Genomic DNA, 229,321 nt, shown 5'->3' on the forward strand with positions numbered 1-229,321 from the left:
TAAAAGATTGCATCTTGTATTTGACTGCATATGGTATTTGAAGACGTCCAAATAAGGACATAGTTATGTTTTTATTAACCTCGTTTAATGTAAATCTTTCTTGGACCAAATTACCCTTTCCTTTTAAAATACCTCACAGTTGTCTTACCCAACGAGTCAATGACCACTGCAACTAGGGGTGTCAACGGTTCGGGTTGGGCCGATTTCGAGCTGAAAAACACTTGGCCCATTAAGAAAATAACGGTCTTGGGCCATTGCAATTTGAGTTCGAGCTGATTACCAGTTTGGGCGAACGGTTTAGAATTGAGTTTACTAACGGTTTGGGTTCGGGTTTACTAAGGTATGTTTTGAGTGCCTTGTTCACGTGTGGAATTTATCAAGAACATGTAAACATTAAGTTCTCTCCAATTTTACTATGTTTTATAATTTTTCTTGTACTTAATAATTATATAAAAGAAATTACTTATAACAATTTATTTTAAATTAGAAAAAAAAATTTCAAAATGTTTGTGAATTCCATAGTCTACAAGTAATGTGAGTTTAGTGTCTTTAGGCTAAAATTGAAGTGTTGGGTATGTATTTTATTGACAATTATTTTGTATGTTTAACAAACTTTTGAGTCAGAGATTCAAAAACACAATGTCAGACATAGCTTTGGCAGCATGATATATACTTACTTTGCTACAATAGTAATATATTTTATCTTGTTCTCGGCTAAGCCTGGAAAATTCTCATTTGTTGCTGCCTACTATTCTGTTCTATATGCCGTCCAAAATTGTGCTGTTGCTCCATCTGATTTTTGATCTTGCTCCTGTCGGTTCACAAATGAGTGACATAAACTCCACATCACCTTTGGTAGACTAGAAAGTCTGTTTTATGGTCTTCAACCATTATAGTGAACTGGGTCTGGAACAAAACAGCTAAAGCAACCTTAGCCTCAATTAAAAAGTGACCCCTCCCCCCAGGGGGGCGCCATCAGGGGACTACACCAAGAAAGGAAGGTTGTTACCAACTAGTTTACAAACCACTTAGCACCCTTTTCTGCTTTTTTTCATCATCCTGAAATACTGAAGCTCTGTAGAACAAGTACCAAAGCGAATAGAATAGAATAGAAACACAAAAAGTGTCGTTAAATTCAAAATTCCTTCATATAAAATGGGGCACAGAAAATATGAACATTATTAACATTATATTTGGATGAAAGGGAGTAAAATAGCTTGCTTGGTCTTCAAAACTAAAGGCAAAATGGGCCACGATACTTGATTTACCAACCGAATCTGCACATTATTCACTTGCCAGAAAACCACCTTAAGTTTCTGTAAGGCACAACTCTCGTCCATCTCTAGGCAAAATGATGAACTTCCTCAATGTTTGAATAAAACCCCAACTGGTGGCAAAGGGAAAGCTAAAAATTTTGGAGCTCTTGAACTCCCAACTTCTTTGTTGCTTTCTATAATCCTGAACGGGTCTATAGATCAGGATGAATTCGCCCATACTTTTCTCACTTCGCCTTTCCTCTTTTTGCATTTTTTCCAAAGCTTTTTCCCTTGAAAGATTTGTTCTTGGCATGAACCATTCTGCTAGCGTTCTTTTGCCTTTCTTTTCGGATTTGTTCAGGATTTTTTAATTCTGAACGGACATGAGCATTTGGCAACGAATGATGCTTCTTCCCACCTTTGAACTTTCTATTATGTCCTTGCATCCGTTGTTCTCCTGGAAAAAAGGAAAGCATGCAACAACTATTGTTATTGAACTTCACTCCCTAACCAAGGCACACCATTGTTAGTTATTCTTATTTCCTTTCTGTTTTAAAAATATATAGTATGGTAGAAAATATGTACCTTTTATCATCAAAAAAGAATATTAAGACACATCAAGTCATCAAATGTTAACATTATGCAACATCAGCTCATCAAAAAATCAATATTCAATCACATCAAATCATCAAAAGTCAATATTAAGCCATATCAATCCATCCATAAAAAATCAACATAGACATAGAAGACAACACAACTGAAGAAGCAAACCATTGGAACTATAAGGCGTACATTTGGTTACCGGTCTTGAGATTACTCATTTTCCTGGTATATCAAGTCTCACATTTGGTTTGTAATGTTCTTAGAAAGAATGTTCTATAACTTTGAACAATAAAATTTCTCTCAATCTACAAAAATGACAATGTTCTTTGAGAAGTTTGACTAGCCAAATGATTTTACTTCTCACACAACAGCCTCTTTCCAATAAATTCAAGACTGCCTAAATTTGATTTCAATTGAAGAACCTATATTCACATAGAAATGTAGTCAATGTGCGGTGAATACAGCCCAAACTGCCGTGTTATTTATATACATACATCAAAATTAGTCATACTTAACAATGCTGTTAGTTTTTAAGTTTTTAATTATTTCATTACTATCTTAATATTGAAGGAATTTTTTGATTTGAGAAATAACTCCAGCAATTTTGTCCTTTTTGAAATTGATTTAACTATTTCAATTGGATTCAAAATATTGTTTAAAATGATATTTGGCATTAATAAAAACAAGACATTCACTACCATAAAGGTGGCACTGTGGCAGCTGCCCAGGCCCTCAAATCTGCTTGGACACCCAGGCGTTTCACAACTCGTAACTATGACCCTGCCCTGTGGTAGATATGTCGCCAGTCCTACCAATTTCATTGGGACTGGAAATTCCACTAACCCTGCGCTAACTTTAAAGTGCACGTTTAAAAGCATAGGCACAGCCATGTCAACAGTTAAATCTAATGAAAGTCAATGTTATAGAGATTCAATTTCAGCAATTTCATTTTAATGATAGAGAGCAAGGGCCAATATTGTTTACAGATTTGTTTACCCAACTCTCATTTAAAATTTTTGTCTTTTAGTGACAAAGACACGACTTTATTTACACATGCAACTTTGTCCTAAATCCCAATTTGGTCGTGTTCAAAATTGAACTGGAAAGTGCTCAAAATTAAGTCAAAATGAGGAAAACACCATAGGTCTATATCCATCATGTTCAATTTAGAAGCAAGTTCAAAAAGATGAAGTCGAATCTCAAAATTCTCAAAACCGCAGGTTTTAAGTCTTGGCCTTACAGTCCCTGTTCAGTTACAAGCAGCCTCCGTCTGCATGAATAAAACACAAATCTAGCTGGATTGCTGATGCAGCCCTTGATTGGGTTACCAAGCAAGCCGTAATACACCAAGATCCTCTAAAGATAACCAGATCCCATTATTTTTGGACAGCACTTTGGCCTTTATTTGGAGAAGTTTAAGGGGTCTTTTTGAGGGGGTAACTTCAATGTTTGGACAGATATGAACAGGAGGACTAATTTAAATTTCATCCTCAATCCAAGACTACAAAAATATAGGAGTCAGTTGGGGAATTTAGAGGTCTATGACTCAATGGTTTTCTAGGGTTTGGATGGGGCTGAAATTTTAAGAGAATGTCGGGAAAATATAGAGATTCTGTTCCCCTAAAGAAGGCCTTAAACTAATCAGGTCTTAGTCATAAAATCTGCAGATGTAGATTTAATGGAGGTTTATCCACATCTGTAACAAACAGTCAGAAAAGAAGGCGTAAAAGAAAGGTCCAAGACCTTAGGAAGAAAGGAGGATGGAGATTCCCTGCCTAGTTCATTGACCTGCTTGGTGAACCAATAAAACGCTGATTAATGGCTCTTGATAATAGTGATTCACTCCTGCCCAAGTCCCCAACTTACTTGGTCATCATTGGTGAGGCTGCCCAATAGACCCAAGGAGAATCAAGTGGCCGCTGACCAACTTCTAATCCCACAATTTGCTCCAAAACAATATTTGCTTAACTAACTAGTTTGTATTTTATTCTTCACTCAAGGCATTCATTTTCAAATCGGTGAACAGCCGTACAAGTACTTTTTGGACTGAATAGAAATAAAAGAGTCCTAAACTAACTCTAAGATGATCTCTTACCTATTCCAAACTACCATCCACCTTTTTAAAGAGTTCTACAACAAAACCACCCACCTATTTAAAAGGAACTCTAAAATAACTAAAGTGCTACTCTCGTTACATAAATAAGATGGAAAAAAAAGACCGTACTACTCTCACTTAAATTGAATAAATTAGTATACCAAGTATAGAATTTCCGTACTCAGCTCATTAACCTATGTTTGAGGTTCATTAAGTTCAACGATTACAAGGGGAGCTAATAAAGACCCAACAAAAATGCCTATCAACCCTAGGTTGATTTCTAAGAAAAAAGAGCCTTCTAACGGTGCTGGATCTACATCAATTAGGCAGGGGAGAGACTTGAGGTTCCTAGGCCTATTTATCTACCTTCTAAACCAGCATCAATACTGTCAACTCCAGGGATAATATCCACTCTCCCAACTATAACCCATTTCATGGGGACACCGCAAGAGAGAACGGCCGTCGTCAAGTGCTCAATTTCTGAAGGCTTGGTCATGGGTTAAAATCCACGAAACATCATCTTTGGGTTAAGGCTGTGTGCATAGAACCCTTCTTAGACCCTGCTATATGCAGATGAATTGTACACTAGGTATGACCTTTTTCTTTATTATTATATTTTTTTTTTTACAGCAAAATAGACAGTGTTATGGTTAATGGTAAGTTAGGCTTCTCAATACTGTGATAGGTTAACTGTAACTGTAAATTGTTACGCATGTATATAAACTTGAAAACAATCAAGAAATGCTTAACAAACAACAGAACGTTTCAAACATCACCTGTTGAACCACTCGGCTCTCCGGAACTAGCTTCCGTACTCCTTCCTCTAAGAGAAATCTTCTTGTGTGACCCTTCTTTCCACTTCTTGTATATACCTGTCTTGGTGGCTTTCACTTTAGCACCCCCCTCAGTCGTTACCTATACAAAATTTTAGGGGGGGGGGGGGGCAGAAAAAAAGTTGGAAGCCATGAAAATTAGCAAACATTGACTAGCTAGCCTGTGAAAGTTCTTGGGTTTTAGAACAATTATTCATTAGCAAAACAATTGGGTAGCCCAAGGAAAACTGACCACTCAATATAAATAAGAAAGGAGGGAAACAACCAAGATTATGAGAATCTTCGAACTAGCAGAATTCAAAATCATCTAAAATACTGTGATAAATTTAGGCTACATAACAAATGTCTCCTCAAATTTCAAATTCTTTAGAGTTCTCTTTTCCTTTCTTTTCTTGGTTACCAAGTGTAGCCTTGTGGAAGTAACCAAATCAATACGATAAAAATTGGTCTATGAGGTTTCAACTGCAAACCATAGCCTTACCATACACCAGAACAAATTTGAAGAATAACAATGTGATAGATTTGCAATATGCAGTGGCTTTTTCAAGGTGCAGTTTAATGGGAAAGCAATCTTCCACATTTTTTTTATTATGATTTTTATAAGGTTCCTACTCATCACCATAAATGATGAGAAGAGTAGTAGTTAAGTTAGCTATTTTTGTTCAGCCTTCTATATAAGCTCAAGGGGTTGAGATGGGAAGGTAAATTTTGTAAATTAAACTCTAATAGAATCTTAGAGGGAAGCATCTTCCCTGGCTCTTCCTCTCCCACCCTGGCTACCCCTCTAACCTCCCCTCTCCCCCAGCTCTTTGTGCATCACCCTCTCTGCTCTTTACTTCTCATTGAATCCTTTAAGGCCAATCCTAGAAGACTGGAATTTGATTAGGTAGGTTCCTGAATCTATTCACAACTCAGAAGTGCTTCCACTAGTGGGAGAGGTTCTAGCATATCAAGTCCTAGTTATCAAGGTGGCAAGGCAAGCATGGCATTGGAGGGGGCAAAACAGCAGCGCACTACTGTAGAGTCAACCTCGAACTGTAACAGCCAAGTGGGAGGTTGATTGCAACCAGGATCAATACAATTGCAGGAGCAGCAACAGCAACAGCCTTCAGTCATAATTAACAGCAACTGCAATCTTTGTGATCAACTGATGATGACTTGAATCTTCATTTCCATCTTAATGAATTGTTGGGAATGAACAATAGCAGCAGCAGCAGAGAAAGGAGAGGATTAGAGGATAGCGGGGGTAGGTAAGCACTATCTCAGCCCTAAGTCTCTCACGCATGGCTATCTGAGCTGTTGAACATGGCTTACTCAATAAGCAATGGCAATGGCCTGTAAGTTTAGTATTTCCTTAAATAGTATAAACTTGCATTACAAAGAAAAAGGCCTAGTTGTAGCTTGGCTAAAGCTTTAGAAGAGACAGAATCATCCTGACTGAAAATAGAAAATATTGACCTAATATCTAGTGACGATAGAATCTTCTGAAAATAAAAACTAACTAGAATTAGAAAATATTAGGCTTTATAATTCAAATAAATGCATAAACTACTAATATAGAAATCAAATGAAGCTCCTAAATCTTCCCAAAACAGAATCTTCAAGTAATCTCATCTTGGGACCCATTAATTTTCTAAGAATATTTCCGCTAAACCAAACATGGGGCTCTGACACTGTTCACGCAACCAGTGACGTAAACAATGTTTTTGCACTTCATCCATACTTCTATTTGGAGGTAGTACTGCCTTATGTGGTGCTCCATTGGACAAACAAAAACTTGCCAAATCATCAGACCAGGCTGCCTCTCACAGCAGTTGCATCCCACACTAATGTTGAACTGGTTTTGGGGCTTGTCTCTATGGGTATATATGGATTATAATCTACATCAGGTGCCCAATGTGAGAAAGGTGACAAGGAGCAACACTCCACCTTGATATCCATGCATGAAGGATCCCAACTCTCCATCAGTTTCATCTTCTTCACCTGACCTCTTATAACCATATTGCGAGAGAGAAGAACCATTGGTGACCCAATTTTTGGCGTCGCAGATAAGAATCAACAGACGATGGAAATGTAAGGTTGCAGTCCATCCAACATGCTAGTTCTCACTGGTCACCTCTTCAACAACCCATCCTGTAATCGGACATCCACTCAGTGTCATAGACGATTCCCAGACAGCAGATCGGAGAACGAAGCTCAGCGACATCCATTTCACACTTGCAACTTCTGCCAGATTTCACACTAATCATCTCAGCCTCAATAAATCCATCAGCCTACATACTAGAGGTGGCTGACTGTTCCTTGCGTGCAATAAGTTCTGGAGACATAAACAGAGGAAAGGGGAGAGGGGAGAGATGAGAAATGGAAGGCAGAGGAAGGGGCATGGAGTCACTGAGAAGGGGTGTAAAAGATAGGGCTCAATAATATGAATTAAATCATGGGCAGAAAAGCTAAACATTTCATTCCACTCTGATGTAAGCACAAGACCCCCTGGCCAAAAACCTAAGTAGGTCCCATAGCAGGGATCTAAGAAGCCAACATGAAGTAGCCGAACCCTACATGAGGGGTATTTTGGGCATTTTATCCCTCAATTTACTCATGAAATTGAATTAGGATTTATTTCAGAATTTAAGTAAGCCAGTCTAAATCCAATTTGGATTTGTTTGAAGTCTTTGATTGTGAGTTGAAGTTGTGTTTTGACGAAGTCCAATTTGGTGTTAAGTTGGTAATTTAAGTCCTAGGTTATCTAATTAGCATGTGCTATTAAATTATTAATTAAAGATAAAAGTTTGAGATCCCAATCCAAGGGTTGAGATTAAAAGGGATCTCGAACTTGAGTCGGAGTCCTTTGATTTAGGCTACAAATACCCTTCTCATTATAAGTTATTTTGTGATTTGATGAATTAAAAACTTTGAGCATCTAATTGCTTGAGTGTGGCAGGGTCCTTTTGAGGGGAACCATGCAGTTGTCTTGAGACTGCTTCTGAGATAATTCCAACATTCAAGCATGCATCCTATTAAGTTTTGAAGCATCAAACATAAATTCCAGCAGTCATCCTCGAGTTCCAAGCCTTCCCCAACTAGGTCAGAGCCCTTCCCCACTTTCCTCATACCCACAAAAGTCCCTCCTCCCCCTCCCCTACCTCATGCACCCATCACAGCCCTCCCCTCTCTTGTCTGACCTAGGAATCACCGCGAAACCCATACCATCTCTCCTGGTCCTTCCCATCGATCTCCTGCATTCCCAGCCTCTCCATTAAACCCTGGAGCCCCTCCCCTTTTCTTCCTTCTTCCCTACGGCACCCAATCCCAACCCCTTTAGGACTCATTGATTCCCAGCCCCAAAACCCATCATTATACCCTCATCAGTCAGAGTTACCTAGGCACCACTCCTAACATTAGATTCCCTTAAGCAGCCCTAATTCCTGGACTTAGAAATTTTCTGCAATTCATCTTCTTCAACTAGATTTGCAGAATTTTGAAAATTCCAGAAAAATCCTAAACCTAAAAGGTATTCCAAGGTCAGCCCAAGCATTAGAGCCAACCCTTGCCCTCCCCCCAAACACTAACTGAACCCTAGAAGCTTTAGAATTCAAAATTTCAAATCTGTGATTCCAAGTATAAGAGGATTCAGACCTGAAGATTGGTTTCAAAAGGTTCTAAACCCTCTCAGAAGACGAAAAAACCCCTTCCTACCTTTGCTGGAACTCCTGGGTAGCAACTTTCTAGGGAGATTGCAGCTTAAACCCTAACCCTAGGTCCGTGGTTACATCACTCTCCCTCAGGTGATACAAAATAATCCTTGTGAGTCACTTAAAAGTCCCAATATGTTTGCACTTTCATTTAGTTGAGTCCGTGTTTGTTTTGCTTTACAATTTTAGTCCAAGTAGAAGTCCTAGTTTGATTTGTTTTCTAATGTTGAATCCTAGTATGAATCCTTCATATAAGGATATAAATATAGCCCTTTGCTTGTAAAGAAGACCAATTTGATTATTAAAAAACTTGAGATTGAAGGTGAAATAGTGGAGTCGGGGGTCTTCTAAGGAAGAAAGCCTGTGGCTGCTCTTGGTGCTCTTATTTTCAGCAAGTTACCAACACCCTCTCTCCCTAACAAGTACATATCCCCCACCCCTCCCCCATTCTTCTATTCCTTCTCCGCCTTTGCAGCCCTCTTCTTCCCCCTCCCCAAGTTTACGGCAACCCATCCCCAAACCCTAATTCTCCTAAACCCAAATTTCCCATCTCATTACAGCCTCTGTTCTGCCCCCTCCCCTAGCCTGTGACAGCCATACCCTCATCCCTAACCCTATTTTCCCAATCCCCCCATTCCCCAAGCCTATTCCCCATTACAGCCCATATTGGTTCCCCTTTCCCCTCTCTTTTCCATTGTGGCAGTATCACGCTTTCCCTTACCCTAGTTTAAGACCCTAGGCCTCTTCCCTTAACCTAATCCCAATCCCTTCTAGCATATTCACTCCCACCCCTTCCCTAACCTTCAACCCCAACCTTAGCGTATTCCCCTTACCCAAAACCCTAGAAAATTCTGCACTTTACCTTCTTCACCAAAACCCTAGAAACCCTAACCTTCTCTCACTTAGATCATACAAACTCTTCAACACCTTCTTTCACTTAGATCCTACAAACTCTTCAACCAAAAACTATTCCCTTTTAGAATTCACCCCAAACCCCTCCTTTACCTTCAACCTTAACCCTAACCCTAGCCACCCTCCAGAAACCCTAAAATAAGAAAACCCTAATTTTCATAAACCATAGCCTCGGAGGTTCTGAATTTCAATTTACAGCAAGGTACAGTTCTGGAAATCAATAAATCCTAGACTGTATGCCATACCCAAACCCTATAGACCTTAACACAAGAACTAGAATCAATCAAATCAGCCCTACACCTAAACAGAAGGATTGTGAAGCCCTAACTTTACTGCTGGTTCACTTAGATTGATCCTGAAGACAAGCCCTAGATTTGGGGGTTACATCAATAATTCATTTGGGATGCAGTTATGAGGATTCTAAGGTATCTCAAGAGTGCTCTTGGACATGGAGGTAGTATATTCAGATCATGCTCATAGGCGGGTGGAAGGATTCTCATATGCTGATTAGGCAGGTTCTCCAGTTGATAGGTAATTTACCAGAACTTATTGCACTTCTTTTTTTTTTTTTTTGAGGAAATTAGTGTCATGGAAGAGCAAGAAGCAAACCGTGGTTGCTACTTGCTATTTCAAGTGCATAATCAGAGCTTCACACAATGGCACGGTGATGTGTGAACTCATGCAGTCTTTTATTTGCAAGAAGAGTTCCTTTCCTTATGTTGGAATCCTAGAGTCTTAGGAGGAATATCTTTTCAAGGAGATTCCATTAGTTGTTTAGTCTAAATTAAAGTCTTAATTTTATGGCTGAGATTAATTGTAAGGGAGATTCTAAACTGTAAAGGATTCCCAATAAGATTGGATTCTTTAGAAGACTAAAAATAAGCCTAGTTTTTTCAGTGTAAACTTATGTCAGAATATTGAATAAAGGAATTGAGTTGAGGCCATGGGATCATGGCCTTCTTGAGGAGGGCACAGTCGAGAATTCATCTTCAAGATTCTAGCACTCCTCTTCCGAACTCCAGCATTCTTTCACAACTTCAGCAGCAATCCAGCCCTAAACAAGTTCAGTACAGCAACCAAGAACCCCTCCCCTATCCTGCGATTCTTTCAAGAACCCCATTCAACCTCCCCTCCTTGCGCAAGCCTCCCCAGCCCCTTCGAATCTTGCAGGAGCAAGAAAGACCCCCCCTTCCCCTTCTCTCCCTTGAGATACCCTTCTTTTTCCTTTTTCTGTTTCTTTATTTATTTTATTTTTTTCTGCTTCTTGCTGCAGAATTACAAGAAGAAAAAAAATAATAATAATAAAAAGGAAGAAAGAAAGGAAAAGAGAGAAAACCACAAGAAAAACACCCCCTCCCCAAAATCCCCGAATCACAAGCTTCCCTTCCCTTTTCTACCTTACCGCAGACTTCCTACATTTCCCCAGATAATTTTAGGTCACCCTATGACAGCCCACATCTTTTCCATCCATCTCCAAATTATTTAACTAAAACTATTCCACTCCCATTGCCCCTTTTGGGTATCCAAATCCTTTAAAATAACCAATCGCAAGGTTACCTTCCCTTTCCAAATAATTTTAATGAAACCCTAACCCCTCCTAGGACCCTCCCATAAATTCTTTAGAGAATCCACAAACGTCCCAATCCTTTTCTTTACCATCTAGGAACCCGTTCCAGCTACCTCCTAATCAATAACTTTACCCTTAAATATTTGGGTATCTCAATTACCCCCATTGGAGCCTAAAATTACAGTAATACTTATAATTAATCACCAAGACCCTAGATCCCCATCCTTTCCCAACAGTATTATTATTTGCTGGTTCAAAAGAAGGTAATCCTGGACGAACCCTTAATTTTAGGGAATCCATCCAACAAACCCTAACCCTAAAATCGGGTTCACATCACTTGGTTAGGGTTAGGATTTTGCAGGGTAGAGAAGGTGTAGGGGAAGATAATTCTAAAAGAACTTTACGAGATTTGTGAGGGTTGAAGTTATGGGAGGTTTGGTGAAACTGGGATTACGGTTAGACTAGGGTTTGATTTGGTATGAGTGGGCTGAAATTGGGAGGAAAGAAGGCCATTAGGGTTAAGGCAATGATGTTTGTAAAGTTAGGGACAGATCTAACCGTTAGATTGCCGTAGATTTGACCTTGAAATTTAGGAATAAGAAAAAGTCCAAAAATTGCAGAAAAAATCTAGAAAAATCTCGTAAATAGAAAAAGGGTGACAGAAGCATTAGGATTATGATTTTAGGGTTTGGGAGAGTGGCTACAGGTAGGGAAGGATGGGTAGGATTGGGGAATGTCCGTCTTGTAGAGGAAGAAAGCTGCAGTTTGTGTTGAATGGCTGCTGTAATTTGAAGAACACTTGTAGAAGTTAGCTCTCAAATTCCCACACCGGAGGTCCCACCTCTGAATTATTTTATTATATTCAGACAGAGTGTTTGGGGCCCACAGATTAAAAATCCAGGTAAATTATTAGGACTACAATATTGGTAACACAATTATAGGTAAAACATTAAAAATACATCGAAATAAAGCATTAGGACTAAAATTGTACAGTAGATTTGTTAAAGTTCAACAATTTTAAAAAATAATGAACAGTGGTTGCCAAATTTTTATGAGTAAATTATTGAGGAAAAAACAACTTAAAAGGAATATTTTAGGTAGTTAACACTTAAGATTGGAATTTTTATTAGAATAGATCAAAATTTTAGGGAGAAAGTTTAGGCATTCATGAGTTAGTTTCTAATCGGGTTTAACTATTTCTTCCTTAAAAATAGGGTTTTAATTGTAAACCTTGGATAATTATTGAGAATGACCTTTTTACCCATTATCTTTACCCTTAAGAACTAATTCGCAATATTGGGGAACCAAATAATGATATTTCACACATGGAAAGAGAAAAACGAAGGAAAAATAAAGGGATCAAGAGAATTTAAAAAAGTTGCGCCCGGTTGGGGGGGGCAACACTTGGGGAACTCCGCCCATGGTGACCTTCCCAAAAAGACCACAACCTAGATTTCCTCCAAACTCATGTGAATTTAATTCGACTCAAAATTACATAGCCACGGAGATTAAAGTGGACTCAAATTATAGGGATCCCGACCTAACTAGGAATCTCACTTACACAAGGACTCTCAAACATTTTGCAATATAATAATCAGAAAAATAAAATAAAAATAGATCTAGGGTCCAGACAACACACTGCACTCAATAGAACCCAGACCCAAGACACCTTAAGTCAGTCAAAATGACCAAAATACCCCTGGACTGATTTCTGCTGGGGGAGCTGGTTACGTCAATGACATTACAGATTTGTACTTTTTTGTGTTCAAATCAAAGCCAGACTTGGTTGGGAAGAATACATTTACAATAAAATTCCAAGATGCGGGGAGATCTTGGGGAGATCTCGGTGAGACGTGAGATATAAAAGAAACCTACTGATACATTAACCCACAGGACATCTCATCTCAGAATCCCCTAACTCAGCAAGTTCTCACAACCATAAAGATCAACCAGTCTAATGCAACTGCATCAGAAGAATAGTTCCTCATGAGGCTATGTTGTTCCATTTCAAATTACATTGCACCTGCTCATTCTTCTGCACTCGATAAATAAATCTAGAATAAATGAATGAAATAGGATTTCAACATCATACCTTTCCACTAGCTGTCACACGTTCACCGTTGTTTAACTTGATGTACTTCTTACCCCTCTGTAATCAACACAAAATAATGATTTAAGACAAAATCCAAATAGAAAAGCATTTTGGAAATAAACGTGATTAATTGATTCTCGAAAATACCTTATCCCAATGATACACAGATCTCTGTTTCTGCATTCCACCATCATCATCTGCAACTAAATCAAGAACAGCAGATTCCAGCCTATGGATATAGATGGAATCAGTAGATGCCAAACAAAACTGAGTAATTTTTTTAATCAGATAAATATCAGACACAGAAGGTGAGCAGATTAATAATAAAGTATGCCCCTCAATCACAAACTCCATGTCCTAAATGCTGTATTAAAAGCAGCAATGTTACGTTAAAGAATCCTGGCCTCCCAAATTGTCAACTAGACAATTACATATACTACATAACCGACTGATCTTGAAATAGCATTCATCAAGTTTCTGTACCCATATTTTTTACAACTGCAAGTGTAAGTAAAACTGAAGCACTGCCACATATGAATTAAGCTTGTCAAAAAGCAACACGAAATGAACATTCACCAAAACTAGAAAAAATCACCTTCAGATTCTGACTCTCTAATGTAAGGTGGAAACAGCACCTATGTGATAGAGTTCAAGATAAACAGCAGGCAAACAGGCACCATGTAATCCACTACCAAGTAATAATTAGTAAATTGAACTTCAAGTGGACACACTAAATGTGGCATAGACTAAACAAGAGTGTCTACACACTATTACCCTGGGAACACATTCCCTACAACAATCCTACATCGGAAGAGTATATAGAACTTTTTTCTATTTCTACTTCTAACCATACACCCACAAGATCATGCTATTAGCTTCAATAAGTTTTTGATGACAAAGCACAAAACACTAAAAACACAACCCACCAAACCTAAGAAATCAGAACTGAACTATGTTATCATCAAACTATCCCCCAGAAGAGCCAACTAAACCTATCAAACCAAATTTTTTAAGTACGAAAAAGAGGCCCAACTTTACCTTTATGGACACCCGCCCTCACTTCTAGAAATAACCAAGCAATTACAACACTAACCATCTTAAATTGTTGGATTAATTTTTCATTTTATTCCTTTCTGTCTCTTATTAGCTTCTGAGTGAAAAGAAACGAGGTGATTAAATCCAAAACACAAAGTGGTAGAATAGAAAGAGTGAGAATGAAACAAAATTCATGTAGACAACCAGTAAAGTGGGAACAAGGTCTAGAATTTATCTTTTACCTGCTTGATACAAAACCCTGGTTAGCTCTTACTGACAGTCCTGCCTCCAGATGCTGAAAGCAAAAACAGAACATAGGTAAACTACTTATATTAACCTCACCAAATTCGTCAGAATGTCAAACAGAAGGTCTACTTAAATGACAGGTTAAGAAGAAGCTGCAGATGTACAAAATTGCACCTAAAAATGTAGTCAACGAAACACGTAATTGTGGTGAATGGCCATAGACAAGACAAGACAAGAAATCCATCATGTAATACAGGCATAATTAAAAAGGATCATTATGTAGAAAAAGTGAAGGATGATGAACCTACTTGATTTGTAGGTATTGAACTAATGTAGTACTCCTCATCTTTAAAGCTATTATTTGCCTTCCTTTTAGAGCCCCGATCATCTAAGGATACAAAAACATTGAAAGTAGAGAATCAGGAAACAAGACAAGGTTTGCTCACATAGGCATCTTTGAGCTTCAAAAGAGAGATCGCTGGGGAAGAGAGCGACAACACAGTTGCATTGCATGCTGAAGTCATCAAGAAGTGCAAGTCAACAACATTAGAATGAATTGAAATCCACCGGCAAGCACATTAAGATGACAATATGACCAATGTAATGGAAACCATCGCCGAAAAAAATGTTGTCTGGGGGATGGAAAAACCTTTTTTCTCCTTGTCTTTTGAAGCTGTTTTCTCCTCCACTGAAAAAGGGCTTTCAGGTTGACCTTCCTGCATTGAGTAGTGTGTGACAGCAAAGAGTTTGTTAAGATCCACATAAGAGGGGGGCAGGATTTAGAAGACCAAGTTAAATCCTATACCAACGCAGAACATATTTGACCCTGCATCTTAATGATGCACTAATTATTACTTAACTGTGATAATGTGGTAGTATTTATTATACTAACACAATAATAACTCAGTACTTGAGTATAAAGATGGAGAAAAACAAGAGGTTAGAAACTGTGAACAGTACATATAATGGATAAATCTTCATTATGAACAACAAAACTAAAAGTGGTACATGAGAAGCTGAACATAACATCAATAGCAGCCAGTTCTATAGATATTGTTAAGCAAAACATGTTGACTAACACTAGATCCCACCAGAAGAAAAAAATGACTGGAAGTATTTAGAATAGAAACAACCTACTTTGTTTAATCTCATTCTTTTCTGTTTCATTTTTTCTAAAGAACCATGTTTCAATTGGTAATAAGGTTTATATGTTGGGTAATCTAAGTTAGGGCATTTAGATCTTATTTCCACATTCCCTTGCAAATAACTAGAGTCGTGACCTGTTTCGGGTATTTCCTTTTTCAAAGTTCTGTTGCAATCAGGACTTTGTCCTAGAGGCTAACACAGCCCTTCCTAATGCCCCCAAGATGGGATTGAGTAAAATTAGACTTGAGATTATCAAATTCTGCAGCAAGCTTGGCTGTTGTCTTCCTTCTCTGTGAGAGACTGCTTTCTAGCGTTTAAAGCCTAGATTACTGAGCTTCTGGTATTTCAAGTCCAGATTGCTGATTCTGCTGAGAGTTTAAGGTCCAAGTCTCGTTCCCCTAGTGTCAGGTCAAGAAGGATTGCGTCATGAGGTGCTCACAAAAATAATTCCAGTTTTGGCTGTGGAATCAGCCTCTGATTGAAGATTGCCCTACAAGATTGCTGCCATTGAAAGACTGAAACCTGGTAAGGAGATCCAACATCCCATCCCACCCCCATCCCCAATTAATTTTAATGTTCTTGAATTCCCAAGAGTCCCTAATCAACTTTCAAGAGAGAAAACTGCAACTCCATTAATTGATCAATCCAGCCATTCAATTCTCCAAAATCATCCGATGGTCGCTTCCATAGGTGGCACAACCCATCCACCTTTGGAGGCTATGCCACCATCAAATCCCATAATTCCAACTTCTTTCTAGAAATAGACTTTTCAAGAAACCATAACTTCAATTTAGCTATTGGGCAATGCCACCATAAAATTCATCCAAGACTTGGGACATCATCCCTATACGCCATACTTCATATTCGGTACATGTTTCAAGCTAACCCAACCATTGAGTCATTCGATCCTGACAATAAGTATTCAGTGCAAAACCATAAAATCCAATTTCACTCCAAGAAACCTATCTTAGATCACTGGATTAGTTTCAACCTTGAAACAGGGATTGGTTCTCCCATTCCCCACACACCCTATTATTCTTAACCAAAGCAATCATCCCAAAATCCTTCATATGAAAACCCCATTTCTCTAAAATCGAGTTTTCAAGCAACCCCAATTTTCCCAAATTCAAGTTTGCTTTATGTAGAACAGCCCTAGAAACTAGGGTATTATACAAGAAACGAGATCCTAAGCCAACTAAGACACTATAAGGGATGAGGGGAGGAGTTTGCACCGCACACAATTGAATTCACGTCAAAGAACCAATATGGAATTAAATATCAGCAAAGAAAAATATAAATAACATGCAAAATAAAACTAAAAGGCCAAGGGAAGAACAAATTAGATTTATTCATCCAATCTACAAGACTAGATAAGGTGGAATAGGGCATTGCATTCAAAATAACAAGAAAACACATCAGTAGTTCATACAATTGACCTTTCCTTCAATGAGGGAATAAGTATTAGATTCAAAGCATGAAACCTAATCCCAACGCAACTAACACGTAACCAATCACCAAACAGGGGCTAAGAACACAGCATAACTAGCAGAGGAGAAGGAGATGTAGAAAACAAGAAGAGCCAATAGGGATGGGAGACTGTCGATAGCAATAGTAAGAGAGTATTGAACTATAGGCAGCAGGACTGCCGTGAAATAAGGAAGAAAAGAAACAGAATGGGCTAAAGAAAGGGAAATTAGGCAACAAGAACTGTTGACTCTAGAAGAAGAGGTGAGAACAGAATTTTCAGAAGCAAAAGAAGTAGCAAGAAGAGAAGAAATTTTATCCATTGTGAGATCCTTGAGAGAACAGAAAAAAAATCCCAGGTAAGAGAAGAAGGCTTCTTTAAGGAAAAACAGTAGATCTTTGGAGAGGAAGGGGAAGGGAATTTTTGTAGTGCGAAATAAGGGTGAAAGGAGGGAAGAAAGCTTACCTAGAGAGGAGGAGGAAGAAGGCTCCACGTGAGGAGAGGAGAGAGGCTGGCAGAAGTCTTCAAGGTGCCTCTGGTTTTTCTTTTTCTTTTTTTTAATTCATCATCGTGCCCTTGCAGGTGGTTACATATTTAAAAGAAAAAATTTCCAAAAATACCCAAATAACATAAAGGAAACAAAATAAAATCTTATAACTCCAAACTATGAGAAGAAAACCCTGAACTACCCTTACAAAAATGACTCTATAATACCAATACTAATAAATAATTTAATACTAAAAAAATGTGGTGTGGACTACGGTCCTAAGGGTCCAGATGACCCTTTCTAGTAGCCGAACCACAAAGAAAAGTTCCGCCACCTCCACCTCTCGTAATAATGAATGATGGGTGTGGTTGGTGTCATGTCCCCATCATTGGTTCTTTGACAGACCTTGGTTACTGGCCCTAAATCCTATGGAGGCTACCGACAAGTAAAAGAACCAGTAAGCCCTTTGTATGGAACTGCAGATAGGAACGAAAGTTAGATAACTAGCATAGTCCAAAGTTCTCCTGTTGCATTTGAAGGTAGGCTTACACATAGAGTGAACAAAAAATGAGGCAAAACAAACACTGAAATTGAACTTAACACCCTAGGCAGGCTCTCTGGAAAACCCTCTTTCCTGATGATATTCAAGTATAGCTAACCACGAGATTTTGTGTCAGTGAAAAGCAGCTTACCCAGAACATAAAATGGTGGAAAAAATTAAGACAAAACTATAAAGAAGAAAAGCAATGAGAAGGGGCAGAAGGGGAAGGGAACTCGGCAGATATAGGATCCAATTTCACATTGACACAACCCAAAAAAAATGGAGCCACATGGCAGGCCTGATGGGCTAAAATTGTGGACAAGTAGACACAGAAGCTTAGCTTCAGCTAGAAAGGGTTAACCAACTACCAAACCCGAGCACTGAAAAGTTTAAGGTATGGACTACTGCAGGATGCATGGAAAAATCTACCTTTGGGGCCTGATTGATAGATCGTTGGTGATGAACCAAATTGATGATCCCTTCATGAACAGATCTTTTCTTCTTCATAACATCAACCCATTGGCTGGCAGGACCCTGCAAATGCATATGAGAATGATAGTATAAGAGGCAGCACAAATAAAAATAGTGTAAAGATCACACATAAGGCACAATTTGGAGTATAATTGTAATATAAAATTAATGAAGGGGGAAAAGAATGCCCTCTAAATGGAAATCAGCAAAAGAAGGGGCTCCCATATTATTGGGGACCCAATTATTCACACAGATTAAAGTCTATAAATGTGATGAGCTGAGAACATGATCTTTTCACCCATTTGTAAGTACATTATTCTCATTTCCTCCTAATGTGGGAACAAAGTAAATACAAAGACATACTACTGCTTTCAGAATCTAGAAGCCCATTTCAAAGCAGTCAAATGTGGTATCAAAAGAGTTGCACCGGTAAAGGCATGCTAACATTTTGAGCATCAACCACGGGGCCAGATTCTTGTCTTCAAAATTTCCATGAAAAAGTAATTATGTTTTAGCTCATCCCTTCATAACATTTGCTAACCATGCTCCACTCTAAAATTAATACTTTTGTGTGAGGCACCTTGGTATAGGACAATAGGAGACTCATTATAGATAATCCTCTGTATGGGAAACACTTCTTGATTATTTCTTACTTCTCAATAACTTAATACCTTTTACTCTCACTGGGCACATGGAAGGAACCACAGAAGTATCACTTCTTGACTATTTCAAAGGGTTTGGTGTATGCACAGTTTCTATGTTCCAGTCCAAAACAAATTGAACTAACTCATCTACAATAAAGAGCATAATTAAAATAACGAGACACCAAACCCTATATAGGCATTTCAGTATTAATATCTATGTTAAGGAGGTGCATTTGATACACAATTTTGTATCTGGAAGTGTTTTACAAGTCTGAATATGTTGGTTATCATTACTCCTACAAATGTAACAAATTCACCAATAACTGATAACTTCAAATTAGTATCGACAAAGAAAATTTTGTTTGATAGATGACCTATTTCAAAGTCATTGGATAAGATATACAAGGTTTAGGAATATAGTTACTTTCATATAATAAAATTTTATATTATTTTCCAACCCCAAGAAACAAAGGGATACTACAAAGCCTTTATTTGGAAACTTAAAAGGTAAATTTGTTCCCAAGAAAAGGGGAGATGCCTTAATACAAGAGTACTTCAGCATAATGAATGGTGATGAACTAAAAAAATTATCCACCATATCCAAAAAAACCTCTTTTCCTCTTATTGTTCTTCTTTTTCTTTTAGAAAATGGATGAATATCTCCCTAAATAAGTTAACTTCAGATATAATTAAAGATCATAAGACTTTAAGTCATGAAAATGCATCAACGGTTTCATCAGCAACAGTACTATGAACCAAACAGCAAAAGAGTTGAAGTATGTACCAGAAAGAGCTACATAACACAATAGTAAATAAGCAACTATAAATGGGCACCAATATATTAGAAACCATCCATAGCATCTCTGCAGTACAAGAAACAGAATAAAGAAAATTACTTGTAGGTGTTTGGATTTAGCAGCTTCACCTTCTGCTTCCAAAATGGTTTGCTTTGGTCTGATACACACCATCAATAAATTAATCATGCATTAGCTATTATGTTAAAATATAACTGCACAAATGCTGTAAACCAAACAACCCCCCCCCCCCAAAAAAAAAAAAAAAGAAGGAAAGCAATCGTAATATTACCAAAGAAAATGCATAGTCATGAAAAAGACCATCCAGATATTTTGGCTGACAAAGCACTCACCTGAAAGTTTTCAAGCGCTCTGAGAAGGCCGTTGCTGTCAACTCAATTCCTCCTAAAACATTTTTAAAAATTGGATGCAGTCCTTCACGAGGCAGAACCTTTGCTCTTCTAATAGACTCCTTTGAGGGCAAGGACTTTTTCTTTGAATATAAGCAAAACGAATTATTACAAACTTTTTGCAAATTAACCAGTTCTGTGCATGAATCAATGACTTCTCGAACTCTATCGGAAACAATATCTATTGCTGTCTGGGGAAAACGCCCATAAACTGTTTCACCATTTGCCACTGCTTGGTCAATTTTAGACAATACTCCATCCATGTCTTGAAGAACCTCCTCCTCAGTAGGAGCAGGTCTAACTGGCTTTGAGAGGAAGAGATGAAGATCTAAAAGGTAAGGCAAATCTTTTGATGTGATAAAAGAGAATGCTGTTCCAGGCCGGCCTGCCCGAGCAGCTCTCCCCACTCTATGGACAAAAAGTTTAGGGTTTGAAGAAAAGTGCCAGTTGATAACATTATCAAGCAATGGGATATCAATACCTCTGGCCGCAACATCTGTCACAATTAGAAACATTGTCTTTCTAGCCCTAAACTTTGATATATGCATTTTTCGAGCATCTTGATCCATATCACCATAACATACAGAAGGCTCTATACCCTCTTCTCTGAAAAGGACATTCAAGAACTCCACATCATGCCTTGAGGAGACAAAAATCAAACTCTGCTGATCAGAACTGATATGTTCCCTAATCAAATACAAGAGTGCAGCTGCTCTTTCTTCCTGCCGTAGAGAAAAGAACATAAGCTTCAGGTCAGGGCTAATTCTTGTCTCCAAATCAAGCCTTACAAGTTGAGGATCACACAATCCTGCTTTCGCAAACTCAGCAAGAGCACTGGGTAATGTTGCACTGAAAAGCAACGTCTGACGGGTTTCACTCAGCTGCCCAAGAATTTTATGTAACTGCTCCGCAAAGCCCATGCCAAAGAGTGAGTCAGCTTCATCAAAGACCACGTATTCCACAGTACGCAAGGACATGTCATCAACCTCAGACAAATGATGCATCAGCCTACCAGGAGTTGCGATAATGATATCAGGATTCTGTGCTAATTCTTCAAACTGACTTTCCATGCTATCACCGCCAACCAATAAACTAATACGCAGATCTGGGTGAAGAAGATAATCAAATTTTAGAATGATTTTCCACTAAGACTACCTATAGGGAAATAGTCATTGTATCTTTATACAAAATGAAATCAAAACATATGAAGTAAATTAAACAGAAGCTTCAAACAAGACATGAAGAGGAGAAAAAACAATATAATAAAATTATGTTTTTCACAAGTATTAATAATATAGAGTGACATAAGGAGAACATTTGGCAAACTTTTCAGTTTCAGAAACACATTTAAGAAAAGTAATAGTGTTTTTCTAGGACAACCCAGATTATAAAGAAGATGCTACCCGAGACACAAAAAAGGATGATTGCTGATATCCGCAAAATGGGACTTCTTGCTACAAAAGTGTTATAGGATCCCCCAAAGAAAAAACAAATTTTGTCAACCAAAAAGCAGGAAATTGCAAGTGTTGTCAGGCAACTTCTGTCCAAATTATCTGAATGAATGATCCCAGTGGCACACAGGATTAATGAATATGTGCATCTAGAAATTATTTTTTTGAACGTATCGATAGACTTGTGAGATTTCAACTATCACAGAGTTGAATGGAAGTTAAGAGCAGAACATTACATTCTCCACTAGTTTCTTTCCCCTTGAGTTGATACATGGCTTATATTATTCTTAAACCATATGAAAACCGCATCCATATGAAACTGTATACAGTATATTAGGTTTTCTAAGAGGTTTCACAAGCAAGTTCTGTTTATACAGCATTATCAGGTATTCCAAGAGTCTTGACAAACAAGTTCTGTTCATACAACATATTAGGTTTTCCAGAAGTTCTTACAAGCAAGGTCTGTTTATACAGCATATGAGGTTTTACAGGAGTTTATGCAAGCAAATTCAATAGAAAAGTAGCTTAGAAAAAAATCACTAAACAGAGTGTTTTGCAAAGAACAACTGAACAGTCCCGATAACAAACCTGTAAATCGACCAAGTTCTTTGGTGAACTTTAAAGTCTGAAGTGCCAAGTCTCTAGTGGGAGAAAGAATGAGAGCCCTAACCCCACCTTGAGGAACATGTTGTTTCAACCGCTCAAGCATTGGCACAAGGAAAGCAGCAGTCTTACCAGAGCCAGTTCGGGCCATGGCAACAACATCTGCACCAGCCAGTATGAGTGGCATGGTCTTCCGCTGTATGGGTGTGGGAACTCTATAACCCTTGCGTTTGATACCTCTGAAGACATTAGGGCTTAGACCGAGAGACTCGAATCCCCCAGACTTTGCTTTCTTCTTCTGTTTCTCCCTTCTTTTCAGTTCTGCTTTGGAGCTTACATGAATATTTTCTTCCTCCTCCGCCATGATCTCTCCTTCAATCGAAAACAGAGTAAAAAGCTGCCAACACTAGTGGAGTTACCTGAGAGCTATGACGAAATCACGAAAGGAAATATGTGGTTCAGGTTTTTCTGCTCAGTCCCTGGTACAAGGGGGGGGGGGGGGGGGGCGGGGGGGGGCGGCCGGGGGGGGGGGGGGGGCGGGGGGGGGCCGGAAATAAATGACCAAAAAAGAAAATACTGTGCGTGGGGGCCCCCGGATTTTTGCTCTTTTCTTTATAACCACCAATAAAGGAAATATGTGATTTTTTTCTCTCAAAATAAATCACCAAATAAAGAAAATATGTAATTAACTATAAATTAAAATATTAAGAAATATCAAATTTAATTCAAACCTGAAAATTGAAAATCACCTAATATAGGCTGACCATTATGTATGTTACCAAATTTTCTATCAATTAGATCTTATGTGCTAATTTGTTTGTAAAACTTCCATCATGGTGATTATGAAAAAGTTAAGTGGAATGTGAAAATTTCAACAATCATAAGTATGTGATCCCACAAAAGCTAAAACTAATTATAAAATATAAGATTTTAATGATATAATTGACATGCAATATAGTTTTTATAAATGAGGGTAATGTCATATTTTTTACTTCTTAATTTTAATGGCAAAATAGACATTTCATATTTAATGTTAACAGCCACTTAACACGTTTAGAAGTGAGGGGCGCAAAGTAATTTCACAGATAATGGGGTTTGATTAGTAATAAAACCAAAGTATAAAGGGGCAATAGTAATTATCTCATAAAAAAACATTATAATAGATGATAAATTATTCACCATAAGATTTGCATAATACACTTGTTATTGACCTAGAGGTGAACTGTATCAAACTGGAGGATGTTAGAATGGGAGGTGATAAAAAACCCTAATTTTAGACAGAAAAAATAAAAAAATTGTAGATTGCCCAATATTCTCTTATTATACATTCTTATATTTGTAATATTCTGATATTGTATACTGAGATTATATAATTCTTTTAGGGATAATTAATGTTGTCTCTTTATACTTTAATTTTATTATCATTTTATTTTCCATATTTTTAAAAATTACTAATCCAACCTTTAATTTTGTCTATAATTACTAATTATGCCTATTATTAAGCTAGATTAGTTTATGATGCTGTGGCATCTATATATTTTTTCAAAATTTCAAAATAATCTTGTAGTTATCTCTTTATTTATTTACTCTATTATCAAGTTATGATATTACCCTCAATTAACTATGGGGAAAAATTAAATTTAATTTCACTTGTCTTTTTCTGAAAATAAACCACTGAATAAATGAAAGATGTGATTTTTATTCTCTAAAAAAAAATTGCCGAATAAAAGAGAGATGTGCTGCCCATTGTGCATGTTACCAAATTTCCTATCAATTAACATCTTGTATGTTAATTTGTTTGTAAAACTTCCATCATTGTGATTGTGCGAAATTTAAGTGGAACATTAGAGTTTCAACAACCATAAGTGTGTAGTCCCAACAAATCTAAAATTGATTATAAAATATAAGATTTTAAGGATATAATTGACATTCAATATAGTTTCCATAAATAAGGGAAATGTCATATTTTTAACTTCTTAGTTTTAATGAAAGGTAAAATAGATATTACATATTTGATGTTAACAGCCAATTAATACCATTAGAAGTGAAGGGACAATAGTAATTTCATGGAAAATGTGGTTTGATTAGTAATAAAATCAAAATACGATGGGGCAATAGTAATTATTTATTTATTTTATTATAATATTCTGGAGAAGAATCTTTTCGTAGTCCTTACTCTCTTCTCTGGTTCTTAGCTATCTCGTGCATTGTTTCTTCCAGCCTGAGTTCCTCAATTGGCAAAAGACCAACACCTCCAAGCAGGAGGTCAGGAATTCGTATTGCCTTGGGGCGAGGGACGATACCCTGCCTTATATTTAAATTATATGTAACAGTTCTCCTCGAGGATGTAGTTAATGTGGACATATGTTGGCTCAGGCAAACCTCAATTCTAAAGGAAAAAAAACATATTTTTGTTTTTTTGGACTATTCTGCCAAAAGTTTAAAAATGAATACCTAATTCAACCTCTATCTGGAACGATTTAAAATTTATGATTATTTGACTTACAAATAAATAAATGTATTTGGTATGACTTATGATCTATGTTTCTTACTAAAATCGATTTAAATATAAATTCATAGATCAAGGGTTATTTATGATCATTAACTATTAATTTTTGTTTATGTTGATACCAGTTCCGAACATGTGAAAAATAGATCAAGAATTGTCTGTATCAACCATGCAAAAGTGGCGAGTTCATTAATTTTAGGTTGTAACCTTGCAAGGGAACATTCCTTCATATGATATAGATTCTTTATTAGAGAGTTTTTGAAGGTGATTGAAAGCTTCCTAGTCATTTATTTATCTTGTTGGCGAATGATCGGCTTCGATCTTTCAATGGAAATCTGACCAGCAGATCATCACCATTTGTTTTTCGTTGGGGGTATTCAAGGCCTTCCAAAAAGTGTCCTTCAACCAATGTCTTGGTCAAATCCTGACCTTCATCACAATTGGTTTACCCTGATCACTTTTGATTCACAAAGTTTGTTAAAGTTTTTTGTGAATCAAAGTTCAATGTAAGTTGATTCTAGCTTTCAGGTTTAGGGGCGGAGCAGATTGAACATTGGGGCTGAATATACATGGGTTAATGCAGGACCCACTATGGGTCCCATCTCATAATATTTTATCATATTACGACGTGTGGGGCCTACATTAAAAATTTAGATAAATTAAAGTAAAATAATATATATATATATATATATATATATACAGAAGAGCACACGGCAAAGCACGGACGGGTGGACCCACCCGGGGCCATGCTCCCCATCGATTTTTATAATTTTTTCATAATTTTCTTAATTTTATCATTTTTTATATTAATTTCTTTTATTTTCCCAGTTTTTTCTCTTCTTACATGTGAAATTTCACTATTTGCCCCCCTCCCAATATTGAGAACAAATTTGAAAGGTAAAATAATGGGAAAAGCATCCCTATCTAAAACTAACCCTCAATCCATTATCTCCCTCTTTTTTCTACATGTTTTCTTCCTATTTATTCTCTCATCTTTCTATAAATATGAATTAAAGGAAATTTTGAAAAAAAAACCTTATTAGATATTTAAAATGTCATTCTAATTGAAACCCCAATCCCAATTATCTCCATCTCTCCCTTTCTTTTATTTATTATCTTCCATTATTTTCATATTTATTCTTCCCTTTTACAAGTGTGGGTTAAGGAAAATTTGGAAAAAATTCTACAAGGTACTTCCAATTTAATTATGTTCCTCTCTTTATTTTAAATATTTGTTATTTATTTTCGTAATTTTGTTATTTGATTTTATATTGTGAATAAAATGTCATAGTTAGTAAAGTAACTAACACAATTAATGCATCTCTTACCTAAAAAAATGGTTTGCTTTAGGGTTGAAGTCTTATATATTTTATGCTTAATTTACGATATTTTGTTGAAAAAAATATTATTATCAATAATACCTATTGTCAAATATCTAAGGCCACAAAAATATGTGGACCTATTCCAATATAGTAATATAATCAAGGTGAGACCCCCAATGTCCAATGGGTCTTATAAGGGCCCACAAAAGAGGGCGAAAAATAGGGCTTCCAACGACTCTCGCCAATGAATCTGGTGCCCGCAGGACCACGATGAATAAGGGGATTGATAGGAATGGCGGATGGCGGATGAATTTGAAAACCCAAACCAAACCATACCGACCAATTATAGACGGATGAAACGGAATTAAAAGGAGGAGAAAACGGATAAAACGGTATGGAAACGAGGGGGGGAGCGCTCTCGGCCTCTCTCTGTTTTGTCACGTAATGGGTTTTATATGGGAGCAGTTTTGCTTTTTAAAGTCTAGATATGTGATGGTGGAAGAAGCCACATATGTGATATGCAATGCTAAAGGCGAAATGCTTGAGCTCAGAACATTTCCATGATCTACAAAAACCCAAAAATAACAATCATTAAATCTATCCATATGTCTTGCTTGTCAACAAGGAGAGGGAATCTTCTCTCAAGACTTCAATTCATTCACTAGAGCTATCAGCCCTGGAGTCTATTCGTTACGACACGCCAGTCCAGCAAACGAATAAGAAAGGGTAGTAAATAATTAATTAGATCTATAAATTGATTAGTTTCACCTCAAGCATTATATAATATCACTTATGCTCCCAAGGTCTCTATCGTGACTTGCTGATTCTGAAGTGAAGCGGACTCGAGATAAGTTTAGGGTTTAAACTAAAAGGTTAATATCTACGGTATATGGTACGGTAAATGGTAATCGGTAGGAAAGACCATAAGACGGAAGGTAACGGACGGAACGGTAACCAAAGAACCCACGATGAATGATTAAGAGAGTGAGATCTTGAAAATGTTTGTGAGATATCCATATGCAATAAAATAAAACAATCACAAGTGGAGAAATGATAATTTCAAGTAAAATGACAGCATCCTAATTAAAGGAAAGATAGAAGGCATTCTATAACCAACACCTATCTAATCGAATATTGGGAATACCATTTTAAGTTCAAATCGTAGCAAAAAATGTAGGAACAATATGGATATGTTTTCTCTATCTCTAAATAATTAAAATTATTAGTCTATATGAAAAAATATATCACGGCAAATGCCAGCTAATAACAAACATAAAAATATATGATGCAAATAAATGTTCAGTATCCAAAACGGATACTCAGCCAATACAGGGCAGAAGGAGTGTTAGAGTCGGGTGCTGAGCTAGGTCTATTTGGGAGTTGATTTAGCTGAGATACGAAAGCTTAAAAGAAAAGAAGAACACTCTACCCCACCCATCCCTAAAGGTTTCATCGCAATCATCCAACCCTAGAACTACACGAAATCAAAATAGAGAACAATCATGATGGATGGGCCATGGTCCATTTTCTATAAGCATCAAGAAACCATACTCCTAAATAAGGCCAAACATCAAGAAATCAAAATTATCGAAGGGCGATTAGACTACAGAATAACTAATCCTAAAGGTGAGATAGGAATCATTTTATTGCTGAAAATTATGGTAAATAAGGTCAAAACAGTAAAATATGTCTAAACGAGAAACCAAACCTTAAATAGTAATTAAGCAACAACAATAAAAAACGGACGGCAACATGGACCACGGAGGCACAAATCAACCATGAACCAACCGCAACTCAAAGGCAAAACAAGACCTCACATGAGGAAATAGAATGCTTAACACGGATGAAAGACGATGAGGTATGCTAGAAGTTTTAAAGGAATGGAATTATCGGAGAAACCAAACGTGAAAATGCCAAACGGTGACATCTCGAAGAGAACGAGAGAAGAAGGGCGGTTAGGGTTAGATAGGTACCTTGGTAGGCAGCCAACAATAAGCCTAATAGCCTAATTTCTAACCATACTAATATATATATTAGAAAGATTGACATGCCCCGAAAAAAAGAAAGAAAGAAAAACTACAGAACGAAATCAGAAAGAAACCAAAACACAATCCACCCAAAAAATAAAGAATAAAAATAAGAATCCTCTTGACAAAACCCCGGAAGAAGGACCCTTGTCTCACCGACTAAAGAAATCGAGTTCACCCAAAGTACCATATGGTAGTAGTTCCATGCATGGGTGATATATCAATACATCCCAACAACACGGGAAGTGCGGTACGGGCCTCAAAGCCCTCAAAGAGCACAACAAGAATGTGATCATGACAACGGGTGATGAAAAAATCCAAAGAACAACAAGAGAAAAGAAATGATAGAACACCAAGCACATCAACCAACAAGGTCACGGAGAGCAAAAAGCAGAATACACAATATAACAAAGAAAGAATGGCATTCACTACACCGAAGAAAGAAAAAATGGACACAAGCGCACAATGGAGGTAAGTGGAAATGGACAATGGACCAGAGGACTGATAGTGAGCCATGGGGAGCCAGGCTGAGTCCATGTAATGAAAGGACATCTCTACGCAAGGGGATCAACCAAGTCCCCACACAGCCACCAACCAGAGGATGTGTCAAATGTAGAATGAATCACTACAGATGGCAATGAACGACCCAAAGCGGGTCCAGCATAGAATAGATGAACATCAGCAAACAACATGAGTACTAAGAAGTTGAATGAAGAGTTACAAGAATGGAAGCACGAGTGCACAAATCAAGGATCATCAAAGGGTACGCCTCAAGAATAGTCCAACATTAACATTAACACATCAAGAAAGAAAACGGGACAAGCACGGGACAACCCACAAGGGGGAAGGGGGGACCTCCTAGACCTCATCCACAGTCAAAAGTAGAGAGGCGGATGGTACACAATCAGGATTCATCAAGAAGATCCGCACCACAAAAGTAAAAAAATCCAAAAGTCCGCAGACATCAACTATAGAGCAGATGATACGAACAAGGGGAGTAGCCCCCACAAGAAGAGGCAAGAACCTCAAGTGAAGCGGCACACGAGAACGTACAGCAACACAAAGGACCAGACCGATGGTGAAAAAGCGAACTGGATTATGCGACCACGAAGTAGAACACGCTAAAATCTCTGAGGGGTTAAATCTAATGATGTCTCTTACAAAGAGATGAAAATCAATGGAATCATGCAAGGAAAACGCCAAAACATCTAGCACCCCACGAGCAATATATAGTCAAAATGGGATTAAAAGCTGAAGTCAGCCAAGCACGACAACTCTCCATGCCTTCATAGCTATCCAAACAATATACAATATATCCGGGAGGGGGCAATCAAACACGGAACAGAGACACACACAATAGGAAAACTAAACAAAGAGAGAATAAGACAGCCAAAAGAAAAGCAAACCACCAAGCACAAACGAAAGAAAAACCACACAACTCCAAAGTATAAGAAAATGTCCTTTATTTGACAAATCCACAAGAAATGCCACCGAATAGTGCCCGAAAAGAAAACTACTAATCATAAATGCAAGAAGACAAGGGAACACGCAAGAAATTCAACACCACGAAGATGAAGGACAAGGTGAAGGGAGAATCCGAGCAAGGGTCGCCAAGAGCCGGCAAAGATGAGACGGGAGGGAACCCGCGAACCCACGGACAGCGAGCTACCCAAGAAGCCCCAGGAGGGTCCACGAAAATGCACCACCAGCGCGCAGCACAAGGCAAGGGACTCCGGAGTAAAACGCAAGAGTCCTCCACTTCAAGTTGCCCGACAAAGATCAACCCGACCGGGGGATCCCCTCCTGTCTGAATCGGCAGCGAGACCCGAAGTAAAACAGGGGATTATCAAAAATATAAAGGGCAGCGAGCAAGCACCGCTCCGCCCGAGAACAGGAGAGAGAGAGACGAGAGGATAAAACAATGACTCCAAACGCGTGAGAAAGATCGGGAGAGTTTGAGAGATATCTTAAGATTAAACATGAATCTAAACGATAGGAAAATAATAGTATGATACCAGGGGATCGATCCACTCCCTCCCCCATGCCCTTCACCATCGTCACGCAATGAGAGAACAAAACAAAACGAGAGACGGGAAGGACTAGAGAAGGATAGAGCGAGATCGGAGAGAGCGAGAGGGAGAGGGAATAGGGATATTCAATGAGAGAACAAATACAAGAGGAGAGACGAGAGGGATTAGAGCGACCCCGCAAGAGAGAACAAAACAAGACAAAGAGATCAAGAGGGATTCAGCGAGAGGAGAGAGCCGAGAGGAGAGGGAAAGAGAGCGAGAGCGAGATGAGAGGAGAAGGGGAGAGAGAGAGAGAGAGTCAAGAAGGAGGGGATAGAGAGCGACAAAGATAGTGGGATTTAGAGAGAGATCAGAGAGAGTCAGAAGGAGAGGGATATTGAGAGCAGAGACTTTGAGAGAGATTGAAAGAGGTCAAGAGAGAAATCGGGATTAAAATTAAGGATAAATTCATAATAATTCATGACTGCAATGTCCAAATTATCCTTGCAAAAATAACTAAAGAAATAACAAATAGTATAACATTATTGGTATTTAGAAAAATTATAAGTACAAAAAAGGACAGAAAAAGATTTGCGAAAAATTATAAGGACAAAAAAGGATAGAAAAAGATTTGCGAAAAAGGTAGAGTACATGCTTTTATTATAGTAGTATGATATATATATATTTCAAATAAAGTAATGGTTAAAAGTATGGGAAAAAAACTTTCAAAAATCATGAAAAAAAAAGATGAAAAATAAATTGTAGGAGAAATTATAGGAAAAAAGATAGATTCAAAGTCTATTAACTAAATATGGGATAAACGCTCAATTTATCATAAATTAATTAAAAAAATCAATAATTATGATTATATAAAATAATATTAATGAAATAAATTTAAACATCCAACTAATAAAACTTAAAATTTAAATTGTTATTAATAGGAATGTAAATTTTATGAGAAAATAAGAAAGTTTAGGGATTCAAAAATAAAATTAAATGATTAAGATTAGATATAATAAAATTGATAGTTGAAATTCTAAACGAGATTTAAATTTCCATTAATAGGAATGAATTTTAAGAAAAAAGTTTAAGGATTAAAAAAATCAATGATTATGATTAGATCTAATAAAATCAATGGCTAAATTATATCAAGATTTAAATTGCTATTAGTAGAATCAAATTTTAGGAGAAATAAAGAACAACTAAATAAAAAAAAAATTATGCTGTATGAAAATAATACTAGAAAAATCGTGAGTGTGATAGAGAGAGAGGAATAATTTGAGAATGAGAGTGCTAACTACTCCAATATTTTGTGAGACGTGTGAGAGAAAAAAAGAGAAAAAATAGGAATAAAAGAGGAAGTTCATGAAAGAATAAATAGAAATGAAAATATGAGAGAGAATATAGGGAGAAATACATGAATCGTGAGTTAGTTTTTATAGCAAATTTAACATTTTATTCCTTAAAACTAGAGATTTAATGATAACCATTAGATTATGATTAAGAATGACATTTATATCCACAATCTATATCATAAATTTTTATTTTTAATTTTTGGAGGGGCCAAATAGTGGTATTTCACAAGTAAAGTGAGAGAAATTAAAAAAATATGTACAATTTTTTAAAATTTTTAAAATTTCAAAACAGACCATTTTCAATATCAGTTAAGTTTTCCCAGCCTCAGAAAAATTTAAAGCAACTCAGATGAGTTTTATCTATGTGTCACCAATAATGTAAAATCAAATAAAAGGATTTGAGTGCGTTTTTTTTTTTTTTTTTGGATAAAGACATTGTAACGTTAACTTGATTGACAAAGAAAGTTGCCAGTTTGCATGATACTTGTCTCAATAGTCAAAACGGAGAAAAGAACTAACAATAGTAGTTATCAAGCTTAAGATGAAGTTCTCCTTGGTAAATGAAATGAAGTATCTTTCACTCATAATTCCCGTGGACTTCTGGGAATGAATCATATACTCATGGAAATTTGGCTGAACCTGCAAGAAGATCACTGGAGTGACTCGTGTACCCTCCTCCCTATGGCTCTGGCTATGTGTCTCGGCATCTCTCTATCAGGATCATCTGGATCCGTCATATTATCCAGTCCCTCACAACAGACATCATTGACATCAGAATCCAAGCCATAGGTGCTGCAAAGTCGCTCGATGCAGCCTTGGGCAAACAAATATCTGCAGCAACAGAGTTAAAAATCATTCAGAGCTCTAGACTTTTATTCAACTATAAAAGCCTACAGTTATCAAGACATATTGATAAAATGTAACATGAAAATAAAGTATGAATGATAGGATGAACATACTCAATCTGTTTGCTGGATTTCCCAAATGTGGCATTTGAAATAACCCATAGAGCCTCTGTCTTGATTTCAACATCTGAATGTTGAGCCAATTGTACCACATGGGGGATAATGTTGGCTTCAATAATAGCCTGTTTACCCATCAAGCAGAAAGAGAATCAAAATTACCGAAATGACAGAATTTACCTATCAGAATTTAAGACCCAACCATATATAAACCCCTTCCCCCAACCCATACCAGAAATAAAAAGCAACATCAAGGTTAGGTAAAATTTAAAGCTCAGAAGTCAGATCTTTACCTGTATCTGGCTTCTATTCCAGCCAGCCAAGTTCGATATGGCACAGCATAATAATTTTCTAATAGCTTGACAGTGATTTTGATCCAGTAGTTGAAGGAGGCAAGGGAGCACACCATTGTCAATTAGAATCTGAAAGTATGCAGCAGCAGGTAGTCCCAAAAAAGAAAAAAAGTTTATGAGAGGAGTATACTTGTGAATTCATATCTCAATATGTCTCCGAATTTTAGTTCAGTATATATACCTGTGCGTGGGCATCAGCTCCTCCAGCAATGTTTACTACTGTTGCGAGAGTAGGAATGAGAAATTCTGGACTTGTACGAGAACGACTGAGGGAATGAGAAATACTAGTCAGAAATAGTAAGCAAAAATATTGCTCACCAAAACAAAACAAATAACAAGCTTAAAACGAAAAACAAGACATATGCCAGTGATCCCCATACATACTAACAATGTGAAAGCTATCAATTTAACAGAGTGCACAGGTAGCAAAACTTACAGTAGTTCCACAAGACGTGGACATAGATCAATGAAAGCTTGAGTATGGTCATCGGATACTGAAAAATAAAAGAGGCCCCAACATGCAGTTTCTGTAGCGTCTTCATCAGGGTGCAGAAGGGCTGGCAATGCAGGCTTCAATTGATATAAACCAAAAAAACTATCAACAAAGTTTCTCTAGACTAAAGTTAAGTAATCCTCATAGACAATGAAGGAAAGATTTACAAAGCAAAAAAGTTATTAACTAATGTTGGAAATAATACATGGGCAATAAGTATAAGACTAAATAATTGAATGAAATAAAACTTATCTGATTTAGTGAACATACATCTTTGTAGAAATTGAAGAAGAAATCGAACACATCCCTATGCATTTGTGTGTTGCAGCAGAAGAACAGTACAATAACAAGAACAAGAACTCGAACAGATTGGGTTTGACCTTAAGGTATTTGAACGCTCCCTATAGTGCAGATTGGGTTTGACTATGACGTCCTCACCTCCAAGATACAACAACTCCTTAGTTCCAATGGCATGCACTCCAATGGAATCTACTTGCAGAGAATGTCCGAAGGTAGTACTCACAAACTCGTCAAAAACACTCACATCTTTATAGAAAACCAAGAAACTAATATTGATGTTAAAATTGTTAGAGTTACTAGGGATCAACTCCTCTCTTTATATAGAAGAGGAAGAAACAGCTATAAAGGGTATCTCTAAGACGGACCTCCCAAATCATGTATTTTCCCTTAAGTCTACTGATAATTGTAGACAACTAATAATAATAAATACTAGTCGACTGATCCAACGAAAGAAAACACTTTACTACTGTCTAAATTAAACTTAGTAAGTAAAGAAACTTTGCTGGATCTGAAGATATTGCTGGGATTGACCAGCAATAAAAAATGCAACCCTGATTCTATTAACACGGAAGACCGCCTTGCTTTGGAAGGTCTGATCCTAAAGACAAAATTCAATTTTATTGGCATTTTCCCAGGAAACAACGGATTATCATTTTTATTTGGGGAGTGGAGAGCAGGCTTTAGAATTGCATGCTGATAAACCTACCACACAGAATACGGAAAGAGGAGAATGTTTTAGAAATTTAAAAAACCTCATGCCTATTAGCAAGGTTGTGATTTGTGACAAAAATATTGTCATTAACAGCACAACTATGCTGCTACTGGTCATTTCAACCTTTTTTTTTTTTTTAACTACCAACCAAGCATCTATTGCACTCATAATTCTGTTGAAAATAAGATCCTCTGAAAATGGACATAATTTTGCATGTTGTTTGTCCACATCATCAAAGTATGTAAAATTTACAACAGGGTTTACATAAATAACATGAGACTTATGCCTCTCTCAAACACACACATGAACTCAAAAATGTAATTAAATCCTGAGTTAAACCCATTCATATACATTACATACATATGTGAATATAAATATAAACATCAATAAATAGTTGATATTCAGCTTGAAGTCCTTGATCTAGTGGTGTTTGAAATTACAAAATTCATGAATCAGGGAAGAGTTCCCCTCGGTTGAACAAGCTTTAGAACAATACTGGATGGGCATAGATACAGACAATTTTATTTAGAAACTGCAGGAAGAAGGGTTTTTAGATCAGATAAGAAGACTCATTTTCAATACACAGTAAAATCCAAATGTCAGCACACTTATGCGCCTAGTCACCTCTGCATTCTAACAACATGAATCATAGGTGGAATCTTCAATGGGAACCCCTCCAAATGTGCAGTATAGATATGTGGGAGAAATACAAATCTCTTCAAGAAGGATTGAATCCAGACTCAAATTTAACAGAATATTTTGTTTGGACTTCTTTTTTTCGTGTGTGTATTGGGCGCTTTGATTTTGTCTAGATGTCTTCAAGGGGATGTATATTTAGAATCAAACAAGGTAAGTTTTAATGGTATTTAACCCCGGGGGTGGCTCAGTTGGCAAAAGACCAATGCTTCCATATAGGAGGTCAGAGTTCAAATCACCTTGGAGCTAGGAGCGAAGCCCCACCTATATTAATTATATAAAAGCTCCCTTGAGGATGTAGTCGTGGTGCACGCAAGCTAGCCCGGATGAACCTAAGATCCAAAAAGATTTAGGGTCTTCATCTCTTTTTTTTCTCTCTCTCTTCAACTATTATTATTCATACAAAAGATAACCATATGCAGAGACTTCAATGCAAACAGCATCATGGCTACTGATGAGAGAGATCTGGCTTATATTGTCCATGGAGGAGAAAATCTGTGGTCGATTTTCAGCTTCAGTTCTGAAAGAGCATGGATTACCCAGTGTTGTCCTTCCAGTGGGAGACCTAAATGAATGTGGAAGGGTGAAATAACACACGGGCTTCTTCTGGTGGAAATTCAGAACCCCCTATGAGTACCACAATGCAGCCATTAGATTTCCTTATTTATTAATACTGTGGAGTAATTTAGATCCTCAATCTTCTTGCCTGTGAGTGTGTTATGAATGGGAGGTATGGTTATGGTACTAGATCAACGGTCCAAAGATGGTTGGCATCTTTAATGCAGCACATTCAGGTGGTTTGTGACAAAATCTAACCCATTCTCTTTGAAGCCTATCCTAAACTTCCCATCTGACATTAGGGACATCTACTTAACCATCTCCTTCACTGACCACAGAAAGTTACCTTTATACACCCAGAAGTTCCCAAACCCATCCAATTTTTGAACTAATCTGAATAAGATCTTGGTTACTGGTCCTCATTCGATTGAGGCGACGCAGGTCCTTAATTAAGTAGAAATTTCAGTTCATCGTAAATTAAGATTCATTCATTCAAATGGTGTGAAAATTGCAGCATAGGATCATCTCTATCAGTTAATTACTGTTAGGTTTTTTATTAAAATCTATATTATCTATATATTAAGTTTCAAAATTAGTTTTTGCATTTCTTTTATTTAATTGTTTTGTTTGTGTGTGGGACCCTTGAGGTAAGGGTGGTAATGAGGCACCATGAGTTAAGGAGGCCCTTCATGACCTTGGTTAAAGGAGGCCCTTCATGGCTTTGGTTATGAGGCTCTTCATGACATTGGTCATGGGTCTTAAAAGTCTTGATCATGGTGATGAGGTGGGCTAACTTGAATGGTGGAATTACTCAAATTCTAACTCTTGACCTTTATTTCTCATTTCAACTTCATGACCATTCATGGCCATTACCATGAGTGGGGGTTAAGGTCTTTGAATGGGTTAAAGTCTATTCATTCCAAAGAAGTGAATATGAGAGTTACTTCCCAAGTAGTGGGGAGGTTAGGTCAAGGGGGTTTATTCACATTAGTGGAGGAGGGACAAACCATTGATTCTCCCCTTGTGGGGAGGTGTGGTTTGGGCCTATATAAACCCAACCCTTCCTTGCATATTGTGTGCTATTGTGACACTCCTCACTCACATTATTTGTTTTACAAAGTTCATTTATTTCTTGAGTTGTCTAAGTGTTGTGCTCTAGCTTTTGGCTCCTTTAAGGGACTAGAAGAACTACCTCATCTTCTAGTTGGAGGTTGCTTTATCTTGGAGGTGGTGGTGCGAAGAACCCTTGGTAGTAGGGTGCATCAATTACCTTAAAGACAGCATCAAGGTGTGACTCAACCTCATCAATCAGTGGTTCGTTCGGTCGCTACTTCAAGCTCTTCAAATTTGCTAAAGATCTTCATCTCTCAATTGTATTGCAATTTCACTTTTATATTTTTGAAGAATTTGTAATACAATTACCCCAACAAGTACTTATTCAAAATATAGGTGTTCCTATTTTGGTGATCAGTGTCTCATCTCTCAGTCCAACCACTGGGGACAAGTGAAAGTTGTGGCAGTGTTTCACCTATATATAAGCATCACCTTGATCCAGGTCTGGCCAAAATTCCTGTGCTTAACCTTCTAATTCAGCACCTTGTTTCTATTTTCAATTGTGGGATATTTAGTGCCTACGGAATCCGTTGACTTGCTCGTTTTGTTTTTGTTTTTTTGGGGGCCGGGGTGATTGGGGGTTGAAATTTAATTAGGCATGTATAGAAGAGCTTCTGGGAATAGGAGGAGAAGGCCCATGGGCCGAGGGGCCCAGTAAGGGGTACAAAGGCAAAATTAAAACATGGCTGGGATTGAGGGAAGGTTGAGGCCCATGGGTCAAGGGGCCCAAAGAGGGGGCTTAGGGAGGGGCAAAGTGGTCAAATTAGTTTGGGTGAACGCTGTGAGTTGTCTTCCCGACGATTATTAACCGAAGAGGAAACATGCAGGGGCGTAGCAGAGAGTTCAGGCTGCAGGTTTGAGGAAAGCTTCAGGGCGAGGATCGACGACAACAGGGTGTTGAGCATTAGTGGCTGAGGGTGTTGAGCATTAGTGGCTGAGCATTAGTGGCTGCCACAGCTTCTTGAGCAGCAGTGGTGGCATCGGCTTCTTCTAGATTTTGAGCAGCAGTGGCAACAACAGGGCTTTCGAAGTCTTGAGCGACAATCGAACAATTTCCTAAAGCCCTTTACGAACTACGAAATCAATCGGAGCGAGCTCTGCTCCGATTCTCGCAATCTATTACCTTATGCATTCATGGTTTCATAAGGACGATAATCAACGAAAACTATAAATCATTTCAAGAAAACTCTCATCATTCGTACCATAAACTGAAATATTAAAAACAAAATTTGAAAAGAAGAGAGAGTGAAGATACCACCTGGAGAGGCAAAATACTTTGTACTTTTCTTAGCCGACCTGAAGCATAAACGCTTACAAAAATTTCATTGTCTGCCATTGAATCGCAGATTCAATCCTCTCTTCCTTTTCAGTTTTTCTTGCTCTGTGTCCTCTCTTCTTTTTCAGTTTTTCTTGCTCTGTGTTTGCTTCTGTTAGAAACATATATTTATTGTTGAGCATGTTTTGGAGCGAAGAATTGTTAGTTCGAATCGCCACGGACGGCTGCGATCGGCCCAAGAATAGGAGTTGCAACGGAGGAGCTGTAGTGAAGATTCCGTTTCGAGCCCTGTGATGGGTTATAAGAACAAAAGTTACTGTACGCGGTCGTGCAGACAGAAAGAATTCGAGCATGCCTTTTTCGTGGCTGACATAGTAAGTTGTTCTACAGTGTCGCGCCGCATTGGACTTTGCGTCATTTAGATTCGGATCGTGGGCGCCGTGTTGCTTTAGATGATCAGATCGGAATCACGGGTTAAGATTGAGGGTGTAAGGCGAATCTCTAAGGTCCCTGATTCGGCGCACCGCCACACCCAAAGATCAGGCCGTTAGTTCCTTGGAGCGACTAACTATTCTAATCTAACGGCAAAAGTTCCTCATATTCGTGTATCGGCGGCACACGGAATCAAAATGTTATAGGAGCGCCCGAATGGCTCACCTCCGCGAGATTCTGATCGAACGCTTACGATTGGTCAGATGGGTATCACGAGATTTATTTCTGACGCCTCCGGATGGGCAAACTTTGAGCGCGGTATCTTATGCTACGGAGCTCGTGTCAGGGTGTTCTTCTTCTTCTTCTTCTTCTTTCTTTCTTTTTCTTTCTTTCTCTTTCTTTCTTTTTTTCTTTTCTTTTCTTTTTTTCTTTTCTTTTTCTTTCTTTCTTTCTTTCTTTCTTTCTTTCTTTCTTTTTTTTTTTTCTTTTCTTCTTCTTCTTTTTTTTTTTTTTTTTTTTATTTTTTTTTTTAATTATGGGTCTTTCTTCGAGATCTATCTAAAGATTAACTCTGATGGGAGATCGTAGCTAAGGGTGATCGTAGCTAAGGGTCTCGCGATATGCGTTCCAAGCTCAAGTGGGAAGTTGTCAAACATGGTTTGAGATGATCCACGATTTTAAGGACAGCATTACATGGGTATTTCTATTGTGTTGCTGAGCAATTATGACCCAAAGGGTGCTGAAATGATCATCCAGTACCATGTGCGCACCCATAGGTATTCAAAGGCGAAATTCATATGCACACTAATTAGAAATTGTCGCGTATTCGGGTTACGATGCATTTGTCCCCCCTCCACCAACACCCACACACGCACACATCCCCCGCTTCGGGGGTCCCTACCGTTACCTGATTTTGTCTTGTCCAACCTCAAGGGTCGAGACCCACTAAATATAAACAAGTTCGTGTCACATCTTGCTCAAGCAATCCCTACACTCTGATGATCGATATAGGAAAAGAATGTCATTGCTCGATGCAAAACACTGGAGACTTTTTATTTTTCTTCCCTTGCTGTGGATAATTTTTGTGGCGACCAGCTCTCAATTTGGACTAAAATGGAGATGTTATGGGTGGTCGAAATATGGAGGGCGTTTTGATCTATATGAGCTTCTTCTTCTTCTTTCTTTGTTTTTTTTAATTGTCGAGAATTGAAGGGCATTTGCAGCTACTTTCCATCTTCTATCATAAAATGGTCTTGGTTCGCTGACATGGTGATTCTGTCAAAAGTGGAAATCGTCACGGACGCATGGTCGTCACTCAATCCGGAGCCTAAACGGATATGGTTCGGAAGGGAAGAACTTGCAGAAGTATCTCAATTTCAATCCAAACATCGGTTTGATTCACACCCTATGTTCGGAGAAATATTTACCATTCGAAAAAGAGGGAAAAAAAGGAAGTCTTTGTCTAAAGGAATGCTAGGAACGGAATATGAATAGAACCTTTCGACTAGACAATGTTTTTTGAATCTCTCCGAAACGAAATCTGTTCCAAACACATATGCCACGGTTCCTTTACTTCGACTGGTGCAAATATCTAAAATTCACCATTTTAGACGTTTTTTCAGACTTATTGCCGATATTGAGTAGCAGTCACAATTATTTATTTATTTATTTATTTCTCATGATATTATGCATGGATAAAAATGGTGTCTTCTATGGTGGAGTCTGATAAGTGCGATTTCGAATAAGTGTTTCCATAATCTTCTTTTGTCCAAATAAATGATTTGTCGAAATAGTGGGTCACCCGTTCCGTTGATAAGGACGCATCTGAGATCCCCAAATGCTTGGGAGTTCTTCTATTCAATCCCTTTCCTTCTTCTTGTTGTATCCTACAATAATTGGAAAAGTAGAAACAAGGCCAGATATAATTTGATTGTTATGAGCAAATCTCAAGTCTTTGGAGATGGAGCCAATCATTAATTCCCAACCATGGGGCGAGTGAAATCCGATACATGACTCGCTTGATAAAAGAATAGAAAAAGCTCTTTTTGTATCCCTTAACTTGTATAGGAATTCCGTTGGAGTGCAAGCACCTGGGTTTCAAAAACATCAGAATTAATTCTGACAATGAATCTGTTGTCTTGTTACTATTAGATCATAACCTCCCTCCCCCCTCATCTTTGGTCGGGATCATGTTTGATATTGGGCTGTTACTAGAAGAATTTGAAAGTTGTAGTTTCTCTTATCTCTCTAGGGATTCCAATGGGCTTGCCCACTCCCTAGATAGGAAGGCACTCACCATATCTGTTAGGACCGGGTGGCTATTGTCCTCCCCATGGCTTGATGGGTTGTCATCTTCTATTGTTGAGCCTCTACCCCTTGACGAATGAAGATCTTTACTACCACCAAATATATATATATATATATATATATATATATAGGAATTCCTTAAGCGAAGAGTTAAGAACGACAAAATTTTCATCTCCAAACCACTTAGAATAGCGAAAGAGATTATATTTGTCGAGAAGTGTAACTCCAAATGTGAAGTAAGCCTCCGTATCATATTGGTGAAATTGAATATTTTAAATTCAACAGATCCTCTGTTTTCTTCTTCTTCTTCTTCTTTTCTTGTGAAAAAATTTAGATAAATGAATTTCTTTGCAATTTTATTAGGATCTTAATGAATTAATAACAATGGTGGCATGGATTTGTTCACACAAAAATTGTACCACACTAGATATCGTGTTTGAACAATTTTTCTGCACCGATTTAATACTGAAACCGTACCGAATCGCTTTTATAAATATCGAAACTGTATAAATTCGATATGGTATGATTCTGAATTTTTGTATTCAAAGTTGGTACTGTATCGAAACCATACCGAATTACCAAAACTGTACCAATTGACACCCTTACTCAATGCATATTAAGACCCATTTTAAAGAACCTATATAAAAAAATAACTATCTACGAATCCGATTGAATCTGTTCGGAAGTTGATGGGATATTATCCAAATCCATTAACACTCCTAATGGTTGGAGTGGCCCCTTTTTCCCCCATAAAAGACAATTTTATTCACAGGATAAAGGTTACATACCTTGAATCTCCAATAGCTAATTGATGGATTTAAGGGACGACAAAGGCCAAAACACTTAAGGACCAACTAAGGAGTTGTGACAAGCAAGGAAGTTGGCAAAGCTATTAACATCCCTAGGAACATGGGAAAAAACAATTAAAACTAGGGGAGATGAAATATAGAGAATGTTGCCAACAAGTCAAGCAATGACATCCCAAATAGATCCTCCCAACATAGCATTGATAGCTTACAGACTTTTACCAAAAAAAAAACAGATAGCTTACAGACAATTTGATTCTACCAAGATTTGGAAGAAGCCCTCACATAGGGCGCATCGGATGTTCTCTCCAATGGCTTCCAATTCTCCAACTAGACAAGGGCATATCCACATAATCAGAGACAATAAGATGACTTCACTCTTGTGGTTAAAACCCACAAACCCCTTACAACCTTTAATTTGGTCCATCAAAAAGGAAGCATCCGTAATCGATTTAATCCACTCATCCGGGGGGGGATAGCCATCTGCAATAGTGCCAAATTGGGGAAAAAAAAAAAAAAAAATCCCCTGCGGCACCCCTATCGGGAAAAGGCAGCAGCAAATTGCACTAGCATAGGGGCATTGAAAAAAATAAGTAATCCATAGTGTCACAACTCACTTATGGTATCGGACTAACCCAATTGTTTGTGGCATGACCCACAATCTTAGCGATACGAATGAAAAGTTATGGAATTTTTAGGAGGTATATGATAATTAGAGAACTTCCTCCCTTTACAAATCATAGCAAGTAGCAACCCACTTCCATTAACTATAAGATTAGCTTCCTAAAAGGATCTCCAGTTCTTGTTCGCAGTGGTGATTTTTTTCATTTTATATATCATAAACATTTTAAGTGATCACATCCGAAATATGTTAGACCTAAAACTCATGGGAGGGATCTAGTTGATATTGGTCACTTTTTGATGCGTCCAAAAATTGTTTAGCATTCAGATTCTTGCAAAACAGATGTCAGGTAGCCACCTCCGAAGGTTAAATCAACAATTGGAATATAATAGAACTCTGACTTGATGCAAAACTTTAATTGAATGAAATAATGGAGGGAAACGATTCAGTTACCTTTTCTTAATGCGATCATTTAGTTTATATAAGATTTACCTCTTAGTGTTGATTGTCGGATCAATCTATGCACTTCCTTTGTAGGCATCCGATCATAGGGTTTTTACTCTTTTTTGAGTTAGTTGCAATTACCTTTCGTGGCACAATTGTGTATCTCGATTTTGACAGACACGCTTCTTTTTATAATCGTCGACTTCCTTTGTGCTTCCGTTACTTACTTGTTCGTCCATTGAACCGGTCCCGATCGGCATCTTGAACCTGACCGTGGCCGAACCCGATTTGACATTAGTTTTTGCTCCTATCACTTTTAAATCAAAAGAGAAGCATTTGCTCTCTTTCAATAGAAGGGCTCTCTCCCTTGTTTGGGATGTCATTTCTGGTATCTTATCCTTCCTTGAGGAAATGGTGTGCAAGGGTGTCTAATACTTCCATAACCCTATTGTGGAATGGTATTATATCATTTGAATCAAAAGCATTGTAAATGTTGGACGTACACATTATTGTGGAAACTTTCATCTATTTTCTCTCCCAGGCCGTATCATTTCATGGTTGAAAAATATTCCAAGTTGACCACAATGGTGTGCCGTGTGCGGTAACCGAGTTGCAAAGATTTGAAATAAAGAAAGAATTTTCAAGTCAAGGACGGATATTTTACACTTTTAAATTGATCGAACATGTGATTTAATTTCCTATCAATACATCTGTGGTCGTATTCGGTATTTGGGTGTACCATATGCAAGGTTTAAAGTATCTCACGATATCATACGATACTAGCCGATACGTATCTTTATTTGATCCAACTGATACGATACATCTCGATACGTCTCTTCATTAAATTACACTAAAATACATTAGCCAGAACGATACAATACTCGATACAGGACGATACGTCTCTTAAAATCACTTGACCGATTCGATACTCGATCCGATACTTTAAACCTTGCCTGTACGTATTATCATCTCTATAGAAAGAGAAAAGAAATTGGAATTAACATATTTTAATCACATTAGTTTGCTTTTTTGGGGTAAGATTTTATTCAGATTAGTTACTTTGAAGTTAATCAGTTACGCTATTATGAATATATCAAGTACTGACAAACCTTTTCTTGGCAGTTGAAGAGTTGTTGTCGCTTTTAACATGTCTAATATAAACTACCAGAAACAGAAATTGATTGAACATAAATCTTAAATTACAAAAAATAGAAACACTAAACGGCGATGATTCTCTCCTTAACAAACGTCATTATTCAAAACACATAGAAAAAAAAAAAGGAAATTACCGGTGGAATGTCATTGGTATAAAATTTACGTAACCTAATATCCCTCTAACCATGTCATTGGTATAAAATTACCATAAAAATTTTACTGGTTGTTTTACCCATTTAGCACCCTCATTAAGGTTAAGGATAGAGATCATATCCAACTTAATAAAATGGATAAGGCAAGGGTAAATACTTTTATCACTGAGAATAAAAGATATTCCTAGCAAATCTTGTAACAGAGTTCAAGAGGTTTGAAATTTTCTTTAAAAATGAAAACCCCAATCTAATATTCTACACCCAAAAAATAAAAAACCCAATCTAGTAAGACAATTCAAAGGTCCAAATGCTGAATTTCAAGTCAAAGACATGAATCAGACGCTTGATTTATTCCCATCGTTAATTTTGTGATCGTATGTGGCTCTACCTGTACTTATCATCATCTATACAGAGAGAGATGAATTAACATATTTTAATTACGTTTATTCCTTTGACCTTAATCCTATTATAAAATAAGAAATAGTTACTTTTTTCATAAAAAAAAAATGATAAACACTTACAGAACACCTTTCCTTGTTTTGGCCCCCCCCCAAAAAAAACAAAACCTTTTCTTGCAGTTGATGAAGAGTTGTTGCTTGAGCAACAACTCTAATATAACTTAAAACTACCGAAAATGGAAGCTAATGGTAAGTTTTGAGTAGCCTCAGATTGAAATTTTCCATCCTGAGTGGCCTGAGCTGGATTAGAAATATATCGATCAACTATGAAGAGTGGCTCAGTTCAGTTAACAAAAAACCAATACTTAAGGTCAGATTTTAAATAACCTGGACCACCATTAAGCTTCGCCTTATATTTAAATGGTATGTAGTAACTAGCTTCCGTAGTTAAAGCTGCTCTCCCTTATAATTAAATCAAATGCTACGGCACCTTCTTGACAAACCTCAGTTATAGAAAAACAAATAATACTACATGAAAAAAGAAAAAAAAATCAATTTCTCTAGCGATATAATGATAAATTACTTTTAACCGACCGATATATATTTACTTGAAGCCGGAGGTAGGTAGCTTTCTACGTATGAAAATGAACCATCCATTTCTTCATGGGTGATTGACACGCATTCAAAGTTAAATTTACGGGTCTTAAAAGTCATCACAACAAGACGCAACAGGAGCTATCTCTCTCTCTCGGTAACCAAACAGACTTTGCCATGAGGAAAACAGAACGAAACAGGGTAAGCATCCGAAATTCATATTTAGCAGTCGATGGAGAGCTTTTATTAGCACTGGCAGAACAAAGATAGCACCTGCCCTGTCAAAGCAAGGCTATGTAAAAGGCAAACATCATGTACAACTAAAGTCCAAAGCCTATGGAGCCTTCTGGTTTCTATACAGTCAAAATATCCTTCCTTCTCAAACACACAAAGGCCATTACAAGAAATTGTACATGATGCTAAAGACCAGGAAGAAGACGCAGGGGTCACATGAATATCATTAGACTTGTTACTATTTTAATTTGTATGTCCAAATAATCACTTAAGTGGAAAGCCAATCGCTTCTCTACTATAAAAATGTTACAACCTTTCGTGTTTAGAAACAAGGGTCAACAGACCCTATTGAGGTTTTGGGGAAAAGATCAAAGCAGACTCTTCTGTCTGTTTTTGCACAACAAAACGTAATAACTGGTTGGGGGCAAGAAAAAGAAAGGGGAGGGGCAAATGAGAATGGAAGACAGGCTGAAAATATAGCTAAAAGTGACCTTGTATACAGGGCCGCCAGCTTAATCTGGCGCAGAGAAACAGGAGATACATGGTACCTAATCACAAGCCCAGGAATGAACATTGCTTTCTTGCATGCTCTGGAATCAATTTCGACAATATCTCCACTGGCACCGCCTTCAATTCTGTGTGATGGTAGCAGCACGGTCAACAATTATCATATGCGAGTATTTAAAAAAAAAAAAAAAAACCAGACATCACAACAATAGGCATTTTCCTTCTATAGGAGGAAATTTCCTACAAAATGCATACCATGAGGCTTGAAGTTGAAGAGTGGCGGTAGGAAACGTCCATTTGGCAGACGAGTATTTGGGTCCCGTAGCTCATCGAAAAAGGGGTGGATTAGAGCTTCCAGCTGCACAAATAACCAACTTGTCAGAAAATGCATTCATTATACAATAGAGAGAACAGCATAATGAATCAACACGGTCATCAGAATCACAGTGCTTTGTTTTCCCAACGTGGTTTCCCACGTCTGTAATGTGCGGTACTAACCGGCCCTTTATCCACTTCTTGGCTCTCTGAACTATGCAGTCAGGATTACCTTGTGTTGGGCATATCTGAGTAAATAAGCCTCTTCTTTAAACCCCCCCCCCCCCCTTCCCTTCCCCCCAAAAAAAAAGAAAAAACAGAAATAGAGGAAAGGAAAAGAAAGACCAAGAAAAAGGGGGCTAAGTATGAGTCACGCCTAGATACTACCATTCAAGAATCAACTCCAAATTAAAAGCACATACACTACCAGTTGTTCTTATGCATTCTACCAAAAAAGCAAATAAGTTCTTATACTCACAGCTGTGCACCGAAGGTTAGGAGAGTACTGCAGAAGTCTTGATACAAGATCAACTGCTTCTGGTGGCATGCGTTTGTGAAAAATCTGGCAGAAGCCAACAAAAAAAGCACATTTGATATTAATTACGTTGTGAAAAAGAATGAAATGCAACAATGTATGTTCCATGTGAAACATAAATTCCTCATACCTTGTGCCATGGGTGAGCTTTAATCTGGGGAAACTTAAACTCTGTGTAGTTCGGGTTCATGCACTTGATTTCTTCTCTGGTTGGGGTACCCAGAACCTGGGACGTCATAAAGAACAGGAATAATAAGAATGAGGCCCACCAAGACATAAGACACTCTTTGAGGACACAACTGGTTACTGGGCTACTGAACCATGGTCACAAATTTTATCCTGACTCACTGTGATTTCAGAATAAATGTTACAATCCCACTTCACATTAAAACCAAAATCATTTAGCGAATTCAGTTGAAATTGGATGAAACAAATACAATCATACAAAATTACAAAACTTTCAGTCGACATAACCAGAATAGTTCAGCTTTGGGCATGATTGGTTAAATTACAGGCAGGAATCCAATCATGACTCTGGAGTAACACATGAAATATGTTCCTTCTATAGATTCGGTGATGTAGCATGTGATATATCCCGAATGAATGCCAAACAGCATTGCTGCTTGAACATTTGGAATCATGTGTATTAGTGGAAACCACTGAACAATGAAATAACCACCACCATCACCTCAAAAGAATGGTGGTTAAAATCTTGAATTCATCAGGGATGTACAAAGCACATGCAGACAAACAACTTAACCCCCCCCCCCCCCAAAAAAAAAAAGAAAAAAAGAAAGAAAGAAAGAAAGCAGAATTGGGAAGAAAAACCAACATATAAAATACAAGTAACATCAATTGAAGAGTAAAATACTAAAACATTATAATCACCTTGATGATTTCAACAAGCTGGTCTACTCCACTCTCACCTGGAAAGAGAGGCTGATAAACACAGACAGCATACATTTTAGTACAATAATAAGGTTAAGAAAGAAAGAGAAGTAAAAAAAAGGGACTTTGTAAGGATAAAAGAAATGCCAACCTGTCCGAGCAGTAACTCAGCCAAAACACAACCAGCAGACCAAATATCAATGGCTGTTGTATACTCAGTTGCCCCAAAAATAAGCTCAGGGGCTCTGTAGTATCTAGAGCAGATGTAAGAAATGTTTGGCTCCCCTTTCACCTGTCAAAGGTCAAAGAAAAACACATTAGGGTACAGACAGGAAGAAAGTTAGGTATGATCCATGGTGCAAAAACATACCAAGACTTTAGCGCTTCCAAAGTCGCATAGTTTTAGCTGATGGGTATGTGGGTTCACCTGGTAAATAAATGAAGAAGATTATAATTTTTTGCCACCCAAAAGGACTGTCAGAAGTCTCAGTCAGAGAAACAAAATGCATTTAAACGACCAAAGAATCAAGGGTACGCCTATTGTCAGAGAAAGGACAAAAGAGATTTAATCTCCATATTTATTCATTTCAATATTTTTAAAATCTACATCAAGCTTCTGGAAAAATAACTGAACCATCAACAACATATTTATGAAAATACGTTAACCATTAAAACAGCAACTGCTAGCTTAATTAAAGTGCATACCAAAAGATTTTGAGGCTTTATGTCCCTGTGGCAGACTCCAATGGTGCCATGAATGTAAGCCAATGCCCTACAGATCTGTAAAATATAAACACAACATTAGAATCCTCCGATACTGCATGAATTAAGTCAATGCCATATAAATCTGTGAAACATGAACAAATATTAGAATCATGTTTGCAGTTTACCATCTTTCAATGAAATTACTACACCTTACAAGATTCTCCCGTTAAAGGAAGGAAATGCCGAAATGTAACCGAAAACCATCATACACCAAGATGACTAATGTAAAGCTATAGGGGGGGAGAGGGGAAATAAAACAATTAAGAGGAAAATTTTTGGACTCCTAACTGTATGTTTACCTGATAAGTGTAAAGTTTAACATAAATCATTGGCATCCTTTGGTTCATCTTATTATAGTGCTTGATCACCCGATGAACAGTCTCAGGCACATACTCAAGCACGAGGTTAAGATAAAGTTCATCCTTTTCAGTCGTTGAAAAGAAACAGTGCTTCAGTGACACAACATTTGGGTGGTCCAGAAGACGCATTGTCTGCAATTCTCGGTTTTTGTACCGCTTGTCCTGAAGAACCTTCTTTATTGCCACAGTTTCACCAGTCTCTAAGCACTTGGCCTACATGACACCAACAAAGAAGAAATGTCACAACCTACAATACGAAAGTTACCATGGCAAAGATGTGCAAATCACCAACTTTTTTATTCCTTAAGAGAACAAACTCACCTGAAAAACAATTCCAAATGATCCATGACCAACAACACGCTCAGCCATATAGCTTATGGTCTGCAGTTCATAGCAATTAAGTTAAATTAGAAACAAACTAAATATGTAATAAAAACTGGGAAAATAGCAAAAAAGGCAAAAGATAAGTATGAAAGCTTCATTGCAAAAAACAGCCAAGCAAAATCAAAGCAATCAACATAACAATAATTACTGACCAGAAATTTAGGACAACAAAAGTTGTAGTTCTTATTGCTTGTAGAGGAAGCAAAACACTAAGCAGCTAAACAAGTTACCCAAAACAAATAGAAATGCTCGACATACAGACAAGAACAAACTCCACAGCTTACTTGTTTTGGCTGTCCATTTCTCCCACCAATGGTAGTCACAATGATATGACCTGTTTCTGTCCCATTCCCATCAACTATAGTAGCTTCCATTTCCTAAAGCCCACAACCAAAGGAGAGGATGAGGAGGATGGTGAAAAAAGCAAACTAATTATTAAAATCATGGAGGAAAAAAAGACCATAAGTAATGAACACCTAAACCTCATCTACCTTGTCATCCCTAATTTTCATGTCATTCATCTCCTCCGGCAGTCTATCAACAGCAACATTATTGCCACTGGCCTCTCTCACACCAGAAGCAGGCACCACACTCGCTGAAGCCATTTATCAACAACAGAGAATCCTGGAGATTCTTGATCCAGCACCAAGTGCCCCTTCAAATTAATGAAACCCTAACATTTATCTGCTGAAAACAAGACAAAAGTAATAATTAATACTTAGGAATCCAAGAGAAGGTAAAACAGCACCAATGTAAAGAGAACCCAATGTGAAGACAAATCAGAATCATCACATGCAAACCAGATTATCCACAAAAATAGAATATAGGAGATACCAAATGAAAGAAATTCAAGGCAAAATAGAAGCTCAAAGTCTAAAAGAGGCCAGTCACTTTCAACATTATTTATAAAGCATACAAACAACACTAAAAATAGATCCCATCAAATTCCAACATTGAAGATCCACGTTTAGTGCTTGAATAAGATCTTTGCATCACATTTTTTTCCAAATTGGGAATGAGGGAAACTTCAGTATCCCATCTGAATCTGAATGTACGTAGAAGTACTTCAAACTTTTAGATAAAAAATGGAAATTCCATATAAAATGCATTTTTCCATACACAATATACATTAGTGTGGAGAATAAATGCAGTATACTAGCACTGCAATTCGCCGTAGATGAAATAATAAATAAAAGACACCTAAAGCACAATATTTCCTCAATGTGAACCTAACATCTTCATGTATTAGCCAAGGATCAACCTAAGATGCTGAAAACTTTACACAAAGCTTAAACTGAACACTGCTACAAGCTCAACGACCACCGCTTAAACATCCCCAAAGTCATAAATCATCACTTGGGGAAAGAGCGAAGGTGCCTTCACTAAGCCCGACGTTCCAAATGTCAACATCGCACTCCAAAGTTACAAACTTAATTCAAGTTTAAAAAGCTCAACCTCTTATCTAATGTTTATAGGATTATCCTTTTGGGTCTCAAGACAAGGAATCTTGGAGTAAATCCACGACATAACACGCCCCGTAAAAATCGTGAACAAGTCGAATAATTTACCTTTAAAAAATGAAAAGCTGAAAAGACTCAACAATGAAGTAAAATCTGATACATCAATTTTTAAGGCAGAAGAAACACAAAAAATTGAAAGGAAAAAATATTATCAGTTCAGAAAATGATTTTCACAAAAGGAACAGAAAGATCCTTAATCAGCAGCGTAGAGTCGCCATATTATCTTTCAGACAGATAAATCACGCTTGGGTTGACCAAAAGATGTAGAAAAGGGAACCGGAAGCGCGTACAATAAACCTCCAAGAAGAACAGGGAAAGAAAAACAAAGGACAATGGTACAAAACTAACCCTCCCGGAAAAGGAAATTGTTTTCGATCAGCAGAATCACAATAAAATCTACAACTGAAGATCGACGCCAAGTCTGCCTTCGATTTCCCACCAACCCACCCCAACTCCCTCTTTAAGGATATGAAGGTTGAGAATTGCACATTTTTCTTATCCATCCCCAGCCCGCAGAAAATAAACCAAAAGAGAAAAGCAACCAAAAAATAATCATCGGGAAGAAAAAAGCACAGCAAACACAAAAACAACGAGAGAAGCAGATCCACATCAGTGAAAATACATCAATAACACAATATTGAGAGGAACATACTCCGATCTCATAGCCAAGTTTGAAAAAACTTCAACCTATCCCAGGAAAAATGTCGGAATTCAAACAAAGTAGTTAAAAACTTAAAAAACAAACCCATACGATTCCAGCGCCCGGATATAAATCTGAGGTCGATCCGATTTGGTAGATATGACACGGAGAACACAGACAGATATCGACGGAATCCGATCTCACCTCTACCAGATTAGTTTTGCTCTCAGACCTTCTTGTACAATCGAGTTTTCTTCCTGATCTTCCCACCTCTCCTCTCTTTAGTGGTATCGACGACAGTCAAAGTTAAAAAGCCTTACAAATGTGTCGCTTTAATCTCTTGAATGGTCCTTCTTTTTTGACCGTTCAAACCTAACTTTAATTTTTCCATGTTTTTCTCTTCAGAAAAAAGCAGAATGAAGAAATTTTTTATTCGAGGTAGCGAATATTCCACCATGCTTTTTGCCGTCGAAGACCGAGCCTGGAATTTTAATATTTCTCGACGAGGGTCGAAATTCCTAAAATACCCCTATCTGGTCAACAAAAATCTTCTCGGCCTGTGACTAACAATAATTTGGGGGAACAAGTTTTCATGAACAGCTCAGCTTTTTTCACATTTAGCAGGCAGATCCAAAAGTTCTTTGTTTCTTATCCTAATCCCTGACTAGGGAGAGGTTCCTTAAAGGCAGCGTGTCCTGTGCTGGCGGACCAATTGACGCGTGTCCGTAATTTAACTGTATAAATCTGGAATTTTCATCATCCACAGGGGTAGAAGCCGTCATTTTCTTTATGCAATCTAATTTATTTATTATTACATTTAAAAAGTGGGAAGAAGGTTTGCCTAGATGTTAGAAGTATATCTAGAGTACATCCAAATACAGAGTTGGTTCGTTGATAATGACTAACACCACGAAGAAAATTCGATTATTTTTTGTTGTATATTTAAATAATATATATATAAAAGTTAGTCTGATGATATAATTGAGGTGTATGCAAATGGGTACAAATGAACCTTAGATCCAAAAAAGCATACATCAAAATTTAGACATCAATTACTCGGTACCCTAATAAAAGGTCGAGTTGGGATCCTCTTATCTGCAAATAATACACTTTTCATATTTTTTTATTACACATTTATGAGGGGAAACCCATTTTTGAGTATTGGTGAGATGGATTAAAAGGCTCATATGTTAAATGTATGGTGAAAAAGTGTAAAGTGAGTACAATCCTCCATCCGATAGAAGTAGCTTTGGACTCTAAGATGTATGAAAAGCTATGGCTTAAAAACTTGACGTGAAAAAGGCGTAGATCATAATGAGTGGGGCTTCTAAAATAATTTGTTACTTAGGTTAGGTTTCTCTCCTCACTAGATAAAGATGTTTATAAATTTGCAGGCCGCCATAGAATATCAGATGACTATCAATGGAACTATGCGTGGATCCATTACATCAATTGGGTGGAGAGCCAAAGGGATCCCTTGTCCCCAACATTGTTTGCCCTTTGCTCTAAATCCTTGAGTTTTCTACTCAATCTAGCCAAGGATAAAGGGTTGCTAAAGAGCATCAGAGTAATAAATCCATCCCTATTTCCCACCTTCTTTTCGGTGATGGCATCTTGTTTGGTGAAGCTAATCTTCAAAAGGTCCACAATATCAAAGAGTTGCTTGGAAAGCTAGTGGCCAATTAATCAATTTACATAAATATTCCCTCATATTTACTCCCAATACAGCTTAAAGGTTTTGCCAGTGGCTCTCCAAAATTATGAAAATTTTGGTGAGTAATACACCAAAGAAATGCCTCATTTTTCTTGCAAAGGAGAAATTGTTTCAATAGGTCCAAGACTGAGATGCTAAGGAAACTACAAAGTTGAAAAAAAATAAAATCACTTGCTCTCCAAGTCCAGGAAAGAAGTGATGCTAAAATCCGAGACTGGATTTTTATAAATATTATATTCAAATAATATGGATTTTTATTTGTTAATGAATTTATATAAACTCCCATTCATTGCATGCCTATTGTCATTTGGATCTTACAAAAAAAATTGCCGTTCGGGTGGCTATTTCATACCATTGATTCTTAGCGGCTTCGAGAATCTTCTATTTTTTATAAATCAGTATTCCCCTGTTGAGGTTGTAATCAAGATTTTGATATTCGATGACAATACAGAAAAATGTTAAGTACACTTTTCTTTTTATTTACTTAAAAATGTTCAATACACTTGAAATATATTTAAATTTGATAATTACCTCCAAAGCGTTGCCTATTTATGGATATAATTGCAACTAATAGAAAATTCTTCAATCTTCTATTCATTTAATAATTTAATAATAAAAATGATTTCAATGAAAAATATATTATTGCAAGTGATAATAATATAAACTCAATAAGACAAGTTTGCAGGTTACATAGAAGAGATAAATAAACTTTTGAAAGGATATAAATGATATTTGCTTAGTTTTGATATACAGATAAGCAAATTCCTTCGTTGACTAGATGGCGAGAGTTCACACTCAGGGAGAAAATGCCTCGCCGACCTGTCTGGATCCTCTTTCGAGCTTAGGGAGATCCTTCAGGAGGATAAGTCTCTCATATTATTATGAGTTAATTTTTCTTTGAGTCCCTCTTGACTCGTTTTTTATGATTGGGTCTTTGAACCCGTTTGTGTATCAAAATAAAATAAAACAAGGTGAGCCTTGCGGGGAAAAAATCATCTGCTGTGCAGTGCACATAAATATCAAACAATAGGCTGAAATCTAAAGCATGATTTTAAATTTAAAAAGTTAAAAATAGACTTGTAATTGTTTTGATTTTTCAGCCAATTGTTTGGTATTTATGTGCATTGCACAAAGCAGATAATGTTTTCCTGGGCCTTGTGAGTATCTCAAATAGTGAAAGAGAAAAATTAATATTACGTACATAGATTAATGTTGCATTCCTTCCTGTGCTTTATTTCAAGCTTAACGTATCTGGCTTTGTGGTGAAATACATTTTTAGTTTAGCTAAACAAATGGTAGGAATTTCAATCTAAATGGTGAAGAGAAAAATTAAAACAGGTATTAGTATTTTAGCTGAGTCTTATTCCTAAAATTGATATGTGACAAGCCAGACTACTGTATATTATGGTTAAAATCAAATAATTATCCTCTAAAGTAACACAACTTATAGCCGTCAGAACTCAGAAGCCATTGCAAGAGCAAAGATAATTTTCTAAAATTAATTATAGTGAAGAAACATAAGATTCAATTATCAAATTCAATAAATTAATAAGACAAGTCGATGTCGATAAGTTAAGATAGTCAACTATTTAGATGTAGTAATGTAAGATACGTAACTAGCACACGACCCAATGGATGTTCTTTTTGTTCATAATAAATTGTACCAACCATTTCACCCAACAAAGTAATTGTTGACCTCTAGTGCCACTTCTAGCAGTTTTTTTGGACAAAGGTTATTTGTGAAGATATAGTAGGCTCTAGTTAATCTCTCTTTTTGAGTTTCTCAATTTTATTTTTTCGTATGATGAAAAAAAAATGATTCATTTAAACTTGTGATAAGTAAAAATAATATAGTAAGCCAATCGGGTCGGACCCGGGTTAGCTAGCTGATCAGGTTGAATAGAAAACAAGCAGTCCATATCGAGTAGAACCAAAATAGAAGGATAACCCAGAGAATTCTTGAGTGTGAAGGAACCTAACCGTATGGAAAGAAACGTGATATTGTCAGGTTCAAGATAGGCAGTCGTGCCTAAAAAGGAATCGGTAACTAACTCATATTAGGGGCCGGAGGATTAAACCCTACGATTGTGTGTCTACGGATGAGATAGGTCAATCGATTTAACAATCAGAAACAGGAGGTAAACTATATATAAACTAATGATCAATGTGAATGAGAGATAACTGAATCGTTTTCTCCCATTCCATCTTTTAATTAAGTTATGCAACTCACCAAAGCTCTTTGGTAGTGCATTTATTGACTTAACCATCGGAAGTGGCTTTCCAACCGCTAAATCACCCCACGTCTGACGTTTGTTTGTAGGCTTTCGACGGTTGGGAGGGGGGGGGGGGGGGGGCTTGTCGCATAAAAGAGAACATTGGTTCTTGCTACATACGATGCTATAGCAACTGCTACGTTGTTTGCCTCCCTAAAATTGAGTTGGAAATGTATACATTTGAAGGATTTAAACCATGATATCTTGGGTGATAAACTTGATCTTCCATGGTGGTTTCTTTTAAAGTTTGTTTAGCAAGTAAATCAGGTTTAAGTTATCACCAACTGTTAGGTTTTTTATTAAAAATCTATATTAAGTTTCAAAATTAGTTTTTGTATTTCTTTTATTTAATTATTTTGTTTGTGTGTAAAACCCATGAGGTAAGGGTGGTAATGAGGCATCATGAGTAAAGGAGGCCCTTCATGACCTTGGTTATGAGGCTCTTCATGACATTGGTCATAGGTCTTAAAGGTCTTGATCATGGTGATGAGGTGGGCTTACTTGAATGGTGGAATTACTCAAATTCTAACTCCTGACCTTCATTTCTCATTTCAACTTCATGGCCATTACCATGAGTGGGGGTTAAGGTCTTTGAATGGGTGAAATCCTATTCATCTCAAAGAAGTGAATATGAGAGTTACTTCCCCAAGTAGTGGGGAGGTTAGGTCAAGAGGGTTTATTCACATTAGTGAAGGAGGGACAAGCCATTGATTATCCATTAGTGGAAAATTGATTATTCCCTTGTGGGAGGGGTTGGGCCAAAACCAACCCCGCATAAGTGTGTAAATTGAGACACCCTCACTCACATTATTGTCTACAAAGTTCATTTCTTTATGAGTTGTCTAAGTGTTGGCTCTAGCTTTGGTCCTTGAAGGGACTGAAGAACTACCTCATCTTCAGTTGGAGGTTGCTTTATCTGAAGAACCCTGGGAGTAACGACCAAGGTGGACTCCCCATCGATCGATGGTTTGCGGTTGCAACTCAAGCCTTCGAATTTGCTAAAGATCTTCATCTCTCAATTGTATTGCAATTTAATTTTTATATGTTTGAAAAATTTGTAATACAATTACCTCAACACCAACCAATATGATTTTTGTGAAATTCTGCTTTGAAGCCTGGATTAAAGCGTACTTGACCTGCCAATGCCTTGGCTACTAAAACATTTTGATTTCCACATCTTACTATGAAGCAAAACTGCACTTCTCTTGAATGGTCTCTTCCAACTCCACCACACCCTCCAAAATTAGTTTATTAGTTTAGATAGGTGCAGCAATCCACTTTATTTGTAGAATATCTACTTTTAGATCCTCAGTGTTGCTTCTAGTTTTGTGAATTCCAAAACTTGAAAATCTGTTTAGCTCCTCTTGTTGTGCTTCCATGAACACGGTAAAATTGATCCAAATAGTCCATAAAGTATTAAGGTGAAGCAAAATATTCTCCTTGCTTTGTTCCTTAAAGTTTGTAGCCTTGAGTCATCGTTCCATCTTGCTCTTGTATATTATACAAACATTTCCATTATTGTTATCGTGGAAGACCCAAGCTGTTTATTCAAAAAAATGAAAATAAAGACTCCAGCTAGATTACTTATGGAAAAAAAAATCGTTTGTTGTCCCCATACCTCTGTTGTGTACAGCAATGTAGCACCACAGTTTGACACGTGTCATATTCTTAATAAATGGTTGAGATTGAAAAGTTAATCCATTTTGGCCAGAACCCACCCATTTTTAAAACCCAATCCTATAAATGAGAAACCCACCGTTTTTCTCATCATTTTCCCTCTCAATCGCTTTCATCATCTCTTGTTCTCTCCCTCTCCCTCTCCCTCTCCCTCTCCTTAAGCTAAGAAATGGTACCAACAACAACTACATGTAGAAGGAGGCTTGTTTTTGCTTCCTATGAGTTATTTTATTTGTGTGTATTGGAAACCGATATTTTACTTATGCAATACAAATGATGTATCCTAGTGTTTCTTGACATTGTAGAATAGCATCAACATATTGGAAAATAAAGAAAAAGAACAACAGAGTCATTAAATCTGGTTCGTACAATTAACAAGAAACATAGACATTTCTGCAACCATTAAATTATTTGACTTCAGCATTACCAAGCATTGAGTAGCAGCGCCAACCTGCACTTGAGATCCCTAAGAAGTTTCTACATCCGCTAGTGATTCATTATTTATATTTCCTTCTTTTTTTGGGTTGGGTAAACCATTATGGAAGCAAGTAAAAGAAAAAAAACCAAAAATAAAAAAAAAAAAAAAACAGAAGAAGTAGAAGAAAAATAAAAGAACCTACAAAATCCACTTGATTCTAGCTCTTGGTTTATGTTGTTTTTCAAAGAGAGATGCTTTTGCTATTTGAGGATGTTTTCAATAATCAATGATTTCCATGGAGTAGAAAGACATGAAGAAAGAGGTTCTTAAATGAGGGGGAACAAAAATGAAGAAGAAAGCAAGAGATGAGGAAGAGACATAATGGAAGAATGGGAGTGAGAGGAAAGGAAGAAGACGGAGTTGAAAAGGCAGGAAAACGATAGGAAAAATGGTGGATTTTTAATTTATAGAATCCAGTCTTAGAAATGGGTGATTTTTGCCTAATGCATCACAAAAATGGGTCTCTTCCACTCAAAGATTAGCCATCTAATCTCAGCCATTTATGAAGAATATGTCACACATCAAACTGTGGTGCCGCACTCCCGTGCACAGCCGAGAGATGTGTACACAGCAAACGATTTTTTTCCATTACGAAATATGCACTATTCAATATGCCTATACGACACATGGAAATTACACTACATGTACTAATTATATATGTGCCTAATTTTTAACTAGTGTTAACCCCCCCCCCCCCCACCCAAAAATAAATAAATAATGGAGAGATTGTGGATTCAACTCTCGTCGAAGTGGCTCCCTTGAGGATGTAGTTAAGGTGCACACATGTCACACCTCACCCAGCCGGATCTGGTCATACTTAAATACCCGTGGGGATGATATACCGCAAGACATAGGTTCAGTGACAATTCCATACAACATATGATATAGAGGTGAGTTGAAACATAAAATAGAGTTTTAAAACCCGAATTTTTGATTATGCCCCGTCACTTGGGAGGGGCGGTTGGATCACCAAACCGGCCACTCAACTGGTCTATGTTTGGATCCCCATCCAGAGTCCAATTTCGGTGATTCTCGGCTTGAATGAAAGGTTTTTCGATTATCTATGTTTGGATATATTTACCTCATTGATTAGACTCTCCATCGTTGATTTACATACATGCCAAAATTGTCTTTTAACACCATCGTGATTGACCTTCTCTTTCTTCTTAAACTCTATGAGAGATGTCGAGTCATCACTAAGGTTATCCATAATCATTGGGTCCACTTCCGAACCTTCGGGCTAGACTTGAATGTCCCACAGTTGTCGCCGACTAAAGGCCGGGTTTGTAGTATTAAAATGATGGGTTAAATGGTTAAAAATCTAGGAAATTTCACACCACAAGCTAGCTCGGGTAAAGCTCAAATCTAAAAAAAAAATAAAAAAAATAAAATTGTCAACCAATTAATTATCAACAAAGTAATTAAATATCAATCTCAAATGCGCACGTTCTCCAAAAACAATATTTCATCAATGAACTATGCACATGGTAAATTGAAAGGAGTTCCTATCATTTTTTTTTTTTATTTTGATCAAGTGGATACTTGGTCATCATGTAGGGGCCCATAGGCCATTTGGGGATGGGATTGGGGGAGGGATATGTACAGTAAATGGAGGATCAAACCTCAGACTTTTTAGGACTTTAGGCTGCTAACAAAAGGCTACTCCCAATGTGCTAGAAGCGCATTTTTGTGTCCTTTTGAAAAATTCATAAAAAACAATTAAAAAAAAAAAAGAAAAAACTTTTATACGTCGTTACCTCTACAATCATAGTGTTTAATCAACGCATGGTTTTATTTCTTTCTTAATTTTTCTCAGTCGTTTAAAAACATGTAAAAAATAGGTTACAAGGTTTGATTTCCACTCAGGTTTCGTGGTGTAGTTGGTTATCACGTCAGTCTAACACACTGAAGGTCTCCGGTTTGAACCCGGGCGAAGCCATAAATATTTTTTAATTTTACTTCAATTACATTAAAGTAGTTTTCCATTCTCCCCTCCCGTATATAACCTTATTCTTTAGGTTATTCTTTCGTTCACCACATTTCCTGCTTGGAATCTAGTTCGCTCCCCATCCCCCTCCCCCGTTGAACCATATCATTTGTTGGAATGGTACTGAGGACATTGAACTTTTCTTGCCCTTTATGTAGTTCTATTTAGAAAAAAGCCCTAGCCTCCATTTGGCCTCGCTCTCATCGCTCCTATGGATTTGATCGTGACTGGTCTTGGGTATTTAGTAAATTTTTAGGTTCTTTATTTTGTAACCAAATTGGTAGGCTTGTCTTTGCCTTGGTCCACCATCTGTGGTGGAAGCGTAATCTTAGGCGTTGGACTTCTAAATTGCGGTCTCTGAACTCGATTTGGAATGCTATCCACTTTGATGTATTTTCTAGGCTTACTGCTACTCCCCACCCCCCCACCCCTCGATTGTTGACTCCCCAATGATCAGGTTCATTGTTGTTGTAGGGCCTCAACTCCCGTTTCCATCCTCCTCTTCTCTAAGTCTTAATGAATTTAATTGAACAAAGAGAAATAAGAGAGAATATAAACCCACCGGCCACCTGTGGTATGATATGGTCATCCAGTGTCAAAGCTATCTAAGCAATCTACGAGTGGAAAACCCGTTGGGAAGCATAGAGCACTCCCCTGACAGGGTGCAGATCCGGACACCCAATCTACTTGGGTAGCAGTATGCCATCCAACCCCCAAGCACCATGATATTAGCTTGAACGAAACAAAGCATCCTTAGTTATTGGACAGGGTTTATAATATTCATCGCCACAAACATGAATCGCTTTTTGAGCAAGAAAAAAACAAAATAGGGACTACCTACAGGTGGAATCCAACAACCAAGATGTTGTATTGCATCCTTATAAATTTGGATTGTTTGTATTGCAATTCCAAACAAGCAAAAATCTAGCAATGAGATCTTACATTGAATATTGGAGGACTTTAACCATTTAGGTGTAACCTTATAAGCAAGAAGTTGTACTGTACATTTAGATTGGAGGCTCATACTGTCTTCTTGCAATATTAATATTTATTTATGACATTTTTCATTTATATTTTATATTTTGTGGATTTTTTTATTTTTATTTTTTGTTTTTTTATTTGGGTTTAAATACAAAGTGAGTTGATGAATATGTAAGATAGTGGAGGCTTGAGAAATAAGATAAGTTTGCTTTTATTATAATTTAGAACATATTTTAACATGTAAAGAGATAACATATGTACTATAAAATGATCGAATAAAAGGAACATTAGTCATGAATAAACACGTATCAACTTTTAGATAAAAAAATCAAGCAATGTAGATCATCTCCCCTAAGGGGGAGTACTCTGTCCTCTTTTGATGGTTCTGATGGTGTTACAACCACAAATTATGTGGGACCTATAAATAAAAAATAATAAAATATAAAAAAAAATCTTATCCCCCTTAACTCTGTGAGCTCCCCTATAATTCGTGGTCAACAGCCGTCAAGGGAGATGATCAAAACTCCAAAACATTGGAATGATTCTGAAGTATGCCAAAGTTTGATATAATATTGTGTCTATCCTGTCCTTAAAAGAAGTTATTGTTCTTTTTTACTGCTATAGTTTATAAATTTTGTATATGATGAAAAACGTTGGTGGTGTATTATTTCTATTTCTCCTGTGATTCCCCAAAGGTAATTTGGCTCATGCGGGAATATAAGTTTTGTTTTTCCATTTTCTGGCCTTAAAAGTTACGTCTTTAATGATAATTTCAATAAAATTGTATTTCAAGTTTTGTAGGCAGGAGAAATTGTATTTCAATTTCAAGTAGCAAGTTAATTTGTTGCAGAACCGACGTGTCCGCAAGATTTTCTCGTAGTGTCCATGTATGATATCAACCTTCGCCAGCCAGCTTGTCATTGCGCAGTTGTCACTAATCGGATTCCCTAGGTTTTCTCCATAAGAAGGTCAGAGGGATCGAAGAACGGTTCTGTATTCCATCGCCACTCGATCCAGTAGAAAATGAATACTTCAAAAGCCCGATTGCTGGTCAGCATGACATTACCAAATTGAAGCTTCGTTCAGCAGCTGCACATGACGGTTCATTTGATGCGTCACCATGTTTGAGGCTCATGTAAGGATCTCTATTTTAATTTTTTTTTGGTTATGAAATGAAATGATGATTGGTAACGTTGTATCTGAATTGTGACAATTCGTTGGCTCATGAATTTGTGAACTGAACTGCAGAGGACAAAAATTTTCGCATTTCTTTTTAGTTGCAGAATGGGATGTATCTCCGCTGATATTTGTTAGTCTCTTCATGGTAATTAATTCGTTTGACGGAAATGACATCGAAATTGATTCTTAGTTAGAGTTTTTAACCTGGTTGTTTAAAGAATTGAGATTTAGTGATATCTAGAATGCACAATACACGATGTTAGTATAAGTCACCGTTGATTTTTCGTTCGATCTCCCCTAACGATTCAAAACACAGCTTGAGGAAGCATCCTCTAAAGAGCCTTTGTGCTTGCTAGGAACTGAACTATTCAAACCATTGATAAGATATTGGCTTTCATGGAAATACCAGTTCATCCTTTTTGACGCGAATGGATAACTCTATGATGACTTTGTTAAATACAGAGTCCATATTCAAGCAAGCAGAACCTCCGGAGGTTACATAATTCAAATGTTATTCTCTTGCAAAGGAAATAGTAAAGTATCCAAGAACATGGAAAATACAGATTCTACCGCCAAAATTGCTGCCAGCCAATTCCCTATAGTTGGGAGCTCCACGCCACTCCTGAGGAATGAATTATAGTGTCCTCATAAGAGGACAAAGAAATTACGGATGCTACGTCCTAGTTATATTTGTTCTTCTTGGACTTGGTTATATATCTATCTTGTCTCATAATCATTATACTCTGACATGCTATTTTAATAATCAACTTTGATTTGAGTTAAGGAAAAGGAGGTCTTAAGAGAAGTAATGTGGTGCTAAATATGCCTTAAGAATTCAAAAATCGTATGCTCTTAGGTTAACTTATTTAGTCATCCATGGTGCAAAAAACTTTGCTTATTTTTAACTGTAATGGGACACTCAAGCAGTGTGTCTCTTACAAAGGGCAACCTAACTAACCCTTGCTCACTTTACACTGTACCTGGGCCAAAATACAGTGTGTTGCTTCAGGGGAATGCCTAGCATAAGGTTGGTGTGACATAATACCTTATTATTACTATTGTTATTATTATTATTCACAACAATCCATGCAAAAGGTGATTGATTAAATTTTAGCAGCATCAGTGGCTGTAGATCTATATGTACAGGTAACTAGGAAATAAAAAAACAAAATGCTGAACCAGGTTTTAATACTCTTGTTAGAGAAATTTGAGACAATAGGGAAATAATTGGGCACAAAGGAGAGTTGGGTAGAGTAACCTAGACAGGCTAGGGTTTCATATGGGATTATTCCAAGCCTCAACCAGAAAAAAACTGTTCCCTCCAGAAATTAATCCATGTGCTTTTAGAACTAATGTAGCCTCAAGTGAATGAGGGTCAGTTATACCAGGTTCCAAGATCTTTTAAGCGAACCAACTCATATAAGACCAAGAAAGGGTTCCTTGAAACTTGGGGCTAGGATGTTTGGTGGTTGTTCCCCAATTGGTTCCTAACAATTGTTTTTTAGTTCCTTGTTTTGGGTTTGGTTTGTTTGATGGGACATAGATGGATAAAGGTATAAGAATATTTGGGGTATGAAGGATACTTTTAACCCATCCCATGGGAAGTTGATAAATTTGTTGATATGGAGTAGATTTGAGATGAGATGAAAACTTAGGGGAATGGGATAAAATTGAAAGGAGTTTATATTTTGATCCTGGTAATTTTTTCAAGTTTCAATGTTTTTTTTTTTGGGGTCAAGTTTCAAAGTTTCAATGATTTTGGAAGGGTGGTTTGGGAGTTATTGGATTTCTTGATTTTGGAGGGAAAATAGAGTGATGATAACATGGATGGGTAAATCTAGGGTTTGGTTGGTCTAATGGGGCTGAAATTGGGATGGAAGGTCACTAGAGTTGGGGGATGAGGTTCGTAAAGTTTGGACAGATCCTATGGCTGGATTGGCGTATATTTGATTTTATCTTGAATTTTTGGGTCTCTTAAAAAGTCCAAAAACTCAAGAAAATTCAAGATAATAAAAAAGAGAGTGATATGAGAAGGGGAATGGAATAAAGTGCTGAGTTTTTAATTACACGTGAACAAGCCTTAATGGGGTGTGATGGAGATGGAGAGAAGTGGAGGTAGGCTACAAGCACTACCAAAGGAGATCCTTCAAATAGAAACCCTAGGTTGCTTACTCGATCACATGGAGGTCCCTTATCACTGATGAGAAGCTCTACTAACCTTGCTTTTAGGCAGAACAGACTTTATTAGTCGTATTCACAAATCTGTCCTCTGCTACATGCTGAGGGCTTTATTTATAGCCTTAGATGAGGAGTCCCAGTTAAATTAGGACTCAGAAACTGGTTTTCCTAGCTGTACTCAGCATACTAATCCAATTTCAAATAGGACTCTTATAACTATACTTAAAAGGATTCCTTATCATATCCTAAATTGAACCAAACCTAGTTGTACTCAGCATACTAATCCAAATTCAAATAGGACTCTTAAAACTAAACTTAAAAGGACTCCTTATCATACCCTCTCCCTAAGTCTGTTGTAGAAGCGTTGTCTAGTATACAATGGATAACTGCTATGATGGAAGAATTGTCCGTTTTACATGACAATCATGCTTGGAATTTGATAGCTTTGCCTACAAAGCCTTGTCTAGTATAGAATGAACAACTACCATGATGGAAGAATTGCCTGTTTTACATGACAATCATTCTTGGGATTTGATGTCTTTGGCTCTTGGGAAGAAGGCCATTGAATGTCAGTTGGTGTTTTTGCTGTGAAAGTTAGCCTTGATGGGAGTCTTGCTCGTTTGAAGGCTAGACTCATCGCGGAAGGATATGCCCATGTTTATGGTGTGGACTACTTAAAGATCTTTAGTCCTGTTGCTAAGATGACTTCTACTAGAATTTTGATCACTTTGTCCCTTGTTCATTGGCCTCAATTTCAGCTTGATGTTAAGAATTCTTTCCTCAGTGGTGATCTCTATGAGGAAGTTTACATGTATTAATCTCCTGGGTTTGTTGCTGGTTTGTTGCTCGAGGGGAGAGTGGTATGTTCTATTGTCTTAAGAAGTCTCTGTATGGCTTGAATCAATCGTCTTGGGCATGGTTTGGTCAGTTCACTTTTGTGGAGTTGGGTTTTGGATTTGCACGTTGTGTGACAGTGGCCATTTAGTATCTTACTGTCACTATAGTACTAGAAGTCTATTTCTCATCGTTTATGCTGATGACATTATTATCACTAGAGATTATTTTACAGTGATTGATAAGTTCAAGTTATATCTGCACCAGCAATTTCAGACTAAGGACTTGTGGAGACTGAAATATCTTTTGGGTATAGAAGTTGCTCAATCTCAGAAAGAGAATTTCTAAGAATCCTTGTTTCCTTCGTTGTGTAGGATTTAGTTTCCTTTTCATTTTGTTTCGTATGCTTGGTTGTAATCATTGAGGTATTTTATAAATAAAGATTGGCTGAAGGAGGCTCATACGACTAAGGCGTCCCAGCCTCTTCCCAGAATTTCTTCTTTCTTCTTTGTGTTGCCATTCCTTGTTTTCTCTTCTTCTAGTCATCTGCTCTCTGATTTACACGGACATAAGGCTCACCCCTATTAGGAAGCACCTAATATTTCTTTTCTACATTAATCCATTGTGATGGATTGGGTTTGCCAGTTCTGCTCTATACATGTGCAGCAAGTGTAAGTAACAACAGAATTTTGGTTGGATATTCTTTAAGCTAGTCAATTTGAATTTTTTTTTTTTTTTTTTATTTTTTTTTTTTTATGTTTTTAGGTGTTGCATCTGCTTCGAAAATATTTGGGAGAATATGTTCATGGACTTTCGACAGAAGCATTGAGGATAAGTGTCTGGAAAGGTCTGTATTTTAAGTTTTAGATAGATCTTGTTATGCTTCACATCTTTTGAGTTTCTTTGTTTGAGATACTCAGATGTGTTTATTGTGAATAATCACTCATGGGAATGTGTCAAAGATTAACATCTTTAATGGAAGATAACTAGCATCATGTGATTGATGTTTTCATCAATGTGCTTCATGTTTTCATATTTTTATTGAAGGCTTGTCTGCACATTTCTTGGTATGGGGTAATGCTTGTTTATCGTTATAATGATTCATCTAAAACAAGCTTTCGTGCTTCTTGGTTGAAATGTAACTACTAATTAGAATTATCAAATATTCTCATTCTAATGAATATGCATTATTTAAATATATTTAGTAGAAAACGGCTTCGAGTTTAATGGTTAGATTTCTTTCTTTCTCTTCTCACCCATCTTGTAGAAGGTATGTACCATGTACAGCCTTAACATTGTTGTTGATTGAAAACAATCCAACTAGGAGTCAACAACCAGGATGATGTAGGCAGGCCAACCCCCCTTCCAGGACCCAGCAAATTGGTCCAAAGGGCTTGCCAATGTCCTATGGCCCCACCGGCAACCTAGAGAAGTTCGGCCAAAACCGGGGTTATTTTGTTATTTATTTAAGAGTCCTGGTCTAGGTGAGATTCCCAGAGACGTTGGTGTCCCACAAGTTTAGTCCATTTTAATCTCCTTATTTTTAGGAGTCCATATCTACTCTTGGAAGGCAAGAATCTGTGTAGCCAACCCCATTTAGTTGGGACTTGGGACAAGGCAAGAATCTTTTTGTTCCTTCAACTTGGGTTGAGGGAAAGAGTGTTCTTGTGCAATTTCAGTTAAGTTCCAGCCTTCATCTTCTTCTCGAAGCTTGCAGCAGCCTAGTTACAATCAAATTCCAGCAACGATCAAGAGATCCTTCAACCACCGCCAAGTAAGTACGCAACCCCCTACCCCATTGCCCCTTCCCTTCACCTGAACCCTGCGGCAGCAAGCCCCCATCCCTCCCTCTCATTCTCTCCCACTTGCAGTCCTCTCCCTCCCCTCCGAAATCCGGCGGCAACCCCTTCCCAGCCCTTCTCTCCCTTCCTCCCTCTTTTCCCCTCTTTCTTGAATCTTGTGGCAGCATTCGAAGAAGGGTAAAAAAAAAAAAAAATTCAGAAAAGAAAGAAAGAAAGAGAGAAAAGAAGAAAAAAAGAAAATAAAAGGAGAGAAAAGAAAGAAAGAAAAGTGAGAGAGAAGTAAGATCAAGAAGAAAAAGAGGTTCAAGGTTGTTGCAAGATTAAACCCTAAAGCCAATCAAGATTAACCAAGAACCATTTAACAACCCATATCTTTGCCCATACCTTCATCTAGTTGTCCCCAAGGAACGAAGTTTCGTTCGTGTCGCTCGGTTCGTTGCCCAGCGAACCGGGCGAAAGGGCGAATTATCGCCTAAATCTCGGCGATATTTCGCCCCCAAATTACTATAAAATTTCCTTGCAAAATGTCAAGTAGTCAGTCATTGTGTTTAAAATATATATAAAATAATATTTCAAAAAGTCGATTAACTCAAATCATAAATTTCATAATCATATTTACGTTTAAGTTTTTTGTTTTTTGTGTTTTTATATAAAATAATATATGAAAAAGTTGACTAGTCAAATCATTCTCATATTTACATTTAAGTTTTTTGTTTTTTGTGTTTTTTATAAACAATTTTATGGTTATTTATGAGCCACGTGTGTGGACATTACTTGAAATGCCATAACTTAGGTTCAAATACCAAAAACGGAACTCAAAAATTATCAAAAGAAATTTAAACTGTTCATCTTCTTCTCCATTTCTTTTGTTCGTCGTTTCGGTCTGAAATCAAAAGTTATTTCTTTGCCATCACCGGAAGGGTGGAAACGGAAAGCTTTGTTTTAGATCAGCAAAAAACTCAAGACGGTGATATTCCGGCGATAAATCATTACAAATCGTCATTTCGGCGAAAAACAAGCGAAATATAGCCGATATCTCAGCGATAACTGCAAAAGTCATTTCGCCCCCTGGTATCGTTTCGCCAGGGGGCGAAACCAGCGAATTTCGGCAATATTTCGCCGAAATTCGCCGAAATTAAGTTCCATGGTTGTCCCTATACTTCACCCGGAAAAAAGAAAAAAAGAAAAAGACAAAAAGAAGAACATTGTCCCTATACTCAACCGTTAGGTTCCTATCCTCCTTTTTGCGTCCCATATCTATTACTCTTTCCATCCTAGGGTAAGCTTGGAAAACCCAAACCCATACTTCTTCCCCAAACCTTCCTGTATGGATTTAGTTAAAACCCTAAAATCTTCCCAAGCCATCCCAAAACCCCCCATACCTAACCATACAGCTTTAGTTAACCTTAACCTTAACCTTACAAGGCCCAACTGTAGAGTTTGCTTTCCATCCTTGGGTAAGTCTGGGTATCTCAAAACCAACGCATTTAGTTTTGTTAAACCAAAATCTTACCCAAAACTCTCCCAAGACCTTATCCATATTAAATTTGCCCATCTTTAACTATTTCAAACAATGCCCATATAGATCCTCATCCTATTATCCTAATCCACCCCATCCCTTTTCCTACCAATCTTACTTCATCATATACCTCTCCACAAAACCTGAAACCTATCCCACATTTCTCTGTTGACCAAATTCTACAACCTATAGCTTTTGTTAATCCCAATCTTTTCCGAAAGGCTCAAATTTATCAATTTTATCTACCCCATCTAGATTTGTTAATTAGTTTGCTAGTTCACCAGAGGATTGGATTTTGGGCCTAGGGAAACATTCACAAACTGTTGAAAGAGTTGAAGAATTCCTGAATTGTGTCTGAAGGACAGAGCAGGAGCTTTATTTATTGTCATAACTTACCAAAGACAAAACAAACCAAATCATCCCAATGTGGGAATCTTACAAGAGTAATAAGATATCCTAAAAGATCCTAGCAAATCTACCACCAATAAGGGAACCACAAAAGTAGAAAGTAAATCACTAAATCTACTCACACCCAAGTTTGCTACCCGATTTGTCTTACAACACTCCCCCTCAAGTTGGATGCTGGTGGTCGAGCCAAAGATCAGTGCTCCTACCGATCTTAATCTTAGAAATCATGCCTTGTAAAGCAGTGGGTCTGAGAGAATCTGGTGCCAAGCCTAGGAAGCATCTGAGGCCGTGCTAGTTATCCAAGTTGAGTTCGCTAATGGCCAGATTATAGCCATTCAACCCAAATGCTGTCCTCTTTTGAGGCTATCTTCCAGAGAAGCTTAAGAATGCCAGCTGAATTTATATCCGTGATTCTTTAAATCCCCAGCCCTCCTTTAGATTGTGGCAAGAGACAAAGGCCCAGCTGATAGGATGAAGGAATCTAGAGACATCCGATTCTTTCTAGGGGAAAGCTGTCATCATGGATTCCAGAGTTTTTTTAATAGCAGAAGGCCGGCCAAAGGCACCAGACCAGTAAAACTGAGTGGCTTGGAGAACAGATTTGATGAGGACTAGTTTGCTAGCTAGGGAGAGGATTTTGCCCTTTCAAAGTTGAAGTGTTCTCTTGAACTGATCAAGAAGGGGGTGGGGGTGGAATGCAATAATGAACAGTGAGGCTGGAAGGCTCCAGAGGCAAACCTAGGTATTCCGGAAGCTTTCACAGAGAGAAACTAGTGATGTTGAGCAGGGAGTTTTTGAGGTCATCTTACACTTTGTATGTGCTATCAGAGAAGCCTCCTCTCTTCACTAGCTTACTACTTGCTCCTGCTGATGCAGATTCACCAAGAAGAGGACCAGGACTGTTTTGTATAGGTTTTTTGGCCATTGATCCATCATTTCTCCTACCCATGTTAGTATGCGAGAGAATTAACAAATTTGTTTAGAAAGCCTTTGGGGGTTATACTTGTAACAAGTAGATTTTTTTTTGTTTTCTTTCTTTCCGGGGGGTAGGGGATGGGAGTGAGGTGGATTTCTGGTGTTAGAATATAGAGCAGAGGGCAAAAGGAAAATAGGTGCGACTCTTGGGATTTGTGCCAGGCGCTAACTCCGCGAGCTGTTTTGGCTCGTGATGGCCCCCTGCTTACACGAGTCTACACTCGTGGAGCCAAAAAGGGATTGATGAGCTCCTGGATGAGTTGGGGGAGCGAGGGTGCTTAGCAAAATTGACCTCAAGACTGGATATCACCAAATCAGGGTTGGAGAAGAGGATATTGAGAAGACGGCATTTAGAACGCATAACGGACACTATGAGTTTGTTCTAATGCCCTTTGGTGTGACCAATGCACCAGCAACTTTTCAAGCACTGATGAATGATGTATTTCAGGAGTGTTTGTGAAAATTTGTTTTTGTTTCTTTGATGACATACTCATATTCAGTATGGCACTGGAGGAGCATGTAGAACAGCTACGAGAAGCTTTCAAGCTGGTAGCGCATCATCATGTTGTCAACAAAAAGTAATGCTTGTTTGGGGTGTCGGAAGTCTGAACTTGAATATTTAGGCCACATAATATCTGCAGATGGTGTGGCAGTGGACCCCCAGAAATTCAGAAGTATGCTTGAATGGCAAGTCTGCAGAAATTTGAGGGTTTTGTGTGGATTTTTGGGACTGACTGGGCACCATTGGAAGTTTGTAAAAGACTACGGGAAGACTGCTGCCCCCCTGACTCAGTTGTTGGAGAAGGATGCCTTTGATTGGAATGATAAAACCATGGAAGCTTTCTAAACTCTCAAGATGTCTATGACGACGGTGCCAGTCCTCAAGCTGCCAGACTTCAACAAGGAATTCATAGTAGAGAAAAGAAGCTTTGAGCCTTGGTTTAGGGGCAGTTCTTATGCAAGTAGGGCATCCCATAGCTTATTGGAGCCAAGCTTTATCTCCCCAAGCTCGAACCAAATCTGTGTATGAAAAGGAGTTGATGGCAATTGTTCTAGCAGTGACTAACTGGAGGGCATTATTTGCTAGGATGTTGCTTCCAAGTTTGGGGGGGACCAGTGAAGTCTGAAGTACCTTTGGGCAAAATGTGGTGTCGGCTGATCAACAAAAAGGGGTACTGAAGCTGTTTGGTTATAACTTTTAGATTGTTTATAGACTGGGAGCAGAGAACAAGGCTGCCGATGCTTTATCACGACAGTCTGATAGGGAACTTCAGTTGACAGCCTCTTGTCCCATATATGGCTGGAAGGAGAACAGTTGATTTGAGGAAGTTCACAGTCATCCATGGTATTGGCTCATCATCCAGGAATTATTGCAAGGTTTGCAGGACACCCCACGCATCAGCTGAAGAATGGGGTTCTTTACTACAAAGACAAGTTGGTGATAGCTGAAAACTCACCTTTACTACTCAAGTTACTGACTGAGTTTCACTCAAGTCCTCTTGGCGGGCCTTCTGGTTTCCTTAGAACCTACAAGCATGTGTGGCTGTGGTGTATTGGGTTGGTATGAAAAAAACAATTCAGAAATTTGTGGCTGCTTGTGATATTTGCCAGCAAAGCAAGCATCAGTCTATGAGTCCCATGGCCTTTGTCCAACCCTTACCCATACCTGAGCGAGTTTGGGATGACATTAGCACGGACTTCCTTGGTGGGTTGCCTAAGACAAAAGGGGGAGTTACGATACTGGTAGCGGTGGGCAGGGTAACCAAGTATGGCCATTTTATCCCTTTATCACACCCTTACACAGCCCGTGAAGTAGCATTCAAGTTCAGCAGTGAGGTTGTCATGTTACATGGTTTACCCCGGTCAATAGTTTCGGATTGAGATCGCCTCTTCTTTAGCAGCTTTTGGTCTGAATTTTTCAAGATAGCTGGTACTCACCTCCAGTACAGCAGTGCCTATCATCCTCAAACAGATTGCCAAACAGAGGTGGTCAATAGGTGCTTGGAAATTAATCTATGCTGTTTTTGTGCCTGACAGCTGAGGACTGGCCTGATTGGCTTGCATGGGCTGAGTATTCGTATAACACCACCTATCATGCTTCTATCAAGATGACACCCTTCAAGGTTGTTTATATTCGAGAACCACCCTTCATACATCGCTGGGATGGACACCCTACTAAGGTAGTTGAGGTTGATTCCTGCTTACAGGAGCGTGACAACATTTTGGATGAGCTGAAAGCTAACCTGCTGCTTGCTCAGGACTGGCTGCAGCATGAAGCAAACCCGAATTGGTGAGATGTTTCTTTTGAGGTTGCTGACATGGTCTTCCTCAAACTACAGCCCTATTGTTTCAAAAGACTTGCTCGTAGGCCAAATGAGAAGCTCAGCCCTTGGTTCTTCTGGCCCATATCAAATTCTTCAACAAATAGGCCCTGCTGCCTATAAACTCCAGCTGCCTCCTACCTCCTGAATTCACCTGATCTTCCATGTGTCTCAACTAAAGAAGGTCATTGGCCATGGAATTCAGTCCCAGCCACTGCCTGCCTGCCTAGCTGAAGATTGGGGGCTCACACTCACACCAGAGGAGCTGATAGCGTACCAATACTCTACTGCTGGTCACCTTCAGGTTTTAATTCGATGGAAGGGCTTGCCACAATGTGAGAACACTTGGGAGGGCTACTCAGACATGACTCAACACTCAGCAGTTTCCTGCCTTCTACCTTGAGGACAATGTGAAGCTTAAGAGGGGAGGAGTTGATGGGCCCCTGATTAGATGAGTCTACACTCATGGAGCCAGAAAGGCGCTGGCAGTTAGGCCAGCTTACGCAGTCTAAATAAGAGTCAATAAAGAGAATAAATGCAGTGATGAATAAAGAAGTGCATCAACTAGTGGGACAAGTGTATGGCAACCATAGAACGAAAGTTCGTTCATATCGCCCGGTTCGCTGCCCAGCGAGCCGGGCGAAATGGCAAAATATCGCCGATATCTCGGCGATATTTCGCCACCCGGTTCAGCAAATTTCGCCCCCTAGTTTCAGGGGTTTTTTTGGGTCAAAATGAGCTGAAATTTCGTGGTAGCCTAATTTGATGCCAATAAACACAGTGGAATGGCTGGTTTTGCCTAAAAACTCACCCAAATTGGTGTTATTGATCGGCATATACTCGATTGTATATACCAGTAAAACTGTAATTCTACCAACATTATTTTAAACAATTAAACTAACATAAATATGCACAATGATAATAGAGTGATAAACATCATTAAAAAAAAAACTATTATACTAGTAACAAATACAAGTATACAACTACGTACTAGTCAATACTCAATACCAAGTACTATGCCTCGGTGGATCCACGTCCTCCAGCTTTGTGTCCGTTGATAGTTGGGTACAAGGCCCAAAGGCTACAACGTTAAACTTACGCTCCATTATTTTCTTGAAGTCACTCCAAGACATGTCATGCTGATGGTTGTTGACTTCTTTCAGGCCTTTGTAATTTTCATCATCCATGACTGTAAAACTACTCCCCTCAGGAGGGTAACGTGAACGGAGCTCGTCTATTGACATCATATGATCGAAAGGATATCGGTATGTTGCCTCCAACATAGCAATTCTCTGCGAGCCAAATGGAGGCATAAGTGGGACACCCTGATGCTGATAACCCCAACTATCATTACCCCAACCACCATACGTGTGCTGCCTTCCTGCGAACCCAAGCTTATGGAAGATCCATCATTATATCCATGGTAGTGCGAACTCCTAGAAGACAGGTGTGTATCATCGTGTCCATAAGCAGAAGGGACACCATAGCCATAAGCAGGTGTGGAGCCTACAGACTCCTCCAAGGTCATGGACCCCATCACTCCCGAAAACCTGTCCATCGGATCGAAATGGCCGTATGAGCCATACGATTGAGTATCCTCACTATAACCAAAGCCATACGACCCATACCCATGCATGTGTTGCTGCTCCCCCCCATGAGCCTCCCCCCTCCTTGGCCAATTGTAGCTCGTAGGACGACCACGATAAAGCTCACCACCATGATCGTCATCCTGGGTGGCATGCGTGTACTGAGTCTCTCCAGTGTATCTTTGGGGGGATACTATGCCTTTGATAATGGAACATGATATAGCTCCTGTACTCCACCACCACCACCAAGACAGTCGTCGCCACCATCGTCGTCATCATCATTCCTCCGAGTATGATTGGGACAGGGAGCAAGGGTGTCATCTGAATCATCCTCCTGCGTGCCAGGCTGCACCATCCAATCCTCATCCGTCGTGGCGGCAGCCGCCTAATGTACCTGCCCCTCTTGAGATGCCATGTACTCTGCATCAACTCCAGCAGCTTGAGCAATGACTGGGTCTGGCCTACCTCCAGGATGCTCTAACACTGGCTCGCCCCTGTCCAACAACCAATCAATGAGTGGATGTTGGTCATTTGCAGTGAGCTCGAAGATATCATCGAGCTGGATGTCCCTGTCTGTCTCAGTGTTAGCCTTTAAACGGGTATTCTCTAACTTCAGCCTCATGTTGTAGTGACAATACACAAGGTCATTTAGGTGTTGACTTCCCAACCTATTCCTCCTCTGGGAGTGAATCATCCCAAATGTACTCCAATTCCTCTCACACCCAGAGGCAGAGCAAGTCTGGGAGAGGATCCTCACTGCCACTTTCCGGAGGTTCTCTGCATCGCCCCTATACAGAACCCACCACTTAGCTGCATTATCACAAATAAATTAAGTTAATACTTTAATGCTTAACAAAAATCCTACTTATATAATTATATACTTATATGTAAAATGTAATCATGCATCTAACCTGGATCATAATTTTGTCGGTTTGAGCAGCAGCAACTGAACCAAAGGTTCCCAGTGCATCCTTAAAGTATTTTATCTGCAATAATTTGTATTGATGGTTAGCTAAATTCTTTCACAAATAAAAAGCAAGTACTAAGTTCTAAGTTTCTATGTTCTAACTTTCATATGGCAATTTGATTGGACCATTGGGTTTGGCTCTAACTTCGCGATAACCTCCATAACGGCACCGAGCATGTCTGACCGCAACCCCAAATTTTCAGTGTACTGATATTTTGGATTGAGATAATAGGCTGCACAATTCACAAACTCACAGTCAAAGAATTAATATTTACGACAAGTTACAAATTAATAATAATAAGTAGTAACCCACACTATTTACTTACCCGCCCTATGCATCGGATGCATTAGATGAGTGGTCCATCTAGCATCAACAATGTTCAAGTATGCAACGCAACCTCTGGGGTTAGCTCTTTGGATTGCTACTTTCATTTGTTCTAGGGCTGCATATATATGCGGCATAGTGGGCCCCCTGAGGGAGGAATCTACCATACGTAAGACCTTTATCATGGGATCTACCAGAACAATGGTCACATTCCTCCCAAACTCATCAGACGAGATTGTCGTCTGTGCGGTGCACCCACTACTTATACTGAATTATCACAAACACATTAAGTTAGTAATAAATACTACATACTAGATATTTATATTTCATAGTATAAATGTATAAGAAGTTAACAACTTGTTAAATCAAATAGTAGAGACTAGAGATAAAAAAAAGCTTACTTTGATCTAACCCATGAGAACCACTCCTTTGATGAAAACATGGATCTCAAGCCCGCCTTCCGTTCTTGAATACTGCTGAGGGCGACGAAATTCGTGGCGAATCTTGTAGGACCGGGTCGCACTAACTCACCACCGCATGCTCGCCTCATCATATGCAGAGCAACAATATGATTGTAGATGAAATTTGTTACTTGCTTGGCCCTCTCCACTGTGTTATGGATAATATTGATCTTGCCGATGTCCTTTAGCATGAGGTCGATACAATGAGCTGCGCAGGGTGTCCAATATAGGTTATATCCAGCTGTATTCATTAGTACCTCACTGGCTTTCTTGAAGTTGGCGCCATTGTCGGTGATAATCTGCACCACATTCTCCTTCCCAACTTCATCAATCACATCCTGCAAAAGTCCAATAATATACCTATGGTCTTTTGTATGCCTAGTAGCATCCACAGATTTAAGAAACACAATCATCTAATCACAATACACCATAAAGTTGATGATAGACTTTCTTGTCGGACTGGTCCATCCATCACACATAATGGTGCATCCATGTCTCTCAAAATATTCTCAAACTACTGATGTACTGTTGCAGCTCCTCCTTCTCCTCAGTCAGGAAGGTGGTCAACACCTCGTTAGGGGTAGGACCACGATATCCAGGACCTGTCTTTGCAATAGGGTCAACCATATTACTGTAATAAGTACCCTGTGCCGTATGTGTTGGAACTGAACTGTAGTACATCCACTTCGACACTGCCTTCTTCACTTTCTTCGCCATCCCTTTCCATGCACCTGTGATCTTGGGCTACTTGGCCCCCTTATTTCTGAAAATATCAGGATCCTACTCTAGGATAGGATTCGACCTCTGTGGATAGTCACGTGGACGTGGTCCTTGTACATCAGCCGTAGAAATGACCCTCTGACTCTGTGATCAGGCGAACAAACCACGTATACCACCCCTGTCCCTAGATCCAGATGCTCCAGCCCCTACAAGCCTAGAGGTACCAGCTCCTGTAAATCTAGCTTTGGCCCTCTCCTCCTCCTGGTATTGCATTGCCCTACTCTTAGCCATCATCCGTTTAACGTCCCTCTCCTCCTGCTCTCTCAAATCAACGGGATCAACCTCCCGATCAGAATCTGAATCAACTCTGTAAGATGATGGTGCCCGCACCGCCTCATCCAATGCATCATTTACCCTTCTCCTCTCCTGTTTCTTCTTCCCCTTGTCTTTCTCCATCTCTCTAACTGCCTTCACGATATCCATATTCGCCTCAGTGCAGGTGGCCACATCCTTTGAACTACCAGTGATGTGAGCCTTAAACTTACTTATGCCACCTGAGTTCAACTCCTTACCACAGAAGTTGCATTTTGTTTTACTTTTGTTGCCATCAATTGCAACACAATACTGCCATGCAGGATCAGCCCTCCCCCTCCCTGTAGGCCCCGCTCCTTGTGTCTGTCTCTGTCCCTGGCCCTGGCCCTGTGAACCTGCTCCTCTCCCATTGCTAGACATGATAACTGTTGCAACAAAAATGATTTCATAAACAATTAAACAATACCAATATAATATTTTAAACAATATTAAAAATTTTTTCGACAAAAGAAAAGGCTACCATATCAAAACCGACAATGAAACCACACGAGAAGCACTTGAAAATAATTATATAGATATTCCATAATTTTCCCTAATTTTCAAAATCATTTCCCTTATTTATTCCTAATTTTTTCTCTTTTTTCATAATTATTTACATTTTATCATATTTTAATAAATTTAAAAAAATCAAATAATTATTTATTGGGTCGAAAAATATTCTGACTCTGTGAGTCTGTAGATCGACCCATGGAGGTTCACATATATCTTTTCAATCACGATACTACACATATATCATGCAAAAAGCAAGCATTTAAAATGTAGAAAAATACAATTTTTGACGCCTGAAAATAAATAAATAAATTACTTAGTGGAAAAAAATTCCGACTGCGTGAGTTTGTAGATCGGCCTACTGTATTCAACATATATTAATTTCATACCCATCCAACAACATTATGACATGCATTAAAAAAAAAACAGTTTAGAGAAGAACAATTTACCTCTCAGATGAAAAACACCCAGATTTGTGTGAAATCTCGCTTGATCCTAGCGAATAATGCTATACCCGTCAAGAATGAAGTGAGTACTATGGTTTTATGTCAAAGATCGGACGGAAATATGGCCAAAACACCTAGAACTAGGAGAGAGAAGCTTTGGATGGTTTGGGTGAGGAGAGAGAAAATCAGAATAATTAATGAGATAATTCCCAAAAAATTCCAGCGAACCCCCCCTTTTATTGCTGAGAAATCGGTGATATCCTGCAACTATCGTCATGCCCCCTGGTTTCGGTTCACCAGGGGGCGAAATCACTGAATTTCGGCGATATTTCGCCGAAATTCGGCGAAAATAAGTTCCATGATGGCAACCACTTGAGGAGTTGGACAACTCAGTTAGAGGAGTTTGGGTGCTGTTATGGGGTAGACTTGGGGGACTAGGGAATGACACGAAGACTTGGTATTTAGGCTTGGTAGCAGGGCTGCTATAGGGGAGTGCTGGACTCTAGGTAATCCAGTTTTCTGTTTCTTTCTACTTTAATTTTCTGCTTTCTTAAATCTCTTTGCATCATGTGTAAGTACACATCAGCTCGTTTCTTTGAGTTATGAGTATTAAGTTTGATTTCTCCCTACTCTTTTTGCCTATATACATGGTAAAGATCATAGTGGTTTGAGCTCCCTTGGTTCACAGCTCTCTTTCTCTATCTTTTCTTCGTTTTTTCTGTTTTTGCTGTCTCTCAGTCTTTCTACATGGAGGAAGAGAAAGAACGAGGGCCTGAGTTTCCAAAGCATTGGAACCGAAAAGCTGAGTGGGCATCCGGTTAATGAAGAAGGCTGCAACAAACAAGCATCAGGACCTAAGTATTAGACATATGCACACCAAAGAGGAGGCACCTAGAGACTTCCAAGTGGCAATATTTTCTCTCAGCCATCCCATGTCTTTTTTTTTTTTTTTGGGGGGGGGGGGGGTCAAACATGCAACTTGACAGATAATGCCATGTAAAGAAATGAATTTTTAGGTTCCTCCATACATATTTTCACCCCCTTATCATCAGGATTAACTATATGAATTCGAGGTCCAAATTGAGTTTAAATCAGTTGATAAATCTTTTGAAAGGCATCATTAAAAATAACCAGTCCTCAAGAATGAACATATGTACGAAGGATAGGAGAAGCGAGAGAAAAGATGTCAATCCTGGAACACAATAGGACTCAATGGCGCCTATTGTGGGCCAGCTTTAACTGTTATATTGTATTCCAGTTATTTTCACTTGGCTGGAAATCTACTGAGCGTCTAAGTCACAAATCAACTTAAAGCAAACAGGTAAAATGCAAAGTAAAGATAAAATACTAACTCTACAAATCACACACCACATAGCTAAATGTATGTCATGACATGGAGATTCTCCCTATCATGAGTAGCCCTTTAATAGTTTTGACGGTGTTTGAGCATTCTTGGTCCGACGTAGGTTCCTTTTGCTCATTATGAAGTATTGTCTGCTGTGTTTACCGCCGCAAGTCTTACATTTTCTGTCTCATATATGATTGATGTGTATTGTTTCTGTGTTCTCATAATTTTTTGTATATTTATTTCTTCCTAACAAGTTTCTTTGTAGTCTCAATCTAGTATTATCTTTGTAGTAAAGAGGTTGGTGATTATTTCCTTCATTCTATAGGTGATGTTGTTCTCAAGGACTTGAAGTTGAAAGCAAAAGCACTAAATTTACTTAAGCTTCCAGTCACTGTAAAAGCTGGCTTTGTTGGTACAATCACATTAAAGGTACATTCCCTTTGATACCAAAATAAATTTTCCCATGGATAATTAGCACAATTTATTTATTTATTATTAGGTATTGAAATTATCTTGGCCTTAATGGGCTGTATCCTTATTTAGATTTGGTTATTATTTTTCTTTGTTAATAATAAAAAGGCAGTTTTGCAGAAAAGGCATATGATGTATTACCCGGTGTTAAAATGAACACTACCAAATAGCAAATCTGAAAGAAACAAAACGAAAACACACAGAGATTTAACGTGGTTCACACACCAATGCGGTGTGCTACGTCCACAGGTGAAGACGAAGAGCTTTTCACTATGTAGAAGAAGTACATAATGAGATCTCACAACCAATCGCCGAGAACGGCGTTACAAGAAATCTCACCCAAAACCCTAACAAAAAAATCCCAACTCTCTCAATAATGTGGTAGGCAAACATAAGATACTTATATATAGACTCCAATTAGGAAAATGGGTCAATCCATCGAGTTTGGTCGTATGGTACCGCGGGGCTATGGCCCCACAACCCTTCCTTAAATTGCTCAGTCAGGTGGTCTGCCAAAATATGTCGGTGCTAGTCCATCTTCGAAAAATCACGTGCAAGAATTCGGGTCACAATGTAACACCTGGTGAACCCTGATAATGGAGCTCTATTTTGAAATCATTTTGACCTTATTGTAAAGTCTCCTTCGAAGTATTTTGATCCTTCTTATGGTGCTGATTTTTTTTTAAACAATATATATATATACCCTCGAGCATGGTGGGAGATCTCGCGAGATCTCGCCGAGATCTCGCGAGATATCTCGTTTTTTCACATTGGCGAGACGAGATGGAGGTCGATCTGCGAGTTGGGATATCTCGCTCGAGATCTCGCCATATCTCGCCATATCTCGCTATATCTCGCCATATCTCGCTATATCTCGCCATATCTCGCCATATCTCGCCATATCTCGCCCTGGATCTCGCTGGAACTCTTAATTTTTGCATTTTTTTGTGGATTTTGGCTGAATTTTCACTTGCAACTACTCTTAGCACATCTACAACAAGGAAGATCAATCATTCTCTACTTGTCTTATGAATTTATGATTTAATGACTTATATAGAACTTCTAATGGTTGTATAATTATTTTATTCTTGAAAATTGAGATTGTGATACTCATATGGATGGAATTTTGATAACATTTAAGTTAGTTGATGCATTTGATATACATGCTTTTCATTTATATGCTTTAAAGGTTCTATATTACATGTTGTATAACATTACATTCCCTAATCCTACTACATTTCGGTTTCACACTATGGGTAGACTTAGAAATCATACATAGGGCTGTTTCTGACAAATCCAAGGCCACCAACGTGTTCAAAAGGCCTTAAATAAGCTAAATACCAAGTTTCAACCCAATTGAGACCCTAAAACCCACCGAGATGGGCCACCGAGTTGACGCCAAAAAATTGTATATCTCGACCGAGATCTCACCGAGATGGTCGAGATCTCTCTTTTTCAAGGTGGCGAGATCTCTCTCGAGAGCGAGATCTTCTACCATGCCCTCGAGTCCTTAAATTGTTTTCTTCGGGATAGGATATTTCTTATTTATAATATTTAGTATATGCATGCGTATCCGGCATCTATTTGTGTTTGTCTAGTATAGCTCCTAAATCAACTTTCTGATAGGCTGCTCATTGCTGGTATGTTGTCGTGTGTACTCTATATCTTGTTTATATGTGTATATCAGAATATATTTGGCATGATTTCTAGTACATTGTCTATGATATGACTTCTGCCATGATGAACCCTGGAATAAGTTCTTTGATTCTGATAAGTGTAGGTTCCCTGGAAGAGTCTTGGCAAAGAACCCGTTATTGTTCTTATAGATCGTGTCTTTATTCTTGCCAATCCTGTGCCTGATGGGTGGACGCTCAAGGTAAAATATAAACATGTTACATGCTGGGATGTATTTTCTTTTATATTTGTCATGAAACTACATATACTGTGTTGTTTTAGCTTTTAACTTGTGCTAATTTCCTGTAGGAGGAAGACAAGGAAAAACTTTTTGAAGCCAAACTTCAACAGATCGAGGTGAAGATTAGTTATTGCCTGTTTAATCTTTGGGTTTCCTCTTTTTCCTCATTATTCGTGGTTTTTCTTATCAGGATTGTTGGTCAATGATTAAGACTAGAACCCGTATTATGGTTTATTGATGGATCAATCATATGTTCTGTTCAGAACTTACCTGACTCACTAAAATTATGATTTTATCTCATAACCTTGCTATTCTTCTTTTATTTTCTTTGCCCTCTCTTCTCAAGTCCAATGGTTTCAGTGGACAGGCATTGATTTCTCTTTGCACCGAATGCCTTTCTCTCTTTTTTAAGTGTTTTTTTTAATTAATTATCTCCATACTGGGAAACTACTGTGAGCTAGATGATATCCACAACTTTTGTCTTTCCTTTTCTCTCCCTTATTCCTTACTCTGTTAGGTTTGCAATGATGTGTTTGGATCATTGGATGGAGAACTGAGATGACTGCCTAGGTTTTCTGCTGTTTGGCGAATAATTGTCCAGTAGCATCTGTATGGAGGCAATATGTATTCAACAACAATGCCAACTGGAAATGAACTCCAGTTGTATGAGTTCGTTTGTGCTTGAAACAGTGATTTATGTACTTAGGCCATATCTTATATGATTCAATGCAGCAATCTCTAGCATTTCTTGTTTGACTCTGGCATTATATGTCACAACTTGTATGTGTTGGATAAAGAATATTTCTTGGAAGAACCGGCATTGATGTTATGCTGTGGGATTTTTGTAGGTTTGAATGATCCTAATTTTATCAAGTAGAGTATGACTTGTTACAGTAGAGTTAATAGGAAAAAAGAGGTGCTTATTTCTATAGAAGCACAATATCAAACCTCTGGAAGAAATCATCTTCTTGAGATTTAAGGCGCCATCTACACAGCTTAAGTGAATGCATTATACTCTCTTTGACTCTTCTGTATTTTCATTTAATATGTTTGAGATAGTGCTTGCTGTTTCTACTGTTATGCTGTTTCACCATTTTCCTATTTGTCTGCAAATGAAAATTGGATTTACTTTCATTTGACATTTTGCTATAGTTTCACGTTGTGATGTTTTAATTCCATTATGTATTTATTTTGTTCTTTTGTTTTTTCTGTATGCAGGAAGCAGAAGCGGCCATACTTGAAGCAAAAGCTAGATCGAAGCAGGGAAATGTATAGTTTTTTGAAATTCATTTCTTTAGTTGGCATAGGAGTTTGTATTTGATTTTTTAGCATTCCATTAACTTTTGTTACATTTGAATGATTGTTTCAGATTGCTGTTGTTCAATTGTTTTTCATTTCATCATTTGTGGATCATTTCTTAAAACCTTTACTGTAATCTGTGTATGTCTTTTTTTTTTTTTTTTGGCTCTATTTTTTGTATTAAATTAATTTTATCTGTAGTTGTGCTTGTGATTCTATAGGTCCTTTCAGATTATTGGTTGTCTTTTTTTTTTTCTTTCTTTTCTTTCTGGGCTATTATCCATGCAAATAAGTTTTCAGTGTTCATCTTAGAAATTGGCTGCTATATATTGCTATGGGATGTTAGATATTTCCATGCTTTTGTGAAATATTAAGTTGACCTTTTTAGACGAAAAAATACAGAAGAAGTAGCAAGCAAATAAAATCGTTGCATGAAATGGAATTTTTTTTATTTTTATTCGCTTGCTAAATACATTTTTAGGTAGACTAGTTGCACTATTAATTGTAAGCTTTGAAGTTAAAGGTGTAGTTATGAATTTCTGGTACCTTTTCCGGATATTCTTTTTTTGGGTAAATGATACTCATTCTCAAATGTATGATTTATTTGACGCCCTGGAATTTGCATGATGGCATAGAACTAATATTCTTCATCTTTTCTTTGAACCATCAACAATGGATACTTTATGCCAATGTGAACATCACTCAACTATATTCTTCATTTGTTTCAATTTTTTCTCCATAACAAGGGATTCTTGTGACAAACTGGCTAAAAAATTTGTATCGATGTAAGTTTTACCTACTTCCGACTGAAGGACAAAAATGATCAGCCAAATAAAGAACATACGAGGCCAGTTGATCAAACATGCATCTCACTTGCCGTCTTTGGTGAATGTTTCTCTCTCTCTCTCTCTCTCTCTCTCCTGGAAGCCAAGAGAAAAGCAGTGATTTGTGGGATAAGTTGGCCAAGGCAGGAGTGATCTGTCCTAGGTTTTATTACAACTGTGTAAGGATTATTATCCTTTATGAGATTGAATCTTTTGGTTCCCCCTAGTCACGTGTTTTCTTGTTTTTTTGTTGAATTCGTTTCTAATTCCTCCTCCTTGTACTATCTGGGAACTGGATCCTTTTTTCCCCCTTACTTGGAATGGGTAGTGATGGATTACTGATCCTTCTTTTTTTTTCCTTCTTTTCCCCTTTTCCTTTCTAGAAAGCCTGAATGAATTGAAATTCCGAAAGTAGGAACACACACAACACATCTACCTCCCCCCAAAAACAAACTGGGTTGAAGATATGAATTTTCGGCTGCTCTGACAATTCCCTTGTATTATTAACTTATGAAAGTGAAAAAAAAAGCCTTGTCTATATCTCTATAAGATGAGACATAGGATGGAACAAATTACAAACTCCTGAGAAGAATTCTACTGCAGACAGATGTCAACTAGCCCTTATAAAAAAGGCATTGAATGATTCACTGTCTTCCTAGTTCCTACATGATAAAACTTATTGTGTTGTCATCCTATAGCTCCCTTATATTAGTTCGAACCCTTTGGATAACACCTTGGATATATATCATGAGAGCATGTTAATGTAAATGGTTGTGATGTGCAAAAATATAGGTGTCAGGATGTAGATGGGGGGACATTGTAGAATTGTAGTTCATGGGTGGGATACAGATTGGGTGATAGTGAGAGTTAATGCAATTTAAGGTTCTAGAAAGATGCTGGAGTGAAAAATTACTAACAGTGCAGGATTGATGTAGAATTAATTGTTTACTTAGGAACCGAATAGAAGACTGGTGGGAGAAATTAGAAGAAAATGGAGGAGTTAGAAGAAGATGTTCGAGAATTAAAAAAAGCAAAGAAGAGAGAAAAAATCACCATATTTCCAGAAATGAAACCGGCCATATGATGTAGTCCTAGATTCATAGGAGATTTACTAGGAACCAATAAACCAGGGTCTTTTCTGAGCCAGCCAAGTTTGACTAGTTCAAAATGGGGCTTCCGCTCCACTTGAGGTCTAGAGTTAGATTAACGTTGGTGTTTGATGGTTAGGTTTAGTCAAGTAGATGATGGGGAAATGTGAAGGTTTATAATTTTGTGGAAGTGTTTTGAATGCTGAATTTTTAGTTTTCAACGAATCAGGTTATGATTTTGGGTATATCAAAAAGGAATATTTTGCTCAAACTTGGGATTAGGGATTGAATATGGGGATGGGGCTCAGGTAGAGTAATGTGCGGCCTGTGGGCTGTATTTGATCCAAAATTTGAGAGAACTTGGATTGCTGGTTAGGGCTAGGCAGAAAATTGGGGGTTTTAACTTGAGATGGAAGTTGGAACCCAGAGTTCTAATGGAGGGAATGGGCTGCAAGATGGGTCATTTGTAGGGTCTGATGTGGGGAAGTCATGGGCTGAATTCACTGGTTTCTGATGGTGAAATAAAACTGTGGAAGATTTTAGTGGCTTGGATTTGTAAAGATCGAGATTTCAAAACTGCAGAATTGGGGTTCAAGAAAGTAGAGGAATAGAATAAGAATTCTGGGGGTGCTTTAATCTCATTGTTGTTGTATAATACATTAATAACTGTGACAGCAGCTTGTTTAATAGATAGTTCCCTTGAACTTGTTGGAAAATTCAGTAACTTGAAGGGGAAGAAATTGCATTAGTGGGCCTCCCTTGGTTTCAACTCAGTAGTTTTGACCTTTGGTTCTGTTCTGGCAAGGCCTCAAACTGAGACAAGTTAGATTTTCACTCTAAAATAAGTTGAATTATGAAGGAATTGTGGCTTGATTCTGTAATCAAATTTTTTTTTTAATGAAATGCGCTTCTCCCAGTGCAATGAACTAGGTTTTATTAAGAAGTTGGAATTTTCAGCATTTAATGATTCTGTATGTCTTTCACCCTTTTGCAGCCATCTGTTGGAAATTCATGGTTGGGTTCTCTAATTGGTACCATAATTGGAAATCTCAAGATTTCTATCAGTAATGTACATATTAGATATGAGGATTCTGTCAGGTAAGTAGGTGCTCAGAATGCTGTCTTTACTTGTTTTTAATAGTTGATTCTGTATCTTATAGTGCATTTTTTCTTCCTTTTCATATAATATCTGATTTACTTTCCTTATTAAATTTTTTTTTTGTCATGTGTACACTTTGCAGTAATGCTGGGCATCCATTTTCTTCAGGAATTACATTGGCAAGGCTTGCTGCTGTAACAATGGATGAACAGGGAAATGAAACCTTTGATACCAGTGGTGCATTGGATAAATTGCGAAAGGTGAGATTTCTTGTTTGTGTTGAACTTCGCTGCTATTTTAGGAAAAAGATAAAATTAGTTCAGAAAATACCTCTAAACGTAGTGTTTGTGGAAACTTAATGATGCACAGGATTGTCATGGAAAATCAAGCTGTAAAAATTGAGATAAAGTGGAGAATAATGTTGTCTTGTGCCATGTAGGTTTTGACAAAACCACATTAATGAGTATGTCTGAAAAAGGTTTACACAATGGTCAAGGCTTCTACCAGTATGGGGCCTGGGCGGGGGGTGTCGGAGACTTGGAAGTACAGCCTTAAACTTTCCTTGTGGTCAGGCTGTTTCCAGAGTTGCAACCCAGGATGGCTATGTTACGATAAAGCAACTTTGTGCCAAGGACTGCCATCTGACGGTGTGTTTGGTTTGGCAATTGTGCTGGTGCATGTATTGGATATGGAGCAGATTCTATAGAGATGGTTGCTGTGGAGTTGTTTTCTGGTGGATGGGTTGTAGGGAGAAGGGAAAATTGCAGGGGAAAGGGTAAAGTGACTACATAAGTATACTCTTAAAGAAACTTAATCTTGTTTTCAAATATCTCCATCAATTCCAGGGTAACAAACATGTAGTTGAAGAAAAATAATACATATCTTAGCTGAACAATGAAACTACAAATAAATTGCAACTCAAATTCTAATTTTTGACTTAATCCTACGTGGGTAACTCAAAGCAAATATGATACTGAATGCATAAAACTAAATCCAACCCTTGATAGATGTAAACTTATAGGGCCATGCCTTCTTTGTGGGCTTGGGCTTCAACTTCTATCATGCTGGTCCAACCAATCAAGTGATAGTGCATCAACTATCCTCCTCTGAAAAGAACTTGATCCTGATGAGTTCCAATGAGGTCCAAGAATGCTGTTTGGTTCAGCTCATTGTAGGAGGAATGTACTAGTTGTCTTCCTGAGTTTTCTGGTGGTAGATCTTTTGTAACTATAAATTTCATCTCAAATTCACCATGTTGAAAGGAATATGTATTCTTAGAACCACAATCCTTGACTATCTTGTCATACAACCACGAGTGTCCTAAAAAGGTGTGGCAGACTTTTAAAGGAAGACAATGGAGTTTATTGAACTCAAGAAACAAGTAAAAATGGAGACTAAAGCTTGTTGGTGAAGGAGAGGAAGAAGAGAGGAGAACAGCAAATGATGCAGTATCAATAAGTTGGTTGGATTGGCAAACGAGAGTTTGGAAACCCAAACCCACAACAATCGGGCTAATAGTTTTTGGTCCAAGAAGGTTTGGATTTAGTTAAATTAGTATTTTTGTGTTCAGTCTTTTAATTGTTGTAGTTTTTATTTTTTATTTTTTATTTTTTTATGTAGGAGTGAGTTATACTTTGATTCGGCCTTGTTTTTTAGTTTTATACTTCAACTAGGATACATGTTTTCTTTTCTCTTTAAATACATGGGTAGTAACATAACTGTTATTAGAGTGATTTGAGATGGTAGCTTGAGGCTTGAGAATTCCTTTTGAATTCTGCATTCCTGCGTTTCCTATTTTTCTAGTTCTTCTGTCATGGCCCTCCATGGCAGCCTATTTCTCAGGTCTTTATCAGAGAGTGGTGGAATGTTGTGTTGTATGTCTCTACACAATACAATCTTATATTGATTAATAATGTGATAAAAGGAATTTCCAACTAAGCCCCTTAAGATAATATAAGATAGCTAGAGGAGTAGGAAGGTAAATTAGAAAAATAGTACCAACTTATTCCAGGCACATGACCAAAGTATCCTTCTGCTGTTTAATAACTCAGGCTCCCCCTCAAGCTGGGGAGTTGATATCATACATTCCCCTCTTGCACAAAATGGTGTTGAACTGATAGGAATAAGGCTTTTGTGAAGATGCTAGGTAAGTGGTCTCTAGTCCTCACAATCAAGGTATTACATTTGGGCGAAACTAGGCGAAGTTTTGGCTCAGTACTGGGTGAAACGAAATTCCCACTAAATAAAAAAGTTTCAGATTTCAGTGAGATTTCGGTAATTTAAAATTTCGGTCAATTTTCAGAAATTACGCTGAAATATTAAAATTCCAATGGGCTGTACCCTACAGCAGCTTTTGACTATGGATACGGATATGGTGGAGCATATTGTGCTTCATTTGCTGATTGTAGTAGCATGTCAGCATATGGGTATGGAGATGGATCAAGTGTATAATTTGTGGACTCCATCTTTGGATATCCACTAGGACCAGCACAACCATTTACCCCAGTTATGGACTATATGGATAACTTTATCCATACCATGTCTTGGCATGCTTATGTCTTGTATTCAGAGTAATCCTCCATGACCCAGGGGTTGGATCCAACCCGACACATACTTGTATATTGAATTTTACTTCTTGTATTTGTTGTTGCATTTTAATGAAAATCTTAGTATTGTTTTGCGTAATATCTATATTTAAATTGGTTAAAATTCATGTTCTAGACTTCTAGTTGTCCGCATATAGCTAGGCATGTGTCGATCAAGAACATCACTTTGGATTAGGTTTAGGTAAAAATAACACTCCTAGTGTGTTTATTGGCCTCAAATTAGGCTGGACACCTAAACCAGGCCAAAATAACCCAAAAAACCCACCGAAATTGAGGGTCGAATTTAAAAGAGGACTCTGCCGAAATTGTGGGATTTTGGTATGACCAAAACTAGCAAAATTTTGCACCTTGCTCCCAAAGGAGTGCATATATGGTTAGAGTCAATCTTCTTCTTCGATGAGGTGCCTATCCACCTCAATATGTTTTGCTCTATCGTGTTGCACACTTGCTCTGGATTATGGGCTATACTGGTGGCAGTTTTGTTGTCACAATATGGTCTTTTAGATTCTTCAGTGTTAAAGCCCAACACTGAATGGACCTCTTCAACCATAAGAGTTCCCATACTGCTGCCAGTCAGCTACAATTCTCCTTGATACATACTTCCACCAATCAACTACAATACAAGCCCAGCCTTGTTGCCTAGGTGACTCCTGGGCACCTTGATAAGTGCATAGTAATGTCATCATATAAGGTGAAAATTAATTCATGTTCCATTCATGACTTGTTTCATTGTTCTGTTCTGCAGCAACCTTTCCTGTGTCGATATATTGAACATGTGCAGGTTACTCAGACTAAAGCTTGCATCTGTTCTTGTTGTAGTCTTTGCAACTTGAGAGGTTTGCTGTTTATCATGACTCTGACAACCCTCCCTGGATGATTAAGAAAAACTGGGAAGATCTTAGTCCGGATGAATGGATTGAGGTTTGTCTTCATGTTTGAAATTATTGTTTTGTGCCTTGATGTATGGCACAGTGGCGATAACTGGAAGCATCATGTGATGTATCTTGCTGTTTTCTGTAGATATTTGGCGATGGCATTAATGAACCTTCATCTGATCATGGATTGGTTTCTAGTTGGGCTTGGAAGCGCAAATACCTGGTCTCGCCCATCAATGGAATTCTCAAATATCATCGTCTTGGAAAACAAGAAAAAAAAGTGCCAGAAGTTCCTTTGGAGAAGGCATCCCTTGTTGTCAGCGATGTTTCTTTGACAATTACAGAGGTTACCTTCAATTGATTTTCCTTGATTTTTTTTTTCACATGCATATTCTAAAATTTATTTATCCCCTTTAATTTGCAGCCCCAGTATCATGATGTTATAAAACTTATGGAGGTCATCTCAAGATATAAGACACATGTTGATGTTTCTCACTTGAGACCTATTGTGTCAGTCGCAGAGGATCCTCATGTTTGGTGGATTTATGCTGCTCAAGCCTGTCTACAGCAAAAGAAAATGTGGTAATATATAGAGTTACGGAATGTGTTGATATGTGCATTTATGAACAATAAGACAAAGCCATATGAGAAATGAGTAGTAAAGGATTTTGTTGATGTGAATCTATATAAAAAATGAATGAAGGATGTGTACATTTCAAGGGGAAGTTTGTTGACACAAAGCATTGACTACTGTCACTTTCTTTGAAGAATTAGTATTACGGTGGGATCACTTTGTAAAACTGGTGTCATTAGAAACCTCAGAGTGTAACTGGAAATAATTGTATGTTAGTTTTCAAAAAAGGTAATTCCAATAAATATATATTGGTGCAATCTTTATGTTCTAGCAGCTGTGCAAAACCGCTAAATGAAGAAAAACTTGTGGTTTCAGATCCCTAGTTTCTTTAGGAGTGCTTTTCTTAAGCTACTTACCTTCAACAGAATCTTGTTTTAGTTGAGATTAGACTTCTCAGAAATACTCTATCAGGCCCAATGGGGTATTTATAGTTTTACAATTGAAGGAAAACCAAATCAGAATTGGAAAGAAAAACAAATTAGAAATAGGAAGGGGAAAAGGATAGGAGTCTTTGTAGGAGTAGAAAAGAAGGGAAGAGGAAGTCCCTCTCGGCTCAGGATTAGTGGCAGTGAGTGTCAATCCCGAGAAGGAAATCCCCCATTCCCCAATTCTGCCCTTGTCAACAGCTTTCAGCTTCTTCCTATTCTAATTATGTTTGTCTCCTAGTTCAGGTTTGATTTTGAATCTATAACTTCTGTCTTGTTAATTGTTATGATCTGATTTTCTTTCATTATGTTTATGTTCTAGTTCGTTCAGGACTCCAAATGTAGCTGCAAGTTCTTGAGTCAGCTTTTGTTTGGATCTATTATTGACAATTGAGTAGGCAGTTTGATTACTAGTTGGTTTAGGCTATTTCTACTTCTACTATGAGCGTGGTTCAAAATGCGAGATTTTGGTGATTTTGACCTCACTGAAACAAAACTTGGAATGAAGCATCTACAAAACAAAATTCCATGGAATTTCGTCGAAATGACGATATTTTGGGGGTCGGGGGTGTAAACTTTGAGTAATTTGACATATACATAGCGACATTTTGATGTTCACACATTCCCTGTGAAATTTCATCAGGAGCGGAGAACAGCAAGTTACAAACCAGTGTGTCTTGTAGCTTGTTAATTGTAATTTGATTACTAAGTTCTAGAACCAGGGTTATGATATCTTTTATTTTTGTTTTTCCTGTATTTTTTTTCTTGCATCTTAATGAAAGTTTCAATGTTTTCTTGTATATCCATGTTTAGATTTGTGAAAATACATGATCCAGTTTCGTCCTCATACAACAGGGTATGTGCCGATCAAGAAGACCACTTTGTGTTAGCCTGTTATATTCTAGTTATAAATAACGTTGCCATTGTGTTTATTGGCCTTAAATTAGGCTGTTCACAAAAAACCACCTAAAATCCACTGAAACATGCATTGGAAACATGGTACAAAAGTGTACCATGTTTCGCTGATATTTTGGTCAAATTTCCGGTAACTGGTTGAAACACTGAATCGAAACGAAATTTAAAACACTGACCATAATTCATATTTGGAGAGTTCATTACAGAGCCGATTAGTATAAGCTTTGGATCTTATAAGACTTCTATTTATAATAGAGAAGCGAGAGGCAAAATAATATAATGCTGCTCGTCGTTAAAGTCTAATTAAAGCAAGAGGCAAATAAAATAATGCTTCTCATCATTAAAGTTGAATGAAGAGTCTTAATTGCGAGGGTACAGGGTAAGCTAAAGGAACCAAAGGAAATCTGAAACTACCTTGCAGGTTACATATCTTGACACTTCCCCTGAAGTAGGTGCATATATGTCATGCATACCCAATTTGCCCAAAATAAGATGAAGTAACATTCCTACTAACTGTTTGGTGAGGACATCAGTCAGCTGATCATCTCTGTTCATGAAAGATGTACCAATTCCAGTCAGTCTCCACATGTTTCACATAATCATGGTGTACTAGATTATTGGCATTGCCGATTGCTGCTTCGTTATTGCAAAACAACATCATAGGAGAATGAGCAGTACCCACTAGATCTTTGTGTAGACTGTAAAGGCATCCTACTTCATATGCCTAGTACCGTGGATTGAAATTTTCTTTCAACACTACACCTAGCCACCGCATTCTTCTTGCTGCTATGTCAAATGACAAGATTACCTTCTGCAAATGTATAGTACCCTGGTGCAGACTTCTGATCAGAGGATCCACCTCAGTCAGCATCAATGTAGGCTTCATTATGGAGATGGTCATGACTGATGAGGGACTACCTTATCTGTTTTCCTGAATCTGACTGAAGAATCCAAAAAATAGCTGTGATCTGAGTAGGATAGTTGTCATGCATGAACCAACCAGACATATAACAAATGGAATGTCTGGTCTAGCATGTAAGGGATATATCGACTTCCTCACAAGTCTCTGATTGCGACCTTTGTCAAGTGGTTCACCAATGTTTTTCCTTTATCAAGTAGTAGCTTCCGTAGGAGAATGAGAAGACCAGTAATGTAATAGACCCATCTCGGATAGTTTACCTTGGACATATTTTCTTTGAGGGAGAAGGATGCCTTTTGTAGGATGGGCAGCTTCAATCCCAAGAAAACACCTCAATGTTCTTCAATATTTTATTTTAAACATCTGATCTACATAGACTACGAGGACAGTGACCTTCACCAGACAGTATGATGAACAGAGTATGATCACCATTACTTTGTTTATATGCAATACAGATAAAGGTCTTGTGAAATCTTCCAAATTATGGCGAGGAGACCTTTTAAGCCTATAGAGCGCATGCTTCAGTTTGCATACTCCTTGGGTTTTCTTTAGATGAAAACCTGTGGGGATCTCCATGTGCATTTCTTCCTCAAGCTTTCTGTGAGAAATGCATTCTTGAGATCAAGCTGCTGTAAATCCCAACCAAGTGGATAGACAGGTGCAGTTGCATTCAAAATTGAAATAAAAAGAACTTCGCTTTCTACAGCTTCTTATCCTAGTCTTACTATCAAGGTTCCAAATATTTTCGAATGTATCCAATGATACTATAGATTGTGCAATCGAAAGATCTGCCTTCCTTTTACATGGAGGAAGAAGTCCCAACAATTTCACCAGACTGACCTTGGAAAAGAATTAGTATTTTCTTTGTGTATCATATACTTATGATATTGCTATGATACTTAAAAAAGTGCTGACTGTGTCGGGTTGATAGTTATGGATACAATCCTTGTGAACTATCATGATCCATCACTGTAACACGCTTACTAAGACTCATCTAAGGCTTCCTAATCAATTTAGTTTGACAAAATCATCTTGATTGGTTGATTTTATTGGCAAAAGAAAATTCTAGTAGTTTTGTTCCATCTGCATCTGGTGTAAACAACCAACAGACATGGATGGGACAGATCTTGGCCAGAACATTTTTCTGTCAGAACTTTGGATATTTGTGCTCAAATATTGTTTTTTAGTGTTGTTTTGTTTTGGTTGGCAGTGGATCAGTAGATTAGTAAAAAACCACCTGACTGATTGCATCATTGCATCATTGTAGGTTTTTTTCGCAATTATATGTGCATCTAAATCCTGAGTCTTCTACGAACTGAAGATGACCTTTCTTGTTTTATTTATTTATTTATTTATATTTTTTTTCATTTTTGGGCTCTAGACAGGTAACATACCTCATTCCTTATACATAATCAAATGAATTCTCTTGTTGTAATTTATTCTCATCTTTATACTTGATATGGTTTGCTTAATACTTTAAAGTTGCATATGCTTCAGAACTGTTTTTCACATGTATTCTGAGCATTTCCGTGCATATGTTCAATGTTTTATTGGCATTTCTCTGGTATGATATGTCTATTAAAATTATCTTTCCACTATTGCACCCTTTGTTGGTACTTTAGACCTTCCTGACTACTGCAAGTCGTAGTTGTTAATGCATCACCTAGGTTTTTAGGTGCTTTGATTGCCTTGTGACCTGATCCTTTCTGATGACTTGGGTCAGCTAGATGTGACAGCTATGCTTTAAGTCCTTGATGCTGTGACAGATCCTTTCTGATTACTTGGGTCAGCTAGATGTGACAGCTATGCTTTATGTCCTAGATGCGATGACAAGTATCCTTTATCTTTTGTTCTTTATTATCTGTAAATCTTTATTGCCAGAGTTTTGCTTAAGTTACATTTGCCCCTTTTAAGTTTAATGCATGACTATTTCTATGCAGTAAAAGTGTTAAAAGTAATTGATTTTCAATCTAATAACTTTTTGGCTTGCCTTTTATTCCAGTTATCGATTCTCGTGGGACAGAATTCGACATCTTTGTCAACTTCGTCGTCGTTATATTCAACTATATTCCACTTCACTGCAACAACTTTCAACAAGTGATAACACTGAAATGAGGAATATTGAGAAAGATCTGGATTCTAAAGTGATCCTTCTATGGAGGTATCTCAATCTAGGTTGAATCTTTGTGCTATCCTTAGTTGAACGTGGTCGAGTTAAACCTTTTGTCTTTATTTCATTTGGGCTATATTTCTGTCTTTTGTTGTTAAAGCTGTCTCTGCCTGAGCTGTAGTAAAGGCTATGTGCTTACCCCCCGGTCCAGTTCCTAAGCCATGTTCTTCTCTCCTCTTCTATCTCTGCGCAAGTCACTCTGGTCTTCCTCCTTATTTAGTTCAATCTTCTCTTAAAGATAATTCTAATGTTGTGCTCTGCTCCCAAGCTCTTCCCACTCCAGAATTTGACAAATAGAAGTCTTTGACTGGTTGGCCACTTCCTTGGCTCCAGAACCTCTTTCAAAGTGGTAAAATCATCACCTTCTAAACATTGGAAAGAGTAAGGTTTTGCGGTTAAGTACCTGCTTGATAATGGTATATTTATCTATGTTGAATGGTCTGAGAACTTCTAACTTATATTAAAGAGGCACAGTCAGTCTTTATTTTAATAATAGGAGAGTACGGAAAGAAAGAATTTCCGGATGTGGTATTATTACAAATAATATTCTAGAGACAATTCTAGCCTTTGTTCTTAGAATTACAACACTCCTCAAGTTGGTGTATAAATGTCTATCATGCCCAACTTGTTGGTAATGTAGCCAGAAACCTTATTACACAGACTCTTAGTGAAAACATCGGCCTTCTAGTTGTCAGATGAGACAAAAGAAATGCTAACCAAGCCATTTTGCAATCATTTCCTTAATGAAATGTTTGTCAATCTCCACATGTTTGGTCGGTTGGTCCTATCATGCTAAACTGGATTGTGGGCTATGCTAATTGCAGACTTGTTGTCCAGAAACAATTGTATAGGTACTTTCAGATCTGCACTTAAATCTTGAAGTAACCCCTTCGAGCGTAGTCACAAATACCTTGTGATATTGCTCAAAAATTCTACTTTGGCACTGGATCTAGCAAAAACTGCTTGTTTCTTGCTTCTCTAAGTTTCTAAGTTTCCTCCCACATGGGTGCAGTATCTTGAAGTGGACTTCCTATCATATGGCATCCAGCCCAATCTACATCTGTGGAGGCCTCAATATTCAAATGTCCATGATTCCTTTCCCCGGAGCTGCCTTTAGATATCTTAGAATTCTATAGACAACATCTAGATGAGTGGAAGGAGGATCATGCATGTACTGACTTACTAAGCTAACATCAAATGTAATGTCTGATTTAGCGTGAGACAAATAAATCAATTTCCTCACTAGCCTTTGCTAGCTGGTCTTGTCCATGAGTTCTCCTTCTTTGGTCTTTAGGTGTGAATTAGGCTTAATAGGTGTTTTAGTTGGCTTGCACCCCAACATCCCTGTCTCTGCTAATAGATCCAGGGTATATTTTATTTGAAAAAGGGAGATGTCGTTAGCTGAATATGTCAGTTCAATGCCTAAAACTACTTGAGCTTTTCGATGTCTTTGATTTCCAATTGAGTTCCCGAGAATGCCTTTAGGGCCGGAATATCTGCTACACTACTGCCTGTGGTGACATTGTCGTCCACATCCACCAACAAAACTGTGTGAGTGTCTGTCCTCTTTATAAATAGGGTATGGTCAGCATGGCTTTGTTTATATCAAATAGACACCATAGCTCTATGGAATTTTCAAAACCATACTCTTGTGGGTTGCTTCGACCCCTAAAGAGCATGTTTAAGTTTGTGTTGATAAACACGGAATTGGTAGAATGGCTTATCGATCTATGATCTCAAGCCCTCTATTTATAATTAAGAGGAAAATACACTATTACATAAATACCCTTACTTGGGTAACAAGAAATAGAAATTTACATGAATACAAACTCTAATTGAACTCTTAGTAGAATCCAACACTCCCCCTCAAGTTGAGGCATAGATATTAGTCATGCCCAACTTGCCTACAATAGGAAGGAAATCTCTTTCTTTCAAACCCTTAGTAAAAACATCTGCTAATTGGACTCCAAACCTCACGAAAGGCATGCAGATAAGCCCTTGTTCCAGCTTTCCTTTGACAAAAAACCTGTCAATTTTAATGTGCTTAGTTCAATCATGTTGCACCGGATTATTAGCAATACTATTAGCAGCCTTGTTGTCACAATATAACATTATAGGGTTTGAAACTTGGACTCCAATATCTTACAACAAGCCTTTCAACCATAGTAGCTCACAAACTCCACAAACCATAGCTCTATATTCAGCTTCGTCGCTGAATAAAGCTACCACATTCTGTTTTTTACTTCTCTAAGTAACTAAATTACCTCCAACAAAGGTACAGTAACCTGAAATTGACTTCTTGTTTGGAGATCTAGCTCAGTCTGCATCAATGTATGCTTATACTTTTAAATTGTCAGTGGGAGACAAAAGTATTCATTTTCCAGGAGTTCCCTTCAAATACTGTAGTATTTTGATAATAACCTTCATATGAGTTAAATATGGATCATGCATGAATTGGCTCACTATACCCACGTCATAAGCGATGTCTGGCCTGGTGTGGGACAAGTAAATAAGCTTCCCTACCAGCCTTTGGTATCTTCCTTTGTCCATTGGTTCTCCCTCTTTATCTTTGAGTTTAGCTCCAGCTTCAATAGGGGTATCAATTGCTTTACACCCCAACATTCCCACTTCTAATAATAAATCTAAGACATACTTTCTTTGGGATAGGAATATACCCTTCTTTGATTAAGCTACCTGAATCCTTAAGAAATACTGTAACTTCCCTAAATCTTTAATCTTAAACTCTCTGCCAAGAAAGTCCTTCAACCTTTGAATTTCTTCACCATCATTCCCTGTGATGACAATATCATCTACATAAACAATGAGAAGTGTGATGTTAGTACTTGACTTCTTGACAAATAGTGTATGATCAACATTGCTTTGGTTGTACCCAATAGAAGTCATTACCTTCAGGAGGCGTCCAAACCAGCATCCAGGAGACTGTTTTAACCCATAAATTGACCTCTTCAACCGACAAACTTTCCTTGCAGTATTGTCATCGGAGAAACCATGTGGGATTTCCATATAGACTTCTTCCGCTAACTCCTCATGTAAGAAGGCATTTTTACATCTAGTTGGTGCAAGTTCTAGTATTTGTTCACAGCTACAGACAACAGATTTCTGATAGTGTTTAGTTTAGCAGCATGGGCAAATGTCTCCTGATAATCAATCCCATAGGTCTGGGTAAACCCCTTTGCAACTAGTCTAGCTTTCAACTTGTTGACTGATTCATCCATATTTTGTTTAACCACAAACACCCATTTGCAGCCCACTAGTTTTTTTCCTGGAGGAAGTGTAACCAGCTCCCAAGTGTCATTTTTCTTCATTGCCTGCATTTCCTTTACCATAGCTGCCTTCCATCTCTTATTAGCATAGGCTTCTTGCCAACTTCTAGAACCAGATATAGATGATAGATAGGATATAAAAGCACGGTAAGAGTTAGACAAAGAGTCATGAGAGACATATTTAGCTATGAGATGCTTGAGTGCAAGACCGACTCCTTTTCTCAAAGCAATAGGAAGATCAGAAGAAGATACCTCAAGGGGAATAGTAGAATCTGATTCTGAAGTAGGAGACTGAAGTTGGCAACGTGTCACCTTTCTCCACTTGCTTTAGCTGGTTGTAATTCTTCCTCTGATAAGTTTGCACCTCCTTATTCTGGTTAATCTAGTTTTGAAAGACCTCAACAATGTGTCTCACAAGAGTGGTCTCCCCCTGGCTAGGTTCTTCACATGGTTCAGAAAATGAAGGGGGAGGATTAGAGTTCTCAAGTATACTGACCGAAGTCTCCCTCTAGTCAGGAAACTCTTCTTGAACTCTTAAGTTGTGTTGGTGTGTGATAGGAATATAAGATTTAGAGTTGGAAAGAACACCTCTCCTCTTTGACTCTCCCCCTGGAGAGGTGTATAGTAAGGGCAATACTCATTACAAATTACATCCATGGATACAATGGTTTTCCTGGAAGGAGGATGATAACATTTGTACCCTTTCTGAGTAGCAGAATACTCCAAAAAAATGCAGCGTAGGCCGCGGGGAGCCAGCTTACTCTGGTGGGCTGTGATTCTAGCATAACACAAACATCCAAGAATCTTTAGGGGAATAATAAAAGAAGAAGCTCCCTGGAGAATCTCATTAGGACATTTAAATGCCACGTGTCCTAGTGGGCATCCTATTCATAAGGTAAGAAGCAGTGAGTATAGCATCACTCCAGTATTGGTCAGGTACATTCATAGTAATCATAATTGAACGTGCTATCTCTAAAAGATGCCGATTCTTCCTTTCGGCAACCCCATTTTGGGCGGCCATATCAACACAACTAGTCTGGTGTATTATGCAAGAGTTAGAGAGATATCTCTGAAATTCACCATCAGTATACTCTGTGCCATTGTCACTGCGAAGGATCTTCACAGTGACATTGAACTGAGTTTTAATCATATTATGAAAATCACGAAAACATCGGAAAACCTCATTTTTTTTGTTTTAAAAGATAAATCCATGTAGAACGAGAGGGACAATCAATAAAAGTTACAAAGTACCTATGGCCAGTAATAGACACACGTCGGCAGGGACCCCACACATTAGTATGAATGAGCATAAAAGGAATAGATTTTTTATTATGGATAGAAGGTAAATAAGTAGAACAAGTCTGTTTCGCAAAAATGTAGGCTTCACAAAAAAAATTATCCTCATTACAAGAAGAAACCAAATCAGGAAATATTTTCTTAAGAGTTCTTAGAGGGGGGTGACCTAGCCTACGGTGCCACTGATGAAGGTTTGATATTACCGAATGGACCAGATTAGAAGATGTAATCAGAGCGAAGCCAGATCCTCCAATCGGCTCGAGCAAATAAAGTCCATTGTCTAGTTTACCACGTCCAATCTCCTTCCTCGTGACTAGATCCTGGAAGACACAGTAAGATGGAAAAAAATGTCCCTTTACAATTAAAGTCATGTGTAAGACTACTGATAGAGAGCAAGTTAGTAGAGAAAGAGGGAACATGTAAAACTTTAGACGAAGAAAGTGATGGATAATGCTGAATGGTCCCTTTTCCAGCAATGGAAGAATAAGAGTCATCAGCAATTCGAACTTTATCCTTTCTAGAAGTTGGAGAATATTGTAAGAAAAAAGAGGATAAACCTGTTATATGATCTGTGGCTCTTATATCAATGATCCAAAGAGTATAAACTGAAGAAACTTGGAAGCTTGTAAAAGTTTTACTTGAAGTAGCAAGGTAGGAGTTGGTAGAGGAAGCAGTGTTTGAAGCTGTACTGGCGGTAGAAGACTGCATAATACATCGCAGAGTAGCGAACTCCTCTTGTGAAAAACCAACATCTTCAGAGGATGTGTTGGAAACTGTCTTAGAAAGATTAGCCTTTGGTTTTCCCTTTCTTTGAGCTCGTTTTTGCTCAAAATCTGCAGGCTTCCCATGCAGTTTCCAATAATTTGCCTTGGTATGATATGGTTTGTGACAGTGCTCACACTTGACAATTTCCTTAGCTGGATCAGATTTAGTGCTAACAGATTGTAAGGATGATTTCTCCATAATAGGAGTATGAAGCATGGCTAATCGACGACTTTCCTCACTGAACAAGAGCATAAGACTGTTCTAGTGTTGGAAAGGGAGAACGACTTAATACTTGCACTCTGATTTGATTGTACTCCACATTCAAACCTGCCAAGAAGTCATATACCCAAATCTTATCGATGTGGTTCCTATAAGTAGTGACATCATTTGGGTTAGTGGGATGATAATCCCTATAATGATCCAACTCCTGCCAAAGAGATCGCAATGCAGCATAATATTGGGCTATAGTCAGTTCCTTTTAGGTAGTCTCATGAAGCTTCTTTTGTAGCTTATAAACATGTGCATCATTCCCCAGCTGTCCATATTTTTCAGTAGTAGCCTTCTAAATCTGGGCTATAGTATCAAGTAATAGATATCCACAGACAATATTTGGAATCATGGAATTCAAAAGAAATGACATAATAAGAGGGTTATTCGAGATTCATTTATCCTGTGAAACGCTTGTGGTAGTAGGTTTGATAGTGGTACCCGTAATGTGTCTAACAAGTCCTCTTCTGGCAATAGTCCGGTAAGCAGATCGGGACCAAATCAAATAATTTGTTCTATCAAATCTTATCGAAAGATGATGAAGAATGGGGTAATGTTCGAAGCTAGTGGGAGCAGGAGTACCATCAATAATTGTCATGTTGACAAAATTATCTAGCAGTTCTTCAGTCTTCACCCTTTCAAAGTAGCAGAAATGTCGCAGAATGCAATAGCCAAACAATTCTAAGGAATGATATGATCAAATCTCCTCTGAAAACATGATCAATTCTAAGGAATAGCCAAACTTTACTCTTTTTTTTTTTGGGCTAAAACAAATAAACTCCAAAAAATATGAACTGCTGAAACATCAATAAATATGTTTTATTTATAACAAAATGGGATTTCGAACCGTAGAATTGGAGGACAAAATATGGTTCGGAAATAAGTTCTGGTTTGGTCCAGGTGATGGGCTTAATGGGATTTCAGAAGGGCTGGCTTAAATCGATGGGATTTTAGAAGGGTTTACTTGGGTTTAGGACGATGATGACGGAGGCGATGGTGAAGGACAATGTTGATGTCGATGGTGATGGTGGAGGCGATGGCGATGGTTCGATGGTGCTGGAAGCAGAGTCGATGGTCAATGGCGGAAGACGCAGGTTTAGGCGTGATGGGGAAAGTTGCAGAAGAAGAGTCGATGGCGGAATTCTGAGATTCACAAGAATCAGCAGGAATGTATGTGATTCTGTTCGTCTTACTCTTCTAAGCACAAGAAGCAGCAGGAAGCACTCTTCTAATTACAAGAACAGGAAGCAGCGGAGCAGCGACAAGCATGCGATTCTGTTTGGCTTCTCTTGAAGTAGCAGAAAACAGCAGAGCAGCGACAAGCAGCGGCAAGTGGTTCTCTTCCTCTCTCTCCTCTTCTTGTTTCCGTCTGTTTTTGTTATTCTTGCAGCGGCAGATTTCTGTCCAAAACTGAAGAACGATAGGTGCAGAAAATTTCAGAGAATTGAGATTTCTGCGCAGAAAAATCCTGCGATGGTTGCAGTAAATTCTGCAACGGTTGCAGAAGAACAAGAAGATCTGCGATGGGTTTTACGGTTGCAGAAGAAAGAGAAAATCTGGGTTTTGCAGAAGAAAGAAAGAGAAAATCTGCGATGGATTTGAAGAAAAAAAGATATAGAAGAAGATCCTAATCAAACTTAGGCTCTGATGCCATGTTGATAAACACGGAATTGGTAGAATGGCTTATCGATCAATGATATCAAGCCCTCTATTTATAATTAAGAGGAAAGTACATTATTACATAAATACCCTTATTTGGCTAACAAGAAATAGAAATTTACATGAATACAAACTCTAATTGAACTCCTAGTAGAATCCAACAGTTTGCATACCTTCCCATGAGTCTTAATAGAAATTACCTTGGTGGAACATCCATATGCACTTCCTCTTGAATTTCCCTATAAAGGAGAGCATTTTTAACATCAAATTGTTGAAGATCCCATCCTTGATTCACTGCACATTAAAGCACCAGTCGTACTATGTCCATTGTAGCAACTAGAGCAAAGGTCTCCTGGTAATCAATGCCATAGGTCTGAGTAAATTCCTTGGCCACCAGTCTAGCTTTATATCTGTCCATAGTACCATCAACCTTATGCTTAATAACAAACAGCCTCATACAAGTTACAACCAAGAGTCCTCTTCCTTGTAGTTAAGGTAACTAGATCCCACGTTTTTCCATAAGGCTCTCATCTCTTCATCTATAGCTTCTTTCCAATGGGAATGAGCTACTGCTTCCTAGCAGGTGTTAGGAATAGAAGCAGCGAACAAAGAAGAAACAAAGCTTTGAAAGTGTGGGTATAGTGATTGACATGATACAAAATCAGAAATAGGGCGCTCAGTACATGTTCGTGGTTGCTTTCTCAGTTCAATTGGTAAATCTGATGATGGATCAAATTTGGGATGGGAATAGACTTACAAGGATTAGTCTCTCTAGGACTGGGAAGTGAAGCTTCCAATTGGCTAGGAACAGTAGGAGGAATTTTTAGGGTTTCTCTTCTTTGGTATGTTTTTAGAGGAGATTGCAATGTTAGATCTTGCTCCCCTTGCATATCACTGTCCTTAGCCATCAGTCGTTGTTCTTGTTTGGTTACTCTATCGTCCAAGTGGGCATCATTAGCAGAAACTTTGAGAGGGATTTCTATAGGAGGAATGAGAACAAAAACCTCTTCACTAAACTCACGCTCCCCCCTGAAGAGGTGTAGTGGTAAAATAGGGAATATTTTCTTGGAAGACCATATCCTTGGTGATAAACATCCTTCGAGAAGGCGGATGATAACACTTGTACCCTTTTTGGATGGCAGATTAGCCAAGAAAGATGCACCGCAATCCTTGTGACCAAGTTTACCATGAACATGATGGTTTCGAGCAAAGGCAACACACTTGAAGGGCTTAGGATGGACTGTGAATGAGGTATAACCCAGAAGAATATCAAGGGGTCGCATTGCTGCAATAGACGGGATGGTTTTCGGTTAATAAGATAGGTGTGTAGCCTGCAAGGATTGCATCTCCCCAAAAACAGGGTGTAACATGCATGGTAAACATTAAGGACCTAGGCTGCTAGCAACCTCAAGGCAATGCCGATTCTTGTGTTTGGCACCCCATTTTGAGGTGGAGTGTAAGCACAACTGGTTTGGTGTATGATTCTATAACTAGCCAAGTAGGATTGGAATTCTCCGATAGTATATTTAGTCTGATTATCGGTGTAAAGAATTTTGATGGATGCCTCAAATTGGGTGATAACCATTTTGTGAAAAATTTGAAAGCAAGGGAGAATATCACTTTTTGGTAAGGCAAATAGACCTAAGGGGCTCTAGTGTAGAAGGCAATAAAAGTGGCAGACAAACGATATCAAGAAGAAGAGACACAACAAGAAGGTCCCCTAACATCTGCGTGAATGATAATTGAAGGGGTACTACTGCGAATTTGCGATTATCAGAAATAGAATAACTATGTCTAGTCTGTTTTGCAAAAATGCAAGCATCACAATGGAAATCATTCAAATTACAATGCATAGAACAAAATTCGGTAAAACTTGCGAAATTTCCACCGAAATTTTCCAGTTTGGGAACCTCGAAACGAAAAACTAGGGGACTGAAAAAAATCTCAAGTTTCGATCGAAATCGTCGAAGCTTGTCGAAACCTGGTTCAACCCAGTTAGACCAGCTGGTTCATGAGAAAAAAAATTCCCAAATTTCGTGAGAAACATGGGAAATTTCTTGAAAACCTGAGATTTTTTCTTGCAAGTTTCATAACTTTTCCAAATTTTCAATTTTTTTATTTCTTTCATGTTTCCCCAAATACCACCACACATACCCCCTCCATCAGGACTTCCTATCCAAATTATGTATTCCCATATCTTAGACATGTTGATGTCCAGACTTATAAAGTTACAGTTGTCGATTACCTTGACAACCATAGGCATAAAATGTCATGGGATGTTTATGTTCATTGGTTGGAGGTGAGAATGTTACAGACATAGTAATACTCAGCTCACAGGATGGATCCACTGAGTTATACTTTCCTTCTATTGTCAGTTACTTTGTATTTGATGTTTTGAAGTTAGAAATTATATATTGAACGTTATATACTTAAATAGTTAAGTTTATAGTGTACTTCTCGGACAACTTTGCATTGAGGTTATGTACATTGAATGACATATCTACATTGATTTTTTTAGCAAAATACAATCAATGTGTTATTTATGCTCTAGTTAGCTTAAATACAGAGTCCCACCGTAAAATACTCCCTAAAACCTGTTGAAACTTGATGTCGAAACTTACACAAAAAAGTCCTAAGTTTCCTCGAAATTTCCCAGTTTCCCACCTAGGTTTCCCATTTTCACTTGGTCGAAACTTGAGTTTCCCTCAAATTTTTTTCTATGTTACAATGTTTAATTAAATTAGGAAAAAGTCCAGCTAAAGTAGATACAACAAGATGACCAAGACGATGATGCCATTGAGGCAAGGTGAATAACGCAAATAGGAGAGGAATTAGAGACTGCAGCCAACGCCAATGGAGAATAGTCCAACAAGTAAAGCCTCCTTATTTGTTTACCACTGCCAATTGTTTGCTGTATTTCCTAGTCCTTAAAACATAATGAGAAGGAAAAAAAAAATGTTATTTTGTAGTTTAGGTCTCAAATAGTACTAATGGATAGAAAACTAATTGAAAAATTGAGGACATGCAAAATAGAAGATAACCGTATGGACTAAGGATGGTGAACAAATGATGGATCCCTTTCCAGAAACTTGGTGAAAGTGAGCCATATGCAATGCGAACAACATAATTTGGTTTTGGAGAAACATGAGAGTAAGAATGAAATAAAGAGGATGAACTAGTTATGTAATTGGTTGTGCCAGAGTCAATTATCCAAGTGTAAGGACTCGAGCATACTAAGGGCTTTGGCAACTAAAAAAATTGCTTGAGGTAGATGGAGACTTAGAAGGGGTAACCACTGTAGAGGCAACGCCAGTGTTGGATGTTGCTGTGGAAGAAGATGACTCAAATTTGGTCATGTTGATGGAGATGCTGGAGCTTATTTGACGGAAGGGGTGTCGGTGCACTGGAATCCTCCAAATGGGCCTGATTAGTAGCTACCTGAGAATTTCCACCACGACTTGTAGTAGGACCTCCTTCACGGGAATTGGGTGCTCGGCCATGGAGTTCATAGCATTTTTCATTTGTGTGTGATGTTCTTGCCCTCAGTAATCACACTTGACAGATGCACAATAAGAGTTTCCGGTGTCAATGTTACGAGTCTGAGAGCCTCCCGTCCCAGCAACTAAGGCTGACCTTTTGACTGTAAGAGTGTGAATTGTGGCATTCCTTTGGCTGTCTTGAGTATCAACTATAGCATAAGCCTGTTCCAAGGAAGGGAAGGCTCCCGTGAAAGAATTTAAGCACGTATTTGATCATACTATACATTGAGACCAGCTAGGAAATCATAAACGCAGAGCTAATCTTCCCACTTTTGATAAGCAGTAACATCGGTAGCCTAGGTTACGTAAATCTCCCATAGAAGTCCAATATTTGATAATATCCCCATAGAGTATTATAATATTGAGAGACGGTAAGGTCCTTTTGTTGTATGCCTGTAACTAATGAATTTTTCATCATTACCAACCTTGGAATAGGTATCTTTGGTGACCTTCTAGACAATAACTACATTAGGAAGAAGGTATCTTTCAGCGATAGCAGGTTCATTGGAATTGAGTAGAAAACTCCTGGCTAGACATTCATTAGTTTCCTACTTTTCTTAAGGTGAACTAGTCGTTATAGGTTTAACTGATGCACCATGAAGATGACTAGTAAGACCTTGAGCACCCATTGCAAGAGCAACAGAATGAGACCATCTAAAATGATTTGTCCCTTTGAGTTTAACCGAGTCCATCTGGAACGGGAAAAATCACGCTCATGAATGATTGGAGCATCTTTCATAGCAGACGAACGAGGAGAGGCAGTGGTAACAAACTTAGTAGACATTGTGCTGATTTTGATAAAAACATATGCAAAGAAGTTAAAGATCCTTCTTTCAGAAGGAATCTTACCATGAATGAGTATAAAGAACCCTTGATAGGAGAAAGAAAGTGCTTGCCACCAAGGAATAAAGGCATGGGAGGAAGAAATAGCCTTGAAAATGTGTAAAGAAAGTTCGTGGAAGCGTTTGAATGGGTGCCAGCAAGGTAGAGAGGCCCCTAGAGGGGGGTGATTCTCTAGGAACCTCGCGACAGGGTGCCGTGAGGCTTGTGGTGGCTGTTGGAGGTCCTAGGGACTTAGTGGTGGCAGGCAGAGGTCCTTAGGACTTGGCAGGGACAAGTAGAGGTCCTTGAGACCTGGCAGAGGCTAGCAGAGATCTTAAGACATGGTGGAGGGCTGGTGGATGGTTGGCGGTGGTGTCTAGTCAATTTTCTAAAATATTGTGGGGTTTTCCATAAATTTCTCAGATCTGTGGTGCATCAAAATTCAAAGAATTTTGGCTCTGATACCATGTTTAATGGTGTTGGATTCTATTAGGAGTTCAATTAGAGTTTGTATAGGAGTTAAATTAGAGTTTGTATTGATGTAAAATTCTATTCCTTGTAATAGTGTCTTTCCACTTAATTATAAATAGAGTGCTTGAGATCATTGATCAATTAAGCCATTTTACCAACATAGTGTTTCTCAACATGGCATCAGAGCCTAAGTTCGATTAGGGAAGAGAAAAAAGAAAAAAAAAGAAGAAGACCTACCTCAACTGCTGCGACTGGTCCATCGAAACCCATTGCTGCTCCATCGCAGAAACCCGTCTTCTTCTGATTTTTTCTGTCTTTCTTTCTTCTTTTTAAACCATCGCAAAAACCGACTCTTCTCTTCCTTCTGCCTTCTACTTATAAAGTTCCGCCACAGTCACCTTCAGCGATCGTCTTAGCCATCGTCACGGCTCAGGTAACTCGATCTCCATTTTTGGAACGGTAGAAGTGGAAGAACAAGAAGAAAGATTGTTACTGCTGCTGTTGCATCATCTTCCCAATTGCGCAACACAAATAGTTCTGTACAGAATCGTAGAGCAAGGGTAGCATCACCATCATCGTCTCAGACTCTGCTTCCGTTGCCTGATTCCGTCGCCGTTGCCTCTACTGTCGCCGTCGTTTGCTTCCGTTGCCATCGCCGTCGCCTCCTTACATCCCCATCACCAAGACGTCTTCGATTTTTTAGGTGTGAGGAAGACGATATCGATTGGTTATTGATTTATTTGGTTGGTTTTTGGGTTTAACTTCTGGTTCGGTTTTTTAGTTCATTGTTTGGTTCAGTTCTTGGTTCATTGTCCAAAATAGACTAGACCAGAACTATATTTTTCCTTTTTTCTTTGGTTCTATTAGCCAAAAACTAGTAGACCAGACCAGATTTTTGTCTTTGGTTCTATTAGCCAAAAACCAGTAGACCAGACCAGATTCTTTTCTCTGGTTCTATCAGCCAAAAAAAAAAGAAAGAAAAGGTATTTGGCCCCATTGCTCTTTGGACCGTGTTTGTTTTCTTTTCGGGTATCCTGGAGATATATATTGGGTGATTAAGTGTATGTCTAAGAAAATTTTGTCTAAGGAGTCTTATATTTAAGCGGACTGGTTGTGTCCCTCCAGTCTTTCCTGGAAACTTTCCTGGTGTACTTTGGTTCAACAATATACTAATTGGAGGTAACCTGAGGAGATACTTTTCACGTGTTATCATTACTTAGGATTGTTTTGGGTTGTTCGGCTATTGCATTCTGCAACATTTCTGTTACTCCGAAAGGTTGAAGACTGAAGAACTGCATATAATTTTGTTAACATGACAACTATTGATGGTACTCTTGCTCCCACTGGCTCCGAACATTACCCCACTCTTCATCCTCTTTCGGTAAGCTTTGATGGGACAAATTATTTGATTTGGTCCCGATCTGCTTACCTGACTATTGCCGGAAGAGGACTCGTTGGATACTTTACGGGCACCACTATCAAACCTACTACCACAGGCATTTCACAGGATAAATGGATCTTGAATGACTCTTTTATTATGTCATTCCTTTTGAATTCCATGCATCCAAATATTGCCCGAGGTTACCTATTACTTGATACTGCAGCCCAAATCTGGAAGGCTACTACTGAAACCTATGGACAGTTGAGGAATGATGCACATGTTTATGAGCTACGAAAGAAGCTTCATGAGATTACCCAAAAGGAATAGACAGTTGCCTAATATTATGCTGAGTTGCGATCTCTTTGGCAGGAGTTCGATCATTATGGGGATTATCATCCCACTAACCCAGATGATGTGACTACTTATAGGAAGCACATTGATAAAATTTGGGTGTATGACTTCTTAGTAGGTTTGAATGTGGAGTACGATTAGATCAGAGTACAAGTCTTAAGTCGTTCTCCCTTTCCTACACTAGAACAGTCTTATGCTTTTGTTCAGTGTGAGGAAAGTCGTCGATTAGCTGTGCTTCTTACTCCTATTATGGAGAAATCAACTTTACAGTCTGTTTGCACTAAATCTGATTCGGCTACGGAGATTGTCAAGTGTGAGCACTGTCACAAACTATATCATACCAAGGCAAATTGTTGGAAACTGCATGGGAAGCCTGTTGATTTATAGCAAAAATGAGCACGAAGAAAGGGAAAACCAAAGGCTAATCTTTCTGAGACAGTTTCCACCCCACCCTCTGCAGACGTTGGTTTTTCACAGGAGGAGTTCGCTACTCTGCGATGTATTCTGCAGTCTTCTACTGCCGGTACAGCCTCGACCACTACTGCCTCTACTACCCATACCAACTCCTACCTTGCTACTTTAGGTAAAACTTTTACAGGCTTTCAAGCTTCTTCAGTTTCTACTCCTTGGATCATTAATACAGGAGCCACAGATTATATGACAGGTTTATCCTCCTCTTTCTTACAATATTCTCCAACTTCTAGAAAGGATAAAGTTTGGATTGCTGATGGCTCTTATTCTTCCATTGTTGGAAAAGGGACCATTCAGCATTCTCCATCACTTTCTTTGTCTGAAGTTTTACATGTTCCCTCTTTCTCCACTAATTTGCTCTCTATCAGTAGTCTTACACATGACTTGAATTCTAAAGTGACTTTTTTCCCATCTTACTGTGTCTTCTAGGATCTGGTCACGGGGAAGGAGATTGGACGTGGTAAACTAAACAACGGACTTTATTTGCTCGAGCCGATTGGAGAATCTACGTCTGCTTTGACTACATCTTCTAATCCGGTCCATTCGGTAATATCAGACCTTCATTAGTGGCACCGTAGGCTAGGTCACCCCCCTCTAAGAAGTTTTAAAAAAATATTTCCTGATTTGGTTTCTTCTTGTAATGAGGATTTTTTTTGTGAAGCCTGCATTTTTGCGAAGCAGACTCATTCTACTTATTTACCTTCTCTTCATAATAGAAAATCTATTCCTTTTATGCTAATTCATACTGATGTGTGGGGTCCTTGCCGACGTGTGTCTATTACTGGCCATAGGCACTTTGTTACTTTTATCGATTGTCACTCGTGTTCTACATGGATTTATCTTTTAAAACAAAAAAATGAGATTTTTCGATGTTTTTGTGATTTTCATAATATGATTAAAACTCAGTTCAATGCCACTGTGAAGATTTTTCGCAGTGAAAATGGCATAGAGTATATTGATGGTGAATTTCAAAGATATCTCTCTGGACTCGGCATAATACATCAGACCAGTTGCGTACTTGTGTTGATACGGCCGCCCAAAATGGGGTTGTCGAAAGAAAGAATCGGCATCTCTTAGAGATAGCCCGTTCCATTATGATTGCTATGAATGTACCTGACCAATACTGGAGTGATGCTATACTCACTGGCTCACTGCTTCTTACCTTATGAATAGGATGCCCAGAAGGATACTTGGTTTTAAATGTCCTAATGAGATTCTTCAGGGAGCCTCTTCTTTTGTTATTCCCCCAAAGGTTTTTGGATGTGTGTTATTCTAGAATCACAGCCCACCAGAGTAAGCTGGCTCCCCGCGGCCTATGCTGCATATTTTTTGGGTATTCTCCTACTAAAAAATGGTACAAATGTTATCATCCTCCTTCCAGAAAAACCATTGTATCAATGTATATAATTTTCCATGAGTTTTGCCCTTACTATACGCCTCTCCAGGGGGAGAGTCCTAGAGGAGGAGGGGTGTTCTTTCCAACTTTAGATCTTCCTATCACCCGCCAACACAGCTTAAGAGAGCAGAAGAGTTTCCTGACCAGGGGGAGACTTCGGCTAGCGTACCTGAGGACTCTAATCCTCCCCCTTCAATTTCTGAACCATGTGAAGAACCTAGCCTGGGGGAGACCACTCCTTTGAGACACACTGTTGGGGTTTTTCAAAACCAGATTGACCAGAATAAGGAGGTGCAAACTTATCAGTGGAAGAAATACAACCGACTAAAGTAGGTGGAGAAAGGTGATATGTTACCACTTCACTTTCCTGCTCCAGAATCAGATTATACTGTTCCCCTTAAGGTATCTTCTTCTGATCTTCCTATTGCTGTTAAAAGCGGGTCAGATCTTGTACTCAACATCCCATAGCTAAATATGTTTCTTATAACTCTTTGTCTGACTCCTACCGTGCTTTTATATCCTCTTTGTCATCTATATCTGTTCCTAAAAGTTGGTAGGAAGCCTATCTTGATAAGAAATGGAAGGCAGGTATGGTTGAGGAAATGAAGGCAATGAAGAAAAATGACACTTGGGAGCTGGTTACACTTCCTCCAGGAAAAAAACCAGTGGGCTGCAAATGGGTATTTGTGGTTAAACAAAATATGGATGGATCAGTCAACAAGTTGAAAGTTAGATAGTTGCAAAGGGGTTTACCCAGACCTATGTGATTGATTATCAGGGGACCTTTGCCCCTGTTGCAAAACTAAACACGGTCAGAGTTTTGTTGTCTGTAGATGTGAACAAGGACTGGAACTTGAACCAACTAGGCATAAAGAATGGTTTTTTACTTGGGGAGTTAGCAGAAGAGGTCTATATGGAAATTCCACATGGTTTCTCTTATGACAATACTGCAGGGAAAGTTTGTCGGTTGAAGAGGTCAATTTATGGGTTAAAATAGTCTCCTAGATGCTGGGTTGGACGCCTTCTGAAGGCAATGACTTCTATTGGGTACAAGCAAAGCAATGCTGATCATACACTATTTGTTAAGAAGTCAGGTACTAACATCACACTTCTCATTGTCTATGTAGACGATATTGTCATCACAGGGAATGCTGGTGAAGAAATTCAAAAGTTGAAGGACTTTCTTGGCAGAGAGTTTGAAATTAAAGATCTTGGGAAGCTACAATATTTCTTAGGGATTGAGGTGGCTCGATCATAGAAAGGTATATTCCTATCCTAAAGAAAGTATGTCCTAGATCTATTATCAGAAGTGGGAATGTTGGGGTTTAAAGCAGTTGATACCCCTATTGAAGCTGGAGCTAAACTTAAAGAAAAATAGGGAGAAATAGTGGACAAAGGAAGATACCAAAGGCTGGTAGGGAAGCTTATTTATTTGTCCCACACTAGGCCAGACATCGCTTATGCTGTAGGTATAGTGAGCCAATTCATGCATGATCCATATTTAGCTCATATGAAGGCTGTTATCAAAATGCTATAGTATTTGAAGGGAACTCCTGGAAAAGGAATACTTTTTTCACCCACTGATAATCTAGAAGTAAAAGCATACATTGATGCAGACTGGGATGGATCTCCAGACAGGAAGTCAATTTCAGGTTACTGTACCTTTGTTGGAGGTAATCAAGTTACTTGGAGAAGTAAGAAATAGAATGTGGTAGCTTTATCTAGTACCGAAGTTGAATATATAGCTATGGTTCGTGGAGTTTGTGAGCTACTATGGTTGAAAGGCTTGCTGCAGGATATTGGAGTCCAAGTTCCAAACCCTATGATGTTACATTGGGACAACAAGGCTGCTATTAGTATTGTTAATAATCCGGTGCAACATGATCGACCTAAGCACATTGAAATTGACCCGTTTTTTGTCAAAGGAAAGTTGGAACAAGGGCTTATCTGCATGCCTTTTGTAAGATCTGGAGACCAAGTAGCAGATGTTTTCACTAAGGGTTTGAAAGAAAGAGATTTTCTTCCTATTGTAGGCAAGTTGGGCATGACTAATATCTGTGCCTCAACTTGAGGGGGAGTGTTGGAGTCAATTAGGAGTTCAATTAAAGTTTGTATAGGAGTTAAATTAGAGTTTGTATTCATGTAAATTTCTATTCCTTGTAATAGTGTACTTTCCACTTAATTATAAATAGAGGGCTTGAGATCTTTGATCAATTAAGCCGTTTTACCAACATTGTGTTTCTCAACAAATGGTTTAAGAACTTCCGAGTTGCGTTAGAGAGACACAGTCATTCTCAATGTATATTTTATATTAGTAGGAGAGTACAAAAAGAAAGAAATTCCTGATGTGGGAGTATTTGAAGAATTCTAGTCTTTCTAGAGACAATTCTACCCTTTATTCTTTAAGTTATGATGATACACAAGTTCTTTTGTGAAGCGCATGTTTATTACAAACTGTTATTGGACTTGTTTTCCTATTTGGCATATTGGTTTGGAGGCTTTTCCTTTATAGGATTCTCCTCCACCCTTTTTGTGGGCTCTTGGAGAATGCTTCCAGTGTATTGTTTTTCCTTAAAACAAAGGTCTACTTATCATAAAGAGAAAAGGTTCCTTTGTGATAAGGCTAAAGGTCTTTGATGGTGCCCCTTGGCTTATGGGTAACTAACCTATTTTCCTAAGCTAGTAAGACCCTTAGTCCCTTGCCATCACCTCCACAAGGTTGACCTTAGCTTCATGGTTGGGATCTTGGTCCCTTAGAAGATCGAGAAATCCCACAAGATCTTGGACGAGATGCGGTAAAAATCCCTTGTCAACTCGACCCAACTCGTGGGTCTAGGGCTCATTTTGGGTTGGAATTTGGTATTTTGCCTATTTTAGTCCTTCTAAACACAGTGGTTGCCTTAGATTTGTGTGAAAACAAGTGTATATATGAGTTCCAACTCGACCCTTACTTTGAAACTAATACGCTGAAGGAGTGAATGTGCATACTTATAAAACATGATTTACACAAACATACCATTACTTGATGTGAATGAAAACATTCAGGTTTGAAGTCAAATAATACATCAAACATGTTCAATTGTTCACAATTTCACATTACTGCATTGGTGTACTTATAAGTTACACCATCAGAACACAAGAATAAAATCAATAACTAAGCAGCTTTTGCCCCACTTGCACCACCTCCATTAGTGATAGCACATAGTTTTTGAGAAAAATGAAGTTTGGGGAGAATGCTCATCTTGCTTCAAAATCAATAGATATTTATTGCAGATGAGCTAAACAGCTTGTTGATGCAGCTTAGGTAGAGATTAGACCAACTTCTAGGCAAAATATCCAACAATAACACCCAAACCTGCAGAAGGGGATGGAGTGTTGAGACAATTCGAGATTGAGTCTTGACCAAGATATCTCGACTCGTCTCGACCGAGATGGAGGATTTATAAAGACTAGGTTGAGCCGAGATCTTGCGAGGTCTGAGATCTTGAACCAAGTTCTTGGCCAGGATATTGTACTTTTTTTTTTGGTATCAACTCAACTTGCATCGGATCTTGTCTCAAGTTCTTAAAGAAGCGAGATCTCATGGGACCTCATGCTTAACTTTGTTCCATTGTGGCATTAGCTTAGTTGTCAAATTTTCTCAATATCTTGACATGCATGCCAAAAAAATGAACTGCCTCATCTTCGTTGTGATCTGTCTCGACATCTGTTGATTCCTTACCCCCCTCTTGTCCATCACCATTGTTGAAGATGATGGATTTAGCTTTGAGCAACCCATTAAGTAAGATTGGCTTCGTCAAATTGCATCCATTGCAAGATATTTGGTCACCAGCTGAAATCATGCTTTGGTAAACCTCGCTTAGTCCTTCATCTGGTAAACCTCGCTTAGTCCTTCATCAAAAGAAGCCCTTACTAGCACTCCATCTAGTGTCACTTTAGATAAATTTATATTCCTCCCATGAGCTAAGTAATCCTTGATCCCTTTGAAACTCAAGCCTTTTCCCTTGAGATCAAACATTTCCAATATATATGAGTTGATTCTCTTAAAAGTTCTTGGAAGAACTGACCCTCATTCATTTGACGCTACGTCATATTGTATCCCTTCTTGCAAGCTAATTCCTGCTGCATTTGCAGTCTTCTCCTTTGGTGTAGTCTTCATCCTTGACACAACTGATTTTACAACCATCAGCCTTCCTGTCGATCTGATGGTTGCTATCTTCCTGGTCACTAGAGCTGGACCCGCCAGTCTCCAAACAATCATGGACCATAGGCTCTTGGTTCTTTGTCTTCTTGGACTTTGCATTGCCCTAGCAGAAGAAGCTTCTCTCTCGACAGCTGCACCACGTCTACTTGTTCTGCATCTTGACACCACCAATTGTCACCCACCCCTTACCGATCAACGTGCATTATATGTGCATTGAACTTCAGTCACCATCCCCTTCCTCATGTTCTTCGTACCCCTTCTCTATTCCTCTTTCACCCTTCTAACTCTGAATTCTTTCTAATTCCCGGCCCTAAAACCCATTGGTTCACTTCGTCCAAGTCAATACTTTACCCTAAGTCCCTAACCTTAATCAATCCCTTCCCTTAACTAACCCAGGCCAACCCTAACCCTTCGTGGTCCTCACTTAATGCTTGCTCTCTCTACCTTAAGCCCACCAAAAGCTTGTGCGACCCTCTGCCATTTCTCAACCCCTCTTCCCAGGCCCATTGCCTCTTTCACATATTGGCCCAAACTGATGTAGCCCTAGATTGAAAGGGATCGGCCAGAAACCAGGATCTTGTATGAAGCAGCTGTGCTTGAGTAGGTTAGATGAGGGTGTGGGGTCCACTTGAGGGTTTGGAAATGTATGGTTTAGTGATTGATGAGGAAGCTTACAGTGAAGGTTTGGGCTTCGTGGAAATGGTTTAAATGCTGTATTTGAATTTTCAGCAAATTAAGGTTCAGTTTCCAGGTATAAATAGGAATCTTTGCAATCTTGGGATCAATTCCTAGTTAGATGGGGGGTTATCTGATACATATGTGGACTAAAGATGGTGATAGGATTGGGAGATTTGAAGTTCGGGTCTTCTTGTCAAAAACTGGCATGATTAGCTCTTGGATTTCAAAGGTTGGATGGGTTCTGGTTGCAAAACTTGGATTGGATGAGGGGGTATTGTGGTCCAAATATGGAAGGTTTTGTTGGCTGGATGGAGGGTAATTCAGAAATTATGAAATTAGGGACTTAAGGAAGGAATGAGAAATTTTGGGTTTTTGATAGTTGAATGGGCTGGCATAGGAATTTGGTGTAGGGGTTGTGAATTGACTTTGGATGAAAATTGATAGTGAAATTAGACTGCTGGTGCATTTATTAAGGTTGGTTTCCAAAAATCATAAGTGACAAAGGGAAGCGTAATTCATCCGAAAAAAGAAAAAATGGAAGCTTAGATTTGAGGTTGTGTTCCCCAAAAATTGAAAACATGGAAGGGAAGCTTAAGGTTTGGGATTGTCAATAACTTACTTTTGCGATATCCTTAGCAGCAGCTTGTTTCATTATCCACTGTGATGAAAAACATCTGTATAATTAAGTAATTTGAAATAGATCTTCCTTAGATTTGAAGGCAGCTTGAATTAGAACTGCCAGGGAACCCCCCGGTGATGGGACCATTAGTTGCAGACCAATTACACAATTAGACATCTAGACACTTCCTCACTGCAAGGAGTCGATTGGGTCACACAAATTTCTTCTGCTCATTCCTTTGGAAAGGGAAAAATATCTGCCATATTCCTCCATCCAATTAGTTGGGTTGCACAAAACATGATTCTATCTGGTTTAATTGGGTCTTGATGTAGGACCTACAACCATCCTAGGAAGACCCATAAGGACTGAAAGTAGACGTAGGGTTGCTGCCTAGCACCTTGCAGCCCTGCTCAGCAGTATAGGAAGATTTGGCCCAACATAGGGGCAATTTTGTAAACTTGGGCAATCATAATGATGTGAGCCAGAATTCAGCCCCTGGCTGAAGCCTTAGAGTGGGCCCCATGGCCACTCCAAAGTGGTCAATCCCAGCCCTAATTAGTTACTAATTTTAATTTTCACAATTTTCTTTTTAAATTTCAGAAGAGTCTTCATCAGTGAGGAGTCTAGTTTGAGTCAAAGTGGAGTTTTTGAGTCCCTGGGAATCTTCTGTTAGGATAGATTCTTATCAGTCTTTATTTACAAGAAGAATTCCTTTAGTAGTTGAGTGATATGAGTCTTAGGGGGAAACTATTTTCAAGGAGATTCCATTAGATCTTTAATTATTTATTTGGATGGTTGAGATTAATTGTAAGGGGATCCTAATCTATAAATGAATCCCCCTTAGTTTTGGAGTCTTTTAGTAGGTTATAAGTAAGCCTATTCTTTCTTTGTAATCTTCAAGTCTGATTATTTGAAGTAGAATATTTGAGTTGAGGGGGCTACAGTGGATTAAATTTAACTTTCTTCTTCAAAGATCGGCAACAACATTCTGTCTACCACTCTTCTTACAGTACTTTGTCTTTTCCCAGAAATTCCAGCAAGTTTCCAAGTAAACAGACTCCACCCCCTTTGTCCTCTCTCCCTCACCATCACTGACATTCCCCTTCCCCTTGCTGCCTCACCTTGGCAGCAGCTTCCCCAAGCCTGCACAACACCCCTAACCCCTCCTGCTATCCCTATCCCTCCCCCACAATCTCCACTACCTTATGGCACCCCTCCTCCCTCTCTAACCCTCTCGGCCCCCTCTGGTTCTCTACTCTGATTTGTGGCAAAACAGGGAAAAAACAGAGAAGAAATAAAGAAGAAAAGAATAGAAAGAAAAGAATAGAAAGAAAAGGAAGAAGAAAGAAAGAAAGAAAGAAAGACAAAAGAAAAGGTTTGAGAAATTGCCCCGGGACTTACAAGAACTATTCCTTCCTTCAGAGATCAAGCCCATGGTTACCCAAACCCTTCCCATTAATCGATGCTTTTTATTTTCTTTCAACCCTTTGGTGATTCTGCATATCCCAAAACCATCCCATAGGGTTTTGGTAAAGCCCTAATTTCACCCTTCTTCCCAATTGATCCCAACCAATTTAGATTTTGTTAACTGAACTTTCCTTTTATAATTTCAGATTGGTCCTTTTTCATCCCATATTAATTTTGGATATCTGAATCCATCCCTGGAAGCTTGTAAACAATCCATGTCAAACCTAAATTGTCTCTAGGATCTTCCATAGATTCATTAAAGATCCACAAAAATCCAACCTTTGCGTAATATTTTAGGCTTATTTGCTGGAAGATTCTGGGCAAACCCCTAATTTTAGAGAAATAATTCTAGAAAACCTGACTCTAAAATTGGATTCACATCACATAGTCAAGCCCAGTTAGGTCTAGTTAAATTTGGAATCTTATTAGGAGTCTAGTCCTACTTTTATTTTCTTATTTAAGTTAGTCTAGGTCGAGATAAGTAAGAGTCCTATTTAAGATAGAAGTCCCTTTTTGTTTCTATTTCAAAGTTGAATGCTAGTAGGGGTTGTCTAATAAAGGCTAGAAATACATAGTCTATTCTTGTAGCCAAAACAGTTTTACCGTATAAAAAAATTGCAGGGAGAGTTACAGTAGAAGTTGAGGTTTTGGCCAGGGTTCCAGAAATCCCCAGCACAGGAAGGTCCTGCGGCAGCATTTTTTTGGTGTTTTCTTCAGAATTTTGTCATCTTCAACCTCCTAAAATCAGTAAGTGCTCATCCCTACCCTTCCCCACCTCTAACCAGCATTTCGCCCTACCTTTTCTCCCTCTCTGCTTGTTTGCAGCATCCCGTCTTCTTCCCCCAAAGCCCTAATTTCTAGCTCGCCGAATCCCCACTACATAATCCCTCCCTTTCTAGGATCATCATCCCCTCACGTTCTCTAGCATTTGACCCAAGTATCAGCCCTGAACCTCCTCCAGAAATAAATTGAAGTCCTAGTTATCTAAAACCCTAAACTAGGAATACCCAGGATTAGATTTAAGTTTCAAGCACCCCAAAGTCTCCAACCCTTTAACCTTCTAGCTGACCCACCATACAAACCCTAGATCTCTCAAAGCAGAAGAGAATCCTGGCTGCAGGGTTTTAGAAACCTAATTTGACTGCTGATTCCCTAATTGATCTTGGGTTTTGGCCTGAACCAAGTGAGGCTACATCATATCTGCTATTATTTTCTTTAGGATGACTGCATTTGGTCTGTTCCCCAACCTGCAGACAAATGTTGGGTTTGGTGCAAATTTCTTCTGCTTCATTGCTTAGCACTCTCAACCACCTCTTTTGTGATCAAGGATGGGGCTTCTACATCTCTCTTGATGGGTATCTGGCATCCCCTTGGGGTCCTCTATAAAATCATTGGCACTCGTTTGGCTCTCTTCATCTGGTATCCCTAAATCTGCCCCTTTCTCCTCAATCACCTCTGTAAGTTGTAGGCCCCTTCCCCTGGGTCTCAACCATGTTTGGTGTCTCTCACACTGCCAGACCACTTCTCAAGGACAAGCATACTTGCACCTATCCCCTGAAGGAGGTTTTAACTCTTCCTGAGCTCGGGATTTTGTCAAACACCGTACCTCTCTGGTTCCCTGGTCTAACATTGTCTGGTTCAAAGATTACATCCCCTATCATAGTTTTAACATTTGGAGAATCCTTAAGCTATGCTTCCATTGCCAATCCTTTCTCTGCCATTGATGAAACCTGTCTTCCCCTTTCTAAGGTTTTGCTGATGAATTTTTTTTATTAACCAATTTTTTTGGGTCTTCTCAAATCTCAGCTGCAACAGGTTTTGTAAGCTGTTCTGTAATTATGTTGATGATTCAAGTTTTGTATGCTTTCCTAGGTTACTTGCACATGCTAAGGTTGAATCTGTAAGATCAAAAGCAGCACAACGAAGCAGTCAATTGAAGAGAAGATGGTTTTCTTTTGGTTGGTTAGTTAAAATTCAGTGCCCTGTTTGCTTAACTACAATTACCTTTTATATTGCTGAGTAGTTATTGGTTGATGTTGTCACCCATTAATTCAGACAAGCTCAATTTGTTATTGTGTCTCCCAGGGGTACCAATTCTGAAAATACCTCTGGTGCAAGTTGTCCAGAGGGATCACAGTTGATGGAGGAAAGACTTACTAAAGAAGAATGGCAGGCAATTAATAAACTATTGAGTTACCAGCCAGAAGAGGAGTTGGCCTCCCATTCAGGAAAGGATTTGCAGAATATCATTCGGTTTCTAGTAAATGTTTCTGTCAGTCAAGCAGCTGCAAGGATTATTGATATCAATGAGACAGAGATTATTTGTGGTAGATTTGAAGAACTTCATGCTAGCACGAAGATTTATGGTCGAAGCACCCATTGTAATGTGTCATTGAGATTCTATGGTTTATCTGCTCCTGAAGGTTCACTTGCACAGGTTGATTTCCTAGTTAAACACAATGGTGGTTGATCTTTTTTTGCTTATTTTGGTGCACTGACATCATGCTCTTCTACATGTTAAATGATCTTTGATGATGGTCAACATTACAGAGTTTTAGCAGTGAGAAGAAGGTGAATGCTTTAGCTGCAAGTTTTGTGCAGTTGCCAGTTGGAGAAAATGTGGACTGGAGTCTTTCAGCAACAATTGCTCCATGCCATGTCACGGTGCTTTTCTTGAACTTGACATGTTCTTACCTTAGTGACGGATGATTTGTTGGGTTACATCTATTTAAACTCTTTCTAGATTAAACATTCCAAAATAAAACCTTCGATTGATTAGATGTTTTCATCTGTAGTATTCAAGGCTGATATGTTCTTAATGTTCGTTATGCCAAGAAATGGATTTTAGGTTAAAAGTAGGGTGTGTATTTGATAGATCCCAGATTTGATGGTAGGTGTAGGTTATCGATATTGGATACAACCAATATGGTACCAATATTTTAGGTTAAACTCTCTCTCTCTCTCTCTCTCTCTCTCTCTCTCTCTCTCTTTCTCTCGGGCACGTATTGGATTGCACCAAAATGTATTGGCCAGTATGATACAATACTCGATATGGGACAATACCTCTCTTAAAATCACATGACCGATACAATATTCAATACCGTTACTTTAAACCTTGGATATAGGGGAGTCTACCATTGAAGGTATAATGTGCCATGGGTGGTGGAATATTGTTGAATTTAAAGAAGTAGAAACTTGAGGATTTGGTTACTTGGTTTTGAAAAGAATCTCGCGGAATATAAGGTTTACAATAAGAATTTGGAGCAGGGGTTTGGATTAAGCTTTCCTATGCCTGAGAGCGTTATCCGATTCAAACATGGGAGCTTTCTAGTTGCTGGGAAGGTCTTGGCAGTACTTAGGTTTTAGAACTGCCCATTAGGTTTTTCTTGGGTTTTAATGGATGAATGAGGCTGCAAATTAGATCTCGTACTTCAAGGTTGCAGGTGAGAATTTGATTCAAAATTGGGATTTTGTATGTGGCCGCAATGGCCTGAACAGTGTTTAGCATTTGGAAATTTAAGGCAAAAAAAATCGGGGGGAGACTTGGGGTTGATGTCTGGAATATGAGAAGAAGAAGAAGTGGGGTTGGGAATTCACCGACTTACTGATTATTGGTTAATATTGAACACTGGTTGAATACTAGTACATATTCTTTGGCTAAATTAGGAGGAGGTTTTAAAGGGAATCGAGTACAACAGCTAAGGTAGATTGAAGAATTTGATGAAGGGGATGGAGTCTGAATAACTCTCACAAGGCTAAGCACTTACCAAATCATGGGCTCAACTGAGTTGTTACTTCTATATTTATAGTCACAGTGGCTGACATAATACTTAAGAGTTAAACTAGGACTAAAATAGAAGCTAGAACGAAAAATAATAATCTATATTACTGTGCTTGTGATCAGTAACTAGAAATCATATTGGAATTATAATTTCAGACATGACTTGATGATGAACCCCTTGATTGAACCACTTCAACTAGCAGCCGGTCTTCTGAGATCTTAAACAAAACCAGCTGGCAGGGTTTTGATGGACTGTCGGACTGATAAGGGGCCTAATTCAGGGTTTGGTTGGATGTGTTTTTTACTTGTATCAAATATGGGGTTAGGCCTAGGGTCTAAGTTGATCCCAATCTTGGAAATTGGCAGAATTTAGGTTAGAATTAGGGTTTCTTGTTGACTCTGAAAATTAAATAAAGAGTCAGGATCTAGTGGAGTCAGGATCTAGCATTCTAATAATCCAACTGACATGGGGGCTTTGAGGGACTACGGAGACCCTATCCCTAAGGAAGGACTAATATGATTTTGAAGTTCTAGAAGTGAGTTTCTAGAAGTTAAGGGTAGCTGAGTAGCTATTACATGTAAGGGGTGGCTGTTGTAGCTTTACAAATACTAAATCCTTGGCCAGCCTGGACTCCAACTGAATTGGAAAGTTAGAAGTCCTAATTGGACTCTTAACAAATAACTGGATTAGAAACTAATATGTGCTAACATTAGAAGCTAGTCAGGTTTAACTTTAGAAACTAACTAGGACTGAATATTTAAAATAACTAACTGGACCATTAAGTCCCTAATAGATGATTCAATTGGGGGCTATGGTAATCTGGACAGAATTACCATACTACCTATGCCTCCTTGTGTTGTGCTGCTAGGCAGCAAGCCTAGGGTTTTCCCTGGGCCTTGGTCTTCCACTTGAGGTATATCTTGTGACCTAGATCACCTAGGAATCTAGGATACTTTGTTGACAAAAAAAATGGAGGGTTTAGTGGAGAAGATGAGTCGGATCTCCTTACCAAACAGACTTCCCAAGGCATCAATTTGAAGCGCAGAAAGGAACTAGGACATTAATGCTTAGCACCCAAGCTCCTGCTGGACCTTGGACCACCAGGGACACTAGCATTTGAACTTTAATCACCAAGCATCACACTGTCTTTCAGAGAAAAAGGCAAGCAGGGAAGCAATCTTAAGCAGATTCAGAAATTTCACCATCTATTGTTCCTGTTCTTGGTAGGTGTTGACAATATGCTATAAACTGTTTCCTGGGGTTGCATAGGGCCTATGCTTACTATCCTGAACCCGATGGCCCCAAATTGAACCAGGGGCATTTTGGTCATTTCAGTAGGTTTCGTGGAGTCCTAGGTCAGGGTCCTATTGGGTCCAGCTTGTTATTAGGACCCTAGATCTACTTTTATTTTCTTATTTGAGTCATTATTTTGTGATTTATTGAAGTCTCCTTGTTAGGGTGTAACTCTTTGGTTGTGTGGGTAGTTTTAGACTATGTCTTGCTAGGATTCCATATCTACTCTTAGATTCCAAGTTAGATCTTTCTAGGGTAAGATATGATGGAGTACTTCTTTAGATTAGAGTCTTTAGTCAGGTCAGAGTCATACTTAGAAATAAGTGTTGTTTGAAACTGTGGAAAATCTTAGAATCATATCATAATATTTTATTAGTATCTTTAATCTAAGTAGATCAGATTGTAATATTCTAGTACAGGTATTTTTCTTATTGTATTTTTCTATTCTAGGTAGATTACTCATTTATTGCAATCTTCTATTCTAGGTAGATTTCTCATTTATTGTAATCTTCTATTCTAGGTAGGATATTCTTTCCTATTTCATAGATAGCAGCTGTGTATATATTGATTGTAAAGTTCTAAATAATACATAGAAGAATAAAACACTTCAATTCCTATTTTGTCAGAAACCAAGTTGGTTTCCAGGTTTGTTTCCTTTTTAAGGCTATAAACAAAGCCTCCATTCACTGTAATTAACAAGTTGATAGCCTCCATTCACTGTAATTAACAAGTTGATTTGATTAGTAAAATTGAGAATCGAGTTACGAGGTAAGAGAGGAAGTCGTGGGTTTCCTTTGGGGAGGCCTGCGGCACAGCAGCAGCCCTTCGACTCCAGCAACCTTCCCCCATTCCCAAGTAAGAATAGCACACCTGCACCCCCTTTCCAGCCCCGTTCTCCCTCTTCCCTAGCCCACGCAAGCATCCCCAGCCCTCTGCTCTTCCTTGTGGCAGAAATCCTTCCCCCTCCCTTTTTAAAACCCATAGATCCCCAACCCAACCCAATCCACCCCCTTCCCCTTCTAGTTGGATCGTACCCTTCCCCACACACTATCCAAACCCCTAGATCCTCCATTAGTCCTACTTTTATTAGGTTTTAGAATTTCCTGCACTTCATCTTCAACCTCTAGAAACCCGATAAATCCAAACTCCCCAACCAAACTTCAAACCCTTTTAGGATTACCATCTCCCACCCCTACTCTACCTCCCCCTAACCCTAGTTGACTTCCCTAAGAGTCCTACCCACATAGGAAGCTTCAAACCAACCCAAACCTATTATGATTAGGCCTGAAATTATAAATCAACCACAACAGCCCCTTTCCTAGCCTTTCCAAAACCCTTGTACCCTATCTCCTAAGTCCTAACTTCAAAATCTAGTTCTGAAACTTCATAACAGCAGCAGCCAAACCCTAATACCTCTCAACCAATTCCTAAAACCCATAAACCTACTGAAACTACAATCACAGCATAGTATTGAGCCTATAACCTAAATTCCTTAACCCTAAGCCTGGCCAAATCCTTCTAGGCCTATCTCTAACCCTTGCAAACCCTATATTCTTCAAAATCCTTCAAGCAAAGATACCTACAGCCCTAGAAGACTGCTGGTTTCTAAGAGAGAGGATCCTAGAGTGAGCCCAATTCTAGGGCAATATCCAAACAAACTAAACCCTAGAATTTGGTTCACATCAGAATACCTAATAGCTAATTAAAATATAGATATACCTATCTATCCTTCACTTAAACTGAGCTAACTAGTTCTAACTTCTTATTGAGTCATGTCTCTTTTAAGTAGTCACATGGCCTCTGCAACTAAAGTAGACTAATTTTTTTTTTTTGGTAAACAACACTTCATTTAGATAATTAAAAAAAGTACAAACACACCTGCATGAGTACACAAGGTTCAAACCGAACCAAGGAGCGGCAAATGACCAAACTGTCGTACATGCAATAGATAGGGTCAGCCAGGGTAAGGGTTGGGTCAAGCCCAAAGTGGATCACGTCCACAAAACCCTTAGAACAAGAACACCAAAAAAGCACCACCACCCTCAAAGGGGGACATACTACACGCCTTAAGGGCGGACAAAACACCCTCATAGGGGGACAAATTACACGCCTCAAGGGCGGACATAACACCCACATAGGGGGACAAATTACACGCCTCAAGGGCGGACCCAAAACTCCTACATTTATAGCGATGGTAGCAGCGAAAGTGTGGATAAGGTTCAGACCTCCCATCCAGCGATGCCGTATAGGCGTATCAGTCAAGCTTGACGCAGAAAAACTTGTACCCAGACTTGGAGTTGTTATGCGGTGTGCACCAAAGAGCCGTTGCAATCAAAGGAGCTGTTATGTAAAAAAATAAAAAAAAAGAAAAAAAAGTATCGCAACCAGCAACCAGAAAAAAAAAAAGATCTAAGGGGAAACCCTAGATCTGGTTATTGAAGTTGAGATGGGGAAGAGGGAAATGGAGACGGGAAAGAAAAACACCAGATCTGGTGTTCCTCGACAGGAAATAGACAGAGGAAAATCTAGGAGAGATGGAAGCGGAGAGGCGAGGCGGAGATGGAAAGTGAGAAGATGGGAGAAGAAACAGAAGAAGAGAGGCTGAGATGGGAGAAGAAACAGAACCGCAGGTGGGAGAGGCAGAGACGGTTGGGTGAGAAGCGGGGAAGGTGAGGTGGAGGGGAGAAGCAGAGATGGGAGATGGAAGGTGGAGGCGGCCGGGAAAGAGACAGAGAGGGAAAAAAGATGCAGAGTCGGGAGGCACCGGGAGATGGAGAAATAGACAGAGAGGGAGAGAAGAAGCAGAGATGGAAACAGTCGGGAGGCGGAGAGACTACCAGACGAGCCTCTCCGCCTCAGGCGTTGCGGTTGTTGGCTGACTAATTAAATAAACTAATTTTGTACTCAACTCATAAAATCCATGTTCACACACACACACACACTGAATTGGGTGTTGGACCTGCATCACAACAACACCAAAACACGAAGGGAAACAAGGAAAAAAGAAATACGACCCTAGCACTGCAACCCCTGACAACTACAGAGGGAATTGATTTCCCAAATAGTTTGTTGGATTAACACCCCTTTTATAAGCAAACCTGCTGAAGTCATTTGCATTCATTTGCTTTTAATGGAATGAGTGGTTTACTTGAGAAGCTATAGTCTTAAGCTTCCTTGCTTTACCCCGTAGGACTGTCTTTAACAGAGTCGAGTATGCTACAGAAGTAGTAGAATACCATTTAAATTAATGTTTCCTTTGAGAAACCCTGGTCATTTGAGCATGCCTTGAGTCTCCATCTCCAAGCAGACTGAAAGAGCTTGAGCTGATGAATCCTCTCACACCTGAAGGATTCAAATTCCTTTTAATAGAACCCATTGAGGTTCAACTTCCATGATCCTTAAGGGGGCAGAGGGATTCCAAGGGATTCTCCATAGTCATGTTTGCCTATTGAAAATAACGTCAGCCCAATCATTGACAAGTGAATTGCAAAATTTCTTGAATGTGGACAATTTCCATCCTATGAGATGTGAGGCTTCTAGAGAACATTCTGAGGGAAAGAGCCTTCGACCCTTGAGAATCTTATTTTTGTTTGTCCTTCATGTTTTGATATGCCATATGCCCTGCCCAGTAGTCGTGGAAGATTTAGTTTAGTTAATTTTTTCCACTAGTCTTTAGGATATTGCTATGAGGTATCTTTATTTTTTTCCCTTATAAACTTTACAGGTTTTGGTTGAAAGTTGTGAACGGTTCTTAGAGTTTCTGAACAGGAGTAGTGCAGTTAGCCCAACTGTTGCTTTGGAGACTGCAACTGCTTTGCAGGTGAGGAATTTAATATTTGATTAGAAGAAAAGCTCTCTGCCTGATTCATTACAGTTGAAGACTTGTTGGGAATCTTGTAACATATTATTTTGATGGAAACTTTTGTGAAGAACAGATAAAACTAGAAAAAGTGACACGTAAAGCTCAAGAGCAGTTCCAAATGGTTCTTGAAGAACAAAGCAGGTTCACTTTGACTAATTTTCTGGCTCTCTTTTATCATACTTATTTATTTATCTGCGATTCCAGTATTTGAATCTTACTAAATTGATAGCTTATTTATGTATTTTTCAATGAAGGAAAAAAAAAATGTACAAAAAGGCAACCTAGTGTCTAATGATATCATTTTACTATTGAGTCACTGTGCATCAACCATGCATAAAGATTATCAAGAGGATGCTTCAAAACTATTCCTGTTGAACTTATACAAGAGCGAAGCCAAGAAAGAGCATTGTGTTAGGCTGTTTGCAGGTTTATAGGTACTTTCTGATTGATGGACGTATGCCTTTTGAAAGTGTGGTTTTCTCCACCTCCTTCCAAGTTGTCCAGCTCATTGCAAATGGCACCAGATGTGAACATAATTCCTGTTTTTTACTCCAATAATTAACGTGGAAGGGGTATGGGTATTATGGGTCCGTTTTGAATAAGCTTTGATTTTTAGCTTCTGAGGTATCTTACCAAATACAGCAACCCAGCATGTGGCTCTCTGTAGTCGCTTCCAAGTGCCATTTGAGTTTGACTGCCAATTTGCCATTTTTTCATACAACTGACAACTTTAAAAGAATTATCAGCCCATCTTGGGAAAGAAGAAGCAATTTGACCAGAAAACTTGAATACCGTTTGGAACAGGCTTGATGAGTTCAAGCATCCAGTCCAGAGGACCTTTCCTTTCCATGATTGATTTCTCTTGCATATCTTTTTGCTAAGAGGAAGACAATCCACATACTTGAGGCAACTGAACACAAGGGCAACCTAGGCAGGTCATCTATCTGAAACCCCAAGATGCTGCTCTCGTCTTCCTTTGTGCTTGGGCTTTCACCACCATAGAACACTTTGCTCTTTCAGACATTTGACAACTGACAGTGCTCTCTGGTTCTTTTGATACAAAAGCAATTGGAGTGGTACTCAGTCTGTTGACTCATTGCCTTATGCTCGCATCCACCAATGTTCATTCAGATGACCACATATATCTCTCATCTGAAAGGTGATTTACATTGATCTTTCCTCATTCTTCATGAATGGTGACAACTATCACATTTTCCTTTAATTCAGGTGCACAGATTCCAAAAACAAGATTGAATTGCTAAGTGCAGAAACAGCTTCCTGAAGCTCAAGTATCGGCAATCATGTTTAAAGATTGAGCGATACTTCTAACTCTCATATCAGTTAAGCATGATTCCAGTTGCCGCTAAGTCGCTAACAAGCTGACTTAAATTCCTTTAAATCTGATCATTACCAATTTATGGTTAGACCAATAGTAGATATAGTTCAATTAATTTGCTACTCCAACATGAAACTGAAATCTGCTCATTTCAGCCAAAGCATCCTCTGTCTCTTCACCGACAATCAACATCACCGTATGCCTGAAGGACTTGCAACTGCAATTTCATCATGCCATACACATTGGTTAGTGTGTTGGCTACCATGAATAACTTAGGTGTCAACTCATGATGATGCAAGTTGCATAGTTTTTAAGGTGTAGCCTTATTGCTGCATAGATGTCCTGGTGCCCTTTTTTCCCCCCTCCTTTTTGGGGAATGGTTCCTTTGCATAGTTTTCAATGTCTGACTGTGTCTAGGCAAGAAAAGGCTGTGTTTTTTTGGGAGGGTTGGGGGGGGGGGGGTTGGATCAGGGTGACACCAAGGCATATGGCATTGACTTGGTGTCAAGGTGGCACGTGGACAACTAGGCATCACCAAAGAGCCTGGGCGACACCTTGACCACTATACTTCATTGTTGGTTGCGACCTTGGTTATTTAGCTCTCTCCAATGCCTTGGGGTTGCCTAGCGCTTTGACAACTATGGATGCAAACCTGACTATTCTAACTCAGCTACTGGCTTTCTCTCTAGCTATCCCAACAGTGACATACCAATACTCTAGCCATCTCACTGACTGCCACTGGCACTGTCACTGTCACTCACTTGTCATAATACAGAAGTCATCTGCAACTCTACTGATTGTCAGTTTTCATACCATACTCTTACCGTCTCACTGATTGGCTGACTCTCTGGCTATCCCGACAGTGGCATACCAACACTCTAGCCATCTCACTGACTGCCACTGTCACTGTCACTGTCACTTGTCATAATACTGAAGTCATCTGCGACTGCACTGATTGTCAGTTTTCATACCATCTGCATAACAGACTGCTATGCCATTATCCACTCATCTGTGCAGTTTCTTATTGTACACTTATTTCTTTGTACTCTACTGGCTTAGCATGTTGATAACACTGACACACCACTACTGATGTCCTGAACAGTTTAGGGGTTGGCTCTTGTAATTTTTTTCTTTCTGAAAACTCTGGTTCTTTCGTCCCAGGAACTCCAAACGTTGAGCGAAATTAGTGCAATTGTTGCTAATAGCCTTTAGTCGATGTTAGCCTGTTAGGGCCCTTGCACTGTTGCAAATTTAGATACCCACTTATTTAGACATACCATCTCTGCTTGTGCGAAAGCCTTTGGCACTACTGTTTTTTATACTTTTCTTTAGACTAATCTTATAGTGGAATAGGTAAGTCAAAGTTTCTTGATTTGCAGTCATTTGTTATGTATTTGAAAATCTGAGCTAGAGCAATGTAATTTCCAAACATTTCAGAAGCCTGGATCATGGTCTAGAAAATCATAAACCTCTTATCCATACTCTTGGAATTAAAGTTTGTTTTGGTTCCTGTTGATTTTCTTACTCCTGCTCTTTCAGATTTGCACTTGATATTGATTTTGATGCTCCAAAAGTTCGAATCCCCTTGAGAAAACATTCATCCTTAGAATGCGATGGTCATTTTCTTCTGGATTTCGGTCATTTCACTGTGCATACGAAAGTAAGTATACTAGTTTTGGATCTTGAAGCTTACCTTTATGCTGCGTTGGCTTTTCTGAGAAAATAAGATTACTGCAGGATGGTCAGTATGATGAACAGAGGCAGGGCCTCTATTCCCGTTTTTGTATATCTGGACGAGACATTGCTGCATTTTTCATGGATTGTGATTCAGACCCTGGGATTTGCACCCTGGTCACGTCCAAATTTGTTCGTCAATCTTCCAGAGCACCTACATCTGAGGATGATTATAATTTTCTTCCTCTTGTGGATAGGTGTGGGATGGCAGTGATTGTTGATCAGGTAACTTGCTTTTTATGCTCGTAGGTGTAATAATTTATTTGTTCGACTTTGGTATCTGTTTTTCTACATCTCTGTTGACAACAGACTTGCATTCCTGTTAATGAAGATTAAAGTACCTCATCCAAGTTACCCTTCAACACGGGTTTTCATTCAAGTGCCCAATCTTGGCATTCACTTTTCACCAGCTAGATATTGCCGAATCCTGGAGTTATTGAATATAATATATAGTATAATGGAAAAAAGTGGTCAGGGTACCAGTGAAAATCTCCAGATTGGTCTTGCACCTTGGAATCTTGCAGATCTTGCTACTGAGGCTAGAATTTTGGTTTGGAGGGTATGTTTCCTATTGCTAAGGAATTTTCTGGCATGTTTACTCTGTAGACATTTCTGAGTTATTTAATGTTCTCATTGTACATTCTTGATACAGGGGATAGGTAATTCCGTAGCTGAGTGGCAACCTTGTTTTGTTGTCTTATCTGGACTCTACCTTTATGTGTTGGAGTCTGAAGCATCACAGAGTTACCAAAGATGCACAAGGTCTCTTTGTATCCAGTTTTTTGTGCTTTAATGTTTGTCATGGGGATGTGGGTGACAGGCTGTTTTAGACCTAGCAGCTGTTTGGGAGAGCTTTACTTAGATTGGTGGCTTTGTGATATTGCAGTATGTCTGGTCGACAAGTTTATGACGTTCCACCAACAAATGTTGGGGGATCTCCGTTTTCTATTGCAGTAGCTTTCAGGGGGACAGATACTCTGAAGGTAAGCTGTTGTATCTTCAAGCACAGGCCTTTTTTTTTTCTTTTCTTTTTCTTCTTCTTTCTTTTCCAGTTTGTTGCAGTCTTGAGTTGTATTTGTCTGTGTGTTTTTTGGAAGACCCATTCAAAATTTAATCAGTTCACATCCAGAATTCCTCCTTACGAGTGATGAAGCATTTGATGCTTCTTCAGTTACCTGCTTCATTAGGGCCCTTTTTTTTTTTTTGGTTTTTTAATTTTTATTACCTTTCCCCAACTTAGTTCTTCTCTTTCATTTTTGTATTCTTGTGTTTTGATTCGTTTCTGCAAACAACTTTTTTGCAGGCTCTGGAGTCTTCTAATACCTTGATTATACAGTTTCAAGACGAAGAGGGGAAAGCTACTTGGCTGAGGGGACTTACACGAGCTACTTATAGGGCTTCTGTATTATACAATATCCTTATTTCTTAGTATTATGTGTTGCATTTGCTCTCAGATCCTTATAATGGTTAGTTTTATGGCTTACTTATCTATCTGCTTCCTTTAGGCACCTGCTTCTATTGATATACTTGAAGAGATGAATGACAGTGTTAGTGAAATTATTGAGCCTCAGCCTACAAATTTTAGAACAGCTGATCTTGTCATTAATGGGACATTGGTGGAAACAAAGTTATTAATATATGGAAAGGTAAGAAGTGAGAATGCTTTGTTTCATCATTCCTTCTCCATTTAACCCATACAAAAGATTCTAGTAATAGAACTTAGGTTTTGCCAATTTTTTTGTGCCACTTTCGTCTTTTCTAGTTAATTTGTAAGATTAACTAGTGCACACTTTCTGTTTTGGATTTTTCTTTCAGGCTGGAGATGAAGTTGTCGATAGAGTTGAAGAGAAACTAATCATTGAGATGGTTGCTGGCGGGATGAAGGTTGTATTATTTGTGGTTTAGTTCATTTTGTAGTTCTATTATTACTACAACAACAACAACAACCTCCTGCCTTTCCCAACTAAATGGGGGTCAGCTACATGGATCCTTGCCTTCCAATCATCTCTATTTGAGGGAATTCTGGATACTAGATTTAACCTATGCATATCCTTTCTCACCAATTCTTTTAAGGTTATCATAATTCTTAGGTTTGCCCCTAGTGGTTTTTTTTAAAATTTTTTTTTATTTTGTTGTTTTGGATTAAATTGTTTCTCTACACAAGGGCATTTAAAGGCCTCAATTGAGTATGGCCATACCACCTCAATTGACTTTCTAATAGCTTATCATTTATTAGAGCTACTCTCAGTCCAGCTCTAATATGACCATTCCTTACCTTATCTTTCCTTGTTTAGCCACAAATCTATCTTAGTAACCTCATTTCTACTACATTGAGTTTATCTATAGATGCTTTTTAACAGCCCAACACCTTGCATTATATACGATAGCTGGTTGTGCAAAGTTCGTGTAGAATTTTCTTTTGAACTTAAAAGGAATACGTTGATCGCTCAACACCCTGGTTGCACAACTCCACTTCTTCCATCCTATTTGAGTTCTTTGGGAAACAACATCCTCTATATCACCTTTTTCTTTTTTTATCTATGATTGAGCCAAGGTACCTAAAATAATTGCTTTGTGGAATCTTCTTCTCATCAAGTCTCACCACCTTATCATCCATCCGATCATGTCAAAAGTTACACGCTAGATATTCTGTCTTCATTTGCTTAGTTTAAAGCCTTTTGATTCCAAAGTTACTCTCCATGATTCTAACTTGGTATTGATACTTGTGTCTCATCTATCAAAAGCAATTATCATGAGCAAAAAGCATACACCAAGGAACTTCTTCTTGAATGTCTTTGGTTAAATCATCCAATATAAGTGCAAATAATACTAGACTTTTGATGGATCCCCCACCTCATCATCCATCCGATCATGACAAAAGTTACATGCTAGATATTTCATCTTCGTTTTGCTTAGTTTAAAGCCTTTTGATTCCAAAGTTACTCCATGATTCTAACTTGGTGTTGATACTCACTTTTGTCTCATCTATCAAAACAATTATCATAAGCAAAAAGCATACGCCAAGGAACTTCTTCTTGAATATCTTTGGTTAAGTCATCCAATATAAGTGCAAATAATACTAGAATTTTGATAGGGTTCTTAAGAATCCATTGACCCTTCATCTCTTTGTTGTCATGACTCGTGAATCTGTAGTTTGAACTTTGAAGGTCATTTATTTGCCAATTTGTTGTCAGTTGTGGCATGAAAACAGCCTCTTTGGATGCGGGAAAGGCTGGGTAAATTTAACCCTTACTTGACGCTGCTATATGCATGAGCCTTCTGCATTGGGTACAGCCTTTAGTTTTTTGATCAGTTGATGACTAATGCCCACAGTGAAGGAGCCTACCTTCTGTTGTTGCAGAAACTTCTCAATCTTGGAGGCCTGAATTTATTTTTTATTTTAGACTCTATCCTTTTATTTCAAATGAAAAAGGGGGGGGGGGGAAACCAGGGGTGGAGTGGTGTAGCCTTAGATTTGATTGAGGTTCAGTTAACAGGATCTCAAACAGAATTAGTTCAATTAAGCTAAATTAGGGTTAAGATTTCAGATGAGGGAAATTTGAAGATTTAGGGTTTATATTAGGAGTTAAGGGTGAAGGCTAGGATTTGATGTCTAATGGGATAGGACCAAGGTTCAATCCAAGTTTGGGCAGTGTGACTGGAATGAAGTTCTAAGTTTTGGGCTTTTGGGGAAACGTAGGGCTTGCTGGATTTTAGGGTTTCAGGTGGAAATAGGGACTGACATGAGGATTGATGTAGGGTCTGTAATCTGTAGAGCGGATGCTGTTTCCAAAATGTGAAGAAACTCTGATCATAATTTGTAATTCAGTTTCAGTCATATGCTTTTATGTTATACACATACTGTTTTTGCCGTGTAGTACTGATTACTGACTTCTGCACTTGTATGTTTAATTTTAGTTGTTAGTCTTATTTGTTGCATCTTAATGTTCTCTTGCATCATATCCATACTTTTTATTGGTTAAAATTCATGTTCCAGGTTTCTAGTTTTGCTTGCATATATTCGGGCATATGCCAATCAAGAACACTACTTTGGTTGGGTTTTGGGCAAAAATAACAATCCTAGTGTGTTTGTTGGCCTCAAATTAGAATGGACACCGAAAAGCAAGCCATAATGACCACAAAAACCCACGAAATTAAAGGTTGGAATTAAAAAAAAAAAAAAAAAAGATTCAAAATTTTGATAATCTCTATAGATACTGAATTGACCGAGATGACTGAAACTTTGCATTATGGTACTATAGCACAAAATCACATGAATTGCTACACTAAATCTTACTTCAGTGCTTTTCTTGATTAGGTGATTGAAGTCTTTTATATTCTTTTTCTCCTGACATAGCCTCAATAGGAAAAGCGGCTGAGGCCAAGATCTTAAATCAGAGCCTACTCAAATTGGGTGGGGTATTAAGGTTTTCTGAAAAACCACTTTTGGAAAAAGGGGGTTTTCTTATGGAGTGTTTCTTTTTGGGGTCCTTAGTTGTTTGTTTGAACCCCAATTGGTGGGTGTGGGAGGGTTTTAGGTTTGAAACAATTTGAATGGATACAAGAAACTTTTTTCAACATCCTAGAGTTTTAATATATAATGGTTTTGGGGTGAATATTCTATTTGTAAATTTTCAAGGATCCAGTGGGTGGATCGACAGGAAGCTTGTTCACGATTGTCAATAGATATAGGGTGTATGCGATCTAAATCTTGAAGGGTTCTAATTGTTAGATTGGATAGAATTTAGGTTAGAAATTAGGGTTTATTGGGTAATGCCCAAATTCTAGAAATGGATGGATCTAGGGTTTTAACACTCCAGTGTGGTTGGGAACATAGTAAAAAAAAATTGTTTAATTTCGCCCTTGGGAAATCTTGAAATTTCCCCTGAAGTCTTTGTATCGATTCCAATGGTCAATTTCAGTGGGTTTTAGGTGTTTTCTTGGCCTGGTTTTCGAAGTAATTTGAGGCCAATAAACACAATGAAAGTGTTATTTTTTGCTTAAAACCTAATCCAAAATGGTGTTCTTGATCGGCACATGCTCGACTATATGCGGGTGAAACTGGAAGTCTGAAACATGCATATTCACAAATGGAAATATGGATATTATGCAAGAGAACACTAAAATTTTCAATAAAATGCAACAAAAAAAATACAAGAATAAGTACAAGAACTAGTAGAATTCAACATACAAGTAGAAGTTTGGAACTTAGTACTTGGTTAAAAATTACGATGGATGATGTATAACAATAAATGGATGAATAAGATACATAATGCAACATGTCATCCGTTCAAAATGACAGATATACACATTGAATGAGACCTAGTCTAATCTAATAGAAGTTGCTGTGTCGGGCTGGATCCATCCCTTGAGTCATGGTAGAGTACTCTAAATATTGGACATAAGCAAGCCATGAGCCTGTGACATGGTACTGATAAAGTTATCCATGTAGTCTGTCATTGCCCTTCTATAGGTAGCATCATCAGCATAAAGTAAATATTCTACCCTAGGGTATGTGTTGTATACTTGTATGGCAATGGACTGTAACCTGGTAATGAAACTGACATAACTGGCTATGTAGGATCTGATGGATATCCAAAGATGGAGTGCACAAATGATGCACTTGATCCATCCCTGTACCCCTCTACAAACATGCTACTGGAATTAGAAAATGAACCACCATATGCTCCACTGTATCCAACGATACAACCCCTTGTTAGTTTTTGAAATTTCACTGAAATTTCCGAAATTTGGCCGAAATATTGCAAGTTTCGGATTTCAACTGGCCTTTCGTTTCTGCCAGCTCTAAATTTCCAAAAGGTAGTGAAACTTCGCTGAAATTTCGTGAAATTTACTATGATGGCTGAAAATTAGATAACAGGCTGGTACTAATGGATGGAATGATAGGGTTAAACTTTGGAGTGATCTAATGGCTAGTTGTGGCTGGACAGATTTCTTGAAAAAAAAAGTTGTTTGTTCTTTTAGGAATTCTGTAAAAAAGTTGTGGTAATATTAAGATAATGGTTTATTGGTTTAGTAATGGTGTTTCAAACAAACAGAGATCTAGGAGGAAGGATAAAAAGGCAGTAATTGGGGCTTCATCTCCTATCTTAAAGGTTAGTCCTTGAGTCACAATCTTGCTTAACTGATTGGAAGCTGTCCTGCAGCTGGGACAGGGGTAAGGTCCCAGACCTTAGCACCAATTTGAGTTTCAAACTCCTTTACTTGATCTCACCAAGAGGGAAGGCATCAGCTTTTCTAAAGCTCACAGAAAGCAATGTGGTATTCCTAAAACTATTACTGTTTAATTCCTCCCAATCAATTGTGGTATAATTAGGGTTGAGGGTTAGAACTAGTCAATTACAGAGTCCTAAATTTAAAAGGAAACCTGGTCCTGATATAACAAAACACTACCTTGTGTTGGATGGTGTGCTTTCTAAACTGGAAGTGAACATAAAATAACTTACGTGTCTTTACTTAAATTGGCTCAACATAATATCCTAATTAACCAACTGTACTATGGTTCAATTAGTACAAAGAAAGGGCTGAAAATACACTAAGAAACTAACATTATATTGTTCATGGGCTTATTGCATATGTTTAAAGTGCTTAGAATTGGCCCATTGGCCAATACCACATAATATTAGGAACAGAGGTCGATACCTATGTCTACTGGTTGCGTGGCAAAATGTCCTAATTAGGTGCTGGATCTGCATCAGCTCTTGTCCCCATTCTTTTGCCATCTGTAGTGGTGTAACTCAGCCATGATTTGTTAGTGTTAACGGTGTTGTTGTATTGGTTTACAGGTACACCTTATTCATTGGGGTGGTGACCTTAATGTCAAGACAAAACTGCATTCCCTTCAAATTCGAGATGAACTTCAAGGTTGCAGATCTGTGTCTCCACAGTATCTAGTTCGTTCTGTTCTGAAAGACGATAGAACAGTTGCCTCTCCGAGTGTAGAGGCTACTGAGAAAGAGTTGCCTTTGATGTTTTCGGACGAGGATGATATTTTCAAGGATGCTTTGTCAGATTTCACATCTACCACTGATCCTGTGTTCAGTTATAGTAGCACTAAGCCAGGTGGTTCGGATGTCAGTTTCCCCTATGATGAGAATCATTTAATTGAAGCTTTAATACAGGATAGTAAAATGGGAAAAGGAGCTATAGGTGAGATGTTCTATGAGGCAGAAGGCAATGACTCATCTAATTTTGTGGTGGTTACTTTTTCAACAATAGATCCTGGTTCTCCTGTTTATGATGGCATTGATACACAGGTAATCAAAGTCAACGTCTTTGTTGTAGTAATATTGTAATAATGAAAATGCCGTTCTATTTTTGTTTGGGGATGATTTTTTAGCTGTTCTTTTTCCTCTTTGGTAGTGGGGGTATTGATTCCTTTCCTTTATTCATTTCTCCAGATGAGCATTCGCATGTCCAAACTGGATTTTTTTTGCAACAGGCCTACTATTGTTGCTTTAATTGGTTTTGGCTTGGAGCTGAGCTCTGCAGGTTCGGCTGTAAGCTGCTCAATAGAAAATGATACCCCAAACGTTGAAGGATCTCCTCACAGAGAAAAGGCAGAAGAAAACACTCGCACTTATGTTAAAGGATTGCTGGGTTATGGTAAAGGACGAGTGGTATTTCATTTAAATATGGATGTTGACAGTGTGTGTGTGTTTCTCAACAAGGAGGATGATTCTCAGCTTGCAATGTTTGTGCAAGAAAGTTTCTTGTTGGATCTGAAGGTGTGGATAGTCGCATTCTGTTGCTTCTTGATGATAATTTTGTTTTGCTTTTCTTTTCTCTTTCTACATTTTATAGAATGGCAAGGTTTTTTTATTTAGTTTTATCTTTTCCCTTTTGTTTTCCTTATCAACACTAAATAGGAAATTTATGCCCCCAAAAAGAAAAAACATTAAATCTGTAGGTTGGTGGTTGATTATGTTGTTTGTAGAATAATCCTTTCTGGTTTGGGAGTAATTTTCTGTTGTTATGGTGCTCTATTTAAGGGGAGACTCTAAAGTGCGTCATTGCGAATACACTGCTGAAAACAATAATTGTGACTAGGAGGATTATCAAGATTGTAAGAACATTTATTAGACCCTTTATTTGGTGAATAAGAATTCATTACTAAGGGGAGAAACAAGAGGGTCGCCTTTGGGGGAAGGATATAAATGGCAAACACCTCAAAAAATAAAATGGAGGGCATCTTGCACCAAAATGAGTGCAAGAGATGCCAAGACCAAAACATCAGGTTATTCCAGGGAGAGTCAGATATCTGAAGGGCAAAGAGGGAGCTTGCTTTTGACGTCAACAAGGATGGATTGCCAAATCAGCTGGAAAGATTTTAGGTTGGGAATCCATATTCTGAGATTGGCGCTAAACTTAATCTTGCCTATTAAATTACAAACTGAAGAGCTGCCAGAGGTAATGTCTGTTCAGGTCCACTCTGATGCAGTAAAGAATGTCCAAAAGGGTAAAATGGGATTTGAAATACTTTATTCTGGCCCATTGGTGGATTCTATATACTTTAAGCTCCTTGTTGGGTTCATTGATGTAATGGGCCTAATTTGTAAGCCCATAAAGTGGGGGCAATGCCATTACACGGGATTAGTAGTTAATTTCAGTATTTGAATTTGTCTTTGAGTTAGATTAGGATACTTAATGACTAGATAGAATTATGTTTTGAGTTTATTTGCTTTAGCTTTTGAAGTGATTAGATCATTAGAAAACCTTTTGAGTCAAATTAGGAATTTTAGAAGGTCTTCTATATATAATACATCCCCCACCAATTAGAGGATGAATTCATTAATTGAATTTTGAGTTTTGTTTATTGCTGCTCATGAGGTACAATGACATAGCTCCTCAGCTCCTCTTACCCCCCTTTCTCTCTCTCTCTCTCTCTCTCTCTCTCTGATGCTATTTCTTCCTCTTCTTATGTGAGTTTTATCTTCCCTTTTTCTTTTTTCTTCTCCCAAGAATATATTTTTCATTCAACCTGATCTTCAATAGAAGTAAGTTGAATTATCCCAAATCCAAATTCTTCTGTATCTAATCTCCTTAACTTCTAAATTTCTGAAACCTGAATTTCTTTTCTTTCTATTTATTTTGGATTTCCTTAAAACCCTAGCCATTAAAACCTATCTCCGACCAAGTAACCATTAGAATCCATAAAAAGTCCAAGTGATGTATCCAGCCCCTAGCAGCCCCAAAAGAGCCTAGAAGGGCCAAAGCCCATCCGAAATAGGGTCCAAACAAAGAGGGCAAAATGATCATTTTCTCCCCTAGAATCGAGTCTATTTAGTAGGGTTAGTTCAGAATTATTTCTGATTTTTAATTTTAGTTTTATTCTCTAAATTGGTGTTTTAGTGATTAAGTATTGTTTTCTTTATTAAGAGTCTTTGAGTTATTTAATTAGGAAAGAGTTATTTCCTAATAAGAAGTCCTAAATTTTAGGTGTTAGTCTAGTAAGTTTGGGTTGCTTAGCAACCAAGTTTCCTTATTTGAGTCCAAATCCTTTTTCAGGCTATAAATAGCCTTTCTAGTGTAAGTTATTTTTAGTTAGGATTAATGAATTGATTTGAGTTTGAGAATTTGGCTTTGGAAAAGTTGTGGGATTCCCCTTGGAACCTTGCGGCTGGAACAGAGTGCTCGATTCATTCATCATCATCAAAATTCCAGCAAGCTTACCTCAATTCAACTAAGTTAAGACACCTCATCCCATCCCCTACAGCTGCAGCCACTCCCCAACCCAAAGTGTAACCACAGTAGCTCCCCCCCCCCTCCCCCTTATTCTTCCCCACGTTTTCAGTGCTAACCCCACTAGGATTCCCTCAACCCTAGCCCCAAAACCATCCATTATACCCTCACTAGTATCGCCTAAGCCTATAGAAACTAGTCCTAACCTTAAAACTCCCAAGGCAGCCCTAATTCTAGTGTACAGAATTTCTGCACTTCATCTTCTTCCTTGGGAAGAGTTGCCGAATTTTTGAAGTTTCCAAGAAGACCCTAACCTTTCCAAATTTAATCCCCTTTCTCTGAAATAGTTTCTAACTTACAGATTAGTAGTATTACTAATTCTGAATTGCAGAAACACCAACCCTAGCCCCTTTTCCCCTCCCAGCCGAAACCCATTCCCAAAACCCTAACCTTTATTAAGTCTTAGTTGGCCAAGGAGTAGAATCTCCAAATCTAAGCAGAATTCCTATTTGATTTCAGACCTGAAATCACAATCCCAGCAGCCTTATAACCCCTAAAATCCTTAGCCAAAGCCTCCAGAAACCTTAGTTGAGTGCTAGAATTTAATTAGAAGATCATGAAGTTTCACCCTAACCCTGGGTTTACATCACCAAGGTTCTAAACCCCTTTCTTGAATTTTCATACTTCCCAAAAATTAAAATTTCCAACTTAGATCTACACCAATATAACCATTAAAACAGCCACAAACATTTGGTATCATCCCTATATGCCATTAACTAAGATTTCTCCAAGTTCCACCCTATTTCAGTAACTTTTCATCCTATATCTCAAGAACCTACAACATCCCTCTATATACACCTGTTGAAGTATACGTAAACGTAAATTTGGGAATTTTACAGTTGGGATTTTTACTGTTCACGTGAACAGTAAAAATAGCTTTTATTGTTCACGTGAACAGTATTATGCTATTGTTTTTATTCTATTTTCTATTTCTAATGTGGGAGTCTTGCTACATAAGTTTTGGGAGTTTTTAGAAAGCATAGTTTCTATTTTGGTGGTAGTTTCTATTTTCAGAACTTTCTATTTTAGGAGTTAGGAAGTTACTAAAGCTGTAATTTTTTGTTTCCTTTTTTCTAGAGGACAATTACTTGTCTCTTCGGTTGTATTAGATTCATTAAAAGCTATAAATAAAAGGGCTCTGTGATTCTAAACTCTTTAGCTAAGAATCACAGGCCTTTTCTATTGGTTCTTCATCTCTCTTCTCTTCTTCTTCTTCTCTCTTTTCTCTGTTCAAGTTCAACTGCTATTTTGATTATTTAAAGCTTGTTTTCTAACATGGTATCAGAGCTTTTTTGAATCAAAATAGTGTTGTTCTCAATATTCTCTTTTGAAGTTCTTTTTTTCTCTCCTGTTTTCCTTGGTGTGCAGCCACCTAATGTTGTATATTATGGACTATTAGATCAGATATTCATGTGAATTGATCTTCTCTACCTATTACCTTAACTCTTACACGTTCCAGAACTTGGATACCTTTGTTACCTCTTTTTTGCTGCAAACCTTTTTTTTCTTTCTCCTATTCAGTCCTAAGGTTGCAGAATTTTTTTTGTGCTCATTCTACTTCAAGTTTTGGAAAACTGATTTGAGTGATATCTACCTCAGTTTAATGTCTTCACTTACATGTGATTCAATCATGAGTACGGCTGAATCAAAAGGATCTCAAGGAGATCATGTAAACGTTCAGATTACATCTCTCAAGCTCAAAGGTAGTTCTAATTATTTGTTGTGGTCACAAGCGGTTCGGGTGTACATTCTTGCAAAAGGTACGCTTAAGTTCATTGGGGATGAACCTCCTATTGAAACAGACAAATCCTATTTTAGTTGGATCCAAGATGATGCAATCATCAAAATTTGGATGTGGAATAGTATGGAACCTGATATTGCAGTGAATGTTATGTTCCATAAGACTGCAAAGGGAATATGGGATGATTTGCAAGAGACCTATTCCCAAGCTAAAAATATGACTCGGATTTTTAGTATTTATGAAAAGCTATTTCAATTTCAGCAAGCTGACAAGTCTCTGCAGGATTATTACAACTCCTTTAAAGGCATGATGGAGGAGTTGAATGTCTTTCAACCTCTCACTACTGATATAGAGAAGCTTAAGTCCCAACGGAATGAATTTTTTGTGTCTAAGTTTCTTGCAGGATTGAACCCTGAACTGAAATCTGTCAAAGGACATCTTCTTGCTGGTGAGCATGTCCCTACTCTTAGTGAAGCATATTCTAGACTTCAACGTATTGCCTTGCCTGAAGGGAGTTCTCCAGAAAAAAGTTCTAAAGGAGAAAATTCAGCCTTCACTACCTCTCGTGGAAGGGGACGTGGTCGTGGCTCAAGGGGAGTTAGCAGGTCTTTTGGAGGTCGTGGTGTTCAACTGTCTGATAAGGCATCTCGACTTTGTACTCATTGCGGTAAAATAGTGCACTTTGTGGAAGTTTGTTGGGCCAAATATGGAAAACCAGAGTGGGCCAAGCACCTTGCCAATCATGCCGTTTCTGATGGTGGTACTGATACTGTAGCAAACAACGATAGTGGTTCTGGATCTTCTTCAGGGGACTTGTCTAAGACTCTAAGAGATGATGTAAGTCAAATCCTTTGCCGATTGCAAAATATTGAAACTGGCGCTTCCACATCCACTAGTACTTCTGCTGCCACACTTTCTCATGCAAGTAACATAGCACTTCTCACTTCTACTCTCACCCTTTGGATCATCGATTTAGGGGTCTCTTCCCACATGATTGGTAAGTCATCACTTTTTAGCTCTTTTTCTAAATCTACCACTAAAAATTCTGTTGTCATAACTAATGGGACTTCCACACCTATTCTAGGCTCTGGAAGTGTTTCTCCTACACCTTCTCTTACTTTATCATCCGTACTTCATGTTGCTAACTTTCCTTTTAATTTATTATCTGTTAGTCAATTAACTAAAGCACTAAACAGCTTTGTGACTTTTACTCCCACTTATTGTGTTTTCTAGGACCTTCACACGAGGAAGACGATTGGTGGAGGGTATGAAAGGAACGGACTCTACTATCTGGACTATGCTACCCCTATTACTGCTCTTTCTGATGATTGTGTAGATGCTCTCTAGTGGCACTATCGTTTAGGCCATCTATCTTTACCTAGATTAAAAATTTTATTTCCTTCTTTTAAATCAGTGTCTAGATTAAATTGTGAAGCGTGTGAGTTAGGGAAGCATCATCGTGCCACCTATCCTCCACGCTCTATCTCTCGTAGTGAGTCCTTATTTTCTCTTGTTCATTCCGATATTTGGGGCCCTTGTAGAATTAGTAATAGGCATGGTTTTCGATATTTTGTTACTTTTGTAGACAATTTCTCCCGTCTTACATGGTTGTATCTTTTAAAGGATCGGACAGAGTTCTTAACTACATTTAAAAGTTTTATTCATGAAATTCAGACTCAATTTTCTCTTCCTATTAAAATTTTTCGGTCTGATAATGCTTTAGAATATGTGCAACATGATATATCTAACCTGTGTGATTCTCGTGGAATGATTCATCAAACCAGTTGTTCATTCACTCCCCAACAAAATGGAGTGGCTGAACGCAAAAATCGTCACCTCTTGGAGGTTGCACGCGCTATTTTGATTCAGATGAATGTTCCCAAGAGTTACTGGTGTGATGCGGTTTTGACTGCTGGTCATTTAATTAACCGTATGCCTATGCCTTTGCCTTCTGAAAAATCTCCTTTTTCAATTGTTTTTCCCAATAGAGAACCATTTTCAGTTCCACCCAAAATTTTTGGTTGTGTGTTTTGTTCACATCCCACATCCTTTGGATAAACTTTCCCCCCGTTCTATTAAGTGTATTTTTCTTGGGTACTCACGTACTCAAAAAGGGTTTCGCTGTTATGATCCGGTTCTTCCCAAACAATTTACAAGTGCGGATGTGACATTTTTTAAAGACACTCCTTATTATCCTAGTCAATCTGTGTTTGTTGAAAATTGTGTTTTGGATGATACTCCTCCTATTCCCTCTTTAGTTCCTTCCACTAGCAATGTTCCTCTACAGGTTTATCAGCGAAGACATAAGTTGGCAGAACATATTGTGGATAGTGGAGTTCCTCCTAACAATATTAGCGGCTCTCCTTTAGTGGAGCCTGAAGCTGGCCCTACGGATGTTCCTTCTTCATCCTCTCCACCGGCAGATTCTTCTAGTGGAGATCCCACTCTGCCTTCAAATGACTTACCAATTGCTTTAAGGAAAGGTACTCGTACTTGCACTTTACACTCTAACATTGTTTATCCTATTTCCAATTTTGTTTCTACCTCTCATCTCCCTCCTAGCTTTCGTTGCCTTGCTTTGTCTATGTCTGCCGTTCATATTCCAACCCATCATACCGAAGCTCTTAAAATTCTTGGCTGGAAAGCCGCTATGGATGTGGAAATGGATGCTTTACATTCTCATCATACATGGTCTTTAGTCAAGTTACCTCCTGGGAAAGATGTGGTCTGCTGTCGGTGGGTGTATACTATTAAGTACCATTCTTATGGTACGGTTGAAAGGCTTAAGGCTCGCTTGGTGGCTAACAGCTATACACAAACATATGGTGTAGATTATTTTGAGACTTTTTCTCCTGTGGCAAAACTTAATTCTATCCGTGTCTTGATATCTTTGGCTATGAATTATGATTGGCCTCTTTTTCAGCTTGATATAAAAAATGCATTTTTATATGGTGATCTTCATGAAGAGGTTTACATGGAGCAACCTCCAGGGTATGTTGCTCAAGGGGAGGACAATGTTAGTGTTTGCAGGCTTCATAAAGCGATTTATGGACTCAAACGGTCTCCACGGGCTTGGTTTGAGAAATTTAGCAAGACTGTGGAGTCTTTTGGTTTTGTACAGTGTTATTCAGATCACTCTATGTTTGTTAGACGGCAGGGTGATTGTGTTGTCATTATGGCAGTTTATGTTGATGATATTGTCCTTTCAGGCAATGATGTTGATGCAATCCATATAGTTAAGGCACACTTACAAAAATCTTTCCAAACCAAAGATTTAGGTGATCTACAATATTTCTTGGGGATTGAAGTGATCCGCAGTAAAAAAGGAGTAAGTTTGTCACAAAGAGAGTATGTGTTAGATCTTTTGACTGAGACTGGCATGCTTGCTTCTAAACCTAGCGACATTCCCATGGATCCTCAGTTGAAGTTAGGACGTGATGATGGTGACTTGTTAGATGATGTCCATCGTTACAGGAGTCTTGTTGATATTTCTTATTCTATTGGTGTGTTGAGTCAGTTTATGCTGTCTCCTAGGAAGGCCCATTGGGACGCAGCAATGAGAGTGCTTCGGTACCTCAAGAGTGCGCCCGGAAAAGGGCTCATCTATCGACCAAATCGGAGTATGGACTTGGTTGCCTTTTCTGATGCAGATTGGGCTGGATCCGTCATTGATCGCCGGTCAACCATAGGTTATTGTACTTTTCTTGGTGGAAATCTTGTGACTTGGAAGAGTAAGAAATAGTCCACCATTGCTCGATCTAGTACTGAAGCTGAGTATAGGGCTATGGCCCACACCGCTGTTAAATTGATGTGGCTTCGTTCATTGTTAGAGGAAATAGGATTTCCAGTTTCTGCCCCTATGAAAATGTTTTGTGATAATCAAGCAGCCACTTACATTGCTAGTAATGCAGTGTTCCATGAGAGAACGAAGCATATAGAGGTAGATTGTCACTTTGTGCGTGATGCAGTCAAGAAGAAGCTTATAGCAACTCCTTTTGTGAGCTCTACTGACCAACTAGCTGATTTGTTCACCAAAGCTCTGTTCAGACCAAGTTTTCAGTCTATCTGTTGCAAGCTGGGCATGGGAGATTTGTATGCTCTAGCTTGAGGGGGAGTGTTGAAGTATATGTAAACGTAAATTTGGGAATTTTACAGTTGGGATTTTTACTGTTCACGTGAACAGTAAAAACAACTTTTACTGTTCAAGTTACTGTTCACGTGAACAGTATTATGCTATTGTTTTTATTCTATTTTCTATTTCTAATGTGGGAGTATTGCTACATAAGTTTTGGGAGTTTTTAGAAAGCATAGTTTCTATTTTGGTGGTAGTTTCTATTTTCAGAACTTTCTATTTTAGGTGTTAGGAGGTTACTAAAGCTGTAATTTTTTGTTTCCTTTTTTCTAGAGGACAATTACTTGTCTCTCAAGTTGTATTAGATTCATTAGAAGCTATAAATAAAAGGGCTCTGTGATTCTAGACTCTTTAGCTAAGAATCATAGGCCTTTTCTACTGGTTCTTCATCTCTCTTCTCTTCTTCTTCTTCTCTCTTTTCTCTGTTCAAGTTCAACTGCTATTTTTATTATTTAAAGCTTGTTTTCTAACAACACCATTATTGGAAGTCTCTCCAACACTATACAACCACTTTAACCTATGCTCTTATTATCTCAATTAAATTTCCCAAAATCTTATAACCCTAACCCATACCTTTCTTGTTAAGATCCTCGAAAGTTGGCTCTAGTGGGGCTTCTTTAATTTAGGTATGCATCAAGTGGTATCAAAGTCAAAATTTACTGTTTACAATGTTATTTTTTGAACTTATTATTTGTGGAGAATGTTTTGTAAAGGATTTTGATGAAGGATAGTCCAATATCAATTCTGATTTGGAGGTATTCATTTAGATTAATGTGATCTAAGTATGTGATAGCACAAGTTGATGTAACCCAGGGTCTGAGTTAGACCTTCTAGGACCCTCTTTAGCTAGAACCAGCAAATAACGGGCTGTCCAAGGATTAGGATATGGTTTGTGGGTTGACAAGGAGATCTTTTTTGAGATCCTGGGAGCCTATGGGAGGGGTTGGGTTCGCTATAGGATAGTTAAAACTTATGGGATACCCTATGGGATGGCTTGAGTGGGTGAAGAGGGTAATAGACCACATATCTTTGGTTGTGGGAATGCATAAAGATCCTTGCGAATGGGTTAGGGTTGATGGGAAGAGGAATTGGATAATTTGGATTAGTAAAGGCCGGGTGGGATATGCCCAAAGGGAATGGGGAGGGGAAGAGTTTAGTCAAATAATTTGGGGACCCAAGGGATATTTAGACTTGCCCTAGATGGGTTAGGGAAGTCTGCAGTAGGAGAGAGGGGGTGGGAAAACTTGCAGTTAGGGTTTTTTTCTTTTTCTTTTTCTTTTTATTGGGGGGGGGGGGAGACCTTGCAATCTTCTTTTTCTTTCTTTTCTTCTTTTGCTTTTCTGTATTTTTCTTTTCTTGAATTTTGCCGCAAGGGGGTGGGGTTGGGGGAAGAAGGGTATCGCTAGAAAAAGATGGGGGGTGATGGCTGCTCTCATAAGGGGAAGAGGGGACTGGGGAGGAGCTGGAATGTATGAACAGGTGCTGGGGGAGGTGTTGCAATGGAGGGATGAGGCTGGGGAGTGGTTGCAATGGAGGGGAGGGGGTGGGCTAGGTCTGCAATGAGGAGAGGGGATGGGGAGATGCTGCGATGTTGGAAGGGTGCTGTACTTGCGCTGCTGTGAGTTGAAGAAAAGAAGCTTAAAAAACCAGAAATCTTGCCTCAAACATCAGTAGCTTAGGTCGTGTGGAAGCTAGGAAGCTACCCACGACTCTTAAGCCTTCAATTCTATTAATCTTCAACCCTTCTTGTTTCGTGCTCAAGGGGCTCTTTGGGTCAATTCGTGGGCTTTCTTTGGCCTTCTTTAGGTGGTTCGCTGGGGGGTGGGGGTGGGCCTTGTTACATCATCTCTCCCCTTCTTGAAATCATTCATCCCCATTAAATGGCTGATATGGGCTTGTCCTAGTTCAGTGTTCTTGAAATTTTTGGTGGGTGATGAAGGACTGATCTTGGCTTTTCCTGGCTCATTGCTCTTGAACTCTCTAACAGGCTCTTCTTGTACCTTCTTGGGTGGAACCAGTCGTAGATGGTGGTCTGTTCTGATACTGTTCTGAACTTCTGATTAGTACGGAGAGCTTGCTTCTTTAGTAAGATTGAGAGGTAGGAGCACAATTTTCTTGCCTTTGTACTTGAAGGTGCACTTGTTCTCCCTGTTGGTAATGGTGACGTTGTTGTAGAGCCATGGTCTGCCTAGGAGGATGTCTGAAAGCTTCATGGGTACAACATGTCGACGTGGCATCAAATTTCCTTTGAGTAGGAGTGAAGACTAACTGGAACTATGCATCTGGTACTAGCCTCCATCCTTGCACTATTCAAGAGGGATATCTTGTATGGTTGAGGATACCTTTCAGTTTTAAGCTCTATACTCCTGATGAAAAATCTTCTAAGACAACATTTGCACTGCTGCCACTATCAACAATTGTCTGTGCTAAGAACCTTCCAACTTTGGCCCTGGTGTAGAATATAGTGCTTCTCTTCCTGTCTTCTTATTCAATCACTGTCACTAGGATCTTGTCATCATGTTGAGGTTGCTTGGTTCTATGTACTCTTCCATCAAGGGTGCATCAGGTTCTACTTAATACTTCCAAGTGGGGGACATACTACATCCTCTTCATGTTCCTGTGGGTTAAAGTCAAATACTTTAACTCCCCTTCTTTACGGACAATCCTTGGTAAGTAGATCATGACAATAGTAACATTCCCAAGGATTGGTTAAAGTGGGAAAATTTCTCCCTAAATTAGTCTTGGGTGGTGGAGCAATAGGGGTCACAGTGGCAGTGGGAGGGGGTATAGTGTATGCTGGATCTCTTCTGGCATCCTGATTAGTATATTTATACTACACTCACACACCCATTGTAGAATATTCTATTTGAAAAAAATTCAAATTTGGGAGAAAATCTTACCTTTGTTGAAGATCTAGTTGAAATAGTCTTGAATGATGATAATCTGTTGTTGTTTTAAAACCCCCTAAAGAGGTGGTTGGACCACCTTTGGCGAGATCTGGCGAGATGGCGAGATGGCGAGATCTCCCATCTCTCCCCTCTCGACTCTCCTCTTGTCTTGCTATCTCCAGATAGCGAGATATCTCGCAAGATCTCGGCAAGATCTCCCACCTTGCACGCTCCTAAGTGTTCCGGAGATTCGAACACCGAGATTTCAAATCTATAAATCAACAGAAGTTACAATTAAAAATTAGAGTTGGGGGAATGAAACGGGACATCCAAAACCATTTACGACAGATTTTGGAAGGCAAATGTATAGCTTTTGAAACTCCGGTTCACCCCACCATAATCACGTTCACGTTTGTGAAAGGTGAATTCTAGATTCAGATCTGATTTTACAACCAACGGGATCTTGATTCTGTCCGGAGATTTGAATCTCGGATTCATGTAACCACAGCCCTAAGTGTTCCACTAGTCTCTTGTTGCATGTACTAATTTTGCTCTAATCAGCCTTATCTTTCTGTTCTTTGATAAAATGTACCTATCAAAGTAATTGTCTAGGGCTGTTCTCCAATCATAAAATACTTGAGGATCTAGGGATCCGTTGAACTCCTTCAGCTCTAGCTTTACTTTGTCATGGTCTGCTTTCCTTCTAAGTTCGTAGCCTCTAGTGAAGTATGATTTGACGTGCTCCTCAAGAGTGGTTGATACTGGATTTTGTTGATAGCACGGTCTCTTTTCAGTATCTTGCCTCAATAAACTGGTTTGTCATACTTGGATTCCCTGGTGTGACCATTGTGACCACTCCTATCCCTAGATTTCTGTGGATGGTAGGATTGTCCTTCAGCTTCATCTCTATACCTCTAGGCTACTCCTGTTTCTTTTGGGCGAGGTACGCAAATTTGTGAATTTAGTCTTGATGTTGTGGAGTCTGAATAGGATCTCTAGGTCTTGCCTGCTCCAGATTGGTCGCTCTTGTGTACAACTCTTGGACTTCGGTAGCAAGTCCCTGTAACTGTGCCATCATGTCTTGCTGATTTTTTTGGATGTTTTCAAGCTACCTAACAATCATGGGTTCATCTATGAATGTGATTATTATTTGTCTTTGTTCCTCTAGTTAACCCTGGCTCGATACCATTGATGTAACCCATGGTTTGGGTTAGACCTTCTTTAACTAGAACTAGCAAATAATGGGTTGTCAAAAGACTAGATATGGTCTATGGGTTGACAGGGTGATGCTTTTGGGATCCTATGAGCATCCTATGGGAGGTTGGGTGTGCTATGCAATAGTTAAAAATTATGGGATACCCTATGGGAGGCCTGAGTGAGTGAAAAGGGTAATAGATTATGTATCTTTGGTTGTGGGGATACCTGAAGATCCTAGGGAATGGATTAGGGTTGATGGGCAGAGGAATTGGATAATTTGGATTAATAAAGGTAGGGTGGAATATTCCCAAAGGGAATGGGGAGGGGAAGTGTTTATTCAAATAATTTGGGGACGGTGTCAAAATTTTGGGATCATCCCTATATACCACTACCTAAGTTTTCTCCAACTTTCACTCTATTCCAATAACTTTTCATTCCCTATTTCAAGAACCTACCGCATTCATCTATATACCCCATTATTATAAGTGTCTCCAAAACTATGTTCTTATGTATCCCAATTAAAGTTCTCCAACTCCTATTACCCCAAACCCTTACCTTTTGAGTTAAGATCCTGTATATTTGGTCTTAGTTCAACCTCTTAAATTCAGTCCTGCATCACACTCCCGCTGAAATGGCAAAATCTGCCATTTAGAGGACCATATACGAGTGAATGCCTGTCCTCATCTCGGAGGAAGAGGGGCAGGTGAAGAAGAGTTGCTCAATGCCTTCAATGCCCTTCCAACAGAGAATACATGAACAAATGAAATTATCAGTAGAGAAGAAAGGACTGCATTTGGGACTCCAGGCAGTGAAGCCACAGCAATGAAATGAGGAATGTGTAATTTAAACCCGAGCAAATCTCGTTAGGAGAATTAAGGCCTTGATCTCTGTTGAGATTCCTGGCAGCATTAACTAAATAGGCCCGAAGGAGATGTTTTTCCAAGGAACCAAGTTACCTGATTCCTGAACACCCCCTTCCATTCATCTTGCACCTCCTAAGAAAAAAAGAAACCCTGGAAATTGACTTTTTCTACAAATACTTAAGTAATTTCAAAGTTTTGGCAGTATTTTCTTCAAAATGGATTCTATCTTGCTTACCTGTTTCACCTTTTTTTTTTAATTCGTCCCAATGTGCTGCTTATGCTTGTGGGGGAATCCAATGCTTTACACTTTATGTGATTAAGCGTGACATTGATTTACATTAATATGTTTATGACCTTCATTTTTCTGCTTTATTTATAAGAATCTCCACCATTTGTAAAAATCTAAAGTTGTTTTGGTGGTATCGTTTAATGTGATGTTAAATGCTCTAGTATCAAGTTTGATCTTAAAGTCATCAGTTCTGTTGATGTTTATTTTATTCTCAACCATTAATTTTTTTTTAAGGTTCATCCAAGTTCTCTTTCTATGGACGGCACTCTAGGAAATCTCCGACTTTGTGACATGTCACTTGGGGCAAATCATTGGTGGGGTTGGCTTTGTGATATACGCAACCAAGGAGTTGAATCTCTTATCAAGGTTAACTGTTGTTGATTTGAGGATCAGCTAATATGTTGCATGTTCTGTTCTTTTGTTCATTCTTCCTTTACTGGCACTAAGCTGAACTCTTCTTTATATTTTATTATGTAGTTCACTTTTAGTTCCTATAGCACTGAAGATGATGATTATGAGGGATATGATTATAGCTTGTGTGGTCATCTTTCAGCAGTACGCATTGTTTTCCTCTACAGGTTTGTTCAGGAGGTATGCCTTCATCCTAACTTTGTCAAGGTTCAGCTTTAGTGCTTTTCCTCCTCCGCTTCTTAGAAATACATAATTTTTGAAAGGTATCAACCTTAGGTTTGTTGGTGAATATTATGTTGTATAGTCAGAAAGTGATTAATGAATCTTACATTTTGTAAAATGTGTTACTTGTTTCTGCAGATTACTTCGTACTTCATGGAACTTGCGACTCCACATTCTGAAGAAGCAATTAAGCTTGTTGATAAAGTTGGGGACTTCGAGTGGTTGATTCACGAGTATGAAATAGATGGAGCCTCTGCAATAAAGCTGGATCTTTCACTGGATACGCCAATAATTATCATACCACGGGATTCAAAGAGCAAAGAGTTTGTATTTTTGAACATTCCACTGCTCTTTGGAATTTTTACAAGTCATCTTCTCTTACTACCATGTTGTTTAAATCTGTGACTTACGGAGTAGTTATTTGTTTTGGCTTTAAAGTACATCAGAAGTTGTTGGGGAATTTCTAAATTGAATTCATTATTGAGGTTATGGATATCATTGGATGTGTCCTGTCTGACATGTTGAGGTTTTATGTCTTAATAACAATTTAATTTCTGTCAGAAAATTCAGTTACTCATGAATTTTCATTTTTCTAGAGGCAACTTGACTAAGCATGGTGCTGATGTAGCCTCAATTGAATAAGGGCCAATGGTCCAAGATCTGAAAATGGAATCAGCTTTTAGGGCAGAACTGAGGCTTCTTCACATTTTCATCTGAAGTTGCTGGACTAAGATCATACCTGGGGTTGTATGCGTAGGTTATGCTTTCCAAAAATCAGGGTTTAGTGAGGGTGAAAGGAGCTGCAACTGGGATTGAGTGCTACTGGGGATATTAGGATGATGTTTCTGTAGTTTGGTGGAATACTGAGGAGATACGAAATTAAGGTTTTGACTGATGGAGAAGGGATCAAAGGGAGTAGGGTTTCAAATAGAAATTAAAGACAGAAGAGGAAAAGGGGGATGGGGATTTCTGGTCCCCACATTCTTGGATGGACCTTTTAGATTAATGCTGTGGAGAAGATGGAATCCACAACTTTAGAGGAATCCCTGCTTGGGTTCGCAAGAGACCCTAAATCCTAGCACTTGGAGGCATAGAAAAAAATTCAAGGGCAACTCATGTTTCAACTAGGTGAAAATGGGAAACCTAGGTGGGAAACTGAGAAATTTCGGGGAAACTTGGGACTTTTTTGTGCAAGTTTCGACATGAAAGTTTTAGGGAGTATTTTAGGGTGGGACTCTGCATTTTAGCTAATTAGAGTATAAATAACACATTGGCTGTATTTTTCTAAAAAAAGTCAATGTAAATATGTCATTCAATGTACATAACATCAATGTAGAGTTGTCCAAAAGTACACTATAAACTTAAGTACTTAAGTACAGAACATTCAATATAGAATTTCTAACTTCAAAACATCAAATACAAAGTAACTGGCAATAAAAGGAAAGTACAACTTAGTGCCAATAGGAGTGTCTCGGTGGATCCATCTTGTGAGCTGAGTAGTACTATGCCTGTAACATCCTCTCTTCCAACCAATGAACATAGACATCCCATGACATTTTATGCTTATGGTTGTCAAGGTAATCGACAACTGTAACTTTATAAGTCTGGTCATCAACATGCCTAAGATAACCAGTCTGAGGGAATACGCAATTTGGATAGGGAAGTCCTGATGGAGGGGGCATTTAGGAAAACATGAAAGAAACAAAAAAAAATTGAAAATATGGGAAAGCTACGAAACTTGCAAGAAAAAGTCTCAAGTTTCCACAAAATTTCCATGTTTCCCATGAAATTTGGGGGGTTTTTTTTTCTCATGAACCAGCTGGTTTAGCTGGGTTGAACCATGTGTCGACGGGTTTTGAGGTTTTGACAAGTTTCGACGAAATTTCAAAGGTTTCGGTCAAAACTTGGGATTTTTCCCCAGTCCCCTAGTTTTTTGTTTCGAGGTTCCAAAAATGGGAAATTTCGGTGCAAATTTCGCAAGTTTTGACAAAATTTTGTTCTATGCTTGGAGGTTCCTAACCGATCGTGGATGCACTATTCCCAGCAAAGAGAAAAAAATACTGGGCTGCTGAAGCTGAATATTATTAATCTGAAACCTTGTAGCTATTGCATGTGATGGGTGGCTACTATAGCCTTAACCATAGAAAAAAAAATTTAAGGGAAACTCAAGTTTTGAGCAGGTAAAAATGGAAAACCTAGGTGGGTAACTGGGAAATTTTAAGGAAATTAGGACTTTTTTGTGCAAGTTTTGACAGGTTTTAGGGAGTATTTTAGGGTGAGACTCTGCATTTAAGCTAATTAGAGATAAAGAACACGTTGACACATGCATTTTGCTAAAAAAATCAATGTAGATATGTCATTCAATTTACATAACATCAATGTAGAGTTGTCTGAGAAGTACACTATAAACTTAACTACTTTACATGACATTAAATATATAACTTCTAACTTCTACGTTTAATTCAAAACATCAAATACAGTGTAACTAACAATAAAAATAAAAAGGAAGTACAACTCACTAACTCAATGCCAAGAGGAGTGCCTAGGTGGATCCATCCCATGACTTGAGTAGTGTTGTGCCTGGTAACCTCCTCTTCTCGACCAACGGACATAGACATCCCTATGGTTGTCGAGGTAATCATCAACTGCAGCTCTATAGGTCTGGTCATTAACATGCATAAGATATCCAAATTTGAGGGATTACGCAGTACGAATAGGGAATTCCTGATTCTGCCTCAGGGGGTAGGAGTTGTGGTTGCATGCCAAAGATTTGCTACACAGACGTTTGTGCCCCCAAGTTAGCATCCATATAGGTTGCACCCTTGTGCTTGTATACCGTCCTCTTGTCTAACACTGGATAATACATCTTATTTTGTTCCACTAGTCTATGTCTCCCATAGTTCTTAGGTAACCCATGACCATAAGATGCATGACTATAGGCCCCATAAGAAGATACAACACTCTCCATACCACTCTCGTACCAGTGGGGATCTATTGCTGCCGGTATCCAGTATCTGGCCACGGAGCCTCTTGACTCATAGATCCTATGGAGCCTGCTAAGCTCTTCACATCCGTGGGATGGTAAACCTATACGATGAGGTGTCATCCTTATACCCATGTTTATGCTGCTTACCTTTCCCCTTCCGGCTGTAGGTGGAAGTATGACCTCAAGATGCTTGTGAACCGTGATAAGCATCCTGGGTAGCGTGGCTGAACTAAGTCTCCCTCGTGAACCTCAATGGCCCTCCCTGTCCTTGACTCTCAACTAGGGTCACTACTAGCTCTGGTGGTGGTGGTGGTCTTTTTCTAGGATCAATTGAATCCTGATCACTAGGTCCATTATCATCATCATCATCATCTTCATCATCACTCCCACTGTCATCCCCACTACCAAGTCCAACACAATCATCATCATCACTCCCACTATCATCCCCACTACCAGGTCCAACACAATCATCATCATCATTGGCGTCATTATCCTGTGCCTGAGTAGCAGGTGGCTGAGTAACATCATCATCATCATTTGACCACACAATATTATCCTCACTGATACTTGATGCAATGGGGTGTGGTACAAAGGGATGGCACCCATGGCCCTGTATGTCCTCCTGATCTCATCCTGAGTATACTCTCCATCTCTGGCTTTCAGGATGATGCATCATTTGGATCCACATTCTGATCTCCCACCTCCTCTAAGCGTGCTGTTTGGAACTCATGCCTCTTTGCCTTCTTCTCTTGCCCTCCTCTCAAATATTTTTCCATTTCCACTTTAACTTCATAAGGGACATTGGGGCATCCAACCACATTGCGGTCCCCTCCCGCTAGATGGATCTTCAGTTGACTGGCCCCACCTGATCCGATCTTTTTCAAACATTATTACACACTGACGTCTTCCTGTCATCCGTCAGAAGCCTACCATGCTGTCAAGCTATGTCTAACATTGTGTTTCTGACTCAAAAGTTTGTGCCTGATACAAACATACATAATAATCATCGTTAAAACACAAACCCAACACTTTAATTTTAGCCTAAAGATACTAAACACACATTACTTAGTAAGGTATTCACAAACATTTGAAAATTTTGTTTCCTAATTAAAAATATTTTTTATAATAATTATTAAATACAAGAAAAATCAGAAAACATGGTAAAACATTTCAAAAATCAGGTTCAATCATTACATATGTAAATCTACCTATTAGAGACAAAACATAATAATTTCAACTCAATCCAACATCATTTGAGCATGAAGTAAGTAAAAAAATGTAAATTTTTTGGTATTTTTAAAATCAGAAAAATAAAAAAATAGTAGAACACTTAAAAAATCAGATTCAATCAATTACATTTGTAAATCTACCTATCAGAGACAATACATAATAAATTACACTCAATCCAGTATTGTTTGAGCATCAAACAAAGAGAAAAATGTTAATTTTTACTTTTTTTTTTTTTTTAATCAGAAAAAGAAAAAAATAGTAGAACACTACAAAGATCAAATCTAACAACTACCACTTGTAAATCTACCTATTAGAGACCCCTTGGAAAAAAAATTTCAAAACATTCCAACACCATTTGACCATGAAAGAAATGAAAAAATAAAAAAATAGGGAAAACTTTGGTTTCCTTGCAACAAAGCTTGAAATCAATGAAATAATCCACCAAGAAGGGCTGAAATCAACAAAGGAGGGCTTAAAAGTGCTTGAAATGATCCAAAACCATGGAAAGAAAAAGTAAAAATCCGGGGGATAATGCGGTTGAAACCCTTCTGCCCTGTTTTCGTGCTCATGCGATAAAAGAGACTTTTATAAAACTGAACTGGCTGGTTCAGCCGGCTCAGTTTACATTTCGACCCAATGTCGAAATTTCGGTGGTTTCAATCGAAACTTGGGACTTTTCTCAATCCCCTAGTTTTTCGTTTCGAGGTTCCCAAAAGTTTCGACCAAATTTTGTTCTATGGCCTTAACAAATAATAGTTCCTAATTACATGAGAAGTCGTACTTGGACTCCGACTAACTTGATCATAGAAAAAACTTAACTAACTTGTTATGAAATCTAGGAACTTATTCTAAACCTCAACTAACTTGTCTTGAAATCTAGGAGCTAATTCTAACTGAGATAAGAGTTCCTAATTAATTGGCAAAACTACCATAATGCCCCTACCCTATCGAATTGTTCATTGTGTTGGGCAGCAAGCCTAGGGTTTCACTTGGGCCTTGGCCTTCCACTTGGGGTAGGTCTGGGGACCTACATCGGGTGCCAGCTGTTTTCACCTCTCCAGTTTTTCTTAGGTCATATGGATTATCATCACGAAGCACTGTGTCCTCTTTGTCCACTTCAACACTTGTCATCTTCTACCATACCTTTTCCCTTCCAAAAATTTCTATTGAGGTTCTCATCGTATCCTATGCTTTGACCTACCCATTATTTTGTTGTTTATTTTTGCCACTCCTAAGTCATGAACTCGTGATTCCCTTTGTGTTCGTTATCTTGCTACTTCTGCTTAGATACACGACATTTTCACCGTGTGCTTTGCATTTTTGAGAGGCTGAAAATATGTCCAACACTACACCTCTCCAAACAAAAAAGAGAGATGTCTTTGAGTTATTCGCCCCCCCCCCACCCACCTTTTTGTATTACATTTTAAAGGTGCCCTGTTTTTTAATATCAATTGATGTTCATTATCGATTTGCTCACAAATAATGCTAAAGTTTGAAAAACGAAACTCAGCCTGAGACAGCAGCCTAAGATTTCTCCGTGTCAGTTAAGGAGTGGATTTGAAAATTGAGTTCACTCCGACAATGAGGTAGCTTTTGCGGTCAGCAATGGATTCCCCCCTCCCTGAATTGTCCCCTGTTAGTTCCCGAGCTAGTTCCCGAGCTAGTTCCCCACCTTGCTCATCAGTTTTCTCCCCTAACCAAACCTCAGCCCCTTACCTTTCTCTTCCAATATTACAAACCTTCTTTTGATAACTCAACTTCCTTTGCCCTCTGCCCCAAAGAAAAGCTTCTTTTTGGAATTTCTAATGGAGTTCATGCTTGGTTGGACATTTCCTTTAACCTAGCTTTCAATATTGTGCTAGCTTCTCTCAAGAAAAAGTGGAGAGCTTAGGGAGCTTTGGAAATATTTTTGTTGGACAATGGGTCTTTTTATTCCTATTTTTTTATGGAACACCTAAGCATCGTGCTTTGGAAGGAGCTCCCTTTCTAGTTGGTACTAAAATGATCTTTCTTAGGACAATGTGATCCTCAACTTCAACTCTTAAAGATTGACCTGAAAACAAATAAACAATGCGTCTTTGGCTTGCTCTGCTTGGTTTACCTCTTCATTTTTGGGATAAAAAATGCCTTGGCTAGTTGGCTCTCGTATTGGGTGACCCCTGTATTATTTTAGAACATATAAGATCTATAAACTCTCCTTTATAAGAATTTGCATTGAAGTTTCTACAAATGCTTCTCCTCTACTCTCCATTCTAGTCAAGGAAGAAATTGGCTTAGGTTTTGACCAGCCAATTTACTATGAAAGCCCCCCCCCCAACCTCTATGTCTATTATAAATCATTTTTCAGTTCATCCTTAGACTGACCTGGCAAAAACCCTGAATCTCATAACACCCCATCTCTGCCACTGCCTTTGTTCCTTATGCCTTTGAAACTCAAAACCCCTCCATCATCCCTTCCATCACCCATTACCCTCCCCCCTTTTCACCCTAACCATCTGTGGGACCCTAGCCAGGGCTGCATCAAACACTGACAACATCATTGGTGTTGACCAAAGGGGAAACCTGCCTCACCTCAAAATCATGCAACCACCGTTTCCTCAATTTCTGGCCTACTTATGCAACCATTGGTGACAAGCCCTCTACGACCTGTAATCCTCTGCATCTTGACACTTGCACTCTAAAATCTTCTATACCAACCTCGTAATCAGCCTGCTTCTCTCTCCCTTTGACCGACCTACTATTGGTCTGTTGGTTGCTTCTCGTGAGGCCACATCTTCCATTGGATGTCATCTTTGAGCTCTAGATGCTCCTCAGAATGCCATGGGTGCCACGTCAGTGATGAAGCTCCAATTTAATGAGGGCTACTTCCTCCAAGATCTTTTTTATGAGAGCCAACTCAAATGGGACCAATAAAGGGTTCCTTGAAATTTTTGGGGTTATGGATACGGGTGGTTGTTCCCCAATTGGTTCCTGACAATTGTGTTCTATTTTCCAGCTTGGTATTTGCTTTGTTTGATGGGATACAGATGGATAAGGATATATGTTGTAATACGGTAATGCCTGTTAGGATATATTATTGTAATAGTCCCACGTCGGAAATATTTGTTCTATTTTTTTCATATTACTAATATAAATAAAAGCCTGCTATGTCACACAGACATAAGTTAGGATTTCTCAAACCATTCAACATGGTGTCAGAGCCACGAATTTGATCCTTAGATCTGAGAAAACCTAAAAACAAAAACCATGAGCACCGCCCTCTTGCTTCTTCCCTTCTGTCTCTCTCTCTCTCTCTCTCCTCTTCACATGGCAGAACCACCACCAGCCTCCCATCCTCCCTGTGATAACTCCTAGGGTTATCACCTCTTTATTATAGGTCTCTAGGGGTGTTGCCACCACCCGCCGCCCTCTTCTTCACCCACTACTAGCCTTGGAAGCCATTACCTCCATCTTGCGATGCCTCTAGGGTTGTCGTTAGCCATCCCAGGCCTCCCACCAGCTAGCGATTAGCTTAGGGCCACCGCCACCTCTTCCAAAGGTCCCTAAAGCTATCGCAGCCTTGCCGCAAGACCTTTATTAACTATTGCGTTAGAACCACGTGGGTTTACTTACTCTACCAAATGAATGACGTTTTCTCCTGTTTCAAAATATTTCACAAAATGATTATTACCCAGTTTGGGATGGTAGTAAAAATTCTGCAAACTGATAATGGGAATGACTATTCGAGTGGGGAATTTCCATCTTATTTGGCCAACCATTGGATTATCCATCAGATTAGTTGTGTTGACCCTCCACCTGAAAATGGAGTTGCCAAGCGCAAGAATAGACAACTTTGTCCGCTCCCTTATGTTTACCGTGAATGTCCCTCATCGTTTTTGGGGGGATGCCATACTCACTACAGCCTATCTCATCAACCATATGCCATCCCGAGTGTTACAACAATGTTGGCCCCGTAAGGCTCTCTTAGGAACAACAATCTTAATTGTACCTCCAAAAGTATTTTGGCGTGTAGTTTTTGGCGAAAACCATCATCTCCATGGTAAGCTTGAGTCACATGGATTGCGGTGCATTTTCCTTGGTTATTCTTCCACCTAGAAAGGATATAAGTGTTACCATCCTCCATTTCGTCGCATGATTGTCTCCATGGATGTTGTGTTGTAGGAAAAAATCCCTTTTTGCCCCTAAACCTCTTTAGGGGGAGAGTCCTAGTGAGGAGCTCTCCTTGTACCTCCTTTAGATATTCCACTTGAAATTCTTGCAAATGAACCTTCCTTGGAAGATGGAGACATTATTGGACATGAATAGTTGATGGATGAAGAAAGTGATGTGTAGGGGGAGCAACTGACATACCTTTAGAGACATATCAATGATGATTGGTAAGAGTAGGTCCCCTTAGTGTTCCTAGCCGATTGGAGGCTCGTGGTCCAAGTCTTGAAGCAACTATTCCTAGTGAGTCTATTTCTGAATCGTCTTCTTACCCTTCTATGGACTTTCCAATTACATCAAGGAAACAACCATGTAAATGCACTAAACACTCGATTTCTAACTTTGTTTTGTATTAGTCCCTATCCCTAGAAGTTTTGCATAGCCCTTGGCAACTGATATTCCAATTGCTCTTCGGAAGGGTACTCGTTCTTGTGTTCAGTATCCCATCTCTAACTTTATTTCATATTATACTTTATCACCTGGATTCTCTACTGCTCTATCTACTATAGAGACTTATCCTATTCCTAAGAATGTTCTTGAAGCCTTGTCTAATCCTGGGTGGGTCAATGCAATGAACGAAGAATTACAAGCCTTAGAGGACAATCAGACTTGGGATCTTGTGCCTTTACTCTCAGGAAAGAAAGCTATTGGTTGTAGGTGGATATTCACTGTGAAAGTTAATCCTGATGGTTCTTTAGCTCGCCTCGAAAGCTAGTCTCGTTGCCAAGGGCTATGCTCAAGTTTATGGCGTAGATTATGTTGATACTTTTTCGTCTGTTGTCAAGCTTACTTCCATCCGCATTTTAATCTCTCTTGCTGCTACCTACCAGTGGCCCTTGTTTCAGTTGGATGTGAAGAATGCCTTCCTTCATGGAGATCTGCGTGAGGAAGTGTATATGGAGCAACCACCTGAGTTTGTTGCTCAGGGGGAGAAGAATAAGGTTTGTCGCCTCCGCAAATCATTATATGGTCTCAAGCAGTCACCTCGAGCATGGTTTGGACGATTCACTACTGTTGTAATAGAATTTGGGATGACTCGTTGTGAAAGTGATCACTCTGTATTCTTTAAAAACTCTGATGCAGGCAAAATCTTTCTTGTAGTTTATGTTGATGATATTGTCATTACAGGAAATGACACTTCAGGAATTGATAGGTTAAAGACCTATTTGCAAGAGAAATTTCAGACCAAAGACTTGGGCAAGTTAAAGTATTTTCTAAGAGTAGAAGTTGCCCAATCAACAAAGGGCATCTTCTTATCTCAACGGAAGTATGTACTAGATTTGCTTTCTGAAACAAGAATGTTGGGATCAAAACCCATAGACGCTCCCCTGGAATGTAACTTAAAGTTAATGCCAGAAGATGGAACCATTCTTGATGATCCAGAGAAGTACAGAAGGCTTGTTGGAAAGCTGAATTATCTGACTGTGACTAGACCTGACATTGCCTTTCCAGTCAGTGTTGTGAGTCAATTTTTGTCTGCCCCACGAACATCACATTGGGATGCAGTTATACGAATTCTGAGGTATCTTAAGAAAGCACCAGGACGTGGACTTCTTTACACTAATCATGGGCATAGAAATGTTGAAGGATTCTCTGATGCTGATTGGGCTGGATCACCTATTGATAGAAGATCGACTACAGGCTACTGCACATTCGTTGGAGGAAATCTTGTATCATGGAAAAGTAAGAAACAAACTGTGGTAGCAAGATCAAGCGCATAATCTAAGTATCGAGCTATGGCATAGGTAACATGCGAGATGGTATGGATAAAACAATTACTCCAGGAATTAGGAATTATTGATGACAAACCAATGAAGTTATGGTGTGATAAGCAAGCTGCGGTTCATATAGCATCAAATCCAGTTTTTGATGAACGTACCAAGCATATTGAAGTTGATTGCCACTTTGTTCGTGAGAAGTTACTACAAGGCATAATATCCCCCAAGCATGTGAGGACTGGAGAACAACTCGCAGATTTGTTCACCAAAGCTCTAGGGAATACAAGAGTTACCTATATTTGTAACAAGCTGGGCATGAGTAATATATATGCTCCAGCTTGAGGGGGAGTGTTAGGAAAGGGCAATTTGGGAAATGACAGATCCATCGAGAGTTAGTGCCTTGCACTAACTCTCGATAGGAAAAAGAGGTAGTAGTTAAGAGTTTTATACCAATCGAAATTGGTTGATGCTTTCCTATATAGAATATACTTGTAAATTAGCCTATATAAAGTGATATTATTTTGAGGAGAGCTCACAAGTTCAATCTGAGCCTCCACAACTAAATCGTGGCTTCCATCTTCTCTTCTCCCTCATTCTTCCCCTTATTCTTTCTCAAAATAACAAACCTCAAGGTACTGCTGGTTTTATTTCAGAGAATTCTTACATCACAGTTTTTCTAAATGTGACTCATAAGCATGACTAGAAATAGCCTAAATCAACTACTAATGAAATGGGTACTTGATTGACTGATAGAATTCGTGAAACAACTCCTAACTCAGTCATGAAACTCTAGCTGTTCAGAGGACATGATCAACTAGAACTTAACATAATTAAAGAAATTAACTAATAACATGTTTGAACTTGCAAATTAATAATTCAACCTGAACTAGGAAAGGGGACTCCACTTAAATGAAAACCATGGTGGAATAGGTATGGTATTCCTATAAATACTTGGAACTCTGAATTTCATGAAAACTCCAAGGTATAGTACTAAATACGGTTCCTATAGAAAGTTGAAATTCTAAAATTCCTGAAACCACAGTTTTTTTTTTTTTTTTTTAAATAAATTCTTTGGTACTTTTTAGAATCCTATGTGGGTTTGCTTTGAATTGATCTGCATAACTTGCTGGTCCGGTAACTGATATAAAGTTCAAAGGTAAATTTTGCCTTCCTGAGATGTCCAGCATGTTGCAAGAAGGGTTCAACAGAAAACATACCCTGACTGTGAACCTTCAAGATATTGTTGTGGTGAAGGTACATATCTTTGGCATGTAACCAGAGGGTCCTAAAGTTGTTTAAGTGCATCATTAATAGTAGATGCATATATGATGGAAAGTTATAGCTAATGAATGCATGACAGGTGAATGCCCACAGTATATTAGGTGTGGTTGATAGTGTTTTAGGTATAGTATGTAAGCGGTGCAGTGAACTTTGGGTAAGTTGTGTATGTGCATGACAATTGAGCATTCTAGGTTTTATAAATTTCAAGTATTTCTTTTGCGGATTTTGCTGGTCCTTTTGATTGTTGCTAGAATTTTGTTTTGACTTTTCAAGTTTTGTGTCGGACTTTGATTCTTCATGTCAAGCCCAATCAAATTCATAACTTTTTCTAATTAGTCTCTCTCTTCCTCCACCCTCTGTTGTTTGATGTGTATATTGTGTTTGATGTGTCTTTCTTTGTCGCAGTTTTGTGCAACTTGATTTGGGTCAGCTACAAGTGAAAAATGAATTTAGATGGTATGGCTACCCAGATGAGGATGCTTCAGCTGTTCATCTTGATATTCTTCATGCTGAGGTATGTTCTCTACAGAACTCTCTTGTGGAACTAGTGAACTACTATTCTGCTAAATATCATATGCTCTCATTTCCATGTCAAGTATGGAAATTGTTAGGGTGGGACCTGCTAGGCTAGGCAGGACCTGGTTTAGAACAATATTGAAGATTTCATCTCTTCTCGAGGTTTTGGCCACCTCAAGACTACCAAAATCCAGCTGAAACCTGGAACAAATTTTGCCAGCTTCCGGTGAGTTTTATGCATTTTATGGGTCTGGTTTTTTTTTTGGGTCAACCTATTTTATGGCCTATGAATACATGTCCATGGTTAGTTTGGTTAGAAAATCAACCGACAATGTTTTTCTGAATTTGCAATCTAGAAGTATAATTTCACATTCATGGGAACCCTCTTTTAGGCTATATTAACAAATTTGAATGGTCATAATGCAAAAATAGTTATCTAAATAGGTGCTTTGTTTTCCAAAATTCCTGAGATTTCAACCGAAATTTTCAAAATTTCAAGATTTCGGACCGAAATTTCGATGATTGAAATTCCAGTCAACCAGTCAATTTTGTTTCGCAGGTATTTTTTATTTCGTGACCTCAAAACATCGAAAATCATCAAAATTTCGTGAGATTTCAAACCATGCTTTAGAGTATGGTTACCAATTATTTTTTCAGTCATGCAATTGAGGAGAAAGAGGGATCATGAAATGTACTACTAGAAATGGGGCCTTGGTTTTTGTGGGGTTCCTGAATGTTATTTGTGGTTTCTTGTGGTTGTAGCTTGTTGGGGCCTAACTTTTTTGGGTTTTTCTTCATTTTAATTGAGTTGGAAGTCATTCGAAATAAGAAAAACAAATGCTGCAGATTCTCGGAATCAACATGGCTGTTGGAGTCAATGGTATTATAGGGAAACCAATGATACAAGAAGGACAAGGGCTTCACATCTATGTATGCCGCAGTTTGAGGGATGTTTTTAGGAAAGTTCCAACACTTTCTCTTGAAGTTAAGGTGATTGTTTTATCTCAAATTAACTACTTCCAATATTTATTTATGTCAGATGATCTCATCTCATTACATTTAGTATATATCTTGGATCTTGATTACATTCAAATAATATAAACTCATGCCATATGCCTCCATGAGAAAACTAGTTTTTTTGTCACCAAAAAAGGGAAACTAGTTTTATTTTCTAGTCATATTTTCTTTTTTTTTGTTTACTTTGAATCAAAGATGCTCATAATAACTTGGAAAAGATGTAAAAGACAATGGATGGGCTATATTGATTGATTATTCAATCATTACTTTGGCAATATTTGTGGTCATAAAATGCCCCTTCTCACCCCACCTCTTGTGCATGTGAGACAAGCAAAATGATTTCATTGTTGACCCAGAGTTTGGTGATAATGACTATAAAAGGATACGTGGTAGTTTATGTGGTAGATTGGTACTAGCACATATCCTTTGTGGTCAAAGGAAAACTTTTTTAGAGCCGCTTCTGTCTCTCCCCAATCCTTCCTCCTCCCAGTTGGACAAGATCCTTTGGAGCCCCACTTCCTTTGATATCTTCAGCTAAATCTATGGGATTTTGGGAGGGATCATGCAATCACTGTCCCTTCACACAACCTTGTCTGGTTTAAAGATCATATCCCCCGCCACAGCTTCAATGGTTGGATATCCATAAACAACATCCTATGCATCCATTGGGCATTCTTTATAACCACTTTGGTCCGCGCACTGTTTATGGCACTTCGTATCCCCAAATCCACCCTCTTGTCAACTTTCATCTCTAATGGGTTCTGGACTCAATCCCTTCTCCCCATTCTCACATAGGTTTGGGAATCTCCCCCCCCCCCCTCTCTAGCTCCACTAGAGACCTCACCATTTGGCTCCCCTCCACCTCCAGAACCTTCTCCACTTCATCAGCTTGGAACCTCCTCGAGCCCATAGCCCTAAGGCCCCCTGGCCCCCATTGGTTTGGTTCAAAGGCTTCATCCCCCGTCACTCCCTTACCCTCTGGAGAGCCCTTAACCATGCCCTTCCCACCCAGTTCTTCCTTATTGACCGCCACATCCCCGCTAACCCCAACTACATCCTCTGTTGGAACAGTCTGGAAAACCTTAGCACCTTTTCTTTTCTTGCCCCTTCTCCAGATCTATCTGAGGAAAAGCCATTGCTTCCATTTGTCCTTGCTCGAGGTGATCGTATGGGTATTTTCGAGATTGGTCTTGGATTTTGAGAAACTTTTCAGGTTCTTCCATTTGCGATCGGGTTGCTAAGCTAGTGTACAGTGCCTTGATCAATCACCTTTGGTGGGAGCGCAATCTTTGGAGATGGACTTCCAATTCCCGCTCTATAGAGAGGATTTGGAATACCATTTATTTTGATGTTTCTTCTAGACTGTTAGCCTTACCCCATCCACTAGTTGACGATACCCAAGGAACAGGCTTATTGTTGTCTCTAGGGGTCTTAGTTTCTCTTTTTGGTCTTTTGCTTAAGGACCTTGTTCTCTTATTTCCTGTTGTTTAATATATTTATTTATTCATCCAAAAAAAACATCCCATGCATCGAAGCTTTCCTCTGTCACTGCCACACCTGTCCATCATTCCTGCATTCTTTGTTCGGATGCTTTTCAGGATGTTAGCCGCCTTTTTTCTCTTGCCCTTTCAGCTCCCGTATCTGGAAGAAGGCTTTACATGTCATCTGGCTCTGCTGTAGGAGAGGTTACACCCTGACTGGAAAACACACTATTTGTGACGCCAGCAAACTAGTGAGTGGGGCCATTATCTTGCAAACTTTAATGTAGATCATGAACTTCCGCTCCCAGACGTTGAAATGACTTAGAAAGCCATCTTCTTCAATATTTGCTTCAAGCTCCAATTTTTTAGGGTTTGGACATGCCCCTTTTTAGACTCCCCTAAGAATGTCTGGAGTCCTAATTTTTCCAGGTTTTCATGTTCCTAGCCCGTTCGTATGAGTTGTTTGTATCTGTTGTATAGATTCCTCCCTCAGTCTTTCCATTGTGTATCTCTCCACCCTCTCCCTCTTTCTTGGGTGCTGGTATGGTAATGAAATTACTAATCACAAAAGAAGTGGTATACTGATATGTGTCTTTACTTTCACTGGTGATTCTCTGGCAATGCTATAGATGTAGTTAATGTTGGTGTATATATGCTTCCAAGATGTCATTAAATCTTTAATGGTTTTTACTAGTCATTACATTGGCCATTTCCAGTCCATGGGGAGTGTAATGCTTCTCTGATGTATCCTTTCTAATTGCTGTTTTGCTAGGTTGCATCATTGCATGGTGTGATATCTGATAAGGAATATAATGTGATTCTTGATTGTGCATACACAAACTTATATGAAGAGCCAAAGCTTCCCCCCAGCTTCCGCAGCAATATATCTGACCCAAATGACACAATGCGCATGCTTGCTGACAAGGTCAATATTAATAGTCAGATCTTGCTGTCACGCACTGTTACTATAGTGGCAGTTGAGGTCAACTCTGCATTACTAGAGCTGTATAATTGCGCTGATGAGGAATCACCTTTAGCTCAACTTGCTGTAAGTATTCAAGTTTCCCCCCTTTTCGCAATTGGTCATCATTTTTCATCAAGAATTGATTTTTTTTTTTTCTTTTTTTCTTTTTGGGGGTCTCATTTAAAATTTCATCTTTGTTTTTACATCTGCCTAATGGGAGCTTCTTCTCTGTTTGATTCTATTTTCCTAATGTCTTACAGCTTGAAGGTCTCTGGGTATCATACCGTATGACTTCATTGTCTGAAACAGATCTTTATATAACTATTCCCATGTTTTCCATTGTTGATATCCGTCCTGCTACAAGACCTGAAATGCGTCTGATGCTTGGATCTTCCTATGACGTATCCAGACAATGTCCACTGGCATATCTTCCTAGTTCTTTTAGCAAAAGCAACTCCTTGAGGATGAACTCTAAAACTGCCTCTGACACAGATTTGCCAAATTCAACTATGCTGTTGTTAGACTATAGACTGAGGTCTTCCTCACGATCATTTGTGGTTCGGGTGCAGCAGCCCCGTGTTCTTGTTGTTCTGGATTTTCTTTTTGCTGTAGGTGAGTTTTTTGTGCCGGCTTTGGGAGCAATAACAGGTAGAGAGGAGATGCTGGACCCTAAGAATGATCCTATAACTAGAAAAAACAAAGTAAAACTCTCATCACCAGTGTACAAGCAGAGTGAAGATCTGGTCCATCTTTCACCAAACATGCAGTTAATAGCTGATGCTCAAGGGGTGGATGAATACATTTATGATGGTTGTGGAGGAACAATTTGTTTAAGTGATGAAACGAATAAGTCCGAAACATCACCTTGCATATTTAAGCCGATTATTATAGTTGGACATGGGAAGAAGCTGCGGTTCATGAATGTGAAAATAGAGGTATTTTTTTCTGAACTTATTTTGTATGGTTTATGCATCCCCCATCCCCGTCTTCAATTTTTTCTCTCTCAACTATCCTCTTTTTCCAATCTCTTCATCTTCTTTTTCTTTCCGAATCTCAATTTTAAAATTTTTTATGCATTGGAATTGATTCATCTATTAATTTTTTTTTTAATTTTTTTTTTGAAGATAACTATTTCTTCTCAAGCTCATCTGGAAATATCTTCGAGAAAGGATTCTGTTTGGGTCAATTGGGTAATTGAGTTTGCTCCTACTTCCTCAGAATCAAGCCTTCTTCACCTTCATCCTCTTGCCCTCTCTGTCGCCTCTTTTGAGATTGGCAATGGCAATAGCATCTCCTTTTGGTTAGATCTCTGGCATCCTTATGGTACCTCTACCCCATTGTTGGTGCCTGTACCGCTGTACGATCTGGTGCTTTGATATTCCCAAGGGAACCCCGGCTCTTTCATCTCCCATGGTTCCTGGTCGGCCCTATTCCTTTCCTCTTGGCTTTGTCCTCTAGGATGCTCTCACATCTTCCTATTTCAAAAATCATGGTTCAAGGTCTCATGAGATCTTGCCTAGATCTGGCCAAGATCTCAATTCCGTGAGACCTTGAGACAAAAGCTTAAGTGAAATCTGGGAAGTAATAAATCTCAGCCAAGATCTCGGTCGGTTTCAACCAGGATTTTAGTCCAACCATATCTTTTAAATACAGTATCCCGTTGAGTTGAGACTCTCTTGCCTTTCTCAACTCTATCTATGCCCACCTTGCTGGTTTTGTTAGGGCTTTTTTGAGTTCTCCTGTAAGCTGTAAAAGGGTCTGATTTTAGGGGTGTAGAGTTGGGCTTAAAGTTTTAGGGTTCCAGAAGGAAAATTTTGGGTTTGGGAATTTAATGGGGGCAAAGGAACTAAGGTTTAGTATAGGGTCTGGGAAATTAAGGCAGTGAAAGAACTAGGGTTTATGGAGAAAATAAGAAGAGCTGAAAGGGGGGTTTGCAAAACGAAATATTAGAAGTGTGGAAAGGGAATCGAATAAGTGCTGAATTGTTATACCTGTAACGCAAGTCTGGTAATGGGCTGAGTTGTTGACGGAATAGTGAAGGCAGATGACAAGTGCTGCCAAAGGAGAAACCTTCAAATAGAAACGCTAAATTGCTTACTCAATCACATGGAGATCCCTTACGACTGATGAGAAGCTCTACTAACACCTTGCTTTTAGGCAGTAACACTCTCTTTATCAATTGTATTCTGAATTCTCTCCTCTGTTACATGCCCGGGGCTTGATTTATAGCCTTACATAAAGATGTCCTAGTGAAATAAGGACTTAGCAACTGCCTCTTTTAGTTGCACTCAACAATCAAATAGGACTCTTATAACTAAATTTAAAGGGCTCCCTATCATATTCTAGGTTGACTTGGACTCCTAAAACTAAAATATAATGTAAGAAAAAGTCTGTTTTGCCCTTATAACTTAAGTTGGGCGGAGTTTACATAATTAGACCAATTAAACTAAAATGATATCCTATTTTTGTACTTGGCCTAAATACTAAATTTGTAGGCCTATAGAATTGACCCATGACCACATAAACCTGCTGAACAAAGGCCTAATACCCATATCTATCAACCCTAAGTCGATATTAAAGGGAAGCAGGCCAATTTGGTGCCATCCTTGAATCACCTTGGCAGGGATGGATTGGGTGTGTTAGACCCCAAGTGAATTTGCGCTCACCTGGGCAGTAGCTCAGTTTAGAGGATATTGAATAAATCTTGATTTTGATGTTGAACTTGAAGATCTTCAAGGGATCAAGTAAGGCAAGGTGGGGAAAGATGGAGAATTCAATGGAGGGGTTGGGGTGGCTGCTTAGCTCACACAAGGCTAGGCAATACTTGAAATTAAACTCATATTCATCAATTTGTTTTTCAGTAGTTGCTGCCCCTACTAGTAACTGTGTATAAAAGAAAAGAAAATTGTAGTCTCCTACACTAAAGGTGCCAGTATTAACTGTTTCTGAACTGCGTGGCCATGTGTTGATGGATGGGTTAATTAGGACTCTTGTCTCGTGCTTGTACTGCATTGATTTTGTTTTTTTTTTTTTTTTTTTTTTTGGGGGGGGGGGGGAGCTTGATCTGCATAGGGAAACTAAATTTTGGCTTGGTCTGCACAGGGCAAGTAAACTGTCATTTTCCAAATTCTGGTATTACTTTTGGCTGGTTTTTTATATTCATTCTTCTGATTTATGTGTAGAAAGAACAGAAGAAGCCTCAGTTAGTCACATTGTTAGACTTCCATTTTTATATATCTTTTTTTTATTCCACCACATCAAAAAAAATTTGAGCTTATGCTTTGTAAAATAAAAACAATTAGACAGGAGCAGGGTCTGGGGACACTGTGTTTCCCCTGTTTCTAGAGACCATTCCCATGAAACAGGGAATTATTGAAAAATTGAAATCAAAGCCATTTCCTGTCCTCCATAGGGAGTTATTTGATTTTTAACATATCCGTTACCTGTCAGAATGCTGGCCTTTTGAGGGATTACGTATACTTGAGCAATGGCAGCAGCTACTCAGTCTCTGCAGAAGATGGTGTTGACCCCCTTTTACCGGATGGTTTCTCTTCTGATGGTGAGAAAACGAATATGAACCATTTGCATGGATCAATGCAGTCATCACCAGCTCCCGCTGCACATAATGACAGTGATTTGAGCCAGATGCAGAATACGACTTTTGAAGCCCAGGCAAGTAATTCTCTGAACAAATTCCTTTTTTAGCTTATTTATTCTACGATTTTATAACAAGATTGTGAGCTCTAAATAGGAAAAAATCAGAACTTCATATAAAATTTTATACATACCACATCACCAGTTTTGAAATTTTAGATTTCCATCCCATTTGATTTTTGTTGAAACTCAAATATTTCAGTGAAATTTTGATCCTTTTCGGTAATACAATTTTAATCATCCTTTGATTTTGATTTTGGGCGAAACCAAAACATCAAAAGGTTAGGGTATATTCCTATCTTAAAGAAAGTATGTCCTAGACTTATTATCAGAAGTGGGAATGTTGGGGTTTAAAGTAGTTGATACCCCTATTGAAGCTGGAGCTAAACTTAAAGAAAAAAGAGAGAACCCAGTGGACAAAGGAAGATACCAAAGGCTAGTAGAGAAGTTTATTTACTTGTCCCACACCAGGCCAGACATCGCTTATGCCGTGGGGATAGTGAGCCAATTCATGCATGATCCATATTTATCTCATATGAAGGTTGTTACCAGAATACTACAATATTTGAGGGGAACTCTTGGAAAATGAATACTTTTGTCATCCACTAATAATCTAAGAGTAGAAGCATACACTGATGCTAACTAGGCGGGATCTCCAGACATAAAGTCAATTTCAGGTTACTGTACCTTTCTTGGAGGTAATCTAGTTACTTGGAAAAGTAAGAAACAGAATGTGGTAGCTTTATCTAATACTGAAGCTAAATATAGAGCTACGGTTTGTGGAGTTTGTGAGCAATTATGGCTGAAGGCTTGCTACAAGATATTGGAGTCCAAGTTCCAAACCCTATGATGCTATATTGTGACAACAAGGCTGCTATTAGTATTGCTAATAATCCAGTACAACATGATCGAACTAAGCACATTGAAATTGACAGGTTTTTTGTCAAATGAAAGCTGGAACAAGGGCTTATCTGCATGCCTTTTGTGATGTCTGGAGACCAAGTGGTAGATGTTTTCACTAAGGGTTTGAAAGAAGGAGATTTCCTTCCTATTGTAGGCAATTTGGGCATGACTAATATCTATGCCTCAACTTGAGGGGGAGTGTTGTTGAGTTCTACTAGGAGTCCAACTCTATTGGAGTTTTTATTCATGTAAATTTATATTTCTTGTTCCCCAAGTAAGGGTATTTATGTAATAGTGTACTTTCCACTTAATTATAAATAGAGGGCTTGAGATCACATTGATCAATAAGCCATTCTACCACAATCGACTTTCTCAACACTACACCCTAATGCTTAGATCAGCTTCAGATTCAGTGTGATGCACATATACTTGGTTTGGCTTAGCCTGGATTTCCCCCTCCCTCCTCTTTGTAAACCCCAAAAGCTGGTGCTTAAGACTTTTCACAGTTATACTCTGTCAAAATCGCAATTTTCAGGTGATGAAGTAACATTTAATTCCACTTTCAGAATCTAAATCAAGAGCACGACCAGACCAGGAATGTTAATTCCACAGAATACTCTCTTGCTGCTGAGGGCAAGGTTTTGATGATAGTCCTTTCAAATTAATTTCTTATAAGATCTCTTAATCCCAGCTTTTATGTGAGAACCAGCCAGTCTGACTACTGACCGATCCTTGTTCTCAATCCCTCCTTCCTGATTGGCCACCTCACATTCAAAAGTACATTAGTGTAAGGCAAAGTCTCCTGTAAGATTTTGAATGATACCAAATGCCAATTGTGTAGCCAACTATCATCGTAGGTCATCTTTTGTGCATTTTTATTCTATTTTAAAAAAGAAAAGGGAAAAAAATATTTGTTTTACATAGGAAAATCAACTTATGAGGTGGAATAATAGACATCAAAGTACCTTTTTTGCATTTCTATTCTTTTTTTAAATTGATTTCTAGGTAACCTTGTAGAAAATGAAACATTAAGAGTTGAAAGGCAAAAACATACTTCAAATATATTTCTGATAGAAAATTTATCTTTTCTGATATTCGCTGAATTTTTCCTATTGACTTCTGTAGGTTGTCTCTCCTGAGTTCACCTTCTATGACAGTACAAAGTCATCCCTTGATGATTCCTTGCATGGTGAAAAGCTTCTCCGGGCCAAAATGGATCTGAACTTCATGTGAGTATCCACTTTATCCATGTCCGACTGGTTTCTCAAGTTGGGTTAGTACATAGAATCTCCCTCCATTTGGTCATCATCTTTTAGAGTATTGCATGTAGTTTTAACTTTTAATAACTAAATCTAAAGACTGGAAGAAACTATAACTCCGCCTCATTCATCTGTCAGATTTGAATATGAAAATGTCGTTGTCAGAAAACCAGAATCAAACTAAGTAGTTTTTGGGAAACTATCCAATTCGTGAATACAGCCCAATTTTTTTCACTTTTTTCCCTTGGTTTAAAAGTAAATCTCATATAATTCATGCAAGGATTAGAACCATGGTTCAACATTTCAATTTCTTTTGAAAGAAGGTTCGAAAGTAATCTGGGTTGACTCTATAGCGTACTGATGCAGATCTACAACCAATTTGGGCTTCTTTTTAGTGGAATAAGCCTATCCATCTTGGGGTGCAATGTACGTGTCGACAGCGGGGTCTTTGACTTCTTAATAGCATGTAATTATTGCTCTTTCACAGCATCCACGGATAGTGGAGTTAGTGTTCTTTTATTTTCTTTTTAAACTTCCTAAGTTAGAGGTTGATTTGGCACTCTTTTTGGGTAGCAGGATAACCCAAGAAATGCACCATAACCCACATGGATCTAACTTACCATGAACATGGTGGTTTCAGGCAAAGGCAACACAACCAAAAACCTTAAGTGGTACAGTAAAGGCTGCTGTCCCTAAAAGAACTTCAAGGGGCAATGGTGATCCAAGATTCGGGAAGGCATTCGGTTAATCAAATAAGCAGTAGTAAGGGCCGCATTACCCCAAAACCAAGGAGGCACATGCATAGTAAACATTAGGGAATATGCTACATCAAGAAGATGTTTATTCTTGTGTTCAACAACCCCATTTTGAGGTGGAGTGTCGACGCAATTGGTTTGGTGTATGATGCCATAGTCAACTAGTTAAGATGGGAATGGACCACCCAAGTACTCAGTTCTATTATCTACGAAGGATTTTGACTGTGGCCCCAAACTGTGTCCTAACCATCTTGTGGAAATTTTGGAAACATGAAAAAACATCACTTTCTAGTGAAGTAAGTAGACCCACGTAGTCCTAGTGCAACAATCAATCAATTTGGCAAACCATGTCTGACCAGAAATAAACACTGTCCGAGAAGGATCCCACACATTAAAGTGAATGGCAAAGAAAGGAACAGTAGTATGACTATCTGAAATTGGGTAAACATGTTCAGTTTGTTTAGCTAAAATGCAGGCCTCACAATAATTACATCATCTAACCAAATCAGGAAACAACTAAGACAAATTGCATTAAGGAATGTGGCCAAGACAACGATGCCACTGCATTAAGGGAAAAAAATGCAGGAGAGGTGGAAGTATGGAACTAGAGGCCATAGAAAAACTGATGGAGACCCATCTAACAAGTAGTGCCCCCCTTTCGTTCTACCACTGCCAATTGCACACCCCATTTCTAGTTCCTAAAACACACAATGAGAAGGGGAAAATGTTATTGTGCAACTTATGTCACGAGTAAGGGTGCTAATGAGCAAGAGGTTAGCCAAAAACTTTAGAACATGCAAAACAAAAGACAAGGTAAGAGAAGGCAAACAGATAATAGATCCCTTTCCAGAGATGAGAGAAAGAGACCTATCAGCCGTTTGAACAGCCTAAGTTGAAGGAATAGAGGAATAAGTATGAAATAAGGAAGATGAGGCAGTCACATGGTCGGTTGCCCTAGAGTCCATTATCTGGAAGGGGTGAGTTGAATTTACGCTGTGAGAACTGAAGATACCTACGTTAGACTGTGGACTCAGGACATTAGAGGTGATTTCTCATCCTTGTGAATTTATGAGTCTACGGTAACTTTTTGACAAGCCTTCACAGGTTGAATCATGCAGTTAGTTCATCTCTATTGACATTAAGGTGCTAAAAATCAATCATATAAACTTTTGGACTTGTTTGTTTTTCCACATTCTTCAAGTTCCCTATCTTGAAAATTAACTTTTCAGGTACAGGACATCCTGACATGTGGTGTAAGAAATTATCCCCTTTTATTTGCACCATAACTGACACCATGATTGTCCCTTAATGCTGAGTAATTACCTTTCACGTCGAATCAAATTATCTCTGTTAAAGTATACGTAAATTTGGAAGTTTTACTGTTCACGTTACTGTTCACGTCAACAGTATTATGCTATTGTTTTTATTATATTTTCTATTTCTAATGTGGGAGTCTTGCTACATAAGTTTTGGGAGTTTTTTAGAAAGCATAGTTTCTATTTTGGTGGTTGTTTCTATTTTCAGAACTTTCTATTTTAGGAGTTAGGAAGTTACTAAAACCGTAATATTTTGTTTCCTTTTTTTCTAGAGGACAATTACTTGTCTCTCAAGTTGTATTAGATTCATTAGAAGCTATAAATAAAAGTGCTCTGTGATTCTAGACTCTTTAGCTAAGAATCACAGGTCTTTTCTACTGGTTCTTCATCTCTCTTCTCTTCTTCTTCTTCTCTCTTTTCTTTGTTCAAGTTCAACTGCTATTTTGATTGTTTAAAGCTTGTTTTCTAACAATCTCTAAGTGTGTGATTTTCTAACAGGTATGCTTCAAAAGAAAGTGATACTTGGATACGGGCCCTAGTGAAAGATTTCATGATTGAGGCTGGTTCAGGTCTCATCATTCTTGAACCAGTGGACGTTTCTGGTGGATATACTTCTGTTAAAGAGAAGACAAGTATATCTGTGCTATCAACAGACATATGCATTCACTTATCATTGAGTGTAATTTCCCTTGTCCTAAACCTGCAAAATCAGGCAGCTGCAGCACTACAGTTTGGAAATGCAGATCCACTGGCTTCTTGCACCAATTTTGATCGAATTTGGGTGTCCCCTAAAGGTAATTCAACTTTGTTAAAAATAAAAAAAAGTGAAGTTTTACTTGTAAGTTCAAATTGCCCAGCTTAGAGTGCTATCTATATGTGAATGACAATCTGTAGCCACATCAATTTGTTAGGCAAGTTTCATGAAGACTTAAATTCACTAACTGGGTTGTGCAATCTGGTGCTGCAGGAAGTGAACCTGGATACAACCTTTCCTTTTGGAGGCCTCGACCTCCCTCAAACTATGTTATATTTGGTGATTGTGTGACATCAAGGTAGTGCTGAAACTTATAGGGGTTGAGACAACTAACCATGTTCTTTTTTACGTTCAATTTTGTGACAATAACCCTCTTTTCCCTTCATTAAAATACTTGATGTGCTGTTAAGTGTTGTAACCTGTTCAGACTTTTAATTCTCCTTCTAAACTTTTTTATCTTAATGGTTTATAAGTCCTATGATTTTTTCCTTAGATCTCATAACGTGCAAGCAGAATCCTAAAAACATCATCTGTTGATCCCCGGTCAGCATCGCTTATGGTTGAGGCTAGGACAGTATATGACCATCTTTGAGCCCCCAGCTTCTGTTCTTGATTAATGAAAACATTCTAGGCAAATCCTTTCGGAGTGGTTCATCTGTCATAAATCCAACAATTTCACCTCTAACTTCTAAATGCATTCATGAACCCCTGTTCATGACTCCATGTAACCTATGCCATGATCAGAAGTTACTAGTCTTAAAAATACATTACATTTCCATTTTTCTTGGTTGTGAAATTTAAATGTTATATTTTTTTTAACTCAGTCGCATCTCCCAGGCCTATCCCTCCTTCACAAGCAGTAATGGCTGTTGGTAATACTTATGGGCGTGTACGGAAGCCTCTTGGTTTTAAATTCATTGGTTTGCTCTCTGATATTTACGGATTAGAAGGAGTCGGTGCCAAATTTGACGATGTTGCTGATTGCTCACTTTGGTTGCCCACTGCACCACTAGGGTACTCAGCATTAGGGTGTGTAGCACACATAGGAAACGAACCACCACCAACTCATACTGTCTATTGCTTACGTTCTGACCTTGTAACTTCAACAGTATATTCAGAGTGCATTTTTAGTATTCTGTCCAAGACAAAGTTTTCGTCTGGATTCAGTATTTGGCGCCTTGACAATGTTGTTGGATCATTTTATGCCCATCCCGCTGCAGTGTGCCCTTTGGAAAGTGGTTGTGATTTGGCTCAAATGCTTTTAAGAAACTCAAACTGGTTTTGCTCTTCCTCAGCAAATTCAGGATCAGATGGTACTCATAACCAAGACGATCAAGGTGTGTATGCAAGTCAGGAGAGTGCTAGTTCTTCTGGGTGGGATATTCTCAGATCAGTTTCAAACGCTAGCAGTTTTTATGTGTCAACCCCACATTTTGAAAGAATTTGGTGGGACAAGGGTGGTGACCTTCGTCAAGCGTTTTCAATATGGAGACCAATACCACGTCCTGGATATGCCATACTTGGCGACTGCATCACTGAAGGGTTAGGTCAATTAAACTTGCTCATCACCTTTACAGATCTGTAAGTTACATTTTCTTTAAATTTTTGGTATTACTTTGTTACTTTCAGCTTAGAGCCGCCTTCTCTGGGAATCATTTTCAAGAATGATAATCCTGAGATTTCAGCAAAGCCTGTGCAATTTACAAGAGTTTCCCATATATTGAGGAAAGGCCTTTATGAAGCTTTCTTTTGGTACCCAATTGCTCCCCCGGGTTACGCTTCTTTGGGATGCATTGCATCAACAACCGATGAACCACCGCACGTAAGTTCCTTTTGCTGCCCCCGTATGGATCTTGTCAACCAAGCTAGTATTCTGGAGATTCCCATTTCAAAATCCTCTGGTTCAAAGGGTTCTCACTGCTGGAGTATTTGGAAAGTTGAAAACCAGGTTAACCAAGCTAAATTCCTTTTTATTTTCTTGTTCCTGATATCATTTGGACCATAATTTCAACCCAATGAAGATCTCCTTAGTAGCTGTCTAATACAATCTTTTTTGGCTCTCATGTACAGGCCTCCACTTTTCTTGCCCGCTCTGATCTGAGAAAACCATCTAGCCGTTTGGCTTACAATATAGGTGATCCAGTGAAACCAAAGACACAGGACAACTTAAGTGCGGAAATGAAGCTAAGATGCTTCTCCTTGACTGTGCTAGACAGCATGTGTGGAACGGTAGGAATTCTGAAGAAAAATGTAGTCCATTCCTTTATTGATAGTACTTTATTTTCATAATTTTGGACTTTTCAGATGACACCACTGTTTGATACAACAATTACAAACATCAGCCTTGCAACCCAAGGTAGACTAGAGGCAATGAATGCAGTACTGGTATCTTCAATTGCTGCATCCACATTTAACACACAACTGGAAGCCTGGGAGCCGCTAGTAGAGTCATTTGATGGAATATTCAAGTAATGGTTCATTGAGCTATAATTCTGTTGTTCTGTTCTCATAGGATGTTGATATCTTCATATAACATCTCCATGCCAGGGTCACATTTGGTTTTAATTGAATAACTGGCCTCTCTTTGTAGGTTTGAAACATATAACACCAACTCAGATGTATCATTGGGAATTGGAAAACGAGTTTGTGTTGCTGCAACAAGTATTGTAAATGTCAACATTAGTGCTGCAAATATTGAAACCTTTGCAGAAACTATTGTTTCATGGAGAAGACAAGCAGAACTTGAGCAGAAATCTGTAAAATTATATGAGGTAAAATTCAGCTGAACTTTCCTTTTTTATTAAGTGAAGCGCATTAGGTTCCAATCCTACATGTGTTACTAATGAACTACCATTGCAGAATGCTGCTGGCCACTTCAGAGACACAGAAGATTCAGCTTTTTCAGCATTGGATGATGATGATTTTCAGACATTGGTTATAGAGAACAGACTTGGATGTGATATTTATATCAAGAAGATTGAACAAAACTCTGAATCTCTTGAGTTGCTACATCATGAAGGCTACACTTCTCTATGGATGCCACCTCCAAGATTTTCTGATAGGCTGAATGTTGCTTCTGAGTCTAGGGAAGCACGCTGTTATGTTGCTGTACAGATATACGAAGCTAGGGTTGTGAACAATGAAAGCTTATTCACAATTGCTTATGAACTTTAAATCCTTTATCACTGTACATGACCACATTCTTCTTTTGCAGGGTCTACCTGTTGTTGATGATGGAAATAGCCATAACTTCTTCTGTGCCTTACGACTTATTGTTGATAATCAAGAAACTGACTCCCAAAAGCTTTTCCCTCAGAGTGCAAGGACTAAATGTGTGAAGCCTTCAATTTCCAAGAGCAGTGACGTGGATGTGGGCACTGCCATGTGGAATGAATTATTTCTATTTGAAGTTCCTCGGAAGGTATCTTGTTGTAATTTTTTATTTATTTACTTATATATTTTGTATGTGAATTACATACATTAATTATGTTATGTCCTTAAATGTCAATTGAATTTTCATGATAGGTTTTCTGTCTTGTGAGCCATGGTCAACATATTAAATATTTTCAAAATTTTCAACCATTGAGTAGGAGCAGTCCGAACCAACTTTAGTGATAAATTGTGTCAATTGTTGTGAATCCCAGTTTCCCTTGCTTTATTTTGAAAGGAACCATATAGCCAACCCCATTTAGTTTGGATAAGGCTGAGTTGCTGTATTGTGCGTCAACTGGTCCAGCTGTATCCAAAGTGTTTCTGTCCACCCATTTTGGGGATGGGCAAAATAGTCTTGACCTACAGTGCTGGGCCTTGAGACATACTTCCACAGTATTGTACCGTTTACAAACAAATCAGGTTTTTTGCTTTTACTGCTTCCCTAGCTCTTTTTTTCTTTTTCTTTTTTTCTTTTTTTTTTTTTCCTTGTAAACTCTGAATTGAGACAGTGTGTGTTGTTAATACTGTTATATATGCTAAGAACACCCCTTTTTTTTCCTTCCTCCTTTTCGTCTAATAAAACATTTATTCTTTCCATCAGGTTAAGTTTTTAATTGGTTATTGTTGGATTCTATTAGGAGTTAAATTAGAGTTTGTATAGGAGTTAAAAATAGAGTTTGTATTCATGTAAAATTCTATTCCTTGTAATAGTCTACTTTCCTCTTAATTATAAATAGAGGGCTTGAGATCATTGATCAATAAGCCATTCACCACAACCGTTTCTTTCAACATGGCATCAGAGCCTAAATTCGATTAGGATTTTTTTTCTTCTTCTCTCTCTTTCAAACCCATCGCAATTGGGTCTCCATCGTTCTTCAGTTACTACCGCTGCACTATCTTTTCTGTTGCAAACGAAGACCAGGAAAAAAAAAAAAAAAAAAAAAAAGAGAAAGAAAAAAAGAGAGAAGAAGAGCCACGCTTCATATTACCGCCGCTGCTGTTTCCAGTTACCACCGCTGCTGCTTCCTGTGCAATCGACAGAAAAAAAGGAGGTGAAACAGCAGACGCAAAGACCCTGCTACTACCACTGCTGCATCATCTTCTCAATCGCTCCAATTGTGCGCAACACAAATAGTTCTCTCAGGAATCGCAGAGCAAGGGTAGCATCACTATCATCATTTGATTCCATCGCCATCGCTTGCGAGGAAGAAGATAAGTCGATTGGTTATTGAATTAGTTGGTTGGTTTTTTGGTTCAACTTCTGGTTCGGCTTTTAATTCATTGTTTCGTTCAGTTCTTGGTTCATTGTCCAACACATTCTTTTCAGCCAAAACCCATCGTATGAAATAGACCAGACCATAACCATATTTTTTTCGTTTTGTCTCTGGTTCTATTAGCCAAAAAAAAAAAAATCAAGAGACCAGACCAGATTTTTTTTTTGTTCTATTAGCCAAAAAAAAAATTTGAATTGTTTTCTCAACATTACAAGTATTGATGGTACTCCTGCTCCCACTGGCTCCGAACATTACCCCAGTCTTCATTCTCTTTCCGTGAGATTTGATGGAACAAATTATTTGATCTGGTCTCGCTCTACTTACCTAACTATTGCTAGAAGAGGACTAGTTGGATACATTACGGGCACCACTATCAAACCCACTACCGCAGGATTTTTACAGGATAAATGGATATCAAATGACTCCCTTATTATGTCATTCCTTTTGAATTCCATGCATCCAAATATTGCCCGGGGTTACCTATTACTTGATACTGCAGCCCAAATCTGGAAGGCTACTACTGAAACCTATGGACAGTTGGGGAATGATGCACAGGTTTATGAATTACGAAAGAAGCTTTATGAGACTATCCAAAAGGAACTGACTGTGGCCCACTATTATGTTGAGTTGCGCTCTCTTTGGCAAGAGTTGGATCATTATGGGGATTATCATCCCACTAACCCAGATGATGTGACTACTTATAGGAAGCACATTGATAAGATTCAGGTATATGACTTCTTAGCAGGTTTGAATGTGGAGTACAATCAGATCAAAGTGCAAGTCTTAAGTCGTTCTCCCTTTCCTACACTAGAACAGTCTTATGCTCTTGTTCAGTGTGAAGAAAGTCGTCGATTAGCCATGCTTCATACTCCTATTATGGAGAAATCAGCCTTACAGTCTGTTCACACTAAATCTGATCCGGCTAAGGAGATTGTCAAGTATGAGCACTGTCACAAGCTATATCATACCAAGGCAAATTGTTGGAAATTGTATGGGAAGCCTGCTGATTTTGAGCAAAATGCGCACAAAGAAAAGGAAAACCAAAGGCTAATCTCTCTGAGACAGTTTCCACCACACCCTCTGCAGACGTTGGTTTTTCACAAGAGGAGTTCGCTACTCTGGGACGTATTATGCAGCCTTCTACTGCCTGTATAGCTTCGAACACTGCTTCCTCTACTACTCATACCAACTCCTACCTTGCTACTTCAGGTAAAACTTTTACAGGCTTTCAAGCTTCTTCAGTTTCTACTCCTTGGATCATTGATACAGGAGCCACAGATCATATGACAAGTTTATCCACCTCTTTCTTACAATATTCTCCAACTTCTAGAAAGGATAAAGTTCGAATTGCTGATGGCTCCTATTCTTCCATTGCTGGAAAAGGGACCATTCAACGTTCTCCATCACTTTCTTTGTCTAAAGTTTTACATGTTCCCTCTTTCTCTACTAACTTGCTCTCTATCAGTAGTCTTACACATGGCTTGAATTGTAAAGTGATTTTTTTCCCATCTTACTGTGTCTTCCAGGATCTGGTCACGGGGAAGGATATTGGACATGGTAAACTAGACAATGGACTTTATTTGCTCGAGTCGATTGGAGAATCTACTTTTGTTTTGACTACATCTTCTAATTCATACTGATGTGTGGGGTCCCTGTCGACGTGTGTCTATTACTCGCCATAGGTACTTTGTTACTTTTATTGATTGTCACTCTCATTCTATATGGATTTATCTTTTAAAACAAAAAAAATAAGGTTTTCCGATGTTTTCGTGATTTTCATAATATGATCAAAACTCAGTTAAATGCCATTGTGAAGATCCTTCGCAATGACAATGGCACAGAGTATATTGATGGTGAATTTCAAAGATATCTCTCTGACAAGCATAATACATCAGACCAGTTGCATTGATACGGCTGCCCAAAATGGGGTTGCCGAAAGGAAGAATCGGCATCTCTTAGAAATAGCCCGTTCCATTATGATTGCTATGACTGTACTTGACCAATACTGGAGTGATGCTATACTCATTGCTTCTTACCTTATGAATAGGATGCCCAATAGAATACTTGGTTTTAAATGTCCTAATGAGATTCTTCAGGGAACCTCTTCTTTTGTTATTCCCCTAAAGGTTTTTGGATGCGTGTGTTATGCAAGAATCACAGCCCACCAGAGTAAGTTGGCTCCCTGCGGCCTACACTGCATATTTTTGGGGTATTCTGCTACTCAAAAAGGGTACAAATGTTATCATCCTCCTTCCAGGAAAACCATTGTATCAATGGATGTAATTTTTCATGAGTTTTGCCCTTACTATACACCTCTCAGGGGGAGAGTCCTAGAGGAGAGGTGTTCTTTCTGACTCTAGATCTTCCTATCACACACCAACACAACTTAAGAGTCCCAGAAGAGTTTCCTGACCAGGGGGAAACTTACGGCCAGTATGACTGAGGACTCTAATCCTCCACCTTCGATTTCTGAACCATGTGAAGAACCTAGCCAGGGGGAGACCACTCTTGTGAGACACACTGCTGAGGTCTTTCAAAACCCGATTGACCAGAATAAGAAGGTACAGACTTATCAGAGGAAGCAATACAATCGGCTAAAGCAAGTGCAGAAAGGTGATACGTTACCACTTCAGTCTCCTGCTTCAGAATCAGATTCTACTGTTCCCCTTAAGGTATCTTCTTCTGATCTTCCTATTGCCGTTAGAAAAGGGGTCAAATCTTGTACTCAACATCCCATAGCTAAATATGTTTCTTATAACTCCTTGTCTGACTCCTATCGTGCTTTTATATCCTCTCTGTCATCTGTATCTGTTCCTAAAAGTTGGCAGGAAGCCTATGCTGATAAGAGATGGAAGGCAGCTATGGTAGAGGAAATGCAGGCAATAGAAAAAAAATGACACCTGGGAGCTGGTTACACTTCCTCCAAGAAAAAAACCAGTGGGCTGCAAATGGGTATTTGTGGTTAAACAAAAATGGATGGATCAGTCAACAAGTTGAAAGCTAGATAGTTGCAAAGGGGTTTACCCAGACCTATGGGATTGATTATCAGGAGACCTTTGCCCCTGTTGTGAAACTAAACACTGTGAGAGTTCTGTTGTCTGTAGCTATGAACAAAGATTGGAACTTGCACCAACTAGACGTAAAAAATGCCTTCTTACATGGGGAGTTAGCAGAAGAGGTCTATATGGAAATCCCACATGGTTTCTCCGATGACAATACTGCAGGGAAAGTTTGTCGGTTGAAGAGGTCAATTTATGGGTTAAAACAATCTCCTAGATGCTGGTTTGGACGCCTCCTGAAGGCAATGACTTCTATTGGGTGCAAGCAAAGCAATGCTAATCATACATTATTTGTCAAGAAGTCAGGTACTAACATCACACTTCTCATTGTCTATGTAGACGATATTGTCATCACAGGGAATGTTGGTGAAGAAATTCAAAAGTTGAAGGACTTTATTTGCAGAGAGTTTGAAATTAAAGATCTAGGGAAGGTACAGTATTTTTCAGGGATTAAGGTAGCTCGATCAAATAAAGGTATATTCCTATCCCAAAGAAAGTATGTCCTAGATCTATTATTAGAAGTGGGAATGTTGGGGTGTAAAGCAGTTGATACCCCTATTGAAACTGGAGCTAAATTTAAAGAAAAAGAGGGAGAACTAGTGGACAAAGGAAGATACCAAAGGCTGGTAGGGAAGCTTATTTACTTGTCCCACACCAGGCCAGACATCGCTTATGCTGTAGGTATAGTAAGCCAATTCATGCATGATCCATATTTAGCTCATATGAAGGTTGTTACCAGAATACTACAGTATTTAAAGGGAACTCCTGGAAAAGGAATACTTTTGTCACCCACTGATAATCTAAAAAGTAGAAGCATACACTGATGCAGGCTGGGCTGGATCTCCAGACAGGAAGTCAATTTCAGGTTACTGTACTTTTGTTGGAGGTAATCTAGTTACTTGGAGAAGTAAGAAATAGAATGTGGTAGCTTTATCTAGTACCGAAGCTGAATATAGAGCTATGGTTCATGGAGTTTGTGAGCTACTATGGTTGAAAAGCTTGCTGCAAGATATTGGAGTCCAAGTTCCAAACCCTATGATGTTATATTGTGACAACAAGGCTGGTATTAGTATTGCTAATAATCCGGTGCAACGTGATTGAACTAAGCACATTGAAATTGATAGGTTTTTTGTCAAAGGAAAGTTAGAACAAGGGCTTATCTACATACCTTTTGTAAGATCTGGAGACCAAGTAGCAGATGTTTTCACTAAGGGTTTGAAAGAAAGAGACTTCCTCCCTATTGTAGGCAAGATGGGCATGACTAATATCTATCCTCAACTTGAGGGGGAGTGTTGGATTCTATTAGGAGTTAAATTAGAGTTTGTATAGGAGTTAAAAATAGAGTTTGTATTCATGTAAAATTCTATTCCTTGTAATAGTCTACTTTCCTCTTAATTATAAATAGAGGGCTTGAGATCATTGATCAATAAGCCATTCACCACAATCATTTCTTTCAACAGTTATAGTAGGATCAATTGATCAAATGTATATTCTACTATTGGCAAAGGCAATCAACCATGTCATGTAATTTGTAGCAGTAGGATGAATGATAATTGCCGTCTTTCTGTTTTTACTGATTGATATTGACTTTCTTTACTATAAAGGAGAAAATCAAAACAATGCATCAGCAACAAGAATATATTAGAGAATCCTCAGTAGATATTGCAGAACTTCTCTAGAATCCATATCCATTTTAAAACCTCTCAATGAAATAAACAATCTCTTTGTCCTTAGTTTCCCTTTCAAAGGTTCTCAAAAGTCTTAATGTAAAGTCCCAAACCTGAGATAAGATTATGATGCTGGCCCTCATAGACCGCCGTTAAGTAAGGCACTACGTACAGAACTATAAACAGTCGTTGTATCCAGTGTATCGAAGATATCATATATAATACTACAGCAGAAATTGTAATAATCAATGATCAAAGCTATACTGTGTACATTTACACAGTATCATTGTTCTGTTACTTTACTATGAGACCTATATACTAACATCAAGTTCACATCACATTGGTACATCCTTAACTGTTCTATTGTCATTGTTCATATATTTCATAACATATCTCAGTTAGAAATTTCATCATTATGGAATTGTTTGTATATGCTTTGATGCAGGGACTGGCTAAGTTGGAAGTTGAGGTGACAAACCTTGCAGCAAAAGCAGGGAAAGGTAATCATTGCCTAACACATCAGTTGGTGCATTTTCCTTTGAAAGTTGAATTTCCTCTTCTTCTTTTTTCTTTTTTCTTTTTTTTTTTTCTAATGGTAAATGTGGATTTAAGCATATGCTTTCTCCATGCCATGTTTGTAACCTAAACTCCTACTCATCTAGTTAAAAAGTACCAACATTGATTTTTCAATATTCAATCATATCAAGGACAATTTAGTAATTAATCTAGAGTATATTGATTTTTCTAGGCTCAATCATATATTATCCTAATGCAGAGCCTGAGAAGGCCTGCTCAGGTGCGCTGCACTGAGAGAGTTATGAGAATACGAGGGAGAAGGAAAGGGGGACGGATAATCACACACTCAAGCTGGATTTTTCTACTAAACTTCTTCATTAATCAATAATTCAAAATTCAAACTGAAAAGTCCTCATACAATAGCATAACGAATAGAATAAGGAATAGAGAATAATAAACCTTGTCACAGAAAAAATTAACTAGAATAGAGAACTGAAATAAATAAATAAATAACAACTAATAGACCCTACATTCAAATAGGAATCTACGTAAAGAAATCTTACATAATCTACCCCATACTAAAGTAAATAGATATTACTGATATTCTAAACCCAGCCTATTATAGACCAGAAATCTGGTTTAGGCCCAGCCCTTGGTCTAGGTTTCCAAAGTGGATCATGTCGGTCCAGCCAAGATACTGCATCAGCTCTCCTCTTCTGAAAAGAACTCGACTCCATCGAGTTGGAAAGTGATCAAGGATGCCATGTAAAACAACTTGTTGGAGGAGGAATGAGCCTATTGTTTTGTTGAGCTTAATGTCAGAGGGGTTCTTAGCAGGAAGAAACTTCATGGTTTTGTCATCATGCCTGAAAGAGTAGGTATTTGCATATCCACTTTGGACCTTATAAAATATCCAAGGTCACCCAAGAATTACACGACAGGCCTTTAAAGGGAGGATTTCACACTGCTCCATGTCCTTGAATTCCCCAATTGGATAACAGACCAAACATCTGTTCATAACCTTAACAGCTTTGTACTGGTTTGGGTGTGGCTCTGTATCAATTCCAACTTATAAACAACCTCTTCAAAGACAACATTAGTGCAACTATCATTAGTAATCACTGTAGTACATAAATTATCATTGCACTTCGCAGAAGCCTGGAACACACTGCTACAACACGAGTCTTCATGTGCAGACCGACCAAACAGGCAAAGGACAAAAAAACAAAAAAAACCCCAAAAAAAAAAATGTGACAACCACAAAATTGTGGGGTTCTGTAGCCCACGACTGAAGGGGCCTGGGGCCCCGGCGTTCAAGGGTTTTAAGGGGTATTTTGGAGTGGGATTCTGCTAATTAAAGCATAAAGGACACATTGGCACATGTATTTTGCTAAAATAATCAATGTAGATATGTCATTAAGAGTCACAATATACATAGAGAGATTTCCGACAAATACAATATAAATATAAGCATAATTTTCTCAATGCAATTGGTAAGTCCAAAGTATGATCAAAATAAGGGTCAGACTCAGACTCACCTGCAATAACAGATTCTTTAGGACTAGGAACCGAAGCTTCCAACTGGAAAATCCAAACAAGAAGCATATTCCCTCCTAAACAATATCCCAAATAGGAAATAAGCCCAATTACAATCTGTAAGAATTAATAAACATGTGCTGTCGCATCCTTTGAATTAAATCAACTACCTGTCTAGGAAATTGATTAGGATCCCACCATACTTTTTGCTACCTGAGCTGTACCCCTGTCATGTAATCTGCTGGCTGGTCTGTTCCCTCCACACATGCCTAAACTCCATGTTAACAAAGCAGCCTCTTGCAAAATTCTTCTTTTTGTAGCTTGACACTTCCAAGGCCCTTGGAAAGTCTCATTAAGGATATCCACTGCCAATTTAAAATCAAATCTGATGGAGACCTTCAAATGCCCTTCCTGAATGCAAATTCGAATCCCTCTAGGCATACCTTGCAATTCCATTGCCAAGACCAATTGCTCTTCCCCTCTAGCAGCACATGCCATAATAGGACTGCCAGAATTAGTCCTCAGCACCCCACAATACATTTCTGTCAAACTCAACAGTGTTCCATCACAGTGCAAAGATATCAAATTCGTAGAAGGCCTAATCTAGGAAGTAGGAACAAGCCTTTGGAACCCTAGCCTTCCAAACGAGTTTTGCTTCAATGTTCTCAATCTCTTCTGCTCTGTTTTATCTTCTTTTATTTTCTTCCTGTCTTCTGGTTCTAGCCACTTCTTCGATGTCCTTTTCTTTTTTCTTTTTCTTTTTTTTTTTTTTTTTTCCTCCTCTTGTGGCTGCTGTTCTACTCTTTATCTTTTCCTCTGCTGTAACTTCTGGTGCAATCTTTTGTGTGTGTGTGTGTGTGTTTTCTGAAATTTTTGCTGGTCACGTAACAATAACAAAAAAGGAGGTTGGAGAAGAAGATACTGATGGGGAAAGGGAAGGATGTTTTTGGTTCTGATAACAAAATAATGCAGAGCCTGATAGGCCTGCTGAGGAGGGCTGCATTAGAGAGAGTTAGGAGAATAGGAGGGAGAAGGAGAAGGAACCAATCATAAGTCATGCTGGATTTCTCTACTAAACTTCTTCATTAATCAATAACTCAAAAGTCAAACTGAGAATTCCTAATACAATTACATGATAAATAGAGAATAAATCTTGTCTCAAAAATAGAAACTGAACTAGAATAGAAACAACTGAAATAAGAAACTGTAATGGGCCCTACATTCAAAATAAGAACATACCTAAGAAAATCTTATGTAATCACCCCATTTTAAGTAAATAAATATTACTGATACTACTAAACGCAGACTTTTTCCAGACCACAGATCTGGTTTAGGCATAGCCCTTGGCCTAGGTTTCCAAAGTGGATCGTGTGGGTGCAGCCAGGCCAAGGCTACTGCATCAGATCTTTTCTGCTTCAAAATGAAGCTTATGAGATATACATCAATTGACCTTGTATACCTATTTATGTCCTTGAACTCGTTCAGCATTGTATAGTTGGTGGAGGATTTTCTAAGAAATAAATGCTTTTATTATATAGCTGATAAATTAGGATATTTAATCATGTGAACTACCTGGATAATTGTCGAGGCGCTATTCAGGCATCCAGGTGCCTTGGTCACCTTGTTGATTTGATTTGTGACTCATGGTACTTGTTGGAACTTGCCTCCAGAGGAACCAAAGCCAGAAACTAGTAGCTTTTTTCTTTTTTTGGGCTTGATAACATACCACCCATCTCAAGATTCGAGGCAATGGGTGTTTGTAAATGAACTTGTTACATGCAACATTTTTTTCCGTTTAAAACATATTCATGTTCTTATTAGTGTTACTTCTTATATAATTTAGGTCATCCGTCATCATAAAGTCCCAGTAATCAGTATCAAAATAATGACATTTGAATTCCATGCATGCTTTTGTGGGGTTTTTATCTGAGATTTGTAAAAATAAATGGTACATTAGTATTGGAGTTAAATTATTCTGTGTATTACCTTTTTTCTTCTTAAATTACTGAATGTTTGGTGCTTGTAAAATATAGGCGAAGTTGTTGGTGCATCTTCCATACCTCTTGGACGTGGTGTAAATAGTCTGAAGAAGGTAGCTTCGGCAAGGATGCTGCATCCGCCATCTGATGACCAAAAGCTTGTCTCATATTCTCTAACCAGAAAGGTCCATACATATTCTTGCCATCATAGATACATGCATGATTCCATGAGTGAACATGCATTTTTCAAGCTATGCTTGTTCACATCAGACCTTTGAAATATGTCTTTCTGCTTATATAATGTTTCTTTCCTCCAGGGTCAGGTGAGCACTGAAGAAAGAATAAATGTTTATGGAAGTTTGTTTGTTTCTGCTTGTTTCTTTGAAAGGAAGACAATTGCAGACATTCATAGCGATATGAAAAGTGTGAATGAGACAGATAGGAATTCAGGTGTCTGCGTGGGTGTTGGCCCAGACGGACCATGGGAGAGCCTCCGGTCATTGCTGCCTCTGTCAGTTATTCCCAAAATGTTGAAAGAAGATTTTGTTGCCTTGGAAGTTGTCATGATGAATGGGAAAAAGCATGCTATATTCAGGGGCCTTGCAACAGTCATTAATGACTCAGATGTTAAACTGGATCTATCTGTCTGTCCTACTTCTGTCCTTCATAACCCTGCTCTTTCAATTTCGGAGTTCAGCACTCACAACACTGTGGTAGAGGAGATCTTTGAGAACCAGCGACATCATTCAATTTCTGGATGGGGTAATAGGTGGCCGGGTTTTCGTGGTAACGATCCAGGGCGCTGGAGTACAAGAGACTTTTCTCATTCATCCAAGGTGAAGTCCAACTTTGGATTTGCTTTTCATCACCTTTAATTCAATAATATTCTTTATTTATCTAATGATTGTAAGATGACTATTCTGCTTGCTTTTATTTTGAAGGACTTCTTTGAGCCCCCCCTTCCCACTAGATGGAAATGGACATCTACGTGGACTATTGACAAATCCCATTGTGTGGACCTTGAGGGTTGGGCATATGGACCTGACTATCAGAGCATAAAATGGCCTCCAACTGCTCCCAAATCATGCACAAAATCCTCTCAAGACTTTGTCCGGCGAAGGCGTTGGATACGTACACGGCAACAAGTAATTGATGAAAATGTTAGCAGCTTAAATAACACTGTTGCTGTTATTGGTCCAGGATCATCAACTGTCTTGCCCTGGAGAAGTATGGCCAAGGATTCTGACTTATGCTTGCAAGTTCGTCCTTCTGTTGAGGAAGCACAGTCCCCATACTCGTGGGGTCATGCAGTTGCTGTTGTTTCTGGCTATGGGAATGACCAATCTTTTGTTGATCAGGGTTCACTTTCTAGACAGAATACCATGACCCAAGGAAAGATGGATCCAATTTTTATGTTTAGGTTGAATCAGCTTGAGAAGAAGGACATTATCTTGTATTGTTCTCCTGGTAATAGCAGTAAACAGTATTTTTGGCTTAGTATTGGCACAGATGCCTCTGTGCTTCACACAGAACTAAATACACCTGTATATGATTGGAAAATTTCTATTAATTCTCCTCTGAAGTTGGAGAACAGGCTTCCTTGTCCTGCAGAGTTTACAATCTGGGAGAGAACAAAGGAAGGGAGTGGTGTTGAGAAGCATTGTGGTATTATCTCATCACGCGAGAGTGTAAATATTTATTCAGCAGATGTTAGGAAGCCTATTTATTTATCATTGGCTGTTCAAGGAGGTTGGGTTTTGGAAAAGGTCTGTGAGAGTTTTCAGATTTAATGTCTAGTAAGTCTTTAGGGACCATTAGAGCTTAATTTAATATCATATTCAATTGGTTATCTGCAGGACCCTATTCTGATTTTGGATCAATCACTTGTCCATGTTTCGTTCTTTTGGATGGTTCATCAGCAAAGTAACAGGTTTGTGTTAATATCATGTATTAAAGCTAGTGCCTTTCCTTTATATAGTGGCTTGTTGGTTCTTTTTTGTAAAGAGATCCTTTTAAATATCAATTTATTGATTTTTCTTTGGATGACGAGAAATATATATAACAACAATTACTGAATTGCATTTTTATTAACTTATGTACTTCACTCAGCTACATTATGCCAACATCCTCCAGTTTACTCCTTTTCTATAAACATGTATCCTTCAATTTAGGAAGATGGAGTTGGTATTTGGGTTTGGGGGGCTGGGGAGAGAACGGTGAAAGTCAACGAATAGTTTCATACTAGCGATTCGTGCTTGAACTTACAATTAAATAGTATTCCAAAATTAAAGTGCGGAAGAAAAAAGCAAGTAATCAAGACATGGGATTTATAGTGGTTCGATTCAACTAAATCTACGTCCACTCCCTTTAGACCTCTAGAGGGCATTCACTAGTATGTCCACTTCAGTACAGTAGGTGGGGACAACACCTTCTCATAAACATCCTTGTTTCTAGGCAAGAGATCCCAAATGAATCTTTGATTCCGGGCAAGAGCACCCAAATGAATCCTTGTTTCTGGGTAAGAGCACCCAATTACAATGAGTGAAAACACCACAAAATCAAACACTTACAACCGCATGGATGGGTGGCACTTCCCTTTACAATGAATGCATGCAAGTGTGATCAAGCCTCTACCAATCCTCGAGATCTACTCTCGACCTTATTATGAAAGGGATAGAGTCTACATAGGTTTTGGATTTATAGGAGGCTAGAAGGCTGCAATATATTAGTTGCAGATTATGCATTGGGATTCGTGTCAAATAGTCCTCAGGGAGACCTTTATTTTATATCCCAGTGATTAGTCCAAAGATGGTTCTAACGGATATAAAACGGTCATATTTCTGAACAATCGGTTGACTGCCTCAATCTTCTGGTCAATTACCTCAATAAAGCCATTAAGGATATAGCCATTACAAGCCAATTGTATGAAACTGTCAGAACCGGTCTGTTGCCGGTTGTCTTTAACTAGTTTGACTTAAACAATAAGCCAGTCAACCAGTAGTCGCCTGGTACACACCCTAAGGCATCCTGTGATGTACTCAGTCACATACGCTTAGGACCAAGCCGATTAACCAGTACACAATCCAGATGGGAAATCTGGGTTTCCAAGGGCATTTGGGTAAAATGGTTTACACCTCTAAAGTCTGACCTAAGAGGTTTCTTTGCCCATGTGGTTTGTTCCCTAAGATGCTTAGCTTCATTTTTCCATGCATTTACATATGCCACTTTCTATAAATAAATACATGGTATTTTAAAGAACCTTTAATAGCAGTCTTGAGTCTTCATGGTGTACTTGCAAGTGATGCAAGTCCATTTATTGGTCTTCAATGCCTTTGGCCCTTTTGGAACGTCATCTTGTGACTCCAAGACGGCTTCTATGCAAAGTACGCTTCCAACTTGGACATGGGAGCATATGCATTCTTATGCTTAAGTTTTAACTTTGAATCACATAAGTAGAAGGTTAGTACACAGTGATATGTATTTGTTATCATCAAAGCACTTAATGGGTAGATGGACCAATTCCCAAGTCAATACCCATAGGTAGTTAGCCACTGCAAACAGTTTTTTACTTTTGAGGTTTTGTATGGAAGGGAGGTCCTGCTGTTGTACCATTTATACTAAATGTCAGATTTCCATTTGCATGTTACCAAACTTTCTAACAGAGATTTTAACTAAAAATTACATTTTTCTCATCATGTTTGCCACTATAGAACCACATATACACCCCCCCCCAAAAAAAAAAAAAAAAAAAAAAAAAAAACCTATTCTTACATGCTATACATGAGTAAAAAGGTTCAAAAAAGTTAAAGAGTACTCAACATGCACGCCGGGTTGGTCGCAAAATTGTGACACCCCCCCCCCCGGTGTGCCAAAAACTATAGGGGATCCACTCCGTTAATGACTTTGAAGACGGTTAGTGAAATTGAAATAAAATTTCAAATATGACCAAATTGCCCCTTTGATAAACCCTATTTTCAAAGTCGAATCTTGCAAATAGAGGTGGTTGTAGGGGGAACTCTTGAGCCGGTTGTGGGCAAGGAGGGATTTGAACCCCCAACACCATAGTTCATAGCCATGTGCTCAATCTTTTGAGCTATAGGCCCCACCCCGTCTCCGCTGGATTTGTTCCCGGGAGTACCCTCAAAAAGGAACCTTTCGTCTCCTCAGCTTCTTCCTTCCTTTCTTTCTTCCTGTTTTTTTTTCAGTATGACCAAAACGCCCCTTATGTTTTAAAATGACTCAAATACCCCTTAACTTTAACCCTATTCCCAAAGTTGAACCACACAAATAGAGATGGGTGAAGGGGGAATCCCTTCAGTCATCTTTTTCCTTCCTTTCTTCCACCACCGGAGCTAGGTATGTCGCACGCCAATTGAATATGCCTTAGAAACAATCCTCGTTCTTTTATTATCCCTAGTTGCGTTTCCTGCCCTTCCCAATTCCTACATATAATTAAGAACAAACTAGCCTAACCAATTACTTCTCAAACAGTTTTGTAATGAAACCCTAAATCACAAGTATGAAAGAAACCCTAGTTGACAAATAGTAAAACTGTAAAACCACCTTTGCAGCAAGGTATTCAAGAACAATGAGAAGATACCATGGAGCACAAGCACCAACTCACCATGGTTGTCAAGGCGGCAAGGCGAACAAAGCGATTGGGGCTCTGCCAAGGCGATTAAGCGACAAAGCGGCGCCTAGGTGGCAATAAGGTGACCAAGGCAGTTGGGTCAAAAAATTTCAATACAACTACTTTCTATAATAAGCTAAACAAATATTCAATAGTCACATTCATCCCAAAAAACAAGCATTCAAGAATCATAATTATGAAAAATTATTTAAAAAAAGAACACAAACATAAGTTCATCTCATCAAACTATGGTTGTCAAAGCGTCCACCTAGGCATTTATTGATTCATTGATTCTTGATGTTGAGTATGGTTCATGCTTCACATTCTGTTGCCGATGGGCATAGAGGTGTGGGGGCAGCACCCCGGAGCAAAAAATAGGTCCTATGTCAATTTGGGCCTTGGAGTTCCTTTGCAATTTGGGTGTCAATTAAGAAATTGAAAAACCGGTGTGCCTAGGCGGACGCTTTGACAACCACACAACTCGCTTCGCGTACTTGCTGGCTTTTAGAAACCTAGTGATTCTACCAACAACAAAAAAATACAAGGAACCTTTTTAGTAAAACCCACCTCTGCACTCGAGATGGCTTCTCCCTAGAAAATATAAAAGAAAGGACGATTAAATAATTCTACTACCCATTTGATAAAATGTCAACGAGAATTTGTATCTGTTGAATGGTCTGAGAAATCTTGACTTGTGTGTGAGTGACATAGCAATCCTTTATTTATATTAGTTTTTAATATGACACGAAGAAAACAAATATTCTCGATGTTGGTCTATTACAATAAGATATCCTAATAGACAATTATACCCTTCTAAATGATACTACTATATTATGACACTCTCCCTCAAGTTGGTGCATAGATATTTATCAAATCAAACTTGGTGATAATATTTTTTTGGGGGGTGAATAACTATCTTTACTAAAACATGAAGAAGAGAGAATGTACAAGGGATGAGGGGGGGGGACGACCAGTCTTCAAGGAGGAGAGCGGAGGGGGGAGGACAGACCCCAGGTAACAACAATTAGTCTATTCCTTGGGGAATCAGCGACAGGGGAATGGGGAATAGACTACAGTCTAGAAGAGACATCAAAGCAGATGGCTTTCCAAGTCAAGTCAATTGGACGCAATTTGGAAGCCCATCTCCTAATGTTTTGTTACTTAAAACTTTTTGTAAACACATCAGCCCTTTGATGAGGTAACAAAGTAGATAGGATCAGCCTAAATTCGATATTTTCCTTGATAAAGTACTATAAATCTCCACATGTTTGGTTCTATCATGTTGTGCTAGATTATGAGCTATCAACAGTTGAATTATTGTCCGTATGGGTCTGTCAGAATCTAGTCCTATCTTTTGAAGTAGTCCCTTCAACAATAACACTTCACAAATACCTTGTGCCATTGATCTAAATTCAGCTTCAACACTAGAACTAGCAACCATCCTGCTTTTTAATTCTCCATGCTACCAAGTTGCCACCCACATAAGTACATTACCTAGAGGCATAGAACAAAATTCAGTCGAAACTTTCGAAATTTTGGCCGAAACTTTCCATTTTGGAAACCTCGAAACGAAAAACTAGGGGACCAAAAAAATCCCAAGTTTCGATTGAAATTGTCAAAATACCCAACTAGATCAGCTGGTTCATGAGAGAAAAAAATTCCCAAATTTCGTGGGGAAAATGGGAAATTTAGGGGAAACTTGGAAAATTTTGTGGAAACCTGGGAAATCTTGTGAAAACTTTAGACTTTTTCCTACAAGTTTCGTAGCTTTCCCAAATTTTCAATTTTTTTATTTCTTTCATGTTTTCCCAAATACTATGACAAATACCCCCTCCATCAAGACTTCCCTATCCAAATTGTGTATTCCCTCAGACTGGTTATCTTAGGCATGTTGATGACCAGACTTATAAAGTTACAGTTGTCGATTACCTTGACAACCATAGGCATAAAATGTCATGGGATGTCTATGTGCGTTGGTTAGAGGAGAGGATGTTACAAGCATAGTACTACGCAGCTCACATGATGGATCCATCGAGGCACTCCTCTTGGTACTGATTTGTACTTTCATTTTATTGTCAGTTACTTTGTATTTGATGTTTTGAAGTTAAAGATTATATATTGAATGTTATGTAGTTAAATTTATAGTGTACTTCTCGGACAACTTTACATTAATGTTATGTTCATTGAATGACATATCTACATTGACTTTTTTAGCAAAATGCAGCCAATGTGTTCTTTATACTCTAATTAGCTTAAATGCAAAGTCCCACCCTAAAATACTCCCTAAAACCTGTCGAAACTTGCAAAAAAAAGTCCTTAAGTTTTCTCGAAATTTCTCAGTTTCCCACCTAGGTTTCCCATTTTCATATGGTCGTAACTTGAGTTTAACTCAAATTTTTTTTATGCCCAGAGGTAGACCTTCTATCATCAGGGCACCCTACCCAATCTGCATTTATGTAGGACTGAATCTTTAAGTGTCCATGAGAGGAAATCAGAACTTCTTTTCCTGGAGTAGCTTTTTAAGTACCTTTAGATTCAATAGACAGTATCTAGGTGTGAAGAGTAGGGATCATGCTTAGCTTACAAGACTGACAACAAATGTAATGTTTGGTCAAGTATGAGATAGGTAAATCAACTTCCCTACTAACTTCTGATAGCCAGTCCTATGTATTGGTTCTCCTTCCTTTGCCTTCAAATGTAGATTGGGCTCGATAGGACTCTCAGCTGCCTTACACCCCAACATTCCAATCTCGATCAACAAATCAAGAGTTTCTCTGAGAGACAGAAATATCATTGGCCAATCCAATTCAAGACCTAGGAAGTATTTGAGTTTCCCCATATCCTTAATCTCAAATTCATTTCCTAGAAAATTCTTCAGGGCTGAAATCTCTTCATCACTACTTCTTGTGATAACAATGTCATCCATATCACTAGAATACAACCGGGGAGTCCTTTTTCGATAACAGGATAGTAGCATGCCGTTATAGCCATTGGACACTATGGCTTTATGGAATCTTCCAACCAAGCCCTTGGAGACTACTTTAGACCATATAAGGCTTTCTTTAACCTACAGTCCGCTTTCCTGTAGGTAAAGTCACCAATTCCCACATCTTGTTTTTGCCTAGAGCTCTCATTCCCTCATCCATGGCTTCCTGCCAGTTTAAGTGAGCCAATGCTTCTTGCCATGTGTTAGGAATAGAAGTAGAGGACATTGAGGAAACAAAGCTTTGAAACTCTGGGGAATGGGACTGGTATGAAACAAAATTAGAAATTGGGTGTTTGGTGCATGTGTGTGGTTGTTTCCTTAATGCAATTGGTAAGTCTAAAGATGGATCAAAAGTTGGTTCAAAAATAGACTCACTATGAGAAGTAGCTTTGGGACTAGGAGCAGGAGCTTCCAATTGGCACAGTAGGGGGACCTTCTCTTACAGATTGTTGTTGATATGTCTTCAGAGGTGATGTCGGAGTTGATTGTTGCTCCCACTGCACCCCCATTGTCTTAGTCCATCAGCAATTGTTCCTATCTGGTAACTCCATCTTCCAAGTGAGGTTCATTGGCAAGAATTTCAGATGGAATATCTAAAGAAGGAACAAGGACCAGAACCTCTTCACTAGTACTCTCCCCTAAAGATGCGTACAGGCCAAAAAAGGAATTTGTTCTTGGAATACAACATCCATGGATACAAGCATTCGATGAGAGGCAAGATGATAGCACTTATAGCCTTTTTGGGTAGTAGAAAAACCAACGAAGATGCAACATAACCCACGCAGATCAAGCTTACCATAGAGATCATGATTCCAAGCAAAAGCTACACACCCAAACACTTTAGGAGGAACAGTAAAGGTTGTTCTCCCTAAGAGGACTTCAAGGGGATTGCGTTGTTGCAACACTCGGGATGGCATTCGGCTGATAAGATAGGCTGCAGTGAGATTGGCATCCCCCAAAAAGCGAGGTACATTCATAGTAAACATAAGGGAGCGGGCAACTTTAAGGTGTATTTTTGCATTCAGCCACTCTATTTTGAGGTGGTGTGTCAACATAACTAGTCTGATGAATAATCCCATGGTCAGCCAAATAAGAGAGGACTTCCCTACCCGAATACTCAGTCCTGTTATTAGTTCATAAGATTTTTACTGTAGCCCCAAACTAGGTAATAACCGTTTTGTGAAAAATTTAAAACAAGAAAAAAAATTCACTCTTTTAATGAAGCAAGTAAACCCACGTGGTTCTAGTGCAAGAGTCAACAAAGTGACAAACCAACAATAACCAGAAGTAGATGGGCCCCAGACATCAAAATGAATAATAGAGAAAGGAATATTATTGCGGCTGTTTGAAATAGGGTAAATATGCCTAATTTACTTGGCCAAAATCCAAGCATCACAATGAAAATCATTTAAGTTACAACACTTAATTGAATCTGGGAAAAGTTTAGATAAAATAGGTAAGGGGATGTAGCCTCAACGACGATGCCACTTTAACAAAGTGAAAATAGTAGGAGAATCGGAACCAGAGACCGTAGTCAACGCTAATGGAGACCCATCAAGTAGATAGAGCCCCCCTTTCTAGTTACCACTGCAAATCATACGCCTCATTTCCAAGTCCTAAAACACATAATAATAATAAGAAAAAGAAAAGTTATTTTGCAGTTTATGTCACGAGTGAGGCTACTAGTAAATAAAAGATTACCAGAAAACTAAGGAACATGTAAAACAAAGGACAACCTTAAAAGAAAGGCAACAAATGATGGAACCCTTTCTAGAGACAAGGGTAAGAGACCCATCAGCAATTTGAACATTTTGATTCAAACGAACAGAGGAATATGTATGAAACACAGTAGAAGAACCAATCATATAACTGGTTTCCCCACAGTCAATTATCCAAGAGGAATGACTCGTGGTGACATTGTGACAACCGTAGATACCTTTGGTGGGATGTGTGTCAAGAGGTGAACCATGGTAAAGGCTACATTGGCACTGGAAGTTGGCGTAAAAGAACACATTTCCAGCCTGGTCATCAACTGACGAAGGTGCTGAAGCTCATTTGAGGAAAGAGGTGTTGGAGCACATGGATCTTCCAGATTGGCTTGATGGGCAAATGCTTTAGGATTTCCACTTTGATTTGCATTCCGTCCTCCTCCACAGGAATTGGCTTGACGACCATGCAACTTCTAGCGCTTGTCCTTAGTGTGACGTTCTTAACCACAATAATCACATTTAATTGGTGTACGGGAAGAATCACCTATATGGATCTGTCGCCTCCTATACCAGCCACCAGTATGGATCTGTATGGGAAGAATCACCTATATGGAATCCCATAACTAAGCATTCATCAGTCTCCCACTTGTCATATGATGTTCCAGGCCTGACAAAAGTACCATGAAGATGACCTATAAGACCACAAGCACCAACCACAAGAAAACGGAGCAAGACCATTGGAGATAATTAGTCCCATTAAGTTTGGTAGTGGTCGTCTGAAATGGGGAGAAATCACATTCCCGTGAAACTAGAGTTTCCTCTATTCCAAACGTACCAGAAGAGGCAGAGGTAACTGAATCGGAAGCTATAGCACGGAATCAAACACAAAACTAATTTGAAAAAATAGATCACAGCATCAATTGGTAAGAGAAGGGGGGGACTTCGTACAAGAAACAGTGCTCACCACCAAGGGAGAAGCACCGTAAAAGGGAGGCAATGAATAAAAAAAGGTTTAGAAGGTGAAAAACATGGAAGCGAAGACGATCGAGGGACTTAAAGGCCTCGTGCCAGAGTTGCGAAGGCTTTAGGTGCCTCACAGATAGGTCGTGATGGCCCTAGGTGCCTCACGAGAGAGGGCAAGGGGCCTAAAGCCTATTGCATGGCTGGCGGGAGGCTGCTAGGTGGGGTCGCAACAGCCCTAGAAGACCCGCAAGAGTTAGGAAAGGGCCTTAGGAGCTATCACAAGGTTGAAGGGGAGCTAGCGGTGGTCCTAGGCCATCAAAGGAAGGGGCGAGGGGTTTTTGAAGAGGAGAGAGAGGTGGAAGGGAGGAGGAGAGAGTGGCGGTGCTCACGGTTTTTTTTCTTTGGATTTCTCAAATCTAAAGATCAGATTTGTGGCTCTAATACCATGTTGAATGGTCTGAGAAATCCTGACTTATGTTTGAGTGACATATCAGGCCTTTGTTTAAATTAGTAATATGGGAAGAAGAAAACAAGTATTCCCAATGTGGGACTATTACAATTAGATATCCTACCAAACAATTCTACCATTCTAAATAATACTATTGTATCACAATAGTGTCTTTGAAATAAAAAAAGGTTAAGAAGAAAAGAAATTAAAGGGGGTTCTCAGCTACTCCCTGCACAATATTGTTGATCAATTATAATGGAATTCCAACACTGTTCATGATAATGTTCTTAAAAAGGAATCCTGATGCACGGCTTGGTGGTGATCCAGGCCAAGTTTTGATCATAACATCATTGTCTATGCTCAATAATTTGCAGTTCATCACTCTGATTCTGTTCACATCCTTCTCAATACATTGTGCTTGAGTATTATGTCTATCAATAATGAGCTAACTAATTAGAAAGAGGAAGGGGCGGTTTTTGGTGTTTTCCTTTCTTTCTTTTTTTCCCTCTTTTTTTTTTTTTTTTTTTTTTTGGGGGGGGGGTAAGGAATAACCTACTAGTAGCCATCAACTTAGGAAATCAATATTCCCACTAATCAAGAAATCAACTATACTTCTGGTGGCATTATTTAATGTGAACTGGACACTTCAGTTTTCTGAATCGAACAGTTTCAGATGGTTAAAATTCTTCCCTGTGGTTGGGCTGACCTAAGAGATCAGGGAATGATGGTCAAACCAGTTGGACCATCTTGTCTTTGATAGCTTCTTCATAACCATATCTGCTCTGGGTTTCAAAACAAAACTATTTCCATGATGTTGTACAAGTTAGAGAATCAAGGAACACAACTTTCTAACACCATTGGTTGGTCAATGTCTGAGGTTACATATAGATGTTGCAAGTACAACGCCTCAGTCACTAGTGACTTGAAGATGTGTTATGAGTTTATGGTTTTGCTTTATCTGATCTGGTTTGATTGATGCCTCTGATACAAAATTTATCATGCACTGGACATCTGAATATAACATCATGTCAGAGTTCTGTCTGAAGCTTTGAGCTTTCATAGCTCATGCAAGAACAATATTACTCTTCATCCAAGCAAAAACTATTTCCATTTTCTGATATTCATAAATACCACTGTACAGGAAGCTACGTGTGAGCATTGAATGTGACACGGGAGGAACCAATGCTGCTCCAAAAACTCTCAGATTTTTTGTTCCATATTGGATAAGTAACGATTCATCTTTGCCATTGGCATATCGAGTGGTAGAGGTTGAGACCATGAACAACTCAGACACTGATTCACTTTCACTCACAAGAGCAGTTAAATCTGCTAGGATGAGCTTGAAAAGTCCTACAAACACACGGAGAAACATTCAAATACTGGAAGTAATTGAAGACACAAGTACAAGTCCTGTCATGCTATCTCCACAAGACTATGTAACCCGTGGTGGGGGATCACATTCTCAGTCCCGAAATGATGCTTATCTATCAGCACGTGTCGCAATTGCTGTTTCTGTTTGCCAGTCTGAATATTACACTCCTGGAATTTCCCTTCTTGAGCTGGAAAACAAGGTGAGAAACCATCTAAAAGGGCTGGGTGTGTGTTTTTTTTCCTCCCTTCACCTTTATGATTTCAGGTGGTTACTTCAAGTCCATGATGGATGAACTTGTTTATTCATAGGAACGGGTTGACGTTAAGGCATTTGCATCAGATGGATCTTATTACAAACTTTCAGCCCTGCTGAACATGACATCTGACAGGACAAAGGTTGATATCTTCATCTTCTTGTGATTTTTATGTAACCTCTATCATGTAGGGAACTAAATGAGGTGAATATAAGCTTCCTTGATTATGAAACTGGCTTAAACTATGGCTAAGCACTGGAGTGAAGGATCCTTTATACTTGGTAGGAAGTAGGAACATCCAAATAAAAAAAAGCTCCTCTTCTCTCCCCCCCCCCCCAAAAAAAAAAAAAAGCATCCTTGCTAAATTTGAAACAGTATCAAATAAGGAAATCAGTGCTTATAATCAGGGAAGAAGACCAGCAAGAGCCGTGAACTATTTTGAGGCAAATGCCCTCAGCAGGAACATGTTGACCATGTCCATGATGACATCGGAGGCTAATGGTATACAACAGATCATTGATGAGTACACCAATTACAGAGACTTCAGAGCACTATACTTAGAGCTGAAGCAAGGAAGATAGCACCCCCAGTATTCCTTACATAATGATTACTTGTTTCATGGTAAATGAGTGTGCATCCCAAATTCTTCCCTGAGACAGCATCTCATCAGGAAGTTACATGGAGGACTACGAGGACACTTAAGTAGCTAAAACTACAGCATAAGTCATGGACAAATACTTCTGGCCTTGGTCGCGCAAAGATGTAGAAGTGGTTATCAACAAATGTGTAGAGTATCCCAGTTAGCCAGAGGAGCATTGTGAAATACTGAACCATACTGTCTCTTTTCCATTCCTCACCATCCATGGAAAGACTTGAGCACATACTTGGTTTTAGGGCTACCCCTCACTCAGGGAAAATCTGATTCTTTGTAGTTGTTGATAGGTTTACCAAGATGGCCCACTTGATCTCTTGTCAAAAGACCTATGATGCTAAACACTTCAAGATAGTGAGGATCCATGGTTTACCCAGTACCATAGTCTCAAATTGGAATGTAAAGTTTATAAGTTACTTCTGGGAAACTCTACAGCTAATGGCCAATACCAAACTGTTATTCCCTACAACCTCCCACCCTCAAACATATGGCCAGACTGAGATAGTAAACAGAACCTTGGGAAACTTATTACAAAGACTGGTGAGGGATTATGAGAACTCCTGGCCCACTATTCTAGACATAGCAGAGTTTGCTAACAATATTTTTGTACACAGAACCACTGGGAAACTCCTTTCAAAGCACTGCTTGGTGTATAACCCTAGAGGCCTATCGACTTAGCTCCACTGCCAACAAAAACTAGGGTCGGTGTGAAGGTAGATGAGTTCCTAAGGTATATCACAGAAGTCCATGCAGATGTTAGAAGAAGGATAGCCCTTAACATTGAGATCTACAAGGCCAATGCAGAAAAACATAGAAGCATGATAGATTTCAAGCCAGGAGCATGGTCATGGTTCGAGTACATGCAAGATGGCGCTAACCTTGAGTTAACATCAAACTCCACCTCAAGAAGATGGGACCGTACAAGATCCTCAAATGTATTGGTCCCAATGCCTATGTATCAGAACTACCTCCTTAAGCAAGCATCAGCAACATTCCCTTTCATATTTTTCCATAATTTACAAAACCAAAACTAATATTTCTTTTTTATTTTATGATTTTTATATAATTATTCTAATTTTTTTAAAATAAAATACAAAAATGTGTGGTGAAAAAAAATATTTTGACATCGTAAGGCTTTATATCGGCCCAAGGCATTTAATATATATTTATTCCATCACCATACAATACATTTATCATATATTCTTTTACACTTTTATGTAAGAAAATGGATTTTTAATCCAAAAAAATGAAAAAATAATACATATTGTAAGAAAAAAAAGGCGAAGACTATGAATTCATAGATTAGCACACAGTGTTCAACATGCGTTAATTTCATCATCAAGTCATCGTTAAACAACTGTTGAACATACATTTTTCAAAATAATAATTTAGAGGAAAATGGGTTACCTCAAACTGAAGAAAGCACTTTAATTTTGGTGTTGGGAGCTTCAGTCCACTGCAATACGAGCTTGCTGGTGTTTTTTGTCGAGTTTCCCTTGATTTGAGGTATGTATTGCTCAAAATCAAGTGAATATGATGGGAAGCAGGCTTCTTCTTGAAATCTTGAAGAGAAGTGGTCTCAGTCAAAATTTTGGTTGAGATATTGACAAGACCCCTTATATTCTTTTTTTTTTTTTTTTTTTTTTTTTTTGGGACACAGATGCCCATCAAAATTACCGAAATCTTGAGATTTTGCCAGATTTCAGTTGAAAGTTTGGTTAGTTTCATTTCAACCCCACATCTCATTTTCGGTGCAGTTGAAATTTCCAACAAAATATTTTACCGTGCCGCTGGGTAAAGTACCCCCTAATGAATAAATTCTAACAGAATGAACTTATCAATTCATCCCAGATCCTGAATATTGGCTTCTAGTTGGTTTTTTACTGATCTTGACAGAGTTGATTACGTTATGTGAATCTAATAATTACTGATTTAATGATACTGTAACCCTTCCCCAAACTGTTAATTTTTTATAGAAATGGAAAATGAACTATAAACCTTTTTTATTGATGTTTTCTGCTCTCTACGTCTATAGTCTGAATTACCAAATTTGTGTTTTTTAGGTTGTCTCTTTCCAACCACAGACTCTTTTCATCAATAGGATTGGTCGAAGTCTTGCTCTGCAGCAGTGTGGTAGTAAATCAGTGGAATTGATCCATCCTAATGTTCCTTTCAAACAATTTCGATGGCAATCCCTTGCAAAAGTTGAGCTGTTGAAGGTTTGTAAGTCCTGCCTTTATTAATGGCTGGGTGGTTTTTTCCTTCTTCACACATCATCACTTCACTTATGGGCACCATTTTTCTTGATTTAGTTGCGTGTGGAAGGATACAAATGGAGTACACCATTTAGCATTGAAACTGAGGGTGTAATGTGTGTTTCTATGAAGAATGATACTAGAAGTGACTATATGTATGTCAGAGTTGAAGTACGAAGTGGAAACAAACGTTCACACTATGAAATTGTTTTTCGCCCTGCACTGTTGTCAAGCCCTTACAGGTAAAAACATAGCCACAATTTTTCCCTGATGTTTTGAGCTTCCATTTTTAGCTTATTATGGGAACACGCAGAGGAAATTGAAGAAGAAAGCTTATCTTTAAACTCTCAAGTTTTTTTTAATTAACCTTAAAGTACTAAATCCAGTGCTTGATTCACAATTGTTTCATGAATTTTTGGTACTATGCGGACGATCTTTTTTTCCTGGGTAGTATGTAATATCATACCTTACAATCTTCTTGACAGGATTGAAAATCGTTCGATGTTTTTACCTATATGTTTTCGGCAAGTAGACGGTACCAGTGATTCCTGGGTGTGTCTTTTTCCTAATTCAGCATCTTCCTTTCTATGGGAAGATCTTGGTAGGCGACGGTTATTGGAAGTTATGGTAGATGGAGCTGATCTATCAAAATCACAGAAGTATGATATTGATGAAGTTGCTGAGCATCAACCAATATATGTATCTGGTGGAACTTTTAGCGCTTTGCGTATTATAGTTCTAAAAGAAGAGAAGATGACTGTTGTTAAAATTAGTGACTGGATGCCAGAAAATGGACCGCCTGCAGTTATGCCCAGAAGATCCCCATCACTTGTGTCACGTATGTCCATAAATGATTCACAATATCATCAAGAATCTCATTCGATTGCAGATTGTGAATTTCATGTCAACATTGAGCTTGCAGAGTTGGGATTATCCATTATTGACCATACTCCTGAGGAGATACTCTATCTTTCAGTGCAGAATCTTCATCTGTCACATTCCACTGGCTTGGGGTCTGGAATTAGTAGGTAGGTTTTTCTTTGAACAAATGCAACTTGGTCTATGAGACTGCCTTTCAATAGAAATGGGCTCAACATTCAAAATATATGCAGCTTTCTTACCTAGAAGTAAGTTTGAAGCTTCTGATGGTGTTTGTATTTGTTCATTTGACACTCCACTCTCATGGGTTCTAATGAATGATTATAGAAGGTGGGCCTTGGTGCAACAATTAAGTTGCTCCATTTGTGACTGCGTGGTCATGGGTTCAAGACTGGAAACAGCCCCTCTGTGAAAGCAGAGATAAGGCGTGGTATGCACATTTGTTTCCTCTTTTGTTTAAAGTTTCTCATGTCATTTTGTATGACAGATTCAAGTTAAGGATGCGTGCATTCCAAGTGGATAACCAGTTGCCATTGACACCAATGCCTGTAATCTTAAGGCCACAGAAGGTTGGAGAGCAAATCGATACCATCTTGAAAGTGTCATTGACAGCCCAATCAAATGGATCCCTAGATTTATGTATCTACCCATATATCAGTATCCATGTATGGATTGATAACTTTTTCTCAGTTCAGATATTCCATCAATTGACACCTGCAAATCTGTTTTTTGTAGCTTCAAATTAATCATGTTTTTCATACCAGGGTCCTGAAAATGCTGCTTTTTTGGTAAACATCCATGAACCAATTATATGGCGCCTTCATGAAATGATCCAGCGAGTAAATCTCAGTAGGTTTTATGACAGTCAGACAATTGCTGTTTCAGTTGATCCAATTATTCAAATTGGGTATGATTACTGTTTTCTTGAAATGTTCATATTTTTTATACATTTGATAACTTTATTTTGAGGAACTATACAACTGGCCTACAGGGTGCTTAACATCACTGAAATTCGATTCAAAGTGTCAATGGCAATGTCACCAACTCAACGGCCAAAGGGTGTACTTGGATTTTGGTTGTCCTTAATGACTGCATTGGGGAATATGGAGAATATGCCAGTAAGTCCTGTTCAGATCAAATTTCGTGGTAGCTTTTGTCAGTAGTATGATTATAAGTTTTAAATTTTAAAAAATAATAGCTTTCCGTTGTCTGCAAAAGCCATGACCTCTGTGTATTTTATGTCTGCGATTGTGTGTTGCATGTGCGTTTGTGCATGCTTTTCTTTTCCCTTTTTTGGGGTGGGGGAGTGGTGGGTGTGTTTTATAGTTACTGGAGCCTGTTGTAAGGCAGTAGGATTATTAGTCTTATTACAGGCAGTAGTATAACCTCTGCAGAAGAGAAGAGGCTCTTTTGAAGATCAAAGAACTTCAAGGAAAATGGTCTTGGCAGGTCACTTCATTTGAAGCCAACCACATCAACACAGTCAAATTTCTCTCACTTTCTGATGTAGCCTCTAAGGGATGAGGGACAAAAACCAAGATCCTTATCTGATCAACAGGCTAATTAGGGTTTACAAAACCTGTGGCTAAAGGATTCAAAGGCTGTTTAGGGTTTTGGAATCTCTCAGATGGGTGTACAGGGTCTGAATTAGGGTTGTTGATCTAGGGCTTTAAAAACAACAACCTGAAGCGTATTATTTTCAGTTTCAGATTTAAGTGCCTAGGTTTATGGCTTGGGAATTTCAGGATTTCAAGATTTTTAGGGTTTAGAAGGTAAATAGGGCAGGGACTGGGATTGAGTTTTAATGAGAGTGGTGGGGTATTGGATTGATAAGGAAGGGGAATTCTGATGGAGGGTTTTTGAGAGAGATGAAATCTAGGGTTTTGGGGAAGGAGTGATAGTCGGATGGGATAGGGAAGGAGAAAATAGTAGCGTGAGATGGGGAAAGGGCAAATGGAATAATATGCATTGTTACTTACTAAGTCTACAAGGCCTGGGATGGAGAATGGATAATACTTAGGGATCAAGAGAACCATTGAACATTTGAGCTCGAGCTTGACCTTGTGATGATTCCACCTCTCCTTAGGTCCTGTCCACCATGTATGTTGTTACTTGAGTTATCTTGAATCTGGGTTATATCCCTTACCTGTGACTCTAATTTATGTTTTTGGAACCCTAATCCCTAGGCGTTGAAACCCCGTTACTTCTTGTTATCGGATGGTTGAGTCTACGATAAATTCCAAATATCCAGCTCAGTGTACCTTGATCATTTCCCCATCCATTTGAGCTGCTTGTTCAAAAAGGATTTCCTGCACTCTTAATATTTTAACAATCCAACGATTCAGGAAATTAGATACATGCACTATAATTGATCATCATCACCTTTAGCTTGGATCTTCAACTTGTTTTTGCAAGTAATTGTTTCTGCCTCCATGCTGCAGTTCACCAGAAGGCTCTCTCCTTTGCATGCAGATGCAACTCTGCTTGTAGTCATACACCATGTCAAATGGTCAAATAATGTGCATTTCGTGTATCAAATTGTCTCACATGTTATTATTTTATCCTCGTTTTGTGCATGAGATAATTAGTATTGTGCATGAAGCATTGCTTTGAGGATGGGTGTTGGTGCAATTATTAAGGTTGCTCCATGTGAGTGAGTGGTCATAGATTCGGGGCTGGAAGTCTGGAACAGCCTTTCTGGCTTCATGCATTATAACACTCCGCAGACTCCTGAGTGGCAGGAACCTTAGGCACTGGGTATGCCCTTCCCAAGGCATTGCATTGGAATAGTAGTCATAGTCCTTGACACATCTCACTATCTTTGAAACGTTGAAAGGAAGACTGCTGCTGCTACTCCTGTTCATTTGGTCTAATTGACAATTGGAAACGGTAATAATCTAGTGATAGCTTACTAAACTTGATTCATTAGATTGTCAATAATGGTTTTTATTTTCTGAAGCTCCCTTTAACATTATCTCATCTAATCTGAGCAAGGACGATTATTTTAGCAAAGAATTGGTAGGCTGGTTTTCTTAAATATTTGTTGTTCTTTTAACTCGTCTTTATCAGATCAGGATCAATCAAAGATTTCATGAAGATGTGTCCATGCGGCAGAGTGCTCTTATTAGTACTGCTATTTCAAACATTCAGAAGGATCTTCTTAGTCGGCCTCTTCAGCTGCTCTCAGGCGTTGATATACTTGGAAATGCAAGCAGTGCACTTGGACACATGAGCAAAGGTGTTGCTGCTTTATCAATGGATAAGAAGTTCATCCAAAGCCGGCAGAGACAGGTACTGGACATGAAGAAAAGAAATCAGTTTCATGTGTTCCTCAACATAATCATTGCTTATTATTAACTTTTACTTCAGTGCATGCATGATTGATCTCTGAATACTATCTTCCTATGTCTTCTAGTTGTCACATGCACTCAAGTATTGGAACCTATCATCTAATGGCTCTCCCTTAGATATAGTGCCACATCTATCAGATGATTGTAGCCTTATGAACAGTTGCATGATATATCAGGTCTTGACCTGTAAACCTGCATAAGAAGGGGGATCTGCTTAAAATGAATTGATGAGAATCATATGAGGATCAAACTTTTGCTTAAGCGCTGTTAAGTGTGGGAGCCTTGTGCACCGTGTACAGCCTTTTTATTCTTACTTGGAACTCTTCAAATGGTAACTTGTCTTTACTGAAAATTTGATCTTTCAGGAAACCAAAGGTGTGGAGGACATTGGCGATGTTATCAGAGGGGGTGGTGGAGCCCTAGCAAAAGGACTATTTAGAGGGTTCACTGGAATTTTGACCAAACCTCTTGAAGGTGCAAAATCTTCTGGTGTGGAAGGTTTCGTTCAAGGTGTGGGTAAAGGAATAATTGGTGCAGCTGCACAGCCTGTGAGTGGGGTCCTGGATCTCCTCTCAAAAACAACTGAAGGTGCAAATGCTATGAGAATGAAAATAGCTTCTGCTATAACTTCGGAGGAACAACTACTTCGCAGGAGGCTTCCAAGAGTAATTGGTGCAGATAATTTGCTTCGACCCTATGATGAGTACAGAGCACAGGGTCAGGTATTAATTGTTCTCTGCCCTGAAAGGACCCCCCCCCCTGAGTTTTAGTATGCATCAAGGGGTACCAACCATGCTCCTACTCACTGTACTGTTTAGAGCTAGATGGTGCACTAAGAAAAGGGTTCCTGAGAGTACCTGGATCACTGCATTAACTTGGGTGTTTGTCTGACCAAGCAAAAAGCCTTCCGTTTGCACTACTATAGAAAGAGAAGCTCAGAAGTACTCAAAACCTGAAGTCCAGCTTCCATTCAAAATTAAGAATATCTGATTATAGTTGATTCATAACAAGTCTGAACGCAGTGCTGAAGGCTTCTGCACAAGCAGAGCCCTGGGGGCATTTTTCCTATGCAGCCTTACCCCAGAATTTTTGCTGAGAGGCTGTTTTGATAGCTTGACCTCAAGCTACAACTGTGGTCTACCGACCATTGCCCCAACACCCGCCCCTTGCTTCGTAACTAGTTCATATGAGGAAAAATTAAACCTCAAACTTACATCCATCCCAAGTTCGTTAAGCATTACCCCCACACACAAATCCTGCATCATTGCTTTCTATTGATGCCTTCATATTAGTGCTCGTGTCTGATTGATCCAAAATTTTGTTCTGTTAACATCTCCATGTTGCACATTGTCACACTATATTGTTGCATTAATTGGTCTTCATCCTACATGGTGCAAAACTTCACAATAGAATAGAAATTCTATCATGATATCATCTACCAATGTTACTACTAAGTTCCCTGAATAGAGCCATTATGATACATTGATACTATCTTTCCTAGTCATTGCCACTTGCCTACCCCCATTTTTTTCTTCTGGTGGTGAGAGACCAGATCAAGAGTAGTCATTACCTATCCCCATCTAGATCATTTTGACCAATTATTAGTTGAAGTCAGAGTTAGATTGGCCAACCGTTGCGAAGGTTAACTCCATGGGCCCTACCAATCTAATTTAAGATTTGCTGAACCTTGAATCACCTTATCTTATGTAAGTGCTTTGGTTTTGCCCAAACTTAGCTCCATACAGCACTGGTCTTATAGCCTTCATATTGAACTTTAGTTAAACTGCATGCATCCCAGTAGATCACATGATTCACATCATCTAATGAGAATTTAGAATTACAGGAAGAGTTGCTTCTCTTGAATATTCAGATGGTTATCCTTGTCAAAGAACGACCATAAGAGGAGGGAGATACAACGTAAACTGACTGCAGTTGTGCCTCCTGCAATCACCATATCTTGAGAAAAGGAGCCAGGACTGAGTTTGAAATGTTTGGTCAAAGAATTTCCTATGATAAAGTATTAAAGTTACAACTTACAACAAAACAAGTGATCCTCAATGACGATTAATTTCTCTGTGGTTTTCTGACAATTTTCTTCCCCACCAAGAAATCTGAAATTCCAATCAGTTTCTTTTTCTTTTTCTTTTTTAATATTTTTTATTTCTTTTATTCTATTAGTTTCCAATTGTGAAACTGGAAAATTTTTCAAACTTAATCCTTCTCTTGTTTTCTTGTTTTTCCCTTATCAGCAACACTGAAAATGGAAGAAGTAAAAATCTGCCATGAATAGAATAGCCTACCAAGTTAAAATGAAAATATGAACTCAGATATGACTTAGTTGATGTGGTAAGAAATTATTAATGTTGTTTACATACATTTCTGTCTAATGAGCACTTCAGCAACAAACTCTGGGAGGACAGTACTTTACATCAGTAGAAAACAGTTAATGTAACTTATTATTGGAATTCCTTGATCTTGCATTTGGCAATATTTAATTTGCAGCTGCAATACTGAAAAACCTTGTTTTGGTTCTGTGATAAAGGTTGTATTGCAATTGGCGGAGTCTGGTGCATTTTTTGGCCAGGTTGATCTCTTTAAAACCCGGGGAAAGTTCGCTCTCTCAGATGCTTATGAAGACCACTTCTTACTTCCAAAAGGAAAGATACTTGTTGTCACCCATCGAAGAGTTTTATTATTACAGGTAAGCAAAACCCACTGTATCATGATGTTTTTAGTGAAAGCAATCTTGTAATTCTCCCTCTTTGCTTCTCAATATGCGTTTGTGTGTGTGTGACCTATCTAGATTGCTGTAACTTGTTTCAGCAACCATTTAACATAGTCGCACAGAGGAAGTTTAGTCCAGCGAGAGATCCATGTTCAGTGCTATGGGATGTCTTATGGGATGACCTCCTGACAATTGAAATGACACATGGAAAGAAAGACCATTCGAGCTCACCACCTTCACAGCTTATTCTTTACTTACAGTCAAGGTCGATGGAGATGAAGGATCGTATTCGTGTCATAAAATGCACCCATGAAACTCAGCAAGCTCTAGAAATTTATTCTTCAATAGAGCAGGCAAGGAATACTTATGGACCAAACCACCCAAAGGTAGGAGATTTCTTTTTATTTCTCTTCCCATTCAATTGCATTTGTGTAATACAAAGAAAGCACTGTGGCTACCTTTGATATGGGATCTAAAAATTGCATCAATCAAGAAAAGGTTGTCTGGAAGCATGGGGACAGATGGGGTTGTTCTTAAGTCGATCTTCATTGGCCTCAGTTTGGCAAATGCATCGAACCAACTCTTTTGCCAATTCTTGTTCTGTTTCATTTGTGATGCGAAATAAATTTGAAAGGTAAACACATTTGCAGTGTTGAGCTGTCTAGTTAACGAAGCACCAGACCCCAGCCCCATATGCATCCCTTAAGATATAAATTTTCTAGCCTTTGAGGTCTGAAAAGTGTTCAACAGATGGAAATAAATATGAAAAAGCTCAAAATATTAAGAAATGCACCTCATAAGTATTAGAATGCATGTCATGTGCAAAAGACACAGCTGAATCATGTATCCAAAAGAGACAAGGGTGAGCTAGATTCCTCCGCTTTTTGTTAGAATAAGATGGTGGTTGTAAAAGAGCATCCTGCACAAGGCTCCCACTATGCAGAGACCGGAGTAGCAGTTGTACACATCTTTGCCCTGCTATGCAGAGTGGCTGTTTCTATGTTTTGAACCCCCAACCTGATGGCTGCAATAGCAGAACTTAACCGTCGAGCCAAGGCTCATCCACTGCCGCTTCTGAGGTGAAAAAACTGCAACCTAATGGTTGCAACATGATGATGCTTGTGAATTATTAATTTTTTTCCTTTTCAACGTATGCAGGGAATAACGCAGGGAATAAAGAAAAACAATGTGCCAAAACCATATTCACCAATTGCTCATGGCACTTCTGAAGTACACCCAACAGATGGAGCCTATCTTGGGAGCAATCCCCAGCAAGTCACCACATTGGTTTCACTGAGCTCAACTTTTGGCAGCAAGGCAACTTGATTAAATAAATGAAAAGGTCTAGAATGTCAGTGCCTCTGGAAACAGAGATCTCTCCATCAAATACCACTCTACTCTTTAGAGATATCCAGGAGGTGATCAGAAGACTTGCACTTTACACTTCCAACTTGAAAGGTAGCAAATTATCCATACCTTGTTAATTTATGGTTTATATACTCTGCCTGATTTCTTTGTTTCTCTCAAGAATTATAAAATGTTGTTGTCATTATTCTGTGAAGAAGTTGTTTGACTTCAAACTACAAATATACTGAATGAGCAAAATGATCTCTAAAGTACCAATGTTGGGTATTGGAAAGGTGATTTTAAGAGATATATCATATCAGAGAGATGCAAGATACACTAACTTATAGATATGAAAACAGTGACGTAGCCTCAATTGAATGAGGACCAAGCTGCCAAGATCTTAGGTCAGAAGTAACTCCAGGCTTCAAAAAGCATGGCTTGGGGTAGTTTTGGTATGGTTTATGGGGTGGATTTTGAGATATGACCTCAAATAGGTTTGAACTTCTGACCTCTGGACTATGAGAGTGATGTAAATCCCAATTTTAGAGTTAGGGTTTCTTTGAGGAGTTCCTAAAATTAAGGGTTTGCCCAGCATAATTCTCTTTTGAACCGGCAAAGTAATGATCAGATCTAGGTGGGAAGATGGGGGTCTAATTGTGGAGGTTATGGGTAAAGTATGGGTTTAACAAAACTTGATGGGATGTTAGGGGAATAAGTTTTGAGGCTTAACAAAGAAATATGGGATGTATAACATCTTCCTAGGAAACCTACGGTTGGGTGTGGGAAGGGTTTGGGGAGGATCTTGGGATGATTTGGGTTGTGGGATTTGGATGAGAAAAAGTGAAAGATCTGGGAAAATTTTAGGGTTTTAACAAACCCAAATTGGATGATGATATAACCTATAGGAAAGTTGGGAACCCACCGGTTAGGTATGGGAAGGTTTAGGGATGATGAGAAAGGGACCTATAAAGAGATGGGAAGGTTTATTGGATTCTTGAAGAATTCTTGGCAGTCTTTCTTAATTCTATTTTCTTCTTTCTTTTCTTTTCTTTTCTTCTTTCTTTTCTTTCTTTTCTTTCTTTTCTTTCTTTTCTTTCTTTTCTTTCTTTTCTCTTCTTTCTTTCTTTCTTTTCTTCTTTGCTTCTCTTTTCTTTTCTGTTGTTTCTTTTTTGTAATTCTGCGGTAGGTCAGAGAAGGGAGAGAAACGGAGATGAGCAGAGAGAGAGAGAGAGAGAGAGAGAGAGAAAGGGAAGGGGGAGGGGTGCCACAAGGTGTAGGGGGGGTTGGTGGGGGTGCTGCCTATGGGTATCGCAACTCGCAAGGGTGGGGGAAGGGTTTAGAGAGGATCGCAGGGGTTGGGAGGGGATTCTTGGTGGCTGCAATGGGTGGGGAAGGGGTTTCTTGGCTGTCGCACTTACTTGATTCTATTCTGCGGCTGGAGTTGTTGATTGGCTGCTGGAACTTTGAGGATGGAATGCTGCAATTGAATCTAAAGATCTGAAAATCCATCGTGGCCCTCCGAAAGAGAACCGCGACCTGTTTTCCACAAACAATATTCAATTCTTATTCGATGCAGACTAAGTTTTACAATGAAAAAGTTGGCTTATTTACAGCCTTATATCAAAAAGAAAGAACTCAACAAACTGGGAGACTCTATTTGACTTAACTAAAACTTAGAAACCAACTTAACTCAGGTTTCCTTCATAAGTTAGGATTACTCTTTTACAACTAATTAACAACCACCTAAATTCCTCATCTACTTGCATCCCTTTTTTCTTCCTTCTTTTTCCGACTCCAACAGTCCTTCATATGCCCTGCCTTCCCACATGTCTAGCACTAGTGAGTTTGCCTTCAAGTTTTTCCTTCCCTCTAGATTACAACTGCCTCTTTACTTCAACTTCCTTCCACCCAAACTTATACCTTTTTCCTGTTATCCTCCCCTGTTTCAGCCAACAATATAGTTTTAGATGAGGCCTCAGAGCTCTTTCTTCACATCTCATCACTATGTATACAACTGACAACATCATTGAAGACTAACTTTCATATGATTGTATTATTAATAGTCATAACCAAGTTATTCCAACGTTCAGGCAAAGAACACAAAAACAAGGCTCTAATTCATAATCAAAAGTCACATCCACAGATTGCAATTGACTAGAAACCATATTAAACTCATTCAAATGATCAGCAACAGATCTAGAATCAGGCATGGTCATATTAAGCAGTTTTTTTATCAAAAAGACTTTATGAAGGTGGAGAGTTTTTCGTATAACTTAGCTAGTTCTTCCATCACTTCCATTGTGGTATCTTTTGTGATGTCAAAGGCAGTCTGCGACGTGAGCGACAATCACACCTTAGCCAACTCCTTTCGATCAATAATCTTCCATTCATCTCCCTTTATACTATCTAGTTTCTTTCCGAATAATGGGAGATAGAGATCTTTTTGGTACAAAAGATCCTCCATCTGCAATTTCCACTACTGAAAGTTCTACCCGTTGAGCTTTCCGAGCTCTGTCTACCCGTCTTTTGTCATTGCTCCCACTCGATCTAAAATCTCTTTTAGATCTACTTCCAAAATCAAAGCTGTGATACCAATTATTAAAAAGAAGAAAAAAAAATAGAGCAAAATACACAAGCAGACAAAATAAAGAATTTACATGGTTCACTCGAAAGCTACGTCCATGGCTAAATAGATATGGTGTTTCACTACAAGGAAGAAGAAGATAATTACTTCCTAGCCAAATTTTTTTCTACCCACTCTCTATACCTCTCAACCGCTATACCCAAAAAATTAATTACAAAATCTCCAAGATCTATTGCAACAATTTTCTTGTGTGCACCGTCTATACATGGAATTGAAAATCAACATAATCTTTTCTATTGTGTTCAGACCTTCAAAACAAGTCTAGGTTCATTTCATCACATGTCTATTCAACCTTTTCTAGGAAACTTTCCAGAATTCTATCTTTGCCAAAATTATACCTTTTTTAATTTATCAAGACACCTCAAAACCTTCCATCTCTTAACGAACAATTCAAATTTGAATTCATTTAGATAATTTTTATCACGGACCATTTTCATGTGATGACACCCCACCCCTTATGAAATCAAAAATCCAATCCAATGTTGTTGCCTTTGTGCATGCTTTCTGTAGCCCGTGATGGTGCTAAGGCCATACAACCAGACAGCAACCTCTTAAATATTTTTATTTAAATAAATTAGGCAAATGACTTAGGGCGGCGGTCACAGACCAACCAGAGCAGGGAAAACGGGAGTTGGGCGTTTCTAAAAAATATTGTGGTCAAAGCGAGTATGGGGTCCCCCAGCCGTCTCACCAACCAGGTAAATTGCCAAGTTCATCCGGTTCCGTACCAACAGGCCCTAAAAAAATTTAGCTCTACAGGCTCTGTGGAATTTTGACTTACAGCTTTTTCTTTATACTTCTTAACTTTATACAGGAGATTGGAGCAAATGCATGATTGCTGGTATCAGAGTTGACGAAAGAGGCTGTTTTCTGAATGAAAATTTTTAGAAGTGCCTGTGTATCATAAACTCCAGTGAGGATCACATCACAAGAAAATGTAGTATATTCATCGTTTCATCGTGTTTGTACATCCATGTAAATATGGTGGTGACTGGAACAGATGATGTACTGCCACTCCCTGTATATGTCAATAGTTCAATGGTGGTCATTTGATTTCAAATTCTGTGCTATGTTCTGCCATTTTCAATTCTCTTTCCGCTTAACACATGGGCTATAGAGTAGACATTTATCAAGTTTCAGACATCTGATCAATTTTAGCATTTCAGAAACTACAGATCCAGAATAGGCCAAGGAGTCTGACGCCATGGACACAATTTTACAAGCAAATGAGTCTAACTACTGCATTATACTCCGTCTTAACTTGCTGAAAAGACACATTCTGCAATTGGGAAGAGAAATATACTTATCCCAAACAATATCCCGAACACCTGCCTCTCTGCCTCACTGGAATCAGATCCAAAATAATATTCTAATCCTGAATGTCAACCGGAATCAGATCCAGCTTTTTCACAAAGTTGTTCACCAAAATCCGAAACAGAACTGATTGGAAGGGAAGAACCATGTTATTGTTCATCAAAATCCGGGCAAATACTTGCATAGTAGTGGAATGGAGACTTTCGACGTTTCATGCATTCGCTTGCCCCCTCCAGGTAAGACTATAAACCCCCAAAGCTTGATTTTGCCAGTTGGCCAAATTAACAGGTCTTGACAATTATTTTCATAAAATTATTACCAAATTATAAAAAAAAATTAAAAAATATATAAAAAAAAAAAAGAGAGAATTATTTTGACAAATATTATTGTCAATCATCACGCTGCTATAGTTCATTGAATGGAAATTTTTCAGTTTATCTCGAAAGTATTGCTACACAATGCTGGAAAGTGGGGGAAAATATCTTTAAAGAATATAAGTTCCCTTCTGTATAGAAGTTATTCATGAAGAATTCACAATGATAAGAAAATACCCCTTCTTTAGTAATGATGTCTTATCGCAGGGCACACGGTGTAACAAACTACGAACCATACAATCCACAAGGTCTGAGTGGGTGAGTCTGGATTCATACAACCCCCTCTAGCAATTTTTCTTTTCTTCCCCCACCCCTCCGCCCCAGAAGCTCCTTGATAACTCTCACATTGTCTTAAACCTGAACAGCGTAAATGGAGACACGAGAAGGAATGCACAATCTACGGCCTATGGCATTGCCATCAATTCATGACTAGGGTACATTTAAATACACGAGATTTAAAAAAATGAAGCTACCTTGTAAATGCCAAAGTTTGATAGGAGCAATAACAGAAATATAAAATTGTGGAGTTACAGGAATGGTTGGTATTCACAAGCTTGGAGGTTCACCAGGTGGACCAGACCGCGCATTTAGCAATGGCTGGAGAGCTTTGACTACAATACTCATGTTTGGCCGAAAATCAGCTTCGTACTGCACACACAGAGCAGCCACGGCAGCCATCTGTATCCAACATTAGATTTTATCAGGACATGCCAAGTAAAATATTGATCTCACATACTGAAAGTTGCAGGTTCAATCTAAATACAGCTTTTGTGTTTTACATTTCCTAAGCAGATTGAAGAATGTTCGGATCATTATATGCATTAAATCCATATTCCATCCACAACAAATTTTGAAGCAAACAGGAAAAAAATTATGGATATGAACATACACCTAAGTTTTGGAGGGTAGTCCCCTCCTAGTCTTGTGTCAACAATCTGCCTAATTTTTTTTTCTTCACTAATTCATGACAATTCTTGCTATATCTTGGTTTTCAACTAACAAAAGAAATTAATAAAACAACAGACAAATAATTATTGAAAGCATAATGACTACCTTGGCAACTGCCTTTGGAGGATACTCCCCCCCAAGTCTTGTATCAACACACTGCCTCACCTTGTCTTCACTAAGCCTTGGTGTCGCCTAATGTGTTTCAAATTTCAGGAATCAGCATAAGCAAAAGATGACTTTATTGAGAAAAATAATGATAGCAACTAGAAAGAATAACTACCATGCAAATACCCTCTAAATATTCTATAAGATAGAAATTAAACTTGTACCCATGTCACAAGACTCTGTTGCCCCCGTGGCAATGTATGATCAACAGGTTTGCGCCCAGTCAAAAGCTCCAAAAGGACAACACCAAAACTGTAAACATCACTCTTTGAACTCAACTGTCCAGTCATCGCATATCTGCCACCCAGCACCCACAATAGCAAAAATATTAGTCACTCCGGTATACATAGTAACTATATCCATGAATTACCTAATTCCAGAATATACAAATGGAAGTCATCAAAATTGAATGTAAGGAAATAAATAATAAGATTCTACATGGACCATGTAATCCAATTGTATCAAAAAAAAAAAATACAATGTGAACTATTAGGGTGAACCATAAGGAATAGTCCAACAATCACTAGAAGTCAGTATTTCCAGCAAATGTCCACTACAATCCTGCCCATACTTTTTAAAGTGAGACAAAGTTCAACCAGAGAAAACACAACCACCCCTTCCCCCCCCCTACAGTTCAGTCTAGATATAAAACCACTGGTTGGTTGATTAAATATTTCTTTCTTCTTCCTTTCTTTCTTCTTTTCTTTCTTTCTTTCTTTCTTTCTTTCTTTCTTTTTTTTTTTTTTTTTTTTTTTTTTTTTTCTTTTTTTTTTTTTTTTTTTTTGGCTCAATGCATATGAAGAGACCTGAAACCCAAATTAACTGTAATGAGTATAAACTAATCAACACAGTGCCAATGGATACTTCTATTGCATAATAATACACCATCAACATTTCATTTGTTGAATACCTGAAGTGCCACATGGTACCTGCACATCAAAGTTGCTTTTCTAAAGGTGGTAGTCTCATCTTAAAATTCACCAAGATTATCTTCTAGCTATGTATTATTGGGACCTAACAGCGCTGCCGCCGCGCCCCACCCCCAAAAAATAAAGAAAAAATTTTTTTTACTAGCAACTGTGCATGCTGCTTGGCAGCTGGTAGACCAGCCTTATGGCTTCTGAAGAGTTTTTATTGAGGAACAAGAAGCAGTGTAGCACTGATTTGAAGGAGTCAAGAAGGAACTCACTCTGGGGCATGATAACCAAAAGTTCCAAGAACACGGGTGGAATGAAGACGTGCTGCCATGTCAGGAGCTTGATTTGACAAATCAAAATCAGCAATCTTTGCAACATCATCGTCAAAAAGCAAAACATTGCTGGATTTAATGTCTCGGTGGATTACATGAGGTTGAGCCTTTTCATGCAAGTACTCAAGTCCTTTAGCAGCCCCAACAGCAATTTTTACTCGTTGTGCCCATGTCAAAACAGGACCTGGCTGTGCACCTTTGACACCTTTCCGTCCTACATATCATATATGACATCACAGTCATTGTCAATAACTTACACTTCAAAGAAATAGCACAATCAAGCAAATGAATAGTTGCCACTTCTCATGGAAGCTAGACTTTGTGATAATACACTAAAAGCATTAGAGACCGGGGTTCATTTATCTTTGAATTCCATGCAACCTCTCCTCTTATGAAAAATATCCAAACAAGGGTCCATAAATTCAACAGGATGATAAAAACTATGGTACATTTTCTTTATCAGAGTTCTAAGGCTGACTGTTAAATTTGCCTGAATTAGTTCCCAGAACATTATGCAGAAAAGGACCTTGATGATCAGAAATCCCCAGTCATTAACAAAATGCAGGCAACCGACATTGCTTATGCATGAAAGTAGGGTTTTGTAATGGCATGTTTCTCATCATAAGGATGCATGCTCAAAGCCTCAAACTAATTCCAAGGTATAATATGTGAATTCCTTCTAGAGCTCAAGGTTATGTAAATTTAAACCACTGAACCCCTATATGGACACAGTTTCACCCTAGCATTAGGCAAACAATTCATGAAATTTCTGAACTTCTATTGGATGTAAAATGCAAGGACACTGCCTCTTCTGTATCTTCTCCCTTTCTAGTACAAAACAATCACTTTCCACAAAACGAAGTAAAACATAGAGGCCTTTATCCTCCAAAAGCTTCATGTCATATAGAAGGGGAAAGAAGAAGGGGATACCAGGACATGATTTGACATACCATGAAGAATATCATGAAGAGATCCCATGGTCGCAAACTCATATGCAAGGAAGCGAACATTTCCATCAACACAATAACCAACCAGCTCAACAACATTTTCATGTTTGAGCCTTGATACCATGGAAACCTGTAAGGCAATAGATCAACCAATGAACAACCGAAAGAGGAACATGCATTTAATGGCGTCATGAAGTTCACTGTGCTTCAGAATACCAACCTGAGCTAAAAATTCTTCATCAGGTTGTTTACTGGCATCTAGCTTTTTAATTGCTGCAGCCCTCCCATTCTTTAGCACTCCATAATATACTCTACCATATGATCCCTCTCCAATTAAGGCCTTTGTCCCAAAATTATCTGTTACTTCCTTCAGTTCATCAACTGGTACCGCAGACACTGCAATAGGCTGAACTTTCACCATTGGTGCACCCTTGGGTGCTGTTTCTGCGGCACTGTAATTTCTATCATTGCCTGAAATCAAGAAAGGACTCTTGTCAGCTCCCTGTTGACAAAATAAGACGCCAAGTAGAAGACAATGGAAAGAACTGACAGAAAGAAAAACCTAAGGAGAACAAACAGGTATATAAATCAAGAGAAATCTTCAAGAAAAAGCTCTATGAGAATACAAGAGAAGACATTAAACCTTAGTGATATAAGAATGAGTTCACATTCACAGTCTTGATAACTATAATGAGGAACTAAAGACGTGGATGCAACTTTAACCAAAATTGTGCAGGATGGCAAAAGTACAAATTGCATCATTATTCATTTCATTTCATTTGATTCATAAACAACAAGAGAGAAAAAGAAAAATATACAGCCTGAGAATTACCAGCTGACTTATTTGCCATGAATTGGCCACCGTTATCAGCAGCTTTATGGAAATCATCACCACCACAACAGCTGAAGCAGCTCATGATTCGATGTCCTCACAGCCTCCACTGTACCAAAATTTTGTTAGATAAGAGTAGTAATACATGTCTCTCACAAAAGATTATTATAGTGTAACATAATGGCTTAGCTTTTACAAGGAAGTCACACCCTCAAGTTATCAAAAAGTCAATAAAGTTTGTAAAAGGTGGTAAAAAAAGGATGATAGAGAAAGATAAATATTTTTCATGTTTACTAAAAGTTAAAGACTTCTTCCAAATTCAATAGCTATTTCAGTTAATCACCTCTTAAAATTAACATTAACATGTGTCTGGATGTTGCAGAATATGTTATGAATGCCCATCGGTGGTAAATCTTACCGGGTTATACAAGTAATTCAATGCTTATTCGATTTCTGCAATAGAAACGGAATGTCTACTTATTTGGTGATCAGCCTCTACTCACCACGACAAAGAAAACGATTCTCGTAGCCAAAAAAAATGATCTTGCAGCCAATTCAGCTAGTGAGCCATAAAGGGGAAGAAGCAATCATGGCCCAAAAAAGGTCGGAGATGAAGAACTAAGGTACACATAAAATGCTTATAGGAGAAATGCAGAGGTAAGTGGCAGCTATGAAGGACAAAATTGAAAATTGACAGTTGATAAGTAGTTACATGCACCATGGTAAGAAACAAAACCAATAGGGTACAGTCATCTACGAGTACCAGAGGTGTTAAGAGAACTGATGAGACACTGAAGACAAAATACATATTTAAACAAGAAAGACTGCAGCAAACTGAGATTGGAAGAATCCTTCAGGGCTAGGATAACAATCACAGGAAATCAACCGAAAAAAACTGAACTGAAAATTCAGATTCCAAAATCAGTCGCGTTAACTCACAAAAAGAGAAAAGAAGCGGAAAAACAAAATTAGTTAAGAATCATCAGATATGCAACACCAAGGGAAAAGACTAGATTCACAAACACCACAAAACCTTACTTGAAACCCAAATAAACTCAAATAAAAGGATAATTCGAAACTTATTAGTGCGAAAACATGGATCTAATATGAATATTTCAAAGATTAAAGATGTATCAAATTGGATTATCACTGCAGTAGGAAACAAACGAAAAGGTAAAAGATGCTGCAACTACCGATCTGAAAGTAGAAGTTCAACAAGAAACAAAACTGTAGCGCAAAAATCTCACCTTCTCTGTTTCCGTATCTTCCGATTGCTCTTCTTGCTTAGTCTCAAAACTACTACAGAGAGCAAAAGAGAGAGAAAGAAGAGATACTTTCCTCACTCGAGATTTGCAGAAGAGAGAGAGAGAGAGAATAGTCTAAATAGAGCTAATGGCGGAGGCTCTTTTTTGACTTATAAAATAAATGAAATAAAAATATTTATTTCCTTTTTTTAATTATAAATTTATAAATTATTATTTCGGAGGGGTTACTTATTTATTTTTTGCTGCTACGGTTCCGATGCGTTTGCTGGACATCACTGGAGTACCTATTAAACCACGTGGCACTGCTGTCAGAATGATTTCTCTCTCCAGTCTATCTCCTTCAAATTCATATTTCTTTATAATTTTGGGAAAATTTCACGCCGCCACCTGAGTTATGCCCTAATTATTAATACCACCCCTTATTTATCTAATTTATCATCAAACCCCCCCCCCCACCTCAATTACTAACACGGTTAGTCTTTATTAGCTTTAATTTATCAATTTTCAACATTATCTCGACATTTTAAGAGAAGAAAATGGCAAAAGAAGATAAAAACAAAAAAATATATGTATGATAATAGAAATTATGAAGATGCAAAAATGAAAAAAGAGGACTCCTTTGCTAATGCAAAGATAAGTTGAGCATATAATTTTTCATTCATGGGTAGTATTTTTTTTTTTTTAATTTGTTTATGTTAGGAGTGAGCACTGAACTTTGATTTCCTAATAGCAAAGGGTGTCACTGATATATTTTTTCTCTATATTTTATAAGGAGCCTAATTGATAAATTATATAATTTAAGGATGACATTGATTTTGCTAAGTAACTCAAGGGGTGGGCATTAAAAATTTCCAATATTTTTTTGTTACTACGTCTAGCTCAAATTTTAGTCAATAATGAGTGAACCGGTTTGATTCTAATTTGTTTGTTCAAATTTAATTGACTCAATTTATAACACAATAAAAATATAAAATAAAATTTATTATAATCTGATCCTTTGGAGCAGCTCAGCTCCCAACAGTCTGCCTCCCATATTTAATTTAAGGTCGATAACAAATCTGGACTGTTGAATGAGGTGTTTGTTCAACTGTCCAAATTTACTTTGAATCCTCAATTAAATCTGGACCCTATCTTCCTGTGAGCAACATTGCTCCGCTGAGAGCAGCATTGCTCCCAAGCAAGATCTGCATGATAAAATTCAATTAAATTTTACATGATTACAAAATAATTATCAAATATCTGCAAAACATTTCGTATATATCATAATCTTTCATTGATATTCAATGAAAAATCTTTCATATTATAAGGGGAAGGTAATAGAAGTAGAATATGAGGAGAACTGAACTGGACAAAATGTTAGAAAAATAAAAGTAATGAGAGAGAGAAAAAGGAAAAAAAAAGTCAAAAAAAGAAAAGCCGTGTATCTAGCACTATGGGACCGCGTTTTAACTATTGCAAGTCACCTTGTAAACATTTATAAATTTCAGTTTTTCTTATTTTCTTGCTTATTCAACTCTATAGCGTGTTTAAATTGCTACTATTATTATTATTAAATGCAATTTTTGGAATTCATACCTTTTCGTTGTATTTAATGTGAACTGGAAAGCAAGGGCTTTTTCTGGTCTAGTGGTCAATAATCCATGTGGTCAAATCAGTTAGCTAGTCAGTTAAGCTAGCCATAGTTGATTGGAAATTTTCCTTTCAAAATCAAAATGGAAAATTGAAATTGACCTTTGAACCGGTCTATGTTGGTCTAAATCGAATAGAATCAACCCATAAATTTATGGAGTTTTGATTTTCTATCTAGAGAAAAAAAATTTAACTTACATGATCTAAAAATTAAAATTATTTTTTGACTGGAGTATATAGATGATCTATATTCTTATATTTTAATTATTTTTAATGATTTAGTTTTTATATTTGACACATGTTACGAATCTAACAATATGGATCAAAATTTAAAATCTAGACTTCCAAGTAAAGATCACCCTCAATAAAGTTATTTTTAAATTTGCAATTCATCACGAGGGTTGAGCTCTTTGTTTCAAATCACACTGCATTACAAAACTTTGTTCCTAGCCCAATAAGATTTCAACTCTTGACCTCGTACTGTGAAATGCTTGTATTTCCCAATTAAACAGACTCTTTTGGATTAATGAGAGAAATTTAGAGGGAATGTTTCCAACACGATGGTGGGAATCCCTATATGAAGCGTTTGGCTCAGTCGCTGTGCAATTAATGCACAATACTGAGCTACCTACGGTCCAGATCTAAAGTGGTGATCGAGATTTGTTTTTTCTTTTCTTTTCTGGTTCTAGTGGTGTAGTTCCAAAAAAAAAAAGAAGGTGAATCCCAACTACCACCATAATTGATCTGGAATGTATGCAGCTCATAATGTACAGCACTGAAGCACGACCCTATATGAAAAGAGTAAAACTAATTAGGCTTTGGGTTGGAACCTTATGAACTCCTATTACTAATGCGTACTTTGATGATGACTACAAAAAGTTAATGATGTGAGGTGGAAAATTTTTTTATTTTCTTTTTGTTGCTTGTCAACGATAAACATGATTAGAGCATTCCACCAATCCACCCACATGATCCCCATGGGTTATCGGTTCTCCATTCAAAAGGAGACACCACTCGGCCCACTACCACCATGGGTTGGGTTAAGTGCACCCCAGCCCATCTTGATCTAACTAGCCCAAATCCGACCCACCCACATTGTTACATATTGGGTCAGTTGGGCCGATGCCCATCCATTTGTAATTGGGCTTCAAAGCCCACTATTCTCAATCCATCCACCCGCATTTTTATTTATTTCACATTCTTTAATAAGAGAACTTTTTTGCATTTTTTTTGGGTAGAAAGAAGTTTCTATGGATAGAGTGAAATCTTGTACTTTTCAAAAAAATCCAATCAAAACTCAATAATGTTTGGCAAACAAACCAAATCCAGACGGAACCCGAGACGACATACACACACAAACGAAAAGGGAGGGAACCAAAATCCCACCCCCCAAAACACTAACGTAACCAGACCCAAGATATTTTAAGGATGAATTCCATATTTCATTCAAAATCAAGCTAATCAAACAATAATTTTGACCACGACCTTATTTCAAATTTATAAATTTTGACTCCCAAGTAACCGGCCCTAAAACAAGTTTTAAAGTGGATAATGATTCTAAAACTCCTACCATCAATAGATGACTCCATAGACCCCTATGAGGAATTGATAGAAAGATTGTACACAATATAAACTTAACCTTCGCATATCCAACACTAATTCTTTTATGTTGCTTTGTGCAGGGATAAATAACAAATGCTTAGGCAATGCAGGATGGAGCGTGGGTTTTTATAGAGATGAACATATCTAGTACCTTAATTATGGAAGCATGCAACTGTAAACGTAGATAAGACGATGTTGGTGGCAAACCTAATAGGAATGAACAAAGCAAGACAGTTGGGATTACAAATCAAGACTATTTGGTGCAATAGACCCAGCATTTTGACCTTTCTACCTAAGCATGAAAAACTTTGGCATGTTAGTCTTATTAATATTTTGGTTATGATTGCGGAGGCAACAAAACATGTTAACTTCTCTGGGTTTCAATCTACCATGCTCCAGGAGAAATTTAATAATATAGCTAAGGTAGTATCTAATAGTAGTCTCGTATTATGGAACCACAAACTCCCATATGTCAATGTTTTTAATTCCTGTCTCCCTCCTTTATGTATAAAAATATAATAATAAAAAAATAGAAAGAACTTTCTTGCACCAACTTTCTTCCAATAAATATATGGATTTTCATATGTACTCTTTATTATTATTATTTTTTTTTATAGAAGATTTTCATATGCATTCAATCGGCAGAGAATCAATAGGAAAAGTCAGCAATTTTAGTGACAAGTGGGGGAGGTAGTCGGTGTTTAGAATCTTTGGACATTTTTTCATGTGCCAAAAATCTAAAGAATAATCAAATCAATACAAAAATAGAAGTCTAAAGTCTAAAGTCAAATCTTCATTTGAAAAAATTTCTAGCAGGTTTAGAAATAATTGAAAACTATAAACATAAACAAATTTATAAAGTTGAGGCAGTGCATGAACCCAATAACCTTTTTAAGTCTTAGGACAAACAAATCTTGCTTTATACTATAGGTGAGTGTTATGATAATGTAAAAATTGAGTCTGATTGTCTACAACTTGTTCGATCTATTGAACGTGGCTAGGGTCCGTCCGAAATTTCATCAGTGTTAAGAGATATACTTCATTTAATGCCCATGTTCATTGGTTGTAAGATTGCCCATATTGCTAGGGAGATTAACAAATGTGCTGACTCTCTAGCTAGAAAGGCCCTATCTTTGACGGGAGAGATAGTTTGGCCCATTTTCAATATTTGGATTCAGGCAATTGTTGCCTTGGATTCCTTAGCTGTATCTCGCTCAGTTACTTAATGAAGACTTTTCTACAAAAAAAAAAAAGGACAAACAAATGTAATAAATGATTGTACTATGAATTCTAATGGGATGGTTAAGACACAATAGAAAATGTTTTATCAATGTATTCTAATCTGATGGGTTTTAAAGGTTTTGAGCCAATGAGATGATATGAGTTTCATACGTACAGTGAAAAGCTCATCTTTTATTTCACGATAAAGAATCGCTGTAATGCCAAAAGTGTAAAGAACTCTTGTTCTATTATTACTTTTTGAGGGTGGGGGTTGGTAAGAAAAGAACTCTTGCTCTGATGTCATGAGTTTGATCCTCGTTCGCTCTCTCGTTATAGTTTGATGGTCAAACAATCTACTTGAAATTTGATGAAACCCTAATGATGTAACTCTAAATGTAATGTAAGTCCAAAAATGGTTAACAATCACACTCAAACTATCTATTAAAAAAGGGTGCATTTGACAAGGTGAATGATTTAGAATACATACCATTTTTCAAGTCATATTTTGAAGGAGTCTTGAATGGTTTGAATGCACATTGAGTTGCATTCTTTGTTTTCAATTTTAAGAATAGATCGATTGCATATTAAACACTCACAAGGTCAGGTATTGTGTTTGTTCGGTGAAAGAAGCATATCTAAGCAGCTAAAGGATGACACACACATTTCTCTTTCTCATACAAAATAACATTGCAACCCTCCATTCACAACATCATTGACATCATTTTACTTAGATAACTCTCTCATAATATACAAGAAAACCCATACCTAATGCTAAACATGAATGGAGGCAATGGAGGACAAAAGCATAAGCAACATGTGATGTGTACATACCATATATGGTACACCACATGCGAGTTGTACATATCATTTATGGAGCATGATACTTTTATATAAAGAAAGTAACTTCATTGAGCACTAAAAACCCATAGTACAATAAATGTCTGGTGTTTTCCTTTTTTGGTGTACCAATCATCTAGAGATGAGAATTATTTTTCAACCACCACAAAACCCTGACGTGTAAACCCAAAATTATGATCCACTCTAATTTTTTTATGAAAGCTACTGCAATTGTATATACTATGACCCCTCCAAGATCTTTGAAAACTTGAATATTTTTCTCTACCTTCATTACTCTTCGTATTCTCAAAAATTTTTTTCTCATAACTAGCCCATATGATGTAGGTGGTCAGGATTGTCTGTGTCCCGAGAACTATGAGAGGGAATTTTGGCGATATGAGGATAGAAGATCCAAATCCCCAATAAAGATCCATGCCTTTCTTTTCGCAGTGTAAATTACCTCCCCATCGAGAAAGCACCTTGATGCTTTTTCGCCATAAAATCAGATGGACCCGCATTTGAATAACAATAAAATGAAATTTAAAGATACAACCACTAGTAGGTCCCACATGGGCCCACTCAATTTTGTGGTGAAAGAAGAGGTGATCTTAACTCCCCCTTTCCAATAATAGAATTTTATTGCCAATGCAGGGTTGATATTCTCAGTGGAGAGGTCATGAGTTCGACCTTTGCGAACGGGCAGTCTCCCCTTTGAGAATGTAATAGAGGAGTGCACAACCTGATCCAGATGAACATTAGATACAAAAAAAAAAAAAGGTTTCTATAGGGAAATGAATCGTCGATTTTCTTGTAAATGTATGATATGTGTGTTAATATCATTTTAATCATAATCTTTTGACCGAACTTATAAATGAACATCAACCCTTTGATCTTTGATCTTTGATCTGATGTTAGGAGACATGAGAATAGAATTTGAGTGGGTATTAATAATGAAATATGGATATGTGATCCCCATGATAGCAGTACATTTTCATTATTAGGTTCCATACGTACAAAGTCATGTTCTCCCACTCACAAGTCATAACCTCCAACAACATCAATCAATCAAACCAACTAGCTTTAACAACAAAACGAGGATGTCAATAACATTTGCTAGTCAATGACATTATTAAGATTACATGATTACTAACTTTGTAGAATGCGAGGGAAATAAACTATGACCCCTTGAAGAAAAATAGTTGTTGGTGTTTATTGCTTTATTAAAAACAGAAATTAAGTTAAAATTGTTTCCGATAAATTTTGTAATATAAATTAAAATTTCTGAACTTCTTTACTTTGAAAACACTTTTGCCATTGTTGCTTTTGTTTTATGGAGCAAAAATTGTGTGTGGGTTTTTACAAAAAAAAAATAGGGTAAATATCACTTACCTCCCCTCTTAACTAGACAAATAGCACTTATACCCCCTCTTAGTTGAATAATATCACTTACCTCCATTTTTACTTAGCAAATATATCAAACACCTCCCCTCTGTTAACTTTATCGATTAAATTTAACTTTTACCATTAAATATTTTTCTAAAACCCCAAACTACTCTTAACTTAAAATATTTTTTTATTTTAAACCTTAAATACTAAATTACTCTCAATTAAAATAATTATTAAAACCAAAACACCATAGTTAAAATCCAAAATATATTTAATTATTGAAAGCCCAACATACCTTTTTTTTTTTATATCAAACAATTAAAAAAACACATACTACTATCAAGTAAAATTAAAAATGCAATTAAAAAAAAAGTATGCTGATAAAATCAAACACGTACTATTATTTTGGGATTTTTTAATTGTTTGAAATTTATTTTTTTAAGAGGTATGTTGGGCTTTTAATAATTAATGATAATTGGGTTTTAAGTATGATGTTTTGTTTTTTAATAATTATTTTAATTGAGGGTAATTTAGTATTTTAACGCTAGGGTGATTTCCTGTAATTTAGGGTTTAAAATAAAAAATATTTTTAGTTAAATGTAGTTTGGGATTTTAGAAAAATATTTAACGGTAAAAGTTAAATTTAACCGAGAAAGTTAACAGAGGGGAGGTGTTTGATATATTTGCTACGTAAGGTAAGTGATATTATCCAATTAAGAGGGGGTGTAAGTGTTATTTGTCCATCTAAGAAGGGAGGTAAGTGATATTTATCCAAAAAAATAATAATAATAATTGTGTGCAGGTAGGGTTTAAGTGAAATAGTATTGGAAAGGGTATTCATGGAATTTCGTACTTTAAACATAACAATTAAGTATTAACAATGACTAGTTTTGTAACTTTTATTATAATTTACAAATTTGTTTTAGTAGACAGATTTGATGAAACGCCTACAGGTATTATTTCTACTTTCAATAGTAGATTTGATTGAAAGCGAGTTTTTGCGTTCAAAAATATTCAGAATTGTTTCTAGTGTTTCTCAAAGCATGAGTACTTGATGAGTTATTAAAGAGTGTAGATCATCTCCTCTGATGGGTAGTACTTTGTGCTCCCCCGATAGCGATACTACCACAAATTATGTGGTGTCCATTAACAAGTAATAAAATATATATATAAAAAAAAAGATTTCATCACCCTAACCTTGTGGGCCCCCTGTAATTGGTGATCAACAGCTGTTGGGAAAGCACAGAGTGCTCATCGTCCAAGAAGACGATTCAAACTCGTTATCAAATGGGTCCTGAAATTATCATTTCTCCAAAAGCCCAACTAATCTCATATACCCAATTTGTTGAGAATTTGTTGGGGATTTGTTGAGAATTAATGAAGTATTTGCGTACAAACTTCTTATAGTCATACAGGTCTTTCAATCATGAATATTATACTATTTGGTCATATATGAATATTATAATTAATAGCTGTGTAAACTAAACCTAAATTTAGCCAAATCATTTTTCACCGAGAATTATAGGAAAAAAAAATACTACAATTGCACTAGTACTATTTAGTTGAAAGTACTTAGACAATGATAAATAGTGAAAAATGAAAATGACATAATTGATAACACTTCTAACACTACCCAAAACTACAATCATATGAGGAATACATAAAGGGTGCCAATAATGAGTGAAGAGAATAAAAGATGCACAAAAAGAAATGTAGAATAGAGAGCTCGATTTCTATATGTTTTTGGCAACCTAGATAGTAAGCATGACAAGTCACTCAAACTTTCTTGTTCTTTGGGCAAAAAGAAAAAACCCCTATAAATTCAAAGAAGTACAACACTAAATTTATTCAATTCTAATTAAAATTTTAGTAGAGTAACAAAAATACCATCAAATAGGGATAACACAAATAGAAAATGAGATGGTAATCTAGTATTTATCACATGTTTTATCTTTTAAATTAGTATTTCCTACCTTTTTATTTAATTGCATTTTTAATTTTATTTGATAGTAGTACGTGTTTTTTTAATTGTTTAATAATTAAAAAAAAGAAGGTATGTTGGGCTTTTAATAATTAAAGATAATTTGAGTTTTAACTATAGTGTTTTGATTTTTAATAATTATTTGAATTGAAGGTAATTTACTATTTTAACTGTTAGGGTGATTACATAATTTAGGGTTTAAAATAAAAAATATTTTTAGGCAAGGGTAATTTGGGATTTTAGACAAATATTTAACATAAAAGTTAAATTTAACCGATAAAGTTAATAGAGAGGAGGTGTATGATATA

The 229,321-nt window shown here is 38.3% G+C and overlaps 5 protein-coding genes and 1 non-coding gene across 9 annotated transcripts; 2 read left to right on the top strand and 4 right to left on the bottom strand.

Annotated features, from left to right (window-relative positions):
* Positions 1-350: 350 nt before the first annotated feature.
* On the bottom strand, positions 351-22,793 carry LOC149008587 (putative DEAD-box ATP-dependent RNA helicase 29). Its single transcript, XM_089165048.1, has 11 exons — positions 22,329-22,793; positions 20,233-21,394; positions 19,982-20,039; positions 18,400-18,504; positions 14,981-15,047; positions 14,640-14,719; positions 14,328-14,380; positions 13,198-13,279; positions 13,051-13,107; positions 4,731-4,869; positions 351-1,713 (listed from the first exon to the last, which is right to left on the bottom strand). Exons 1-11 carry the CDS (start codon positions 22,705-22,707, stop codon positions 1,502-1,504), a joined length of 2,394 nt encoding a protein of 797 aa, XP_089021174.1. The 5' UTR covers positions 22,708-22,793; the 3' UTR covers positions 351-1,501.
* Positions 22,794-32,215: 9,422 nt separating this feature from the next.
* Positions 32,216-33,688, bottom strand: LOC149008588 (importin subunit alpha-like). Its single transcript, XM_089167253.1, has 6 exons — positions 33,644-33,688; positions 33,317-33,450; positions 33,062-33,146; positions 32,821-32,949; positions 32,525-32,652; positions 32,216-32,396 (listed from the first exon to the last, which is right to left on the bottom strand). The coding sequence occupies exons 1-6, from the start codon at positions 33,686-33,688 to the stop codon at positions 32,216-32,218; spliced, it is 702 nt and encodes a 233-aa protein (XP_089023379.1).
* Positions 33,689-45,384: 11,696 nt separating this feature from the next.
* Positions 45,385-51,454, bottom strand: LOC149008589 (shaggy-related protein kinase alpha). The gene is made up of 13 exons (XM_089164879.1): positions 51,197-51,454; positions 49,417-49,609; positions 49,210-49,302; positions 48,863-48,922; positions 48,482-48,754; positions 48,123-48,197; positions 47,788-47,844; positions 47,569-47,709; positions 47,418-47,468; positions 46,660-46,755; positions 46,473-46,556; positions 45,935-46,037; positions 45,385-45,807 (listed from the first exon to the last, which is right to left on the bottom strand). Exons 2-13 carry the CDS (start codon positions 49,528-49,530, stop codon positions 45,725-45,727), a joined length of 1,230 nt encoding a protein of 409 aa, XP_089021005.1. The 5' UTR covers positions 49,531-49,609; positions 51,197-51,454; the 3' UTR covers positions 45,385-45,724.
* Positions 51,455-59,092: 7,638 nt separating this feature from the next.
* Positions 59,093-59,166, top strand: TRNAV-AAC (transfer RNA valine (anticodon AAC)). Its single transcript has one exon. It is a non-coding gene; the product is annotated as a tRNA-Val (tRNA).
* Positions 59,167-60,902: 1,736 nt separating this feature from the next.
* Positions 60,903-214,551, top strand: LOC149008591 (uncharacterized). Of its 4 annotated transcripts, XM_089165296.1 has the most exons (64): positions 60,904-61,330; positions 65,152-65,233; positions 78,451-78,554; positions 80,377-80,472; positions 80,580-80,627; positions 81,730-81,780; positions 84,717-84,820; positions 84,964-85,081; positions 88,247-88,348; positions 88,448-88,648; positions 88,727-88,884; positions 93,198-93,356; positions 117,908-117,997; positions 118,121-118,472; positions 118,586-118,699; positions 124,835-124,930; positions 125,046-125,113; positions 127,848-127,968; positions 128,046-128,267; positions 128,374-128,601; positions 128,695-128,804; positions 128,929-129,025; positions 129,346-129,444; positions 129,548-129,688; positions 129,858-129,926; positions 134,849-135,319; positions 135,464-135,790; positions 149,149-149,280; positions 149,392-149,505; positions 149,686-149,870; positions 161,374-161,482; positions 162,331-162,474; positions 164,755-165,030; positions 165,207-165,881; positions 168,397-168,618; positions 170,629-170,732; positions 173,332-173,627; positions 173,801-173,885; positions 174,425-175,129; positions 175,217-175,535; positions 175,658-175,816; positions 175,892-176,055; positions 176,178-176,358; positions 176,447-176,716; positions 176,802-177,008; positions 183,465-183,519; positions 187,105-187,235; positions 187,368-187,886; positions 187,992-188,816; positions 188,907-188,980; positions 198,928-199,357; positions 199,467-199,553; positions 202,127-202,282; positions 202,376-202,560; positions 202,804-203,346; positions 203,685-203,862; positions 203,962-204,104; positions 204,189-204,315; positions 206,267-206,488; positions 206,913-207,269; positions 209,090-209,248; positions 209,371-209,658; positions 210,431-210,730; positions 214,078-214,550. In XM_089165296.1, exons 1-63 carry the CDS (start codon positions 61,316-61,318, stop codon positions 210,596-210,598), a joined length of 12,837 nt encoding a protein of 4,278 aa, XP_089021422.1. In that variant the 5' UTR covers positions 60,904-61,315; the 3' UTR covers positions 210,599-210,730; positions 214,078-214,550. The 4 variants fall into 4 exon arrangements, with proteins under 4 accessions (XP_089021424.1, XP_089021422.1, XP_089021423.1 ...); XM_089165298.1 differs by lacking the exons at positions 206,913-207,269; positions 209,090-209,248; positions 209,371-209,658; positions 210,431-210,730; positions 214,078-214,550 and having other exon boundaries at positions 60,903-61,330; positions 206,272-206,387; XM_089165297.1 differs by lacking the exons at positions 60,904-61,330; positions 65,152-65,233; positions 78,451-78,554; positions 80,377-80,472; positions 80,580-80,627 and having other exon boundaries at positions 81,732-81,780; positions 84,990-85,081.
* Positions 214,552-215,058: 507 nt separating this feature from the next.
* LOC149008592 (pto-interacting protein 1-like) lies at positions 215,059-220,484 on the bottom strand. The gene is made up of 8 exons (XM_089165300.1): positions 220,340-220,484; positions 219,093-219,201; positions 218,481-218,731; positions 218,264-218,390; positions 217,254-217,527; positions 216,229-216,361; positions 216,005-216,091; positions 215,059-215,629 (listed from the first exon to the last, which is right to left on the bottom strand). Exons 2-8 carry the CDS (start codon positions 219,175-219,177, stop codon positions 215,498-215,500), a joined length of 1,089 nt encoding a protein of 362 aa, XP_089021426.1. The 5' UTR covers positions 219,178-219,201; positions 220,340-220,484; the 3' UTR covers positions 215,059-215,497.
* Positions 220,485-229,321: the final 8,837 nt, after the last annotated feature.

Source organism: Hakea prostrata, chromosome 8 (genome assembly GCF_041222555.1).
Source record: "Hakea prostrata isolate BN-2017 chromosome 8, UWA_Hpros_2, whole genome shotgun sequence".
NCBI classification, from domain to species: Eukaryota; Viridiplantae; Streptophyta; class Magnoliopsida; order Proteales; family Proteaceae; genus Hakea; species Hakea prostrata.

Bases quoted from the DNA above. Each gene is read 5' to 3' on its own strand.
- LOC149008588 (XM_089167253.1), bottom strand. From the start codon at position 33,688: ATGCATAGGGATGTGTTCGATTTCTTCTTCAATTTCTACAAAGAT. The intron at 32,950-33,061 runs GTATATATACTG...GCATACTTTCAG, and splicing joins GAGCTGATGCCCACGCACAG to ATTCTAATTGACAATGGTGT. The intron at 32,653-32,820 runs GTAAAGATCTGA...ATGGGTAAACAG, and splicing joins GGAATAGAAGCCAGATACAG to GCTATTATTGAAGCCAACAT.
- LOC149008589 (XM_089164879.1), bottom strand. From the start codon at position 49,530: ATGGCTTCAGCGAGTGTGGTGCCTGCTTCTGGTGTGAGAGAGGCCAGT. The intron at 47,845-48,122 runs GTATGCACTTTA...TTTATTTACCAG, and splicing joins TAAAGCCTCAAAATCTTTTG to GTGAACCCACATACCCATCA. The intron at 46,557-46,659 runs GTATGAGGAATT...GGCTTCTGCCAG, and splicing joins AAGCTCACCCATGGCACAAG to ATTTTTCACAAACGCATGCC.
- LOC149008591 (XM_089165296.1), top strand. The intron at 88,649-88,726 runs GTTACCTTCAAT...TTTAATTTGCAG, and splicing joins TTTCTTTGACAATTACAGAG to CCCCAGTATCATGATGTTAT. The intron at 125,114-127,847 runs GTTCACTTTGAC...CTGCTCTTTCAG, and splicing joins GTTCTTGAAGAACAAAGCAG to ATTTGCACTTGATATTGATT.
- LOC149008592 (XM_089165300.1), bottom strand. From the start codon at position 219,177: ATGAGCTGCTTCAGCTGTTGTGGTGGTGATGATTTCCATAAAGCTGCT. The intron at 216,362-217,253 runs GTGAGTTCCTTC...GCTGGGTGGCAG, and splicing joins TTTGGTTATCATGCCCCAGA to ATATGCGATGACTGGACAGT. The intron at 216,092-216,228 runs GTACAAGTTTAA...GAAACACATTAG, and splicing joins AACAGAGTCTTGTGACATGG to GCGACACCAAGGCTTAGTGA.
- LOC149008587 (XM_089165048.1), bottom strand. From the start codon at position 22,707: ATGGCGGAGGAGGAAGAAAATATTCATGTAAGCTCCAAAGCAGAACTG. The intron at 14,720-14,980 runs GTTTTTCCATCC...TTGTATCCTTAG, and splicing joins AAAAGACAAGGAGAAAAAAG to ATGATCGGGGCTCTAAAAGG. The intron at 14,381-14,639 runs GTAGGTTCATCA...TTTTGCTTTCAG, and splicing joins GTTCAATACCTACAAATCAA to CATCTGGAGGCAGGACTGTC.